General features: G+C 40.7%; 23 protein-coding genes across 31 annotated transcripts; 7 read left to right on the top strand and 16 right to left on the bottom strand.

Annotated features, from left to right (window-relative positions):
• Nucleotides 1–3,156: 3,156 nt before the first annotated feature.
• ngfrb (nerve growth factor receptor b) lies at nt 3,157–29,691 on the top strand. Its single transcript, XM_073488994.1, has 6 exons — nt 3,157–3,270; nt 7,310–7,451; nt 13,742–14,098; nt 25,448–25,688; nt 26,942–27,102; nt 27,711–29,691. Exons 1-6 carry the CDS (start codon nt 3,235–3,237, stop codon nt 28,052–28,054), a joined length of 1,281 nt encoding a protein of 426 aa, XP_073345095.1. The 5' UTR covers nt 3,157–3,234; the 3' UTR covers nt 28,055–29,691.
• Nucleotides 29,692–48,574: 18,883 nt separating this feature from the next.
• On the bottom strand, nt 48,575–63,600 carry LOC141015505 (alpha-tectorin-like). The gene is given in 24 exon segments (XM_073489599.1): nt 48,575–49,249; nt 49,432–49,525; nt 49,642–49,801; nt 49,937–50,188; nt 50,331–50,491; nt 50,609–50,793; nt 50,982–51,101; nt 51,213–51,490; nt 51,573–51,666; nt 51,669–51,756; nt 51,806–51,856; nt 51,975–52,370; nt 54,824–54,998; nt 55,287–55,577; nt 55,735–55,892; nt 56,303–56,901; nt 57,204–57,543; nt 57,818–58,401; nt 58,498–59,074; nt 59,172–59,326; nt 61,178–61,337; nt 62,148–62,426; nt 62,822–62,937; nt 63,555–63,600. Coding segments are annotated over 24 exon segments (5,451 nt in total). The 3' UTR covers nt 48,575–49,157.
• Nucleotides 63,601–66,965: 3,365 nt separating this feature from the next.
• LOC141015504 (alpha-tectorin-like) lies at nt 66,966–80,535 on the bottom strand. The gene is made up of 25 exons (XM_073489598.1): nt 80,490–80,535; nt 80,342–80,365; nt 79,546–79,661; nt 79,019–79,297; nt 78,811–78,909; nt 78,502–78,667; nt 77,564–77,964; nt 76,894–77,470; nt 76,219–76,802; nt 75,477–76,029; nt 74,776–75,374; nt 74,303–74,460; nt 73,746–74,146; nt 73,415–73,611; nt 71,683–72,078; nt 71,283–71,566; nt 70,870–71,147; nt 70,629–70,748; nt 70,186–70,370; nt 69,918–70,078; nt 69,164–69,415; nt 68,881–69,040; nt 68,675–68,780; nt 67,551–67,589; nt 66,966–67,180 (listed from the first exon to the last, which is right to left on the bottom strand). The coding sequence occupies exons 1-25, from the start codon at nt 80,533–80,535 to the stop codon at nt 67,089–67,091; spliced, it is 6,273 nt and encodes a 2,090-aa protein (XP_073345699.1). The 3' UTR covers nt 66,966–67,088.
• A 5,351-nt stretch (nt 80,536–85,886) lies between these two features.
• Nucleotides 85,887–97,202, bottom strand: LOC141015988 (alpha-tectorin-like). The gene is made up of 22 exons (XM_073490217.1): nt 97,181–97,202; nt 96,560–96,675; nt 96,054–96,332; nt 95,867–95,962; nt 95,524–95,689; nt 94,571–94,971; nt 93,897–94,473; nt 93,219–93,802; nt 92,687–93,062; nt 91,868–91,882; nt 91,201–91,793; nt 90,871–91,028; nt 90,345–90,739; nt 90,032–90,228; nt 89,558–89,953; nt 89,158–89,441; nt 88,525–88,802; nt 88,265–88,384; nt 87,598–87,782; nt 87,338–87,471; nt 86,226–86,477; nt 85,887–86,115 (listed from the first exon to the last, which is right to left on the bottom strand). The coding sequence occupies exons 1-22, from the start codon at nt 97,200–97,202 to the stop codon at nt 85,887–85,889; spliced, it is 5,853 nt and encodes a 1,950-aa protein (XP_073346318.1).
• Nucleotides 97,203–105,444: 8,242 nt separating this feature from the next.
• Nucleotides 105,445–106,784, top strand: LOC141015913 (neurexophilin-1-like). The gene is made up of 2 exons (XM_073490134.1): nt 105,445–105,504; nt 106,089–106,784. Exons 1-2 carry the CDS (start codon nt 105,445–105,447, stop codon nt 106,782–106,784), a joined length of 756 nt encoding a protein of 251 aa, XP_073346235.1.
• Nucleotides 106,785–111,024: 4,240 nt separating this feature from the next.
• On the bottom strand, nt 111,025–127,042 carry LOC141015941 (speckle-type POZ protein). Its single transcript, XM_073490164.1, has 10 exons — nt 126,958–127,042; nt 118,096–118,301; nt 117,886–118,007; nt 116,563–116,714; nt 116,312–116,439; nt 116,037–116,214; nt 115,803–115,858; nt 114,439–114,561; nt 113,759–113,901; nt 111,025–112,766 (listed from the first exon to the last, which is right to left on the bottom strand). Exons 2-10 carry the CDS (start codon nt 118,171–118,173, stop codon nt 112,622–112,624), a joined length of 1,125 nt encoding a protein of 374 aa, XP_073346265.1. The 5' UTR covers nt 118,174–118,301; nt 126,958–127,042; the 3' UTR covers nt 111,025–112,621.
• Nucleotides 127,043–127,926: 884 nt separating this feature from the next.
• Nucleotides 127,927–134,097, bottom strand: cenpt (centromere protein T). Of its 3 annotated transcripts, none has more exons than XM_073489823.1 (13): nt 133,749–134,097; nt 133,334–133,454; nt 133,107–133,251; nt 132,927–133,020; nt 132,668–132,804; nt 132,500–132,554; nt 132,207–132,343; nt 130,738–131,766; nt 130,191–130,496; nt 130,006–130,105; nt 129,623–129,793; nt 129,423–129,527; nt 127,927–128,445 (listed from the first exon to the last, which is right to left on the bottom strand). In XM_073489823.1, exons 1-13 carry the CDS (start codon nt 133,832–133,834, stop codon nt 128,316–128,318), a joined length of 2,616 nt encoding a protein of 871 aa, XP_073345924.1. In that variant the 5' UTR covers nt 133,835–134,097; the 3' UTR covers nt 127,927–128,315. The 3 variants fall into 3 exon arrangements, with proteins under 3 accessions (XP_073345924.1, XP_073345925.1, XP_073345926.1); XM_073489824.1 differs by having other exon boundaries at nt 129,623–129,790; XM_073489825.1 differs by having other exon boundaries at nt 130,206–130,496.
• A 1,103-nt stretch (nt 134,098–135,200) lies between these two features.
• Nucleotides 135,201–137,525, bottom strand: ndufa4b (NDUFA4 mitochondrial complex associated b). The gene is made up of 4 exons (XM_073490059.1): nt 137,393–137,525; nt 135,873–135,961; nt 135,709–135,769; nt 135,201–135,516 (listed from the first exon to the last, which is right to left on the bottom strand). Exons 1-4 carry the CDS (start codon nt 137,441–137,443, stop codon nt 135,460–135,462), a joined length of 258 nt encoding a protein of 85 aa, XP_073346160.1. The 5' UTR covers nt 137,444–137,525; the 3' UTR covers nt 135,201–135,459.
• A 745-nt stretch (nt 137,526–138,270) lies between these two features.
• Nucleotides 138,271–147,713, bottom strand: LOC141015091 (protein FAM117A-like). Its single transcript, XM_073489003.1, has 8 exons — nt 146,964–147,713; nt 145,554–145,699; nt 144,717–144,821; nt 144,226–144,345; nt 142,964–143,092; nt 142,667–142,844; nt 141,520–141,691; nt 138,271–139,968 (listed from the first exon to the last, which is right to left on the bottom strand). The coding sequence occupies exons 1-8, from the start codon at nt 147,085–147,087 to the stop codon at nt 139,686–139,688; spliced, it is 1,257 nt and encodes a 418-aa protein (XP_073345104.1). The 5' UTR covers nt 147,088–147,713; the 3' UTR covers nt 138,271–139,685.
• A 4,099-nt stretch (nt 147,714–151,812) lies between these two features.
• On the bottom strand, nt 151,813–159,473 carry rundc3ab (RUN domain containing 3Ab). Of its 2 annotated transcripts, none has more exons than XM_073490042.1 (11): nt 159,367–159,473; nt 155,212–155,327; nt 155,008–155,135; nt 154,352–154,437; nt 154,166–154,255; nt 153,990–154,070; nt 153,686–153,851; nt 153,079–153,236; nt 152,847–152,966; nt 152,054–152,159; nt 151,813–151,953 (listed from the first exon to the last, which is right to left on the bottom strand). In XM_073490042.1, exons 1-11 carry the CDS (start codon nt 159,471–159,473, stop codon nt 151,813–151,815), a joined length of 1,299 nt encoding a protein of 432 aa, XP_073346143.1. The 2 variants fall into 2 exon arrangements, with proteins under 2 accessions (XP_073346143.1, XP_073346144.1); XM_073490043.1 differs by having other exon boundaries at nt 151,813–151,955; nt 152,059–152,159.
• Nucleotides 159,474–162,389: 2,916 nt separating this feature from the next.
• On the bottom strand, nt 162,390–172,865 carry pth3r (parathyroid hormone 3 receptor). Of its 2 annotated transcripts, none has more exons than XM_073488929.1 (13): nt 172,528–172,865; nt 168,910–169,015; nt 167,596–167,706; nt 167,339–167,463; nt 166,963–167,057; nt 166,634–166,787; nt 165,880–166,033; nt 165,737–165,797; nt 165,588–165,654; nt 165,413–165,507; nt 165,192–165,333; nt 164,758–164,799; nt 162,390–164,668 (listed from the first exon to the last, which is right to left on the bottom strand). In XM_073488929.1, the coding sequence occupies exons 1-13, from the start codon at nt 172,591–172,593 to the stop codon at nt 164,189–164,191; spliced, it is 1,698 nt and encodes a 565-aa protein (XP_073345030.1). In that variant the 5' UTR covers nt 172,594–172,865; the 3' UTR covers nt 162,390–164,188. The 2 variants fall into 2 exon arrangements, with proteins under 2 accessions (XP_073345030.1, XP_073345031.1); XM_073488930.1 differs by having other exon boundaries at nt 166,963–167,054.
• A 1,589-nt stretch (nt 172,866–174,454) lies between these two features.
• Nucleotides 174,455–177,616, top strand: taco1 (translational activator of mitochondrially encoded cytochrome c oxidase I). Its single transcript, XM_073490316.1, has 6 exons — nt 174,455–174,522; nt 174,671–174,935; nt 175,025–175,131; nt 175,285–175,412; nt 175,962–176,124; nt 176,417–177,616. Exons 2-6 carry the CDS (start codon nt 174,674–174,676, stop codon nt 176,624–176,626), a joined length of 870 nt encoding a protein of 289 aa, XP_073346417.1. The 5' UTR covers nt 174,455–174,522; nt 174,671–174,673; the 3' UTR covers nt 176,627–177,616.
• Nucleotides 177,617–178,624: 1,008 nt separating this feature from the next.
• kcnh6b (potassium voltage-gated channel, subfamily H (eag-related), member 6b) lies at nt 178,625–185,163 on the top strand. The gene is made up of 12 exons (XM_073489723.1): nt 178,625–178,669; nt 179,161–179,318; nt 180,465–180,890; nt 181,076–181,469; nt 181,930–182,129; nt 182,265–182,517; nt 182,608–182,801; nt 182,992–183,100; nt 183,212–183,478; nt 183,597–183,777; nt 183,999–184,203; nt 184,790–185,163. Exons 2-12 carry the CDS (start codon nt 179,175–179,177, stop codon nt 185,084–185,086), a joined length of 2,670 nt encoding a protein of 889 aa, XP_073345824.1. The 5' UTR covers nt 178,625–178,669; nt 179,161–179,174; the 3' UTR covers nt 185,087–185,163.
• A 12,368-nt stretch (nt 185,164–197,531) lies between these two features.
• On the bottom strand, nt 197,532–221,700 carry erbb2 (erb-b2 receptor tyrosine kinase 2). The gene is made up of 27 exons (XM_073489820.1): nt 221,462–221,700; nt 213,346–213,497; nt 212,956–213,136; nt 212,644–212,784; nt 212,260–212,325; nt 212,028–212,143; nt 211,782–211,923; nt 211,331–211,459; nt 209,511–209,652; nt 208,737–208,810; nt 208,450–208,540; nt 207,684–207,886; nt 206,654–206,783; nt 205,445–205,535; nt 204,896–205,050; nt 204,765–204,812; nt 204,508–204,646; nt 204,214–204,336; nt 203,860–203,958; nt 203,590–203,775; nt 203,175–203,330; nt 203,002–203,077; nt 202,544–202,690; nt 202,295–202,392; nt 201,990–202,181; nt 201,384–201,774; nt 197,532–201,169 (listed from the first exon to the last, which is right to left on the bottom strand). Exons 1-27 carry the CDS (start codon nt 221,532–221,534, stop codon nt 200,817–200,819), a joined length of 3,894 nt encoding a protein of 1,297 aa, XP_073345921.1. The 5' UTR covers nt 221,535–221,700; the 3' UTR covers nt 197,532–200,816.
• A 5,162-nt stretch (nt 221,701–226,862) lies between these two features.
• pgap3 (post-GPI attachment to proteins phospholipase 3) lies at nt 226,863–232,398 on the bottom strand. The gene is made up of 8 exons (XM_073488944.1): nt 232,006–232,398; nt 231,224–231,321; nt 230,875–231,027; nt 230,705–230,767; nt 230,076–230,137; nt 229,684–229,820; nt 229,029–229,233; nt 226,863–228,314 (listed from the first exon to the last, which is right to left on the bottom strand). Exons 1-8 carry the CDS (start codon nt 232,274–232,276, stop codon nt 228,251–228,253), a joined length of 1,053 nt encoding a protein of 350 aa, XP_073345045.1. The 5' UTR covers nt 232,277–232,398; the 3' UTR covers nt 226,863–228,250.
• A 3,835-nt stretch (nt 232,399–236,233) lies between these two features.
• Nucleotides 236,234–238,813, bottom strand: LOC141015987 (myosin regulatory light chain 2, skeletal muscle). The gene is made up of 5 exons (XM_073490216.1): nt 238,720–238,813; nt 237,619–237,799; nt 237,431–237,509; nt 237,283–237,331; nt 236,234–237,191 (listed from the first exon to the last, which is right to left on the bottom strand). The coding sequence occupies exons 1-5, from the start codon at nt 238,753–238,755 to the stop codon at nt 237,090–237,092; spliced, it is 447 nt and encodes a 148-aa protein (XP_073346317.1). The 5' UTR covers nt 238,756–238,813; the 3' UTR covers nt 236,234–237,089.
• A 3,390-nt stretch (nt 238,814–242,203) lies between these two features.
• On the bottom strand, nt 242,204–246,379 carry LOC141015080 (sesquipedalian-2-like). 3 transcript variants are annotated; one of them, XM_073488989.1, is made up of 4 exons: nt 246,292–246,379; nt 245,784–245,894; nt 244,168–244,471; nt 242,204–242,843 (listed from the first exon to the last, which is right to left on the bottom strand). In XM_073488989.1, the coding sequence occupies exons 2-4, from the start codon at nt 245,862–245,864 to the stop codon at nt 242,410–242,412; spliced, it is 819 nt and encodes a 272-aa protein (XP_073345090.1). In that variant the 5' UTR covers nt 245,865–245,894; nt 246,292–246,379; the 3' UTR covers nt 242,204–242,409. The 3 variants fall into 3 exon arrangements, with proteins under 3 accessions (XP_073345090.1, XP_073345091.1, XP_073345092.1); XM_073488990.1 differs by having other exon boundaries at nt 246,059–246,304; XM_073488991.1 differs by lacking the exon at nt 246,292–246,379 and adding an exon at nt 246,110–246,128.
• A 1,732-nt stretch (nt 246,380–248,111) lies between these two features.
• LOC141016030 (uncharacterized) lies at nt 248,112–250,948 on the bottom strand. Its single transcript, XM_073490271.1, has 3 exons — nt 250,722–250,948; nt 249,979–250,169; nt 248,112–249,861 (listed from the first exon to the last, which is right to left on the bottom strand). Exons 2-3 carry the CDS (start codon nt 250,166–250,168, stop codon nt 248,921–248,923), a joined length of 1,131 nt encoding a protein of 376 aa, XP_073346372.1. The 5' UTR covers nt 250,169; nt 250,722–250,948; the 3' UTR covers nt 248,112–248,920.
• A 650-nt stretch (nt 250,949–251,598) lies between these two features.
• On the bottom strand, nt 251,599–253,520 carry LOC141016031 (uncharacterized). Its single transcript, XM_073490272.1, has 3 exons — nt 253,319–253,520; nt 252,821–253,026; nt 251,599–252,734 (listed from the first exon to the last, which is right to left on the bottom strand). Exons 2-3 carry the CDS (start codon nt 253,014–253,016, stop codon nt 251,929–251,931), a joined length of 1,002 nt encoding a protein of 333 aa, XP_073346373.1. The 5' UTR covers nt 253,017–253,026; nt 253,319–253,520; the 3' UTR covers nt 251,599–251,928.
• A 735-nt stretch (nt 253,521–254,255) lies between these two features.
• Nucleotides 254,256–258,226, bottom strand: pkmyt1 (protein kinase, membrane associated tyrosine/threonine 1). Its single transcript, XM_073489831.1, has 8 exons — nt 258,129–258,226; nt 256,910–257,323; nt 256,427–256,664; nt 256,041–256,320; nt 255,830–255,936; nt 255,574–255,746; nt 255,216–255,436; nt 254,256–255,025 (listed from the first exon to the last, which is right to left on the bottom strand). The coding sequence occupies exons 2-8, from the start codon at nt 257,279–257,281 to the stop codon at nt 254,656–254,658; spliced, it is 1,761 nt and encodes a 586-aa protein (XP_073345932.1). The 5' UTR covers nt 257,282–257,323; nt 258,129–258,226; the 3' UTR covers nt 254,256–254,655.
• Nucleotides 258,227–258,302: 76 nt separating this feature from the next.
• On the top strand, nt 258,303–262,526 carry LOC141016099 (elongin-B-like). Its single transcript, XM_073490355.1, has 4 exons — nt 258,303–258,389; nt 259,472–259,606; nt 259,853–259,961; nt 261,465–262,526. Exons 1-4 carry the CDS (start codon nt 258,387–258,389, stop codon nt 261,575–261,577), a joined length of 360 nt encoding a protein of 119 aa, XP_073346456.1. The 5' UTR covers nt 258,303–258,386; the 3' UTR covers nt 261,578–262,526.
• A 1,891-nt stretch (nt 262,527–264,417) lies between these two features.
• On the top strand, nt 264,418–276,184 carry LOC141016140 (transforming growth factor beta-1-induced transcript 1 protein-like). 2 transcript variants are annotated; one of them, XM_073490407.1, is made up of 12 exons: nt 264,628–264,710; nt 268,514–268,564; nt 268,915–269,063; nt 269,161–269,216; nt 269,931–270,067; nt 270,149–270,230; nt 270,439–270,523; nt 272,103–272,288; nt 272,478–272,651; nt 272,764–272,845; nt 273,246–273,394; nt 274,855–275,205. In XM_073490407.1, exons 1-12 carry the CDS (start codon nt 264,698–264,700, stop codon nt 275,119–275,121), a joined length of 1,431 nt encoding a protein of 476 aa, XP_073346508.1. In that variant the 5' UTR covers nt 264,628–264,697; the 3' UTR covers nt 275,122–275,205. The 2 variants fall into 2 exon arrangements, with proteins under 2 accessions (XP_073346509.1, XP_073346508.1); XM_073490408.1 differs by lacking the exon at nt 268,514–268,564 and having other exon boundaries at nt 264,418–264,710; nt 274,855–276,184.
• Nucleotides 276,185–276,936: 752 nt separating this feature from the next.
• Nucleotides 276,937–283,853, top strand: patl2 (PAT1 homolog 2). 2 transcript variants are annotated; one of them, XM_073489871.1, is made up of 19 exons: nt 276,937–277,052; nt 277,289–277,439; nt 278,338–278,618; nt 278,705–278,767; nt 278,845–278,898; nt 278,981–279,139; nt 279,736–279,810; nt 279,918–280,066; nt 280,690–280,764; nt 280,854–280,977; nt 281,075–281,192; nt 281,458–281,564; nt 281,654–281,707; nt 281,792–281,934; nt 282,088–282,244; nt 282,331–282,465; nt 282,545–282,642; nt 282,727–282,867; nt 282,993–283,853. In XM_073489871.1, the coding sequence occupies exons 1-19, from the start codon at nt 277,029–277,031 to the stop codon at nt 283,024–283,026; spliced, it is 2,142 nt and encodes a 713-aa protein (XP_073345972.1). In that variant the 5' UTR covers nt 276,937–277,028; the 3' UTR covers nt 283,027–283,853. The 2 variants fall into 2 exon arrangements, with proteins under 2 accessions (XP_073345972.1, XP_073345971.1); XM_073489870.1 differs by having other exon boundaries at nt 277,286–277,439.
• Nucleotides 283,854–284,685: the final 832 nt, after the last annotated feature.

The raw sequence follows: 284,685 nt of genomic DNA, 5'->3' as shown, positions 1-284,685 counted from the left end.
AGACCAATTATGAAACTATACATAATAAAACATTGTAAAGACATGAGAACTGCAGCTGCAGGAGGTTGGGGACAGAAAGAGTTTCCTACTACTGTATGTCTCCTTTTACACTTTCACCATTTTTTAGATTGTACTCAACTTAACCCTACTGTGCCCCCACTGCAGAAACATTACCAAGACAACAAGTGTAACAAGTTATTTATTTATTTATTTTAAGGAAAACGTTAAATGAAAGGTGTCATTGATAACATTCAGCCTCTAAATGTGACATCCCAGCTCTCCCCTTCCATTGCATTCATGTCAAAACACAGCTGTTGTTTGAATCATCTGCCCCCTCAAGTAGTCGCCAGTTTGTGCACTAGCTAACGACGCTAGATGATTAAGCTAACATAGCTAGCATTAGCTTGTTAACATTGCTAATGCTAGCTAGCTATCATGCTGGGCGCATACTGTATAACTCAGCCGTTCTTAAGTATTTTCCCACAAACTGGCAGCTACTGTACCAAGACTGTTGATCACTGACGAAACACAGATACCATGTGATACCAACGTTGTCATTCTATTGGCTGTCAGAAGTTGGAACCAGCCTTCAGAATTCTTACACAGAGGTCCAAAGCATTTTGGACCCAACAATCATTTTTAATTTATTGATTCACAAACATAATAATGTTTTGAAGGAAAAGAGTCACTTTTATTCTGCGCCTTTCTTACGAGCTCTGTAGTTGCATTATTTTAAAAAAAAATGATTCGTCTACATAAAAATGTTAACAATATGACCTTTAACCTGACCGATTATGAAACGTTTTATAATAAAATAATGTAAGAACAGAGATCTTCAGCCGTGGGAGATTGGGGACAGAAAGATTTTCCAACTTCTGACAACAAAATTGTACTCAACTATACCCTACAGTGGTCCTTCTGCTGAAACCTTACCAAGATAACAAGAAAAAATGAATTAAATGTTCTTTAAACAAGGTCATAATCTCAATAATGGGCTTCATTATCATTCCAGAAATGATTCTGTATGAGCGCCAACTAGTTAAGTGCACTTGAACATACTGTATCACGTGTTTGAGCTGGACCAAAACAATTATAGTCAACTCCATTTAAAGAAAGTGATACAAAGAGAGAAGACCATTTATTTTGCTGCAGGGAAATTCAGCTTGTGAAAGCTGTGCACAAACATGACAGGCTGACACACACATTCAGAAACCTTTTAAATCAACCTGCTGCTCCTCTGTGTACAACAGGATGACATGTATAGTCATGATCTGAAGCAGAACACGTCGTGCTGCTTGGTTTAGATCGGGCAAACATTTGGCCTCAGGTATCATCCAACAGTAGGTTGCCTCTTGTTATGCATAAAGGCAGCAGTGTTATCCTGTGACTCCACTTTACTCCCACAAATAAGTTATATTAAAATAGGGTGGGAAAGGAGCAGTTTCATTGTAAGGAACCAGGACTGTAGTAACACAATGATGCAGTTTTTATGTGTCTTATTGTCCGTAGACTGTAGAGTGGATGAGGGATTCAGGGGGCAGTAACATCATCGTACTTTAATAAAGAGTTTGTCTTTTGTTTAGTTCTTGCATGTTTGATGCTGCAGATATTAAGTAGATGTCAATAATGCTGCAACTAGCTATTCTGTTCTAGACAATTGATTAATCGTTTGGTCTGTAAAATGTCAGAAAAAGTGAAAAATGTCCATCCCAGTTTTCAAATTGCAAGGTGATGTGTTTAAATGTCTTGTTTTGTCAGCCCAAAACCAAAGATATTCAGTTTAACATGTTCTTATCTCTGGGACTTTCTCTAAAATTGTCCTAAAAAACCTATCCCAGTCTAGCCCAACTCCATTTGGTGTACAGGCATGGTTTTCATCTCTTGCAATGCATCAAACTACATATGCTTGCATAATTTCCAAGTGTAGGTCTTTAAAAACTGATGCAAACTATATATTGCTGGATTTTATATCTCACTGGCAACACAATGAATCAATCATCCGGAGGCTGGTGTGTAAGTGGCTCAGGTGAGAGGAGAAAGAAGAGAGAGTGGGTTATTTGTCTACACGATCACTCATAGCTGTTGTGGGCTCTAGGGCGGGCATAGAAGCTCATATCTGGTCAAATGAGCTGTCAATCAAACGGATAAAAGCATGAAAAAGTATCCACTGTCGCAGTATTTTATTTTTTTTATTTAATACTGTGATTTGGACTAAATATGTTACTGAAATGGATCTAGTGGACATTTGGGAATAAGAGAGGACAGTTGTTGTTGTTGTCCTACTGAAGGACCCAGACACTTTATTGGTGAGTGGGCGAAACTTTGTCCACGCTAGTTTGTTAGCTTGTTTGTTTGTTTGTTGATTGTACCTTGCTGACTGAATAATCACTTTAATTAATTTTCTGTGGATTGGCTGATCGATTAGTCGACTAATCGTTGCAGCTCTGGATATGAACCCGTGTGCATCTCAGGTTTCTGGGTTAAAGGTGCATTACGCAGGAGTGTGTGGATGTGGCTGCGTGTCTTCAGGCGCTGATGAGGAGTAAAACAAGGTCAGTCCAGTGCTTCAGGGAGAATTACACAATAAACAATCTGCGATCTCATTCTCAGGAGTTGTTCAAGGAAGACAAAGTTGAAGAAAAAATGACATTAAGTTGGCACAGGTCTGGAAACCACACATTTAAACAAGACTTAATTTGTCAGGTGATAAAAAATGTAAGGTGGTCGGTTTGTCCGACTCAGCAGGAACATCCCGGAGCACAGAGAGAGAGAGAGAGAGAGAGAGAGAGAGAGAGAGAGAGAGAGAGAGAGAGAGAGAGAGAGAGAGAGTGTGTGTGTGTGTGTGCGTGTGCGTAGTGGGCGTGGAGAGGGAGATGTCTCCTTCCCTAAAGCTGTTGAGCTGAGCGCGTCTGACACATGAGCCCAGTAGGAGAGAAAGCGCACAGAGCCGAACATCCAATGGGTCAATCTCAGCAGATTCACTCTCTGACTGGATTCTGTCTGCAGCCACAGCTTCTGGACTGACATACACACTTTTCTTTCCCTTTTCTTTTTAACCTGAGACTTGGAGAGTGAAATTTTTCTAGAAGTGAACTCAGAAGAGGCGCACGGGACGCAGCGATGACAGCCGAGTTGATTTCACCTCGAAGTCACTGAGACCTCCCGCATCCCGCCTGCTGCGCTGCATCCGATCCGACCGACCCCTTGTGGGAAGACACACAGAGGAGATACAGGATGAATCCCGCTCTCATAGCAGTGTTACTTGGAGTGGTGAGTGGCCTCTTACGCAATCACAGTGTGCGTTAAAATGTTTGTCACCTGCGTAAATGCGCACACAGCCAAATAAAGGTGTGTAGATATGAAGTTGTTGGGAGTTTGTGAGAAACTTTCCACAGACCTTCCTCCTTCAGGACATCGGGAAACTGACATTTAACGCATTTAACTTGCTTTTTAACAGCTTTACATGTAGGCAGTGTGATCTCTTTTCTGATGCCACTTGTTTAAATGCATGGGATAGATGTCTGGGAAGTAAGAATCCGTGTCCTTGCACCTGACCTGCCTGACAATGTGAGGCAGAGCGGATGTATGCAGCAGCCATTCAGGTTGACACTTTATAGCTCCACTTGCTGGATGTGTAGTTCCACCCATCTCAGTTACATGTGGAGCACAATGTCGCAGTGAGGGCTTTGGTGAATTCACTGACTTTTCCTTCCTCCATTAGCAGAAATCAAGAGCGGAAATCTTAAAAGAGGATCCATGCGAACACTGAGGAGCCACAGCTCACAATCTCCCTGATTTATCTCTCATTTTCCCTCGAGGCCTCCGCAGGCAGGAAGGCAGGAAGGAAATATATTTGACAGGACATGGTCAGTGAGGGCTGCGCGAGGTCCTGGTTTAGAAACAGACCTGCATTGCTGATACATGGCAGCTGCTCTATCTGATGGGTATGCATCCTCTGCAGGCTCAGCCGCATGCAATATTGATACAGCCTGAACCACCATCACCACCACAACCACCATCACCCTCTCCTCCATCCACCTCACACTCTCCGCTTCTTCTTCTCTGTCTCTCTCCTCAGATGATGATTCAGAGTTGGTTTTGAGGGCATTAGCAGTTGTTCTTTGCCACCCTGTGTTCCCACAGCGGTTCAGGATCCATGCCTGGATTTAAATTAGGCCCAGCCTATGTGAAGGCTGGTATAGTGGACCCCTAATGGCTTAACAAGCGCTGACAGCCGAGGTCCAGAGGTTAAGTGCCTCCAACTGAAAATTGACTGGAGCATTAGTAAGATTGGTCGGAGCTCTGAAGTTGTGTTTCTGCGCATGCATTTGTGAGCGTGTGATCAGCTCGCATCTTGCTTCAGCTTCGTGGAGATCGGCTGACACGAGTTGAAGAGTGCAAACCTCAAAGTCCCATCTAAGGAACCAATTACAGGAAATGTGAAAACCGAGCCACAACACATCCTTTTTTCCCTCCTTTATTCCACAAGGCTATTTGCTCAAATGACATTACCCATTAATTTATCTGTATGCACAGCTCAGCAGTCATTAGCGATGCACTTGTAGAATCTCGGTTTTCAGCCTCTGAGACGTCTCGGTGTTGCACCCACACCCGGAGCTAGAGAGGGGTCAGAGAAGAAGGTTCAAGCCAAACTCTGTGAAACGCTTGGAGTGATTTCAAAAGTGTCAGTCAGACATTTTGGAGCAGGTTTGTTCACATGTGAGGTTATTTATGCTCGTGTGCAAATGCATGCATGCCAATTGGGTGTGTGTACAGTATCTGAGGGGGGCAGTCCAAAGGGAAGGGAAGAGCGTGTGTGGTGAGAGACTTGATTCATCTCTAATTGGACGCTTGTTGCGTAAGGTGTGTGTGTGTGTGAGGTAGAGAGTGAAAAAGAGTCAGAGATGTCAGTGACGTTCTGCTGACAGATAGTGAAATGTTTGAATGTAAACTTTTTAGGAGAAAAATATTAATATTAAAACCTGTTTGTGCATAGTCAGTGGGAGGATACATTCAGTTTCATTAGAGTTAAAACAGAAAAAGCGCCAAAAGGAGAGTTACAGATTCAGGTTAAGACAAGTTCCACCAGAAAAAAGTGTTGTATTAGTGTTGACGGAGCCAAAACATGATCTTTTCCAACCATGATCAACTGGTTTCTGTGCCTAAACCTAATCAGACCATAAGCACAGCATTGTCAAATGTACAATTGAAAGTTTCAACATATCGGTGGTTTGCAGGAAACATACATTGCCAACATTTATTCTGAAGATTGGTTTTGAATGTTTTTGAATGATCAGCTTGGGGAATTCTTTGTTTCCCGAAAGTCTTCCTGTTGTGAAAAAGTTTCAGGAAAATGCTAAATGATGAGATAACATGAGGCATGTTTCATGAAACCTCAAAAGTCAAAAGTTTTTCCATGCACCCAATATTACATTCTTGAACATGGATAACATGGATAACTGAATACCAGAGACTTGAAGGTGAATGGGCCGTGACACCATCAAGGGCAAGAGGGAGTGTGTGTGTGTGTGTGTGTGTGTGATTATCTGCCAGCTGACTCAGAGGTGCCTGAGGGGACACTCAATGTTTTTTAGAGCTCTTCTCTCTTGTCAGCAGCATTCCTCACACACCTGAACCCCAGCGATTTATGTCGAGTGTACCTCCTTCACACTAATGCACCCCTCATAAGACACACACACACACACACACACACACACACACACACACACACCTGAACTGAGTTAATTGTGTCGCGTGTTCTTACTCTTAACATTCAGCAGGCAAACATGCAAAGTATCAATGTCAGTTAAGAGGAAAATGACTCACGTTGCTCGATGTTCTGCAAGAGGAAGCTGTAACTTAACAAGTGTAAGACATTTTTGCTTCCTGTGGTTTTTTTTCGCTAACAGAAGATTGTTTTTAGTCATAAATGATGACACGAAACAATCACTCTTCATGTATCTGGAGAGAATGAAAGACAGACCTCTCCTCTGCTCGGTGTCAGAGGGCAGCCGCTGCTTTTATCAGGGTTTGTTTTGGGGATCAAGGTGAGCGGAAGATAAAAAAGAGCCGGTGTGAGAAGGGAAAGATTTAGTGTGATGTGACGGAAAACGGTCACACGAATTCACATAAACACAGACTCTGGGAAAAATCCAGGCCCGGGCGTGTGAGCGCAAGTGTGTACGAACTCTCATGCACAAACATCTTCACCTGTCAACAGTGAAAGAAAAAACTCTCAACATGTTACTGTTTGAAGAATACCCATACATCATAATACAGCTGCAGCTGGTCTGAGTGTGTGATTGTGTTTACTTTTATTACAACTCCAAGGACCACAGCATCACAACTTCTTTGGAAATGGGTTTGTAAATGTGGTCAGCACTTTTAAAGTGGTACTATGTAGTTTTGGAGAAGAAATTCAAACTCTTGAGGTAATAATACAAAATAGAAATCAGAAATATTTATTTTTTCCATAAGTGAATAAACAAGCTGTTCTCAGAGGAATATAAGGTCCCCAGAACACTATTTGAAGCTAGAGGTGGCAGGGTCCGCCACGTATAAACAAAGTAAAACAGTATGAAATTGTGTTGTCCTTTACGGTCAGTTGGTTTATTCAGTTTATTCAGTCATGAAAATTAAGAGAGTTTGTTAATTTAGTTTGTTTAGGCATAACAAAACTTCACACTGCACCTTTAAAATGCACATATTTGATGTAGGACTAGAATTCAGGTTTAATGCTGTAAAGTCTCACAGGGTCAGATGAGAGTTGTGGTCGAGGTCAGTGGTTTCCAAACTTTTTTACTACTTTGTGACCATTTAAAACAATCTAGTGTATCTGTGCAACCTCAGTAGTTCAGCCAAAGAGAGATTTTTTGGCTTCATTTGTATATTTTTAGAAGCCTGTTAGGGAAAAGCTGTTTGACATTTCACAAGAACATCAAAAAATGGAGAGCGAACACGCAACAATGGATAATTTTGTGTAGTTAAATCCTGCTTTTTCTTTTTTCCCATCCCACATCCCACACAGATTTATCTTGCAGCCTGTTGCAGGGTTCTACGCTGGGAACCATCAGTTTAGTGGCTCCAAAATAAATCAAAGGGGATGCAGTATAATTAAAGGAAAGAGAAATAATTCTGGTTCACAAACTATTTATTTTGTCTTTCTTTCTCTTTTTTTTTTTTTAGCTTTCTCAGTCCTCTGGATATAATGAAAACAAAGAAAAAACACTCTTGCGCAATGCTAGACCGATGTATTGTTAATCTTATGATTGCAGATGGATGTAATTGTTGCTTTGCTTGTGATTGGCAGGTTGGGGCTCTGGCCAATAAGGAGGATTGTCTGTCGGGAGAGTATACAACCAGCGGAGAATGCTGTCTGCAGTGCCAGCCCGGCGAAGGCGTCACCAGACCATGTGGAGTCACACAGACTGTCTGCACCCCCTGCCTTGACAGTGAGTAACACAGAAAACAGCTGTATGATGCACACACACAATTAAAAACTGTGCAAAGACCTGAACCTGCAGAAGCACACAGAAGCACGTGTATATTTAAACATTGATGAACGAGCTGTATGGGTCACTTGCCTTGATGCAGAGACACTGACACACGAACATACATCGTGTCATGTACACAGTTGTGATGTGTTGACCAGTGGTTGTGATTTAGTGTTTCAACGCACGCTAAAAACATTGAGTCGCTGCCACTGTGACCTTCTGTAAGTTATGTCTCTGGAGAAGAAACAAGGTTCAAACAGCTGTTTTTGTATTTTTTTGACTTTTTGAGTCACAGGATCATTAATCACAGTAATGTTCCTGCGAAGTTTGAATAGGATGTAAAATTGTGTTGCTGGCCTATAAAGCAGTGAATAAATCTGGAGTATGATGATTCCTGTAGTTCTTGGCAAACATCTTGTTTTAGTATGACACGAACAGTTTTGTTAGGTTGCTGTTTTTTTTGGCCAGCAGCAGAAGCACAGTTGCATTTACTGACATTAACTCCACTTAACTGATTGTGACTCTTTGAGAACACAACTGAATGTTAAATGATGAAATCCAACTTTTCGAATCAAGAACACAAACCAGACTAAACAAGCCTACAGTCAGCCCTGCTCTTAGGCTGCACTTAGATTTAATGATGTGATGCATAAGGCTAAAGGCAGCAGGATAACATGCTCACAATGACAATGCTAACACGCTGATGTTTAGCAGGTAGGACATTTACCCTGGTCTTACTTTAGGCGTGTTAGCATGCTAACATTTGCTAATTAGGCTGCTGTAATGTCATCAGTTTTTCAGGAATTTGGTCATAAACCAAAGAATTAATTTGAATTTTACATTTTCACTACACGATCATCATGGCCAAAAGAATTCAAGATAAAGGTTTGTCGCAATATCTTTAGAAATTTGATCAATCGAATCCATCTTTAACTTTGTTTACTGTGTTTTGTCGGTTTTTGGCAAATAGATTACCCTCAAAATAAGAGAGGAGGGAAGTGGAGAGAGTTTATTAGTTTACCATCAACTACTCAGTGACTAGTGAAAAGGCAACCAGATGAACAAAAGAAGCACATGGCCAAATCATCCATCTTTGCCGGACTGTTCAGATTATATTGTGATTACCTTAATATTGTGACACCCCTAAATGGCGAGGGGCTCACCAAAGTTATTAAATTTTGTCTGGAGACACGCATCTTTCATCTCCCGTACAGTGATGCAAGACGTAAAGTCAGGAATCACTGAAGTCAGAAGCATACACTGACAATTAATGTTCATAGCAATCCATCCTGAAGACTTTGAGATTTAATACTGGATAAGTTATAATTTTGATCTGCTGGTGGTGCCCGATTAAGTCAGAGGATTACAAAAGTCATCAGGACTGGTCCTCAGGGGGCCGTGGACATCAGTGCCAAATTCAATGCCAATCGATGTAATATTTGTCAAGATGTGTCAGCTTGGACCAAAGTTGTGGACCGACTCACTGACTGACATTACTATATCTAAAAATAGACCTCAACATGAGTTTGAATCTGAGGAGAGTTTCATTTACAAGAAAACCTGAAGGTACCATAGTGCGTTTGGAGCCATTTAAAGCAACATTATCATCATTATCTGTTGATAAATACTTTGTAGATTGAAGCCTAAATGTAAAAACCTTGGACTGATTCAGCTGCATGTCAGGGGGTAAACTAGATGCCAGACTGAATTGTCTTCCTGCATTACTGCCCTCCTCGCGGCCCTGACCATGTAGGGAGAGGAGCTGTGTTTGACTGGAAGACTTTATGAGGACAGTGATGTTAAGAGGAGGCAAGAGTGGGAGATCAGCTCCAAATGTTGTTGCCCAAAGAAAACAGCAGTGGGAGATTTTTGTGGCATCAGACGACTTGTTATGTCACCGTGATTAAGACGGTAAGCAGTGTAGATTTTGATTTGGCGACTGAAGGGCTCAAAAGGATAGATAAGGTCGTCTGTGGGAGGCAGATGTGAGTGAGTGTTGAGAATAACACATTTAACATGCTCATGTTTTTTTTGTAACTCTATTGTGTGAGGTCAAAGGTCAAGTTGAGCCTGCAGAGGCCAGGGTTGGTCCACAGCCAGTTTCTATGCTGTTCCCAGAGTTTTCCTTGGATAACTTCCCTGCGTTATCCTGCATCCAGGCTAGGAAGTAGTTGTTAAAACCTCTCTGGGTCGGTGAAGGATGGCAAGCCAAGGAGCCCCACAGTCAGCAAATAATTCAGACTGAAGGTCATGAGAGAAGTCACAGAGAATGTGGACATGGAAGGAATGATTTACGTTTGTGTGGTTTCTTGGATTTGATGAGTGCCTTGATAAAAAAAGATGTTGGCTCGTGTAAAAACATTAAGCTCGTGATGAATTATCTCCTGTTCAACCTGTAGAAAAAACCCATATTTTAAAAATGATTTAAGGCAATGACACCAGCTGTGTCTCTGAGGTTTGTTGCTTTCTGTTGCACAAAAGTGATCATTTTCAGTCTCATGTACTTGAGCTGCTCAGACATGAACAAACACGGGCAGTGAAAGGCTCGACAAACTGTCATGAGGCCAGACAGGATCTGCACTGACTCATGGAAAAAGACAAATGCAAAGCAGATAGCTCTCCATCAGATAACATTGCAATGATATTCTAAGAATACATTTATTGATTCGATCACTAATGCACGTTGATCGAGCTGGACACATTTTAACAACAACTTGTTTTGAAGTACCAGCCATCAGTGCAACATAGTCTCCTACCTGTTGACCATGTGCTAAACCCCACCCTGTAACAGTTGTCCTGGTGCTACATCAGAGAGTAAGCTAACGTTAGCATCTTTGTCCTGCTGGGGTAGTGAACAGTTCATCTTTGCCCGTAATAGTGTCACGTTTTCCAAACGCGTGTTAAAATTTAGCGCCACCCTCAGTCTAGCTTGTCCAAGCTAAGCAGCTAGGCTAAACAAGGTCGTCTTAAGGTGGAACATTATGTTTTTTCCTTACCCTTGTTAGGCTATGGGACTTAGTAGCTTTACACTGCAGAGCAAAAACAATGCTTTGTCTTTATTTCATGTCTTCTCCATGGATATAAGCCCGTGGCGAAGACTTTATTTTTTGCTAGGAGCAGCTTTGGTCTCACTCTTTTAGCATACTGTATAATCATGTACACATTTGTAGCAAATTGGTGCAAATTAAATATGCTTTTATTCTGGCTTTAATATGAACTATCTAGAAGAATTAATATGAAAATAAATAAAATACTATAGTAAAAATATAAAAAGTTAGCTGGAGACAGTTTTGATTCAGCTGATGCTAGCTAGCAGCAGCTAAAATCGTCTGACAGTCTTCAATTCAGTCAACAAAATCAACGTGATCGAAGAAGATTTATATTTCTTTGCAACTTTGGCCTACATCATTTTTTTCCCATCATGTTAACATTAACATTTTATCTCTGATATTCTTTCCTCCTAATTTCACTTTCAACATCAACTCCCACTCACCATATGTGTTGTTTCGGGCACGTCGCCCACAGTTAATTGCATAAAATGTGCACAAGCATCCATTTCTGAGAAACAGACTGTGGTTTCCAACCAGCAATGGGGCTTCATTCAGTCCAGATAGTTCACAGGGGCCTGACTGATGTGCTAAAGAGGAACGGCCAGCTGAAACACATGGAGGAGTTTGGGTGAATGAACAGAGGAGCTGAGATGAAACAGAGCAAGTACAGCTGTACAGCTGGAATGGAGACAACTTCTCAGCCAGCATCTAATGGTTCATAGACACACACGCACACACATGCACGCACACGTACAAACATGTCCAGGAAAACACATTTTTAACCACACACACACACAGAAGCAGACACAAAAAACTCCCACACATGCACCCAACGCACACAAATCACTCTGAGCGGATAAAGTCAGGAGTCCTTTTATGGGTGTTGAAAACAAAGCGAAGGATTGAATGTTAGGCTGGAGGTGAAAGCACTGTTATGATATGATATGCTGAGCCAGGACAAGACCGTCTGTACCCCCCCCCCCTCCCTCCGCCGCCATCACCTCCCCCCCGTCCATGCTGCAGGCTAGCGTTATTAATGTATTGACTTGCATTATTGATGCATGGCATTATGATAATGGCTCTGAGAGCACTCGTGGGGAGGAGGGGGTGAGGGGTAGTCTGAGTGTGTGTGTCTGTTTGAAGAGAGGGGGGGTGTAACAGTGTATGACTGGACACTAACAGGCCCACATACGAGGGACGGACGATAGACCGTCCACTTCCTAAAGAAATAATTAAACAAAAATGTGAATTTGACACCACCAATTTAGGACAGAAATCATCTCAAATGTCACAGTCTCTGCCTTCTTGTCGTCTCTCCATTTGTCTCTTTGTCTCAGCGTCTATCTGTCCTCATCTCTGTTTTAATCTCAGCATCATCAGAGCGTTCGCCGTGGTTGGTGGGCCGGTGACGCAGGCCGAAAACTTGATACGCTTTGAGACACCGAGTTGCAAAGGGTCTTCTGCCACACACAGTGTAGTTTAGTTTAGCGTTGAAATAGATATTAATCTGCGGCAGCACTCTCTGGTGCCAGGGTTTGAAATGTGAATATTTTCTTTGTCTTCTGTGATAATATAATGAACGTGTTTACATTTTGGGGCCAAATAAAACGAAATTGAAAACATTTCTTTGGGTTTTCGGAAAATTTTGACGGACATGTTTCATTACATTTTACAGACAAAATAGTGAGCTGAGAAAATAATCAGTACATTAATGAATGATGACAATACTAGGAAAAATAATATATACAGCACTAGACTGAGGCAGGATCTAGAAACAGTTATAGTGAGAGCTTTTGATATTTTGACATAAAGCAAGTCTTCAGAGCACTGGTGGGCTCGGGGGTGGGGAGGGCCCTCTTGGATGCCCCTGTGATAGATGAAACATGATAAAGTGCCCTCGTGGGTGCCCTTCTAATGTTCAAAATGTGGTGGAGTGCCCTCGCTTCACTATAAATGTATCACGACTTTCTGTGTGCCCTATAACCATCCTGAGTTTGCCACTGCTTCAGATAGTTTTGTTGATGATGATAGTTGGCTGATGAATCTGCCGACTAAATAGAAAATAAAATAGAAATTCGCTATTTCTCGAGATCAGACTGCTCGTTTTTTCCGACCAGCGGTTCACAACTAAAGATTTTAAGTTTATTATCACATAAGACAAAGAAATCAGAAGTTGAAACAACAGAATATTTGGCATTTATGCACATCTGCGATGTATCGACTGATCTTTTTAACTCTACTTGACGTGACGTCGACTCAAAATAAATAAAAGTGTCTTACAGAATATGCTTATCAACAGTTTAGACATACTGTATGATTGTCACCCACCTCCCTATCTCCTCTCTCTCACTCTCTCTCTCTCGCACACACACACACACACACAAACTGCTCTTACAAATAGGTCTGTTGCATAATTTAGTGTGTTTCCCAGTTCTCTATCCAGCCGAAATACAATTCCATAAAACATGCAATATTGATTTTGTCCTTTGCCAGATATCTGTCCCAGGGAATCTTTCAGTCATACAGAACACATCTGAAACTTTTGTGATGTTGGTTCATTAACTGTAAACTCCTTTAAAAAGATATTGTTGCTACTTGTGCGTATTATTTTAAAATCTTTTCTTGTCCAACGTGACCTCTGTGTGGTGACATACACACCAGGTAATGATCAAAAAATGAATAAGCATATTAGTGTGACTTAAAACTAAATAAGCACATATATGATATAATATATTGTGCATATTAATATTTAGTATGTAAACAGATGTTAAGACATTTCTGTAGAGCAAAACTAAAGATATGTTTTTTTTGCTTGAAGTGGACAGTTGAGAGAAGCGAAGATAAATTAGGGGAGGGAGAAAGAGACTAATAAAAATCAAGAGGAAGAGATTAAAACATAAAAAACTGTCTTCGGATCTAATTTAAAATGTAATTTACAATGATGCAATTATTTCCACTGAGATTGTCTATTTCTCTCTCTCTAAAAAAAAAAAAAAAGGTCATGAGAGTACTTCTAAAGAAGCCGTTATCACATTTAAAAATGAAAAAAATGATTTCTTGCCTTGTTTTTTTTTTTGTTTCAAGAAGAGACGTCACAGTGGAACCAACCAGTGTTGTGCATGAACTGTAAATGCTTATAAAAGAATTGCAGGAAAGAAACAGAAGAGATAAAGTCTTTCTCCTCTCCTCTCCTTCCAGGTGAAACCTTCTCCGAAAACTTCAGTCACACGGAGCAATGTCAGCCCTGCACGGCGTGCACGGGTCTGCTCCGCATGAAGGCGCCCTGCACGGACTCCAACGACGCCTACTGTGTGTGCAACTACGGCTACTATATGAATGACTTCTCACAGCGTTGTGAACCCTGCACCAAGTGTCCTGAAGGCCAGGGCATGCTGTTCAGCTGTGAGTTCGACCACGACACGGTGTGCGAGGAGTGCAACGGGGACACCTACTCGGACCAGGAGAGTTCTCGGGAGCCCTGCATCCCCTGCACCACCTGTGACGAAGGCGAGATGTTACAATCCTGCACCTCCCTCACAGATACAGTTTGTCTAGGTAAGAAGATCAGTTCAAAGGTTCATAGTGAAGTGTGCATCATGTCACAGTGTACTTGTGATGTCCCGGGGAGCCCTGCCCTGCATGTTTTAGATGGTTTCCTGCTCCGACACACCCGATTCAAATGAGTGGGTCGTTATATGTGGAGCAGGGCTGCCCAAAGTGGGGCCAGTGGGACAATGTTGGACCAAGGTTAGATTTGATTGAACTTTTATCAAGCTTATGGACAACAACAACGTCATTGTCCATCACGGTGTTTTACTGTGGACAACAACGCCCAGCCCTTATGTAATGTAACTGACAAAATTGTCTCACATGGTTGTTTGTAGGTTTTCTAGAGTAATTAGGACACTGTTTCTGAAGAATGATATTACTGTTGGATGTTTCTGTTTTATCAGCAGATAAAAACAAAGATGTCCTTTTTTGCAGTTTTGGATGCGAAGTTCGAAGACCCTTTAAAACACTAACCTTCTTACAGAGAGATAAATAAGGCATTCATGAGATTTTCTTCACTCCGAGAAGGCTAAAGGACTGAGCTCTTCTTTTTAACGAGACAATTAATTCACTCATTCAGAGATTTGTTTTTCAGCTTCTCAGAAATATGGCTTTCGGATGATCCTATCTAAACACTGGCCAAGTTTATCATGAACTTCTGTGCAGAGCAAGTCAAGTTGAATGATGGGCTGAGCGACCAGAGGTCACGGTGGCCTGAATAGAGTCCATGCGGGCGCATACTCGCTGTCCGGCACTGTACGGACAGAACAACGTATTGGACGTCCATATTGTCAGCCACATAATCAGCTCATCTCAGCGCGACATTGTAGACATTGTTGGCGCATGGACCTAAATGCCACGCCGAAGCTTGTCTCATTGTCTTCACGGGCTCATCCCTTCCGCAGATACAAAGAGCACACTCTCTCTCTGTTGAGGGTTTAGCAGGAGGTCATTTCTCTGAACGGGGTTCTGAATTTCTTTTATATCATCGGACCCTGTGGGTATCACACTTCAAATCAGGAATTCCTTATGACTGCAGTCACAGCTCATTCCAATGACCTGATGCCTCACAGATTAAATCAACGCTTTTGTGAAATGACAATAAAAGGAGTGTGTTGACCAGCCATGCAGTCTGTTGGGGCAATGGTTTGAAGGATCTTGTTATCACAGCGATGAGGACAGAGTGAGTCTCAGGCTAAAGGGAGTCTTTTGTGCCTCTCCCATGATCCCATTTGGCCTATGAGGTCTTTCAGTTTAGCCCATGGGGCTACTTGAAGGAGATAGTAATGAGTAAAACAGACTTGGAATTTTTTTTATTTGACTATATCCTCTGTTTTTGTCGTGTTTGAGTAGATTTATGTTTTGCCTTGCGTTTTAAACTTAAGCATTATGTAGGATGTGTGTTATTTAAAGGCTTTATTACCTCCACCAAGGAAGTTATGATTTTGCTCTTGTCCATTTGTTGGTTGGTTGGTTGGTTTATCAGCAGGAGTACACAAAAGGTTTGGATTTGGATTTCCACCAAACTTGGAGGAGGAATGGGTCTGGCAGAATAGACCCCATTAACTTTTGGTGTGGATCAGGATATTTGCTAACGTTGCAAGGTAGAGAGTCGTTCAACATCTCCAGAAATGTGTCAGGAAATGATGCGTGAATCTGGATGAAACGAAACTAGAAGATTAAGCTTGATTGAATTAAATGGGACTGTTGAGCCTTGACGGAGGTATAACTCTCTACTGAGTGCCTTTCTAGTCTCGTGGATATCAGCAAGCTTGAGCAGGACGGACACTGAACTGATTTAACCTGATTTAAACCCCAAACATGTCACCTGCTACCAGACTGTACAATCCAGCTGCTTCATTTTCAGAAGAGTTATGAAAGTTAATGGATTGACTAATCAAGTTTAAGCTGTTCCACAATCTGATTTCTCATATTGCTGCCGTCAAAAGATCCCTTATAACTTGTTCTGACATCAGAGTAGTATTGAGACTGAGCTGTATTAGCGATACTGTCCAAAGCTTCAGGTTTATATTCGTATGTATCTTTCCATCCAAAGTAGAATTGCACAAAGTAATGCTGCCTTCCTCCTCTCTGTCAACATTTTTGAGGTTAAGGTCATATTGGCAGTGAAGCATCATTTAATATTGTGAAAGATTACAATTAAACTGTAGTTACTAATCCCAGTGACGCTCTATTACTCAGGAAGGCATGTTGGCAGTTTACGTTTCTGCAAGCCACTGATACGTTCCCACTTGACAATTTCCAGCCATGTTGGTGGTGACGAAAAACTGATATTTTTGACGAGAAATCAGGACATCTCATGCTGTGTTTTTTTTTTTACCTCTGCCTTTCTCCAGCCTGTTTATGGAGACCAAAGCAGATATTTTGAGCAAAAACACAACTTTCCGTACCATAACCAAGTGGTTTTTATGCCTAAACCTAACCAGGTCATAAGCACGGCGCTGTCAGGACATGAAATAGAAACTTGAACCAAATGAAATGTAAGGTTGCAACATAAAGAAATGTAAAATATATTCTGGCGATTGGGTTGATGAAGATGTGGGTAAAGGCCAATATTAAAACAAGTAATAGTCCGGTGAGTTCAGAAACTTACATCATTTTACCGTAATGCAGCCTTTAAAGCCATATCACAACATCGCTATATCCAAAATTTAAGACGATTTACAGTCTCATATCACAATCACAATAATATATTGGCCGGCCCTGGATGAATATGTCATGAGTCCTGGATTGTGTGACCATTAGTGTGTACTGGCTGTAGATATACAGTGAATAAAGCATGTAGTGTGAGTCGATGCAACACAAACAAAATTAATAAATTGTGTGTCTGTCAAGCTTAACAAAAACCAGGGAAAATATCTCAGACAGAAAATGTAATTTGATAAGCAGAAGTGGACACAACACGCGGATGTTTGTCTACCAAGTGCCCCACTGCTGTAACAACATCTCCAATTGAGGATGATAATGGAGCTTGATTCATCTTTTGTTTTTCTAGAGAAGTGTGATGGTCCGAGAGATGATTCATCTTAGATCAAGATATAAGGAGCCAGAACTCCCACACTACAAGATCCTTTAGATAACTACCGCACCATATTTCCTGATGAATGTGAATTTGCTGTGATTTCGGGCATGACGTACGGCTCACGGCCCACTGTATATGGCCTTCATAATCATTTGTTACTCCACACTCTAACCCAATCATGTGCTCTTTATTTCTAATGTAATCTTTTTACCGAAGCACAAGCGTTATCAGCGCTTAAAGATCGGTGGAGCTGCCAGACGTCCGCATCCATTAGTACTGTGGAGTCAGGCGACACAGGCCTGAAGGCTAAACACAGTCAAGAGGGAGGAGGGAGAGAGGGGAACATGCAGAAGGCCACTGCCCGTGAAAAGACAAGTCGTAACTTGAGGCACTGGAGACATAGTTTGACTCGGGGTGGAAGGACCAGAACATCACCTTGACTGTACTGTAGGTTATCTTTGGGGAGAAAGCGGGATTTACTGCTGTTATAATGAGGATTATATTTGAGTTAAGGCCTCAGCTGGATTTCCCCTCGTGATGATTCAGCACTCCTTTATGTGGATACGTGCTCAGCTGTTATGTGAGGTGAAAATCCAATTTCCTCCCACACTTCCAAAGGGATTAGTGTTTTGTTTTGAGTCTTCGGAAAAAAAAAACTCCCCTCCTTCGTCTCTTCGCTGATGGTAAAACAATGCTCATACCGACCAGACTTTGTGTGGCTGGGCCCACAGAGTTGAGGGTCTGGAGGCAAGATGCTTATCTAAAGAAGTGCGATATGACTTCCACTCTACTGCAGGCCGCCGAGCGAGGTCAGAGGTTGAAGGTCATGGGAGGCTTGTACGTGGAGGGAGTCTCTGTGGGAAGATCAGGCAGTATGAGTTTCCTCTGGGGATGTGCAGCGAACAACATGGCATAATCCCAGCAATCCTTTCAGGGGTCACAACAACACGAGACAAGTGAAGTTGATTAGCGCTCTTATTAACTGCCCTTCAAAGTGACATCTACTGCGTTATCACATCAGCAAAGACAAACCAAAACTGTGTGAACCAGCCTTGTCTGTAATGCTGCTGATCATGTTTTCTATTAACCTTCAAAAGCCTGACTCTCCTCTATTTAATTTGTTTTTCCTACAGTATTCTATCAGTCAGCATCAAGAACCACACATCATTTGATTCAGGACAAACTTAAGTGTCAGTCCGGCTCATTTAAATTCCCAATTTTACATTTGCTTTGTCTGAGAATAGATCAAATTCACCAGATTTTTTTAAAAAACTAAACAAAAATGTGTTTGTTGTTTACTGTGAACTCAGGACAAAAACTCCTGCACATCAGGTTCTTTCCTGTTGAAGGTCTTTGTATCGAAACATTAACACATCGATTCTTGATTGCAAGTGAGGTGAACAGTGTGCAGGAGTTTTTGTCCTGATTTTGTCAGCCCTTGGTCTTGTCAATCCACAGGAGTGCAAAAGCTTTACTCTGTTAACTCAGACAGAAGTCCTTTTAATCCAAAAAGATGTACTTGGAAGTTAGCTAGGCTACAACCAATAGCTTCCCACCATAATATATGAAATACAACATCCCTCACAGCAACTACAGCATTAATCAACTTTTATGTTTAGGCACTCGCAAGTTGCTAATCATAGTAAGGGAACTCTATTTACAGCTCTATTAACTCTATATAGCACTTTATTTTTAGTACTGTATTAGTAATAGAGGTAATAACAGGACTGGTTAGGACTGTTTGTCAAGGCCAGTTTATCTGAAAAGGCATTATCACTAGGAGTGGCCAACCTTGCTGAACTTTAACAAGCTCCTTTCAAAGCTACAGTTGACGGCGTGGTGCTCCAGAGAGTGGTCGCTGCCTGTTCTTATCAGTTTGAGCTTTTGGCTACGAGCCCTCGACACTAGTGGAAAACAGAGGCTTTCGATCTTAAACCCTGTTACTCTTTGAGATTGGCTGCACACATGCTGGCTGACCTATCACCCAAAGCTTGAGTTTCTGCTCCTGTGGCAGCTCGGGCAACAGGTTGAGGTTTGCAGCACGCAGGCAATTATATTATTCATGCACACACATGCACTGAAAGGAAGTTGACAGGATTACTCAAATATGAGTCACAAAAAAAACAAAAAAACTCACGCAGAGCTGTGTGCATGCAGACGGGCAGCGTGATACTCCCGCTCCAGAGCACAGATTGAAATCAATAAGATGACTTATTGAACATTTCAGATCTGAGACAGCATATGGAAGGATGAAGGTCGAGTGGGTGCGGTTAAGAGGAAGAAAATAGGGGGGGAGGGGGCCAAGTGCATTTGGTTATTGAATTGATAGGTGAGGAGGAGGAGGGAGCTGTTTCCTTCCTGAGCTTGGTTGACCTTAACGATCGACAGGCTGCCCTCCTGAAATCAAATCGTAATCTGCTAACTAGCCCCATGCATGCACAGCAGTCAGGGCAGGGGCGGTTCAACTAAATCAAGACAGAAGGACGGGAAAACGTGGAGTGATAGATGGAGACGAGGAGGGGAAGGGAAGATGGGAATGAATGAGAAGGAGTCTTTTCACTAGTGATGCATGTGCAACTGTGACGCCAGGAGGAAACTGGAAGACGGCAGTGAAAACTGGGAGTCTCCCGGGAAAATCGGGAGGATCGGCGAGTATGTCCGTAAAAAGGGTTTAATGAATGATCGATTCCATTAAGCATCTTGACAGGCAGATAAAGAGAAGGAGACAAATGGGAAAATGATAAAGGCAAAATGCCATCCACATTTCTGATTTCCTGCATCTAAAGCATTTCCACTTCAATAGCTGTGAAGAGCCCCCAATCCCAGTCTGACTAAACAATTCACTGTCTTTGTATCGCACAGTCACTCATTGTGCGACTATAGCTCGCTCTCCACACATCTCTTGACTTATATCTCTACTGACTCAGGCTCTATGGCCACAGTTGACCTTCTCACAAACCCCTCTCGCTCCCTCCTCCACACAGTATGGGCATTGTACCGACGAAGGAAGTTTTAAAGTCGACTGTGTCTCTTTCTCCGCTCCAAACAATAGTTGACTCCTTGTGGCCGTGACTCAGTCTCCTGAAGTCGCCTGCCACCCCTCAGGAATTTACCCCCTCGTCATTCCAGGGAAAGTATTTGGAGGTGATTTGGCATCAGCGGGCCGCTCTGGTCCAAGGGTGATCACAACACTTGCGCTCTCGCTCGTGCCGTTCATTCAGCGCCAGAAATTCTGCTCTGGGAGTCGAGGTTTTGTCCTTGTGAGGGTCTGCAGTATGTATTGGAGGATTGTGCCTCTGCCAAGCAAAGTCTTTTTCTCAGTGTTTCGGTGTTATTTATCTCTTTGTCTGCCAAATAAGTGGCAGTAGGAGGGAATTTTGTGTGTTGTTGGCTCATTTGTTGCATTATTTCTCCGATACTGAAAGCTGGTTTTGTAGTTTTTCTACAGGGACTGAAATTCCAGAAATTAGGACTGTATTGTTATTTCAAAAATATATAAAGATGCTAGCATACAGTGTTGTAAGTACATCTTATCTTAATGATTACAGAGGCAAAGTCACGCCCTTTCCGATGTGCGCCATGGGATCTTTTTTCGTAAGGAATTTATACAGTTGTCAATGATAAGAGACAAATATATTTTTGATCCTGTTTGAATTTTGGCGTAAATCACACACAGTGTATGATGTTTGGCAAGCCGTAAAGATAGTAAAATACCATTTAGTTTTGTGTAAAACCACTCAGTGAACTACACCATCACCAACACCAACAGGGCCATCACCTCAGCCAAGAAAAAGTACTAACAAAGGTGAAAATCACAATAAATCTGGCAACACTGTCAACTGCAGTTCATGAAAGGAGAGTCAGTCAGCTCTTTGAGTTGGCGAATATACAGGACCGGCTCTACAAGGTTTCAGTTATGGTTTTTGGTGAATGTTACATGAGACACAAAATAAAGTCCCATGGTGGTCCACCGAAAAGGGCCGTGACTTCCCCTCTCTGTACCAATAGGCTATTCTGGTTTGAACGAGTTCACACAAGATGTATTTATGATTCATAAATACTTTAGTTACAACTCTCTTGAAGGCATTTTTACAAAGTAGCACCAAATGTTTTAACTAAAACAGACCACAATGACACACACATCCACAGCTGAACTGTACACAGGAGCTGCAGAAAAGACAGGGATGGAGAGAGTGGAGAGAGGGAACAGATGCTGAGAATGTGGCCCGGTCGATAAAAGTGATGGAGTTACTCCTCTGCACTCTCGGGTTTCTCTGGTTGACCTCTACGAGTGCTGATCACATTCTGCCGCAGAACAGGCACACACACACACACACAGATACACACACATGCACAGACAGAGGCGGGCACACACATGCGCCCTGAAGAAATTGACAAACATGTGTACACGTTTCAGGGGTGTGTTCAGTCGCGGAGCACGTGGGTAGAAAAATGAAATGGGTCATGTAAGGTAGGACCTGAGCCAGAGGCCTCAAGGAGAAAAAGAGAAAGTGTGAGAAGGAGCGAAGAGGTGGTGAATCAGAAGAAATCACACGTGTTGAATGTGGATCAACAGAACTGGGGCAGCAGCATTCATCGATGTCATCATATCCCTTCACTTGTGCTTGTTGTAACAAAAAGAATATCATGAAAGTGTCCGTCATGGCTGGATAAAAATCAGGTTTTGCAGGGCAGGTCTTGGCAGCGGTCGAGGCTGTGCTCATGTGTCATCACATATAATAAAAAAAAACAACCTGGCTTGTGTCGGAAACTCCTCCTTTCCTTTTCTGATGAACTCCAGAGTCAGCTTCTGAAGTATGAGGTGTTGAAACTACAGCGACACCTGCTTGGAATGACGTGTTAAACTGAGGCGTGGCTGCTGCCCCACACATACACTCACTTTGAACACAAATGACACACACACACACACACACACCCACGCTCCACTGTTTTCATATACCCTCAACAAGAGCACTCTCTTTATAATTATTCATCTAATGCTTTAAGTACACATCTGCCCGGATTTCCTGTCACAAGTTAATCATTAACAGACAAAGACGGGAGGAAATTCCAGTAATTCCACAAACAACCAAATAATGCCGAACGATAAATATAATGAAAGCTGTTGACAGGAGTTACAGTTGACTAAACCTGTAATTTTGACAGCTCCCCGTCTCTCAGTTTTTATGACCTTGATAACCAGCTGTTGCCACATTGTGAGCAGGCAACATTTTTGGTCTTTAATGGGAATACCACATGTGAAGACGCTGTGGGGTTTAAGTGTTCCTGTTTGGGTGGTGGGATCAAGGAGTATTGTAGAAAACCATTTCAGGACTTCAACATGTAATATTTATGTTTAATAAGGCACACGAGATACAGCATATGCATTATAACACAAATTAACAGTAGTGGAAAAACACACATTTTTTCATTTTTTTCAGATTAGTCAGGTTTTTTATTTTTATTTTTTTGCCTACAAAAGAGCATTACATCTGTTTATCTTAAAGGGGCAATATGTAAGAATGTTTGTGAAAAAATAACATTAAAAAATATAGCTAAAATAATCAACAGAAAGTGAAGAAGTTACAGTTTTGATATTATAGCGTCTTTTTACTGTGTTGCAGAGATATCTACTGACGTTAGCATGCTAACCAGCTAGCCCCGGCCCGTCTCTGTCCAAAGCTCCTGTGCTAGCAGCAACACCAACACTTGCCCAGTGCTCTGAGACCACCACTAGCTGCACAGCTAACTGAGCTAACTAGCTGACTCTAGTGACAGTCAGCAGCAGTTAGCAGTTATTCTGGTGATATGCTGAGGATGAGTTAAGGAGTCTTAACAGCCTGAGGGAAGAAGCTATAAAACAAAGTAGCACTTAAACAAACATGTTTCGACATCATTGTGTTACAGTTAATAATCTTACACAGCCACAAATAGATACATTACATCATCAGTCATCCTGCAAACAGCTGTTTAAAACCTTCTGAAACAAATGCACAAACCAGCCATTTCAACACAAAGTGAAGGTTCTGTGCACTATTTTCTGAAATTTAATACATTTATTTAATTTCTGATACATTGATGTAAATGCAAGATCTAAATACAAGATTATAGAAGTAGCACATGACTTCAGGGGACAATGTAACGATCACTAAAATGTCTCAACATGATTATTCTCTGACCGAGAGCAGCGGTCCTTTAACCACTGAGCTCCGAGCAGAGTGGAAACAAGCTGAGCTCAGCAGAAGGTCGTTCTCCACTCTGAGGCCAGATCATTCAATGTGAGAGGTTGAGCTAGTGCTTCAGTAAAGGCACTTAGGGCCCTGTCTTAACTGTTAATCATGAAGGGAGTGAGCGCACAGTAATGATGCAGAGATGTAGAGAGTAAACAGAACGATGGATGGATGGATGAGATAAATGGTTAATGTACAAAATGAATAAAAGATATAACCAGGAAGGTTGGACAACAATGACGTTGTGTTTACCATCAGTGGAGGGGCTCAGGGCCCTGATGAAAAACAGGGAATGAGGGGAAAAGAAGTGGCGTCCAAGTGACCATACGACCGGCTGACGGAGGAAATGTCTGATAGGAGCGAGCCAAAGTGTAGCCAGCGGTGAAATGGATAGAGAGAGGATTGAAGGATAAAGAGATGGGGAGGGGGCATTTGTTCTGGACAAAGAAGATTTCTGTCAATGAATGGTGTCTGGTTTCCAGTGTGTGTGTGTGTGTGTGTGTGTGTGTGTGTGTTGATGGGGGGGCAAAAACAGTCGGGTAGAGAAAGACAGACAAGCCATGGTGGTGATGCCGGTGTGTATGTATGAGTCTGAAGAGGACGGGAAGCAATTTGATATGTTGCAGTGCATCATCAGAAGCCTGTTTGTGTCTATTTAGTGTTTCTAAGGCATTTTATTCACAGATATTAGCCCCAAATATTGATATTAACCATGTGAACTCGTGATACTTGAAGAAGAAGGATCGAAATTGACGCAGTAGAGGCCGGAGACACTGTCTCTTTTATTCCATGCATTCCTCTTCCGTGATAAAACCTGTTCAGTCGGAGATTCAGGTGTGCTAAGCTAGTAATGGCTAATGTCGCCTCATGCAGCTAGTTTCAAGCAGAGAAGATGATCAAGCTAGAGAGGTCTGGTAAGCTAACATCCTGATGTGACTCTGGGTGTTTATTCCTCCAGAAGGTCCAGCTCTGCACCCAACTGTCTGCTCCAAACATGGCTGGTTCTGATCAGCTGAGCAGCTTGGCCTTACCCACGCAACACTCAGCACGTGTCTTTTGTCTTGTTTTGACAGAAAGATTCCTCTCTAGTGGGTTAAGAACAGATGCTAACAAATCAGCAAGACAAACAGGCAGTTATGACGAATGTAATTACTTTACCCTTAAAAATACAGCACACGAAACACATTTACTTTCCATGTGTCTCGCGTCAGATAAAAACAATGGCTTTACAGGGCAAGGATTAAGAATGATGGACATCCAGCGTAATTAGTTTATCAATTAGATGTTCAGTATATTGACGTTGCTGTAAAGTACTTATCACATCCTCAAAATTCCTCCAGCTAAAAGCCCCACAGCCGCTCATGAATCCATCTAAATAAGCTCTCACTAAAAATGTTTTCGCCTCATTAGTGAAAAATGGCTGCCTCGCACTCAGCGGCCCTCCTGAGGTATTTAGAGCCCTTGGAAGCCAACGGGATGATTTCCTGTTGATGATGTGAATAACTGTAAGTAAGTGACAGGCGAGGATAGGTTTCCACATCCGCGGTGAGGAGCGAATATGTCTGCTTAGCGTTAATGGTCGGAGGAAAGTGGGCAGGACTGGATGGACAAACATGCTCTTTTCCTTGTTAATGGCTCCCTGGGGAGGAGGAGAAATGACCAAGCATTGTGGGATGTAATGTGTGTGTGGGTGTGCTTGTGCAGCATGGGAGACATTTACGGTTTTATGGGCTGGGGGGGTAGGAGCCAAAAAAAAACCAAAAAAACAATAGGAGCTTGAAGATAGGTGTTCTGTGTCATATTAAAATGTATACCCACAGTCCACATCTGGTGAGTCAGAGTACTCCATAACTGCAGGATATGTGAATACTATTTGATAATAACTTCATCATATCGACTTTAAACGATGAAAATATGTCGGTGACGTGTTTACAGCGTATTTCCATTGCCTCCAAGTGGCCAAAAAATCTATTTCAACCAACCCTTTTATATCTTAAATGTAGAATAAATGCCTGTTATTGCAATGTTGCTTTGTTTCCACATATTCACAAAGCTCATAAAATGCCTATTCCTCCTTCACAGTTACCACTGACCCCTCAGTGTTTTCCACGCCCTTCGAGGAGCCCTTTGACGAAACCACACCATCAGATATCATCATACCAGACGATGGCATCACCACCACCACCACTACAACCACCACTACCACTAACGGAAATTCCCAGCAGCGGCTCCCCGACGGCCTGAACGACAAACTCATACCCATCTACTGCTCCATCCTGGCAGCGGTCGTGGTCGGCTTCGTGGCCTTTATCATCTTCAAGAGGTGAGGACACAAACCAGAAACGCAAGCATGACAGTGTTTTCTAAATACACGCTGCTGGTTGAAAGACTTATTAAATTATTTGTAGTCTATTTCTATTAATAACAAAAAATGGGAAATTCAACAGCCAGAGGAAAGAGAAAAAGGATCTGAAACTCATCACAAATGCACACGGGCGGCAAAACCAAATCCAGTTTTGAATTTCCGCAGTTTCATAATTAATGAAATCATCTGCTGCTTTTCTGGGTGAGAGCGTTGTTGTCCTGTGGGCCACAATATGGTCTGTTTACTCACATATGTGAAACCCATGCTCCTCTCTTAATGCACAGAGAGCCCACTGTTAAATGTTGAATGTACAATAATGTTAATTGAACTATGTTGTACGGCAAGTGTCTGTGCATTCACACACATAAACGTCAAGACAGATCAGAGCCGAGGTGGGTAAACACTGAAAGCAGCATTTTAAACAATTAGCTGCAGCTGCCTTATTGAATAATAGAGGATGTTTCACCTACCGGTCACTGCTCTCATTTCAATGTTAATATCTCGAAGCTCTAAAGGCATTATAGAAGTTATTGCATGTAATGTATTACCTTGTTTTTATTGATGGCAACACTTGGTTAATGGTCTTTTAGAGTCAGCATCAGAGCAACACATTGTAGGTTACTCAAGGTACCGCACCTCAATATTTTATGATGTGGCACACCCACTAAATATTTATTATAATGTCAGATAACCCTGAAGACAGTGCTTAAAGTGGGCAAGTACTACATCTTACGATTTAGCGTACTGTAACTTTTTCTTGTTTACAAACATTTCTCACTACTGATGAGTGCTTGTGATAATCTATCATCTGAAATGATTGAACCCCCCCTGTTTACTTTCTCAGTGTGGTGATGTCATCTCGGACAACAATCTCCGTTACATATCTTTGTCACGTGTTTGATAACCACATTTTTGAGAGGTACTGATATCATCAGCCCCAAAAATCAAGTATTGGTCGGGCTCGACACTAAACGTAGAGAAAGTATTCAAGGACGCACACCCGCCGATCATGATTAGCTGTAGGTTGGTGCCGAAAATATATTTTCTAAAGCTAATTAGGTTGGTATACTGATGTTGTTGTTTGTCTTGGGAGGACAATCTGTTCACTACACTTACAGAATTCATTACTTATCATCACTGCTGCTGATGATTTCCACAAACAAACATACAGTGTCCAGTGTTTTCTCATCTTATGACTCGTTTTCATTCAGTTGGAACAGCTGCAAGCAGAACAAGCAAGGAGCCAACAACTGCACAGCCAACCAGAACCAGACGCCGTCACCTGGCGGAGACAAGCTGCACAGCGACAGCGGCATTTCTGTGGACAGCCAAAGTCTGCAGGAGCAGCAGGCCCAGACTCAGGCACACACAGGTAACACACTAATACCTGAGGCCACTCCCTGAACACCAAGAAACACAGTAGCCCTCATTTATCAAACTATTACTCTTAAAGTGGACGTCAGCACCGTTTTAGTACAGAGGGCAGCGTTTTTATCTGGCGCTGAAATCCTCCGGTAATGAGTTTCTTCTAATCCACAATTAAGTCTGATGGGATGAATGTACACACAGACTGTGTCCGACCACGTCAGTCAAAAGAAAGGAATTCCCCCTCAGGAATGAGCCGTCTCTCCCTTCGTAAGCTCCAACTTGAATACGACCTTTCAGACTTACTGTAGCAAATCAGCAAACAACGATTACAACACTGACAGCGCCACAGCGTTTGTTATTTTTGGCCGCACGTGCTCCTGGGCGTTTCTAATCCGGCCTCGACAAACCAGTTTGAGAGACTTTAGGACTTTTAAAACCACATGTTTGGACAGATAATGGCAAAGGAAGAAAACAGAGTTGTACAAGAAGGAGTTTGAACAGTATCTTAAAGGTTCACTGTGTAGTTTTTGGAAGAAATTTGTAATCGTAAGAGAAAGATCTTCATTGACAACTCAGTTAACAAAATGACACGATCTTCTTCTTCCTCTGCAGTTGTCTCCATGGATGAAGAGCCTTGTTTGCTCCTTCCTCTCCACGCCAGAGAGAAAGTGGAGAAGCTGCTGTTCAGGAGCGGCGAAGGAGACGACTGCAACCACATGGACGACAGCGACTGGTGCAACCTGGCGGGCCTCCTGGGATACGAGGAGGAGCGGATCGCGACCTTCCGGCAGGAAGAGCATCCCGTCCGCGCGCTCCTGTCCGACTGGGCGAGCAAGGACTGCGCCAGCCTCGACACGCTGTGCACGGCGCTGCGCAAGATCAACCGCGACGACATCGCCCAGAGTCTGGTGCTGAGCCCGAACGCTACAAAGCCGACCGCCACTTCCGTAGTGTGATTTAAGCTTAAAAGAGAGCAAAACACCCTAACCTTGATATTCTTCCGTGGCTTCGTTCATCCCACATAATTCACGCTCGAAACATAAGCTACTCCCTCGTGAAGCCAGCAGTCACAGTGATGATCAGATATCATGAATCCTGAAGAATTATTAGACAAAAACTGAATGAGTATCAAAGGAAGCCTCTACTTAACCATCAGGACGGGCTCATTCATTCTCACGTTATAAAATCCGCCCAATGTAAAGCCAATGTGGAGAGAAATAGTCTGTAATCATTCCATGTTAAGTCTGGATATCCACCTGCCTTTCCACGCTATCTGACATCCAGCTTACCGTCTTCTGACTGTCTTAGCCATGGAGCAACAATGACTCGACTCATCGTGGATACCTGGCTCCTTCGTTCCTACGACTCGATCCTTTCTTCTTCATTCTTAAACACGTAGTCAGCGTGTCCCCTTACTTATTAGCCAGTGTTGTATCTGTAAATGTTACTTTACAAGTCTAAGCTACCAAAGAGGAACAAATGTCTCGAGGCCGTACCTGGCGAGCGACATTATTTACATGCCATGTTAGATTTTTTTTGAATGTAAGTTGTCAAATGGCTCAATGGCTTGTGTCTGTTGCTACAAACCGGATGAGGCCTGCATACCACAGAGTATCTGGAGCTTTGACGACCTGAGGAAGGATGCTTGGACGTGTTTCAAACTAACCTGTTTTTCCCTAATGAAGGCTAAAGTCCAGCTATTTACTCATCTTGTAAATACTGATTTCTGCAGATTCCTCCTTTATCCGACAAGTGCTATAAGAAACTGCTGGCTGGACTCTGTTGGGGGAAGGTCAACGACCGAGGCAACATGAGACACTATTCTATGTGGTCAGGGCTCATCTGCATAACACAGGAGCTCCCACACAGACTCCGAGCCGAGGAGGGAAGGACTCAAGTCAACACAGTAACGACAATGCATACCGTATGTACATAGGCAGACACCATATAGACGCATACACATCCTGTACATACATACACACATAGACCTACAGTATGTAACCATGCATGCATGTACTGTACAAACAAACACACGCACAGATCGCGTAGACATGACGACTTCAGATTCTGCCATATATTGCGTGGAACGCTCTCACGAGGGGACCATATTGTTTAATCTCATTATTTGTAGCCGATATAAAGTACAGTTACAATCAATATAATTTGAAATGTGTGCTATAGATGGTGAAATAACAGTAAACAGCATGCAGAAACTACAGTAGCAACAAAAATCCAGGGTTTTCTATCTGTTTTGCTTCATTTCTCAGGGTATCTTGAATGATTGTGTTAGTGCTACATCAATATTGCACCCTGTAGAATTAACCGAACAAATCTGTAGCCGTTCATGAGGAGACACTAGCGGTGATTCTTGCGACTGACAATCCTTCAAACAGGTGCGTAAAAGAGGGAGAAGGGCCAGAGAAAAAAAAAAAAAAAAAGGGTGTCCGGTTTCCTTTATTGTTTGCAACAATGACCTTTGGATAAAAAGGCAAGTCAGTGGAGACATAAGTCAAAGGATGTGGGATGAATTCAGAGCCAAGGGAGAGCGGAAAAGTTTTGGATTACTTCAATGTAAAGGTGAAACCCAGGAATCTGCATCTGCATTAACCAGCTTGTTAAAGTTTCATCGTGCATTCCTCTGCTCATGGTAGTGTGAGCTGTTACATCCTGTTGGTTTGTCAAAAATAATTCCTCAAGTATTTTATAATGTTAATATTATAAAGAGGTGAAGTCAGACCCTGTCCTTTGGACCAACAAGTGACCTCATGTCGGAAAAACATATGTTTGATAGTAAATGAAGAGATGCGTCATTTTTTGCTCCTGTTTGAATTGTGCCATGAATCACACATATGATGTTTGTCAATTAAAAAACATCATTTTTCAACTCAAGAAAGTAGCACTTTTTCATAAAAGGAATAAAATATAAAACTGTGAAAATATGTAATTAGAGAGACTATACACAAGTAATAATTAGCCACCTGTTGTATTCATACTCAAAAAAAAAATGGCCAATACATCAGCAGGTTAACCTAACTAGCCTCAGTCCAGCTGCTGTTAGCTAGTTAGCTCGGTAAGCCATCCGGACTCATCAAAACCCACAACTTAAACATTGTGGCGCCTGTAAATATGAGCTAGCTCACAAAACTAACTTACTTTCCTCTCACAGAACTGCATTTATTGTGATTTTCACCTTTTAAATTCTTTTTCTGTGCCGAGGTGGCGGCCATGTTGGTGGCGGTGACGTATATCGAGCAGTTTTACACAAAACTAGATGGTATTTTAATATCTTCACGACAAACCGCAACTTTCTTGACTTGCAAAATTGTCTTTTAAATTGACGAACATCACGTGTGTGGTTCATGGCACAGCTAAAATGGGATCAAAAATGTATTTGTCTCTCTCCATTGACTACTGTGCAAACTTGGGGCTCACCTGAAGGGGGCGGGACTTCACCTCTATTACGCTGCCACCTGAGGACCTCTAGCGCCTGTTTGTTTCCTTTCTCTTTGTTCACTATCTGTTCAGGGGGAAAGACATTTGAAGGAGCAAATAGTTTACCTTGTTACCTATATCACAAACTTCACCTGTCACTCTCGGGTACAGACTGTACATCGTTACTAACCACTAGCATACTGAGCTTCACGCTGTCGTGTTACTTTAAATGAAGGTATTCTCACATTACTCACTGAGGTTCGTTGTGTTTTAATTCGAAATAACAACTGTAAATGGTATTATGTTTCTCTTATTGTCCTAGATTGTAGCACTTAAACGTGTAATTATGTCTGTTTTGCATCACAAGTGCCTGGGAACTATTTCAGGTGTCCGCTGATGTTGTACATTTTTGTTTTTAGCTGTTTTTGTAAGTATTTTCTCCTTTAGTTGTTGTTTTTTTACTTGTAAATAATTTGTCTTTTTCTAGTTTTTATTTTAGTCAACAGCCCAGAAGGCGCTACTGTACAATATATATATGTGAACGGGACATTGTTACGATATCAGTGCTGTTTAAAAGAGTAAGGAGGGCAAAGGGATTGTGAGGTACAATTAAATGAATGTGCATCAGGTGTGTTAATGTAGCGTGTCACTTAGACTGGACATGAACACAAACTCAAAATATTTTTAGACTAATCAGAACTGGAAATGTTATGATCAGGAATTTAAATAAACCCCATCTGCCACCAGAAAGACATTACATTATAATATACTATGCTTTGAGTGCCCTGTACAGTTAGTCAATCATTCTGCAGTGTTTGAAATAAGCAGCAGATTATTTTAGTTTAGTTTAGATTAGCATAAAGACTGCAAACATCAGGAAACAGCTGGCCTGGCTCTTTCCAAAGTAACAAAATCAACATAACAGCACTGCTAAAGCTAATTTACTAGCTAAGTTAGCTAAGTTATAGCTTGTTTGTTTAATCTGTAAATGTAAGAACAAAAAGTTCTGGTGTTTCAGGGGGTTACGTACTGGACTATTCATGCTAGCCTGGTTCTGTCTAATAGCACAGATAGTCCGGTGCTAGTAGGGCGGATTTCGTTCCCTTTGGATAGAACCGGGCTCAACTTTCTCAATGCTGTGGTCAAGTCGAGTTGTTTTGAATGCTCACGTAAACCCAGTTATTTATTTAATTAACTTAGCTTATGGCCTTTCACAACACAAAATTGTCTAAATTTGACTTTACGCTGGAACTGCAGCACGATTGAGGTAACTTTACACACGCGTCATGTCCAATTCGGTCTGTAACACTTGAAGATGTGTTTAATATGATCCGTTACCACAAAACGTTCTTCCCTGAAAGCCCTCAGCTCTTTGTAATATAGCTGTGTGAACACTTTCTTCAGAGTTTGCCCTCCTGTCAGAAACTATGACTGAAGATGGAGGCCTTTCCTTTGACAGTATTCATTTAGTTTGATAGATTTGAGAGATTTAATTGAGAGACAGCGACCAGACATTGAATTGCTTGTACTAGTAATCCCAATCGAAGGTGAACTTGTCATGATATTGCACTCGAGAGTAACAAAGTAATCATGCAGATGGAGGTTTGAGGGTGGAGGAGGAGGGACAAGAAGAAAAAGCCCTGGTAATAGTGTGTCACAGTGCACCAGGACTGAAATGTACAGATCTGAGAAATACTGAATGTTCCTTGTATACTAATACATATACTGTACTATACTTAATGTGAATTTGCTAAATTCCTACAGCAGACAAGCAGTAAAAACCAATAATAAAGCTCCAGTCCGCTCATCTTCTGTATTGCTTCAACAGCTTTATCTTCTCACAGACACACACACACACACACACACACACACCTGCATAATAGTCTGGAAGCCCCAAAGTCTTCATTTCATGTCACTTTATATGATGTGTCTTTTTATCTTATCATCTTACTTTATTTTACACCACCCCCTCACTCTTCAGCCAGTCGTGAGCCCTCTGCCTCTGTTAAACTAGCACACTTAACAGCTGCTACCTAATTTAGCCAGTCAGCTCCTGTTAGCTAGAGCTAATCAACCAACTAGACGCAGTAAATACCAACCTCTCCTTTTATTGACCTAAACAAAGCTAGGCTATATTGTGAGTTTGGACTATTGCTTAGCATAAAAGGGAAGAACAAGTGGGCCTGTTAGCAGTTTTAGCTAGCTCCTGTTAGCTAGAAATTCTAGCTAGCTAAACAGATTTTGTCTTTGTCTTGTCAGTCAGAGTTGTAGCTGCGTCTTCGTTTGAAAGAAAAAGCCGCTACCATTTTCACATTGAAGTTGTCCAGCTAACTAGCCTGCCGTAGCATAGCCATGTTAAGCTAAACACAAGGAGGGTGGATTCAAAATTACTTTATATTATAGAAAAGAAACGCACACCAGTCTTTTAGTGAGGTCGACTTGGCCCCACTTAGTCCTCTTTTATTCAGATGATGACATGACAGCCCTCAGGCCTTCTTCAAGAACAACAATCAATCAATCAATCATTCAATCAATCAATAAATCCATCAACAATACCATGTGATCATGAAGAAGGCCTGAGGGCCGACATGTCATTATGTGACATCACACTTTCTTCCTCCTCATCAGAAACATTTTCACTTTGTTGATCGAGCGAACAGGAAATAAAAGAGTCATCACGAAAAGTGACAAGCAAAATAAAACGTCACACGAAATAAAATGTTTTCATACTTTCTTAAACGTTAATTCATTATTTAGGCTATTTTGTACACTTTAGGGGCTTCATATATTTGCATGCTCCGTCTCAAACACTGTGTGGTTCGGTCTTGCCCTGGATTATTCTGTATTTTACCCTCAGGATGGAGAGGGCCTGTGCTATTTCCTCGAGAGCCACTAAAGTCCCTCTGACATGTAATCCAAGCCAAATGAGACAGACTGATGACTGCGAGCGTTGAAGCACGAGGAGGGACTGAAGAGGACGAGGGGGGACTGACGAGGGGCTGCAGTAGGTCGGACTAGTCCCTCGTTAGCTTCATCAAACTTGACTGCATGAATTATGGCACTGAGTGTGGTCGGTGTCGCAACACAATACTATAATAATAGATACTAGCAGCCTGTCAACGCAATTCGACTTAGTCTGGTGAGTGATATGGTAACGTAATGGTGCATGAAATGACACATGCCGGCACTTTGGCTCCCACTGGTTTCATGTTTTTATGTCACTGTGGGCTCAAGTCAGTGTGAAAATATTGTGATAGATTATACGTTATGGTCCGAAAGTAATTTTTTCTTGGATTGAATTTATATATGTGGTGACAGATGACAGATATTAACCCGCGATAAGACTGTACTGATCGTCAGAGGGGAAATTCACATTACAGCACAACAAGTGACTGTTTAAAGAGGTTTGAAACGTTCTTTTGATAATAAATATAACAAAATAAGTTAAGACAATGACATTATAATAGATATACATACATTTGGTGCATGTTACAGTTTATACTTTGATACTGAGAGTCAAATATTGCAACCCCGCAGGCCTTTTTGAAGCACAATTGTTATTTATTAAGAGTAATCAGATCCCAAAGATACCAAAGTCAAATACATTATGCTAAATGATATGTGAGGAAAGTGACGCCATTAACATATAAACATATAATGTATTTTTCTTTAATATTTAGGAAATATAGCATGATATGTCACACTATGGCAACATTTTAAACTGATCTGCTGATGAAAAATGCAGCATTACCTGAACGATCCGTGCTCACGTCGTGACAAACACACTGTATTTCCTGTAATTACTTCACAATAAAAGCCAACGCACGTTTCACCAATCAAATGATTTAATGTAAAGCAGCAGCCGAAGAAAATGTTGGATTTGTAGTAACTTAGTACAAACGGTACCGCAGGTTGACATGCAGCAGGTAGCGGCACACCCTGCTATTAACAATGGAAACTATATAATAGAAAGTAATGCAGATACAAATGAAGGCCTGAGGTGAAAACATGCAGTAGCAAAAACCTTTAACATGCGTACTTGCTCGCTCCAGTCTGATCTGTTTCTGCTTTATTCAGATCAGAAATGGCATCAGCAGGTTCTGACCCGGTCCCAGTGCCCCAGATCAGTTTCTCAGTGAACCGCGGCTCAAATGGGAAACACATTCCCCAGCTAACTGCTGCTGCTAACCTCCAGTGAGTCGTTAGCGAGGAATGCTTGATGCGTGAAGGGAACCATGTGTGCAGGAGTGACATGTGGTGCTGAAAGAGGATCGGTTTGGGTGACCGGTTGAGTTTCTGACTTCACGTTAAGCAGAAGTGAGGAGAAGTGGTCTGCCTCTGTGGAGCCACTTATAATCAGTGTTTTAAAAGAAAGTTTAAATCATCTAGAAGACCTCCTGTAATGATGGAAACTTACAGTAGTTCTTCTCAAGTGATTACTTCCTCATGTGGGTCACGCTGAAAAGATGGATCTGAACTGAAGGCTAAGATTCAATTATGGGACTGGGTTTAAAAGTAGGTGATGATATTCATTCAGTATTCCTCCCTGCAGTTAACTTGGCTAATTTACAACATGCTATGGTCACTTTTATGACTCAGCCTTGTCATAACATGCATATTTACTCTACAAATCACCGCTGGGATAAAGTGAGAATGTGGAAACAGGGCTCCCGTAGGACCGTCCTGAAATGTGAGGTTGTGAAACCTTTGCCATGAAAGGACCTTTCCACACAGCACATAATGAGCTGCAAAGGTTCGTCCTTCACATCTGAGTGGGACGATCATGAAACCAAGACTCCTTCAATGCAAAGCCTTGGTTCTCACAGGCTAGATCCTTTGGGAAGAAAACAAGGATTAAATATTTGGGTCTAGCTTTAAAGAAATAGTTTGAATTTTTGAGAGAGAATAACTACAGTCAGCAGCTGGTTGGCTTAGCTTCGAACAAAAGCTGTAAACAGGTGGACACAGCGAGCGTGGCTCCGTCAGAAGGCAATAAAGTCTGTCTTCCAGCATCTCTAAAGCTCCTGACATGATATCCCTTCAGACAGAGATGAAAGCGGTGATGATCTGAAGGCGTATTTTCCCAAAATGTTGATCTTTTCCTACAAGGGCAGACCATTCAACCTCTCTGAGATGTTAAGTCATGAGTATTTCTGCATTTCTGATCCAGGAATGGCAAGAAATGCTGAAGCTTAAAGCACATTCAAGCTCTCGTAAGTAATACGGATGTTATTGCGTTTACTCTGACCAATATGTTTTGTTAAACTGTGTTGATGCCGACACACTCCTTTTCTGTTTCGTACCGTACAAGTTAGCGCAGTGTTCTTTAAAAAAAATGCAATTATTGAGATGAGGTCAAAGGTCAGAAGCATCTTCATCTTTACGACCAGGTAGAGGAGCGTCTCCCGCTCTGACGCTGATGATGATGTATGTCTGACTGTAGCAACTCTGCAGATCGCTGCGGATGAAGGCGCACGTGTTCTCTTTGGTCACGGAGGACCTTAACAGGAGATCAAACACAAGGTGCGACCTTTGAAAGTAGCAAAATGTTCAGGGGTCGGACAGTAGAGGAGACGTGACGGATGTTTAAAGTCAGAGGTCAAAGTCTGACAAGGTGATAGCGGTGGAGCAGGTTTGTTTTTCTCTTCCATTTATATGTTGTTTAGTTTACAGTTCATAAAAGGCTGAACCAGTTGGGTTTGAAAAGACCTCCTAACACAACAATTAACTTAGAAACAGTTAAATAAGCCAAAGTGAGGATTGTGATAATCACTGTCAGAGTTGAAACTGTTGACACAGTTAAATACAGGTCATCTGAGAAACCATTAACTAAACAGGGCACAGTCACTCATTTTACATGTCAAAGTCAATTTAGTAGTCATGGTTAGTAATATTCTGTCTTCTGTCAAAGCCTGAGCACAGTTAACGACTTCGGTATTTTGACTTTTGACCGTTGCATTTTCTCCCACAGATCTACGGACAACAAATACTAAATCACTGGAGCTTTAACGAGGCAGTATGGAAACTAGTCCCCCACCATTTATTCAGCCTCTTGCCTGGTCAAAATGTATAGTAAACTTAAGATGTTTTTTTTTTTATGCACCTCTGATTGATCACATTGAACTGTCTTAAATGTGCTTTACCAGACATGCCATTCAATTCTTTGTAAAAAAATAAAAAATGCATGCAGTGCCATGAAGTATGGAGGACCAAAACTGCCAGTATCAAAAATAAATACATAAATAAATGTCGCAATTAATTTATAAAATGTGATATAAATTGATATTCCACTTCAGAAATAATTGTTTTAATTTATGTTCATTTGTTTATTTACTAACCCATTCCGTTTTATTTATTCATTTTTTCATTTTAAATGTATTTTATTTCTGTATTTATTTGTTTTTCTCCCCTTCTTTATTTACATAAACTTATCTTTTTATGTATTTATGTATCTTTTTACATTTCTTGATGCATTTCATTCTGAAAATGAAGCATAATGATTTTGACCTCACTTTACCTCCGTCAGTGGAAACTACTTTATATTTCTCCTCGATCATAAACAAAGGCAATGATTACACGTACACGTTCTGTGTTATTGTCTTGTAGATATAGTTAAATGTATTTTATGTTCACTTGAGCCAAATACAAATATTTAAATTCACTGTAAATCTTTCCTGTACGATATCCTGCGTGACCCACTCAGTGTTTTCTGCTGTGTTTACACTCGACTGCTCAGAGGGGACCACGTTGCTTTTTACAAGCTGTCCATCTATAAAAATGAAGTGATGTGGTTTCCCACTCTGCTCTATTATTCCTCCTCTCCGTCCTCCTCGCCCACCTGCCTCTGTTTGCTGGAACACAGACTGAGGCTCTGCCAGCAGCGCACACAATTAAGTGAAGGGTGATGAAATTATATCTCTGGCCAGGGCAAATGGCGGGATGAAGCTGATGGAGAGGCAAAGTGGGAGGGAGGGAGAGTCCATTCGGCTTTCCTCTGGGGCCAAGGGAAATTCTATTAGGCCTATAATAGAGCCATTTTTCACCTCCATCCACATCAGCCTGTTATACAAATCCTCCTCCTGTCCCTTTCTCTCTCCTCTTTAAAGAGGGTGCAGTATAATGAGAGTCTCTTTCATATTCATCACAGGAAAACTTCACTTTTCTCTGAACTCCAAGGGGGGTCAGTGCAGAAATAACTGCCGCTTACTATTGTTAGGTCTGTTAGGCAATGAGAATGATGGGAAGTAACATGAGCAATGCTGAAAGGCTACTCAAACAGTAACTGTTGAAGAAGCTAACACCGATGTAAGCCCGTTAGAGAAGCTAACACTGGTGTTTGCCTGCTGAAGAAGCTAACACTGATTTTAGCCTGTTTGAAAAGCCAACATCAACATTAGCCTGTTGGAGAATCTTTGATGTTAGCCTGTCAGAGGAGCTAATGCTGATTTTAGCCTGTCGGAGAAGCTAACACTAATGTTAGCCTGTTAGAGAAGCTGACATCATTTTAGCCTGTTGAAAAGGTTAACACTGATGTTAGCCTGTTAGAAAAGCTAACATCAACGTCAGCCTGTTGGAGAAGCTTTGACGTTAGCCTGTAAGTCAACATCGATGTTAGCCTTGTGATGCTAACCCTGATGTTAGCCTGTGGGAGAATTTATTATTGTATTAAGGAGTATAGCCTATCCTCTCCTCCACCGACTGATGTCAGTACATGTCATGAACATTCAAATCACTGATCCAACAATGAAGGCATTCCTTTGAATCAACATCTTTGCTAACTCAACGGTTATAAAATGTCTGCGGCCTTAAATCAGACGATTAAAGCTTTAACGACAGGAATGTGGTTTGCCGAGTCAAGGCTTTTATTGTCCACAATCGCTCCATTTTGAGCGATGATGACGCTTTAATGTGTTTAGCTGGAAGTGACAAAATAAGGAACATTGACACAATTCACACAGCGTCTTTCAGGAGCTCGTAATTCGTGAGGCATTCCTGCCTGTGGCTGTGTGGTGAACAGCAAAGCGTTTATTTGTTTGTCAGAGGGATCAGGGATCAGCGGGAAATTCCATTAAGTACTGTTTCAATCGCGCTTGATTCGAAACCTCAAATGTTCCCTGTTTCTATTTATATATATCCTGTCTGCTTACCAGGTGTCGAGCAGATACACATCAGCCGTGCCATTATAAAGTAATCAGCCAATATCCAGAATAGACTCCACATGTTTCCTTAATGTTATGTTTACAACATGAATTCATAAGAGATCATCCATCCATCCATCACTACAATTAGGCAAAACATACTGTTCAAAATGTGGACTCATGTAAATATTTTGCCTCCCTTTGATTCTTTTGTTCGCCCGTCCTGACAAGTGAGTCACTGAACCAACAGAGCCGTCGTGTCATAACAGAGAAAAGATCTGCAGCACAGTAACAATTGTACCGAGACAACCGAGATACCTAAAGCCTGATCTGCACCTAGAGGTACGAACGCGCTGCTTGAATGACACTGATACTCTGAGCCAGCTGTACAATTCAAACGCCTGTCAGAGGAGACCGGCTTTGAAACCTTGTAACCACTTAACATGAAATGCTGCGTGTTTCAACATTGTTTATGTTCCAGGGATGTCATCAGAAAATCAGATTATATCATGGAGGGGTCATATAAGTCCTGCAGACCTAAATCAAATCAACACGGTCTCAACAAGAAAGTGTAAAAGCAGTATCGAAATCTGTCTCGTAAAAGTGATTTAATGGGAATATTTGGGTCTGAGGTGATGAAGGAACAAGACTAAAAGCTAAAAGCGACCAGCCAGGGACTCTTTAAAGATAAATATTTGATAGTTTCTATCAAAAAGTTAAAGCAAGTAGGAAACAGCGTACGTCATCATTAAGAATAGATTTTTCCTAGGATGGCGAAGGGATGACCCACCTAACTCTTCCTCTGATTGGCTTACCCTGAGATCCTTACTCTAACCCGAACCAATCATCATTCCCTGTGCACGAATGTTACCTCGACATGCCCAAACCTAACCAACCCAACAACCAATCAGAGGCGGAGCAGAGTGGGTCATTCATTCACCATCCTAGGGAAAACTAAAGGTGGCGACCAGCAAATGTGTTTGTTTTTTACTGCTTGTGGTTTTATTCTACTTGCTCTTAATGAGGCTGCCTAATGACGACGTCTTTAAAACAACTGACTCAAGTAAATCTTGAGGGATTAAGGCGAAAATCCTTGTGCCGTTATCGTGTTATTGCCACTTGTAGCCGCAGCGGCTGCCGTTCCATAAAAGAGTGAAGCGGATGGAACTTTACAGCCGGGCTAGCTGTTTCCCCTTCTTTTCAGCCTTTGTGCTAAGATAAGCTAAGCTAAGCTAATCAGCTGGCAGTAGGTTCATATCTCAGCAACAGAGCAGCATTTCCCAAAACTATTACTTTAAACACACAATATATGATTTATACTGCAACAACAACAAAAGGCATGTCAAGCCTTGTGACCTTCTGGAGGAATAAACACCTAGATTCACATCATATTCTGCTCTGATTGGTGGCCAGGACAGGAGAGGGGCTCAGAGATTTCTTTTAAACTTTTGGGATTAAAAAGTAGATTCATCTTCACTCCTGTTTATCAAACTGAATGCAGCAGCGATCCGCGGCCAGAGCTTCTGGAGGAATAAACACCCGGGGTCAAGGTATCTGGCTATATGAACACAAATGATCCTGCTGTCAAACTGGCTTTGCTCCTGGTGAAGAACACACAATTAAACAACCACCGTCATTGATGACAATCCATCTGACGTGACTCAGGCTCAAATGTTCACGGACCTTGTATAGCGTTGTCTTTTAGGCCCTGGTGGTGATCCAGTCTCGTCCAAAACATGCTAACCAACAGCAAGATCTCTTTAAAACGTGTTATTGGAGCGATGTCCACTATAATATCTGGTATCTGGACGTTGTTTTCTGCACAGAGCGCACAGGAAACTGGAACTCTGTCCCCATATTCAGCCCCATGAAATCTGATTAGCCTTCAGAATAGCCAAGGACAAGCATTGATGTTCTGCATCTCATATAATATACAGGCTTGAGTTTCATCCCGGCCGCCCGTCTCCGTGGTGAATGCAGGTATAGAGTGATGATCATGATGTCACATTGATATGGCCTCTATATAAAGGAGTGATGTAATGTTGCACTGTGGACGTGGAAGAGGACACGGCAGCAGATTATTGTACTCCAGAAAATAATACAGCTCTGTAGTGTGACACGGACGTTTCCCACTAGACATCCCAGAAAGAGAAAGTGTGGGTTCTGGTTCTTCATCCCTGTGTGTTTTTTTATGTTGTAAAGATACTGATACCGTGTTAAGCAAGAGTTTTTTCCAGTAGCATCCTGGGAATAAAGACAGTATTGTGCTAGAGCTATCAAACACATGATAAGGTAGTTTTGTTGCCCAATCGGTTTTAAATGTCCATTTCTAGGTTCTTTCCACAGTTTTGTTCAGGTATGTTCACGGTCTGTGGTGACAGACAGAGGCACAATCGATCAACATCAGTTTCGGTGCTCACCTGAGGCAGAATATGTCGCAACTTGTCTGTTTATGCGAATGCAGACTGCATTAGGGATCATGTGAATGGAGCAGGGAGGTCTGCCTTAAAGTATTTCCAGGAAAACATAAGTCGAATTCAAAACACTTCAGTGACACTCGATAAGCTCGGTTAAGCAAACACAGAGAGACAAGTGCATGCCTTGTTGTGCCAGTGGTTGACGGACAACACAAAAATACAGGGAACAAATGTCTGTGAACGCAACCTTGTGTCCCTGGGGATCTTTGGATAACCGCTGGCTTTTCTCTCAATTTAATTCGGGAAGGCTCAGATTGCTAATGGCTCTGTACTTCTCATTCAGCCAATAGCAAGCCTTGCAGCTAATACTGGTGAAGCCCATGTGTGGCACCTGTGAAGGGCTGGACACAGCCTTCAGACTCACTCTCAAACGTCGCTTCAGGAAAAATACAGCCGTCAGAACTGTAGAGTTGAGATCAGGGACAAAGTTATGAGAAAGTTAAGCTCTCTCTTTGTTGTTCAAATGTCTTCTGACATCTTCTGAACTTACATGTTGGTTTAACAGCAAATATGGTAGACTTAACCCCTGGTGAACTGAAGGCCCCATTACACTGTCAACTTTTGTTTTTCATCAGAACAACAATAATAAGTCGACTGTGAAAGCTTATTATGACATATATATTGACGTTTCTTGTTAGGCGACCTCTAGTGGCCATCAAAATTATTATTATGATTTTCAGTGTTGATAATAGCATTGGAAACGTGTTAATTGTTATATTATAAGACATTTATAAGCACTTATAAGAAATAAACGGTGTATAGACGATAGCATGTTAATAAAAGTCTTATTAGTTACTCATGTTTATCGGCACTACAAACACATTTGTTGTTAGTTTAACTAACTTCACTATTACATTATTATTAAACCTTAATAAAGCTTTTTTTGTTGTTTATTAAGATGAATACATATTTTATTATGTATTTGTTAGCAGTTAACTACAGTGTTGATATAAAACCTTACAGATTTTGTCAAATGTCTTATAGTGAATTAGGATCTTCTGTTTGGTTTCAGTTTAGAGTATAAGTGGACATAATATTGTCTAAGTATATCTATATTTTGGTACAGACTGCTTGATTTAATTAAATGGTTTGTAATAGGGTAAAACTATGATTATTTATTGTCAAGAACATTATTTCAAGTTTTTGTCGAACAACTTTGGCTTGTTATGTCCTAAACTGTTTGTTTACTCTCTCATAAAGAACATATTACATCTAGTTCTTGCATAATTTGGTTCAGTGTACATCTTATAACATCTTATGAGTGTATCTGAAATCTCCAAGGAGTGATGCTTTTTATTTTATTTTTCTTGTTTTATCAAAATTGACCTGATCGTCTGAATAAAATCCAGAGTATCTACAAACCTCGAAGAAGAGAATCTTGATACATAATCCCACATCAACATCAGGTCCAAGTTATATTTCATGCATCATCAAGAGATGGAAGTGACAAAAACATCAAGAGGCACTTGTTTACCCTCAGGGCATTCCTCCTCTTCAGCTCGGGCCGTGACCTCTTGGGCTGAGTTTAACCAAGAGGGTCATCATGTCTGTCTGGCACACAAAACAACAGATAGTCTGGCATTCAGCCTCAATCCCATTCTCCTCTTCCCAGTCCAGATTTGTACAGAGGCAGCGCCGAGTGTCAGGTTCAGCTACAGTATCAGCTGTCAGGGATTGGAGTCAGATCAAAGTGGGATAGTGAAAAGACTGAGATCCACACCCCGACTCCTAACCATACAAAGAAGCTAAGGAGCAAACCCCCCCACCCCCCCCCACCCCTCCCCTGGGAGTTGTAATGGGAGCGGCCGATTACCCCTGTGTATCACAGCCATTTGGGCCAACCTGATGGAGCAACAGCAGGAGGATAGCATGCAGCCAGAGATGAGGCCCTTCATAGCACGGACCAAAGATAGACAATCCCTAACACCGACAATATTGTTTTGCCAAAGAGCGGTTCAGATCACATATATGACCGTCAGTAATGCCAAATGCTTTCTGAAGATTTGCCTGCACAACTGGCTCATTAAAATACATATCCTGTTATTTGTAAAGCTCATTCATTGCAGCACACTCAATTCAAACAATCCATGCAATCCTAATGCGTGTCAGTCTGGTGTTATCCTGTCTGCTGCATCATGACGAACCCTCCTCCACCTCCCCCCCTCAGAAAACAAGAGAAAATTGAGTTAGGACCGATCCGCTGCCCAATTTATCTCAAATCCTCGGCGATGCAGATCTAATTTCAGCCTCTTAGTACCGCAAACAGGAAGAAGAAGCCAGTCGATAAACAGCCCATGGTCACTTTTGAGTGAGTGAAGTCGTGATGGCGGGGCGGGGTTGGGCAGGGCAGGGCGGAGGAGAGAGAATATGGTGACACAGTGGAAACGGAAAGCAGGACGGCTGTTGTTATCTTTTGTCCAGTCCATCACTCACTCCATCAACCTCCTGGGTTAAACTTAATAAGAGTGTGTAGGCAAATTAGCTGAAAGCATTTCACGTCAATTGAAAATACTCTGAAAACTGCATGTAATCTGGTGTGACTAGCATGTAAACTTGTTTATTCATGAATTCAAGAATATGTCAACAGAGCTTGAAGAAAGATGCAGAATAATAGTATTTATTTTCCTTTTAATTGATTGTGAATCAATCATTTTAAAATGTTTGTCGGGTCCAAAACGATTGCCTTGTTCATGTCTGTTCAAGAATTCTGGCAGTTGGTTCCAGCTTTTAACAACATTCGTCAGCCAATAGTATAACAGCGTTTGTATCCCGTGGTATCTGTGTTTCGTCAGCATCAACCATCAGTCTTGGTAGTTGCAAGTTTGTGGAAAAGGCTGGATCAAGGCTACTGTATGCACCCAGCTGAATGTTATCAATAATACCTTAGGTCACAGAGGCAGGCAGGGGAAAAGACAAAAGACGAGCGTTATTGACAAAGCTGGAATCCAAAAAAATCTAAATGCAGGCAACAAAAGAACGGGCAGCAAAAGGGCAGCGCACAATACCAGGTCAAAGAGAGTCCAAGAAAAACTAAAGAGAAGTACAAAAAACTAAGAGCAAACCCGAAAGCCACAGGGAACAAAAAAAAGGAACACAGGGGACAAAAGAGGACCGAGGAACAGACACAGGAGATTCAGGAGAGGCAGGTAGGACATGAGGAGAACACAAGAAAAGAAAAAAAACCCACAGACTTAAATACACAGGGGCTTATTAATTAACGAAACACAGGCGTACACAGAAAACAGGCAGGAAAAAGAGAAAGACAGGAAGTGGAAAGTGAAACATGACAGACAAGGACATAACCTACAAAATAAAACAGGAAATGACGATACCAAAAACCCCAAACCATGGCAAATATGGAGCAACTGCGAGCAGACACTTAGCTTAGTTGAGCACAAAAGCTGGAAACATGGGGGAACAACTAGCCTGACTCAATATCACTCTTAACTGGTTGTTGTTTGGATTAAACAAACAATATTTAACATGATAATTGGTGATCTTAAGAAGTGCCTGTAGGTTGGACAGAGCTGTTTCCTCTTGTTTCTGGTTTTTGTGCTAAGCTAGGCTAACTAGCTGCATGGCACTAGATTACAGTCATTTTAATGTATTGGATCTTCTCATCTTAAAATAAAAGTGAGGCCTGAATCTTAAATGTGATCAGAAGGTGAAACCTGAAGTTGCACAATGAAGCACGAACTGGAAAAACTAGAACACGTGAGCGCATCCAGGGGGCTTCTCGGAGGAAGAGACATAAATGTTACGACTTTCTACTACTTGGCTATATTATATATGACGAGGAGAGACACCCAAACCCTTGTTTAGATGTTACAAATCTGAAGCTACTGTCGACTGTACTGTAGGTCCGGGGACTAAAGGAAGCAGTCATGGGGTGACAGCAGAACCAGATGGCAAGAGGAAGCCCTCTGGTAAACCTCTGATCTAATATTTCAAATGGAAGGCTGATGGAAACATTATGTCATTATGGCATCTTTATCATAATGGATTTTAAGGGAATTAATTGATGAATAAGCATGACCACATACAGTGTAATAGTTGTTGTACCCGTATCAGGGAAGAGGGAGTGACGAGATCATATTTTTGGTTTTATTTCCATTTTATTGGAGCATAATAGTGTGAAAATAGAGAGATACATTAAGACTATACATGTGTTTCACTCTGGTGAGATGTTATTTTCAGGACAATAAAGATGTCACTGTAAATCCATAAAGAACACAGCATGGATGAAAGTCACGGTACGTATATTTCACTTTACGAAGTGCTGATTTTTCACACATGATTTGCTGAGTCAATTTCATGACTTCTAGGATTGCAGCTACAGTCCCATGACTGTCCGGCCTTCTCAGGAGTATAGAGTTCACCAGGGAAATCTAATTACTCTCGACGGAAACAGTAGATGGGCCGGATATGTCTATATCAAGGAGGATCCAATCAAAAGGAAATGCCCTATGAACAACAAGAAACCCAAACTACAAAAAAGAGAACTCTTATCTCGTGGATTTCTCTTCATTAACATTTGGACAGAGCGTTCAGGAACTTAATGCATTAGTCAGTGTCAGAACTATTATATAATCAAAATACTATTTAAATGATAATGTAGAGATTGAAGTAAGATTTACATTTAATCATCAGGGAAAAGAAAACAATACTTAAACTATGAACAGTAACCAGTAATAGCTCACTGTTACTAATGAATAATATTATACTCTTAAATTAGTCCAACTTAAATCCTCACATTCAAGCCCAATCAAAAACACGTTTTTTTTAAAACTTTTAATTTGAAGAATATCAGCAACAACATACATAAGTCATATTTTCTCCCGCCAAAGAGGTTATGTTTTCACCCACGTCCGTTTTTTTGTTGGTTTGTCAGCAGGATTACACAAAAAATACTGAACAGATTTCCTTGAAACTTGGATGGAGGAAGTGTCTCGGCTCAGATTAGACCCCATTAGTTTTCAGATAAAGGGACGGATCCATTTTTTTTTCTTGCTGTCTTAAGATTGCGAGATAGGGCTTTTTTCAACATTTCTCCGGGTCTCAGCGTCTTTCGGTGGCTGGTATCTATGAGTAAGTACAATTTGATAAAGATTTGGTGCTCTTAAATTATGGTTAAGCTGTTATTGGTGGTTTAAAATTTAGAGTGATACAGAGTGAAGTCGAGTTTGATATTGGATCAGGCTGAATTGAATTAAAGGGCTCTGGTGGGCCTTTGTGGCAGTATGCGCTAAGACTTTGGCATAACTGGACTCAAGTTCAGATGTAATTATGCTGCAGTGCATTGTGGTCAGTGGTGCTGACATGAGGGGCAGTAAGAGGGGAATAGGAGAGGTCAAATGTCAGATGGGACCTTTCCTGACCCCTCCAACACACCACACTGGGGACTTCACAAGCGAATCCAATTTAGCCCGCTAAGCCCTCAGCATCTTGTAAAAGTCAACAAGCTGTCACTCATATTTCCCTCTCTTCCCTATCCACTACCATTTGCTTCACTCTCACTATCTTCCCCTTTACCATGACTGTCTATCCACCTCCCTCTGAGGCTACAACCTCCCTTGTCACAGCACAGGACTGCCTCTATAAACAGTTCAGGTCAGAAGTGGAGGGATGATGATTCAAGATGGCTCAGAGCTGGAAATGGATGATGAGGAAGAAGACACAGAAAACCTTAAGAGGAGCATCCACTTTAGTTTAATTAACCTTTAATTTACAGTTAATGAATTTCGGCATACAAATCCAAACCGGCAATGTAGTTTATCTCCCACCCACACAAACAATACAGTTTGGTGTCCGCTTTTTCAACAGCCAGCGTTCACAACTGCAACTTCCCTCTCCTCTTCTTCTAAGGCAGTTACAGGAGCTCTCTACATCAAGGTGAACATGATAAAGTGATTGTATGACAGCAGTTTACAAATGAAAGATAAGGTATGGCTCGCCACATATGGATGTTGTTAAGTTTGACAGGAGTGGGTGGGTTCAGAAAGGTGAAACTGAGGGAACTGCATTTAGTTAATTCAATTACATACAGGACAGAATAAATGTGACTGAAAAGATGACTAGAGAGCGACCAGGGAGGGCTTAAAGGGCAACATGCTTGTATGTATTTCCTCAGACATTCATGGTTAAAAAAAGGATGGATATTAGTTACCTGATGATGCCCTGGCTTTTTCTGTTAGTGCCACCATGATGTTGACATTTTTGATATTGAGTGACTTGTCTCAATAACTGTCAGATGGACTGCCATGCACTCAGCAACAAATTCATGTTCAGCCAGTAACTTTAAAGTAGTTAAACTGAGACTTGTTTCCTTCAGTTATCTGTGTATTCCTGTAAACATTTACATTAAACCTGCCTTGTCATCCAAAGTGGAGCTCAGGCATGTGGTTTCCTGCAAAGCCTGGGCATGACATTAGATTTGCTGTGAGGTTTTCTCTTCACAAAGGATGTCTTCTGCATAATGACTTGCAGATATCAGTTCCATTGTGAACTAGATATTACTTCTGAGTGAGTGAGTCTCCTTTCTCCTCCCTTCGATCTCTCATTCATGTTCACACATTGACTTTTAAAGCCTGCAAATGCCACTTAAGCCACAGGATTAACCTCCCAATGGTACACTGTCAGAAGAGCTAAGCTATTACATGAGAGACTCACAGTGATCAAACAATGACTTGGATATAAAGTGGGTGTTGGCCCACTAGCACCATAATGAACACATATTTGGACACATAAGTAGACTAGCTAACCATGAAAACTACTCAATAAGATTACACACACACACACACATTCTGTTTTTATCAAACCAACAGATGTGTAATATGACCTGTAAAGTAATCTGCACATAACTTACCTGAATTGACAGCAGCAGACTGCAAAGCCTGTGTTTTGGGTCATGTGGTATTGGACATATTGCCCCTCTTTGAAGTCTTCCTACTACCTACCATGACAGCAATGACAAATCACATGTTGGGGGTCTGTGGTAAGTGTTATTATGTCTACTGTACGTCTCATCTCAGGACATGTTGACTGACCATGATAAATTTCACCCCCAAAGAGAAGACACAGGAGATATCGTCTCTGTCAGTCTCCACACTCAAAGGAGGTTCAGCACAAAAGAGAGAAACCCGACCTCTTGTATCACCGACAGCTTCTTTCATGTCAAATGAGAACCATCCTGTATTAATGCTTTGAAATGTGGTTATTGTTGCACTTATACATCCTGTACAGAACAAGATGGAATAGAAAACAATAGTTACTATATCTCTGGAAGTTTTGAAGCAATTTCAAGAAAAACAACCCCAGACTTTAGGTAAGTACCATTTTTATTAAAAAGAAAAGAAAATTCACACAAAAAATGTCAATCAGCATCAAAGTCCTTGGATAATCTACACATTCAGTTCAGTTTTATCTTCATTAACTAATGAAATATTAATTTAATGGAACTAAAAATTAACGCAAAAGCCTGTGGGATATAACAGATAAACATTGTAAACACAAAAAGGTGAGCTGCAGAAATACCTTTCCTGAAAATAGAGTCAAATATGTATTTGATCTTATGCTGCCCTCTAATGGTTTAAAGAAATAACTACCACAACTTTAGACAAGACTTCTCAGAGAGGAACACAAATCAAGGAACCTAGAAAAGGGTCATTACGTCACCGAATCACGCTTTGGTGCCAGACTGTGGTGACAGCTGTAATGAAATCAATGTGTTTCTCCTGGCATCTCCCATTGACTTCAATACAGCTGACAGTGACGTAATGACCCTTCTTTCTTTTTTAGGTTCCTTGCCACAAATCAGAAACAACTGACAGGATGCATTTACAAACATTCAGTAATAAACACACATCTCTTTTCACTTTTTTAGTGGCTTGCAACAGAGAAAAAACTGACCACTCTGGAATCTATGCACAGTGAGCTACTGATTGATTAATATATTGTGACGTTATATGTACACATTCATCTATCAACTGTTTTTGTGCCTATCTTTGATCCATCTAGGTCAGAGTTTTGGCAGTAAGCAACCCGACTAGCAAGGTCACCACTGAGCTCAACTGGCTTGAAGCATCGCTCGTTCTCATCCATTTGTCTGCAAAGAAAAAACTAAAATGTAACATTAGCAGTCAAAGAAAAACAAGCAGTACAAACACGAACACACATCTGAGCCTCTTAATTCTGTATTTGTTCAAAATGAATAACTTTTCATCATCTACTCATTGAGCAGTATGCCATCTACATGAGTACAGAGGTGATGAAAATGTAATCAGTTACCTGATTTCGGGATTAGTGGTCCTAGTGAGATGGCTGCAGTGTCATGAAGGGAAATATCCCTTGCGACTCTTGTGTGGTAACCCGGGAAGCAATGCTGCAGGAAACAAAATTAAAAGTCTTCAGCCTGAAAGTTTTATCTGGAGTGAATTTCGGCAGAGTCCGCAAGTAAAGGTGCTCTCTACAGATACACACAAGTAGATTGGTACGTACAGCGGAGCAGTTGTTGTGTCTCAAAAGACACAGGTGGACCTGGCAGTGAAGGTAGATGGATGAGAAGTTGGTAAAGGTGAACATCTTGAAGGAGAATCGGGCCACAGTGGAGATGCCGTTCTGAACCAGCTCTACTGTCCTATCTGCTGTATTAGGACATCTGAAATACAGGGAAAGTTACGATGTTATCACTATGAGTAAAGTAAGATGTAATAGGGAAGATGGCTAAAGTGAGACAAAAGAAGCTCTGTTTGGGTTGTTTCATATTTTTGTATGCCAACAGAAACTCCTTTACTCTGTAGTAATGAGATCCCAGCGGACAGGGTAGTTCGCATCATTTAAAGGTGTGGCCCAACATGAGTCCAGAATCGTGGAGATCTGCTGTTCATCAACTCCTTCCGTCTGCACCTCGATGTACAGCCTCTGGTCAATTTCCATTTCTACGTTGCTGTTACTGGTCAGGGGGAAGTTGAAGCCGGCGTCCTCGTAGGGGATCATCCTCAAATGATACTGACCCAGGCCTGATGGAAGCTTCTTGTTTACAATGCTGCAGAAGAAACATCACAAACTGTGATTACACCTGAATATCTTTCGAAATGTAAGAATAAGTATTAAAGAAGTAACACAATAATCAGTAACCAAACACCATAATTATGATCATGCAAGCCACATGGTATTGTGGTTATCACCTCTCTATAGGGTTGATGCCCACATCCATAGACAGGGCCTGGGTTAGCGGGTATTCACAGCTGAAGTGCAGGTGGATGCTCTTCTCACGGCTGATGATGCCCTCATGAGTGTCCACGTCGCCCTGGATGGTGTTCTCATAGCTGAAATGGGTCCCGTTGCTCTTTGAGAGTAAGATGACAAAAGACTTTAAGTGTTTTGATTTGAGTATACTTTTCATTTATGCAAAACTAATGCATACATTGGAGAAAACTTTGTCTACATAATGTATGGACTGTACCCTGAGAACTGTCCCACACAGCTGGTCCTCATTGTTAAAGTGGAAGATCAGTCGTCCGTCCTGAAGAGTCCCGTTGCAGGAGTCCTCCCGGAGATGAAGGGCACCAAGGTGGAAGCCAGCTTCAAACAGCTGACAGCGCGACACTGACATGGTGCCTGAACTACTGACACAAGTGATGGACGAGTCTATGAAAGAGAAATGGTTAAGTTATAGTTATCTTGTTTGACACTAATCTGTTGTAGCAAGTTTGACCTGTTATCTTACATGATCTCATAGATATTTGATATTTTTATTCATCAAGACAAAATAATTTTTCAACAATCAAAACAAGCTAATGTGCAATAGACAGCTTTTTAGGAGAATCTGCCCTCACCGTAGCTCTCATTGTTGGGTCGATGGTGGTGCTCATCACAGAAGCAGCCGTAAACACCGTCTTTCTCACCACACCACTCATACTCTGTGCAATCCAGATCTTCACAGGGGTCTGACTCAGCTGTGGAAACAGTGTAGAAAGAAAGAGACAAGGACAGATATAACAAACCAAACACAAGATTTATTTTCTCATGCATTATCTTGGCTGTCTATTAGCCAAATGAAAACATACCACACTGCAAAGCTGAGCGCCACTCTGGGATGTTCAGCCCCAAAACAGAGCAGGTTCTCTCATAGGCTGAGACGGCAGAGCACAGCATGCCATTGGCTGGAGTGTAGAGGCAGAGATCGTAGACGCAGGAGGTGAAAAAAGGCTGGGGGTCAGAGTGCAGGTGACAGTCACTGAATGGACCGCTGGTGTTGGTGATGACACCACAGAGCTCAGAGTATTCGTCCATAAAGGGACAGTCGTTCAGGCCATCACCACTGTCATCATCAGTGGATCCACATCTGGAAAGGACATATCATGCTGTCATTACTGTCTGCTGCAAAGTCCATAAAATTATCTACAGTTCTTTTCATAACAGCTCACCCTGGTTGGCTCGTGGGTGCCTTCCAGCTGTGTCCAAAGTCATTGTCATTTTGTGCTGATGTGCCATTGGGCAAGACTTTATCATCTGCTGGGTCATTGTTGAAGTTTCCACACATCCCTGTGACTCTGTTCTGATGGTTTTGGTCCAGTCTGACCAGTAAAGTACTCTGGCCATCAAACTGGACTATCAAGTCAGTGGCTTTGACCACTATGTAGCTTCCCTGCCTTTCTACCTGAGCTAAACTTCCTGCAGTGGTGGGAAGAGACACCTCACTTCCATTCACCTGGAGGGAGGAGAGATTAGAGAGCGATGGAGAGGAGGTGAGGAGGCACATTGTAACCTTTGTTTACATCCAGACAGGAGAAGTACGTTATAAAAAAATATAGTAATTAAAAGTTTACCTGTACTCTTTTGTTGGGTCCAATCCTGATGTATGCACTCTCTGGGGGATCTGAGAGGTTTATATCAACTGCTGATACAAACGACACACGGTTGTTGCCACGGTGATTATTGGTGGCAATTACCTGAAACTGTGTCTCATTGGTGCCTTGGCTCACACTCTCAGTAATGATGTAAGAGCATGTGCCCTGGAAGTGAGCCACTGCCCCATCAAAGGTGATGTAGTGTGGGTCCCCCCACACAGTGCATGTAGACATTGCATCGAAACAGCCCAGCTGGCCATTTCTGATGGTGCACTCTTGTTCAGGAGTGCAAGACGCAGCAGAGCAGCGCAGGTCATTGGGAGCGTGGCACTCACATCGCTGGGAGCATCCCTCTGTCCAGAAAGACTCATCAGCCTGTAGCATGTGAGAAAAAGAGACACACACCACATAGGCCCAACCAATTAATAGGTCTCCTTCACTGCAGACATATTCACAGGAAATACACAAGTATAATTGAAAGCATTAAAGAAGGCTAAGTTTCATTTATTGAAGGTGAGTCAGCAGGTCCAGGGCTCACTGTGGAGGCTTTCCTGGGAGAACACTTAAAATCGAACAGAGCCATTATTAATGCTATTCCACTTGTGATTTTCCTGCCATGAAAGTCAATATAATATAAGACTAACATAATGTGCCAATAAAATTGCTGCAATTAAAATATACACACTGCATGTTGCTGGAGGCAAAGACATGCTGGTCTGCTCCCACATGTCCCTGAGATGGCCACTACCAGAAAAACCTCACTGCGCATGTCAAACCGTTGTCGAGGTAACCATTTTTTTGTGCTAACCTAGCTAGCATACCAGTGAACGTAAACATTAACTACGCAGACAGTTTCCATAAGTTTAGTTCAGTAGTTTATTTTATAAGTAGAAGCTAACTTTGGCACCCAACCAACGTGTAGTAACTCAACATACCAGTAACGAAGCTAACAGTCAAAACCGCAAAAACGAAAGAGCAGGAAACATGGCGTCAAAGGCGCACAGTTTTGTTTTCCTGCCACTTGGTGGACACTCAACTTCAAGGCCATAAGCAACAAACAATGGCTAAAACTTTCCTGGAGCGGCCGGTAAAGCTTCAGTTGTGGACATTTATCAATGCACTTTTACCGGGCTTACTTAACTAAACAGGTGTTAGAAAGCATGTCTGTAATACGGACACAGCAACGCTAATATACAAGCATCACCATCAAGCATCATCGGAAAGCGGAGAAAGCCGACACAGCATGTCGGAGGTTAGTTTGACAACAACCTGCTGTGACGCTGCTCAAAATCATCCTCAGTCTGGATCTACTTTTCCACACAGACACAGGCCGACGTCGGCAATAAAAACGGAATTAAATGTCCCTGAGAAACCGGCAAACAAGAAAGGAGGTCAGTCTTTTCATTTACAATACGTAAATTGTAAATATTACAATATTTCTTCTTCCTTTGTTGTTGTTGTTGTTGAGTGTGCCTGAGTTGTTGTGTTTGAGTGTATCCTCCTCCTTCACCCGCTGTGGTGACCACACTACTCTCTGTGTGTCTTAGATTGGTTACAGAGTAAATACAGTTGGCCATTGCTTCCGTGATTTATGCTTCATGGAAAGTTTATTTAGATTTTTAGTGTCTAGTTGAAATGATCATATGGAGGGATACAATTTTTAAGCATTTCTTCAATTGATAGTCAATTAGCAGTTAATCATTAATAATATATTAAATATGTTGGATGTATTATCATTAGAAAAATCTTTCAACCACTGACTTGATCTATGCTTGATGCAAAATCAGAGTAAGCTACATTAAGAGTTAAAAGAACAGAAAAGGAAACACCAAGTTACTTGAATGATAAACGAAATAACACAAAATAATGACTTAATTTTAATTGCTGGGCTCCCATCTGTTGCTATTCAACACCTGCCCCAACAAAATCCAAAATGTAATAATACGTTGTTTTTTTAAAATTACAAATGACTTACGTTTTATTGAAATACTTTTTCTCATACCAGTATTTTGTATTTTAATTTGATATAATCAAGTTTTTGTAATCTGCAACAAGATACTTTTTGATGTATCTGTGCCCATCTCTGATTGTCAGTTAATACATTTTTAATCGGTTAAATTCATGACAGTGAATCATTAGAAGTTGTTAGTAGTCTAATATGATATGCCTAGATTAGCCTTACCAGAACTGCAGTGCCAAAAGTGCCTCTGCTCTGATCTACTTCTCATATAATTCATAAACGCCCTCACTTATATGCCTCAGGCTATTCTGTGGTTCAGCAAAACCCATTTGTCTCCTTTTTAAAAAAAATCAGCAAAAGTGGCTGCTTGGGTGCCCATATGGTAGATAAAACATTATAAAGTTCCCAGTAAGGCGGCCCGTTGTCCAAGAAAACTACCCCACATGCTTAAAAATTAGACCTCTACTAAACACTGAATAAACTATGATCAATTAATAAATGACAAATCATTAACATCCCTAGTTCCCTATGTTTTCTTATTGCAGAGGTGTAGCAGTTGTACTTTAAATCAGAGTCAGATTAATGACATGAAATGTTGCCTGCCTTGTTTTTAATAGCTACATAAAGGGCAACATTATCTTTACTATGATATGATCAGCAGGAAATGCCCTGTGTTCAAAACAAGACCAAGTGTGAATACTTAAATGAGTTTGCAGGTTTTTCACACACCAATATACTTAGCAGCAGTTTATAATCCGTGGAGGGAGAATTATATTTCTCTGGAAACTTACCACGATGGCAATCATTTTATGTCATAAAGCAACTGTCAAAGATTATGTAGTATTGTCAGGTACAGTATATGACTTACATTATAGTAGTATCCATCGTATTGGCAGCCACACCTTTCCACAGGGACACACCTTGTCCCACTCCTGACGAAGCCTTCGTCACAGAAACATCCCTCAGAGCAAACCTGCTCACAGGTGGCATCAATGCTGCTGGCACAGGTGTGGCCACAGTCAGTACCACACAGCTCATAATGGCTGTTGGCTGGACAGTCGAGTCCTTAATAAGTGAGGAAAGAACAGGAGAGCTAATGAGTTTTTTCCATAAGTCTGTATGTCGGATAGCATGTCATAAGATTATCTCAGAAAGCACACCTTACAGTTGAGACTAGATTTCTACATTTTTTTTTAGTAATGATTTGACTGGTTGACTTACTGCAGGTCGTGTTCTGCCTCCAAGGGTAAATTCGAACATTAGCAGATTGACAGGCACTGACATATGCCTGAATGGCCCTGCACAGAAGATCTTGGCCCTCATTTCCAGACACACAAACATCAAACACACAGTCATTGAAATATGGCGCTGGGTCCACCTGCTCATGGCAGAAGCTGAAGGGGCCGTCAGCTGCTTGAATCACCTCACACTGAGCTCTAGCAGGAAGCTCATTGGTACATTGTGGACAGGAGGAACCACACCCATCACTGCAGGTGTAGTTTCCTGCCACCTTCCAAGCTGTCCCAAACTCATCTGGAGTGGAGACCGTCATTCCAGACGGGGTCTGGAAGTCATCGTTTTGATTTCCATTGAAGTTTCCACAAAGTCCACAAGTCTGACCACTATTGATGATAATAATTACTTTTAGTGTCATTAATCAATAGATAGATTGTTATTAATCACTTAAACACATCTGAAAACATAGTGTTTTAAGCATGTCAATGCATTCCTATTTTTACTTACTTTTTATACTACTTATTTTCAGTGAATGGCAAATACCTGTAATTTGAAGGTACAGAGATAAACACTGTACTCGATCCATCGTAGGTGACAGTCAGGCCGAAATCAGCACTGATAAATGTGCGAGATCCACTTTTATAGATAGACACATGACCTCCATTCAAGAGAACTGGTAAATTTCTTGTTTCACCATTTACCTAAAAGAGAATTTTGTAACTCATATTGTAACACAAAAAACAGATACATTTTCTTTTTTTCGAATTAAAATAACATGTACCTGAAGTAATCTCTTAGTTTTCTTCCTATATTATTCACTTAGTCATGGAAATAGGTGTAATGAATGAATGAATGAATGAATGCAAATTTATTTCGGACATGTGAAAACAAAACAAAACAAAAAGTTAAATTAGTTTGACAAAGAAGCATAATAAAATCAAAAGCATGTTACAACATGTATTCCATTAACAAGCATTGACATGCCTGAAAAAGAGTAGGAAGAAGTATAAACTTATTTAATCCTACCCCTTCTCCTAGCCTAGATTAAACCTGAGTTTAAATTAAGCATAGCTATTGAATTTGATTTTGAAACTTGATTTTAATAACTTACTTGAACCATACGACGTCTTTCCCTTGAAATGTGAACTTGATAGCCCCACACATTCACAAAAACTTCGGCTGTGATTGAAACTGGCAACCCATGCCACGGCTCATTCTTAGCCTCCACTGAAAATTGATTCAGCCCATCTGTGTCATTACAAAGTGTCGCCAAAACATAACGGCAGGTTCCCTGGAAGTCATAGGCCTTGCCATCAAAGGTGAGGTAGTGCGGGTCTCCAGAGGCAGAGCAGGTGCCATGGCGGTTGGGATGGCAGCCATACTCACCCTCCACCACACGGCAGGACTCCTGAGGACCACAGGAGTTGGGGATGCAGTGGACTACCCCAGTGGTGCCATCACAGCTACACAAGCTCTGACACTCTTCACCATCCCAGAACTGTTCGCCACCTTGCAGATAGCGTCCTTGGTGATAGCAACCGCAGGCTGTTGGTGGCACACACTGGTTGCCATTGAGTACGAAGCCATCATCACACTGGCAACCTTCCTGGCACACAGTGTCACAAGTGAAAGGGAAGGAGAGGCTGGGGCAGGCAGAAGGACAGGTGGTTCCACAGAGTTGATAGTGGCTGTTTACTGGGCAGGTTTGCTCTAGAGACAAACAAATGGGTAGATTCAAAAGGTCATTAAATACTTCTGCAACATATCTTTACTATATCCACAAAAGGAAAAATGCTTACCACAGTCAGTTGCATTCCTCCACTGTCCTAGGGAAACGCCCTTCTGTTGACACATCAGTGCATAATCTCGTAGGACCTCACAGAGTGCTGATGCTGGATCTCTAGAGGTCCTAATGATATCCACACATGTATCCACATGCTGCTGTGGGTCCACAGTGGCCCAACACGGGACAAATGGCCCATGCGGAGAGCTAAGAATGCCACAGTACTCACTAGAATTGTAATTCGTGGTAGAATTATTATTTACACTTTCCACACAGTGTGCTGCCAGGGAGCCATCTCGCCAACTGTCCCCAAACACCTGAGAGCTATTGACCAGGATGCCATTGGGTGTGCGGAAGTCGTCATGTGGGTGACCATTGTAATTACCACAGAGTCCACCTAGAGAGCCATTGTAGATACCAGGTGCAGTGACACGCACAAAGTGAGGCCAAACTGTCTGCACAGTTACACCAAAGGAGGTGCGAAGGATGATACTGTGAATGCTGCTGTGGTAGATATGGATTTGGTTGGATGCTGAGCTGAATGGTAGTCTGATCCGCCGACCGTCAACCTAAAGGCATTTAGATTCATATTTTGTAGTTAACAATATTGAAACAAAGGCATGTGCTGTTAAATATTCAGAAAGAAAGATTGCATCATCACAGGAGACATAATCTTATGAGAAATGTTAGTAGTAATAACATTCATATTACTAAACTTTTCTCACTTATCAGCTATCATTTGGTCACATTTGTCTTCATTAATGTTCAGATGCCTCACTTTTAAAATGGTAATAATATCACATTAACAGAATCAGTCGTTTCAAAATTATTCAAATCACGTACCTGTATTCTGCTGCTACTTGACATCTCAATGGACACGTGTGTTCCCTCTGCCTCAAAGTTAAGCAATCGGGCAAAACCTTGTTGGCCTCTGGGCACTTTTTCTGCTGTCACCACAAAGTGTGGGTGACTAGACAATCCCATCACTTTGGCAAGGGTCAATCGACATGCCCCAGGATACTGGTATGTCAGTCCATCAAATGTGTGATATGACCCTGGGCCTCTGATCCAGCATGTTGCATAGCTGTTGGGTCTACAACCTCTTTCTCCTTCCTCCACATTGCATGATTCATGCAGACCACAACCATGGGAGCGACAGGTCATGGAGCCATGACTGCAGCTACAGCGTCTTCCACAGTCTTCGTCTAGTATTACAGTGTCTCCAGAGCGGTAGTAGCGACCCTCAAAGCTGCAGCCACACTCTGAATGAGGGACACAGACCCCAGCACTAAGGATGTAGCCGGCATTGCAGATGCAGCTCTCCTGGGCAGGGAGAGGGCAGTTCTGGGTAGAATTGGGGTTGACACAGGTAGCTGGACATCCTGTGCCTTGGGGCTCAAAGTGGCTGTTGGCTGGACAGGGGATTTCTAGAGGAAAAAATGGCATTGATATTGACATCAAGGACATTTAATTTTACCCAAAGGATTATTTTTTAATTATTTTTAATTGAATGGCAGACATACCACAGAAGCCTCGTCTCCTCCAGCTTGGCAGCTGTACACCATTCTGTTGACACTGACTTGCATACACATGTAGGGCTTGGCACAGGATGGGCTGGTACCCTCCTCCTACACACAGATCGAACACACAGCTCTCCACAAAAATCTGTGGGGGAAGTTGTTGATGACAAGCAGCAAAAGGTCCAGAACTGTTCTGGAGGATACCACAATGGTCAGTATTGCTGTATAAAGCTGTCTGATCATCAGTGCAGGCAGCACAGGCCAGACCTCCACATGACGCCTCACAGCCAGGCTCATCATCCCCTGACGCTTGCCAGCTGTTGGCAAAATCCACATCAGAACTCACAACCTCACCCTGACGGGTTCGGAAGTCATCCTGACGAATACCATTGAAGTTTCCACAGAGGCCACATGTTGCATTCCGATAGGCGTAGGGCACACTGATCCTGACATAGTGATTTGTGTCATAGGATACTTCCAAGCCAAAGACAGTGCTGACGATCACAGAAAAACCTGACTCATACACCTGGACGGTGCCATTATTGAGATAAAACGGAGTGGCTGCAAAGTTTCCATTTACCTGCAAGCACACCAGCAAGTCTGTCAAGAGCAGCAAAGACATATTTGATCTCCTACATAAAGAAGTATCATGTTTGATCCCAATCATAAATACTAACCTTAGCTTTAGCACGATGTCCCTTGACAAGCTCAATGGTTTCGTTATAGACATACACTTTGACCAGTCGTGTCCAAGAAACATGAGTGCTGCCCCGGTGCTCGTTCTTGCCTTCTACTCTATAGTACGGCAGCCCTAGACCACATTGCTCAGAGAGAACATAAGTGCAGGTGCCCTGGAAGTGAAATACTGTGTCATCGAAGGTATAGTAATGTGGATCACCACTTATGGTGCAAGTGCCTCTCTGCACCGTCTGACAGGAGAACTGAAAGGCACTTGGCCGGCAGATTTGGGAAAAGGAGCAGGGTTGGTTTTGACACTGCAGGCCTGCTGAGGTGCAGGTGCACTTTTGTGCACAGGTACTGTCGCTCCAGAATGAATCACCCAGCTGCACAAGTTGACCTTGAAAATAATCAAAGGAAAATGTCACTTAAAGGCACAGACTTCAAGATGCTGAGACCATTACATTTAAACCATGTCATTTGAGAGGGAAAATTGTTCATGTCTTGCCAGAACAAATTACTCTGCATTGTGAACTCCATTAATAGTCAAATATTTTTTATTTTTATAAAGTCACCCGAAAAAAACACACCTCGCATCTAGATTTTCTTTCACCTGTGATTCCATTGTAATAACAGCAGGTGAGCCGCGTGTGGAGGAAGCTTGTTGTTAATTATGTAGCCGATCACAACCTTTGTACACCGAACGATATCCCAACAACAAGGATCACTTGTTTGTACCAAACAACGGCATGAGTAGGCCTACATCAAATTGGAGAGGTTGCATCACAATCAGTGCGTTTACAGGAGTGATGTAATACCAGAAATGGTCTCTCTCTCTGCAAAGCATGCACGAATGACAATAGACGGGAGAGGAAGAGCGAGGGGCAGATATCCAGTAGTTAATCGAAGGCAGATGGCATTGTTCTCTTGGACAGATTTTTTTTTTTAAAAAGTTGCTAAAATGGGTCGGCAAATCTACTTGGGTGGCCGCTTATATACTTGGGCAGCCCGCCCAAGTCTATGTGTGGGAAACACTAGCTGAGCCACTAAGGGAGAGCTCCTGTGGTGGAAACGGTATTGCCAAATCTAGTTCTAGCACTTCGTGGAGTCAGATAACAGGCAATCTCCCATCACCTCATTTGCTAGAAGTGTTAGTACACACTGTTGTGATGCCACTGAGACAGATATGATTAGCCAGTTCAATACAAAATGGTGATTGGAAATTGGCTGCTTTTAAACTTTGTGGAAGGAGGAGGCTTCTGTGAGGTTATGGCGTTTGTTGAATACAAGCTACCATCACTCTGAACAACAAATACTTGAGTGAGTATGAGGAAAACACAGTGAAATTGAGGGCTCAGCTTCAAAGGTAGCTATTACTACTGACTCCTCTTTACATCCACACTTGGTTGTTCATTGCTAACCCTATTCTTACATTAGATTCTTTTTTTCTTTGCTTCTACTCGAGTACTCGATAGTAATTCAATGTGAGTACTCATGTATGGAAATTATTTAAAATGTCCACCCTTAGTATATACTGACATAAAGCCCAACCCCACTTCATGGTTGACAAGATGAGGATGATGATAAATCTTCTACAGTGGATGCAGAGTTGACAAGTTCTGTTATGAACGTTTGGATAGTTGTGAAGTTTAGACTGACATTCTGAGTTAACCAGACACATATGTATGGCTGATGCCATATTCTATGTTGTTGTACCCTATTATCTGTTAGTATGTTATTGTTATAAAGTTAGCATATAACTTTGTGTTTGAGGGAGAAATGAGATATTGCCTCTGGTCTTGTGTGTGGATCTCATCTATTTGGCAGTACCAGGTTCTGTTAAGACTGGTCGGCAAGGTGCTAGAATGGACTGGGTTCAGGTCTCGGTTTTAGGCCCCTGCAGAGCTCTACCACTGATACACATTACTGTAAGGTACAGCAGTGATGATGCCCCAGAAGAAGCAAAAAATAGTAATCACCCTCTGTATCATTTTTTTACCGTTGAAAGTGCAGCCTCTTGATCCGTCGTCTGTCCGGAAAGCCCAGCGACCTGGTACATTGACATTGCTGCTCCGACGGAAGTTTGAGTTACTGCCCGTAGCAGTGCTGGAGAATGATCCAGGGATTACGAAATGGTGAATGGAGTTTATTGTGTCGTAGCCAGCCTGCAAACACAAGTTGAAAAAAAATAATAATTAGAATTAGAATTTGTTTGTATTTTTCATGTGGAAAAAGTAGTATGTATTCTTGCAATTTTGGTATCATATCTGGTAATAACTACTAAATATCATTGGTGTAGTGGATCTGACCTGCACGTTCAGAGTAGTTGAAGCTATTATCCCATAGTTCATCAGCACAAATGAGAACTGGCCTCCAGAGATCAACACAGCTTGGACAGTTGTGCGCTAGAAAAGATTCATTCAAAATCATATGTATTGCCTCTTCTTTGCTCTACTGTACTGCAACTCAGAAACATCATTATCAATTAATCTGCTGATTATTTTCACAATTAATCAATTAATTGTTTAGCCTATAAAATGTCCAACCAACAGCCCAAAACCCAAAGACTATTTCACTGTCACAAATGATAAATAAGCTGGAAGTGGCAAATGTTTTTGCTTGAAAAATGACTGAAACGTTGAATAGATTATCAATACGGCACCACCTGAAAGTGCAGCAGTAATTAGTAAACGGATTAAAAGTAATCATCATATTCACATCATGTGAAAAATGCAGCATTTTGGGTCACAACATTTAAGTTTCATGCCATGAAAAGCATTATGAACTGAGAATTTTTTCTGGGTCAGCAACTGTCAGAATGAATGTTAAAAAAAAAAAATGTGAATTGAAGTATCATCACTACAATCTACAAGCACTTTTAGGACACTGGTTTTTGCATTAACCTTTTTATATTTAATTGTATTTCTGACAAACATGATGTTCATTTTGAGTGACACTGGATTAAGTTGACTTACTGTGCCTGAATTTGAGTAGTATGCCACCTCATACCATGTTGCAACAAAGACCCAGTTTGCATTGAAGTTCATGCTTGGAAAGTAGTTATTAATGTCCCGTGTAGCTTGTTGGAGGACACTGCCACTGGTGTATTGATTGTAGTAGACCTGACCAATTTGTCTGTTGTCCAGATCTGTCCAGAATGGAGCAATGATGTCTTTGGTTGAACTTAATGGGAACCTTTGAGGTGTATGTGCGCTCCATGGACTTTGAAATGTCAAGTGTCCATTGTGGTTGACCTGGAAATGAGTAGATAAAACAGTATATATGTATTTTTCTTTTTTTTTTTTACCAACACAGAAGTACATGTCAGCTACAATTTCCCCATTCACAGGTTAAGATTATACCTTTCATTATTACTTGTGTTCAATAATCATATTGATCAATTTTCCACAATAGAATCTACCATCTTCTATAGAGATCAGTCATATTGTACATGAAGGTTAAACAAAAAAAAAATCAAAACATTTTGTATGCAGTTTTCCGAAATGTGAATGGAAATTTGGATTTTTGCGATGAGCTTGTGTTGGAAGTACTTTGTAATCAGTGGTGGGAATTTTGAATTTGACTGCAAAATATTTTTACTGTCTACATAGAATATCTACGTTATTCTGTGAAAGTTAATTTTACGTACATAAATCTGATTATATGTTCGTCCAAAATAGACAAAAGGTCGTAGCAAGGTAATCCGTGGAGAACTGCCATCATCTGATCGAGAGCTTGCAGTTCCAGATATTGGGTAGAGAGGATCTAGGAAGCAAGGGTAGGTCACAAAAAAATAACCACAAATGTAAGATATTGGACTAAGATAGGGCTGGGCAACAGCCGGTATTCTGCAAACTTTGTATCAACCTACTGTATGTAATAAATTTTCCAGGAAAAAAGAAAAATACTGTATAATTTACCCTTACTGATATAAATAGGGTGGACAAACACCTCTGTGTTATTCAATAAATTCAATACTACAAATGAGCGCCTCCAAAAAAAACATTAAGTTGGATCAGCACATCAAGTTTCAGCGGTCACAAAGGTACAATTAAATAACCAATTATTATAGAATTAATCTTTACACAGGACATGTATGAATCATTTCATGACTGGCATATTGAGTATGAATTGATGAAAATTAAATGTTAAAGATGCTTCAATAAATATGCACTTACTCACAACCTGAGAAGTCAACCCACCTGTAAATTAAACAAAGATGACAGATGAGTTAAATAGAAAGAAAGAAAATGTACACTATTTTCCAAAACCAAACAAGATTTTCATTCCAAAACAGTCCAACAACTTAGGATGGTTAGTTAGAGAGAATTAAAATGGTTTAAGGCATATTAAAATAAGATAAAATAAGTCAAATTACTTACTCATCATCCCCAAAAGCAGTACGAACAACACGTTTTGATTTCCCATTCTGTCCGGCTCCCAAATCAAATCTGCTAATCAAACATAATGAACTTAATTTACATTCTTCTACAAAGTACTGAGTTGATAGTCAGATTTTTTAAAGTTGAGAGTAAGTGTTTCTTATGCTAGTGTTAAAAAAATTGACAATCAATTTTGACTTCTTTTAAATAATCACCTTTTCATTTATGCTGTCCTCTTGCCTCTCATCCATCTGAGACTGCAGGGCGGAAACACTAGTTTATATAGAAAAGGCTGGCAGCATCATCCTCATTACCTACAGATACAGTACAGAAGTAATCATTCATTTATTATTTGTGTTTGTTTGTTTTTTTAGTGGTTGAAATGGGTAAAAGCACCTTGTTTTCTCACAAACAATTGCCAAATAGTTTTTTTGGACTTAAATAATACTGAAAAATATTAAACCATGTTTAGCAATAACATATAAAGATGTAATCTAATACTTTGGCCTGTAACGTGTTGATGTCATAAAGGTATTTAGCAATGTCAGTTTACAGTGTAGTAGAATGACGTCAGTCTCAACTGTGGTTAATATCCAGTAAGTTTTACTACCAGAAAAGGGGCACTCTGTTCAATGATTAACTGCTGAATCTCATTAAATCTTTCTCAAAATGATCATGTTGGTTAATGCTCACGTACATTGGTCACACAAGGGGGACAAATTGTTCTTCCTTGTCGGCATTATATATATCGATTTCGATGTATGAAAAGTGCCATACAAATAAAAGTTGATTTGATTTGATTTGATTATGCCAATTCACATGTTTTGCTTTTCAGTGTTGCAAGATCAATAAGCCTGCAGAGATGTGAAACGTGTGAAACGTGCTTGAGATACAGTAGGTCAACCATCAGAGTGAGCATGATGTCAGTTACCAACTACAGTCACATCATTTTAAAGCAGACATGTTCAGTCTGCAGGTTTATCTCAAGTTTCTGTTCTCTGTAAGTTGATTTAAATATCACAGAAAAATCACTTTGCCCCAGAAGATGCTCAGCATTAATGTCAACTATGCATGACTTGTAGCAAATTACCTAAAACCTGCAAAACCCCTGACGTTGAACTAAATACTTGCCCTGTTCATGCAATGTATCCAACCTCTGTCCCTAAACACACCACCTGCAGCGAGTCAGCTTGTTGTCTGTGTTGTTTGAGTTCTGTCACTCTCTCTGGTTACTTCCTTCCCTTAATGTATTTACAAATATGCTTATTGTTGACTTAATTCCTTATCTGTTTGCTGTACCAAAAGCCTGATGCTCCAGATAACAGGCGTTACAAAGTGTGCCACCATACCCTCTGTGTTTATGTGACTTTCCCAAGAGACAAACTGTTTCAGAGAATCTGTGGCTTTCACTGTTGTGGCTTCTATGAGATGAGTCAATTATATCATGCATCAAGTCAGAAAACGTTCAGTATAATGGTCAATATGCATCGTGATCCCATTGCAAGAGATATAGACTTGTTTCTTTGAATCTTCCACTGGATCCCTCAAATGATGGTTTGTTTCTTCCTGTAAAACACATATGTGGATCAAGATCAGGGCCAAACATTTAAATGGTCAGACTTATAACCTGAAAGACTGTAAGTGTGAAGTCAGGAACTTTGTGTGCTTTTAGCACTTTCTCTAATTAAACAAATGCTTAATGAGCAAAACAATTTGATTTCCCAATCATGATGTTATAACACTGATGATGTTAATCTGGTGGAAAAATACTTTGATATGGCCAAGAAGTTTTATTTTGAAGCAAATTCAAATTTCACCCTCTGTTTTGGTGAAACAAACCTTTTTTCTTCCTGCATTGTGCGATTGCCTGGAATGGAAGCCTAAAAGTGGCCTTCAAGAACATGATTGACAGTGTTGTGCTCACAAGATTTTAAATAACATGGCTTCTTCTTACTATATATTAAAAGATAAAATTATTGTTGTGCTGCATACTGTTTTGAAATGATGCCCTCGTTTTGTGTTATAAATCCAGCACACCCCTTTCTAACAGTACACTTTCACCTTGGCCTAAAGCCCAAACTCACTCTCAGCCAGGCTGCGGCATGTTTAGTTCAGCTTACTGTGGTCAAGCTGTTGCGAAACCCGCTCAAGCACATAAATAAATGCACATTTCAAAAATGAATGATTGACAAAAAATGTGATCTCAATATTGACAAAAAAAACTGTGATTATGATTTTTGCCATTATTGAGCAGCTGTAATGTGTTCCACACTGATGCACTGTGATAGTCTGATACTTCACATCACTTATACACCACACCACACATATCTTGAATGTGTCATTGTTTAATGAATGTTTTTATAGTTTTTTATGGACTTATTTTTCTCCCAGTTTTACGATGAGCTACTGCGGTAGTCTTTTGTAAGATGTTTGATATCAATGTGGGCAGTTATGGGGCAGTAAAGATTACCTTGATTTGACCTGGATTCCCAGTTACAAACAATTCTTTATCATGCCGGAGGAGAAGCAAACCAACTAGACTTAATAACAGAGGTTTTATTGTTTATTGTTTGGAGACCACTTCCTGAAAAGAGTCAAAGAAACATTTTACTGTACCTGTAAGCAATATTCTTAATGTTAGCCCATAAAAAATAAAAAAATAAAAGAATCGCAGATCACAGAGAACAATGATAGTATGGTATTCTGCTAACCTTGGATTATAGGATGATAAGGATCAGCCCTATTTTTTTTTTTTCATTGATTCACAGCACTAAGACACAGCACAGAGACTTCTCTGACTGTAGTTCAGTTTTGTATAGTCTAACACTAAGGATTACTTCTGGCTCTGCTTTGCATCAACAGTAACATGTGATACTTTCACCTGATGGATGTGGTGGTAATGTTCTTATCGTGTTGCTTATCGTGTAGTTGCAGCTCTACTACAGTATGTAAAATAGGAAAATGTTCATCCTTATCTGCTTTAATATGCGAGCACCAGGCAGGAATGGGAAGCTGTACAAAAGGCATATTATGAAAGCCATACTCCATGCATACAAATATTGATACAGGATCACTTCTTATATGAGTGATTGAGATTTAATGAATACAGTCACCACAACTATTTTTAACACAGTCCCTAATACAAAACACAGGAAGACACTGGACAAGGACAATCCATTTCAAATAGACATGCTGAGTGGTTTGCTGAGGATTCATATTTCACACGTGAATTACTTCATTTATCATTTTCATCTTCATTATTATAGATTATCAGTAATGATATTGATTTAATGCTACTAAAAACCATTGAAAAAGCCCAGAGGATACAAATCATAAACATTATTAAATCCAAAATAAGCATTTGTGCAGCAAGTTTAGTGAAAACATAGCCAAATATATTTTTGAGCCAATGCTGCCCTCTAATGTTTAAAGGAGAAACTACCACAACACAAGTCAAGACCTCTCACAGGAAACCAAAATCAAGAACTAGTCACAATGTATTTCCAAATATTCTTTTTTGTGCCTTTCTTTGCTCTAGGTCAAAGCTTGGGCAGTCAGTAAACTGAACAGCAGGGTCATCATGGAGGTCAACAGGCCGGAAGCACCACTCACTCTCATACCTGGAACTGCAAGAGAACAACCAAGTTGTGAGTGCATTAGTGTCATACGTACTGTATACATGTTTTTTATAAATCACATATATCAATATTTGCTTGCAAAAGCCCTTATAGATACTTTTGCTCAAAAACATCACATTATGTGACACGAGTAAAACAATGAATAGAAATATCTGTAAGAAATATCTAATAGTTTTACTTCAAATCTCCTGACATTTTTTTTTTCACTGATCAAAAGTCCTTCACTTGGTTAAAATATGACCAGAACAGTTTTGTAAATATTGAATATGCGTCTAGCACCTAGCTTAAAGTTATAATAATGGTTTACAACCAGACACTCAATGTTGTTGAACGTTTGAGTGTGTTGTTTTTCACTTACTGTTTTTCTCCATGCCCTTCCTGTTTGTCCAGTGGGTTTCTGAAATAAGATTCAAAGTGGTCAGTAACTATGACAAGATATGCTTTCTTATGGGTTTAAATGGGCTCTTAGGTAGAGACCTACATATAAAGAAGTTATTCATCAGTTGTGTTACTGGCACTGTAAAGCCACATATTTAGTGTTGCCAACAATTCAAGATATCCAGTGTTTATCTTCTAAATTTATTTTTATTTATCTTATCTTAAACAACAAATGTTCTTTTCTCTGAGCTTTAATTTCAACATGTGAAAATGTGACCTCTCAGGCACTAAGCTTTGAATGAACTGTCACTAATGTGGCTTTTTGTTTGGTGCTTGGAGCGAGTGATTTTAGGCATTTTTAAGCTGTGTGCTTTTGTATGTTGTAGGGCTGATCTGAAATTTGGACATGTTTGTCTGCAGAATGAGCAGAATCGGAGTTGTTTGTAGCTGCAGGCTATCCAGAGACACCCTTAAGTGGTGAATATTTAATGGTTTATTATGACCCTGACACAATCGAACACAAGCCCGCCACTACCCATCTGCGGCCGATCTGTATTTCTACTCGGTGAAGTTTGCAATCCTATACACACATTCAGCTTGAAAAAATAGGCTGAGGCTGCACAGAAGGCTGTCGGGGCCAGGAGAAAACGTAGTTGCTGCTTGCTCCAGGGACGGCTAACAGCAACTAGGGGATAACGGTCTGTTACCAAGTCTATGTCCTCTCACAGCCCCTGGAACTACACTGGCAAGGATGTTTGTTTTTGTTATTTTACGGGGATAAAATCTGTTTTTGACCTTCTGTCTATCCCACATCTTTGACCGATGAAGTTCTGAGTACACACAAAGTCACAGCTCCTGTTGGCGGAGACGTAGGAGTCTGCTGGGAGCATAATTTCTTGCTGCATTGTCTTGTACTTTTGTTCTTCTCCAAACCAGCCACAATTTTTCATTTACAGAGTATATACTGTATTTTTGAATTAGATTGCCCAAAAGCTGCTACCTCATGCCACCCTGATAGATCCACCCCGATTACATAAAATGTATTGCTCTAGCTCTTTTTAATCTGCAAAAGTACCAAAGTTATGAAACTTAACAGAGCTTTACCTGTGTTACGTTGCTTTAGGACTAGTGGTCCCAGTGAGATGTCCGTAGTGGCGTGGAAGGAAGATACATCCCTCATAACTCGCCTGTAGTGACCTGGGTAACAGTGCTGTAGAAAAACAACATTAGAGGCGTCTGTCCATGCATCTGTTGATAATCTATCTATATAGTCTTGCTAAAAACACACACACAAACACCGTCCAACTTACAGCAGAGCAGTTGTTGTTTCTCAAAAGACACAGGTGGACCTGGCAGTGCAGGTAGATGGTTGAGAAGTTGGTGAAGGTGAACATTCTGAAAGAGAATCGGGCCACAGTGGAGATGCCGTTCTGTATCAGCTCTACTGTACCATCTGCAGGATTAGGACACCTGGAATACAGGGAAAGTTGTAGAAATTATGACGTTATCAGGTGGACAATGATTTGCTTTCAGGCAATCAAGGCCAAGATATCGGCATGCAATGAAAAGGTGAAGGTACAATAGCTAATTTACTCTGCAGTAATGAGATCCCAGCGGGCAGGGTAGCCTGCAATATTGACCGGCGTGGCCCAACAAGAGTCCACAACGGTGGAGATCTGCTGTGCATCGACTCCTTCTGTCCGCACCTCCACATACAACATCTGGTCAATTTCCATGTCTATGTTCCCGTTACTGGTCAGCGGGAAGCGGAAGCCGGCGTCCTGATAGGGGATCATTCTCATGTGATACCGTCCGTGGCCAGAAGGAAGCTTCTTCCTCACAATGCTAAGAAAAACCACAAATAATGTGAATACACTTGATTAGGAATGATTCAAAGGCAGGTTTTTCATAATTTACAAGCTCAAGAAATAGTCATGGATTAAGATTTACCAGTTGTGCAGTGACTAGAATTTACATAAAATGTGCTGGCCAGAGTCTCACTAAGAATTTTTGACATGCTCACATTTTACCTACAGAACAGTAGTGACTTCGGTTTTAAATGGTATGTTTACTGGTGAAGTTGCAGTCTGCAGTTGGTGAGCAATTAAGGACAACAAGGACACCTGTTTTCAATCTTTGTCATTGTCATTACCGGCGTCATCACGGTGCACCAATGCCATCGAAAAGTACTCAAGAAAGACCTGAGGTGCAGGTGTAGCAATGTGAAATATCTATATTGAAACCCTACTATCATTATGTAGATGTTGATGGGATTTTTTATTTAGTTTATCAACACCTAAGTCAAAAAATTACCAAATAAAAGATGCAAAGAAGAAGGTATTGTCACCTCTCAACAGGGTTGATGCCCACAGCCATAGACAGGGCCTGGGTCAGAGGGTATTCACAGCAGAAACGCAGATGAATGTTCCTCTGGCGGCTGATTAGACCTTGATGGGGGTCCACGTCACCCTGGATGGTGTTCTCATACGCAAAATGGGTTCCGTTGCTCTTAAAATTGATATGACAAAATCGTATAAGTTGATTGTAGTCTTCTTAAAGGGAACATTCAAATCTTAAGTCTTATTCAATCTGTGTTAATAGTCTATGGGCTATACCTTGAGAGCTGTCCCACACAGCTGGTCCTCATTGTTGAAGTGGAAGATCAGTCGTCCGTCCTGAAGAGTCCCGTTGCAGGAATCCTCCCTGAGATGAAGGGCACCAAGGTGGAAGCCAGCTTCAAACAGCTGACAGCGCGACACTGACATGGTGCCTGAACTACTGACACAAGTGATGGACGAGTCTTTGAAAGAGAAATTGAGTGTGACCACAAAATAAGTTTAAGTTTGTAAAGGCGGACAGAAGCATTTGTAATATATGACACAATTTTAAAAGGGGAGATGTTACAAGTGAGTGGATGACATTGTTCTGTAATTTTGTGTTGTGTACATTTCACTCGCAATAAAATTGTGCTTGAGCAATATCTACAACTCATCATGTACATAACTGGTGTCACTTCAGCGGAAAAAAGAAGCTGTTTATTGAGAGTATCTGTCCTCACCGTAGCTCTCATTGTTGGGTCGATGGTGGTGCTCATCACAGAAGCAGCCGTAAACACCGTCTTTCTCACCACACCACTCATACTCTGTGCAATTGAGCTGTTCACAGGGGTCTGACTCAGCTATGGAAACGGTGTGGAAAGGATGAGACAAGGACAGATAAGTCACAGAGAATACTTTTTCCACAAGAATTTATTTTCACATACATTATCTTGGCTGTCAATTAGTCAAGTGCAAACATACCACACTGCAAAGCTGAGCGCCACTCTGGGATGTTCAGCCCCAAAACAGAGCAGGTTCTCTCATAGGCTGAGACGGCAGAGCACAGCATGCCATTGGCTGGAGTGTAGAGGCAGAGATCGTAGATGCAGGAGGTGAAAAAAGGCTGGGGGTCAGAGTGCAGGTGACAGTCACTGAATGGACCGCTGGTGTTGGTGATGACACTACAGAGCTCAGAGTATTCGTCCATAAAGGGACAGTCGTTCAGTCCATCACCACTGTCATCATCTGTGGATCCACATCTGGAAAATACAAAAGTTTAACACTGGGGCAGACTATTTTTCCTTGGCATTTACATAATTGGCGTGCAAAATGTGTGTCATGAAGGCGTGCTGCTCAAGCTGAACAAGACTATAGGTAATATTATGACAGCTCACCCTGGTTGGCTCGTGGGTGCCTTCCAGCTGCGTCCAAAGTCATTGTCATTTTGTGCTGATGTGCCATTGGGCAAGACTTTATCATCTGCTGGGTCATTGTTGAAGTTTCCACACATCCCTGTGACTCTGTTTTGATGATTTCTATCCAGTCTGACCAATAAAGTACTCTGGCCGTCAAACTGGACTATCAAGTCAGTGGCTTTGACCACTATGTAGTTTCCCTGCCTTTCTACCTGAGCTAAGCTTCCTGCAGTGGTGGGAAGAGACACCTCACTTCCATTCACCTGGAGGGAGGAGAGATTGGAGAGACAAACAAGATGATGAGGAGGGCTGTTGTTCCATGTTTTTACAGCAGACAGCTGTAGAAAATTGTTCATCTAGAAAATAAATAATAGATTACCTTTACTCTTTTGTTGGGTCCAATCCTGATGTATGCACTCTCTGGGGGATCTGAGAGGTATATATCGACTGCTGATACAAAAGACACGCGGTTGTTGCCACGGTGATTATTGGTGGCTGCTACCTGAAACTGTGTCTCATTGGTGCCTTCGCTCACACTCTCAGTAATGATGTAAGAGCATGTGCCCTGGAAGTGAGCTAATGCCCCATCAAAGGTGATGTAGTGTGGGTCCCCCCACACAGTGCATGTAGACATTGCATCGAAACAGCCCAGTTGGCCATTTCTGATGGTGCACTCTTGTTCAGGAGTGCAAGACGCAGCAGAGCAGCGCAGGTCATTGGGAGCGTGGCACTCACATCGCTGGGAGCATCCCTCTGTCCAGAACGACTCATCAGCCTGCAACATGTCAGAAAAAGAGACGCATGAAAAATGATTAAAGTGATCATATGTGACATAAATAAGACAAAACGACTGCGAAGGGGAAAAGGGAATGGGATAATGAAATGTGTATCACATGTTTGCAGTCATGTGATCCTCTATCTGTATATTTACTGTAAAACAACAGTCACATAGCGACATTATTCTGAACCAGTTTTGTCATTCTTTCCTGCCAAGTTGTCACTAAGTCTTGTGACTTGTAGCTTTGCTAAAATGTTTTATGAAATTCAATAGTCAAAATGTCCTTTTAGCTCTACTCTCGAGCCACTGGAACGCAAAACCTGAGACACGTGTCTCCTCTTTTCTTTTCAGATTTTTTTCTGAAATGCATGTTCCTACATGTTCAAATATATATTCCATATTGGATGGTTATACACATTTATATTACTTGTGGGCTCTGTATAACAATTTACATTTGTACATGGTAATACTCAAACTACCACAATAGAAATAAGAGACATCATTAATATATATAAAACAATGAATAAAACAGAAAAAGAAAATGCATGCAAGTACTGACTGAAAGCTCAATGGTGTGGTATGTATGTGTTAAAAAAACAAAAAGGGTTCTCCACCCTTCACCATGCAACAGAAGAGTGGCTGCAAAGAACTGTAGCAGGCATGGCCTTATTACTACGTAATGTGTGACTCTTTGGTAATGGGGACACAAGGGCACTGGCAGACCAAAGCTCAGTATGGCATTGATAGCAACGTCGGGCTGGTCAGAGCTAATCAGCTGTCTGCACTGGAAATACTGGAAGTCCGGTGGTGCTTGAACAGTCAGCACATTTATGGCAGTGCTCGACCGTGTAGTAATTCACTCTCATTTACCCCTAATGATAGATGTGGTTGAAATGGAAAAATAATTTACCACCATTGATTATGAATAAAGTTTACAACCTACTGTAATCTTTTTTTCTGCCCATTGCTAAATAGGGCAGGATATAAGAGAGAGGGTTTTAAGTATATTTTGATTATTATCAGGATAGTATCGTAAATCAAAATGTATTTTGGCCAGGACATCATATGCCAAAAAGAATTTATGAGATTGTTGATCATGAGATAAAACTGGCAGATTAAGGGGGACATCAGGATTCTAACATTGATGATATAGGAGAGCTGCATAATAACATTGATCAAAATGAAGTGTTTTTTTTGTATGTGTAAGGACTAAAATTATAATCCAAATGTATCAGATAAACTCTTTATAGTATATTTATATTATATATACTATATATACTATATTTATAGTTAAATCAATCTTATTTAATTAATTTACAGGTATATGACTTACATTATAGTAGAAGCCATTGTATAGGCAGCCACATCTTTCCACTGGGACACACCTTGTCCCACTCCTGACGAAGCCTTCATCACAGAAACATCCCTCAGAGCAAACCTGCTCACAGGTGGCATCAATGCTGCTGGCACAGGTGTGGCCACAGTCAGTACCACACAGCTCATAATGGCTGTTGGCTGGACAGTCGAGTCCTTAATAAGTGAGAAAACAAATGATATGATATGATGATGAAAGAGACTTAAGTTTTGAGATTCAAAACACCTATTTGATAGTTTCTTAGGCTGTTTGTATGATAGATAAACAACAAATTGAGTGGTTGACTTACTGCAGGGGCTGTTCTGCCTCCAAGGGTAGATTCGAACATTAGCAGATTGACAGGCACTGACATATGCCTGAATGGCCCTACACAGAAGATCTAGGCCGCGATTTCCAGACACACAAACATCAAACACACAGTCATTGAAATATGGCGCTGGGTCCACCTGATCATGGCAGAAGCTGAAGGGGCTATCAGCTGCTTGAATCACCTCACACTCCCTTCTAGCAGGAAGCTCATTGGTACATTGTGGACAGGAGGAACCACACCCATCACTGCAGGTGTAGTTTCCTGCCACCTTCCAAGCTGTCCCAAACTCATCTGGAGACGAGACCGTCATTCCAGATGGGGTCTGGAACTCATCACTCCGATTTCCATTGAAGTTTCCACAAAGTCCACAAGTCTGACCACTTTTGATGATAATAATTAGAAGAGAATTCAGTGTTATCAATTAGATTATAAATTTAATCTGTTAGTCAATCAGACTTTATTTACATTTCATACAGGTTGGTGCAACTGGAAGTGGCTTATGTATGACTGACAAGCTACAATTTAAGTTAATAAACCTGTAATTTGAAGGCACAGAGATGGACACTGTCGTCGATCCATCGTAGGTGACACTCAGGCCAAAATCAGTACTGACAAATGTGCGAGATCCACTTGCAAAGACAGACACACGACCTCCATTCAAGAGGACTGGTAAATTTTGAGTGATTCCATTTACCTATAAAATTGGGGGAAAAAAACATTTCATCAGTATTCAAATCTGACCGATATCGATATTTAAGAGCATGACAAATTATATCACCATATATTAGTTGATATTATGAAGACAGATTTTTAAGAAGGATCCTTTAAATTTTTAGATTTAGATCATGCACCATAGGACATTTCACTCTTTAAAAATAAATGTATGTGTTCTTAGACCCTCTAGTAAACAAGTTTGGGTTTTTTTATTCTTCAATCTATGGGCTTTGCAAAATTATATATTTCTTAAGATGAGGAGTATCACTAAAAGTTCAAAAATGGTTTAACTCACCTCTACCATGCCACTGCTGCCCCTTGACATTTGAACTCGATAGCCCCACACATTCACAAAAACTTCAGCTGTGATTGAAACTGGCAACCCATTCCAAGGCTCGTTCTTTGCCTCCACTGAAAATTGGTGGAGACCATCAGTGGTGTTACAAAGTGTCGCCAGAACGTAGCGGCAGGTTCCCTGGAAGTCATAGGCCTTGCCATCAAAGGTGAGATAGTGGGGGTCTCCAGAGGCAGAGCAGGTGCCATGGCGGTTGGGATGGCAGCCATACTCACCCTCCACCACACGGCAGGACTCCTGAGGACCACAGGAGTTGGGGATGCAGTGGACTACCCCAGTGGTACCATCACAGTTACACAGGCTCTGACACTCTTCACCATCCCAGAACTGTTCACCACCTTGCTGATAGCGTCCTTGGTGATAGCATCCGCAGGCTGTTGGTGGCACACACTGGTTGCCATTGAGTACGAAGCCATCATCACACTGGCAACCTTCCTGGCACACAGTGTCACAAGTGAAAGGGAAGGAGAGGCTGGGGCAGGCAGAAGGACAGGTGGTTCCACAGAGTTGATAGTGGCTGTTTACTGGGCAGGTTTGCTCTAGAGAAAGAAAGAAAAAGAGAGAAGAAAGAAATCTATTGAGCAAAATCATTGGATTTATTTATGTCAAAGCCACCTGTACCAAAGGGGCAAAGTGCTTACCACAGTCAGTTGCATTCCTCCACTGTCCTAGGGAAACGCCCCTCTGTTGACACATCAGTGCATAATCTCGCAGGACCTCACATAGTGCTGATGCTGGATCTCTTGAGGTCCTAATGATCTCCACACATGTATCCACATGCTGCTGTGGGTCCACAGTGGCCCAACACGGGACAAATGGCCCATGCGGAGAGCCAAGAATGCCACAGTACTCACTAGAATTGTAATTCATGGTAGAATTATTATTTACACTTTCCACACAGTGTGCTGCCAGGGAGCCATCTCGCCAACTGTCCCCAAACACCTGAGAGCTATTGACCAGGATGCCATTGGGTGTGCGGAAATCGTCATGTGGGTGACCATTGTAATTACCACAGAGTCCACCTAGAGAGCCATTGTAGATACCAGGTGCAGTGACACGCACAAAGTGAGGCCAAACTGTCTGCACAGTTACACCAAAGGAGGTGCGAAGGATGATACCGTGTATGTTGCTGTGGTAGATTTGGATTCGATTGGACGCTGAGCTGAACGGTAGTCTGATCCGCTGACCGTCAACCTAAAGGGTCATTTAAACAGGTAGTGTCAGATTTACAAGGTGACTTTTTAATTTTTCATTGCAAAATTTTTTTAATCTTTCTTTGAGACAGGGTTTTTTGTTGTTATTCAAAACAAGACTGCAACATACATGATAGAAATAATTATAATTTGTTGCTTGTGTCCGCACTGTTTTTGTAACATCATTTACCTGAACAATGCTGCTGCCTGTCATCTCAATGGACACGTGTGTTCCCTCGGCCTCAAACTTTAGCAACCGGGCGAAACCCTGCTGACCTCTGGGCACTTTTTCTGTGGAGACCATAAAGTGTGGGTGACTAGACAATCCCATCACTTTGGCAAGGGTCAATCGACATGCCCCAGGATACTGGTATGCCAGTCCATCAAATGTGTGATATGACCCTGGGCCTCTGATCCAGCATGTTGCATAGCTGTTAGGTCTGCAACCTCTTTCTCCTTCCTCCACATTGCATGATTCAAGCGGGCCACAACCATGGGAGCGACAGGTCATGGAACCATGACTGCAGCTACAGCGTCTTCCACAGTCTTCGTCTAGTATTACAGTGTCTCCAGAGCGGTAGTAGCGACCCTCGAAGTTGCAGCCACACTCTGAATGAGGGACACAGACCCCAGCACTAAGGATGTAGCCGGCATTGCAGATGCAGCTCTCCTGGCCAGGGAGAGGGCAGTTCTGGGTAGAATTGGGGTTGACACAGGTAGCTGGACATCCTGTGCCTTGGGGCTCAAAGTGGCTGTTGGTTGGACAGGGGATTTCTAGAGGAAAAAATAACAATCTTGACATCAAGGACATTTTATTTTACCCAAAAGATATTTTGAAATTATGTTGATTAACTGACAGACATACCACAGAAGCCTCGTCTCCTCCAGCTTGGCAGCTGTACACCATTCTGTTGACACTGACTTGCATAAGCATTTAGTGCTTGACACAGGATGGGCTGGTACCCTCTTGCTACACACAGATCAAACACACAATTCTCTACAAAAGCCTCTGGGGGAAGTTGTTGATGGCAAGCAGCAAAAGGTCCAGAAGTGCTCTGGAGGATACCACAATGGTCAGTATTGCTGTATAAAGCTGTCTGAGCTGCAGTGCAGGCAGCACAGCCCAGACCTCCGCATCTGACCCCACAACCAGGCTCATTGTCCCCTGTCGCTTGCCAACTGTTGGCAAAAACCACATCAGAGCTCACAACCTCGCCTTGACGGGTTCGGAAGTCATCCTGACGAATACCATTGAAGTTTCCACAGAGGCCACATGTTGCATTCTGGTAGGTGTTGGGCACACTGATCCTGACATAGTGATTTGTGTCATAGGATACTTCCAAGCCAAAGACAGTGCTGACGATCACAGAAAAACCTGACTCATACACCTGGATGGTGCCGTTGCTTAGGGAGATTGGAGTGGCTGCAAAGTTGCCGTTAACCTGTAAGCACACCAGCAAGCAAAGACAGTGTTGAAAAAATATTAGCTAAATAAAAATGATTTAGTAACTGGAGGCTCACTCCTTAGTGCTGACCTTAGCTACACCACGACGTCCCTTGACAAGCTCAATGGTTTCATTATAGACATACACTTTGACCAGTCGTGTCCAAGAAACATGAGTGCTGCCCCGGTGCTCGTTCTTGCCTTCTACTCTATAGTACGGCAGCCCTAGACCACATTGCTCAGAGAGAACGTAAGTGCAGGTGCCCTGGAAGTGAAACACTGTGCCATCGAAGGTATAGTAATGTGGATCACCACTTATGGTGCAGGTGCGTCTCTGCACCGTCTGGCAGGAGTACTGAAAGGCACTTGGCCGGCAGATTTGGGAAAAGGAGCAGGGTTGGTTGTTACACAGCAGGCCTGCTGAGGTGCAGGTGCACTTTTGCACACAGTTTCTGTCACTCCAGAATGAATCACCCAGCTGCAAGTGTCGACCTTTGAAGAAAACAAAAATAAAAATTACTCGGACGGCATTGACTTCAAATTCTAATACCATTGAATCATGTTTTGGGGAACTTTGTTTATCATTATACTAAACAGTTGGGGCAAGAAATGAGGGGATAGAGAGGGCAATGAAATGCACGAAAAGGTCCCTAGCTGCCTTGAACCTAGGATGCTGCATGGTGATGGTCAGTCTTAACCTTGTAGGACACCACGATTCCCAAACCATTTACCATATATACCAATACAACATTTTTATATATATATATATATGTATATATATATATATATGTATATGTATATATATATATATATATATATATGTATATATATATGTGTGTGTGTGTGTGTGTGTGTATATATGTGTATATACATATATATATATGTATATGTATATATCGGGCATTATCCCTTACATTACAGCTGGTTAGTGCTAATATTGTCAGCTGTTAGCAGTATGGAGTGGTGGTCACATATGTAAATTCCTGTAAGAAAGTACCTATGGTGACCGCTATCTGTTTCTGGCCTTACCATTAAAGATGCATCCTCTTTGTCCACGGTCTATTCGGAAAGCCCAGCGACCAGGTACATTGACATTGCTGTTTAGGCGGAATCTTGAGTTACCGCCTGTAGCAGTGCTTGAGAACGATCCAGGGATTGAGAAATGGTGAACAGAGTTGACTGTGTCATATCCAGCCTGGAGATACATGTCACATATATAAAATTAATTTTATGCTTTTGTATTTTTACAGAGCCATTACTGCATTCAGATTCAAGTAAGGCATGTCAACTTTAAAACATGGTATGTGGTCCATTGAATGTAATTTTAATGGCTCTGACCTGCACTTGGTGGAGAGTTGTTAAGGCTATTGTCCCATAGTTCATCAGCACAAACGAGTAATGGCCACCAGAGATCAAGACTGCTTGGACCGTCGTTTGCTGAAAAAAATCAACTTGTGTTTGTTAAATAAATATAGATAATGTGAATATAGAAATAGGTCAAATACATAATCATATGTATTTTCACATTTAGAACAAAATGACTTACTGTCCCAGAGGTTGGATAGTACGCCACTTCATACCATGTTGCAACAAAGACCCAGTTGGCATTGAAGTTCAACCCTGGGAAGTACCCATTAATGTCTCGTGTAGCTTGTTGGAGAACACTGCTGCTGGTGTATTGGTTGTAGAAGACCTGACCATTTCTTCTATTGTCTAAATCTGTCCAGAGTGGAGCGATGACATTTCTGGATCCATACAATGGAAATCTTTGAGGTCTGTAACTACTCCATGGCCTGTCAAAGGTCAGGTGTCCATTGTGGTTCACCTGGAAATAAATAAAACAAATCTTACTAAGAATTAGTAGGCATCGGTGAAAGACATTGACAATTGTATGTTAGCAAATATCAACATATTTATTGCTACAGTTTTTTTTTATAGCCATATTATATCAGTATTTATAAGTGCTATATTGTAGGCAACTGTTTGCGTACGATAAAGCACTTAGAATTAGCATGACCTGGATGACTGAGGACCTTCATTTTTAAAATATTAATATAAATTATTTTTACATACGTAAATTTGATTATACGACTGTCCAAAATAAACAAACGATCGTTGCAGGGGAATTCGAGGAGAACTTCCATCGTCTGATCTTGAGCTTGCTGTTCCAGATATTGGGTAGAGGTGTCCTAGAAAGAACAATAGATGCATTATTCAATTATAGAATGGCAGTCCATATTGGCCTCATTTGAATTCAATTGTTGTACAGTTGTTGTTTTAAACATTTAATATTTATAGATCACCACAAATATCCATTAATATCAATTTTTGACCCTATATACGAAAGTACATTACTTAAGTATTTACATTATTTGTGTTTGGGGACTATTTTACTCCAGCATATTGTCCAACCAGAAAAGGCGCAGTAGGAATGTCAGCAATGTAGCTGAAGATCTTGTTTTGGTTGAGTGTCAGTACACACTGACATGACCGTTGGGTATAGTTACAGGTGCAACAAGTACAGAGTGGACCACAGAATTCATGTACCAGAGTTGAGTGCTCTCCGATTATAGTCACTTGGTTATTTGTTAACATCTGCTTAATGCGTGCAAAATCCCTATGTACTATTTATATGATTCAAAATTTTAAAAAAAATTAAATGAAATTTGATTTGACATAAGTTGCAGCTAACAAGCTATCTTCTGTTCAAAGCCACTAATTTCTCCAGTCAAACAAACAAGCATACGACAGTGGTATTGGCCGTAACTCGTAATAACCGCTTTGATTTACTGATTGTGAAATGACTGTATGGCCTGTTCAGAGTATAAAACAATGAAAACAAACAGAAGTTATCTATCCGCCAACTTACCTGGACTCTGAGAAGTCACCATACCTATGAAAACAAACACGAAAATATAGTTGGACAAAATTCTGACACTGCTAACAAAAATAAACAAAAGTCAGTTCATGAATTTATGAAAATGAGTCAAAAACTAATTAATTGATTAAATACTTACCTATCATACCCAAAAGCAGCACAGGCAACAAGATTTGACTTGCCATTCTCAAAGGCTTACAATTCAAACCTGCTGACAAAATATAACAAAATAAGTTCCTGGATAAAACAAAACAAAACACAGTAACAAAACCAGAATGACACTCAGTAGATCACATAGTTCTGCCAAGACCCAACAGTCCCCTTTAATTCAATCAAGCACTGTATCACTTTAAATTTTAAACCATAACTGCTTAACTTTAATTTAAGCTCACCAGATCTAGGACCTGCATCAAATTGTACTCACTCATGGATACCAGCCACTTAAACAAGCCTGATTTTTTTCTATCAAGAGCCATATTTAATTTCCTGAGAAATTACCAAAACTGTGGAAAAACACCCTATCTTACAGTGAGAAGAAATTCCTGAATATGTCCCAGATCTGTACCAAAAGTAAATGGGGTCTATTCTTGGCGGAAACCCATCCTCCATTTAAGTTTATGGGGAATCTTTTGAGTAGTTTTGTGTAATGCTGCTGACAAACCAACCAACCAACAAACAGAAATGGGTGAAAAAACATAACCTCCTTGGTGGAGGTAACACCAAAAACACCCAAACAAACTAGAAAGCATTACCTCACTAAGGATGCATGATCCTATAAGTTGGTTGTTTGGTTTTAAAAGATGTTTCGAGACTTGAATGCATGTTGATCCAGATATGCACAGTAGACAGAGTTGGCATACATGTGCAACAATTATTAACCAGGGAAGTGCAATCATTTCTGAGAAAATGGCACAAATTAGTTTTGTTTTTTTGAAGCAATATCTTGCAATGTTAAGAAACCCTGGCCCTGCACCTGAATCCAGATCTGCACGAAAAACAAATCACTTGTTTCATTTGCTCTGCCTAATCTTTGATCATAATTACTTAATATGTTATTACAGTATACAACACATCACTTTTATCTGGCTGACTGAGCAAACAGGACTGTGAGCCTCACCTATGTGTCTGAAATAACAATACAAAATAAAGTGTTGACTGTCACATAAAGTTTTATGCTGTCTGTGAAATGAATTGCTTTATTAAATGTAAATAACTTCAGCTGCAGTACTTTGTGCAGCTAGATTGCATATTGCCTACTGGATATTGAAAATTGTCAATATATGAATATAATCCAGTATAAATTAAGCACCACCTATTTAGGAGATACCATCACTATGCAGCGCAGCATTTAAAAAAATAATAAGAATTAAAAATAAAAATTAATTAATTACCTGTTCATATGTGCTTCTTTTGTGAATGTGAAGATGCAGGGTTGCAACAAGGTTTTTATACAGTAAAAGCTGGCACAGCCCCAAAGATCCCTTGTCTGACCAGTTACCGGCAGTCACATGAATAAAGTTAAATTGCTTCCTCATAACAAGTGAACCTGACATACCATTGTATGAAGATCAGAATGTATTCAGCAGGAACAAAGAGGAGGTGTAATATACTAACATTTTAGGTAACAAGAACATTGTTCACAATTGTAGAAAAGTATGAACTAACTTCTGCTGCCAGATGGGCAGATCACCTTTGAAGACACCTGTTGAATATTTCTCCTATTAAATGTATTAAAATAACAAAATCAAAATATTAGCTTGATTTTTGCAACACTGTATTTCTCTTTTCAGTGTTAACTGCTGAGATTTTATAACCTGCTCTTTGTTGTAGGTAATTAACTCTGCCACGGACTTTCTGCTTTCAGTCTCAAATGTTTGCTAGTTATCAGGATATTTCAAAATGCTGAAAGGACTGGTTTTGGTCTTGTCACAAGTGATATCAGAATAGTTTAGGTTTTATTGTCACACGGTTTGAGATATCCATCTCAGAGATTGCTGCCTTCACCCCGGAGCCATGCGGGTCAATGGAATTCTCCCGACATTGAAAAATGTATTCAAAAACTCTCAGCCCACAATAGACTCCATTAACTTGCGGTGTGGATCTGGGTAAAGGGATGGATCCAGGATTTTTTTCTCACTTTATTTTTTAAAAATTGCTAGATCCACATTTCATTCATTTCTGAGGGAATAATGCATGGATCTTGATTTAAAAAAAAAAAAAAGTGAGTACAATTTTAGACAGAACCAAATAAAAATCTGGATCCTTAATTGATGTTGGCTTGGGCTTGATTAAACTAAAGGGTACTGTTGGGCCTTGGCAGAGGTATGCACTCTACTGAGTGCCATTCTAGTTAGTTGAGAGCTCCAGTCAACTTAATTTTTAAACCACTAATACAATTTTGCCCTAACTTAAACAACAAAGTTCAAGTCATTTAGACTAAACATATTTAGCAATGAGGGAAGCAGATAATTGGTAATAGAGCACTCTTATTAATCTAAGGGTAATTTTGGAAGCGGCCATGTCACCAGCAAAACCATTGTTTTCCTATGGTCCAGCGATCTTTTTTCTAGCTTTTTGAAAGATGATATGTTCAACTTTCTGACGCAAGGCACAGAGTCACACCGCTGTTTCCATTTATAACATTTGATCGCCAGCCCTGCTTCACCAGTTACCGGCAGTCACATGGATAAAGTTAAATTATCCAGTTGTTCGAATGCTATTTAAGTGTCAAGGTTTTCACTCCAAAAGGGTATTTATGAACATTTCACCCAGCAACAGTATTCACATTTGTAGAAAAGCGACACAGGCCCACCGCACTGTCTTGTCTAAAGCAGACTTTTTTGATCAGGGCCTAACAACTTCTTGATCAGTTTGAGTACTTTCTGTTCCAAGGGCTGCTGCTTTGTTTCTGTTTTGTTTCTGTTTTAAAGGTGAAGAATTGTTTGCCTGTCTGGTTGATTTTAAATAAGTGACAGATTTGTCCTTACGTTGGTAACTGCAAAACACTTCACCATGCAAGTGTTCTTTCTGAACGTGCATTGCTATTGAGAATCACACAGTATATGTCTAAACTTTAATTGAATATAAATTTAGTGAATTTATTCACTTTCATAACAACTCAAGGTTAAAGCAAGTTTATTCATATAACACAATTCATAAAGTGAGGCAAACTAAAATACACATTAAATTAGGTAAATTCAAACTCAGTAGATCTACAGATTTTGTAGAGTGTACCCCTCAATAACTGAAAGCATGCTCAGTGTACATTCACAAAAAATTTGACTTCAAGACTGTAAGTCAAGTTTATATGTGATTGTTGAAAGATTTGAGTCAAATGCTAATTTCTTAATAAAATAAGCTGAATTGAATACAGGTGCCACTAAAATCATTTCTTGAAATGGTGATTCTGAATATGTACTCACATATCCAGACATCTCTCACGTAGTGAAAAGTAGCATAAACACCTGTGCTGCTCATAAATCTTGAAAAATACTTGAAGGAGGTGTGTGCCATGATTGTAAAGATAATTGTGTGGCTTACTGGAAACCAAAAATTCCATGAAGATGATGAGTGATAAAGGAATGGTGCAGTCGTGCGACAATATGCCAGAGATCCCTATCTAGCTGGCATTGCAAACTGAGCTTATAGACAGCAAGATTTTTTTTTTTTCGTCTGTTGCAATGCCAGCAATTATTATCTGGACAAAACCTTAAAACTTCAAGAGAAAAATCATAGTTACATCTTAAGAACACACACCTAAATAAAGATTTATGAGACTCATCATGACTCACAGTCTTTTAATTAGGACACAATTTATTCTTCATCTTACTTTTACTTTCCATTTTAAAAACAATGAGTGTTACATCATTCATTTAAAAGGTCACTCTCAACAATGCAGTCGTTACAAAGAGTGAAATTAATTGATGCATGAAGCAGTGTTTCAGGCACATAAGCTTCTCAAGTTGTTTTTATTGAAATACATTGTACGCCCAGATCCGAGGCTTAACATTCTCCATGGCGCTTTAGTTAATCACAGCCCAGAAATAAAAGATTGGTATTTTACTTAGTTCTTTCTATCTATGCTGTGTCTCTGCAGAGAAGACAAGCTATGGGTAGGGCTTTCTGTGGGATCTGGAAATACGACTACATAAACCATGTTCTTTTCTAAATATTGACAATATAATTAAAGATTCAAATTGACATGATTAAGCGACTGTCCTGTCATGAATATACTATGATGGGGTATACATTGATCTCTCCAGAGTTGTTGCAATCAGAAAATGTCAAGTAGGGTCATCAAGAAGGTTTCATCGTTTTGTCTGCAAGAGAACAAACAGGTTATAATCTATATATGATCTGAAAGAATGTAGAGGTGATGTAAAGATAAGAGGGAATGTTCATACTGTGTATCCACTCGGCATGACAACCAGAGGTCCAAGTGAGAGCATGACAGTGTCAGGGGAGGTAACGTCTCTCTGAACTCTGTGGTGACCGCGGTGGCAATCCTGCAGAAGAACAACATTCTTTTATTGATGCATTGATTCTGGCTGACTTACTGTGATCACGTACTGTAAGGGTTGTGCAGCACATTACAAGGCACGAAGCAGCTGAGCAATTAAAGTCATTGCTTTTGATGACAGGATTAATTTATGGAAGCACGAAAGCACAATGACACAATGTTCTGTTTCATCCGTCAAGAGAAATTCTGCCTGTTTTGTACACAGATCATAACCCGAATAAATATAAGTCCTCATCTCTTTCTTCACTTTTTCTCTGGTAAGTCTACGAACATCGTAAATGCTTTTCCAGTCAACTGACTGCTCAAAGTGCTTTACAACACTTGCGACATCATTGATTAAATTTCCCTTTTTAATTTTTTTTAAAATAACTTTCAAGTGCGAGCACCCTTTGAAAGTGAAGGGGTTCATATTATTCTTAACAAAAGATAAGCACTGTTTTTAGGGGCCAAGAGTGCTCTAAAACGTGCACTACTTTGCACACGTCCGAAGTGTATTGGCATGGCAAAATGGCTTACTAGTGCCCCCTAAAGTTTCAACCAGATGTGTCATATTTGGTAGGACAATGCATTATATCTATATCTATAAAAAAGCCTCTTGGGGCGATGACCTATACCCAACAGGAAGTCGGCCATTTTGAATTTAGTGCTTATATTTAGCCTTTAACAGTACAAGGTTTAGTGCAATCTGAAGACCTTAACAATAAAAAGTTGTTAAACTTGTTAAAACTGCTGTAACTCAACTGTACAATCTCAAATATGCCCCAAACTTCATATGCTTGATAGAAGTTCTGGCCTGAAGAAATCTACATGTGAAAGTTATCTTGTGGAGACCGTGACTTTACATGAAACAGCATTGCTGGTTTCTGTTTCGCCATGAAATAGAAAGTCATAATTGGAAAAAATTGATATATGGATCTCAGAGTTGGATGTGGCAAAATGGGCCCTCTACAAAAGTTCAACAAAGTAGCCCTCACTGTATGTCTGTTTATTTTGTTACACCTATGTCTGTCTCATTTCTCACCTGTTTGTACTGTCTGATTTAAGAAAGTGGGAGGATGAATAAGGGAGGATGATAATGGTACTTACAGCTGTGCAGTCGTTGCTGCTCAAAAGACACAGGTGGGCCTGGCAGTGCAGGTAGATAGATGGAAAATTGGTAAAGGAGAAAATCTCGAAGGAGAATCTGGCCGCCGTGGAATTGCCATTCTGAATCAGCTGTACCCTATCATCTGCTAGATAAGGACACCTGAAAAACAGGGAAGGAGTGAAAGTGACAGTTAGTAGGGTAACAGGGTTAAGTCTTAGAAGAGAAGATGGTTGAAGAAACACAAGGTGAATTTCTAGTAGATCCTTTACTCTGCACTAATGAGATCCCGGCGGACAGGGTAGCTGGCATTGTTGACTGGCGTGGCCCAACAAGAGTCCAGAACGGTGGAGATCTGCCTTTCGTCGACTCCCTCTGCTCGCACTTCCACATACAACTTCTCGTCAGTTTCCATTTCTACGTTCATCTTACTGGTCGAGGGGGAGTGGAAGCCAGCATCCTGGTAGGGGGTCATTCTCAAATGATAGCTTCCCTGGCCAGAAGGAAGCCTCTTCCTCACAAAGCTACAGAAAAACAAAGAACAACAGAAAGAAGAATTTAGTGGAACTTTGGTAATTAATACAATATGTACAATTGGGATGCAATTAATTATTATTTTGATTGTTGAGTAATGTTAAGATTATTTTCTCAATTTATTGATTAGTTGTGGTTGGGTCCTTAGAATGTCAGAAAATGGTAAAAAATCTCGATCAGTACTTCCAAAAGCCCAAGATGACGACTACAAATGTCTGGTTTTGTCAACAACCCAAAGATATCCCATATTGTTTTTTAATATATAGTCTGATGCAGATAGATTGCCCATGCTTTAGAACACTTATATATATATATATATATATATATATATATATATATATATATACACACATAGATATATACATATATCTATATGTATATATATATATATATATATATATACACACATAGATATATACATATATCTATATGTATATATATATATATATATATATGTGTATATTTATATATATATGTGTGTATATTTTTATATATATATATATACATATATAGTATAACACTTTACATTATTATATGTAAATCAAAATCAAAGAGCTTTTTTAAAATCTATTCACATATTTATAGACAGTGTGTTGTGAAATGTATCAGTTGTTAGCAAGGTAGATAAACTTAAAAGACAGTTTGGAGGGTTCATACTGTAGATAGATGAAATTTCACCACTAGTGCTAATCTGACAAATTTGATAGAATCTCACTTTAGGTGCAGATTTGTGTGTTATATTACACACACTGTGATACATCACTGTCAGCAGATGTTCACTGTGAAAATAGATGTGTTCTTTTAAAGATATACAGCATTTTTTAAGAGATTATCTTATCTTTACTCTTACCTCTCCACAGGGTTAATGCCTATATCCATAGACAGGGCCTGAGTCAGAGGGTATTCACAGGAGAATACCAGGTGAATATTTTCACCTTCATTGCTCTGGATGGAGTTCTCATAGCGGAAGTGGGTCCCATTGCTCTTTAAGATTTGAATATTTAAAAAGTAGAATTAGTATATGACAGATGCAATCTATCCTGTGGAGAACATTCACATCTAAAATAATTCTACGTCTGCGGTGATAACAGTGTAGGCCATGGACTGTACCCTGAGAACTGTACCACACAGCTGGTCGTCATTGTTAAAGTGGAACACCAGTCGTCCATCCTGAAGAGTCCCTTTACAGGAGTCATCTTTGAGGTGAAGGGCACTAGGTTGGAAGCCAGCTTCAAACAGCTGGCAGCGTGACAGGGATATTGTGCCTGAACTACCGGCACAAGTGATGGATGAGTCTAGAATAAAACAATGAAAATGTATTTTGTTATACCAAATCCCCAGACTGGACCATGGAAAGCTTGTTGAATATGCTTTTTGCCATGAATGCATATTAATACCAGCCATGATGGTGTGTGTGTGTGTGTGTGTGTGTGTGTGTGTGTGTGTGTGTGTGTGTGTTGTATTGTTTTTGTCTGTGCAAGATGCATGCACAAAACTTAACAGGTGTGAAATCAAAATGATGGCTGAGTTTATAGATTGGCGTGATCCCATGTAATAACATAGTAATGACTAGTGATTGTCATGGGTCAGAATTATGTTGATAATCAACTCCACAGTCCTCAGACATTGCATCTGGTGGGATGTCATAGCAAGATGGTATCTAGATTTTTATTTGTTTTAACCCAACTCTCACGTGTTTTTGTTAGGTCAAGACACACACAGCCATTATTATTTCTGTTATCTAACAAAAAAAATATATTTCAAGAGGAGCTCGCACCGCAGCTCTCGTTGTTGGGCCGAGAATATTGCTCCTCACAGAAGCAGCCGTAAACATCGTCTTTCTCACCACACCACTCATACTCTGTGCAGTTCAGCTGTTCACAGGGGTCTGACTCAGCTGCAGAAAAAAGTGGGAAAAGAAATGAGACAAGGACAGATGAAACAGAACAGATAACAGAAAAAAAAAAAATCTATAATCTCCTAAGGAATCATTATTTTCATGCAACAACCATGTCAATTAGCCCGGGATTAACATACCACACTGCAAAGCTGAGCGCCACTCTGGGATGTTCAGCCTCAAAACAGAGCAGGTTCTCTCATAGGCTGAGACGGCAGAGCACAGCATGCCATTGGCTGGAGTGTAGAGGCAGAGATCGTAGACGCAGGAGGTGAAAAAAGGCTGGGGGTCAGAGTGCAGGTGACAGTCACTGAATGGACCGCTGGTGTTGGTGATGACACCACAGAGCTCAGAGTATTCGTCCATAAAGGGACAGTTGTTCAGTCCATCACCACTGTCATCATCTGTGGATCCACATCTGGAAAAGATATTCAGTGTTACACATTTAACAGTTTGATGGAAATGTATCTCAAAAGTTATTGCCGTTGATTTACAATACTGTATATCCTTGTTTAATTGTGAAACCCTCGAAACTTGGTTTTTACAGGTTTCTATGTTCATGTTAAAAATATATATTCTGCTTTGTGGTTTGAGGAATTTCTAGAAGACTTAGAATTGTAAAATTAAGCCAAACGCTCTCATTTTAGAAATCCAAAAATTGACAGTCCTTGAGATGAAATTTTTTTTCTTTTTAAAGAGCACAAACATCTCCACCTTCATATAACATGTCACGCATTTGGTATTGAACTGTACAGTGTATTTGCTGTGGTTACCCTGGTTGGCTCGTGGGTGCCTTCCAGCTGTGTCCAAAGTCATTGTCATTTTGTGCTGATGTGCCATTGGGCAAGACTTTATCATCTGCTGGGTCATAGTTGAAGTTTCCACACATCCCTGTGACTCTGTTCTGATGATTTCTGTCCAGTCTGACCAATAAAGTGCTCTGGCCATCAAACTGGACTATCAAGTCAGTGGCTTTGACCACTATGTAGCTTCCCTGCCTTTCTACCTGAGCTAAGCTTCCTGCAGTGGTGGGAAGAGACACCTCACTTCCATTCACCTGGAGGGAGGAGAGATTAGAGAGACAAACAAGATGATGAGGAGGGCTGTTGTTCCATGTTTTTACAGCAGACAGCTGTAGAAAATTGTTCATCTAGAAAATAAATAATAGATTACCTTTACTCTTTTGTTGGGTCCAATCCTGATGTATGCACTCTCTGGGGGATCTGAGAGGTATATGTCGACTGCTGATACAAAAGACACGCGGTTGTTGCCACGGTGATTATTGGTGGCAATTACCTGAAACTGTGTCTCATTGGTGCCTTCGCTCACACTCTCAGTAATGATGTAAGAGCATGTGCCCTGGAAGTGAGCTAATGCCCCATCAAAGGTGATGTAGTGTGGGTCCCCCCACACAGTGCATGTAGACATTGCATCGAAACAGCCCAGCTGGCCATTTCTGATGGTGCACTCTTGTTCAGGAGTGCAAGACGCAGCAGAGCAGCGCAGGTCATTGGGAGCGTGGCACTCACATCGCTGGGAGCATCCCTCTGTCCAGAACGACTCACCAGCCTGCAACATGAAAAAAACGAGCATTAATGAAATTGTTGCTTATTCTTAACTCAAAGTATTAACCGGGATGTGGCTTACATCATAGTAGAAGCCATCATGTTGGCAGCCACATCTTTCCACTGGGACACAGCTTGTCCCACTTCTGACGAAGCCTTTGTCACAGAAACATCCCTCCGAGCAAATCTGCTCACACATGGTATCATTGCTGTTGGCACAGGTGTGGCCACAGTCAGTACCACACAGCTCATAATGTTCGTTGGCTGGACAGTTGATTCCTTAATAAGTGTGAAAAGAAATTATGGCTATTATGTGAATATAATTTAATAACATACATTTGTGAGTAGACAGTCACTCAGGAGACATGTTGAGAAAAACTGACTGGTTGACTTACTGCAGATTGTGTTCTGCCTCCAAGGGTAGATTCGAACATTAGCAGATTGACAGGCACTGACATATGCCTGAATGGCTCTGCACAAAAGATCGCGATTTCCAGACACACAAACATCAAACACACAGTCATTGAAATATGGTGCTGGGTCCACCTGATCATGGCAGAAGCTGAAGGGGCCATCAGCTGCTTGAATCACCTCACACTGAGCTCTAGCAGGAAGCTCATTGGTACATTGTGGACAGGAGGAACCACACCCATCACTGCAGGTGTAGTTTCCTGCCACCTTCCAAGCTGTCCCAAACTCATCTGGAGTGGAGACCGTCATTCCAGATGGGGTCTGGAAGTCATCGTTTTGATTTCCATTGAAGTTTCCACAGAGACCACATGTTTTTCCACTGTATTGATGATAATGATTAAATACATCAAGAGTCATAAATTAGGTGAAAGATGAAGTCTAAATGTCTCAAATAATTGATAATATATATTTTTCAGAATGTAAACTAAAGAATTCAAACATGGCAGATACCTGTAACCTGAAGGTACAGAGATAGTAACTCTACTCCATCCATCATACGTGACTTCCAGACCAAAATCCGTAATGACAAATGTTTTAAATCCTCTTGTATAGATATACACATGACTTCCATTCAAGTGGATAGGTAAGTGTTTAGTTACCCCATTCACCTTAAGCAGTAGAAAAACAACATTAGAAGAATAATCATAGTTTTGTATTTGTGTGGCATCTATCAAGTGCTTTTCAGAGCTATATTTGTCCTTCAGTGTAGCTTGCACTTAGAGCTCTGAAGAATCATTTGATTAAAAATCTTTGCAATAATTTTTAATCTGTTTAACTCACCTGTACCATACCGTGGCTCTCCCTCGACATATGCACTCGAACCCCCAGCACATATACAAAAACTTCAGCTGTAACTGAGACTGTCAAGTCATTCCATGGCTCGTTCTTTGCCTCCACTGAAAATTGGTGGAGACCATCAGTGGTGTTACAAAGTGTCGCCAGAACGTAGCGGCAGGTTCCCTGGAAGTCATAGGCCTTGCCATCAAAGGTGAGATAGTGCGGGTCTCCAGCGGCAGAGCACATGCCGTGTGGTTTGGGGTGGCAGCCAAGCTCACCATCCACCACACGGCAGGACTCCTGAGGACCACAGGAGCTGGGGATACAGTGGACTGCCCCAGTGGTGCCATCACAGCTACACAGGCTCTGACACTCCTCACCATCCCAGAACTGTTCACCACCTTGCAGATGGCGTCCTTGGGAAGAGCATCCACAGGCTGATTGTGGTACACACTGGTCGCCATTGAGGAGAAAACCATCATTACACTGGCAACCCATTTGGCACAGAGCAATACAGACTTTGGGAATAGAAAAGCAGGTGGGAGGACAAGCGGTTCCACAGGATTCATAATGGCTGTTTGGCGGGCAGGTTTCTTCTTGGAACAAAAAAGAAAACAAAAAAGACAGATTAAATACTTTTTAAAACAACATGAAAGCCACCTTATGCCACTGGCATAACAGAAGACTAGCAGGACAACACAAAAATCTAAACAATGAATACAGGACTATATCAAATTTAAATAAAATTATATTAAAAAATGTAAAGTAATAATAATAATAGTCGTAATGATTATAAAAGGAAAGTCAGAGACAAGGCAGCACATTCACCCAACTGATGTTCTTGTTACCTTTTTGTAATTATAAAATTTCAAATTTCTTCTATTACTACCATGTCTTCAATACTTTGTTTTTTATTGTGATTTGTTTTCATTCATGTTTATTTTGATTGATTTTGGTCAAGCTTTGGTATTTCTTTTTAGCTGATGCCCATAACAGGCATATCCGACGGGGAAGAAAGGCTAAGATGTCGTGAGCAAAGACGATTTAATTTTCCATGGCTCTAATCATAAGATTTATGTTGTTAACATTCTAGATTTTCTCCCTCTCCTCAGAACCCTTGTAGAACATGTATCGCAAATTGCAATTGTCTTCTCCATTGTTTCTTCTTCTTCTTCTTCTTGTCTGTGAACCTCAAACCAACTTTACAGGTGCATACTGCCATCTACTGCCTCAGAGTGTGCTGATGATGCGCTTGTTAGTCAGTGGAAGCAGTTTGCCTAAATATCATGTGCTACGTTAATCCACTGTACATTTTACTGATACCAATAAATGGCCGATAACATAAATTTCCCAATATTAGGCCAAAAACTGCAGCAGTATATATCACGCATCCCTAATTACAGGAGGGAGCTCGCACATTGTTTGCTTGATCCCTTCCAAAAATTCTCCCAGACACTAATGTGGGGATAAGAGCATCATTTCTGGCAACACTGGGCAAAAAGCCCATGTAACAATCCAAGAAAGCCATAGTACTCACCAGGATCTATAGTGTCATTTCCATTCTCCACACAGCGTGCAGAGAGGGAGCCACTTCTCCAGCTGTCTCCAAAGAGCAGAGAGCTGTTGACCAGGGTGCCATTTGGTGTACGAAAATCATCATTTGGATGGCCATTATAGTTACCACAGAGTCCACCCAGAGATCCATTGTAGATACCAGGTGCGGTGACATGCACAGAGTAAGGCCACATTATTGCCACAGTTACACCAAAGGAAGTGTGAAGGATGATACTGTGAACGCTGCTTTGGCGGATTTTGATTCGACTGGACGGTGAACTGAATGGTAGTCTGATCCGCTGACCGTCAACCTTAAGGGTCATTTAGATATAAAGACATAGTCAGATCCAGATTGAGAAGAAAATATGAATTATTCTAGACATTCTAACACAAGTGCAAGTTTACTGCATAATAGTGAAAATAACATTCACATTCACAACTTATCCTTCCCATTTGTTAACACATACCTGTACGTTGCTGCTACTGCCTATCTCAATGGACACGTGTGTCCCCTCTGCCTCAAACTTAAGCAAATGGGCAAAACCCTGCCGGTCTCTGGGCACTTTTTCTGCTGTCACCACAAAGTGGGGGTGATTAGACAATCCCATCACTTTGGCAAGGGTCAATCGACATGCCCCAGGATACTGGTATGCCAGTCCATCAAATGTGTGATATGACCCTGGGCCCCTGATCCAGCATGTTGCATAGCTGTTGGGTCTGCAACCTCTTTCTCCTTCTTCCACACTGCATGATTCAAGCGGACCACAACCATGGGAGCGACAGGTCATGGAGCCATGACTGCAGCTACAGCGTCTTCCACAGTCTTCGTCTAGTATTACAGTGTCTCCAGAGCGGTAGTAGCGACCCTCAAAGCTGCAGCCACACTCTGAATGAGGGACACACACCCCAGCACTAAGGATGTAGCCAGAATTGCAGATGCAGCTCTCCTGGGCAGGGAGAGGGCAGTTCTGGGTAGAATTGGGGTTGACACAGGTAGCTGGACATCCTGTGCCTTGGGGCTCAAAGTGGCTATTGGCTGGACAGGGGATTTCTAGAGGAAAAAATGACATTGATTTTGACATCAAGGACATTTTATTTTACCCAAAGGACATCTTGAAATTATTTTAATTGAATTACAGACATACCACAGAAGCCTCGCCTCCTCCAGCTTGGCAGCTGTACACCATTCTGTTGACACTGACTTGCATACACATGTAGGGCTTGGCACAGGATGGGCTGGTACCCTCCTCCTACACACAGATCAAACACACAGTTCTCCACAAAAATCTGTGGGGGAAGTTGTTGATGACAAGCAGCAAAAGGTCCAGAACTGTTCTCGAGGATACCACAATGGTCAGTATTGCTGTATAAAGCTGTCTGATCATCAGTGCAGGCAGCACAGGCCAGACCTCCACATGGCGCCTCACAAACAGTCTCATTGTCCCGTGACGCTTGCCAACTGTTGGCAAAATCCACATCAGAACTCACAACCTCACCCTGACGGGTTCGGAAGTCATCCTGACGAATACCATTGAAGTTTCCACAGAGGCCACATGTTGCATTCCGATAGGCGTAGGGCACACTGATCCTGACATAGTGATTTGTGTCATAGGATACTTCCAAGCCAAAGACAGTGCTGACGATCACAGAAAAACCTGACTCATAAACCTGGATGGTGCCGTTGTTGAGATAAAACGGAGTGGCTGCAAAGGTTCCATTTACCTGAAAGCACATCAGCAAGTCTGTCAAGAGCAGCAAAGACATATTTGATCTTATACATAAAGAAGTATCATTTTTGATCTCAATCATAAATACTAACCTTAGCTACACCACGACGTCCCTTGACAAGCTCAATGGTTTCGTTATAGACATACACTTTGACCAGTCGTGTCCAAGAAACACGAGTGCTGCCCCGGTGCTCGTTCTCGCCCTCTACTCTATAGTACGGCAGCCCTGCACCACATTGCTCAGAGAGAACATAAGTGCAGGTGCCCTGGAAGTGAAACACTGTGCCATCAAAGGTATAGTAATGTGGATCACCACTTATGGTGCAAGTGCCTCTCTGCACCGTCTGACAGGAGAACTGAAAGGCACTTGGCTGGCAGATTTGGGAAAAGGAGCAGGGTTGGTTGATACACAGCAGGCCTGCTGAGGTGCAGGTGCACTTTTGTGCACAGGTATTGTCGCTCCAGAATGAATCACCCAGCTGCACATGTTGACCTTGAAAGGATCAGGAGGAAATGGTCAACCACATATTTAAATCAAACCAACTCACAAACAATACCATATTAATCATGAAAACAAAAACTTCTATCCTTAGTTATGCAATTTGCAATACGGTGACAATTTTGATCATTGATATATTAATAGAGGTCCCCAATCTCCCCCCTCCAATTAAAAAAAAAATGAAAACAACCCTGCTCTCAGTTGGAAGAGCAGGCGTCTCATGTATAGTGGCTTTGTCCTCGCAGTAGTGGCCATGGGTTCGAGTCCAACCTGCGGCCCTTTACTGTGTGTCATCCCCCCTCTCTCTTATCCTATTTCCTGTCATCTGTCTAAGCTGTCCTCTCAATAAAGCCGTGAAAGGCCAAAAGAAAAACTTTTTAAAAAAAGAATAACCATAATGTGTGCAGTCGAGTGGTAATTTGTTCTACAAGTCTAGATTTTTTTGTCAGTCTTACATGTATATATTCCACGAGCGGGCACCATTAATACATAAAGTACATAAAGTACAAGTGGCCCCTTGCTGTGACCCTCTGTATCTGATCTTACCATTGAAATAGCAGCCTCTTTGTCCATTGTCTATCCGGAAAGCCCATCGACCAGGGATATTGACATTGCTGCTCACACGGAAAGATGAGTTACGGCCTGTTGCATTGTCAGAGAATGATCCAGGGATGGAGAAATAGTGAGTGGAGTTGATTGTGTCATATCCAGCCTGGAATATACAGTACATGTCATGAACACAAATATTTTTATGTTAAATTATCTTTTGATGTTTTTTTTAAAACTAAAACTGTGTCATACAGACAATACACTGCAATCACTGTGTTTTATTTTGGTTACACCACCTAAAAAGCACATACTCTATTTCTTTATTGATCATTGTTCTGACCTGCACTTTGTAAGGTGTGGGGTCTATTTCCTCATAGTTCATTAGCACAAATGAGAGCTGTTGACCAGAGATCAGGACCGCTTGGACAGTTGTGCTCTGGAGAAAAAAAAAAAGGTTTTTAGTACTTCATAACATGAGATGTGTGTATTTTTTTGGGTGTTTCACCATTTAGAACAAGATGACTTACTGATCTTGGATTTGGATAATACGCCACCTCATGCCATGTTACAACAAAGACCCAGGTAGCTTTAAACATCAGGCCTGGGAAATACTTATTAATGTCCTGTGTAGCTTGTTGAAGGACACTGCCACTGGTGTATTGATTGTAGTAGACATGCCCACTTATTGTGTTGTCCAAATCTGTCCATAATGGAGCGATGATGTCTCTTTCTCCATATAATGGGAACCGCAAAGCTCTGAACCTGTCCCATGGCCTGTCAAATGTAAGATGTCCGTTCTGGTTGACCTGAAAACAAATATTGAGGTAAAACAATTCTTATGAACAGTTAATCACTAGACACTGACTATCTTTGACAACTACATCTTATCAAATATTTTTTAGTTAATTTAATTTCAACAGTATGTCCTTGTTTTGCAGTTTCACATGTTAAAAGTTATTATGAAACCAGTGTTTTTTTCACAGTCTACAAATGTTTGACTGTGTTTATGTTGTATTAGAGTATTTTTACATACATAAATCTGTTCATATGTCCGTCCAAAATAGAAAAAAGGATGTTGCAAGGTTATTAAAGGAGAACTTCCATCATCAGATCGAGGGATTGAAGTTCCATTTATTGGGTAGAGATGTCCTGGGAAGAAAAAAATTGCAGTTATTAAAAATGAACAGTAACGTTTGCAGATATACCAGTGTTTAATTGACTTCAAGGATCTCTGTAATAAAAAAAAGGTCCTTGTTCCTGACTAATCTGCAAAACATCACAAGTTTTTTTTATGTGTTGTTTGGCTGGCTTGCATGTTGCATTTGTTTTTGTTCATTTTGTTAAGCTATTTGCTTCAATTTAAGTTTTGACTTTTTAGTTTTTGCAGTGTTCAGAGCATGTCTTGGATTGTTTTATCCTAGCATAGTCAATATAATTTATAGAGGCAAAACCAAAATCACATAACTGAAAAATCTGTCTAATATCATTGTGCATCTTTATCCTGCTGATATAAAGATAAACTAGACTAATAATCATACAGCATTGGTATTAATATGGTGACTTAAATGTTAGAGTCTCTATGACATGATTGCAGGATTGACTGCTAAGACTACAGTATGAAACAAACAAAACTCGAGATTTATCTTCAGCTTACCTGAACTATGGGGAGTCACCATGCCTGTAAGTTACACAGAAATGAAGCAAAGATTTATATGTTAATAAATGGATATAACCGGATAAATCTAAAAAAAATTTACAAATACTAAAGAACTGAAGTAATGTATATTTTCAAAACATCAATTGACATACGAAAAGGAGATAACATACATATATAGAATACAATTATATGACATTTTATTGAAACTACTTACTTATCATTCCCAAAAGCAGCACAGACAACATGTGATGTGCCATTTTCCCATGCTCTTCAGATCTGCTTTCTAAACAAAATGGATTGAATTTTTTAAACAATTATGATAAAATACTAAATTATATGTTGGTAAGTGATTTAAATTGGAAATATGCATTTGCAAATGTGCATATGCATTAAAAATAAAGGTCCATGTCCACAAAATAAAATATTTACCGGGTGATGCTGTTCTTTTCCCTCATCCCTTACAGACTGCAGGTCTTTATACGTGGAAAGCTGGCAAAGTGACATAAACCTGTTTTTTTTGTTGTTTTTTTTTTTTTTATCAACATCAAATATCATATCAAATAGGTCATTATTAAATGGACCTAACTTCCTTGTAAAAACTTACAATACCACATTGTCAGTAGAGGATAATGAAGATTATCAAACTGTGTTCCTGTAATGTAACACTCTACTAAAAGGCTTTCGTCCATAGGGGTGTTAAAGTGCTATAAAGTGTCAAGAAACTTCCCCAAAAAGATCATTTATCCACCACTATTGTGATTAAGGAACAGATAAACTTCTGCTGCCAATGCAATGGCCTAATTCACTGGAATATATTTTACATTGTACAGTCACCTTTTCCCTGTTGTGTGTGTTAAACTGCTGCATGCTAAAATCTATGATAAATACTACTTGCATGATTTCAGAAATTGTTGAATACTACAGATACAACAATCTCATTTTCTGCTTCTCAGGATACTGGATAATACCAAAGCGCTGATCCAGTGTCAACCATCTCACAGACTTCTTGTCTACAGTGGAATGGTAACAAATTACTGTACTTAATTATAAAGTTGAGGTACTTGTGCTTTACTTGAGTATTCCCATTTTATGCAACTTTATGCTTCTACACCACTACATGTTTACAGCTTTAGCCACTAGCTACTTTTCAGATTACACTTTTTCCAACCCTTCCTGCTCCAAGAAAATCATGTATCTCCAAATATGATGAGTTTGAATGTTTCTGAACTACTTTTAACTACTTTTGAGACTGAATACATCTTTTATTCAACCTATCAATTCATTACCTTTTCCTTTATAGTTCCTTTAAAGAGACCTCTTTTCCTCACCTAGCATTTCTAACTGGTATTACTGTTGCAAAGACAACAAGATCCTTCAAAGTTTTTCTCAGAGTAGCAACTACAAATAACACCGGACAAAAAATGTGTTTATTCATTCATTAAGTCTTCAATAGAGCAACGGAAGCAGATAGAAATGGTGCCAGGGTGCTTTCATTTTCCCAGTAAATTTCATGTGCAGTGGCAGACAAAATAGTATGGTGAAAGCGAGATTTATAGGGAGCCAATGTAAACAGTGATGGATGGTGTCATTATTCAACAGCCATTGCATTGTTCAATCACAGTGTGGTATTAATCAACATGTGCTATTTGCAGTATCCGAAGGTTAGTTTAAACCTGCTCCTGGTGGTCTTCTAAAATACGTACTTGTCAGTTTTAAGTCAAAACTTTTAACATTGTGAACCAGGAATCTACCCCCAAATGACTAATGGTAGAAAAGAGTAGTAAACCGAAGTCAAGGCAAATTCCCTGATACAAGAGCTTTCAGTATAAAATTGCGCCCACATGAAACAAACCTCTGTATATTGAAGGCATGCTATGAAAAATTTGTCAGTTGCTGTTTGTAAACACATCATTCAAAGATGGCGAGCCACCAACCCAAAGCAGATATTTACCAACCTGGGAATGAGGCTCAACTATCAACCATCTTTCACCAGAATCGCTGACACAGAGAAACAGCAAAATACAAAGAAATTAAGAAAAAAAGTTTTCGGAGCCTTTTGTTAGCGCTCATTGAGCATATTCAGACTTCGGAAGGATGCAGCCCCTCCTCCAGAGATGCTTACAAGTGCGATAAGGACTGCACAATTCAACTTCAGACAAATCACAGTAATATTTGGTTACTTGCTGTCTTTTGGGCATAGTGACGTTTTTGAATGGCAGCCAATCTTAAAGTTTCAGCCAGCTGTTGTTATACTGTATTGTGCTCTAGCCTCATTTTGTCCAACACACAAGACACATTCATTTAGTTCTTAGTTATTTAGGCACACCTTGCTAGAAGAAGTCTAATACAACAGTCATGCCATACATTGTAGGCTACTGTCATGAAGCTTATTATGTTAAGTTGTTGATGAGACCAGTTCAGAGGTGTTGATAAAACTGTGTGATTATTATCAGAGGCTGCAGCAGCTGTTGAACTGTGTTGCATTACACAGAGAGGCGTTTTAGTTTGTTAAGCCTACCCTTGTTGGTATAAATGAGCTGGTACAAAAGCACATTCTTGCAAAACAGGATAAGTTTCATTACTGCAAGATCTCTTCATGCATTGAGTTAATTGAGTTAAGATGTTAGAGGCAACAAGTCAGACAAGTGTGAATCTGATTTTCAAACTTACTTTCTACTGAACTGATCGTGAGTTGTTTTATTACACACTTAGTATCTTGCACTATAGTGCATTCTGCTAAATCTAATGATGTGTTAACGTTCATATCGTTATCGAGACCCGAGACTATATATTTACTATGTCGTGATGTAGCCTGCAAATATTGCAATATTATTTTAATGCCATATCACCAAGGACTAGTTAACTGAAGACATGATTTACTAGGATGAGATTCACACCACATTAGAAGCCAACAGATCGTTAGCCACAGCTTTCTACAGAAACACACCTTGTCCCACATCTGACAAAAGCCTCAACACGAAACCTCCCTCATGAACCTTTTCCTGAGTGGCCTCTGTGGTAGTGACACAGGTGTGGCACATACCTGATGCCTGCGTTTGTTTATGTACTTCTTCAGTGTGACTTTATCTGCGACCAGGGCCTAGGGGAAACCCCTATTCTGCTTACATGTAAAATAATTTCCTTGATCCCCCAAATGCGTCACTCTCTGTATTGACACTTTGTACCCAACTGATCCGGCTTGAATGCATATTTTCATCAAATGCTGTGAAACAAAATTTGCCAATAGATAAAATACAAGGAAGAAACAAGGTCACTCAAGCAATTCAAATCATTTCAATTTGTACCGTGACTCCCGTGCTTTGGTGGTTTCACTCTGAGGGCAGTTCAGTTTTCTTGACTCCCACATAGAGCAACAGTGATGCGTGTAGTGCGACAGACTCTGGACAGTGCCCTGTTGCGCTTGTGAACAGGATTCTGTTAAAGCAATTATAAGTAAAAGAACAACTGAGGTTTGAAATGTTTATTACAGCAGCAGTAAGTAGTTGGAGGCTCAAGTTACAGAGTTACAAGGTCGTAGTGGTGGAAAGCTCCCCATATGTAATTAGACAACACTTCAGACTTCATCAGTAGTTGTTGATGGCGTTTATGTAAACGACCGGTCATTTCCAATATGTCGTTTTTTTTAACTGTGGTGATTTCTCTGGCGTTACCATGGCAATCCTGGTATTGTCACAATGCATCTAGTGCAACATTGAAGTACGTAAAAGTGCAGCAGTGTCATGCAGAAATCAGCAATAACAATGTTAAGTTGGCTAGCTAGCTACCAAGACATCAGCCAACTTGCAGCTATTGTTTTATGCTTGTGATATAGAAAAGTATGGGAGCTCTAAACGACTGTGGGTGAAACATATTATTTCCTTTGTTTTCCCATGATAATAAGTTACATTTTACTTGTTTTCTTTAGATCGCAAGTTATTATCAAAAGATAACAACTATTGTTTTTTTCCGAGATAACAAGATTTGATAGTCAAAGCTATATGAGATGCAAATCACTGCAGGAACCATTGCATTATGTGTAGCAATGTCAGATGAACAAGAGCATATTGATCGTTGCATCACTTTTCTCTTCAGTCACGGCCTGACACAGGTTAAAATTGCACTGTACCTTGCTGTTGTTGGTAATATACACATTAGTGGGCATCATCTAAGAAGACATTTAGCAAGAAAAAGTGATCTGGATTTTATCTTCTTATCTCAGGAAAATAACAGTTGTAATGTTGTTAACAGGGTAATACACACTTAAAATCTGCTTCTAACTATATTGTAGTATGTTATAACCATTTATTTAAGGGTGCTATTTGTAAGAAAAGTTGATTTTTGAGTGTCATTCCCAACTCATTGGGATTGTAGATCAGGCCGGCCGCCATCCCTTTAAATGTGAATACACTAGGTACAGTGATTGTAGGAAAACCCGACCAAATGCTCCATTTTGGGATTATGCGGTGTCACGGCAACCACACAAACACATAGAAACTCTCTTAGAGAGAGCTGCTGTCACCTGAGGCATTTGTCACATTGCCAGTCATTGCCTCCCTTCGCAGGTTGTCCACTAATTGGAAGGTCGGTGGTTCAGTCACCGGATCCCCCGGCCTAACCCTAACCCTCGGCCTCATTATGCACTGATTATTAATAAATAATAATAATAATAAAATAATAATAAATAATAAATAATAATTAATAAATAATCAGTAACTTTTGACGTTTGACTATCTAGTGTTAGGGATTTTACGAAACCTTGTGGTAATCAGGAGAAGCAAGAACAACAACACGTCAGTTTTCGGTCAGTTTTTTCCTTATCGCTTTGAGATGCACAGAGCTTGCTCTCTAACTTCTCCTGAATGAGGAAGAGAATGAAAAGACATTCAATCCTTTTTTTCACTCGTGTTCCTTGTTGGAAATTGGCCCAAACAGTGGAATCAAAGAAAAAACAATCGTGCAATATGATCTGAGCCACAAGCTGGAAGGCAGACTGGGGAAACTTAGTCCAAGAAAGTATGACCCAACGAGAGAGTTGTCAGCTGTTTAATTTAACAAGCATCACTTCTCTAGTATTGTGATTGCAAAAAAATTGTGGGGGGGGTCAACATTTCTGTCTTTCGTTCTGTACCAGTTTTGTAACATCAGAAAATCATGCAAATCAAGTTGTCCAGATAAAGTTTAGGCTCTGTTGTGGTGAGCCACACCAACACTACCGTTGGTTCTGTGCCATCAGGTGTTGTTTTCGATCTTGGCATGCACATATAAACCCTACCAAAATGTTTTGAGATTTACTGTGATTATGGTGTACCACAAATATCTCAGGCTCATGTAAATGCAGCCTCAATCAGTCACCTTCCCTTTTAGTACATCCATCATCACGCCTTTCTCATCCAACCAGGCATAAAATGAAGGTGGAGAGTTTATCTGTCTGGCAGCGTCATTGAGAAAGGTTGTACAAGTGTTTTTCATAATAAAAAAACGACCAAATGAAATGTGACTTTACTGGAATCTTTTTTCTCATTTTACTTGCAGAATTAAAGGAAAAGTTCACCCAAAAATGAAAATTCAGTCATTATCTACTCACCCTCATGCTGTTGGAAAGTCAGGGGAAGATTTGTAGTCCACAAAAAATTTCTGGAGCTTCACAGCAAAAAAGCATTGTAGTAAACAATTGAAGTAGATGGGGACTTGTTTTAAAATGTAAAAAGATGGGAAAAAACTGAGGCACTTGACACATTGCCAGCCTTTAACTTCCTGATGCATCTGTGTGTTCTTAAATATTACATTTAATTAAACTGAATTGAATTGGTGGCTGTGGCTCAGGAAGTAGTGCAGGTCATCCACTAATCTGAAGGTCGGTGGTTCGGTCACCGGATCCCCCGGCTGCATGTCGAAGCATCCTTGAGCAAGATACTGAAACCCAAATTGCTCCTGATGAGCAGGCCGGCACCGTGCATGGCAGCCTCCACCATCAGTCTGTGAATGTGTTGTGAAGCACTTTAAGTAGTCATTAGACTGGAAAAGAGATATATAAATGTCCATTTAGCATGAATTTACTGTTTATATGTCTATTGTTTGTATGCTCCATATAATATTTATCTGTTTGTCATAAATAAGCAAAAAAGAAATTGACTACAGTGACAAGTGGACATTTTTTGAATAATCCATAAAATATAAAATAAACCACTTAAAGTACAGAGAATGAAATATACAACAATAACTTAAGATACAAAGTGTAAAAACAACAAATAACAGAACAGCTACAACAAAAAGATGACAATCTCCATGAAAAGTATATTATTTGATATCATACTGACATTTGTTGTGCTTCTGGTAAATACTGACTAATATATTTGTATTGATAAAGACAACACACTGTCTTTGTAAGGTGCAAGTCGGGCTGAGTGAGTCTGTTTTCTGCTCATGCCTCGGCCTCATGATGTAATCAATAACTTTTGACATTTGACTATCTAGTGTTCCTTATCGCTCTGAGATGCACAGAGCTCGCTCTCTGACTTCTCCTGAATGAGGAAGAGAATGAAAAGACATTTAATCCTTTTACTTTAATCTCTTTCCTTTTTGGAAATTTCTGTCTTTCATTCTGTACCAGTTTTGTAACATCAGATATTTGTAAAGTTTTCTAGATAAAGTTCAGGCTCTGGTGTGGTGAGCCACACCAACACTATTGTTGGTTCCGTGCCATCAGGAAATGTTGTTTTTGTTCTTGGCACGCACATATAAACCCTGCCCAAAATGCCACAAGATGAAAGTGGAGAGTTTATCTGTCTGGCAGCGTCATTGAGAAAGGTTGTACAAGTGTTTTTCATTATAAAAATCGACCAAATGACACAAGATTTTACTGGAATCATTTTTCTCATTTTACTTGCAGAATTAAAGGAAAAGTTCACCCAAAAATGAAAATTCAGTCATTATCTACTCACCCTCATGCTGTTGGAAAGTCAGGTGAAGATTTGTAGTCCGCAGAACGTTTCTGGAGCTTTGCAGCAAAATAGCGTTGCAGCTTTCTCCTAAACAACTGAAGTAGATGGGGAGTTGTTTTAAAATGTAAAAAAAAAAAGACAATAAAAAGGAAAATCTGCTTTAAAAGGGGTGTTAATAACGCTGTATGGAGCCATTTTATGTTTTTTTGTTTGTTTGTTTTTTAGGTTTTAAAGGTGCAATATGTGAGATTTAGCCACATGTTGAATTTATACTCCAAACAAATAGGGGGCAGCATATTACCACAGTAACTGCTGCTTGTTAGCTCAGTCTGCTGTTCAGCTAGTTGGACTACTGGGAGAGTCTTAGTATTTACACCACTAGCACAGGATCTTTGGACCATCGGGAGAACTAGCTGGTTGGCATGCGAACGTCAGTATATATCTCTGTAGCACATTACATAGACGCCTTTGACATAGCCACAGCTGGTGGGCAAGTGTACCTGTGCCCTGTTTGCACAGGGGGGAGATGTCAGGATATTTAGTATTGAGCCTTGATTTTGTGTAGTAAAGTCTATGTACAATCTTGAATTGTATGAGCTGGTGTCTGACATTTATGGAACTGTCATCTGTGATTTCGGCACCCAGCTCTTCTGCCCAAGCAATGCTGTCAAGTACAGTATGTGCAGGCATAGTTTCATTGTGTGGTAAGTGGGTCCTAATGTAGCTACTTATTTGGAGGTATCTAAAAAAATGTCATGATGGTATGTTGTGGGACTGTTGCAGGGGATTTTAATCATAATGTAACTTAAACTTTTGACTTGCAGCTCCGGCTGCAGTTTGTTATGCGGCCACAAGATGGCAATATCTAACAGTCGTGGATTAGTTTTTCTCCTGAGCACCATGAATGAAAATAACACTCTAAAAAAAAGTGTCAAAGAAATTAATTAATCACCAGAATCATATTGCAAGATGTTTTCTATGAAAGAGAGAAAGACACGAGATACAGTGTGTGATAATGTTAACACAGCATATCCTTAAAGAAAAGGGTATGTGAGTGTGTGTGATTGGATGGGTGAGTGGGTGAGAGAGGAGGGGGTGGGAGGGAGAGAGAGAGAGAGGGAGAGGGGGCAGACACAGCCAAACTGAGTGTTAAAGATCTGGAGATGTGAGAAAGCCTCGCAGTGTGTGTGCTGTGAGTGGAGACTGCAGAAGGTTTCCTGCTGCTACATCTGAGCGTCTCTCCAGCGTTGCCTGTGGACAGAGCGTCAACATGGACTACCAGAAGTTAGCTCAGCCCGAATGAAGTTCAGTTGATGCAGTATGGAGATGTTCGCTAGGCAGTGCTTTGTTTGGATACTGCTGAAAGGAACCTTTTGTTTGGTAAGTTTAAAAAACTTTAGAAACACATTTGTTGCACATCACATTAAAGACAAAGTGTATTGCAGCTACATGATGACTGGAATTTGCCCTACTGGGGATCAATTATAAAATAATTATTGACTTTGCAGTTTTAAATGTCAAAATACTCTATAAGCTTATTAAATGTGATGCTTTTTTGGAGTTTAATCAAACAACAGTATTTGGTGTTGACGAACTTTTATAAACATATCCCAAGTTTTTGGTTGTACTACAAGAAAACTGGTTATGAAACAGCCTCAGTTTAATACTGATACCTCTGAATGACCTGCAGCCAGATCATCAGTGAGAAGACTGCGTATTTCTATGTAGCTGTTGTAGTAATTCTTAATTTCTGTCACCAGGTTGGATAAGTCGGAGGTAATACACAGAGTCAACAAAAAATTAAAGTAACTTGCAGTAGCATGAACATCAAATATATATTTTTAGGGAATTGGGGTGTTAACTGAATCTCAGAACATTCTTAGCCTTTTATTTTTGCTTTATTTTTCCTCTTAATTTAATTACAGTTGCACTCAATGTCCAAATTTTCCTCGTTTTCTTTCTAGTTGGTTCTTGGACAGCATTCTGGCAACTTCACCTTCAGAAAACAGACGGACAGTCCTTCAACTGACAGCAGAGACCAAGACTCACAGAGAAACTGGCCACCTATTGTTCCTCTTTCAAAGCAAGGACTCCTGGATATACTTGGGGGAAACTCCCAGTCAGACTCCAACCCTTCCTTAAAGATAAAGCTACGTCCCATCATGAAAGTTCACGGAACATCCAAGTTCTCCAGGATGTTCAGTTGGGGAGACTTTTACTCAAACATCAAAACTGTCAAACTGAATTTGCTGATAATGGGTAAGATTGTGGATCATGGGAACGGCTCTCTTGGAGTCTACTTCCGCCACAACTCCACCGGTGTGGGCAACGTGTCCGTCAGTCTTGTCCCACCGATGAAAGAGGTGGAGTTTGATCTGGAGCGCCAGAGCGTGGTCAACCCCAAAGACTCGAAGACGTTCAACTGCAGGGTGGACTATGAGAAAACTGAACGCAACAAAAAGGTGATGCTGTGCAACTACGACCCGTCCAAGACGTGTGCTCAGGAGCAGACCCAGAGCCACGTCACCTGGATGTGCTCCAAACCCTTCCAGGTCATCTGCATCTACGTGTCTTTCTACAGCACAGACTACAGACTGGTTCAAAAAGTCTGTCCGGACTACAGCTACCAGGATCCAGGAGCCTACCTGCCCACGGGTTAACCAACCAGAGGTTGAGCCGAGGACTACAGTGGAGAGTAATGCTTCAAATAAATCCAGTCGGAGCAGCTATGAGATATGGAAGAAGTTTAGTATTTCTCGAGAGAGTACGTATTTTTCAAATCTTAAAGGTCCAGAGTGTAGGATTTGGAGGGCTCTATTGGCAGAAATGTGATAAAATATTCATAATTATGTTTTTCTTGATTTATAATCACCAGAAAGAATGAACCTAATATCTACAGAGGGAGCGGGTCCTCTTCCATGGAGTCCGCCATGATTCTACAGTAGCCAAGAAGGGACAAACCAAACGTTGGCATTAAATTCTGCACACTGGACCTTTAAAATTTACCGAATACTGTTAAGTTTATATTGTTAGTTTGCTTGTTGTAGACTAAAAGAGTAATATTAGACTGTTTACATTGAATGCGTATATAATTAAGGCTGCAGCTAACAATTGTTTTCATTATCGATTGATGTGATTATTATTTTTCATGATTTTTCATTTATTTAATGAAATGACACAAAGTTGTGAAAACTGCCCATCATAAAGTTAAAACCCAAAGATTTCAAGTTTGTAATCACATAAGAAGAATAACATTATTAATCGACTGTAAAAACAGCCGACTGATCAATCAGATAATCAAGTCATCTGTTTTTTAGTTTGTAAAGGTTTATATATCATTGTCCTCTAATGTCTGTTATTTGTATCATGAAAGATATCAAACTATAGATATATCAGAATACCATGCATTGGCAACACTCTTATTTTGTATTTACCTTGAACACTTTTGTCATATGTCATGTATTTCCTAACACTCTACTGTATGTCGCGCAATAAAAAGAAAAACAAGTGTGATTAAAAACAAACCAACTGGCTAAAAACAAGTGTTTCATGTGATGATCTCAGAAGTGCCCACAAATGAAAACTGGATTATAAAACAGCACAGAGACCTTGAAGGCTTTTTAAACCACGTGGGGCCACTGAAGATTCAAAAGGGCGACTTCACAAATAAGCTTTAGAGACACATTTCTACATTTGTGAGTTTTTCTGCAACTTAATTATTTCTAATGGAAGATGTTTATTTGTGCGTCTTTATACAAACTCACTCAGAAGTCTAGACATCATGTGGGCTTCAAATGACAAAATGTACAAGTTTAGGCCTAAAAAGGTTATTAACATTATAGATAACCATTAGCAGTCTATCATCTCAGCTTTTTGAGGAAGTGCATGTTTTCTTAAAGTGGTTTCGAGGCTGCTGGTGAAAGCCAGGTAGTGATAATGACTGAATTATTTTTCTTTTTGGGGTGAACTTATCCTTTAAAATATCAAAAGAAACTGTCATGAGTGTTATACTCATGGGACATTATTATATATATTATTATATTATATTATACTCACAACAGTAAAATGCTACCTATATATATATTTATATATATATGTATATATATGTATATATATACATAAATATATAAATATGTGTATATATATATATATATACATATATATATATATATACATACATATGTATATATATACATATATATATATACACACACATTTATATATTTATGTATATATGTATATATATACATATATGTATATATATATATACATATATGTATATATATATACATACATATACATACATATATACATACATATACAGTCGTCCTCAAAATTATTCATACCCTTGCTAATTTTTGTGATTTTCTATTTTTGTGATGAAATGACTGCATTTTTTCAAGTTTGTTTATGAGGTATACGTGACCAACAAGTGAAAGAATGACAACAGTACACAATTCAAGAAATTCTTCATTTCAGGGGTATTTTATTCAAGGATTCCCAAAAAATGCCATGTTCAAAATTATTCATACCCTAGTCCAATGTCTTTCTTTAATAGTCAATAGCATAGCCTTTGTTTTTTATGACTGCTTTGAGACGATTCTTGTATGTGTCCACAAGCTTCCTGCATGTCTCCTGTGGGATGTTTGCCCATTCCTCCTTTGCGAGAATCAAGCTGGGTCAGGTTGGTCGGTTTCCTAGCCATCACTCTGGTCTTCAAGTGATGCCACAAGTTCTCGATGGGATTCAGGTCAGGACTCTGACTTGGCCATTCTAGGACGTTGACATCATTGTCCTTGAACCATTTCTTCACTACCTTGGCAGTGTGTTTGGGATCATTGTCTTGCTGGTACGTCCAGTTGTGGCCAAGCTGTAGTTTCTCAGCAGATTCCTTCCCGTTTTCATCAAGGATCCTGATGTAATCTTCCTTTTTCATTATTCCTTGGACCTTGACTAGGTTCCCTGTGCCACTGGAAGAGAAGCATCCCCATAGCATTATGCTTCCACCACCGTACTTGACTGTGGGCACAGTGTTCTTTGGTTTATATGCTTCGCCTTTCTTCCTCCAGACATATTGAGCATCCATATGGCCAAATAACTCCAACTTGGTCTCATCAGACCACAGGATGTTTGACCAAAAGCTGGGATCTTGCTTCAAATGACCTCTAGCAAAGGCCAGGCGAGCCTGCACGTTTCCTCCTGAGCAGCGGCGTCTTCCGAGGCCTATGTCCATGGAGACCTCCTCTGTGCAAGACTCGCTCAATGGTGGACCGTGAGACCTTTGTCCCTGCCTGGTCAAGCGTTTCAATTAGGGCCTTGGTTGTGGTCTGGGGGTTGTTGTTGACCTCTCGGCATATTTTCCTGGCAAGTTTGGGGGACACCTTACGCTTCCTGCCACGCCCGCTGAGGTTTTTAACAGTATTGAATTTCTTGCACTTGTTAATTATGCTCTGGACGGTTGCCACAGGGACATCATACTGCTTTGAAATGGCCTTGTAACCCTTTCCTTCACTGTGGGCACGCACAAGACGTCGACATAGGTCCTCACTGAGCTCCTTCTTCTTGACCATGATGACCAGAAATTGAGAATGACCAGAACACTTTTCCTCTATTTATACTCTTCTGGAAAGATGCTATTTTTTTAAATCAGTGTTTAATATTTGTTCAACAATGTTAATGGTATTTATTCCATTGTAACATTTTGAAATAACCACAGGACAAAGATTTTTGTTGAGATATTGTCAGGGGTATGAATAATTTTGAACATGGCATTTTTTGGGAATCCATGAATAAAATACCCCTGAAATGAAGAATTTCTTGAATTGTGTATTGTTGTCATTCTTTCACTTGTTGGTCACGTATACCTCATAAACAAACTTGAAAAAATGCAGTCATTTCATCACAAAAATAGAAAATCACAAAAATTAGCAAGGGTATGAATAATTTTGAGGACGACTGTACATACATATATACATACATATACATACATATATATATATATATATATACATATATACATATATATATATACATATATACATATATATATACATATATATATATATATATATATATATATATATATATATATATATATACATAAATATATAAATATGTATGTATATGTATTACTGTTGTAGCTGGTCCCATTTTAATTCCTTTACATTCTGTTGCATAGTTTTATCATAGTAATGTCTCATATTTTAAAGGCTGATCATATTTTATATTGAAAGTCTTACTCTGTAGCCTTGTACCTTGTACTTTGTGAAGCTGTAAACATTTTTTGTAGTGAAGTAAAAAGTACAATATTAAGTATTTCAGTTTTAGTACAGTACTTGCATAAATGTAATTAGTTACATCCACCCCTGTTATGTATGTTTACTTCAGTCCAGTTCTCACACCAATATTTGTTTTCTTTCTTCTGTTTCACCAAAACTTAAGTTAGAATTTTAAGATCAAAAGTTAGAAAATGTGCTGAAAAACCTGCTCTATTGACTGAGCTACTGGGGCGTCCAACTCCTCAACACTAATAAATGAACACATTCTTCTTTTGCTACAATAGAAAGTCACAAAGAGTTTATGTTTGGGCTGGGACTCATTAATTCACAGCCCTAAAAGGTGAACTATGTCTGAAAGGATTTAGGGATTGAAGAGATGAATACAAAGATACATTATATGCAGTAGAGTAAGTTTCCTAAAAAATAGTAGACTAGACACTATATGATTTTTCATTCTGTTCTAAAACTTATTTTGAGTCATCTTTACTCTAAATGTCATAAACATAACCTTTAGGTGTGATGTGTTTCGATCCTCTCCCAATGAAACTCCACGAGACAGCTGAAAATAACGAATTCAACACAAACACATAATTCATAGAAAAATACCCAGACAAGGTTTGAATTGCATTCAATACAAAATAGTTGTGGTTTATTCTTTTGGGAACAAAAAATGGCAACAACTAAGTGTCACTTCTCATAACCGGCGATATCTACAGGAAAGAAACGATGGTTCCTTCTATCAATTACCATTTTCCACCAGGTTCAAATGATAACTTCAAATGTATTTCATGTGTTTGCCTCGGTGTGCATTTTTTCACATTCTGTCTATTCTGAACATTAAAACGTGTTCATTTCGATTTCATTTCCCCTCAGTCTTCATGCCTGCAAAGAAAACATCTGTCCTCTTTTGTTTTCAATTTCACGGTTGAAAATGCTTTAGTTTACACAGCTTCAAAAACACTGGTGTCTGTACAAATTCCTATGAAAAAAATAGAAATGACAGTTCTGAGGAAAAAAACAAATAAGAAATCCGTCATAAAAGAACATTAACATGCCTGATTGAATCTTAATGTCATTTTGAAACATTTTTTTCCTCCTCCGCTTGTCGTCTCCTGGTTGGTTTGTCCGTCGACACCTTGGATTTCATTTTCTCTCAAGGGCTACAAAGACAGATCCACACGCAAAACACAATTTCCCCCAGAATGACATCCAGTTGTGGCTGCTATTTTCTGTATCCTCTGTTCTGTTTCTGTCCCCGGCGATTTTAAAAATGAAAACGGACGCAGATGAAGCAGAGTTCTACATGGGAGTACATGTGTTGATTTTGTCACTTGCTGATAAATCTTCTTAAAGGGAACTTGTTCTGGTCCAGCTGGGTCCATGAAGCTTGCTTCAGTATGTGCTTGCCTACAGTATTTCTACTTACTGCTGGTAAGGGTTGCCGACGGGTGACCTGTGACTTTAGTGCAATGTTTTCCCAACTTTCTTTGGGAGAATTATTTAATGATTTTGTCCCATATCTGCTATTTTTAGACTAGCCCTTGGTTGTCTTACTCGGGGGTGGGGGAGGGGGCTTCTAGTTTGTAACTAAGAGGCCCACTTCTTCTTCTCTAGTCCCTCACAGGCCCATGTGTCCATTAGTTTGGGGGCTTCTCTGACAGCTCTACTCCAAACGCTAAGAACAGAGCAAAAAGAAGCCTTATGATAAAATAGTTAAAGACTTAATTTGTATTTGTCCTTTAAGTCTCCAAATTTCCATACATACAGCTCTTTCTGGGTTGCCGTGTCCAGTTCTTCCTCCCGAACGGATTCCAAAGTAGGAACTAACAGGATGCCGAAGGATTTAACTTCACACACGGAAAAGAGCACGATGTCAGACCTCACTAAGCCAGAGCCGAGGAGAAAAGGGGGAGGGTTGCTGCGGTTACTTTGTAAACGACAAACATCCACTTCACGAGCCCACCTGCCCCTCTCTTCCACCTCCACCTACACCTACACCTCCTCCTCCTTCTTCTTCCCTCCATCTTTAGAAGAGACTAAAATACAGCAGGATTGGATGGGGCAGAAGGGGGAGATTCGGGGGAGGCTTTAGGTAGTGTAGTAGGTAACAGCAAGGGGAAAAGTTGTCCCTGTGTGTTTGAGGGGGGATCTGTGTCTTATTGTGTTTGTGTGAGCATGTGTGTGCGATGCATGAGTGAAGACGCCTTGCTGCGAGGCTGTTAGGATTGTTTGAGGCGCTTGCGCGGGGGTCCGAGGAAAGGGCACTGGGCTGAAGCCAGGGAGCGGTAAGCTTCGGCCACCAGGTGAGGATGAGACGCCACCATGGATTTCCAACCGGCTGTCTCCATCACCTCTGCTGCATGGCTGGAGGACGTGAGAGGGACAGAGACACAGAAAACACATGTTAGTTTAAGGAAAATGTATTTCTATTAATACGTAGGGTTGCATTTAACAATTCGCTCAGTCTCTGTGGCCAGTAGCCTCCAGAGTGTCGTTTCATACAGCATGCCAGCGTTGCAGAACCAAAAGAGGCGTGACGGTACAAATCATAATGTTGAGATCAGTGTTTTTTGGGTTTTTCTTCAGCGTTTCCCCAGGTTTCCAACTGTTAATCTAAACATGTATCCACGACTGTTATAATCATATGGACGCTCTTATAATGTGTTGGGATTGAGATCCTGAACCACCATGCATCTTGGAAAGTGACAAAGAGAAGTTTTTTGCTCTAAATTACATCATATAATCGCCATCAGTAAAAAGCAGACCCTGACTGGCTCTCAATCACCTGTAATAAATAAATAATAATAAATAAATTATATAAATTAAGCACAGGATCTAGAGAATGTTTGACATTTTTGCTTGAGAAAAGACTTTCTAATAATTTCTGCTGATTTGTTTGTCAATTAACCAAATGATTGATCAACTAACTGTTTCAGCTCTATAATTGCAAATGATGACTTGTGCGTAGTTGACAGCAGGAAACAATCAGAAGAACGGTGTGCGAGCTGAACACCGGCATGGACACATGTTCAGTTATTATCACACGTTCATCTGAGTCGAAGGAAGAGGTGACGCCAGAACTTGTTAAGAGTTAGGTTGCCCTGATCCCTCAGACAGCTTTGTCATGCATGTGACAGACCACTCAATGAGGGGATATGTGAAATTAAATGATTAACTGTGATACAAGAGATGGAGCGAGAGGGTGAGACTGAGTCCTGGTACTGTCAGTAATAAGGTGCCAAGATAAAGACGATGTGACAACAACAGAGACACAATGTTCTGTGGACTCTGAATCTGAAAGGTGCTGGAGACCTAATTATGAGTGATGACGAGCTCTCGTCTGGGTTTGAACTCACTAGTTGATGAAGTCAACGGCCTGCGTTTTGAGCTGGTCGGCGCTGTGCAGGTCAGCCAGGATGAGGATCTCAGCAGCGTTTTCCACAGACAGGCTGGTGCAGAGAGCATCCTCGCACATGACCTTCAGTCTCTCCAGAGCATACTGAAAGAGAGAGGAGACACAAGGTCAGCGCATTCTCTGTCTGCATCAGTATTCAAGTGGTATTTCAAAATATTATTACAGTGTTCAAAATAACAGTGATGCCAGCCCGGCTTTATTTTCCTGCTGTGGGGAGATGCAGCCAATAGGACCGCTAATTGTAAGGCTTACTAGCTAACGGCAGCTAACGTTAGAGTTAGCAGCAGTTAGTAGTTACTTTTAGCAGCAACTAAAGCTCTCTGTCCATCAGGAGAGTTCAGACTTGCTTTTACACAAGTTTACCTCATTATTTGAAGCCTCAGCCATTTTTAATGTGAACACCTGACATGTAACATTACATATGTGACAGAAAATAAGGATAAGCATAACAGTCCCCTTTAACATCTGCCATAAAATCAATATTATTAAAAGCCAAACAGCCCCAATTAGAAGACTCTAATATATTTTAACTAATAGCCAACCAATCAAGTAACTGTCTAAATGTGTCAAAACATATCAGTGCAGTAGTTGTACTGTTTGTTAAATGTGTTGTTATATTACCTTGTCAGCTGCTGCCAGCAAGTCATCAGCCATCTTGTCCAGGTTGGGAGCCTTGTCTGTGTAGATGAAGCACATCATCTCTTTGAAAACCTCCGGCTCCACGTCGTTGATCTCCACACGGTTCTGACAGAAACAGGCGAGGGAAAACAACATCAGGTTAAAGCATTTCACCTCAACAGGAGCTTCAACTACACCATCTTCACCATGTTATTTAACCAGGTTTTTGAATTATGCCATGAGAACAACACTTTGTAATGCTGATATTTAGAGATGAGTGACTGTGAACATACAACAAAACTTCACAATATGCAGAGTTACATATTATGTATCTCTGCATGGTTACAGAAGTCAATTCATGCAGTTTAATCAATATATTATTACTTGTATCTGTAACTGTTATTCTTCTTGGGAAGCTGCACTTTCTTCAGGGTTTTTGAGACAACTATAAGAACAGCAAATGAGACCCTGCTGCATGATTAAGCCACACAGTAGGTGTGAGATTGGCAGAGAGACTTGCTGTGCAACGCAACATGACCAACCTTTAGTGTAACAATGTGATGGAGATGAAAGTCAAACTAGTTGATAAACCCTTCTGGTTTAAAACTTTAAAATCACAATCAGCAGAGAAGTGTGTGCACTTAAAGTAACCTTGCAACAACATTTTAATTAATATTTACATGTTTATTAACTGTTAATTTCCCCTTTATAACTTGCGGTGCTTTTTAGTTTTCTCTTCCCTCACTAACACAAAAAAACAAGGCAATAAACCTGATTGTGATGAAAACCAGTTCAGCCAAGTCTCAATTTAGTGAGATTTTGGAAATTGAAAAAAAAAAAGAACAGGATTCACTGTCTCTCTAAACTGTGTTTCCTAAAGTTTAACACATTAAGAGTTTATGTTTTTCATTATATTCCAACACATGATTAACTTAAGCATTTTCTTTTCCAGCATTCTGTCTTTTTTCAGACAAGATGTGCTGTTTTAAATCTTAATGACTGAGTGAAATGTTTGCAACATAAAATCTAAAACAGCCTTGGTTTAAAAAAAGAACATCTGCGAAGCTTCTCCTGCAATTTCATTTCTTACGGTCACATGTGCACAAATGAAAAAAAGCAATTCTCGGCTTCTGCGGCTCTGTCAGTGAAGGATGAATCCTGACCCTCAAGTACGGCAGGACAATTTCATTTCAGGTGCGCTATCATTCAGTTTCACCAAACGGCTGGGTGCTGCGGCCATTTGACAGCACCCAATCCTTCACTCACTTTAACCCCTCAACACAGCAGGGAAAACTGAGCAGTTGAACCACTGAGGAACAAATGAATTTATTTCTAAGAATACAAAAGCTTTGGGACCTTGAGCTCACCTTTTTGCTCTCCTCCATCTCGTGCTCAAACATGGCGCTGAATACGGGGGAACGTGCTGAAAGCAGTGATATGGAAAGATATTAGGACGACAGCAGAAATGTTAATATTTGACTTATCATGGGATCAAGCAACAGTCAGAGTTAAATGAATGAACACAGTTAAACATTGCAAATTGCAGGAACAAAAAGAGAAAAGGAGACAGAACATGGGGTTTGTCAAACTCATGCCTGTACCTGCCAGGATGGCTTTGTGGGCCTGAAACTCCTGGCCGGCCACACACAGGGAACAGTCTGTGAAGCGAGAGTTCTCCCAAAGACCCCCCAGCTCATCTGCTAGTCGGCAGTCTGGCACCTTCACCATGTTCATGGTGTTCTGCCCAGATATGTTGACTGAGTCCTGCACCACACTCACCTGAGGGAGTGAAATGTAATTAAATTTGATACTAAAATGAAAAAAAAAAAGCTCTCCAATGAGAAAAGTTATAAACCAAGAAGAGGAGGCAGTGTACCTCACAGAAGAGCGTGAGCTTGTCGTCAGGTAGAAGACCATTTGCCTCATCTAGGAGGAAGTCTCTCCGGATGAACTTTTTAAAGCCCCAGTCCTTCCCCTGGACGAAACGATATGCCCTCTGGCTTTCTGCATGCAGCGAGGACACACACAAGTCACAGGCAGGTCAAAATGAATACGTGGTTTTACAATCTAACACTGAAGATGTGACTTCTGTTGCAGTGAGAAGTTTGTGCTACACAGCTGACTCACCCATGGCTTTGGTCTCCTCTCCCTTGGCGTTGAGGATGGAGAACTTGAACTTGGCGCGCACCTCGGCCTTCGGACAGCTGACCAGCAGCAGGTAGAGAGACAGGTAGTCTTTGCTCTCCTCATCCAGGCCTTTAGGATTCACTCGCAAACACCTGATGGTGAGTGAGGGTGCGACAGGTAAAATCTCAAGGGGATGAAGGTAATAATGTATTTACATATTATTACTACTGTAAATCACTCCTGACTATCGTGATATGCCACAAAGTGCACACCTGCCAAACTAATGATTTCACAAATGTATTTTCTTGTTTTTGTTTGCTGTGGTACCATTTCATTAAAAACAAAGACTATTAGATGCTATTTATATTACAGTTGGGATTCATTTATAGTAAATATAAAATAATTGGTGGTAACTGCCACTGAACAGGTTGAGCAAATTAAATTGTTTAGATGAAGCACATATAATGAAATTATTATACAAAGTGGAGTGTTTAAATTCTAGGATTAGTGACCAGGATTTTATGCTGAAGTGCAGTGATGTAATGTAGCTAAGTACATTTACTCAAGTACCGTCCTTAAGTAAAATTTTGAGGTACTTGTACTTTGTGAGCATTTTCAGTTTCTGCTGCTTAATACTTCTACTCCTTCTACTAGTTACAGTGCAGATTACAAGCTGCATCAGAGCCACAGTAGCCCATTTTTAAATTAATTTATTTTATTGGCAATCTCTCTTTTTTTTTTTATGATTCTGATGATCAGAAAAATGTTGATAATTGGTCAAACATCAGTATACAGTATATACATATATTTCAAAATGTGTAATTTAGTTTTTCTTGTATTTCTGATACTTAACTTTATTTATTGCCAGAAAGTTACTTTTATTATTAAGTACATTTAATATTTGATGCCTGAGCTACTTAAGTACTCTTCGTATGGGCGACTCACACGTACCAAAGTAATATTTTAACACAATTTGTTTACTTTTACTCAAATATGACTTTGGGTACTTTCTACAACACTGCTGAAGTGTTTCTCCGTGTCATTGACATATGGAGACTTTTCTCTCTGGAAATTAATTTTCATAATATGATCTTTTGAGAATCTCAGTTAGAATTCACAATGTTCTGCTGTAAAATGTTGCTTTGTAAGGCACCTCGGATTTGTTTGCTTGCTTGATAAAGAGGAAAAAAAATAATGTTGATTAAAAAGACCTTTACAGGACAGGATGCCAGTCACAGCATTCATGTTTCTAATTCTAATCACAGACTATGAATACTGGTTATTCAGATATGATGAAGCAGAGCAGCTGGGTTGCCCACCCACCATTTCAGTTTGTCATTGGCCCCAGAAGAGAAGGTGGAGCTCTTGATGACCTCGCCCATCTCCTCACGACAGAAGCTGAAGTTGTTGATGGTCCACATGTACGAGAACTTCACCACTTTGATCTGGCAAAGGAAAATAAAGACAATCAGTACAAAGATAACAGTGTTACCGAGTCCATCAACAGTTCACCTGTCTGAGCGGTCACTTTACCTGTGTGTAACACCAGCTCTCGGCCACAGGCCCGCTGGACATTTCCGCAGGGGGAGGGGGACTCGGGACTCTTGACATTGCCAGCGTGACAGAAGGTGTTGGGGGGCGAGAGGGTGAGGAGGAGGAATCTGTCACTTTCCACTCGTCAGCGTTCAGTCCCGACGTCCATCTGCATCAGTACACGCCAGATGGAAGCAGTTTGCCCCCTAGAAACAAACAATGTGAGTGTGATTAACTGATCCCACCAGAATTTATATCCCATCTCTGTGAAGTTTCGTGAAAATCCTCAAACAAGTTCTTCTAACAGAGAGGCAGGCGACCGCACAGAAACCCATTTTAAAACCGAAGCACAGCTCATTGTGATGCAATGCACAGGCACTGTATCTTTCATTAATCCAGTTAAGATTCAATATCATTTAATTCATGCGGCCGCACTGCCGGCTATTGAGGTTTGTGGTGTCAGGGCTAGATGAATTGTCCCTGACCCATTAGGGGACAGCAGGAGATCGATGGCCCACGCCTGTTCTGAGATCAATAGCCGCTGCAATTGCAATTAAGTCTCAAAAATGAACTGTAAATAAACAAGCTGCCTCTCAGGACTGTGAAGGGGGGCTGGAGCCACTGGCCAAATCCAAGGTTCCCAAATTACCTTCAAGTCACACAGTGCAGATTTGTGATGCACACGTCCTTCCACACACACACACGCACACACACACACACACACACACACACACACACACTCTTAAACTTCACAGGCATGATCATACGCTGGACAGAGTCCATTCAACCCTGCTTACTGGCTCTGTTGAAGAGCTTAAACTGGTCAACAGGGACGATTTAAAAGTACAGTATGCAATTTATGTTACTGCGATCTATCAATCAAAACAAAACAAACAAAGACCTAAGTAGCGTGGGATCATGGGAGTTGTTATCTTAATTTTTTAACAACCACCACGGCTGATCAAAATCTTTATAAGTGGCTTGGGCAGAAATGTTCACGGACGAGGTAATGATTTAAAGTTTTATGTTACATTACGTAACATACGTATGTTTAGTCTCGTTCGCCAACTTCCTTCCTCGGTCTCTGACGCATCATCTGGCATTTACTTACAGCCAACAGAAATACAGATTTCTCTGTGTTTGAACATTGATGGAAACACTTAGGATAATGTATGTACACAACTCAACAAAATACATCACAAAGGTCTGGTCATTTTTACACATTTTAATCCAGAAATGAAACAGCGGAAAATATTATATCTTTGAAGCAACATTATGAAACTATAATACCTTAAAATTACAGCTTCAAAATCATTTTGATTGTATAGTGACTTGTTATCAGGAAAATGGTACCTCTTTCAGTCTCGCTCTGTACCTTGAATGTTGGTCCCTGCACTATGTGGCTTGGGTTGAGTAGGTACGATCTCTTGTTAGAAGTGTACAATGGGCCTTCAGCTAGATATAAGAAGACACTAGCTTGGTATTCTCTTTAAGGACATCATGGCAGAGACAAAGAGACTGATGAGGACGAAAGAGAAGTGTAAAAGTGAATTGCACTCTGATACTGTAAGAGACAATCCTTGCATAGTGTTGCTTTAAAACCACAAAGTATTTTGCCCGCTCTATAAAATTCTGACTTTTGTCTCCTTTAGATACAGAGCTATTTTAGATGAACATTATAGGAGATGCCATTAAAGTTAACTATCAAAACCTGTAAAACAAAACCTTGGACCAGCTCTTTACCTACAGCATTATAGTCGTTTTGAATTGCTACAACCAACTTTACTGAGCTACAAGGGTTGACAATGAAACAACACAAAAACCACAAACTACTTGGACTTTCAACATTTCCAAACAGATCTTTGAAAGGAAAGTTTGTGTGGGCATATCTATTTGGGTTGTTGGCCTTTGGTATAAATAAAAAGGAACATGTTTCCGGTTTACAGTTCACAGATGGGTTGGTGGGACTGTCAGGGTTTAGACTTCTGAGTCCTCAGAATTTACACATAAGGATTAGACTGGTGACATATTTTATGAATATATTACTGTATCACTGTTATTGTCGTCATGTCCCACGAAAAGACCAACACACAGATATAGCCTACTCCTCCGTGCCACACACCTCTGTCGTTGTCCGAAAACACAACAGTGAGCCAAACTGTAGCACTGGGTGATAACAAACATCGTCCTGCTGCCATCAATATTCACACAGCATCACACAGTGCATTAATCCACCACGGAAAATATTCTTCAATAAATACACTTTTTATGTGAGTTAAGTTTAAAAACTTTATTTAGCTCCTTGTAAAAAAATTCATATTCGTGACCGTTTTTTTTAAGATTTACCGTTGCAGTGGGAACCAGTGTATTCACTATATACCGTATGTATTCTGTCACTTTTGCTCTTCACAAAGTTTACCTGCATGCAACCAAAGCTTGCTCCAACATGACTGGTGAGTACCTCTCAGACCACAGCAGAATACAAACAGATTTTTCCCCTTACAGATTCTGCATTCATATGCAGATATGTTGGAGATTACATCCACAATGCCCTCCGCTGTAAAATGCCCCTTACTTGAGACGAGCTGACAGGGTTTCAAGGACAAAACTAGAGGTTTGCCTCAGACTAGAAAACAGCCAGTGTCAATGCTTAATTACTGTATGTGATACGGGTGTGGAGGTGTATTGTCATCATTTCTACCTTACTATACCCGGCACTGGACAACATCTTGACACAATGCCAGATGCATAAGCCTTTTTCATCTTGGTGCAAGGTCAGTGCAAAGCACTGTTTTTCCATTCCTATACAACACGAGTCAGTTTCTCTCTGGACCCTCATGCTGTTAATCTGAGGCCAATTTCTCTCCACTGTTCAATATCTTCTTTTCCATTTCACCAGTCTTTTCTGTTTCACCATTTCTCAAAGCCTTCATCCGTCTCCACCTGTCTTTCTCACACCCCTGAGATTTTAAAGTCTTCATCCATAAATTCAATTTGGGTCAAAATGCAGTGGAACAAATTGTGGCGGCTGGAAGCTGAGCTCTCTGCTCCTGATGATTAAACCTAATGAAGATGATACATTGACAATGATGCTGCTTAGAGCCCGTGATGCACACTTTACAACAGATCTTAGTAGCGTAATGATGAGAACTAATGTTTTCTTAACACCCTTTAGGCCCCTCTGAATTGGATGAATAATTTTTAATGCTAAAGCAAACTTCAAGCCTCCACAAATCCTTGAGATCGTCAGTTTCCGAGGCATGACCACTTTCTGCTAACAGTCCGACATAGCAATGTGTCTAAATCTACGGATGTGAAAATAACCATTGTGACAGTACAAAATAAGGATAATAAGGAATACTAGGCTAATATGACCCCCAACGGACTCACTGTCAGAGGCTTGGTTCAGACCAGTTATTAAAAAATCCAATGAATGAAGAACCAACCAATCTTCTTGATTCTTCAACAGTGGCAACAACGATGGAGTGAGACGAAGATAAAGGGAGGGGACAAGGAAAGAAAATGAAAAGTAAAGTGATAGAGAAGCCAAATGGAAAAACAGGTGGCGAATGAAAGATGGGCCACCGTCTGTGGAACCATTCAAAGAGATAAATTGCTCCAAAAAGTGGTTAGATGGAGACAAAAGAAAATCAAACAGAGGTATGAGAGAGAAATCAAATTCAGATTCTCAGACAGGTGGACTCTGATCGAGACGCACACTGCATTCACCTTTTTCAACCGTCTGTGCTTTCCAGTTTCATTACGCATGGACTGAGTTGTGAGCAGATTTAAGGACAGGTGATCCATTAATAGGTGAAATAGCTGAACACAAATCAGCCTTAGACCTTTAAGTTATAATCCTTAAGATTTTCAAAAAAATCTAAACCAATGTTTATTCATTAGAGCTGCACAATTTATCAAAATATCTTAAATCACAATATGGCCAAGTGTAATATCCAAAATCGGCAAATGTGTCACAACAAACCATTATAAATAAAGCATAGTGGCGCTACAGACATGCCCCGGCTACAAATCATATTCTCCAGATGTAAGTGAACATGCTATTTTTGATAATGAAATGCAAAAAATATCTTCCTTTCTAAATCTGTCTCATATCGCATGAGGATTTTTTTTGTATATCGTTCAGCCGTACTTTTCATAGGCAGCATTTTTTCTGTATTAGCCATTCAGTGCATTTACATTTTCACATTTACATCTTTTGCGCTAACAACAACAGTCAATTCTGGGTCAACAACCGGCGCTTGTTTTACATTGTAAAGATATTTGACATCAGCAAACTTGTTTATATCTGTTGTCATTTTCAGTCGTACCTGTAATGTTTAAACACGGTGGTCTGACTAACTGCTAGTTTTGGGAAAACTCAATTTTCTTTAGTCTTTGGCCCAACAGGTGTATGAAGTCTCCAATGTAAATGTAGTGAAAGTTAATTATGAGATATGAAAGCATCAAACATGCATTTTAGGTGAATATGATTGGTAAGATACACAAAGAACATCATGAAAATAAGAGTTTTCTGAGCATGGTGTATTCTCAGCAAAGTTATGCATGCATGTAATCCAGCGCTAATTTATTACATTGCTGACAGCCTCACTGTTTACTGTCACACGGTGGCAGAGCTGTATAAAGTGACAGCTAATGTAAATGTATTTCCTTCTGCTGCTGCTGCTTCACATTAAAGGAGTTCAACACGAAAAAAAACATTACTGTGATGAAGCCACAGGAAACTCAGTATATTTTACACACATCAAAAATGCGTCATTTTCTGCATTTTATGTCAGCGGGTCAGTTTTATTTTTTTCAACAGTGTACTGGAGCAAGACAGATCAGCTACAGGTAGCTGTTAGATGAAGAGTTACAGCAGCAGGCTGCACACCTCCAACTCCTAAGGTAACTGTACTCTGTCCCAGTGTTGTGTGAAAAACTACTCACACCACATGCAGCATCAGATGATCAGATCAGATCACAGTTACAATTATCACTGACTGTAAACAGATACACAGGCTGCTCTTCTGTTTTATTTGTGACAAAGTAGCTGCTCCATGAGTGTTTACTGTAGTATTACACTGTATTCTCTGTTAACTTGGTAGCCACAGATGTTGCTGAATCAACCAGGAGAGAAATCTTACATCTTTTTACTTTTTTCTCCTGCAGTAAGTAAAAACTTAGACAGACCAAACTGTTGAACTTTCACCTGCATCCAATAATCTAAGCAAATATAATTACCTGACATGGTAAAGGCTGCAAAAACACTAAACAAAAATCAAGAAGTTAGGGTAAGGTTCTGACTATTCCACATGAATCCTGTGAAGACTAAGCTGACTGAATTTCACAGCACTGTCATTTCAACAATGGTGGATTTGTGGCCATAACATAGAATTAGAGTCCAAAGACCAAAATTACAATGTGTGAATGTATATTTGTGGAAATATGATACATAAGGTGGCAGTTATTACCACAATGCTTGTTTTTCCTCACATTTCACTCCCCCGACTGAGAAACAGGAGAAATCAATCTCTGCTCTAAATTAAAGACTGGAGGTACGGAGGCATTTCAGACAGCAATATCCATGGGGGGGTGAAAAAAATTGCAACCCTTGTCATAGCGTCAGTGAACACAATGTCTTTTTCCAAAGCTTTGGTCTTTGAGGACCGCAGTAAGCCACAGACAAACCTTAAAAGTATAATTGGTACAGGGACCGGGGATCGATTGCACAGCGCGCGTTGGGCCTCTCTGGGAGTGATTTCATATTCTGCCCTTGGTCACGGTGCTCCTCCTTTCCTAAAAACTCAATCTCAGAGAGGTATGAACTATTGATTTTGCTACAGCGATCAGCTTGCCTCGCTCTCATCCCTGACTTTGTGCAGACCCACAATTACAGTGAAGGGGATTTGACGGGGCAAAAAAGCATTAGCACCCAGGCTTCACCTCCTGCCGGTACTTCCTCGCTAAAACCCTACTCACTTCGCCGGGCACGGGAGGTTAAAAGGAGGAGAGACCTCAATGCATATCTAATGTCTCCAGTCACCTGTTTCATACCCCGACGAGCAGCTACACTTGACGTGTTGACCTCTAAGGGCAGACGTTCCTGCGGGCTGCAGAGCTCTGCAAGTAGTCCAGTCATTAAAGCTAAAAAAGGGTTTAGGTGTATCTGAGGAGCAGTGGAGTAATGCTGTACATGCCGTGTTTTCAGCTTCCAGTTAGCTTCACTTGTAAATATAGGCATAATTATGAATATAGGCATACATTTTGCAAATGTGTGACATGGTGAGGTAGTGTGATGTCACAAAGTCACAGAATTAAAGGTGGAACTACTGACGAGCTGTGGGAGAGAGGAGCTGACTTTGGGCTTTTTAACTTTCAAGAACTTTTACATGCACAAATACCTACATAACACACTGAAGGAAAAGAAAACAAGTGTAATAGGTCTCCTGTAAGGTTCACTTGATGTTGGCTTTCTTGCTTACTTGCCTTAACCCGCATCATTCGACTTTAACCACTCATGCACACACCTGACAAAAACGTCCAACAATGATGCAACTGCAGGAGACACACACTTCAAGTCCTATTCTTTCCAAAAATACATTATGTCTATTTACAAGTTGATTGTTTCCCTTAAATTCATAAACTGGCAAGGAACCCAGGAACCTGTGGGAACCTTGATGAAGCCATGCCTATTCATTGTTTTGTAAATAGCCAGCAGTTACAAAGGTAAACAACAATTTAATGGCTTCAAGTCACAGACGGGTTCACTGCAGACTACGGTTGTATGATTCTTCAATTAAAATCACTGATCCACTCTGCGTGACAGACACTGTTGTTGTGTGAGACATCATGACGGAAGAAAGTCTTTGGTTATTTAAAAAGAGTGCAACTGGATTTGATTTATGTCCACACCACAAAACGCTCCAAATATCAGAAGAAGCCACCAGAAATCAACAAACTGCTATTGTGAACTGTGTGTAACATCCTAATCCTAAAAGTTGTCTGATTTTTTATCAGGTGGTCTATTTATGACAGACTTCTTCTGGCCACTTGTATAGTTAAAATCAAATTCTGCCTCAGTATTAAAATTTGAATATGTTGACATGAGTCAGCCCTACAGCAAAGGACACATCAGCCACTGCATTATGCAAATAATGCTGTTGTGAGAGCTTATAAAATAAACGTCTTATGATTACTGAAAAACATATACTAGACATTTGATTTATATTTTTCTAAGCTGCACAATTGAACTACGTAAGATAAAGAAATGTAACTTCACATTCAGTAGGAGAACAAGTATTAAAATACTTTGCCAACTAGGAGTGAAACTGACATTTGTGACTCGGTTTCATGATACAAAATTTCACCACATGCATTCCTGAGTCGAAAACTGATTTGAGACTTCAGTGGTGGTTCATCATTTTACAAATTGCATTTCTTTTTTACACCGTTTGAAAGATGGAGAGTGCAACCGCAGCGGATTTGACTTTAGGTCATCACACTAAAGGTGCGCTCAGCTAAACTCAGTTATGTTCACTCAGTATATCTGCAAGGCAAAGAGATTCAGACTCAGGAAAAACTTAAAGGCAGCACTTTGACCTTTAATAGTAGGCAGAAATGTATAAAATACTACTAAAGATGGAGAGAACTGCGAGAAAGCCTCACAGATTACACTTGTGTTCATCATAATGAAGACACACAGCTGCCAGTATATCCTTAAATGATGCATTTGAGCTACATTTAAGACAGTTGCTGCATTTGAAATGTAGGTAAAGGGGTCTTGACCTGAAGAATACTTGTTTCCCAGTCATATCTGATCTTGATTGTCTTGATGCACAGGCAGGACTAATACTTACAATCCAATGTTATCATCACACTACAAACTATGGTCGAAACATTTTGTATACAGCTGCGCCGACCCTTCTCCAAAAACAGTCTTGACAAAACAAAACATCTTAATCTTCATAAAGATACCAACGCTCATGTTACTGTGTTCGAGATGGACAAAACCTCCTATCAGTATGAAGAAATGACATTACAGGTGAAGTCACTGCTGTGGTGTTGGTCTGTTCCCAGTGAACCTGATGCACAAATATTGAGAAGATAACACTGCCTCAGGGTCACACAACTTCACCTCATCCATTTCTACTCAAACAATTATAAATGACAGCTGGTCAACAAACCAGTTCCTGAGCAGCTGAGTGAACCTTTACTGGAGAGAACAGACCATAACAACATGAGCACCTCTGAGGACAAACCGACCACAATAAATTATCCTCTTCAGTACATTTAATGGTTTTAATGAAGATGTATGAAGGCCTGAGACAGACTGTATATCTTGGTCCTGACATGTATACCCCACAAACATATATTACATTTTAACCCTAGGTTTAAACGTAGCTGTAATCAACATGTTTATACTAAGTCAACCTACTGAGCTCACACTGAAGCAGACTATGTAGGCGGTGACAGTAGCAGGTAGATAACCTGCTAACAATACAGATTATCGACAATGCTATGTTACCTTAAACTGACTCTTTATTTTAGCTACACGTAAAGACCAGTGTGCTTGTGAATAAACTAAAGTCCCATACAGCTACGACAAGGTCCTCTACCGTTAAAAGTACATAACACTGTCAATGATCCAGAAGATCTGACGTTAGCACGCGAGCTAACTCGATCAAGCTAGTGGGCTAGTTAGCCCGGATAATGTAGCAGCTAACCTAAGCCAAACAAAAAGGTCGGGGATATTACCGCAAAAACTGCGACTGCTAATACGACACAACGGCCTCAATCGAGTGAATTAAAGTCTTTCGTCCTTATTTCACAGCTCTCTGGTGTATTTATCGCCGGACTTACCTTTGTGTTAGGTTGAATTATAAAGCTAGTTGTCCGGGATCTTCTGTTGTTGTTTGCTAGCAGGCTAGCTGTCTGTACAACTGGCAGACCCGAGCAGGCTCACAAAGAGCGCCCCCTGCTGTCTGGGAGTAATCCCACACTCCATGAATTAAATGAAAAATATCCTATTAGGAGACTTCATTTTCTTTCTATCTGATTTATCTTTCTTTTCAGCTTGTAAGAGGTGGAATAAATCACCTAGTTATAGCTTTGTTATGTATATAGTTCATTCACATGGATGCTAGGGCCAGTGTTTAATTTAACCACCACAGAAATCTGTTTTATCTTAATTTAATCAGCTGACTGTTTGAGCTATTGCCTCACGCCAAGGTTATTAACACAGCCGGCCAAGATTAACGGATATCAACTGTTAAAGGTTGAGTTTAATTAAACTGTAGATGGAATAAATCTCTGGATTCATCTGCTCACACTGAAGGCGTCTGTAATACATATTTAACCTCTAATTCCCCAAAGTTTTCTTGCAATAAAGTGTGAAAAACAAACTGAATGGAGATTTTTCATGAATACAACTACAGTACTCTGCTTTTGTCAGCAAAATAAGTTGTTTTCACTCGTTCCACTGACTATGATAAGGGTTAGTTATAATGAATTCGAAGCAATGAACAGTATGACCTTTATAGATGGATTTACGAGGAAAGTCCTGCAAAGTGTTACTTTCTTTTTCTTTTCTAATAAAGTCATAAAATACATGATTAGGTCATCTTTCACCCAAACTCTGACCAGTCTTTAAATGCACAATTTAAATGCTTCCATAACATTTCTTTCATACAACTGTCAAGTAAAGCCGGACGGACTGCAAGTCTAATCTGTCAAAGGAAACCTGCATTCTCATCAGTGTTCATACAGGTGAGAACGGGCCACTCAGCAGGGATAGGACTACAGTTAAAGGACGCTAATCCAGCACAGAAATATGAAAGAGAAATTTATTTCAAGGTTTATTAGTTTGACAAGTCAGTACATCATTTTCTGTTTCAGAAAAGAAAGTGTATGCATAAAAAGACAGGGAAAGTTGAGACATACTGATGTCATCTTACGTGATAAAGACAAAGTACTGTTGTCAAACAGCCAGTTACATATCTATACTCACACTCGACCCCACACAGTATATTAATACAGATGAGAAATACAAAGACAAGGGCTATACAGACGTCACAAACAAAACTGAAGTCTTGGTTAAAAATACACAAATATTTACACATTTACAGAAATCTTTATATTCTGGTAAACAACATTACATTGAGACATCAGTTGTTCAAGACAAGAAACCAGATTAAACAGATTAAAAATAAATAAATAAATCATCTCCGCTTTTTAGGAATAACAACATTTCCACTGGTTGCAATGGGGATCAGAAGCTTGCGCTGGTCCATACGAAGATATTTTTCGATAAGCACTTCCACCGGCACCTTGTCATTGATGTAACCCTGCCTGCAGAGTGCAAAAAACACACCGGGTAAGTTTAATGTAAGTAATTAAGTGTCAGGCATTTTTATTTATAATGCAGGCAAGATCTATGCTCTCATTGATCAACGTTGCATATTTCAATTACTCTCTCCTGAGCTTTTCTTCAGACTGAACATGGAGCTCAAGGCTGCCATCTAGAGGTCGATAATGTGAAGTTTGCTTGTTGTCTGTAATTCGTGCTCTTTTTCATTGTGAATTGATGTGAGTGGAACTAAATGTATTTTCTGTATTTGAGTTTTTTAAAAGGCTTTTTATTTTGTTTTGTTAAAGCTGCTCTAATAAATATTTTATATTAACAATTGGTCACATGAATCTGTGAAATATTAAAGGGTTTGTTTTGCTTGAGACAACATGGAGCTATCACTGTATCTGTAGTTTCCTTCAGCTTTACGGAGCTTTATAGTGTCTTTTAGCTCAGTGTTTAGGTTTTAGGGCTCCACAACTTTTCAAATAGCTCTAAAACTCACTGTGCAGTACTTGCCAACCACCAAGCAGCAGACAGACACAGTTAGCAACTAGCTGGTTAGCATAGTGGAGAATTTAAAAGCTAAAGAACCAGAATTTGCCAGACACACAACCACATATTAATGCTTATGTTGCTCCATGTCTGCTGGGTGTGTGCACGTTGGCTGTAACAATTAATATGTCAATGTCAAAAATGTGTTTTACACTGAAATAAACATGTTATAGCATTTTATTTTGTGCTGAATGCAGATGTCATACAGTTTACTAATATTCATGCTATTCATTGATCCAAGGCATGGCAACCAATCAGTGTGGCCACAAAACAAATCTTTCTCCAACTGTCTTTTTAAATAAAGTTTAAAAGAACTTTTTTATGAGATGTGTTTCTTGTCACGTTAAAAACTTTTGATCACAGAAAGTCATTATTGCCGTCTTAGAACAGCATGCGAACTCACTCGAGCACACAACCCTCCTACCTTTTCAACAGAAGTTCAGCATCTTCAACCTCAATGGTTTTTCTCTTTGCATGAAGAGCGTACGTCTCCAAGTCCTCTGCCATCCGCTCGAAGAATTTATCCATCCTGTCAGTGAACAACAATGAGGTCAGTGTGTACAGTACAGAGAGAGAAAGCTTTTACAGTGCAAAACAAAATTAGCGGTCAGTTTAGTAACTCACGTTTCCTGTAGAACAGGGTACACGTCTGCAGAGACCTTCGTTTTGGCAAAGTGCTTGAACACATTCATAAGGTAGCTCTTAGGGAGGCCTCCTTTCTTTTTAGCGGCCGCTGTCCTCTTTCTCACCTGCTTTTTTGGTTTAGGTGCAGGCAAACCTTCACCTGTGCTACTGCTGGCAAAACACACAAGAAGAACTTGTCAGTAACATTGAAGATATCAATCAAATCTGCATAGTCAATCAAACTTTCTGTTGCCTTCCAGACAGTTAAAAGTTATAAATATACTTTTAAAACTGTATTTGACGTTGGACATTCTGCACCAATTGGACAACATTTTAGTAAAGTATTGATTAAAAATTTAAGGGATGTTTGAGATGCAACTTGCCTTGCTTGAACATTCTTCAGAACAGAAGGTGAGGCCAGAGGATCAGGGTGAAAAAACTTCCTTTTCTCTCTGACAAATGCTGGAGTCTTGCTGGGGACCTCTGAAGGTTTTATAAAAGAAAACAGTGTGTTTTATTTTTACCAAACTTTTTTTTTACATAAAAACAGACACAAAGAGAGGCTGACCTTCATTCTCCTCACCATCATCTCCATCCTCCCATTCTTCCTCCTGTTCAGCGGAGTCCTGAGCAGCTTCTTCTTCAGGTGAATCATCATATAAGTGTCCGCTGTGTTCAACAGACAGACGCAAGGAGTTCTCTTTATCAGCGTCGTGCTCGGCCTCTGCACCAGAAGCATCCGTCTGTCCTTGAGAAGAGGACTCAGCCACGTCAGGGATCTCAGTATGATGCGGACCGCTCTCGTGGCTTCCCATTTCCAGGCTGCTGCGTACATCACCAGCACTGTGTGCTTTGGACTTGCCATCGGACCATCCTACACGCAAATATCAACACGTGGTTGTTAACAAGTACTTTCACTTTAAAACACTTTGACATGAGTCAGTCGAACAGATTTAATATCAGCCAGACAACTATTCATAAACTACAGGCCTATTTTCTTATCAACTAAAAAAACCATTCATCTAAACAATAGTTTACAGATTTATCGATAATAAATACGATTGTTGGTTACAGCCCTTATGTCCACAGGGAAATGTTTTTTCTGACATCCTCACCTGCCTCTGTGGCGTCTGACAAATCCCCCTCTGCTTCTCTAACCAGCAGGACTCCGCCCGCAGAGTAATGAGCTCTGCGACTGATGTGTTCAAAGTCAGGTTCCAGCTGTTCTGATGCCTGCTCACCATCTTCCTCCTCCGGCTTCCCATCATGCTCATCTTCGGCTTGAGAGTCAGCCGAACCCCCCTCTGCAGGATCCTCTTGACCACTCTGATATTCTACAACATCTCCCTCTTCCTCAACAGCACCTAATTCTTGAGTTTGAGAGTCGACTGCACTCTCTTCTTCGGTTTGAGAGTCCGGTACAACCTCCTCTTCCTCAGACTGAGACCTGGTTGCTCCACCTTCTTCTTCTTCATCTTCTGTTTGAGATTCTGGTGCAACTTCCTCTTCCTCAGACTGAGACCCGGCTGCAACATCTTCTTCAGGCTGGGAATCAACTCCACCTTCTTCGTCATCTTCCTCAGTTTGAGAGTCGGCTAAACCATCCTCTTCATTCTCCTCTTCGGTTTGAGATTCCACTCTGTTCTCGTCTTCCTCAGACTCGGCTCTATCATCCCTTTCACTAGTGCCCTCCTCCTCTCTCTCAGGTTGCAACATGGCTGCAGCATCTTCATGTTGACCATGAGCTGCACTCTTCCATTCCTCCTTTGGAGATTCTGCCATGCCTGAATCATCCTTGGACAGAGATCGAGAAGAACTTTCTTCAATCTGAAGTTCTTCCACTACCTCTTCAGTTGGAAACAAATACAATGAACCCACTTCCCCCGGCATGTTCTGCTCCGCTTCCATCAGCTCCTCCTCCTCTATCATCTGTCTCTGAAGCTGAGACGCCATCACCGTGGGTTTGTCCTGAGTTGCAACAATGGAAAAGTTGGAGGTCATGGCATCAGGCTGGGCGTAGAGAGCCGTGTTACAGTGGACGATATCAGTGGTGATGTCGGGTTCGCTGAGTTTGCTGAAACCCATAGTGAAGCCCTCAGAGAAGGCGGTCTCACTGTGACCCCGCTCGACGAAGGTGCTCACCTCTGAGAGACAAGAAGGGAGAGAAAAAACCACAAAGGACAAAAAAAAGAGACTTAGCGACAATAACTGAGGACAGCAGCTGCAAATGACTCACATACATACTACAGTGTTCTTCTCCTCTCTTAAAACAAGAGCTTCCTTCAACCTTCTGAAATATAACATTTACATTCAAATATACTCCACAACAGGTCAGAATAAACGGGAGAGGGACAATTTTAAGTTTAAAATAGTCTGGTCTAGCCTTGAAACTTTAAGTCAATGAATCAATCCCTGGAAGAAATATAATTTAAATGATTAATTTATGGTTTTCTGCAAAAAACAAACAAACCATCTTCCGGTTAATGACATTTTACAGTTTAAATAGTTAAAAAAAAATACTTGTTACATATTTGATCACACATGGAATGAAAAGGAAAACTTTAGTTACAATCTTCATAATCACCTCCCATCTGCCTTTTATTCACAGCAGCACCAAATTCTTCCTCCGTGATTTTTCGTCGGTTAGAAACTCTTCTCTGCAGGCGCTTTCGCTCCGTCCGAACATCCACAAAGGGAGTTTTTAAACTCAGGGAAGTGGAACTGCCAAAAAAAGAAAAGAAACAGATTGGACAAGCCACATAGCTATCTAATCACTTAGTAACATTGTAAAAAGTTATCAAATTGCTTTGAAAAAAACACAAAGATCAGACAATTCCGGATGAGTCAACCATTTTTTCTTTTTTTTATGCAGATTACCTTAAAGAAAGCGATGACTGCTCGTCTATTGCCTCTTCGATCTCCTCTTCAACATCTGTAAGCACAAGCAGCAATGTAAATATATGAATTCACAATACTAACCATCCTTAAGATCCTACAAAATCCAGTTAAAGCAGTGAAGCCCATCAGTGGTGGCTTTAACCTTACCTTCTCCACCTTTAAGACGCTTCTCAAAAGCTGTTACATTAAGGCTCCGGCGGGGTCTCTTTCTGCTCAGTCCCTTCACGATACTTGTAGCGTTGCCAATAGTTATATCAGGCAAGTCTAACCCTGACAGCTCAATGCTGAAAGTGAAGCAAATACAAACCTGTAATAAATACACAGCAACATCTAGCCAGATACTCAACAGTCAATCTAGCAGGAGAGACTGCAAGTCTACATCAATTCAGTTACACACGGTGCTAACCTTGGACGTTTGCTGGTATTGCCGGAGTTGGCTGAAGACGGCTGTGGCTCTTCTGTTTCAGCTCTCTCATGAACCACAGGGGACCTCACAGGCTCTGAATCACATGAAACATGACATGGTTAGAAGGACAACAAACAGCTGCAGCATGGTGTGTGAATACAGGCAGGCCCATACACTCACCTGTGAGCAGGATGTTCTTGAGTATGTGCCTCGGTGTGTCCCCATCATCAAACAGCATCGAGGCTGGGCCAGGTGTGTTTATCTTTTTGAGCACGACTGAGGTGGTCCTCCTTTTTGTAGCAGGCAGAGATTTCCTCGTTATACTCTGGAAAGAAGGTGGATGGGTGAGTTTTAAGAGACACAACAACATGTCCATCACCAGCATTGACTCTGTTTATCTTCCTCACCTCACGTATTTTATGTCTCATGCTGCGCCTCAGCATGTCCTGTGGAGTTTGGGGAACAGCATCTTTGTTACCTCCTCTGCTGCTGCGCCTGGTCGCGCTGGTACTCGGTGCTGTAGAGGCACTAAAGACGAGACAGCTCAGAATGAACTCAAAACTGGAAATAAAGTCACTGACGAACTGAAGCAACTTGTCACCTCTTGTGTCAGGTGTGTGGGCTACTTATAGACTTTTTATAGTGTGAGATTTGTTTGTTTAACATAATCAACCAACTTTAAGTCCAAGCCCAAACGAGGATGTGTAACGTTAGCATTACCTTAGCTAGCGATAGTTATTTGACGCTTGAAACACAACACTTAGCTAACAGTTAGTTTTGTCCCAGAAAAACTTAATAAATGTTAATGTGCTGTTGAAGTACCTGCGGGTGATGGGAGTCCTGGGTGGCTCGGTGCTGAGGATATTTTTCAGCAGGACCCGAGCAGACAAGTCCTCGGTAAGATCCATTTAGGAGGCGAGCAGACAGTCAGCTGGTGAGCTGATGTTAGCTAGCTAACAAACGTTTGCGAAAAGTAAACAGTAGCGTTAACCTTGTTAATTCGCGGCCTTTTTTTATAATTAATCGATTTTTCCAACGAACACTAACTCCATCAAACGCAGCTTAACTGAGGGTGGTGTCATTTATCACAGGTTGTATCTAGGTAATCATTATTTTACCCCTATTTAACCGCAGACGTAGTCGCTTTCAACGGATTCATACCTCATACTGTCCCGCGTTATTTTTGAGTGAAACCTCGCGAGAAGACAGTTTATTCTTCTGCTGTTTGATTTAAATGGTGGATTGCCACAATTCAGAGCGCTAGCGCCACCAGCTGAGGAGTCTGGGCAGAACAATTGTTCAATTTGTGAGTGTAACAGCACACTCTGCTGGTTAGAAAAGGAATAACAGCTTTAACTTGAGATCGTTAACATGAAAAAGTGGAGAGCAGAATTAAAATAACACAATCACTACATATAAAGAGAGATTATGGGTGAACAAGATAAATGCACCCAAGGTAAATTAAATAAATAGATAGATAGATAAATAAATAAATAGACATGGACACATACAAACATTTACGTCATGTCATCTGAGAATGATGACACCAAGTTTGTAGCAGCATTTTTCTTACATACAACACAAGAAAAAATAAATGTGAAAAAAATGTCCTTAAAACAACACGTGAAATTCACACGGTGTCTGTCAACAAACCGATGATACATCTATTGTAATAAAGCCTAAATATGTTAAAACTAGGGTAATTTAAATATGTCAAATATAACCTTGTAGTAATTTCCCCAAAACACTTGAGATCCTTGCCTGTACATCAAATATGTCCATATTAAGGTTATATTCTGGGTGAGACAGTTTGGTACACTAAATGTTTTTAATGCCATTAAAGAAAGGGACGTGTGGTCAGATCTTCCCTGTGTGTGGCCAAAGTTTACTGATATAAAAAGGGGTTTATCAAAAATAGAACGAGTCACGTCTCCTGACCTGCTGTAATGTCTCCAACATGGACTATAATAAATCACAGCAGCTGCAGTTTTCATTCACTGCTCTCCAGCATGAATGCATTCTCCACAAACGGTACAACCTCGATACGTGACAGGAAATGACTGGATTTCCCCTAAATTAAGAGCTCATTGCTCACAGTAATTTCTTAAAGGGGCTGAAACATGTTCCTGTGGTTTTCTGAGCTCACCCAGATGTGTATTTACAACTACTGGTTAGTTCAACAAAGGGAAAAGACTCATTTTATCAGCAAACAACGAAAGTATGCTCAAGTGAGGCTTTAACATTTGTGTAAAAGACACATTCAAGTGAAAAGAGTGTGATTAAAATGGTTTTAATAATTTACAACAGAGACAAAAATAAATTCATGAATTGGTAAAACAGGTGGTTGCCTGTTTTATTCATACAGTCATTGATAAGTGAATGATCCCTCTCCACTTCACACTGTAAATGAACTGACCGACTGAGCGCAGTACACAGTATGTAATTTAAAATGTGTTCAGCGTCAAGGGTTTTGACTTGTGTTTGGCAAAAAGTGCAAAAGGCTCATCACATCGACGGCAGCGTCAGCGGCGGCTTAGAAATCAGGCCTGTCCTTCTTCAGCTTGGAGTAGTCCATGTTCACTTTGAAAAGCTGGAGACGAGCACACACAAACACATGTACAGAGTCAGTGTGAGGGAGGCAAGGTGGACTTTGAGGCATGATAAGACAAGAGATATGGCTTGTCCTTCACAGAAATATGCTTTCATTTTAAATGTGACCAAAGAGCTGCAAAGAGAAATATGTAAAAAGTTATTTGTGCCAAAAGTAGTTAAAAGCTCATACCTTGTACTGCTGGTTGGGCTGCAAGTTGTTCCAGGGCTCGGGGTTGTTCTTGCGATCCCATCTGAGGGAATGAAAATGTGAAGAAATTGATCACAAACAGTGATTCTTCAACACACACAGACGCTCACACAGTTTATGCTTCCTCAGGTTCGTCTGAGACTTACGAGACATCAGGGTTCTTCAGAGCCAGCCGACCCAGGTACATCGCGCTCATGGTGGCCCCTCCACCGATGAAGATGAAGAGGGGGATAAGCTGGTGGAGAATCACAATGCAGGGTTCAATTTAGATATTCTTCATATTACTTCTAAACCTTTTTGGCTTTGACACCTTAAAGGATAAGTTCACCCAAAAATGAAAATTCAGTCATTATCTTCTCACCCTCATGCTGATGGAGAGTCAGGTGAAGTTTTGTAGTCCACAAAACATTTCTGGAGCTTCACAACAAAGCATAGTTGCAGCATTCTCCTAAACAGCTGAAGTAGATGGGGACTTGTTTTAAAACATAAACAAGTCCAGTTATTTAGGACAATGCTGCAACACTGTTTTGCTGTGAAGCTCCAGAAATGGACTACCTCTAACTTCACCTGACTTTCCATCTGCATTGGGATCAATAGATAATGATTGTTGTTTCATTTTGGGGTGAACTTTTCCTTTAAAACATCCCTGGGTCTTCCTACCATGTTCAGCCAGAGACTGATTGTTTTATTTGACTCATTTCCGAGGCAGAGTCTATCCGGTACTTCCCAAGAAAAAAGAGGATAAGGGCGTCATAGGTCTATCATGTCTCCCTCTTGACCCCCAAGATTAGTCTCATGACACCTTGCCGGGGAGGGAACCAGTGTAGCTGCTCAGCTACAATGTGAAGCGTCAGTCTAAGGCTTATATATATAGACTATATAGTGTCCTGTACCATAACTGTGACAATAACGGATCGTTTCACCTATAGGGAAGGTACACAGTTTAGTACCCAGTGATCTATTAATATGGAGGCTGCCGTAAAGCAAACCGCCTCACCCCCTCGCCCTTGGATAAACACTCTCTCCATGCATTGCTCAGGCCTGAGTCATGCCAGTATAGAAACGTACAGCTGATACTGTACGTGCAGCGGCGACCAGCAGGCATGGCTGTGTGGACATGAGTGTGCCCCCTATAGAGGAACTATTTTTCTCCTTCCCATCACAGCCGATATCTCAAACCTTTAAACATGCCAATTAGCTCTATTATTTTATGTATCCATCCGCGTCGGAGCAGGTGGTGTCATTTTTTTTTGAAGATGCCGAGAAAGAAAAGAGAAAAAATAATCCTGTGTTGAAGATTAGAGGGTGACAGAGCCTCTACATGAACATGGGTAATAATGACAGGAATATTAAAGATAAATTAAAGACTAGGATCTATTTAATAGTGAAACACTGCTTTTATCGTCCATTTCATCCGAAATATGCGGCTTATTAAACATTTCTGTCATAAACATATCATAAAATAATCTTCCACACACTGTAACATCTCCCAAACATTACATTAATTATAATTATAATAAGCTTTATAATAACTGATCACGCGCCAGATAATTAAGGTGAGATTTGGGGGAGCGGGAGCGCGTCCTCCGCACGCAGCGCCTTCAATGTCATCAGGTCGTTCACACATTAAGAGACAACATGACATATTTCAGCATTCAGGACTTACAGCTGGATGGCTCTTGAGCTGTTTGGCGACTATCCCAAACATGGACGACATGGTGGACAATCCTCCCGCTGACGGAGTCCGTTAAATGTGTGGAAATGTGCCGGTGAAAGAAAAATGCGCGCTTCTGCGGAGCTTCTCGTGCCGTTTCCTCCAGGCCTGGACGTGCAGTGAAGTACACACCACCTCCTCTGCTGCCAACCAATCACACGGCGCGACGACAACAGCTGTATATCCGCTGCATGGACTGTATGTCATGTACTGTACAGCAGCTGTTCAAGAAGACTCCTCATGTAGGCTGGAGCTCAAACATCCTCATGATTATTAATTATAATTTAAAGGGGCACTATGTAGTTTTGGAGAAGAAATTCAAACTCAGAATTTTAATATTTACAATAATACAAACTCAGAAATATTTATTTTCTCCATAACTGAATGAACAAGCTGTTCTCAGAGGAAAATAAGGTCCCCAGAACACTGTTTGAAGCTAGAAAGGTGGCAGGGTCCGCCACATATAAACAAAGTAAAACAGTATGAAACTGACTTTGACTGATAGACGTTTATTGTTTCAGTGCCCTAATGTCATTTTGGTCAGTGATGATTTTAATTTAATATCCTACAACGAGAAAATGACTCTTTTTTTAATATCTATAAACTGTTTGAATGGCAAAATTCAAAGCGCTAACAGATAAGAGTTGAAGTAAATATTTAACTCTGTTCATGTAACAATGATGGGAGGAAATTAAAATTATTTTCTTTATCATTCTGTCTACAGAATACCAGAAAATAGTGAAAAATGTCAGAGATTTCCCAGAGATAAAGTTGCATGTTGAAATGGCTGTTATTGTCCAGTGCAAAGAAAAATCACAAAGACAACAATGTAATCAATCATATATTTATGTGGACAGAACACAGAACCTGAGATAACAGCACGTCCACAGCATCCACACTGATTCAGAAAACATTGAAATTGAGGCTTATTTGGAAAAAGACAATGTTTCATTACATCAGTATTTCAGGATACTAAAACTAGGAGAAGTAGACTAGTTAAACGATGCACTAGTTAACTTTCCATCCACGTGCACACACAAACAAAACTCCTGTCAGAGACAATAAACCCAGGACTAACATATAAAACCCTCTCCTGGAAGTGCATAAAAATCCACCCGATACAGTATCTCGTGTAACAACTGCCTCAATCACACCGACAGAAGAAAACTAAAAAGGAACAGGGTTTTCTTTTTTTTTTTTTAGCTTATGTTGCAGGTAATTGATGTAGAAAAAAGATGTAGAAAATACACATTACTACTCTTAAAGTACAAAAGTGAATATAAAAATAAGAATCGCGACTCAAAAAGTTGCAGTTCAATTTGTGCAAACATGTCTACCAGAAATAAAACTCTAAATCTGAACATCAACTTGTCAGCTTGGCAGAAGAAAAACATTAACGATGACAAATCTACACCACTAAAACTGGTTAGGTAGTCAACTAGGCTGTGAGACCTCAAAACTAGAAACTAGACCATCAAGCACACATCTAAAGAGTCAAGGAATAACAGGTTTTTATCCATTAACAAGTAACTTTTTTTTGCAACACAAAATAACATATGTACATATTTAAAGCAGGAATGCATGAGCTGAAGCCTTTAGGTATCGATGCTACCCAAGTCCAACAAGTTCCCTTCAATCAAAATGTGATTTCATGAGTTTTTTCCTTTAATCAGGTAAATAAAAAGTACCCAACTGATTTGTCATGCTTCGTATACCAGTGACAGGTGCAGGGTCAGGTTAGGTAAAAGGTGAGTTGTAGATAAATATCTTTGAATCCTTAAAAACAAACTTTAATGAGAAGGGGTTTTTTTTTCTTACGCGACCCAGACTTCTAACATTTTGGAGTTTAAAAACCAGTATTGATAAGTGTATGTCATGGCTTCTTTGGGGAAAAAAATGTGCAGCAATTGAGGCAGACAGTCATACGACGAACCCCGTCTCAGATAGAGTTAAAGAGTAGAATGAGTGAGAAGTCTCTCACACTCGTGCTTGGCCAAAAATAAATCTTTGGATTATGAAAGGACAAAAGAATGGCCATAATTTAGGAATGTCACAATGCCCGGAAACCCAAAAATTATGAAGTAGATCCACTGGATTGCTTACAAGTACGATACTCATTCTTTTTATCAATATTATTATTTTTTTAACATAAGATTATTTTAATGGGATGGTCCTTCCGTAAAATAAAGCAACATCAACACATCTGTCCCAGACAACTGAAATATTTGCGTTACGCTCTCTGCGATCAGAAGGCGAGGCCCTCCCCTGAGCTCTCTCCCATCACAGCAGCGGTGGCAGGAGGGTCTGCAGGAGTGGAGGAGGATGTCGCCTGGCAGGAGCTCGTACCCTGGCTCGAGCAACTTCCTGTTGGAGAGATGGTGAGGCTGCGGAACAACAGGTCCATGGAGGGGAGCAGGGGCTTGAGGAGGCTGACGGGGCAGAAGGCGGAGCCGCCGTGGGGGGTGAAGTTGACCTTGTTGGGGTCTGGGCAGGAGGAGATGAGGGCTGGCTTCAGATGGTGTGGAGTGCTGCAGCAAGAGAGGAAAGGGACTGTAAGAAACTACTGAAACTAATATGACTCAAAGTGTAAGAAACGAGGTTTGGTTACAGCATGTCTGCCATTTTATAGCAACGGTCAGTGTGTATATATAAAAATATAAGAACACTTCTCCTTTGCAAATAATCTTAAAAATGGTCACTCCTCATTACCCGTTATCACTTGTGTGCCTGGCTTTACTCTACTTAAGACTCCAAGATATTACCAATTACAGATACGAGGAGGGGGAAAGGCAAAATTATGACCGTTATTGCAGTTAGTTGCAGCTTTCGTATTAATTATTTCGTAAGTATTGCACCCAGATTTCACATGACAATATACAGGTTGAGTAAAAAAGAAGGAAGGACTCAAGGACAGGCAGTACTTTATCACACAGTAGTGTGGTGACAGTCAGGGTGGGGACAAGAATTAAGGAAGGGTACATCACTAAATCATTTATTCTCCTCGAGTTCTGTTAATAAGTAACTTTAAGATTAATATTTTTACTTAACCTTGACCAAAACCTTTCTGAGACTCTCTGAAGGTTGTTTACAAAAGTTTGTTGAGTAATGTAAAAGAAAGAGGACGTACTAAAGGCCTGACCTTGACCGAACTAGTTCTAGCGGTGAAAAGCGTGTCAGTGTTTCCCAAAACTGAAGAGGAAGTCTTCAAATTTTTTTGTTTTGTTCACTACCAAACAATATTCAGTTTACATGGACAATATTTCTTTATTTCGACTGAAATATTATGATTGAAGAGTTCGGGTCAACTGTTTACATGAGATGGGATTATTAGGGTCTGGTGTTAACATGCAACAATGAATTTAATCAGAACAGCTGTGTGATATGCACAAAGTTATGTTACATCATGCATTCCTCTTCCTCGCCGCATATTTCATCTCTCTCGGTGCATTTTTATACTGTTTTGGCTTTTAAACTGATTATAATGGAAATATCAGGTTCCATGTAGAAGCAAAAATAGAGTCAAGGTCACTTTTTATCTTTAAAAAATGATCAAAATAGTTTGTTATTAATATAATAGTTGACAACTAATCAATTGGTTGTCATACTGTTGCAGCTCTACATAAAGCATAAATGGAAGGGTAAATACTTTGTCATTGCATGAGGACAGAGTGAAATCACCACCAGAGGGCATTCACACACTGACTCACTTTGATTTTATACACTATATTTGTCCAATTAAACAGTCTTATGAACACTCACTTCACTCCAGAAAGCCCTTTATTAGATATTTCTCAGTGTAGAGGTATGAAAAATGCCTAAATAATAACACACTGGGTAACTTTTCTAGTTAAAGAGGAAGTCAACCGATTTTACACATCAAAGTCTGCTTACAGGCCGTGGATAGTGCAACTACATATGTGGGAAAAAAAAACTGTCCACTGTGAGTCATACAATGTTACAGGAGTGCAGTGCTAAATGGGTGGAGTGCTCTTAATATCTCCTTAAAGCTGGTAACTACTGTAAGTGTTCACAGCAAACATGAGAGGGAAGTTCTGTTCAGATGCATAATAAAAACGTACCCAGTTTCCTCCCAGACTCGGACCTTCTCGCAGCCCTCTGGAGGCTCTCTCTGGAAGCAGCAACTTTTGTTTGGTCCTGGGGAGGACGACATCAGCAGAGGCAGGGAGAGGTCCGCCTCATTCTGCGAAGAGAACGGAGACAGGAGAGACATCTCTGCACCGTCTGTCAAACCTGAAAACAGGAGGGAAAAGATAAGTCATAAGTCAACATACTGCAAGAGATTTTATACACAAAACCTCTGAACATTTACAGCGATATCTTAATATGCACACATTACTCATTGAGACAGTTACACTGAATTGTTCTCAATATATAAAATTATTTGTTTTTTATCTCATCTCCTGCGGAAAGTAAATACATTTTAGAATATAGTGTATTGCATACTTTACTTAATCTTACCTTAATGTTTTTATGCTTTTACTTTGTCATTTCATAGGATTCTGTTTTTATTTTGCTGTTGTGAAGCACTTTGTCACTATGCTTTGAAAGCTGCTCAACAAATATAATGTATTATTATTGAAGCAGAATAAAATGAGCAAAACAATACTTAGAAACTTAGTGATAAAAAGACTGGTAGATGTCTGGAAGATGATACACTCCAGCAACTGATAAAGCATATACAGTTTTTGCAATAATAATATGGGGATCAATGTACACACATATATTTTCATTCTGGCATGTTAGGAAAATATATCCCAGAAAATGTGTGCCTTGTTGCGGCTAATTATGTGTCTGATTGGTGTAAAACAGGGATAAAGTGGTGCAATTCCTTGTAACTGTGTTTAAACATGAAGACAAGACACCTTAAAACAAATAAACCTGTACCTGCTAATATGCGACTACATAGCTTTAAAATATAATCTCCTGTTAAGGCGTGAAAGCATCATGTTGGTTAGCTTGTCCTCAATCCCCCGTGATAAATCTGAGAAGTGTGACTGTGGGTTTCCGATTAAGGTTATGCATCAAGTGGCTGCAACAGGTGTTAATATCACACAGCAGTCCACTTTCCCTTTTGTTTTCTGGTAATCTCTAATACTAATCTTACACTTGGTTTATGTACTGACATTTGACTTAAAACAGGAACTTCCAGGTGCATGATTTACAGTGGACTGTACAAACGCACTGCAGGGACACTTTGAAACTCACCTTGGTGCAGATCCAGAGGTGCATCTTCAGAGCTGGGTGGGGAAGTGGAGATGTAGGTGGGAGGGGAGCTGGGTGAGGAGGAGGAGGACAGGGGTGCGGTGATGGGGTCACTCTGAGATCCGCTGCTGCAGCTCTGTGGAGGGACGGGAGCCCGATGTCCGTCTGGAACCTCGAGAAGCTGACAAGACAGGCAACTACCGTGTTTAACCTGCGTCATTAACGTCAGCCACCTTCTTAATGAAGAAAACAACCCCCGAATCTCTTCATATATGTATGCTGTGTGGAGGTGACAGTTACCCTGTGCTGAGGGTGCGGTGGCTGGCAGATGAAAACGCCTTCCAGCTCCTGGTTGAGGCCCTCCACACTGCAGCGCAGTCGAGGGACCAGTGTAGACAGGGGAGCGAGGGGGATGGGAATTGGCTGCGTCTGAAGACATGAAAACAAGTTAAAAGGAATTTAGGCTTCATTCCTCCTGAGAAGCAACTTCAAACAGATCAGACGGTTCTTGTATTTGCAGTTCTCTTGTCCGTTTTTCTTGTTTCCTCTTATTGTGAAGCAATTTGAGACACATTCGTTGTATGAGGAGCGCTACACAAATAAAGTAGGTTTTTAGTACTAAAACAAGACATGAAGCACACCTATGAAGATCCAAGTGAGTCAAGTATTAAATTTGAGTTATTAAACTTATTTTGAAAAACCATTGAAAAAGCTAACTTAATTTACAATTAAACAAAACAATGTTTTACGGCTAAAAATTAAAATGATAAACATGATAGGGAGTAAATAAAAAACTGAGAAATAAATATAATCAATTATAAAATATAAAAAAATAAATAAAAGAGTAATAAACATACAATTACAGTAAAGTTAAAAGCATTTATACTCAATTAAATCAATGTCTGAAATGAGGCCCTACTGGCAGCAGAGAGTCCAGGTTAAAGGTCTTCTGCAGATTATTTCTCGTCTAAAGTGCACTGGAAGAAAATTACATTTTTCCCAATTCAGTTCTGTTTAGTAGTGAGTGCAGCAACAAACTATTCAGTCAGCAAGTTACCAAGATTATGCGAGTTCAGAGTTAAAATATTAAAGCAGCACATGATTGAGAAATCACTCAAATTCACCAGGTTCCTCTATGATTATCTACAATTGAAATGTGTGCAGGTCCTGACTGAAACATTTTCAGGTAGAAATCAGGTCACACCCGCTCGACATTTCGACACACTTGAGTCTGAAACCACCTCAGCCCAGTGGAGTGTGGCACCACGCAACAAGACGGCGCAGACCAGCTGTAGTGGAAAGCAGAACTACGTATTTCGCTCTGAAAAGCAGAAGCAACGTGATGTAGTGGTCTTCCTGTTGCTTCGGCGTTTTATTTCATTCGCTTCCTGCGAGGAGCTGAACCATTCAGTTCACTTTGATGAATATAATCACTGATATCTGGACTTGTGAAAAATATATTTTACATCTGTTGTCTTTGTTGACTTCACTGTGTGAGTGTGCACACACATGCATGTATGAAGTAAGCAGTGTGTGTATGTTTGGTGATGATGCTAAGGTACCTGAGTAGTTCCTAGGCTGCAGCTCCCCTGAGGATAGCTACGCTGGCGCTCTTTCTCATGTCCCCCTGAGACTGCAGGTTTGCTGCGCTGTTGCTGCAGCTGTTGTTTTAGCTTAGCGATCTGCAATGAACAGAGGTTACTGTCAGTCAATCAGCCTGCACACACACAGAGGAAGTCCTTAAAACTTAGACATGTCACACACTTTAGAACAAGATCATTTTAGAGACATTTTTAGTGGTGATAATTTGATTGTTTTGATGGATCAGATCATAGATGTGATGAGGAGTGAAGCTCTTGAGAGAAAGGGGAAGTTTCTGTACAGATGAGATCATTTGGTCTCCTGTTGCTCAATGCTGTCGAAATAATTGAGTCAGGCCTTTTTTCAAGAGCTTGCCCTCTTTGATACAAACATACAAAAAAAGAAAACATCCAGTTTGGCAAGCCTGTTTTTTTACAAACACACATGTTGAGCAAAACATGCAGAGATTCACCTCTTGCAGATTCTCAGCGCTGCCCCAAGAGGCCGATCGTTTGTGGCTGCTGCTGCTGCTGCTGCCTCTCCTGCTTTGAGACTTATCTGACCACGAGTCTGGTGTCTGGGGAGGAAGAAAGCAACCGTGAGAACTAATACTCTTCAAATAAGAACATGTGTGCCTAATAAATAGACATATATTCAAGTTTTAGCCCGAAGCCGCCCTGTGATGGTGTCAAAATCTATGAGTGGAAACTCGTGTTTAAGTCGCGCATTACATCAGGACTTCACACATATTTGCCAAAAGTTGCACACTTAGCACAGCTTGTCATGCTCAAAGGTTGATCTGCAACCACATCACACCATCCACACCCACTAGTCTCTCTTCTCACTTAGAAGAGCGAAAGAGCAGGAGAAACTGAAAAACAAAAAGAAGGGGGGAGGATGTGGGCAACCAGAGAGCCGTGGCGAGGGCCTGCACACACAGAGCAGAGAGGATGGGTGCAGCTGAAACGGCCTCATCAGCTGACTTCAGGGACTGTTCTCATGGCTGCGGTTCTCACTCTGTAATAGCTATGCAAGCATCGGACAGTCCCTCCCTCTGTCTCTAAGCAACTTCTTTATCTTCAAAAACTGTGAACTTATCTCCAAACATGAGCCGACCCCATCTGCCCCACAAACAAACACACCACTACATTAGCACATTAATGATTTAAAAACATTAAAACTCTTAATATGGAACATGTGTGGTAAAGTAAAGCATTCCATTCATTTCTTTCTGACAAAACAGCTCTGATTCAAAATGGCCAGCATTATTATGTTAGGACTGAAGGAACGTTCTTCATCCGGAGCTGACCTGGGTGGATTTGTCCTTGCGACACAGGCTGCTCTGGCCCTCCAGTTCTTTGGGCCAGTGTCCCTGCAGGTACGGCCCGACGATGGCGTCTAGAGACACTGTCCGCCTCATGCCAGAGCTCAGCTGGTGCAGTTTGGCCTTTCCGGCTGTCGGACGCAGACAACTTTTTTATTGAACATGCAGCAACAGATTAAATTATACTGGTATTTATGATGTAAGCATCAGCTGGTGGCAGAATTTTGAATGGGTTATAGCTTTGAGTTCTTATATTAGACTTAATCACTATTTTAACCTAGATAATACTAATGTTATAAACAATAATGCTGTTATAAAGGGTTCAAGTTAGTAACTCAGTTGCTTTGGTCTCCATTATCAACATCTAGAACTGAAATGATTGACAGAATTCACGTCCAACAATTTATTAGTTTAAGTCCTTTCTTTGAGGAAAATGACAAAATAAATTGCTTGTTCTCGCCACTCAAATGTGAAGACTTCCTGTTTTGTCAGATTTGATGTAAACTGAATATCTTTGGGTTGAAAGCTAACAGTTTAAGATGTCACCTTGGGCTCTGAGAATTTCTAAACGGCATTTTTCATGATTTTATGATATTAGATTACTAGACAAAGTATTTGCCAGATTAATTGATGAGAAAAATAAGAAAAATAAGCATTTGTGACAGCTATAAATACATTTGTATAGCAGTAGCTGCTATGTAATATATGTTTTGAGCTGCACGATTATTCAAAATATTATCAAAATCGGGGCTGGGATTAATGTGTGACAAAACAGCATTATAAAGAAGCGCTGTAGTGTTTCAGAGATGCCCAGAACAACCAATATGGATCTCCAGATGTAAGAAAACTTGTTCGATTGGTTTTATGATGCAAAAATAATAATTTCCACTACCTGTGAATCATACCGTAATCATAATCTGTCAAAAATAATCTAAATATGATTATTTTTAACTATATTTCCCAGCCTGTCTATACTTAAATGTAATATTGTTCTATTATTTATACAAAATTTTTATTATTTATCTTATTTATTATTACATTCCAGTGATAGTATGACAACCAAATGTACATCAGAAACTATTTAACACATCCCTTTAACAATGATTATAGATAGAGAAGCAGCAGCGACTTCCTTTAAATGCCTGGATGGTGCTACGGATGTTTCCTAAACACTGGGGCTTTAATGGGTAATCTATAATCGGTAATCTATACATTTGAAACTAAAAAATTAGCTTTAAAGGGGGGAATTTAAAGATGTATATGACTGGTTTGAAGCCATGTAAGGCTGCATTTTAAAATTCACATTACCCATTCTTTATATTGTCTAACATCTCAAGTCTACACACATGTATTCATGTATATGATCCATGTATCTGACAGGTGTTGAGCTCATACCTGACTTTCCATCCCTCCGCAGAGGTCGAGGCTTGCTGGCCAGCTGATAGGGAATAGTAGCCTTGAGGGGCTGTGGACCCAAAGTGGCTCCCCGGATCTGCCCCACTCCACCTCGGCCAGACATCTTTCCAGCAACAAATCTAGGACCAGTCACCTTCCTAAACTAGCTGAAGGCAGTTACTGGACGTGGTGCCTGCTGGAGATCTGGGGGCGCTGTGTGGAGAAACACTGGTGGTGGCTGGCTGAGCTACCAGCTGCAACCCTTCCTCCACTACTGCTGCTGCTGATGATGATGATGATGACTACTCAAAAACCGTTACAAAATCCAGCCTTGAGTCATTCAGAAAGCCATTTCCAAGAAAATACAACTACCAGAGACACTTAGCTCGACGGATGAGTCGTTATTAGCAGCCTGAGGTGAAGTTTTCGCCGATGATCATACTTTTTTCCCCTCTCTCTCTCTTTCTCTCTCTCTCTCTCTGGCTTGTGTGTGCGAGTTAGCAGCCTAGCAAGCAAAAGTTTCTTTGTGAGGATGTTGAGATATTTCACCGGGTTGTCGAACAAGGAAGCGGCTCCAGTTTCAAAAAGTCACTTTAACGTCAACTCCTACGTCGTCTGAGAAAACATTAAGGTGTATTTCATTGTCGTTGTTCGGGCTGGAGCTCGTTTTGTTGGCCCCGGAGAGTTGCGAGGTGGTCACAGTACTTTTCCCCTCGGTCTTCTCGCTACAGCGCAAAACTCCAAACAGTTGGACCACCACGCTGGTGTGCGTTTAATTATATGGGGGGGCAGGCCCCGGCTCGCGAGCTCACTTTTGATTGGTTGGTTGAGCCACTGACTTCAATCCTATTGGACAATCCGCTATCAATCCGTCAAACCCCGGACAATGACTGTTGCTGTCCCCGCCCCCAACTCATATCTCACGTTAACTGATTTTCGCCATTAAAATACAACATTTTTGCTTTTAAAGTTTAAAAATTGAAGGTTATAACTATTTTTTTTAAAAACTCAGTTAAAGGTTGAAGCTTTTGGAGCTCACCGTTTCACGTTTAGACTTGTTGCACATGTATTTAAAGGGCCATACCTGCTAATTTTTACATTTTTGCTGACCATTTTGAAATGTATGCTGCACAATTTGAGATTCTTAGATGTATTCTCCATACCTTCACTGGTTTATATTAATTTAAGTACAGCAAGAAAATAGCCTAACTGTGCAGGCTCCTGAAGCTTGATTAATTGGTGTAATCCCTCCAAGTAAGCATAAAGTCCACATTCAATTTGTCTTAGTGTAACATTGTCGTTGTTTGGTGATGCAATATATCAGAACAGATTGATTTGAAAAAGTCAACACTGCATTACCTCATACCATAATGTGATTTGACAAATATTAATGAGGACTTGATGTTTCGCTGTGATGGATCACACGAAGCACAAAGCCATTTTCAGGAGTCGGCTAAATATTAGATTTTATATATTTATTTATTTAATGTTTATTTGTATAGGGATAAGTATGTAGTATAGACTGATGCCACACACACACCACAGCATTTATAGCCAACGCTAATTTACAATGCCTGTCCATAGATGGGCCTATAAATAAAATATAAAACTCAATAATAAAAACAGTACAAATACAAACTTGTGTTTTCATACCGTGCAAAATGAATGGATATCTAATAGTAGGAAAAATATGATCTAATTTGTACAACGCTGTAGCAAATACAAAAAATGTAGAAAATCCTGTCAATTATAATGTTAATTACAATAATATTCATTCATTCATTTGTATGCTGATTATTTCATCACACTATCAGCCCAGCTGGGTGTGTGCACACCATCTGGGTGGACTGTGAAGTGGTTTTGGGTGGTGTGTGTGCATGTGTGAGACAGTGTGCATTGTGGGAGATAAATGTCTTGACTGTGTAAAAGGGAGTGCCAGTGGTTGGACAAGAGTACGGCGTAGAGATAACATGGCACGTACTTTTAGGGGCAGTGTCCCACTCACCCGAACCAAACTGACCCCAAATGTGCTCTAACTTACACGAGACGTCGGCACATGCTTAGATAACACGCTCGTGTGTCTGGCACACCAGAATGGGAGTGAATGTGCTTTGTCACAGAGGGGTGAAGTGCTGAACCATGTGTCCAGCAGCCTGCTCATCTATCTACCGCAACTCCACCCCAACAATTGATGTCACCGTCACAAAACAGCCAAAGACAAAGCCAGATAACTCAACCCAACTTTTCACAACCCTGCGGTATCCATTCATTTTACAGCCAAGCAGATAATTGGACAGTATGTCGATCTGGAATGTGTCTCCTGCATAATGCATTTCAAACGTTTACCAAAGGACCTTCAGCAGCTGTTTGTTTAAGCTCTGTGTATTTGTCTGTGTTAATGAATGAATGGTCCTCACCTATGACCTCACGTAAGCCATTTCAAGAGAAGAGAGACGATGTCACGCTTTACAAAGTTAGGCTACAAAGGGGATAAATGAAAACGAAAAGTGACCCGGCACGGGGTGAAAGAGCGCATGTTGGGTTTCTTGGACCTACAGTAAATGAAATGGCAGTGATGTCAGCTACTTATTTCATTCATTCTTTTGTGCCAGATCAGGTTTGTAATAAACCGACACAGTTAGCAGTGTCTGTCTTTTTTAAATTAAAATGACTTGCAGAAATAGGATATAGTTGAATGTAAATGTGGAGGCAAATAATGAGCCTACAGCCACGCTAACAGCTCTATGAAGCTGTACTTGTAGGCACGCCAGTGCTTTGAGCTAAATGCTAACAACGTCACACTAATATCTTCACAGCAACTACACTAACATGCAGATGTTTAGCAGGTATGCAACATTTACCATGTTTTGCACCTTAGTTTAGCGTTAGCAAGCTAACATGTCCTAGTTAACACTAAAAGTCCAGCTGAGGCAAATTTAAATGTTACTTATGCTGGTGTTTGAACATAAATCACTAAACTACTGATCAGTAAAGTTATTAAGATACATCATCTGGGAACCATACGAAGATACAAAGAGTTTTGCCAACTGATCTTGTAGGTGTTGTAGGTGATATTTGACTGGATTAGAGAAAGTCTGACCTGCTATGACCATGCAATAAATTTAACCACAATTCACCTATATAGCTGTTGAAGTATTTCAGTCTTGACTGAAGTGGTGGATGACATACAGCACGCTGCTAGCTTAGCTAAACAAGCCTGAGAGTCTACAGTCATGCTAATAGCTCTGCAAGGCTCAACCTACAGTCACCGCAGTACTTTGAGCTAAATGCTAACATCATCCTGCTAACATCCTCACAGCAACAATGCTAACATGCAGATGTTTAGCAGGTTTAATGTCGACTGTGTTTTCCACTTTACTGTATTAGCATGCTAACATTTGCTAGTTAAAATTGAGCAAAGTAAAGCATGCTGTCTCCTAGCATAGCTAAACAAGCGTCTACAGTCATTCTAGCATCTGCGTGAGGCTTTCCTTAAACACAGAGCTACTTTGAACTTAATGCTTACATGCTCACAGTGACAATGCTAACATTGATGTTTAGCAGGTAATGTTTACAATGTTCACCACCTAAGTTTAGCATGTTAGCACGGTAACATTTGCTCATTAGCAGTAAACACTGCAGCTTCGGACAAACCAAAGCATTGGACGAGAAAATGAAAATGCCATCTCTAGAGCAAAAGAAAAAAAAATTGCATATCAGCATTTAATGTTTCAAAAAAGGCAGTTTTATTGCAATTTTAAAGATCACAACATATCCCAACAACACTGCGTGAGATTGCAATTTACATGATGGTAAATGATAGAAGTAAGTAGGTCATGAAATTAATTTTAATATAAAAAGAACAGATCATAGGAAAACAAATCAGGGGCAGAAAAAAATCAAACGACACACATACACACTCTGCACATTCACTATTTCTCTTCTGCTCAAACTACTCTATCAAGCCAGGTTTGTAGAAAAAGACAATGAAAACATTCATTCTGCATAGTCACAATGCATTTTGCATTTGTATGCATTATATATAGATATCATGTCAGTTCTTTTTTGTGTGTTTACATTGTAATGGCTCTGCAAACCTTGTTAGCCTGACAGGTCTTGTATGTCACAACCTAAAATCTGTATCTAACCTACTGTATGATTGAATAAGGCCTAAACTGTCATTCATCCATCCTAAGGTCATGAAGTTGCATCTGTTAATTTTTAAATAATCTTCATCATAAAACAGTCTGGCCACTTTAACACAGCACATCATAAGCCTCTTTTTTTGTATCTCTCTTATAGTAGTGTAATATAATATGGCAGAAATGTGTTTCTGTTCCCTAAAAGGTTATAACAGCTCATCCATCCTGCACTGCCAGTATTATGCAAGAGGCAGAATAAGATACACTGACAGACTGATAAGACACAGACAAATGGACAAGTACACACAGAACAATCCTACAGTGAGTCTTGTTGAATGTAACTGGTACAGATACATGACTGTAAGTGCACAGAATCAAGCATCGTGACGTCAGAGAGGTCAAACTCGAACCAGTTGTTTTGCATTTCGGGAGGCTTAATCACGTCAAGACGATAAAAGACAGTGAAACTGACAGAGGTCATCTGGCAGTACAGCAGCTATTCCTGCATCTTTGTTGGACAAGTCCCAGACACGGAGGCTACTCTTTCTCTGAAAAGGTGTAAGTTGAGAGAGTGCTGGGCTCAGAGCGTAAGGTAAAGGGAGTCACGTAAGAGAGCATTCGTCTGCCTACCAAAAGTAGTCTTTTTGTATTCATGTTGAATTGTCTCAGTGTCTGTTAAGTGGTCGGCAGTGTTTCTTTGGCGCCCCCTAGCTGGGAGAGAGGGCAGGACTGTTCTCTGTGCTGATATTGACCAGGCACTCACTGGACTTGAGGCTGGCCAGAGACTTGCAGCTCGGGAGGGAGGCCAAAGACCCACACAGGCCCATCATGGAGGGGGTGTAGTCCTTGTCTGGAGCAGTGGGACAGACATACAAAGAAAGGCTCAATTCAAGTAAATAGATGTGTTTGAATGACTTATTATCTTATGAGAGCACAGTGTGTTGAAATGTCACCTGTGCACCAGGCTCCTCCATTCTGTTTGCCCTCCGTCCTCTGGGAGCCCGAGTCCAGGCTGATATCCACCGACAGCAGCTCTGTGCTGGGGAAGCTCCTCCTACAGGTTCACACAAGTTTAGGGTTAACAACACAGCAGAGTGCCTCCAGACAGCCTGAAAATATGTCTTTTCTTTTATATCTGTTGTAGCTGGACAAAAAACAATAAATTGATTGTATTATAATTATATTAAAGTTAATTGTTAAATCAAAAGTATGCAAATAAACTGTATACTTCTGGGAATCTATGAGCAATTATTCTGATAACCAGTTAATCGTTTCAGACTTTTTTCAAGCAAAAATGTCAAACATTTGTTGGTTTCAGTTATGTGGTTGTGTCAGGATTTAATGCTTTTCTTTGTCATATAATAGGATAAATTAAATATCTTTGGGTTTTGGACAGTTAATCACAATTAGAAGACGCCTCCTTGGAAATTATAATGGGCATTTTTACTTTCAAAGACAAAATTATTAATCGAAACTAATCAACAGTTGCAGCTGTAGCTGCTTTGCTTAAATACCTGCTTCTAATCAACTATTTATATTAATACATTTAAACATGCACTGTAAAGAGAAGCAGTAACGTGTTTCACGCCACATCCTCGTCGATATCATCATCTATGATAACCGATTGTGGCCGATATATCAGAGTGTGTGCATGTGCATGTTCCTCTTTTCAATTATTGCCACGAAGAGACAAAAGTCAACGACAGCAGGAAACAGTTCACAGTTGGACGCTCAGTCGAACCTGCGGAACAGCTTCACGTCAACTTGGTTGTTGTATGGCTGGAGCGCCGGCCACTGGTTGACCAGAGGGATTGAAAGATTTTTGGCCAGGTGGTTGGAGTCACATGGAATCAAGCTCGTCCTGTCAAAACATAAGGGTGCAATACATTACAAAGAAGTAATTGATACAGAAACACCTTCAACTGAATCACTGGAAACGCTTGCGACATTTAGTGTCTGTCTACATCACTCACAGTTGCTCCTGAAGCTCCAGGACGACGGCCTCCAGCTCCTTCTTCTCCTGCAGGCTGTGGCTCTGTAGCTCCCCCAGTCGGGCCTTTAGCCTCTTGTTCTCTGTTTCTGTGTTCTTCAGCTGGGACTCACGCAGGCGCACCAGCTCCTCCAGGTAACCCTGACAACGCACATCCACACTGAGTGAGAGGAAACATCCACCCTCGGACAATCATATTAGACAGGATCCATCTGTGATGCTCAGTGTGTTGCAGAAAATACTTTGTGGTGATGTGGTGAAGGGTGTGCCCACTTTCCCTTAACGCTGTACATTCAAAGTTAAAGAACAGCTAGCACTTTCTGAAAACACCAGTTAACATAACATAACATATATTTAAACATTTAATTAGTTAGAATAGCTGTTCCTACTGTTTCCATTTATCAAGCTAAGCTAAGCTAACCAGCTGCTGGCTGGAGTTATTTACCTCTATGAGATATGAGTGGTATCAAACTTCTCATTTGACGCTTTGCAAGAAAGCAAATGAGCCTTTTTTTTTCGCAAAATGTTGAATTATTTCTTCAAGAATCCCTGTCATGTGTATGTTAAAACAAACAAAGATGGCCACGCACCTTCTGAGCGTTGACGATCTTGAACCTCTGCTCCATCTTGCGACACTTTGTGCTCCAGCTCTCCTCGTCAGTGACCAGGGGGATGTAGGGGTGTTCAGGGACGCTGTCATCGCTTGTGCTGCTGTCAACACTCTGCCGATCGTCATCGTCACTCAGGTAATCATAGCTACAAGAGAAGCAGCCAAATTATTTATTTTTAAGGGCCCAATACATGAGACTAAACATTTATTGGGTCTTCAAAATGTATTGTCATTTCATGTATTTGAGGAGATTAAAGATATTCTGTACAGATCAATGAACATACCTTTGTGTGAATTTCAAGTATGGTGTGTAGTCAATCACGGCAGACGATTTCCCATCCAACCCCTCCCCTTTCAGACAGAAACTGTCGAGGAGGAACCACATGACACAAACTATAAATGCTCATCTATAGTGATCAGTTTGATGCCTGAAATCAGACTGTTTAAATGTCCTCCTCACCTAAAGTCTATGGCTCCAAGACCTATAAGCATCCCTGTTAGGACTGTGGCTTCTTCTCTTAAGACGATGGCTCCTTCTGCATAGAACCTCCTAAAGCACAGACACAAACAGAACCAGATGGAAACACGGTTCTAGTCGGGATACAATTATGCTGTGCTGCGTAGTTAGGTGTGTGGTGCCTCTAACCTGGTCGTTCTGCTGTCCCTCAGAGCAGTGGCGATGTATTCAGACAGCCTCTTCTCCATCAGAGCGACTCTGATCCAGGCTCGCCCCTGAAAGAGTCGTCAGAGGTTAAGAAATCACATCAATGTACAGATTGATGCATGTACAGCTGTTTAATAACACAACTAAGGATATACCGACATTCTGGGTTGATACAATTAGATCCCACAAATTTATGAAACAACCTTTAATATAACCTTTTCTCAGATGAAAAAGAGTCTTGTATACAACTACAAACTGACATGGCCTTACAAACTGATGAGCCAGTAGCTCATGAATGTGGCAGGCCAAAATGTACGTTACGCAACAGACAATTATCGGCCACTGGCTTCAGTGTATATCATCTGGGCCAATATCAGTCAACAACGTGAATGTCAGCCAACTCCGATGGTTGGCTGATTAACTGCTGCATCCTTAAACATATTTTTTGGATGCTGCAGTTTAGTTTGCTCAGAGAGCTTCGGACTTATTGTTGTTGGAAAAGCTTTGTTGCAAAGTGCAGTAAGCTTTAAAGGGCTCTGAGTAAGAGAATGCTTTTTAATTAGACAGTTGTTTCTCTATTTGGTTGATTTTGTGCTTTTTCTCTGCTGCAGACATTACAAAATGATTATTGCTGTTACCTTGGCTCGTGAGGTGCTGATGTTTTCCATGCTCTCGATGCTGCTGATGCAGCTGTTGGGGACTTTAGCGCAGGCCAGACGGACGTAGTCCCAGTAACTCCTCTGACCATCAAACCAGCTGCCAGAGCCTTAAAAAAAGACAATGCAACATGAATATTGATGCCATTTTCTTTGTTGATTTGTAGGTCCCTGTAGGTTCATTACCTTTGAAACGGTGGCTGAGGATGTGTTCGAGGATGGCTGCGAAATTGATGAACTCCTCAGATGAGTCATCTATGGGCTCGGCTGTGTATTTCTCCAACAGCGTCTTTACAGAAAACCTGTGTGCAGAGAAGAGAGAGAGAGATGTTTTAAACCAAGAGTTTGGCTGCCAGTAATAACATCGTCATGGGAATAGATTAATCAGGAAACGGCTAAACGGATTTGTGCTTCCTTTGTTTCAGTTTACTGTAGGAGGCACACGTCATAGCTCAAACTATAATTAAAATTTCTGGAATCTCTACTCGATAAAAATACACAAGTCCACGAAAGTAACACAGTGTTCTGCCAAAATAAAGAATTCAGTGAAACAAAGTCAACAACAACAAAAACCTGTGAAATGGATCAAATCAAAAACCAACCAAGGTTGTTGAACTACACTCGATGTTCATCCCTGCTTCTTTGTCGAGTCACACACAACCACACTGCACTATCCATTTCCAGCGGACTCTCATTTCAACGCTCAAGTCTAATGTCGCCCATTTACTGTGAGGAAGACGTTCATGCAGAGCTCTCAGGACGCTCCCAACAACTCAATTTACTGGACAGCTTGAATCTATGACTCCAGTCTGATGTAATATATATTCACCACAGTAAGGACGCCTGCTTGTGGTGCCTCTGCTGTAATGTACAAAGCAGGCTACAATCTGAGTACATGAATTAATTTCAGCATTCAACCAACTTCTGTACCACAGATAAACAGTTTAAAGCAAAGCTACAGTCAGAGGAAAATATTAGGAACGAGGCCGTAACAAAGGTCAATGTAGCCTAACGTAAAAGTGTACTCACAGGCTATTCATAAATGCTTTGTTCTATTCCAATCACAGCATACAGTTTGATTTTGCTCATATTCATATGGACTTTAATGTAAATCTTAGCTAAATGTACAGCTTGGTAGGCTAATTGTGCTAATTCTCTACTTCAAGTGTCATCGTGGTATCAATGCAAACACAAAGTGTGTAGGTTTAGGCTGGGCTACCACAGGATGAGCTCAGTTCTGCAATATTTTTTGATTTTCTACCGAGCTTGTGTGATAACTTCACTATTTTTATTGGCATTGTAAAAAAAATGACCAATGAGTACAAGAGAGTCTGCAGCAGCTAGCTAACGCCTCTGTGAGGCTGTTTTCAGGCACAGCATTACCTTGAGCTAATATCTGCATGCTAACATGCTCTCAGTGACAATGCTAAGATGCTTTGGCAGGTATAATATTTAGTTTTCACTATTTTAGTCAGTGTGTTAGCATGCTAGCATTTGCTAATGAGCACTAAACATATAGCACAGCCGAGGCTAATGGGAATGTCATTATTTTAGCAGGTTTTCATAAACAGTAGGCTAATGTGAGTCGCTCTGTGTGGTCGTATTTTAGCACACTAAATGCTAACATCACTATGCTGTCATGGCTAATATGCTAATATTCAGCAAGTGTACTGTCTTCTATGTTTACCATATTAGCTTAGCAGGCTTACATTTGCTAATTAGCACAAAACATTAAGTAACATTACAGCTGTAAAATTGAAGAATTGGACAAATTAAAATGTTGACCTGGCACTAGATGAACACCAAAGTGATTATTAACATTTAATTGTGGTTTAGACATTTTCACCATGAATATGAACCTCATGGTGTAACGTGTAGCGTCATCCTCTGAGCTCCTGATTCATTGTGGTTGTTGTTGAAATATTACAATCGAGATCAAAACAACAGACCAACATTGCCATATAGATAGCTATCAAGGCTAAATATTTAAAAGTAACTAATGGATTCTAGTGTCACAATGTGCCTGAATAATTAAGGGTGACTGGCGTGACCTCCTGTCATAAGATATTCACACTACGGACTCCACAAACCCCCCCTGCTGTGTTATGTTTATTTTAGGCGACATTAGCCTTCTCCTGAAATGACCACTCCTAAATATTTTCCTGGGGACTAAATAATTCAGCACTTCTATTTGCTGCAAGAACACCTGCCAAATGTTATTTGTCCAGTGACACAGAGAAATGCTATGGGGTGAAAGGGGCCATATGGAGCAAATAAATCCTGGTAGACATGGCCTCAGCATTAGATGGAGAGGAATGATCTCTGATGGATATCGGCCGTGCTTTGCTGACTCAGAGTTTGATTTTTAGTGGTCAAATATAGACGTTTTTTAGCACTTTATATTTAGTTTTCATGGTGTGTGTGTGTGTGTGTGTGTGTGTCTAAGACATATGGCCTCTGAGGCAAGTGATTTCACTCCCCATTGTTCCAAAGCGCACAATGTCTCATTCATCTGCTCTGACTGTGGCCAGATACTGGACAATAATTGGCTGACTATCCTCAAAACGAGCACAATCCCCTGTGTTTTCACTGTATTACAGACAGCAGGGACGTGACATGACCCAGATAGGCCCGTCAGTGGCTCAGCAGAGGTGCAGTCTTGTTCACCTGACTGTGTGTGTAGGTGTCTAGCATACAGTATGACAACAACATAATGTATGACTCTTATTTAATGATTTTAGACTTTATTTTTAACATCAGTGACTTGAAACTTGGCAGAACGAGCAGCATATGCAGAGATACAGCAGACATGACGGCAGATAATCTTCGTATTAAAATACATTATTTAATTTGAAATAGATTCTGCTTATATTTTATTGCCAAGTTCAGTGTCATTAAATCCTAAATCTTATTTAATACTTCACCACAGTGCAGTTTTTTATTGAACACCGATGTCTCTTTCAAAACTAGCCACACGCTAAGACAGTAGCAAGATCTTTGAGACGTTCACAATTTATGTTTATTTAAACCTACAATAACTGATTCTTTGGAAACCTACAATCAAAACAACATTTATCACCTTTTAAGATGATAAACTTGCAAACAGATCCAACAGATTTGAAATATTATGAAAACAAATGTAAGTAAGATACAGTAAAAACCATATCTGTAGTGATGTTTGCCCTAAAATGTTTTGTTACAGAGGTGGCTAATGTAGTAATCACACGAGTAATAAGTCCTCATGTGTTGAAACGTCAACATGCTGATGGGTGTCGTAGCTGTGATCCTGCAGCAGAAACCAACACTGATGAGAGCTGTGTGAATGACCCAAAAGAGTAAAGTAAGTAAGTTGCGGGTCAGAGAAACCAAAACAATGAGCTAAAAGACACAAAAATCAGAGATATGCTTGCTTTTTAACCACGAGTTCGCACGGACAAAGCTTTTCTGCCATTGTTTTCCCTGCTGCTGCTGAAGTGCTTACTGACCCCTGACCCTGTCACATCCCCATACACGCCCTACACTACCCCTATCTTTACTGTGCGTATTGCATCCTGTGGCTGCGTAGCGTCAAATTCAATACGTATGCAAACGTACTGTTAAAAGCAAGAATATCTCTGGCCTCAAATGCTCCGTCGATCTGAGATAAACTGCAGAGTCAGGTGATATCTCTGTGGGTTCATCACTAGGGCAACCCCTTTCACAATAAAAGACCAATCGTTATTATAAAAAAAATACTGATTACAGCAGCTTTCAAGTGTTTACATTTTAAAACAGGGAGACAACATGTCAGAGGTTTAATCTTGCATGTACGTTTACGTCTGTATGTGTTGAAGCTCTGGCACAGGGCATCTAAGTGCAAACACACCCCACAAGGTCCAATCAGGACTTGATGTGCAGACCTTACACCGCCTCCTTTGCCCTGAGTCCCTGGGGTGCCAGCTAGTCCTTGCCCCAGGAAGGTTGTCGTCATAGCAACCACGCCATCAGCAGGGAGAAAATAAAATGCCACTGACAAAAGATGACACTGCTGAACTCACACAGAGAGGCCGGTGTGTGTGTGGACTGTCTGCCTTTATTCTTTAAAGACAAAATGTTTGTAATGAAAGGTCGTTTGCAGGCTTCAGGACCGCACAGGCCCACTGTCAGCACAGAGTTCATATTATTATGAGGATGACGTAAGCACGCATGTCAAAAATATGACTTACATGCATCTACTCTGTCTGGTTAGAATAAAAACACCAGCACTGATTTGTTGTCAGGAAACAGACACGTATAAACACAGTACATGCAACATCCACATAGCAAAATCACCAACTCGCACAGTTTTTATAATAAACTGACCTGCAGACGGTGATGAGGTTTTTTCGCTCCACCGCCACGTTCCGACCCGACGCTTTCTTCGAGACGTCTCCCATGGCCATCGCTGCCTGCACACAGCCGGACTCCATCCAGGAGGAGGCAGCCCTGAAATCAAAAGGAGGACCCCTCCCTGTCGGCCAGCGGCCCTCCTCACTCACTGGCCACAGAGAGGATGCTGCCCGGCCGCATCAGAGCCGCTGACAAGCCCGCAGCGGTGGTTCGTGTCCTATGATGGAGGACGAGCAGCTGGAAACATCAGTGTGCAGTGTGATGATCTGTTTTTAGTATCACACTTACACACGGTGGAGAGGACTGGATTACATCTGTGCTCTCTCTCTCTCTCTCTCTCTCTCTCTCTCTCTCTCTGTCCCCGCCCACTTTATGACCTCATCATGACGCCACTGGCTCGGCTCTCGTCATCATGCAGCCTGAACATGACGAATCAACCCCAGTGGCATCAGTGATATAAACACTTTCAAAGCAAGTGCCCTGCTTTACAACATGGCTGATAACATTGTTGTGCATGATACTTAATGTAAAGTAAATATATTTCTGGCTCAGTGAATAGCCTTTATGATATATTGGCATACATTTAGCAGTTTTCAATAACATAAACAGGCTTCTTCATTCTATATTTATCCTTTATTTATCTTATATATGCAGTATTTGGATATATGATGATAGTGTGGTGCCATCTAGTCATTTGTTAATTTAAAAAATGACAATATGCTGTGTTATTTACACTGAGGATGATGGGGATATGTCCTCACTACTAATAATATGTCTTGCACCACAAAATGTTAACAAACAAATCAGATTAAAATGATTTTGATGCGCTTTTAGGCAATTTTTATTGACCTCATGCTCCTCATTACACTGCCTATAATCACAAAAACCCACTTTTCATCTCAAAGTGACGCCCTTGCTGCCCTGTGTTGCCAAAAAGGAAAGCAAAAAAAAGTGCTGATATCCAGAAAGATTCAATTATTCCAGGTTGCCTTTGATTCAGTTCAGCGTTACGCATGGATTACACTAGTCTACAGATAAGAAAAACAAAAACATGTATCCTGATGTATCTGATATTTGTGACAGATGTAAAAGGTACTCTGGGTTACACTCTGCTTTCGTCTGATGAGTGTCCCTTTTTGTTTGGATATATTGTAAAATATAGTCTCAAGGACAAATCTTTAGGTACCTCAGTACAACACAATGTACATATTCACCATCTGAACGTAATGTGTATCTGTCCATCAAAGACCTTTTTGCACTTATAAGCATTATGGTAACATGTTGTTAGGGAAGTTCCTGTAGTTTCATTTCTTGCTCATAGCAGCCACTGAAAATAGGTTTACAGCACAATAAGGGTGATATCATCAACACCAGCAGCACTACAGTCATCATGCTGGATCATTTCCTCCTTCAGTAATTTCCGATCAGCATCCTCTCCACTCTCCTCCCTCCCTGATTGTCCCTCCTCCTGATACCAGAAGATGTTGCCGTGGAGCTTGAATCAGCTGTAGTGTACCATCAAACGGTGACACTGGGGTCCCCGACCTTCTCTCTAATGAGCTGACAGCTGGTTGCCGCCATACGTTGTTTGGTGGGGGTTGTGGAGGTTGTTAGAGCTGGTGGAGGAGCAATCACTCATGCATATCTAAGCCTGGTGCTCCATATGTCTGAATGCTACATATTCCTGTTTTGATGATATCGGAACAGGAATGATTATTAATAATAAGGATGTGTTTTAGGAAGGTGAACTCACTGTGGCAGATTTTATTTGTCAAGCTTTGGACTGGACACAAAGTTCTTTGTTTTTGCACTATTGGTTATAACAAATGATGTTCATGTCTGACAAATGTTTCAGGCTAAAGGGGGCGGCTCTATAGTGACAGGGATACTGGACCCAGGTGCTCCCAGTCAGAACAAGTGGACAATCTCGCTTACCAGTGACACAAACAAAGCACAACCAAACAGGCCTGAGGGCCGTCACGCTATTGATTAATAATTAGTTCCATTTCAATTCATGTCTCATGTGAAAACAACCAGTGAGGACGTTTTAAATTGCAATGTTTTCATTCTTGCAACAGGGGGCAGAGTTTTATCTGGTATCTTTCCTGATCAGTCCACAGATTTAGTGTTACACTTTTTGTTTGTTTGTAACACAAGTCTTCAACCCAACTCAGGACATTATATATTTTTCAACACTCTGAGCTCTAAGCAGTTTCTTGTAAACTGAGAATTATTTGTAAAAATGGTGGTGTGCTCTTTTAAATAATAAACATGTAAATATGGCTCCACTCTGCTCCATTTTAAGAGCAAATAATGTAGCAGCTTCACTTGGATTAAGCAGTTTAAACAACCCATCATGGTGGTGTTTTACAGTGGTAACATGTGCTTCATTGTTCAGGCAGTATAATATGTAAACAGCTTATGTAGGAGATGCAGCAAGCGTCTTATTGAAGCTCAAACTTTATACTTGTTATTGCTGCTAATTAATGCCGCTAATGCATCAGTTCTACTCCGTGTCAGATCAAGCACAAGCTGAACAGACAGAGAGGGAAAAGAAAGGCTTCACGTTTTTTGCCCAAGCCGCTTGGAATCGTCTGCAAAAGGAAATTAAAGTGATGAATCTGATATCTCTGGCTGAAGTCGGGACCACTGTAAACTCTGATAAATGACTCTATTCTTAACTTAGCCAAGGCTACTTGTATCCTTATTTTAGGCTTTTGTATTGGTCAGTCCTTCCTTGCAAAAGAGGTCTACAACTTAAATGGGACTTAACTGGTTGAATAAAGGCTGAATAGTGATAACGCCTTAAAAGATGAGTGTAATTTTCTGTTGGGGAATTCAGTTTTTCCTTTCAGATCGAATAAGGAGATCTTATTTTATTATACTATGTGTTCCAGCACTATCAGCATGTAAATCTGTGCATTGACTTAAGTTTTGCCCTGAAATAACAAACAAAGCTTTTTACACACAGAGCTAAGAAGCACTATATCGATTAATTTCGTTCAGTTTCGTTCAATTTATTTTAAATAAACGCTCAAGACTCCCAAAACTTTATTAAATTATTACAGCTATCTTACACTGTACACTTCGTCTCTTTTTCTGGACACTTGAACAATAAAACATATTTACAGGGAGAACCTCCTGTCTGTTTCTCTTGTGAATACTGGTGGCTTGTCCTGCAGGTTTGTCACTGACGCTCGAGGTCCACAAACAGCTCAGGTGCCTCCTGCTCTGAGTCGAGGCCTGAGGGGAGTGTGTGAAATTCTGGATGGTGTTGTGAGGGCACTGGGGGGAGAGGTCACACGGAGGAAGGAGCCAAGGTTTGGTCTGTGATGGGTAAAAAGGTTTGTGCATCAGCCCTCGGGGTCCTGTCAGACTGATAAATAGGTTTAAGTTGACAACATGGTCGACAACAGAGGTGAAGAGAGAAGTCAAGCATGTCTAGACATGCTGTCTGGACACTATGACTGTTAGGAATAATCAAATGTGGACAGTTAGCCAACCTATCTAAAAAAGATAGATGAGTCAGACAGACTGGACCAACATATTCATCTAAAAACCCATCTCTACGGGGCGACAATTTAGTTATTTTGCAAACAAAGGGGGTCAAATTTCCTACAGACTGGAGTAATCCATCCTCCGTCATAAAATGTGGAGGTGATATGTATAGAGGTCAATATTTGGAAAAAGGTTCGCAGATTCGCAGACAGCGGCCGCTCACTCACACTCACACTCACACTCACACTCACACACACACACACATGCGGGGAACACGCACACATAAGTGCAGTTTGAACTGGGGTCAGCCAGTCTGACCTGGAAAATCCAACACAGGAGAGATGTGAAGAGGCAGACAAATGTCTCCCTGTTCAAACATCCAGGTCTGTCCTCTCTCTTCTCCATAGCATCATGGCTTCACAGATAATTCAGCTTTGTTAATCTTTATATACAATTCAGGTACACTGACAGAAATTAAACACATCTGTCAGATTAAAGGGGCACCATGTAGTTTTGGAGAAGAAATTCAAACTCAGATTTTTGCTATTTATATTATAATGAGGTAATAATACAAACTCAGAAATATGAATTTTCCATAACTGAATGAACAAGCTGTTCTCAGAGGAAAGTAAGGTCCCAAGAACACTGTTTGAAGCTAGAAAGGTGGCAGGGTCCGCCACATATAAACAAAGTAAAACAGTATGAAACTGTGTTGTCCTTTAAGGTCAGTTTGTTTATTCATGAAATGTCATGAAAATGAAGAGAGTTTGTTTATTTAGTTTAGACATAAAAAATCAGTCAATGAAGATCTGTCTCTTCTGATTTAAATGTATTCCCCAAAACTACATAGTGCACCTTTAAATATCCATCAAGACATTTTGTTTATAACTTAAGAGAGTTGGGATAACAGTACAACAAAACCCCCAAAATGGTCCACTTGTGATGTATGACAACGCATACAAATTAAAGGCCTTCAGTGTCATTTTAAAATATGAAAATAAAATGCGTTTGTATTCTCACATAGTAATTTAATCCCATCCACCGAACTACCAGGAAACCACAAAACTCAGTTGTTGTCGTCTAAACAATCTCACACAATGTCTGTTCAGTAGCTTGTTGCTGTGGAACTGTAGTTGTCCAATGTCTGGGTACTTTTTTAAAATGTCTAGATTGGAAGGTCATCAGTCTTATTTTTGCAAAATGCAAATGAATATAGAGAAGCAAGAAAGATTCATCTGCATTGCTCTGCGTGAGTCCAATATCTCATCTTTTCTCATCGGACCATTTATCCAAACAATCACAGGATGGTCTCCAGCTCTTTCAGGGATAATGAGCTGTCTGGATCTTCTGCTGGGGTTTGAGCTGCAGATGCTCCCTGACTTTTGGAGTCATGATTCCCTTTGCTGGCTCTGGCATGCCTCGCAAAAACTCCAGACTCCGTCCCCCCTGACTTCCGCACAGCCAGTTCCTGTCGGGGGGTCTCAGTACCACCTGGCACGTATCCAGGCAGGCTGGTTTGTGGGTGGAGGGAGGTGTGGCGTGGCTGTCTGACCCCTAGCCCTCCACCAGCAGCCCCACCTGAGCCCACCACACCTCCAGTGAAGGAAAGAGCTCTGGGATTGGCAGCAGATAAGCTGACACTGTGTGTGGTGGTGTGTGACATCATGCCGCCGTAGTAACAGCTGCCTCCACCGCCGCTGCTCGTCATCCTAGCTTTCTGTTTGAGGTCCAGCGTGAGGTTGCGTCTTAACCATGCCTTCTTCACCTCTGCCTGCACCTGAGAAAAGAGGCAGACAAACAGGAAGTTATGTTTCAGTAAAATAAATCTGAGTTTGCTCTTCAAGAATGAAATGATAGCTTTATTACCTCCCCATTGCAGAAACAGTAGATAAATGCCACAAAAAAGCCCTGAAAGATTAAATTGAGATACAGATAAAAAGAATGACACCACAATGACACTCTCATGTATGTACACTAAATATGAAGCAACAGCCAGCAGATGGTTAGCTTAGCTTAGCATAGAGACTTTTTTGCTCTAATAACATATACATAAGTGGAAAACTATAATGTTATTGTGGAATTGCATTTTAATTTTGAAGTTTACATTATTATTTTAATTAAGTCTCCTGTGGGCTTCCATACAGTCAAATAGATATTAAGAAAATGCTGCCAAAATTTGCATTTATGTGACATTTTTTCTGCATTTTGTACTTTTTTTCACCTTTTTATTAAAGTTAATAATAACAATAGTTTGAGTTAACTGTTATTGCACATACGTGCTGATAAATGCGTATTCTGACCTGGGATGAATTGAAGAACATCTCGTAATGCATTTGCACCTGCCACAGCAGCCCGGTCACCTCGGTGTAGGGAAGAGCCATGAACACCATGTAGTGGACTCCGAACAAGGGCATGAGGACTAATGTGGACTTGAGCAGCTTCCTGCAAATAAAGAGCGTAAACATTAATGTAGTTTATTAGAGTTAAGCTCAGTTTTTTTCAGAGCTTTGTGAGCAATTACCTGTATTGCTGTCGAGGGTCCAATTTACCGGTGTTTGTTTCCCACAGTTTAGAGGCCAGCACACGTATTATGTTGACAAAGAGCAGAAAGTTCACCTGCAGGGACAGAAGAATACAGTGAGGCCACCCGAGTGTCAAACGTCCTTTACTAGTGTCAAAATGTAAACTTTTCTTACCACAATGGCCGCCAGAATGGGGACTTGATAGATCCACTTCAGGTTTCCTGCACTGATGTCCCAACATCTGAAAGCAGAGACAAAAGAGTTCAAGTGAGAATTTGTGATACGTGTGAACATTAGACATTTGAACACGCCACATGACTCACTGTGTGTCTGCCAGCGATGCTCGAGCACTGACCCAAATGGACACAAACACAGCTGGAACACCTAAGATTGGGAAATTGTGAGTCTGTTAATTCACCGTTGGCTCTATGTGTGACAACAGAGGATCTGGTCCTGTGCAGTTTACCCCAGCCGATGATGGTGAGGGCCCATAGGTAGTTCTTGTCAGAGAGGAAGGCCATGAAGATGAGGCTGTGTAGGTACAACCCCTCCACCAGGATCCAGTAATGATTAGTCGCCAGGAAATACAGGAAGAAAGTAACAGCAACTTTACAACCGGCCTGAGGACACAAAGCAGCATGTAAGGGAGACATTTGAATCAGCCATAACATGCTGGAAAATGTATTAGCTCTAAAATCAAATCAATGATAATCAAATATATTGTCAGAAAAAACTGGGCTTTTTTTCCTTAAAGGAGTAGTTCAGTATAAGCTTATTAGCTTTCTTGCATTTGGAAGATTGATGTGACTCACAGATCTATGCGGTGAATTTGAAGCCAGCAGCCAGTTAGCATAGCTTAGCATATTGACTGGAAACAGATGGAAACAGCTAACCTGGTTCGATTCAAAAATCCACTTGGCAGCACCAGATTTGATTTGTTTTGAACAGAGCCAGGCTAGCTGTTTCCCACTGTTACCAGTCTTTATGCTAAGCTAAGCTAACAGAGACTGGTATAAATTTTCTCATCTAACACCAGGCAAGAAAGTAATTAAGTGTATTTCAAACTATTTGTTTTAAACATATCATACGGTGTATCATCTCTAAGATTATTAGGTGTACTTTTGCAACATAACTCATGTTGATGTGACGTCAAAACAAAGAAAAAAAACATTAAACTATGGACTAACGGTTAATGAACGCTTAAAAAAAGTATTTTTTACCATATGGGGCCTCAGTGCTGTGAACTCAGGCTCAGCATTGCTGTCTTCAGATATGGTGTAGAGCACTGCATCCTTCACGAAAATGCTGACTGCTCGACATATGAAGGAGGTGAAGAGGTGAATGTGGATGTAATTGCGTGTGCAGTGCAGGCGCCTGAAAGTTGTGTGTGAGAAAGAGAGAAAGAGATATGTTGAGATATTAGAATTAAAACATAACTCAAATTATCAAATTTTTTCGTGATTATGCCCTCAGGGGGCTATAAATCTCTTGTTATGTTATATTTACAAACACTTTCAGTTTAATATTACTGATGTTTTCTGTTTCTTACTTGAAATAGCAGAGGATGGAGACCGCCACCATCAGTGATGCCAGAGAAATGGAGTAGCCAACAGTGTACATGAGATGGAGCCTCTTGAACACCTTCTGAAGCAAAACAAAAACATACTTAGAGAGTTCGTATGCGCAGATGCACTAGACTTTGGTCACCAGGAAAGTAAGCATGGTAAAACTGAAACTTTTAGTACGTGAACATTTTCCATATTGTATGGAGAATATCAGTAATTCCACTTCAACTTCTGAGAAAACACATCAACAGATTGCAGCCTGAATATTTTTCCCAGTTCTTAAGCATCCACAAACACACACATTTAACCAACTGCAAGAACTCACACTGTCTGTGTACACATGTAGACAAACAGACGTACCTCCTCTTGGCTCCTGTGGTTGGAGGTCAAGTATGTGGTGCACTCGGTGTAGTTGGCCCATGTGCGGTTGATACTGGGCACCTGCTCCCAGCTCCCTGATGCGTCACACTGGCGGTAGGCTTGCCCTGGAGAGCGTCAGGACAGAGTGATAACATTAACACAACAGCCTGTGACACAATGTAAATGTATAGAGACCACACATCAGGACAAAGCTGCTGTTTCATATCTGCATGTTTGTGTCCGTTGAGCTCTCTTACCTCTGTGGTTGAAGTCGTAGATGTACTCTGGACACAGCACTGAAACCAGCTGACTGGGTCGGCTCTGTGGCCAGCAGATGATCCCGTCCCACTCCGGGATACAGTCACCTTCTTCACAAATGATGGGAAACATCTGTTAGCTATCTGAAGGTGTGGTTTTAGCTTCCTACAGACTTAATGATTACTTTATTTGAGTGTCTAAGGATGGAGGGCGTTGTACAGATTGAAAAGCCGACTGAGGCAATGTGAGTTGTAACTTAGAGATATATATAAATTAACTTCACCTAACTTGACTTAAGTATCAAAAGGTGAAGTACACATCATGCATTGACCTCTTTTAGAGTGTCATAATTATTATATCATGTAGGAGATCGGATTTTTATTGACATTTTAATGAGTAAGCAGCATTTTAATGTAATTTCTAGTCAAGGTGAACAAATTCTAACACTTTAGGTTCTCTCATGTAGTTTATTCTGTAATAATGAATCATTTTTGATAAACTCATCATATCTTCTGAATTCAAACTTTCATCCAAAATGTAACCAGAAGCAGTCAGTTAACTGTAATATAATAAAAAAGTACAATATTTCCCTCTGAAATGTAGTGGAGTAGTGGAGAACCTGCATAACAAGTTTCCTTTCCAACTATATATAATCTAATACATCAAACAGCATGTAAGAGTGTTTTGTGTAATATCTGCACTTCTCTCCAGACCGGCGCTCCATTTCATGACATTCATCTTTAAATAGCCCATCGAGGCAACTTATCATCACCTTCTACGTCATAATCTGAATGAAAAATGCTCCACTATTGTCTGCACCTAAATTTAACTCTGTAATCACAGAGATATGGTCAGCAGGATATTGGATGGGTGTTGTATCTGATCCTACATAAATAACTGATTTAATAAATACCGTTTCGGATTATATATTTGGACGCGCACTGACTGACCTCTTGTGTTTTTTTATACTAATGCTGGATATGTTTGTTAAAGGACATTACTTCCCTAATAGGAAGAGCCCTGAATATTTTGATAGAAGTTGGCACACTCAAATATTCCTCGCGTTGACTCTTTACCGAAGCGAAGGTTAAAATGAGATTTCATAGATAGATCGTGTGTCAGGACTAAAAATACACTGAGCTCATGGAACCTGTTCAGTGATAAAAGGTTTAGAAACATCTATTTATGCAGTTTATTATACACGTCTATGCATTTAGGCAACATGTCTCCTTGTGTCCTTTTGATGACAGGGTAACTAAGCGAAACTGTTCTCTGTCCTGTCCATGATTTTATTGAAAGAGACACACACAAACCTTTAAACAGGGCCATTTGCGCCTGGATGCTCCTTTCACATTTGGCATGAGCACCAATCAGCATGTAGATCTGCTCATCTCGTGTGATGACATCATCAGCGTCTATCTGCAGCAGGCGGATCAGAGAGATGTCAGATTGTTAAGACAAATATGCAAGCAAGATGCATTAGTGTAGATTTATTACAGGATAAATCATATGTACTGTAAGTTTTAGCTTCTTCACTTGAAAATGTGTGTAGTTTTTGCTGAGAATCTCAAATGCTGTTGCGATGCTGTTTCACAATCTGGATGTACCCAGACAGCTTTTTGTTAACTTGGTTTCATTAAACTGAATCACAACATCTGCTACTTGATTTCCTGACAATGCCAACAATCCAGGCGCATTAAATCAATCTAACATTCGTCAACACTGTAATAGTTATTAGTTGCTTTGTAGTAAATGGTTTAAAACGCTGAAATCGTCGGGGAGCCTTTAAGAAAGAGCTTATTTACAAAGCACAAATTGGCTGTGATGCATCTGCAGGGGTCTTATTGTGATGTTTGGTATTCGTCAAAACCTCAAGACCATCACTTGTTTATCTTTTAACGTGACCACAGGCATTTTCCTAATAAAAGTTTCTCTGATGTCTCCGTCCAACTTGAGCGATCTGTCAACCGCGAACACTCCCAAGGATCTGATGTGCTGCCTCCAGGTGTTGTGAAATACTTGTGTGAGGGTGCAGTATGTGATGATCCCTCGCCAACCCCCTTTTCTTCCAGCGGCCACATGGGGGCCTTGCCCTTAGGACCTCGGCCACGCTGGTGAGAGCTCTACACAAGCGGCTTTGTGTTCCCAGGTGCGTTTCACAACAGAGCAGCAAAACTAGCAACTAGAGGACTCACATGAGGACTGTCTGACTGCCAGGCGAGAACAGCGAGGGAGATGATGAGGCAGGAAGGTACACAGAAAGAGAAGCGAGGCATAAATTGGGTCCAGGAGAGACGAGATTATCCAATTATGGATCAAAATGGTAGACTGTCGGACAGACTGAGTGATTTCTCAGAGATTTCTCTTTTGCGTTGCAGAACTTCTAGTAATTATTTCTGAACCCATCATATTTGTCTTGAGATCCTTTGAAAGAGACCTGACTTGTTGATAAGGAACTACTTAACTAAACTGTATTTAAAGATGTAGTTAAAAAATATAAAGAAGTAGCAATAAAAGTAGTAAAAAATTTGCACCAGTAGTAACACACTAATAATCTTATGATAACTTGTCATAGGGGCCAATATACACACATCCATATAACCCCCCTAAAGGACATTAATGCAGGACTTCTTAAATATACCTGACATTTCTATTTCTACAACTCCATTTTTCCCAGTTTACTTCCTTCTGTACAGCAATTGTCTTTGTATCACTGTGTATTAAATTGATGAGTATACGCCTTTACATTTTATGCAGCAGATTGGGTTTTTTAAGGCAGGGTTTTCTCATGTTTCTCTTGTTTACACTTAAATAAAAACTATGGGATTATTATGAATTATCCAGGCTGCAGTGTGTCTCTGTGATCCTCTCGCTCTTCTGTGAATACATGTTGACATTAGATCATGGAGGTGACACTATGGAGTATACTGTATAGGTAATAACATATAGTATGGTGTATTTATAGTATATAATTTAGAGAATATAAAAGATCCAAAACAGAACAGACAGAAGGGTGGAGATTTGAGGAAAAAAAGTGTCTGTCCACTACTTCAGCACCATAGATTTATCAATACACAGCACAGTTAGGATACTGATACTTTAGATCCATTGTCGGAGCCATAGATTCAAACTTGCGCAAACCTCAGTCAGATAAAGGATCAATGAGTCAGACAGAGGAGACTAACATATTCAACTGCTACTATTTATGCATGGAGAGGGTGCATGCATTTTGGTCACTGCCTAATGGTTGTGTTGGTACTTTGCTTCAGTAAAGGATCTGAGTTCTTCTCACAGCCGTCTTCCTGGCAGGCTAAAGAAAACTTCTCATTATTGTTAAACAGACTAAAGTCCAACTGGAATGATCCATGTTGATGGATATGTGATAACTAACATTCTTGGCATCAGCCATTAAAATAAACGGCCACTGGGTGAACAGTGTTTCAGTATTATAGCACTCAGAATGCTGAACAGCTATCATTCCCTACGCTGATTTGTTTTGGGAGGAGACTCTCAGCCAAAGTCAATATAGACATATTGAGCCCCTCCAACCACTTGTTGTCGTCGTAGTGGACTGTTTGCGCACTCTCTGTCCAAAAATCCCATTTAAACACATGTTGATTATTGACGATCACATTTAGATAATTAAGTCCTTCACCTGTGTCTCAACAGCCTCAAAAACAAATACAGTACTTTGACATGCGGCATAATTCAATACATACACGTCAATACAGAGAGATCATTCACTTGTCTTTGTACAGGAGGGTTTTCTGCTGACCGACAGGGAGTGTTAGCAAAACAATTAGGCTTTGACATCTCCTCGCCTTTGTGTCATAATTGAATTTACTCTCTGAGGCCGCTGCTTCACGTAAAGTGATTTTCAGGCTGACTGAGCAGGAGGTTGTAAGTCTGCCTGAGGTCGACAGTCAGGATCGACACGGGGAAGATGAAGAGATGGAGGCAGTCAGCGAGAGCTTCAGTGGGTGAAAGGTTAAAGTGGACAGAGCTGACAGAGGTTTGTGAGGTAAAGCAGAACCCAAGTGACGTCTGATGGTGGTGGTTGGGGGTTCCTGTTTTGGTTTCACTGCTGTCGATCTCGTAGTTTAGGCTGTTGATTTTTACAGGTCTTTGTCTCAGTCTGGGAGATTTCTCTCAGAAAAACTTAAGTGTCTCTAATAAAAAATAACTTTATAATAACCATCAAAACTACATAGTGCCCCTTTAGCTAAAGTTCGATTAAAGGGGCACTATGTAGTTTTGGAAATGAAATTAAAACTCAGAAAGGTAATATTTACAGTATTAATAAGGTAAAGATTTCACTTGTTTTACATTAGGAAATAAACTATACAAAAGATATAAATATAATAAAACACTGCTAACAAAAAAAAGTTATTTCACGTCACCTCATTTAAAAAACAGAAGACAGTTACACATCTATGGTCGGTCTTGCTGGTGAATGGCTGGCACGTTTCCAAAGCTGGAGATAAATCTATGTCCAAAATTCGAACGATCAAAGAGAGTCACAGACGCATGAAGTTTTTGTGCCCAAACTGCAGCAGTATGGGAGTGTTATTTCTGACTCAGTGTCATAATATAGTGTGAGATATGATGCTGCTGTGTGAAAAGTTTAAATTTAGAACATGAAAATCATCCTTTGAAAAGTTAACACTGGACTAAAGGACAGCTGTGTAAATTACTTTCAGCTGTGTTCATTTCGTTTAAGTTGGTGATTTCACATAGAAATTTACACAAATTATAAAACAAGGATAAAAATTGTTTAAGTAAAAGCAAAGCAAAAAGAAACAGTCTTGTCTAGAGTGTGGAAAACGTTAAAGATAAACTAATCTATGGACGGAAAACAACATATGTAACCCTTTCAATCAATAAAGTAATCTATAACTCGATCACCCAAATACCAAATGGAGTACACTTACCAGTGCAGTCACTACTATGACACTGTAGAAAAGAGCGAAGGCAGCAGCTCCCTGTGCAGAAAACATGATGACTTCTTAATTGTCAACCTAATAGGGCATTTAATTAATTAACATCAGATCATCTCGTCCTCCTCAGGTTGCACTGAAGGAACTCAAAAGTGTCCACCCAAAGTTAAGGACTTTTCGTCTCTGGTGTCCCATCAGTGCTCCTTGTGTTTTAAAGTGATTCTTGTGGGATCCTCTGGAGCTTTGGGCTCTTTTGACATCGCTTTTGAAAATGTCTTCTGGTCTCCTGGCTTCTCCTCGAGGCTCAGTGGACATCACTGATCAGACTTGAGGGACCATGTAGCAGTCAGTCTGAGAAGGTTTCTGAGGGGGCGAGAGAGAGAGAGAGAGAGAGAGAGAGAGAGAGAGAGAGAGAGAGAGAGAGAGAGAGAGCACTGTAGAAGAAACCTCCTTTTACAGTTCTTTGGACTGTTGTCTATCAGAGATGGTCGGCCTTGATTGGCTGTGGCTTCGATCTCACTTAACTCTTTGTGCTCCTCTGGTGTAGTCATCCTCTTTGTGTATCTGACAGACAAAGAGTAGCTTTGACCATCCTTTCTATAATCATGCATACATTGATTACACACAGGTATAGTTCAGGGATTCAGTACAAACAGTGTGTTCCTGTTATTTGAATCTGGGACAAGAGACTGGGTCATAAGCCTATTATTATTTTTATTCCATCATCATAAATAGAAGCAGTATAATTTAATAGACGTGGCAAGAGACCAACATTTCATTTCCAGTTCCCACGCTGGGGCAAATTTTGAGGACACTGATACAAACCAAACTCACACTGGCCGCTGTTTGTGCCAATTAGATGGAACTTGTGATCTCTATTGCGCTACTAACTTAACTAACACTAGCAGATGTGACAAATACAATGCAATTCAAATACAAATGATATGGGAAAGATGATTTAGATTTTTGATTTAGATTTAATTTTGCACAATAAAAACCCCCCACAAATAACAAGCACAGAAAATAATATACAGTGCAGGAAGAGGCAGAAAACTCAGAGGGCTTATTTAAAAACTCAACCTAAATAATGCTAAGATATCACAAAGTTATAGAAAATACATTATTAACATACTGAAAATATAATGATTACATAAAAAAGATAGTAAACTCATCATTTCAAAATAAATGTACAATATTGTGGCTTGTGTGGCTGTTGTTTTTGGGACCAGTTGTTCTACTTGTGTGCTTATATCCTGCTGTGGTTCCCAATTGCAACCAGAAACACCCAGGGGTCCTCGAGGAGATTTCAGGTTCCCATGATTCAGGATTTATTGCATATTTTATTCTCATTCAGTACAACTTGAAGGTGGAAGGCAAGACATGCATGAGAATAAATATACAGTTATAAAATGACTAGTTTATAAACAGAAAGCAAAATCTGCACTGGAGAAAACATGTATGACATGATCCCAGCTCTTTATCTTACACATCTGATTTATTTCAATATAAATAATTGTGTATTTTTATTTAGTCACAGCACATACAAAACACAGAATAATACCATATGACTATAGAAACTTAGAATGACAAAGTATAATAATAATAATTTCAAATAACATTACACAGACAAAATAAAAATATGACGACAACAACAACAACAACAACATATTATTATTATTATTATTATTATTATTATTATTATTATTATTATGATTATTATTAATAATAAATGTTTTGAGTTAAATAATTTTTTTTGCAGGTTAAAATAAACTCATAATTTACAAACACTTATGGAAATTGATATGTAGACCAATTATTTGACTCAAATAAAATAATATAGGACAAATTCAGTAGACCGTTACTTTCTTTTTCTTTTTCTTTTTATTTCTTTTATTTTGAAAGGACGATTTCTGACGTCATCACAACCAGGAAGTGCCGGGTTCACAACAAGGACGGCGGCAGCTGCGTGCTCTCCTGACTTGTCAAACTGTGAGCAAACATTAGGATATTTAATATATTTATCGATAAGAAAATTATTGTTTTATAGAGTTAAAGGTCTTACCTGCTGCGTGTGTGTGTGTGTGTGTGTGTGTGTGTGTGTGTGTGTGTGTGTGTGTGTGTGTGTGTGTGTGTGAAGGGCATGGCGGGGGCGGCGGTGTTGCGGGCTCTCCGGACCCTGCGCCCCGGGACTCTGGCCACGACCTCAGGCAGGTTCCCAGCCCCGGCAGAGTCCGTCCTCCCGCCGCGGAGGAGCTGTCCTGTCAGGGCGCTGCAGCTGAGCGCCGCCTCGTGTGCAGGACACAACAAGTGGTCAAAGGTGAAGAACATCAAGGGACCTAAAGATGAGGCGAGGAGCAAGGTGTTCATGAAGCTTACTATGATGATAAGGATAGCTGTGAGAGGTGAGATTAAACAACTTGCTCAAAGAAAAGAAACTCGTGGGGTTTTTTTTGTTATTAGTGATTTACTTTACTTTTGCCTTCTTCTGCAGAGGGTGGACCTAACCCAGACATGAACATAAACTTAGCTCAGATACTGGAGCAGTGCAGAAGCAAGAACATGCCCAAAGCATCCATAGAGACTGCAATAAAGGCTGCGGTACGTTGACAACACATACTGTCTCATGAATGAGTGATAATTAATTTAAAACAAACAACAAAAGGTGTCTTAAGAAGCTCAGGGTCAGCAAAAGACATCTGAACTCCTCGGCATAGATTCTCTCAGTCTCTCATCCATGTCTTTTCTCCAAAGGGCAAACCAGCGTCCCAGCACATTTTTGAAGCTCGGGGGCCCGGTGGGTGTCTGCTGCTCATCGAGGCCCTGACTGAAAACCACTCACGCAGCCAGCAGGATATTAAACGGCTGCTTACCAAGAATGGGTCAGTCTGGCTTCCTATTACTTGACTCTGTTGTGACTGTAGCCAAAATACTAATGTACATCAGTAAATGCAGCAGTATCACTGTGCACGGATCAGATATCCAGGGCAATATAGGGGAAGAATGCATGGTAATATTAGTGTATTGGTAATGGAGGTTGGTGCAGTAGCTGGCATACAAACTGCAGTAGCCACTAGATGTCCCTGTACAAACAACTTTGTCTTGGATAAGAAGCTGCTGGCACAGATGCAAAGAAAAATAGGAAAACAGACAGCTAGATTACAGCAGGCATAAAAAAAACAACACGCAACATAATACATCTAACATCTTAATTTTATGCTTTTATTAATTAAAAAAGTTTTAAATCATAATGATGTGTGTCACAGAGGAAAGTGCACAAAATGTTGTCTGTCTCTTGGCAAAAAACAACAAAAACAAAACAAAAAACTAAACTAAAAACCGAATGAAAACAAAAACCCATAACTGGTTTATGATCACCCATATGGTTAAATGTTATGGTATGTTGTTTAACTGAGGTGTATCATCCACAGAGGGATGCTGTCAGACGGAGCGCGGCATAACTTTGAAAAGAGGGGGGCGGTAGTGGTGCCGGGGCAGAACGTCTCGATAGAGCGAGCTCTGGAGCTGGCCATTGAGGTGGGAGCTGAAGATGTCCAAGAGGCTGAGGATGAGGAGGAGCAGCCCCTCCTAAAGGTCAGACATGGAGAGGCATCTTGTGTGTATATTAGGGATACAATTAACGACAGCAAGTGATGGGAATGAGGCCGGTGTTGGACCATCACGGTGGGCTGGTGAGACTTGGATAAAAATTCTCGCACAGACTGGCAGAGAAACTTGTTTGAGCTTGACCACAATGTTTTGTTTATTTCCGTACTTTTTATACACTAAGCGTTTTATGAAAAATGTATTTAATGACTACAATGAATAATAAGTTGCATCCCAACCACAGTTGAACTAATATTTTGATCTGTTTCTCTCTCCTCAGTTTATTTGTGACATGATGGACATGGGAAAGGTGCGAGTCTCATTGGAGCAGCAGGGAATGCCGATTACGTCCGCCGGGTTGGAGTTTATTCCCCGCACCCTCTTATCTCTTGATGAGGACCATCTGAATGCTGCTTCAACGCTCATAGAAGCTCTCAGTGACTGCCCAGATGTAGTCCGAGTGTGGGACAACATTCAGGCGGACAGCTGAGCACGCTGCCTGGACACTGAATATCTCACATGTGGAGTGTCTGATTTTGCAGAGGAAGGATTTGTCAACAGATGCGCTGTACTGCTTACTGCTCATCATTATCAATGTGGAAATATGAGTGTGGTCCTTTTCTTAAATATATTCTATTGAGAGACTTCACTTGCCAGAGGTTCATTAACAGCTGGCCTCAAGCATGTAGAGGCCATCAATGGGAACCTCTACCACCACTGTCCAGTTTACCCATCCGTATTTCTATGTTGGCAAATGCTGTGGAAACACAAAGGCTGTGGAAAGTATGAAAAATAAATTGTCTGATATGGATTTCCACAGAAAAGTTCAGTTACCTCTTAAAAAGATATTAAAGTTATATCCACTTTTTATCTTCTATAAGAATCTATGAATATGCAACTTCTCCTTTATTTCAAAAGTTTAGGAGATGACACTCCAGGTGAAGAGGATACAAATTTAACTACTGATATCTCCATGAAACCTCCCCAGTTGATTACTTAGGTCAAGACAATTAAGATATTTTTATGTTACAAGTTTTCTGCAATTGAAAATTGCAAATTATTTCTTTTCGTCAATCCAGAAAATACTATCAGCCATAAAAAATCTACTTTCTCCATTTTTGGAGAACAACATTAAGAAACACTTCTGTAAAAACCCTCAGAATATTGATATGAATAAAATTGGAAAGTTAGGTGTATGTAAGTGCTACTGAAATCGAGATTTCTGGCTCAAGTTCTGAGAAAACACTTGCTTTGAAACACTGGCCTTAAATGGCACACATTTTGGTGAATAGGGTAAAAAAAATCACGAGTAGATATAACCATGAAACTTCTGCAGTTGATTTCCTACATCAAGACAATTAACCACTAACCTTTTTGTATGACATGTTTAAATATGCAAATTAGGTATTATCTTGATAAATATGCACTAATTTGGATGCATTTCAGAAGAGAAATCTGAATTAAAACACCTACATGTGTATTTTGGATGTTTTTCTTTTACTGGTCTGAAAGATGACATGGAAGCAAAGTAGCCTCAAAATTGACCAGTGTATGAAGGAAATGTTTCAACCTGTATTGTCTCCCCTTCACTGTTGAATAAGATGCCTCCTACTCCTACTGAAAAGTCCATTCTCAGTGCATTTACTCTGGAGGTTTCATGTTTTCACTTCACATAGAATATATGAGTTACGTGACTTCCTGCGAACCAGTCGTGATCATGCTAGCCTTAAACTCAGATTTAAGGTGAGCACAGAGAAACTTCTTTGTCAGCAGATTAATGTGAAAACAGACCGCTGAACTTCTGCAGAATGAAGCTAAATAATCCAGGTAAAGTTACAAGAAGAAAAACACATTTTTGCCAATGAAAGTGTCATTGTTTTTTTAAAAACATTGAATAATACAGTTGGCTGAAGGTTACAGCTCAAGGACATGTTGAGCTAATGTCATCACGGGTCATTACCCACTGATCTTACTGTAGTGCCAACATTGCAGTCAATATGATTCCACATTAACAGTATGCATGCAACATATTGAGCGGGTACTATACCTTCAGCAGGCCAACTTTGTTTGGTACACAACAGTGTCATGTATGTCACAGCCTGAACTATATTTTAAACCCACCACACTAAACTAAATTGCAAAGAAGAACGTTGAAATGATAATACGATGTTAATGTGGAAGTCCAGTGTAATGGCTCGGAGCCCATTTACTTTGTTTATCAATGCACGTCATCGACCTTGCTGTCACTTCCTCTCAGCTATAGCATGGCATTGATTGGTTTCCAGTGTTGGCGAATGTTGCGCGGCAACATGCGAGCTGCAGGCCAGTCCTCTGCCCCGTGCCAGAGTGGAGAGTTCAACATCGACGTCTGATTGAAAGAATTGCATTTGTTTTGCCTAAATGTGAACCATGAAGGAGGAGAGTGAATGTCTTTGGAAACAGTCCAAAAAAGTGTACTGAAGGATGGATGTTTGAGTCATGGCTGCCTAGAGGTCAAGACCAAGAAGGATCTGACATTTTGGATTCAAATCAGGTATGTCGTGTTTATTTACTTTCACTTTGGACAGAGAGACTTTTGTAAGACTGCCTTCCCAATGCAGTAACACTGTGATATTGAGACTGTCCAGTATTTGAGTGCAAAGTATTTTTGGGAGGGGCACAGTTAGATTGGCATTCTGGGAAATGAGAGCAGAGAGGAATTTGTTAAGGGGAGGCAATAAACATAATATTAAACGTCACTGAGTGGTTCCTTTTTGCATTCATTATTGAGACACAAATACAATTGAAGGTATCCACAGTTCAAGTCCAGTTTAACAAGAAAACAACATCATGAGCACTGTAATGGAGCAAACCGTGCTATTGAATACCATAATTGTAGTAATAGTGGTACAGTAGTAAGCCAAATGTCTAACCCTAACCCTCGCCCAAGGGTGAAGTCAAAGAAAATCAAGGAAAAAACACAACTTGCTTAGCTTCTCATCGGCCTAAATGTGAATCCAATCATGCTCTTCTGATCACCTGTAGGCAAGCAGAGCTCCATGTCTGACTCGGACCTTATTAAGAGTGGCGGACCAGCCAGCAGGGGCCCCGAATGCTGCTCACCTCCAACTCCGAGGATGGAGCTGCTCAGCCCCTCCAAGGTGAAGGACCGCTCTCAGAACGTCACAGAGAAGGTCACGCAGGTACGGGGTCGAGAACCTCACATGACTGAGAGCGAGGAAGTCCTATTTAAGAGATCTAATTGAATGAACTTAGCCATTTGCAATCAAATTTTAAGTAAAAAGCTTCTGACTGTAATGCCTGATTATGCATTCACTGCTTGCCAGGTCCAGTCCGCCATTAAAGAGTGCTCATTAGTCATTGCTGATTTCTAAGAAATGAAGAGGCTCCCAGATAGACTGCTGTTAATTAACCTGCTAGTGGAAAAATCAGTAGGTGGTTTGGTGGCTTGATGTTTTTCTTCTGGGTGTGAAGCCACAGTTCAATTCAGACCTACTGCTGTTACTGCGGGAGCCCTGGGGCTCGGTATTCTGCATCAGTGCCTCTGTGTAGTGGTGTGTGGTGAATGTGAAACAAATGCAAGTGTTTGCAACGACCCGTGACCTTGCTGCACGGGGTCACTTGTTGATTGCTGTCTATATATCTATCTAACTATTTATCTATCTACCTGATGGATCTATCTGTTTGCAAGGTCAATGAGATCTGTCCTGGCAGCGAATATTAATTTGAAATTGGGCTAAAGAGAACACGAGGACTGTGGCAGCACATGAACTCAGTTATGTGACTGTGACGCCCAACTCATCAGTACAGCCCTCCAGCCCACCAGCATCCTGCACTCAGTCAGCTCTTGGACATTTTTGATTACAGGACACTATTGTTTTGGCTTCCCCCTCGCAGTTTTTGAAATATCTGATGTAATTGTACCGTCTGGATGTAATCTTTATCCAAGTCTTGCCTCAGCTGAGCATTGCCAATGACAGGATGGTCAAGGATTTGTCGGACCTACGTGGTCGCAATACCAGAGCACGAAGCCTCCGCAAAAGTGTTCGTCGAAAGAGTGTGTCCTCTAGAAAGGTCTGTTGGTTAGTATTAGTTCAGAGAGAAAGAGTTTTGTCTTAAGGAATATTTTTGTTTAACTTGCAATAGCAATGATTAATGTGCTTTGTGTAAAAGGAGAAGAGCTGCAGTTGTATGATTGGTTAACGCAAAAGCATTCATACAAATGCATTAAAATGACACTAAACAGTAAGTCAGGATGATACATAATGAAAGAACCTTCAAAGACAATATTCAGATTCACTGCATACTGATGAGTTCTTCACGTTTAGGTGCTTTCTTTGGAGTCTGATGTCCTGCCTGAGTACAAACTTGAGGTGCCAGACACAACATGGTGGATCTTGCTTCACTACAGCCCCTTCAAGGCATTTTGGGACTGGATTATTCTCCTCCTGGTCCTCTACACAGCTGTTTTCACTCCTTATTCAGCTGCCTTCCTCTTGGATGAACACGGGGATATACGTCAAAGGAGGTGTGGCTACACATGTAACCCCCTGAATGTGGCGGACCTTTTGGTGGACGTGCTGTTTATTGTGGATATAGTCATCAACCTTCGCACAACGTACGTGGACCACAATGACGAGGTGGTCACAAAGCCGAGCCGGATAGCCAAACACTATATCAAAAGCTGGTTCCCTATTGATCTGTTTGCAGCCATCCCTTTTGACCTTCTCATTTTCAGATCTGGATCTGATGAGGTAAGAACTCTCTGTAAATTATATTACTTAAATTTATTCAGAAGAACTCTAGTTCACATATATTATAACATGTAATTAAACTGTCCTCAAGTGACACAAATGATTTCTGTAAAGTTCTCTAAAGCTTCTGTAAATTGAATGGTCATTCCCTTCCTAACATCCTCTTTCTTGTTGTTAATGGAAAGATGGCAACCTTAACCAGTCTGCTGAAAACAGCTCGGCTGCTGCGATTGGTTCGTGTAGCAAGAAAGCTGGACCGATATTCTGAGTATGGGGCTGCTGTCCTCTTCTTGCTTATGTGCACCTTTGTGCTCATCGCCCATTGGCTTGCCTGCATTTGGTACGCCATTGGCTTTGTGGAGAGGCCGTACACGGAGACTGGTTGGCTGGACAACCTGGCCGAACAACTTGGAAAGTCGTACAACGACAGTGACACTTCCTCCGGGCCATCAGTCAAAGACAAGTACGTCACTGCGCTTTACTTCACCTTGAGCAGTTTGACGAGCGTGGGGTTCGGTAATGTCTCTCCAAACACCAACTCAGAGAAGATCTTCTCCATCTGCGTCATGGTCATTGGTTGTGAGTTGAACAATATTGTTTGGAACTGTACAAAAAATTATTGGGATGGTCGGGTGGATCTCAACCTTATGTTTCCCTAAAGTAACTGCAATACCTTCCACCCAATATGTCAATATAATTTAATATGAAGTCCCAGCACTGGTACAATCCCATTCACCATTAATTACAATCTTAACCTTAACATTTAACCTTGATATTGTAATAAAGTAAGACTTGTCAACACTTGAGACAACACAAAGGCTGAAATTATATTTAAATGGAGTAAGTGGGGTACAAAAACTTTAAAAAACATTCCCTGCTCTCCCATAAAAGCTAAGACTACCTTCCATTCCTTCTCCTTGTTGTACATTCCCTTAATCTACAGAACATAAACCCAAAGGCAACACATATTGCAAATCAAATGCCACAGTCAGCAAAGCCTCATTTAATTTCATTGTCCTCATTGGTTCTTCTGTCTCAGCTCTCATGTATGCCAGCATATTTGGGAATGTGTCAGCCATCATCCAGCGTCTCTACACCGGTACAACTCGCTACCACACCCAGATGCTGCGAGTCAAAGAGTTCATCCGATTTCACCAAATCCCAGGTAGCCTTCGCCAAAGGCTGGAGGAGTACTTTCAGCATGCCTGGTCCTACACAAATGGCATTGACATGAATGCTGTAAGTAAAAAGCGACAGAATAGAGTGTACTTGTTTTCATCAAAAGTCCTACCTTAGTCTGTAACTGTTGTCAAGGTATGTCAGTACCCCTGTTTTGTATCTAACTACTGATATGCTGATGGTTTTGTCTTGCAGGTGTTGAAGGGATTTCCAGAGTCTTTGCAGGCAGACATCTGCTTGCACTTAAACAGATCTCTGCTACAAAACATCAAGGCTTTCCACGGAGGCAGTCAAGCCTGCTTGCGCACATTGGGTATGAGGTTCAAGACAGTCCACGCTCCTCCAGGAGATGTTCTGATCCACTACGGAGACATCCTGGACTCTCTCTTCTTCATCTCACGTGGTTCCATTCAGGTCATCAGAGATGATGTGGTGGTTGCCATATTAGGTAAAACCATCTAACCACAATTTTGGTGTGGCGTCTCAAAAATACTCCAAAAACACTACTTGAATTAAAAGAATGCTCATGCTCTTGCAGAAAAGAATGACGTCTTTGGAGAACCCATCCACCTGTATGACGAGCCAGGGAAGTCAAATTCAGACGTCCACACCATCACCTACTGTGATCTGCACCGCATCCAGAGGGACGACCTGCTGGAGATCCTTGATATCTACCCCAGCTTTGCAGACAACTTCTGGAGGAATCTGGAGATAACTTTTGACCTGAGAGATGTATGTTGGCAGTCCGTTACAGACAAAGAATTACATCTTTACGATTTGATGGTTTATGTCAGGCTGGAGATCTTTGTTGCATGTGATTCCCCGTCATCACGCTACTGTATGTGTCTAATACATGCATAAAATGCTCACCCAAAGATAACAGATCTCTTGTATGTGATCCTGTCCTTTCTGTGTTCATCAGGCTGATCAAGAACCACCAATAATAACAACTGATGACTCTGGTGACGACTGCGGTTATCGCCACAAGCCAAGACACAGAATGCATTCCCTGGACTGCCGAATCAGGCCAGGTGAGACGTCTAGTATCATAGTAAAACAGGCTTTTGCATACAAGGCTTTTACATACGACACCTTAAATCAGGTCGATATAACAGAGTAATTGAATGCCTTCCTGTGAACAGATGGAATTGATCATGAAGACTCGTACCCCCTCCAGTCCTTCCGTCATCGTCACTCACCTCCTCAGGCCCACTGGGATGACCACTGTAGCTGCGGATCCCCACGTTCCCAGTCAAGTGAAGACCTGGCTAAGCCTCTTGCTCACAGTGCCAAAGTAGAGCTTTACCCTCCAGATGATGCCAGACGGGACTACCCGCCTGTAGTGCAGCTGTTGACCCCGAGTGGCACCTCAGTGGGGAGGGAAGCAGTGTTGGATGTTGGCCATCAAGGTAACTGGATCTTGATTGCTGTCAATGTGTTACTACAAAATCTCTTTGATATTCCCATTTCCTCTCAAATTAAGGATTAAAGATTTTCAACACTTTCTTCTCTTTTTATTTTCGTCAGATTCCTCTTTAAATATCCCAGGAATGTATCGATACTGGCCAGATCGACAGCCACAACAGTTTTCCAATCGTGCCTGGCGATCTTCCTCTGTCCGCAACTCATACCACCCACCACCTTTCACAGAAGAAAGGCCCAGTGAGCTAGAGTCTCGACTTGAGACTTTACATTCACAGCTCAACAGGTGAATTTAATGTTTTCTTCAGCTGGTTTTTAGTTTTTCTTTCCAATGCAGAGGAGGAGGAACATAATATTTAGGACCTCCTGGATGCTCTTTCAAGTATCACAAATTAGGCCAATGCTTGTGACTACTCATGAGGGCTGGAATGAAGTTTCTTGGAAAGCACTGCTGACACGAGTTATTTTAATAGCATCTGTTATTATCATCGTTTCTTGAATCCCCAGACTGGAGACTCGCATGACAGCCGACATCAACGTTATTCTCCAGCTTCTCCAGCGACAGATGGCCCCTGTACCTCCTGCTTACAGCACTGTATCGTCTAGCACCCTCCCTACCAACTCACCTGGCCTGTTCGGAACTGGGACCCCAGTGCTGCACAGCATGTACCCTGTTTCCACCATAAAGATGGACAGTCGAGCACCCACACAGGTATAGAAAACACCAGTGAGACAGTGAAACTTATAGAGAGATGCCAGTTACTGTGTTGCCAATCTTGGAACCCATCAGTTATCGTCTGATGAGAAATTTGCCTCTGGGGGCAACGACCAGTGTTTTGGGGCTTCTGGTGTGAGATATGTGGATATCGAATAACAAATATCCGAGCCAAGACTTCCTCTTCCATGTGCAGGTCATTAATTACAGTCCGATTAGCAACTCAAGGTGCAGGAATGATATCTTGGCCAATCTAGTTGAACAGATGTCAGCATATGAATGCAGACTAATAATTTTTAAAAAAGTTAATAAAATGCTAAACTGTCAGATGATAGCTGATGGGTCCCAAGATTGCATTTTGGCAAATGTGTTACACCCTTTTTCTTTCCACATGGACTGTATTTACCTGAATGCAACCAAAGCTCGCTCAAATGGAAACCAGAACCAGAATAATCTCGTCCCTTGCCTACAGATTCTGCGTTCATATGCAGTTATGTGTTTATAGAGATTACTGTGTTGACTGCAAACAGTCAGATTCTTTCTAGGCTTTTTTTTATAACCTTTAAATGTTTCTTTACTTTAGAGCTCTATCCAGACTGATCTTACATTCACCAAGAAGTCCCAGGAGTCACTGTCCAGCGGTATCCATGTGACTGTGGCCTCAGACGACGCCATGTTCATTACCGTCACCCCTGAAACCGAGACCCAAACAGGGTTGGCTCAACAGCCACCCCAGCCTTCAGTCAAACCCTCCCTCATGGAGAATCCCAGACTGTGCGGCAGCCTCCGCTACCCCTCACTGCCGGGAAACCTGGACATCACCTCAGGGCTGGCTGACATCCAGAAACACCTCTCAGACCCTGTGCTGCCTGTCATCTGAAGACCTTCAGTAAAAGACTTTTCCTGACAACCAACATAACTTTGAAAGTAGTAATACACTGCTACTTAAAGAGTCTCTTGACGGACCCATGTGACTAATCTGCGATTCAGGTATCATTACACATTTGGACATTTGGTGTCTCAAAATCAGCCGACTACAAGGATTTCCATGTAATAGCATTGACACCGGATTACATTAAATCAGAGGGGATTACAACACAGGCATCATACTTTTTAATGGACAATTGCTTACTTAAAGTGTGTGATTAAGAGTGAACACATTTTCTTGACAACTCAGAGTCCTTTTATACATCTTTTTGTTACATCCCGGGTCATTAAATATTGAATGCCATTACAATCTTGTCACATTTAATCCTGAGTAATTGTTTCCTAGCCTACTAACTAGCTACTTTCCTAGCTTTTACCCAAAGACAAGAGCCTGACCAGTGCTGGATTTGTGAGGCCATTACTGCTATTAAGTGAGAGTGAAGGAAATTCAAAATTTGGTAAATATGCTTTTTTTTTTTTTTTGCCAAGAGTTAAATGAGAAGATTGATGCCACTCTGGTTGGTTAGCTTAGCTTAGGCCAACAAATGGAAACAGGTAAATATTTAAATATAATCCACCTTACAAAACCTCTACAGTTCAGTGCTAAAGAGTATCGATCCATGAAATATTCCACCTCATAACCCCTCATATAACCAGGCTAACTGTTATTCCTGTTCCAGCCTTTATGCTAAGTTAAGCTCTGCTAACTGAATGCTGGTTGTAGCTTCATAGTATACAGGCATTACAAATATATACATTTTCCTATCTAGTTCTCAGCAAAAAAAATAAGTAATAAGTAAGTAATAAGTGTTTTCCACAATGTCAAACTCTTCTTTAAAAGCATTCTGATCTCACTATATGGGCTGATGTTAATTTTTTTTAAAAACAAAAACACATCCCATCGCAGGGATCCATTGAATTTGTTTAATAAAGAAAGGTGACCAAGAAATTTTTATGGGACAATTCATTGATAATAATAATCATAATAACTTTGTCAGTGCTCTCTGGTGCATAAACTGTGTAATGGCTAAATTCCAGCAAACATATCTCTGGCATTTGTGTATTACATCTTCTACTTAATTATTGGCCGATATAGCTGCCACTCCATTGTTTTTCTTGTTGTTTTTTTAAAACTTATAGACAGCAACAACAATCACACATCCTAAACCCATACTGACACACCTGCAACAGGTAAGAAATAACTTCACTCCCACATCCCATCATAATCCCAACGTCACAACAGGCTGTTTGACAAAAATGTAAGATCCTCTATCGTGTTAAGCTTTGTGATTCAGGCACTGTTTTCTCAGTATTACACTTGGAGACTACACCTTCTCAACCTATCATTTCTAGCTGTAAATCTGTGCTATAGTTTCTTATCAATGTATTGGTGAGTCATGTCACTGTTGTGTAAATGTAAAACGTCTGTATAATTGTTAAACCTGTCATGGATGGTTTATTTCTGTACAAAAAAAATTAATGTTGATATTACTAAAAATGATTGATGCTCCAAAAACATTTTGTATTATGATCAATTAATACTTGTTAACTGTTACCACATACAATTAATGTATCTCAACAAAGATGCTTTTCATAACATGTTATAAATATATTTTAAAAAAACAAACTGAAATTGAAATCATGGACACTAAACCACATTCAGTCAACTTTCTAAACTGGCTTAACTGCATTTTTGCTGCATCAGAAAAAGTCATAGTTAAGGATGACATAATGGGTAAAACTACACATATAATGCACCATGAAGCTTATAAAAAAATGTATCCATGAGACAACATGCTGAAAGCTTAAAGACAGTTGAACCTTGGTTCCTTGTCCATAAATGACAACATATCTAAAGGTATTTTGGTTCCATGAGACTTGTTTGAGGTTTCTGATACAGGACGTCTTGGTATTTTATTATAAAATCAAGCAGTAAAGTTCCCACCTAGTTGAAAAGGCTTTATGCACATCATCTGTATCAACATGAACCTGATATGAGCTTGAGCTAAATCTTCCTTAGTCCTTCTTGAACAAAGAACTGCCTTCAGTGTCAGCTTGTAAATCCAACTGACAATGTTTCTGGTTTGTTTTATTGTTTCATGACTGCTCAGAGTATTTCAAGCCAGTTGTTGTAGCAGATAGAGAGCCAGTTGGGCTGGGTGGAGGCCAGCTGGATTTTATTGATCGCTCCCAGTATAGGGTAGTATAGGGTCCTCAATGCCCCGCGGTAACTGGGAGATGTCCCAGATTAGAGCCGGAGGGCAGGAGGTTTGATTTGAATTGATTTATCTTATTTAAACAGGAAGAAAATAATGTTACCTAACAGACCTAATAGAGAATATTTTTCACCATGTTTTCTTATTCGAGAAGACATAAAAACATTAAAGCAAGAGCAGGTGAAACATGAAATAAGTAGGGGACAAAATCGTACAGTGTTGTTCATGTGACACTGTTTTTGGACATAATTATCTTGGTAGATGATAATAACTTCAGGAATCCCTCTAAGAATTAGTGGAGGTGGTAAGCTTTGCCACTCTCTCTACTTAATAGATCTCTACTATCTCTACACTTGCTGTTGACTTGATGTTGCTTTTAGCTGCTCCTTGGACTGTTACTTGGCTTCCTGTCAGGATGGATGGCCATGCATTCTGTACAGCCATTCATGGTCACCCAGAGGATAAATCCCTTAAACAGTGATGATCCCTTGACTTTGACTCCAGTGCCAACAGCAAGTTGACATTTTTGGCTTTTAGTGAACTGCCTTGGCAACTACTGGATTGAAAGCTGAGAAACATAGTACAGATATGCACAGTCTCTAGAGAATAAATCCATATGACTTTGGTTAGGACTTATCCACCCATAACTTATTTTGTATGATATCTTAACATCTACTAAATGGAATGGCACAACATTTTGAACACCTAGTCCACAGAGGATGAATCCTGAAGACTTCATAATAATCACCTGACTTTTCCTCAAGCAACACCATGAGGTTGACATTTGCGGTTTTAAGAAAATGTCTTAACAACTACTGGATGGATTGCCATGACATTTGGCACACATTCATGTGCCCCTTGGGATGATTTATTGTGAGTTCACATCGATCGTTTGGGTAATCCTGATGAGTTCAACCCCTCCTTTATGGCACGTGACAAAGACCTGGTGGCCATATGTCCCAGGTCCCAGTCTGATCAAGCATCTATGGGATGTCCCAGACAATTCCAATCCATGGAGGCCTCACAGTAGATCAAACTTGCTGTTGACCCGGTGAGGCATGGACAAAGGACCACTGGTGGTATCCTGTGGTGTCTGGCACCAGGTCATTGGCGGCAGGACCTTTGAGTCCTGTGGGTTGCGTGGTGGTTGCGTTCCCAGGACCAATCCTGAGCAATTTTTGCCATGTTGCAGGGTGCATGGTCTTGGCTGGGGGGACAAATGTCACCTGGGAGTCCTGTAGCCATGAGGGGATGTACTTGGTCTGCAAAGGTGTTTGGGGTGGTCAATTGTGTCAAGTGGTGCCCACATTAATGCAAGGACCCCTGGTTTCGCAGCAGAACATTGCATGAGATGATCAATGTAATTCACTTTACCTGTAAGAGGTTTTATTGTTGTGGCTGATTGGTGTATAGCCTGAGAATTGACAACATAAATCCACACGGGACCTCATTTTGAACTTGCTCGCTGTCTTATGTAATTTAGCTGTTGGGTTCTTACATAACATCTCCATGCTCCAGTCACACCAATGACCTTTTTGGTTTTGAGATTTATGTCTTTCTGTCTCACTTTGGGCTCATGTCAAACTCTGCTCTGCAGGTGTGCTCTTTTCCATAAATACATCATTTGCAAAAGCAGAACTGACATCAGGTCATAAATTTGATTGATTTGTATTCACAAAACACTTGCAGCAGCTCCCACAGATGTTTCACACTTTCATCACGGCAACAAGACACAGCAGCACAACAAACCCTCATAAAAAGGTATGTTTCAACCAGTGTGGACTTAATTTAAAACAGATAAACCAAACAAATTCATACAGCGTTGATAGACAAGTTTTGAAAAAATTGCATTCCTGCTTGTTGCATGTCGGCACGTGTGTTTGTGAATATATTTATTTAATGCTCTAAAGTCGTCTGTCCCTCAGATCTTCTATCCTCGGACCACTCTGCTCAATAATGTTGCTGGAAATTCATCCTCGTTCCAAGAGTCTGTCCAACAGCTCTGCCCAATCTGGATTTGTCTGGGAAAAATTTGATTTTCAGGTGTGTGACAACTTTCCAGGGTTCAAATATACTTGGGCTGTTTGTACAATGCTGTGCTTTGCTTTTGGTCTTCCTGCCTCTGTTGCCATCCTCTGGGACATGTTCAAGACACACAGGAGGGGAACTCCCTTTACACCAAACAACTTCTTCATACTGAACCTCGCCATCATGGATGTTGTCTTCTTGGCCTTCATCCCACCTGGACTTTTAAATCATTTAATCTGGCAGAGTTGGAGGTTTGAAGCGATTTGGAACCTTGTTTATGCCTTGAACACATGTGGGAGACCTCTCCTGATGGCGTCTATCTGTCTTGACTGTTACCTGGCTGTGGTTCATCCAATCACCTACCACAAGAAGAAGAGTCTGACTCCCAGGGTCATGATAGTTGGCATTATTTGGACTTTGACAGCTGCCACTGGGATTGTGTTCTGTCTTTCTTTCAGCCTATATTTCACCATGTTTTCCACTGTGCCATTTATTATAGCTATTGTAATAATTGGAATCTGTGATGTTTTCATCTTCCATGCACTTGTTAAGTCTGACCCTGGCAGAAAAAACATCCACCCGCAGAAGCAAAGAGCCATTCAGACCCTCATCAACAGCCTTGTGATAACAGTCATCTCTTACCTTCCTCCAGTGCTTCTGGTAGCAATAGGGAAACCTCTGATCAGTGATTTCAATACCTTCATGTGTACTATGGGTATTCCCGTAACCATTACTTCTAGTTCTGGATCTGCTGTATTGCCTTTACTCCACATTAATAATCAAGGGAAATTTGATCGTTTCAGGTTTGGATGCTGCAGGAAGTCTTAGGCCCAATCCCATTTCCAAGTTTTACCCCTATCCTTCGTTTTCAAGTGCTCTCTTGCCCCTCGGGACAAATTAACAAGGGGTTGTGGTTGAAATCTCCCCCCTGTGAAATGGAACAACCCTTCAAGAACCTCATACTTCATCAGGTGACGTCACTGGTATTTATGTAACGCCTTTTGCCATTTATCTGATGGAGACAACTTTACAAGACTAACATTACTTACATCAGCGACGTTTAGCAGCTAACATTAGCAACCTGTGCTCCTACCCTGCTCATGTGCACTTTTATTACAGGAGCGGTACCAACTGCAGCAAATTCCCTTTTGGACTTTAGTTAAATTTTGGGCATCATACGCCATCAAAAGGAGTGAAAGCAACTGTGAAATAGGTTAAATGTGGGACTGTCATGGCCACATCAGCAATAACAATGAATCGGGACACCCAATCCCCAGACGTGACACAAGTGAAACGGAAACCGGGCAAGAGGTGTATTGGGATTGGGCCTATATTCCCCCTAATTAACATTTTTTTCTTTACTTGATTGCATTTACAACACTTTACAATTAGGGTACAATAATAAACATTAAGAGTTAATTAACAGTTAACTAATGTGTCTAATAACCATTTACTATTGGTCTTCAGTTAAGGTATTATCGTAATAATTTATATATTATTTATCAATATAATAAATATTCTTAAAACAATCGTCAATAATGAGCACTCAATAATTGTTGATGATCAATTAATGGTTAATAAGGATTTACATAACATATTCATTAAGGTATTTACTTATTTAAAGATGTTATATAGCATGTATGTCATGAAAGTGCCAACAAAGCCATTTCATTCAGAAAAGTTTTCTATAAATGATTATTTAAGGATAATGATTATCTTCATCATTAGCTTCATCTATATGTAGAAATTCTTTGACATAAAGCCTGCAAATACATAACTGTGCATGTTGTACTGCATAAACATTACTTGTCTGCAATTAGCCATTGATGAATGTTCTTTGTGACCCTTATTGTAAAGTCAAAAACACGATCCCTGAGACATTTGTTAACAGTTACTTAATACTAATTATTGTATTAATAAAGTCTTTATAAACTAATATTTACAACTTATGTACTGTGTATAAATAATGTATGGATTCATAGCTTTGTTAACTTGAACACAATACTTTATGCATATTACTGCATTAATTAATGTTATTTCATGTAATTTTATTGTAAATTGTTACACATTTATTTATTTAATGTTATGTTGTTCTTGCATGTTATTGTTTTTACTCTCATATTTCATGTGTGGTAAACATCTGCTCCCACCCCCCACCCCCCCATAACGATGTGGAATGTAAACTGTAAAAAAAAATGCATGTGTTACTTTAGAACCTGTATACATAAACAATATACAATAAACCTGTTGAACCCAGTTGTTTTGCTCATGCTCACTGACGTTGAGCCACAGTTCCTTCGTAGTGAAGAGGTGAACACTGACGACCCAGCTGAGGTGGTTCAGGAAACCCCTGGAAACGTATGAGGCCATACTCAGAGGTGGGATGTAACTTAATACATTTACTCAAGAACTGCACATAAGTCAATTTGAGGTACTTGTGCTTTACTTGAGTATTTAGGTCCACTGCTCCTTTATTCTTCCACTCCACTGCATTTTGAAGGCAGATATTGTACCATTTGCTCCACTACATTTATTTGAAAACATCAGTAACTAATATGCAGATTGCACGCTGCATCAGAGCCAAAGTAGCACATTTTAGATTTATTATATCAGCAATCAGATTTAAAAAATGCTGAATATTGCCTGATAATCGGTCAACTCACAATATACTGTACAGTACATATATGTGAATATAAGTAAAGATACTTAGGTACAGTTAAAAACAGATACTTTAAGACTTTTACTGAAGTACTTTTTGGATGGATGACTTTTACTTTTATTAAATTAAGATGTTAACATTTTTACTCAAGTATGACTCTTATTATCTTATACTTGTATTTTTTACAACAGTGGCTGCACTAACTTATGATCTGGATAAATTAAAACAGAACGAATCCCCCAACCCCCCCCACCCCCCCCATGATGGATTTACATTCAGTCCTGCAGGTACAATGATCTATTACAATGTAAATTCTGAAGGCATACAGATCATCTTTCATGGTTCAGGTGTGCATGTGTAAACAAACATCATTTACATATTGAAAAAGCAAACCGTGTGATGGAAAAGTACTGTACTCTTCCAACAAGTGATTTGTAGAGTGTCTAACAAAAACAGATACAGACAAAATTGGTTATGTTTGTTTGTTTTGTGTTTCTCCTTTTGTCTCCCGGTTTCAGTGGTTCATCTCATCTGTACATTTTATTTTATTCATTGTGATTTTAACTGTATTATACTGTGCTAATTTATTACAGCGTTCTATTGGCGTGATGCTCTTACAGTGAATAAAATACCATCAGACTTTGATTGATCCCAGAAATGTAGCATTATAGCATCACAAGAAGACAAGAGAAGTCCATAAGGAACAGCACAAGAGATAAGTCAAAGAAATAGTTCAGTTTTCTGATCATCCAGATCATCATACACAGACTGACATTTATATATAGATTCATATATATGCAAAAAATAACATAATGATTAAAAATATAAAGTGAGCAAGATACATGAATATAATTATGTTGGATATAGATTTATGTATATGTGTGTATGTGAGTGGAGGTGAGTTAAACATGCTATTACAGCTCTTTCCTTAAAAAATCATTAATCGTATTTTTCATTAATATGTGTGGTATATTGTGACATCACGGTAATATCTTGTGTTATTTGTGTAATGAAGTATCGCAGATAGCCCGTCTGGTACAGTTCTAATATCAGGATCATCATAAACTGGGAATATCTTTACACAAGTCACTTGAAAAACCTGTCTAGCTCTAATGTTTAGTCCTGTATTGATTTTGTGATTTATTTTGAATTTCCTGCATCTTTCCAGTAACTCCAAAGTCCCACACTTGTCACATGGCTGAAGGCTCGTTTTGCCCATCGTATCCCCCACAAAAGAAGTTAATTGGATGTGTGGAAGTACTATGGCTTCCAAACTATAGGAACGACAGGGAGGTGCACACCATTTATTTATTTATCATTTATTAATGCAGGAGGACCTTATGATTTATGATTATCTGATTTAAAATTGTTTCATTGTTGATTGTTTTTCCCTAATAAAAGATGTGTGTCTTGTCTGTGATGCAATAGAAAGGTAAACTGATTCTAATACATTTTAGTGCTATTTTAGTAGCTTTAAGCACATTTTGTTAATTATTGCAATAATGTCAGAAATCACAGTTATTTTTGCCAGGATAGTCGACATGAAATGATCATATTGTCCCGTGCTTCTGAGGCTCCCTTGATCAATGACTGGAATAAGATGATTCTTTTGATTAAGATTGATTAATTTTTCTTTTTTTTTACTTTTCTCCTTTTCTATTTACATTTGTAAGGTTAGGTGAGAAAACTTTCCGCCTACAGGAAGGTAACAAGTGTGCCTTGAATGCTCAAAGGTGTGCCACAATACCGCTGATGGTGATGGTAGTTTAATGGAAACTTTGGTGTTTAGGTCAGATGTTTTTGTTTCCTCATACATCTTATTTAAGATTTATTTAGAGGTTTATTGTCTTCTACTATACCGTATAATTGTCAATTCTAATTATTTGTGATTCTCCTGTAAATCTCATGGTTTCACACATGACCCACTATAAACCGTCTGACCTGTTACTCCAAACAGCAGAAGCACTTCAATCTCCCCAGATTGCCCAAATAGAGCAGAGGCATGATAGCGCTCCCTGCAGTCGGTGTTATCAGGACAGGTATTGCCACAAAACATTCATACACGTGGTCATCACTAATAATCAGATCCCCGATGATGTACGCCAGCACTGGAGGGACGTATGAGGTGACGGTCATGACCATGCTGTTGGTGATGATCTGCAGAGCCTTCTTCTTCTTTGGATGGAGGTCTCCTCCTGCACGGAGGGAATTCTTCAGAGTCCAGAGGATGGAGGCATCACAGATGATGATGACGGGCAGCGCTATGATGTACACAAACATGGCCCAAGCGCTGTGGCTCAGCTCAACGATGACTATGGATACAGTCCCTTGAACCGCTGTGATGATCCAGACAGCAGCAGCCATGAGGAGCCGGGGAGTCAGACTCTTCCTGGTGCGGTAGGTGACAGGATGGACCACAGCCAGGTAGCAGTCCAGACAGATACAAGCAGTAAGAAGAGGTCGTCCTGCCAGGTTCAAGGCATACAGAAAATTGCTCAACATCTGGACGGAGTTGATGTGCCACAGGAGGAAGTTGCAGAGCCCAAACGGGACAAAAACCAAGAAGATCAAGTCCATGATGGTGAGGTTGAGCATGAAGACGTCGTTGGGGGTGATGGAGGTTCCTGCTCTGTGTCTCTGAAGCAGCTCCCAGAGAACAGCAACACATGCAGGACATCCAACCAGAGAGCAGAGAGCGCTGAGAGAAGCCCAGACCATGATACCCTCTATCATGTCTCCGCAGTGTCCAGACTCTGCCTCTGAAGGCTCGCTGAAGTTGGAGGTTAGATTCTGAGAGCGAGGATACACGTGGAGGAACATTTCTCAACAGCAGTGACACCTTGAGTTATCCAAGAGGGATCAGTGATAACCTCAAATTAAACAGGAATATATGAGATACACATGAAGCAACTCCAGAGTGGTTCTAAAATTTCCCAGGTGTTCTTTTAGACTTTTTAACGAAGCGGTCAATTTGTTTATTTTATGAAAAATCAGGATTTGAATATGCAAGTGACACTGAGGATCATTTTACAGTTTTGGTCTGCACTGAGGTTTTCAGAAACAGAATCAAGCTGACTCCAGGTACTGTAGATGTGGTTGGTTAATGTGCGGTAAGAAGAACTGGTTAAGTAGATAATATCTGCAAATACTTTGTTGAAATGAAGTTTTCTGTGCCCACAGGTAGAGGTCAAAGGTCAAGTGGTTTGACCTCCATCAAACTAGTTTCAGAAAGTCTCTTTAACCACACAACAAATACCACTTTTTCTTAGACATATCTTTAGAAAGATTCATGTTTACATAAAATACCAAGTTTTTGGTGTTTTCATTCCTCTAATACTGTGTAGTGATCAGTGACCCAAACCACTTTGTTGAAAACAGTAGCATCAAATCCCAGTACTGACACTTGCTTTTGCTGTAGTTCTCTCCATATATTTTCACCCGTTTTGGCTTCACTGCGGGGAAATATTGCGGTGGTCTTTACGCGGCTCTGCAGCTAGAATTCAGGCGTAACATAAAGGCATGTAATGCATATGTAACTGACCTTACAGCTACTCAGCGTCACTGCATGAGTCTGGTAGCCAGGTGGGCTCACTGTTTTTGAGCATTACATTTTCCACTGAAGCATTCAAAGTTCACACATTCACAGTGTTTATATTGAATCAGTAGAAAGCAAAAGGAAGAGAGAAGGTTAAATAATGCATGATTACTGAGGTGTTGTTTACCAAAATTGCAACCCATGTAAAGAAAAAAAGGACAAAAATTAAACATCATACAGAGAACTGCACTAAACACATGGGTATCTAACCCTAACCCGCTAATTTTGGTGGAAAGGCACCATTATTCTTTCCTCCTTTTAGACAAACACTGTTGTTGTAGTTGTACTTACCACCACTAGATGGCAGCAACAGTTTGTTGTGAACAGTGAGCCGCAGGAATTATATGTGACGTAAACTTTCACATTTCTGTAGCCCATGTGTGTAAAACTGATTAGCCTTTTACAAAGACCAGATGTATTCAATCAATATTTTATGAATCTAGAGAAAGAAGAAATTATTTGAATTTTCAATAATAACAATTATTTTTACTGTTTTTCAGGACAATTGATGAAATATGTATCTACGGTGGCCCTGAGGTACAAAACACAACATCACGGTAGAAAACACAAAGATATTTCAGAAAACACAATAAAGTTTGTTAAATGTATTTTCTTATTTGTTGTTTTGTAAAAGCGTTGTGCTTTGTCTTGTTGTGTTTTCTGAAATGTTGTTTTTAGTTCATTGTGATTTCTAAAAGGTTTTTTGTTTTGTTGTTTTGTGAAAAGCACTTTCTAATCTTTCAATTCTCTAAAATGTTGTGTTTTCTTTTTTATCAGTTTTGTGTCCAGTGTTGTGTTTAACACCTCAGGGCCACCGTATTTATTTCAGATTTCAGTTTAAGTAAAGACAGGATTATTTGACAATTTATGACCGTTTTCAATCATAACAGTCTCAAAAAGATATGTCAGCGTTATTCTGATGAAGTACTGTTAGACCTATTTTTGATATAAGGGATGATGGATGTACGGTGGCCCTGAGGTGCAAAACACAAGAGAACAGAAAACACAATAAAAAACCAAAAAAATACAGCAACATTTTAGAAAACAACAAAACTTGTTAAACGCATCTGTTCTGATTTGTTGTTTGATGTGTTTTCTGTTCATTGTTTTGATTTCTCAAATGTTTTTGGCCACCGTATTTATCAGTGAAGATCTCAGGATTTTATCCAGTAAAACATGCATTTGTTAGACAATGAGAGGAAAATTAAAGTTTTTTCACTCTCCGTAAAGCATCAGAACACGTGGGAGTTTTAGGTGTTTTATATTCTTTTAATGACACACATAACGTATGCAAACAATTCAATGTAAAAATGACCATTTCTTCATAAAATATATTCTCTTATGTATTATTCCCCCCTCCCTCCACAGTAGAGCAACTGGTCACAATTTATTCAATCAAATTAGCTACCATAGTGATTGTTTATATATATGTGTGTATATATATATATATATATATATATATATATATATATATATATATATATACACACATATATATATATATACACATATATATATATATACACATATATATATATATATATATATATATATATATATATACACACACATATATATATATATATACATATATATATATACATATACATATATATATACATATACATATACACACACACATATATATGTATATATATATATATATATATACTGTATATATACACATATATATATGTATATACATATACATATATATACATATATATATATATATATATACACACACACATTTACATTAAGGGACTTACTGACCAAATAAAAAAAAGATGCATTAAAAAAAAAAAAACTCCCAATAAAACGGTTGTTATTCATGTCATGTCACAGAAACTGTGAAAGGTAAAAAAAAAAAATATTCACAAGAAAAGTACAAAAGATACATTTTTTTTTCAAAATGTAAATTACAGATATTTAATTTTTATAAAAACCTTCAGCACACTCCCGTTAGCTGACTGTTCCTTCTTTTCTCTTGGGCTCCTGGATGAAAACGTGCAGAATTTCTTGGTTCAGTCACATTTGAGACTTTTTCAAAACACTTGTAGATGTTTAACAAACTTATAAAACCACAGGCCATATTTTCATTCAGTTTACTCTTCCGCTCCATCTCACGATCAAACATTTTAACATTTAGCTGATTCCAATCAGAAAACTGATACACTTTAACAGAGAGAATGACAGGAGATTTAATTTGTGACTGTAAATAAACAAGCCACCAGACCGTGACTGGTGCCAGACATCAGGCTCTGTACTGGTTTTAGTACAACTGAATGGTTTTATATAAAAGAACAAAGACAAACTAGAGAGAGAACACATAGTTTTAAAGAGGACAGCAGGTAGATCAGACCCTCATCAGTGAGATTCCTGTGTCGGCTACATGAGACATTTTATACAAAATGACACTACAGTGTAAACACCAGTGAATTTATAGCGATTGTGCATGAAGTTGTGGTCTCATAATATCCAGGAGAAATAACAACACATTCTTTAGGAAATGGGAACATCTGTGAGCAGTGCTATAATGTTGTCATTATCCTGTGAAAACCTTGTATCTCCAGCAGAGGTGATGCTCGTGTCTGTACTACTGATCCGTCCTCTTTACGCCCAGTAGCACCTCAAATACTGAAACTTCCTCAAATAGCTGTATATTCCAACAGTAATCACTGTCATCGAGTGTTTGGTCAGTAACCCATGTCTCAATACATTTTCTGGTATCCCTGCCCACTTCATCAAAACAGGACAGCACGCTCCATAAAGAGTCGGTCCCGTCTGCTCATAAACACGTAGAGAGCAGGACGCTCCTGTGTTGCCGATAACTGCTACGCGTAAAGGTAATGTGGTGACGTAGAGAGAAGGGAGGGGATTGCTAACTGCAAAACAGACAGGAAGTTAGCTTCGACGACAACGCTTTCAGCAACTTTAACTTTTGCAGATTTTAAGGATTCAATTGCACTTTTGGGTGCAAAAATACATTTAAATAAATCTAAAATTCACTTTACCCTCCAGATAAAGAGATGGATCCAGGATTTTTTTCCCCCCACAGTCTTTAACATTGTGAGATAGGGTTGTTATCTACATTAACTTCTCAGGGAATAATGCATGGATCTTGACGAAAAAAATCTATACGTTATATGTACAATTTGACGAATATAAATCCTGATCTAGCAGGTTTTTTTTCATTGGATTAGGCTTGATTGGGAACCATGCATCATTCTTGTACAGACACAGATTCTGATAACCGGAAGAATGCTGAATATCGGATCCAATAATGGGTTGATCCCTACTTTGTGAAGATATGAGGTTTTCACCTGACAGCAACAATACATATGAAGGGTCTCATTCCAAAACGCTATACTGTTCATCCATTATATATAAACATGAAAAACTGTTATATGAATCTAATCACTCAATAATAATTTCATTCTAAACAATATTAGTATATGATAGTTGAGGGTATTAAAATAAAATCTGAACATGTTCTTATGAAAACATTATTTTTAATGTAAAAAATAGGTAAAATATAAAATAAGGTATCGTTTTTCGAGATCCTTTTCTGGAACAAAACTCTTCAAAACCCGTATGAGAACATCAAGATAACAGAAAATTTCCCAAAGACTTTCAGAGTAAAGCTGATGTGTTGGTAGTCGGGGGGGTAGTGAAGGGCTGTTACACATTTCAACAACCGGGTCAATTGTTTCAAGACGTGTTCAGGATCTCGAGGTCCAAACACTGAACCACATTCTGCCGCCGAGTTCCAAACCTCTGCAGAGGAAAGCTCGCTTATTTCTCTCTTTTCAAAGCTGTGACAACATCAGTCGTTGGGATGGGGTGAGTTGGGAGAGCGCTCACTTTCCAACAAGGACATGAGGGTCACACAATGGCTCCATTGACTCTCTTGTGACCTTCCCCTGCCCAACAACCAGTCAACATGAAAAAAACACTCTTAAAAAAAAATGCTGTTGATTATTAACTGGGATGCCAGTGTGTTCTCGCTGAGTGGAATTTGAGCCATGCATTGATTATCCAAACTGAGTGGGGCAAATGTTTTTGCCTCCTCGGATTCACACTCAGCTCCAGTGTCTAGTGCAACTCTCACTTTTACGCAAAAACGCAAACAGAAGAACTGCTTCTCGTTCCATAAATGTATCTACACAAGCGCTAATTCTTCACTTATTGTGGAATATGCTCAAAAAATAGCTTGAAGTGCTTTCCTGCACAGTGAAAGGCCACCAAAAGTGTGACAACACAAGCCTGCAGTATCCTAACATGTAGTGCATTGTGCACGATTTAAAATGCACATAGTCTCCCCTGAATCCCTGAAAAGTTGGCTCTAATTTAGTTGCCAGTACATTTTTCGCAGCTTAAAAAGTCTGCTCGTACCTCGTATCTCATCAGCCGTACCACAAAGTAGCTGCAGCTACAGACACTAACAGCCACATACATCAGTGTGGCACAATGCCTCTGTCTTCTCCATACAGGATGCCTTTCTTTCAGGGAGCATGTCTACTGGCCAGATGGGCTGCAGGGCCTTCTCCGGCCAAAACAAAATGGCTTTGAGTGTGTTGAAGACCCCCATCAGGTCACAGACAAAGTGACCAGAATACTAAACACCACCTTCAATGCACATTATGGCTCACTTTGTCAGACCGTTCTATAGGTTTTCTCTCTTTTTAGCATATCGAGACGAACAGGGGAACTGAATACAAAAAATGCTTCACATGTAGAAGAAACGACCACAGATATTAAACAAATTAAAAGAAAATGAACATGAAAAAAATCAGCATTCATTAATCCAGTCAGACGTTGGATTCTGTGATAATCAGACCCTTCTCCCACCATGATGGGGAACTCCTTTGTTTATCAAGTACTGAGTTATATACAGAGGCTGAGAGAACTTCTTTTTTGGCACTTAACAGTCTCATAGAGAGCTGAGAGGAAGACAGGAATACAAATGATGCCACAGACACCAGATTAATGCTACACTGTGTTGAGTCGTGGTGTGTCACAACTGGGTGATCTGCCGGACAACCGCCACCCATTTGGATTTGGGTGCACATACTGTTCCCATATTCGCTCACCTTGCTCATTTCTGTCAAACATTCATCTTCCCTCAGTTGAACACAATCTGCGACTCCTCTCGAGTTCATCACATTACTCACACTCCCTCTCCTCAAGTATATCCACTCCAGGTGTCCGCTAGTCCCAGATATTCTGGGTTCTCTGCCGTTGGGGTCACAAACCCGTTCACATGCCTGGGTACTCCTCCGTCTCTCTCCTCGGGGCCGTCCATCGCTGCAGCCCCGGCTACAGCTTTGGCTTTGGCCGCAAGGTCCAGGTAGTAAGGGTTGTCGAAGGCTGGAGAGGTGGAGGCTCCAGCTGGGATTAAGTATCCCGGGTTTTCCACACTGTGACCGGAGCTCAAGCCGTTAGGGAGGCGTCGCTCTGCTCTGCCTTTACGAGGCAGCGTGCTGGGCCGCTCAGAGATCCCCGGCCTGAGATCCTGAATCTCCTGGTTGACGTACTCTATACAGACAGAAGAAGAAAGAGAAGTCAGAATAAAACATTCTGAGATTTGATAGCAAATACTTCCTTTATTTCTTTTTTTCCCCTATGTTTTTGTGGTCCTTTTCATCCCTGTAAGCTTATTCTTTCTTTTCTTCTTTCCTAAAATTGTGTATATTCAGTTTTCAGTTTCATTTTTCAAGAGAACTGACAGTAAAAAACATTTCCCTCTCACCTGGCAAGGGATGATTATGAATATACCCATTACTCCGTCTGGGCAGTGAGTGATGAAGGTGATTAGGATGATGAAAGCCATTTGGCCCGTCTGTCTCAAGGTCGCCCATGCTCCCGTTGGAGTAGGTGGGGTCTTTGCAGTAGCGTCCGGGACTTGCAGGAGGCAGTGAGGGGTCGTCCAGAGGCCCGTCCAGGAAGACTGAGTCAGACTGGCCGCCGGCCGACGGGCTGCGAGCCAGCGTGGGGTACTGAGGAGTCCACAGGCCGTTGGAGGTGCTGGCTCCTAAAGGTAAGGTGGGGTATTGGCTCCGGCCCAGAGTGCTCAGGGAGGAGTACATGCTCCGAGGGCCGCTGACGACAGAAGGCTCGACGTCTAGGCCCTGATCTCTGCTCTGCTGGACAGACAGGAGAGATTAATCAATTGGTAAAAAGTTGTTTGGACAAGGAGTTGGTTTCCCAGTCGTTCCAACACAGTCTATATGTATATATCTATTGGGATGAAGGTTAAAAATAGATTATCCATCTATGATTTGACTCTTTAAAACATGTAGTTAAAGCCCAGAATAAAAAACAATCAAAGTTAGAAACATCGTCCTTCTCTACTGACCCTGTACGACTGATGTCTGGACGGCCCGTTGGCTTGAGCCATGCCTCCCTGAGTCCTGGGGAAGAGGTTTGGCTGAGGCACCAGATACTCCTCAGCATCCAGCAGTTCCCTCATGTTGTTCCCTTCCTCCTCCAGAAGCATCCTGAAGAACTGGCTGTCCACTGGGCTGGACATGCTCATCTGCTCGTCGTTCTGCAACACAGAGATAGAACAACATGGTTGGAAACCACAGAAGAAATAGAGATAAGCATTATAAAACAACATACCCACAAAAGTAAAACATTGGCAACATGAAACACAAATACCTGAATGACTACGTAGCGAGGAGGATCTCTGGCCATGGCGCTGAAATCATTCACCAGATCTTTGAACCTCGGTCTGCTCTCTGGGTCAATCATCCAACCTGCCGTCCAATCATTAAAATCAAAATGTCAATCAATCATTTTCAATATTTACTACAATTATGCAACTCTGTTCGGAATGAGTAATAATGGCAACTATTTGATTACTAGTAAGTTTAAACAAAGATCAATGCTGCAGTGAGAACTACTGACATTTGACCATGATCATGTAGACGTCGATGGTGCAGATGGGGGGCTGGGGAAGCCGTTCTCCTTCCTCTAAGACTTCTGGGATATCTCTGGCTGGGATCATGTCGTAGGGTTTAGCACCAAACGTCATCAGCTCCCACACCGTCACCCCTGAGAAGGAAACGTACGTTGATTATTAACAGAACTTTTACTTTGAAATAAAATATCTACCAAAATAATATTGAAAAATTAGTTACTAATGGCACATTCTAGGACACCATTCAGAGTGCCTTGGAATTGTTCTTGTGATTGTCACATATACTTTAAACACATTTTACTTCAATAAAACCTTGTAGTACCATGCTACATTACAAAAAAATACTAATTTAATATTGCTGCTCTATCATACAACAATACAAGGACTTCCAAAAACGCCTCTACAGGTTTTTGTTATGTTATTTCTAGCCCCGAGTGAAACTGACCGTAACTCCAGACGTCACTCTGATGAGTGAACCTCCTATGCAGAATTGACTCCAGTGCCATCCATTTAATTGGCACCTAGGGACACACAGATACAGATCACCAGTTTAAACAAACATTAAAAAAAAAAAAAAAAAAAAAAAAAAAAAATCCTGAAGTCACAGCTTTATCTCACCTTCCCTCCGTCAGCGTGATATTCAGTCTCGTCTATATCGAGCAGACGGGCCAGACCGAAATCGGTGATCTTCACGTGATTCGGGTTCTTAACCAGAACGTTACGGGCGGCCAAATCTCTGTGGACCAGCCGGACTTCCTCAAGATAACTCATCCCCTACACACACACACACACACACACACACACACACACACACACACACACACACACACACACTATATCCATCACCCACGAGTCCATGTCGCCACAAATATACAAGCTGATGCCACATCAAATTCGAAAGGAAAAATAAGATCATCAGCAACATTCAGCCACTGCTGTTCTCCTGAGAAAAACACACACCATTACCTCTACGACTACAAGTTGTAGTAGTGTTCCTGAAACAACTAAAAAAATGTCTTTCATGTTTACATACCTTGGCGATCTGGACACACCAGTTGAGGAGGAACTGGGAGCCGATGCGGTCCTTGTTCTCCCTCACGTAGTCGAGGAGGCAGCCGTACGGCATTAGCTGAGTGACCAGTTGCACCGTGGAGGTCAGACAAATCCCCAGCAGACGACACACGTAGGGGCTGGCCACCCCCGCCATCACATAAGCCTCCTGGTGAAAACAGAGGAAAGATGTTGAGGGGTTGAAAACGATATTCATGTGTGCTGTAAATATGTGTAACTGTGTTCTACTCACATCAAGGATCTCTTTATTGGCCTTTGGCGAGGTGTTTTCTCGCAACACTTTAATGGCCACTGGTATTTTCACGTTTTCCCCATCAGGAGCCCACACACCCTAAAACAAATCATCAAAAACCATTATAACCCACCAAAGATTGTAGTATTGTTAGTTTTGTTTTATCTAATTTCAGGATGACATTTAGGACTTTTGCTGTTACAGAAACATGCATTTCCTAACTGCATTTGAGATAGTCTGAAATAGGATAGGACACAGTTTATGAATAGCTGCTGTAATAGGAAGATAAGATTTTTCCTATCTATGAAACTTAAGACACGACAAACAGTTAGGACATTGTTCTACTACGCATACCTTGTAAACAGTACCAAACGCCCCTGCACCCAGCACCCTGAGCTTTTTCAACTCAGTCTCCTTCAGGATGCGCATCTGAGCCTGATTTGGTGACGCACCACTGGGTGTTAGAGGCTCCACCAGCTGTACACAAGAAGAAAGCAGACGACAGATTCCTTCATTACAAACTTCAACACCCAAAAGGAACCTAGGATTTAAATTCTGCACGGATTTTTAACAATAAATGTCACATGTCTCATTTATGTTTTGCATTTAACTTCCAGCAAATGATAAAACATCAGTATTTGTGCTCACCTCGTGTTCTTGCAGGATCCTCCTCATTGTCTCCTTCCTCTTCAGCTTCTTCTGTCTCCTCAGGTAGAAGACCAGCAGAGCCAGCAGGATGAAGAAGAGCACCACCCCACCCACTGCAGCCGCGATGGTTGTACCCGGTCTAAACAGAGACGAACAAGTTCAACACAGCTCCGATTCCCCCATCAAGACTGAATTTGTTCAATTTAATCTAGATAAAAAAGTTAAAACAAATAGTAATTGGAGAGAGAGTAGCTCACCCTGTCCTGGTGTCGATAGGGCAGCCCCTCTCATCCATCACAGTGCAGCTGAAACAGAGAAGCGCTCGGTGTGAAATTCTTCTCATTGTGTGTGCAGTGTGTGCTTGTGTGTGTGACGTGTGTCCACTCACGACAGTGTGCAGTTGGTGTTGCAGGGCAGACAGTGTCCTGTAGCATTGTAGTACTTCCACACAGTTTGTTGGTCCTCCTTCACACCGCTGGGACAATGATCCACACAAAGCTCACCGTCCTGGAAGTTTCGACACTCTGCACAATGTTCTGCACCCTGAGGACACACAGAGAGAAATATTAAGTACATTTATACACAACTTCACCATAAAACTTGGATGGAGGATGGGTCTCGGCCCAGAACAGACCCCATTAACTTTTGGCGCAGATCCAGACGAAGACACTGATCAAGGAAGCTTTTCTCATGTTTCAACATTTTCATTAATTTCTCAGGGAGTACTGCATGGATCTTAATTAAACAAATATGGCATCAAATCTAAAGAGAAAGCAGCATTTTTTTGATTAATTATGTCATTGTTAATCAATAAAAGGAAAAAACTAAACAAAAAAAACACTGAGTATACGAAGTACCCAGAGCCCAAGGTGAAATATTTAATAACCATCCCATTCAGCACTTTTAGGAGAGACCATAAGCTGCATGAACGTCTTACCGGGCCATGACAGGAGGTGGAGCCATTAAGAGGTCGACACTCTGCGTGACAGGCAACGCACATAGATCCATCAGCGTATTCACGCACCGACCTGCAACACAAGCACAGAAAGGGGCGTCCAAGCTGAAAAATAACTGCTAACTGTGTTAGCCTGAACAGATGACCTGCACAGGATAACCTGCTCTCAGAACCACAAAGGGCTGGACAACAATGTATATTAGTGAGCTTGGAGGTACAACAAGGTGGACTTGTTATCTTTGGGCAGAGCCAGGCCAGCTGTTTTCACCTGTTTCCAGTGTTAATGCTAAGCTAAGATAACTGGACGCTGGCTATAACTTCATATTTACCATACAGACATAAGGGTGGTAAGAATCTTTTTATTTAACTCTCAGCACAAAAGCTAATAAACATTTTTCTGTATTTTGCACTATTCCTTTAAATTCTCTTCAAATTAATTATTCCAAACACCAATTACACAATATCACAATTAGTAGCTGAAGTCTTTGTCTTACATTAGTTTAACTATTATATGTGTGATTTTACATACACTTGCTTCATCATGATAAATACAAATATTAATATTATGATATTGACTTTAACCAACACGGGGAAGAAATATCATTTATGAGAATCTGAGAGAAACCAGGAGTCTTGTTTCATTGTCCTATTATTAAAGTATCATTTAAGCAGAGTTTAAACACACATGAAGTGTTGAGCCGTGCTTTTTGTGTAGCGTGACTTCATCAGCAGGATATTTTAGGCTTTCGGTCTATACTTGGACTGGAGCGTGCACATACCGTATATCATCGGACTGACAACTTCAAATGAATCTCTACTGATTTATTTTACTTCTGTGTCATCTTGGAAATATGTTGCTTACACACATGTACATAACACCAAAATCATTTTGATTGTTGGACAAAGAAAAGCCCTGGTGTGATCACAGCTGCTTCGGGGCACAGTTTAAGTCAAAAGCTTTCAGATTGATTTATCGTGACTACTTTGGCATTTGGCTGCCAATCCAGTCAACCATACATAAATCCATCTGGTCGCATTAGAGCGTGAGGTAAATACGTGATTAGTTTTGCTTTCTTTATTACTGGAGAACTTCTTTGGAGATTATGACACGCAGCATACTGTATTATTTGGAACATTATCACTTTGCTTTTTATTGATTTAGTGCAGCCACACCCACACAAATGTTCTTACCCCTGATAGATGTCACACTGCTCCACACACTCAGTGCCACGTTGGAAAGCTGTGCAGGACACACACTGGCTGGGCCCCGGGCCCCAGCAGCCCCCCTCACACAGCGGGTGACAAACGCGGCCCTCATCCTCTGAAAAGACAAACAGAAACAGAGAAAACAGAGTGTGATGCACATTAGCTGTGGTTACATGGACAATATTTCTGGAATCCCATTGAAATCATTCTAATTTGTGATTATCTGTTTACATGTACGCTCCAATGAGTGACCCGATAAGATGTGCGTTTTCATGCTGCAAAGCATTTAAAAAGAATATAGTTTTTTAGACATGCACACAGTGGTTCAACCCAATGTGAATCATACCAATATGACGGAAATATAACAAAAGAAGAAAAGGACGTTTTTTTGTCCAACTCTATTGAAAATAATTTGATTTAAATTTAATTCATTCATTTGTTACGCACGTTTACACAGTTTTCAAATGGACCCACATCGTCTCCTGGGAACAATATTCACGTTTTTGGTTCAGTAGATTCTGGCTTTGTTCATCTTTTCAAACATTTGTTTAACCTTGTTGAAATTTTCGACAATCAAGGAATTCAAAAATCCTTAAATCTTTTGAGATCTACAACACAAAGTTGTGTCGGTCACAGACTTTGTGTTTGCCTCTCTTCCTTGAACACTCAGCAGGACTCAATATCACTGTGTTAAAAGTGTGTTCTCAGCTTTGTGCGAGCTAAAGCTGAAAAGTTGAAATCAGTTTCAATGAGAAATGTTTTAAAATTGAAGAAAAGCACAGAGAAACACTCAAGGACTGTGCAGAAAAGCATCACCTGTCTCATCCATTGCAAACAACGTGCAACAATATCCGTGAATGTTGTTAAAAATGCAACTCATAAAAGATTATATTCTGCAGCTGGATTTCTGTTGCAACAATAAATGGAATTGAGGCAGCTGCCAAGTGACAAGTATCCGATCAAAGTGCAACCCGCATTAACTTTAATGGACTTTGACATGGCTCTGTTCACCTACCACAGACTTTGGGGTCCTGGTTGTTGCTGACGATGCGGTGGGGTCCCTGGGTGGGATGGAGGAAACTCTCCCAGGGCAGCGAACTGGTGTAGCACAGCTGGGAATTGTTGTGCAACAGGACCAAACCTCCACTGACGCTACGTAGTGAACGCAACCCAAGAGACTGGATGTGTAGATTCTGGATGGCAAGTGAAAACACACCCCTGAACAGAAGAGACAGAATAAAAGTAATTATTATTAGTACAATGAAGAAATGTGGGAAAATTCACAAAGAAACTGCATGAATGAGAAAAAGGCAGCTAGGTAGACTTTTTAATTACAACAAATAAACAACAAGACTGATATAATTACCTAAACAGCAGCCCACAATAACAGAACTTGTTGTATAACAGTATCAAGCAGATCTAACATTTGTCCGTATGACCTAGTTTGAGCATGCTACACTAGATAGCTTTCTATAGATGTTTACTGTTAACCTGGCTGGTGTGTGCTGCAAGTCAAAGCAGCTGTTCTGGCTAATAATTAACCTTTATAACTCTGAGAGTGAACAAACTGTTTCAACGGAACAGGAAACCTAATCAAAATGAAAGGAGCACAGACAAAGACACAAAGAAGGAAGGTTCTGAAGGAAAATCACAATGGTGAAAAACCTGTACTGTAGAGTCAGGGAGTTTAGATTTTTGTTAAAAAACAAACAATGATGCAGGCATGCAGGGAAAAGAAAGACAGATGTGTCAGGTGAGGCAGGCAGTTTAAAAAGTCTTACTTGTAGAGCATCCTGCCTCTGATCACCTTCAGGTTCTCAAACACACTCAGGTTAGACCACTCTTCTGGCCAGGCATCAATGTACAAATAACCTGCACAGAAAAAAAACAGACAAAGACACTAAAAACACGCTAACAGAATAGATTTATATGTAGTCCTAAATGGAAATTTTGAGGGAAATCCTATTTGCAACCATTCTGAATCACACACAGTATTAAAAAATAACTAATCAGATTTTATTTTATTTTAAACAAACACTTTTTTACTGTTCTCCTCTGTGTTCAGTACCTGTTATCTCCTCCAGTTTCTTAAATTCGCTCAGCTGCTCGAGGGTCAGGCCTGATGTGTTGGTAACAGGATCCCTGGACAATGACAGCAGCAGATTAAAATAACAAGTTCACACACAACAACAGATGATATATCACTGGATTATTTCTAAATCATTATCTTCTCTCTATACTCTGATAAAGTCTCCAGTGGTGCAGGTTATCTCAGAGTTGTGTTTACACTTCACGCTTTGATTGTGAACAGTTGACACACGCAAATGAATTTATCAGGGATTTGGCATCGCAGCCTTACTTGGTGTCACGCAGACCATTCAACCAATCTTTTATTTTACATCTAGAACTGGCTAGTTTGATATATTCTGTGAATAATTATGACTGTGTATAAATTGTACCATTTACTCTTCACTATTGCTTTATTAGCAGTGTTTTAATTAGATTTAATTTAAATTAAACAATCACAATGAGGAGAAAAGACACAAGAAACATTCTTTCTCTCTGTGTTGACATAAAGCTACTGTAAACAATAAAAAACATGTCTGGGTTTGAAGTACATTTGAGTACAGTAAACTAAAGGGTTTGGCTGGGGTGGCAACTTTCCATTACACTTTCACAAATGTTGCTGTAAACGCAAATATTTGAAGGGCTGAAAAGGAGGGATGTGGCTCTATGGCAGTATAAAGTCTTCATGGTTACTAAAGTGCAAGTCTGAATTGAGTTAATTACTCTATGTTTTTGCAAACTACAACTGTATGTATGTTCTCCAAGTGTCTCTTACCTTACAAAACTCTGTGGGAGGAAGGCCAGACTACCAAAAATCTTCTTACACTTGTTGAACTGCTCCACATTAGAAGAAGTTACCATGGTGATGCCATGGTTGTCCATGACGCCGTGGTTGTCCATACCCAGGCCATAACACACTGCAAAACAAACCATAACAACGGCTTTTAACCAAGTTATCTGAATCAAGAAATTAAACTGAACTTAATAAAAATGTCCAATATATCAAGAAAAGAGTGATCAACAAACCTCAATATAAACCAGGATATCGTCAGCGTAGAATTATATATTGTGTGATGTATTGCATTGAACTAAATGTCGTGTTAACTTGCTGCAGGGGAAACTCCAACATTTCCTAATAGTAATGCTTCATAATAAAAGCTTTGTTTAGAGTCTATACTTCGATAATACTGCAGGGAGGAAGAGTATTTACAGCCGCTCCGTTGGCTACTCAAGACAAGGCATAATCAGTTAAAGACACACCTTCAAGCAGGTAGTCCAGTTTGTAATGTAAAAGCAAATCCCTGCCACGCTGGGCTGACATGCCGAGTCAAACCGAGTCAAGCCAAGTCAGCACGTGTACAGAAAAACTCCATTAGTGTTGTGAACACACCTTTAAAATGGCTGGGTTGAACATGATTACAGAGTTAACCAGTTCCACTAAGTAAAATCGTCTAGTTTAGAGCTCAAGTGAAAAGAAATGTTCCACTTTTTGCTGAATCAATCAATCCTTGTGCATGAGACAACCCCCAGCTCTAACAACAACAAGGTACAGCAGGAACAGGTTGGTTCACTTTACACCATTGTCATCATGCGATACATCAGAACATCAGAACATGCAGTGTGAAACATAATCACCTGTACTGAACACCATGTCATGCACATGGAGAATGCATAACTTAAATCAATCCAGAACATTAGTTATGTAACATTTAAGCCTCATAGTGTAAAATTGTTTTTTCCACTATTGGACTTCTGGATAGCTACAGCACTCACTCCATATTAGGTACACCTTTCTAAAACTGGTCCTCAGAACAGCCTGAATCTTTGTGACATGGATTCAACAAGGTGCAGGACACGTTCCTTAGAATTTCCACAACATGTCGACATGATCGTCAGCTGCACATCATAAAGGCATGCAGACAACTTGTTGACAACAAGTTGTTGTTGACAACATGCCGAACCTCTCAATCCACAATGCCAAAGGTGTTCTACTTGGATCGAGATCTGGTGACTCTGGAGGCCACTGAACTTTACTGAACTCATTGTCATGGACTTTGTAATATTGCCTGAACACAGAAATCAATATATGTCACACCAGGACAAGTTTTCCAATCTTCTACTCTCCATTTTTAGTGAGCTTCCAGCCAATGTGGCCTCAGATTTCTATTATTAGCCTACAGGAGTGGAACCTGCTGTGGTCCTCTGCTGCTGTAGCCCTTCTGCTTCAAGGTTTGACATGTTTTATGTTCAGAAATGCTCCTTTGAATAGCTTTGTTGTAAGACGTAGTTATTTCAGTTGCTGTTGCCTTTCTATCAGCGTGAATGTTTTTGTCTACAGAACTGTGGCCCACTGGATGTTTTCTATTTCTCACACCATTCTCTGTAAACTCTCAAGACTATTGTGCGTTAAATAACAAGTCAACAAGTTGTCTGCATGCCTTTATGTATTGTGTTGCTGCCACATGATTGTCTGATTAGATATTTGCATCAATGAGCAGGTATGCAGCTGAACCTAATAAAGTAGGTATTGATTGTCTGTAAACAATGTGTTGTGTTCAAATGAAAATGTACCCACAAAGACAAAAAGATCCTCACCTTTGGGACAGTCTCCTTCACACTTTTCACATTTCTGCGTCTCGTTTCCATCTGAGTGGGGGGTGATGACTTCCTGGTTTGCTTTGGGACAGACCAAAGTACAGGCCACTTCCATAGCCAGGTAGTTATCTACAGACAGAGAAATTAAGTGTTGAAACTTTACAGCAATAAAATGAATACATTCGTTATGATGAAACAGGAAGCTGGTAGCCTGGAGCATTACAGTAGCATGTGACTGTAGCATTGCCAGGTTTGATTCCCTGAAGTGTGTGTGGGAATCTTGGCAAGGAAAGTGAATAAATAATCTTCTCTCCTTCACCCTCTTCTACTGCCATTAAGCTACCTTACAGCACAACACTTAGTCATCAGATGCACCACTGGAGCTCAACAGTGGCCACTGTGTAGTAACATTCTTGGATAAACACAACATTTATTCAAAATAAGTTCTCACAAGGACACGTCTTGACGCAGGTGGCTCCAAAGCTGAACTTCTTGTTTGGGTTGGGTTTGGTCTGAAAGGTGACGGGGTCATAGATAGTGGGAGGAGGACAGTTTTCTTTACACACACCACTATCATTGAAGTGACGGCAAGCCTTAAGAGAAAAGGGACGAAACACGTTATTCCAGAAATGAAAAAAGACAACACGATGAGATTACACTGAAGATAAAAAAGCAAGTGTGTGTTTGTGTGATTTACCAGACAGTCTGAGTCTTTAGGCCCGGTGCATCCAGCAGCACACTGCATGTGACAGCAGTCATTGGGAAGAGGACCTTTACACCGCTGACAGCCAGACGCACATTTAATTCGGGTCACTTTGAACAGAAATGGAAAAGGTGAAAATTTTCATCTGAACTTCCCTTGCTTTGGACTTTTTCAAGTGAAAACCAAACAGTGTTACTGTGATGATCTGCACATGGTGTTAACTTACAGGTCTGACAGTCCTGTGCAGTTTCTCCCCAGCAGCTGTTCCCACATACGGGAGCACAATTTGGACCTGAACCAGAAGAGTTGCAACAACAACAAATAAGAAAAGGACACTTATCCCACAAATTTAAAGAGAAAGACAAACTCAAAAAGTACAGAACAGAGAATCAAGCCTGTTGCTACCTACTTTTTGTTGGCTGAAATATTGTCCCAGAAATAATGGCAATAAACGATATTATTGTCATTTTAAGATGAATTCATACACATAGTGCAGTACTTAGCCTGTTGTTCTGTCTGCTGTTTTGTATTTACTTTGACACAAGGGACATTTCTCCATCTGTACTACCCTGCGTGATGTCAATATTTCAGTCACTGGTCAGGTGCTCACATGTAGGGGCTCGAGCCTGCAGCCGGTGCAGCCTGGCGTCGATGTTCTGCTCGTCCAGAGTGTCCCTCCAGTTGATGTTCTGGGGATCTGGGAAGCATAGCTGGGGGTTCCCCCAAATATAAACCCCACCCAACAGGATCTCTGCAGGGGAGACGATACATAAGAGAAGATCATCAACAACAAAATTTCCCTTAAAAGCTTCAAAATTTTAAAACTGAAGATGTCACATGACTGTCCCAACCCCAGTCGAGTCTGGTCAGGTCTTACTGGGGTTGGGCATCAACTCTGAGCTCCACTGTATCATTATCTGACCTGTGAGGCTACGAAGCCGGAGCGTCCTGAGCCCCTGTCCGGCCAGAGTGTTGTCCAGCACAGCCAGGGCGTAGCTGGAGTTGTACAGCTGGCTGCCTCTTATGATCCGAAGGTTATCCAAAGGCACCAGACTCACTGACACATGGGCAATGAGCACATAGCCCTGTACCTCCACGATCCCCTGAAGAAGAAGAGGTAAAGAGACAAAAAATAATGAGTGTGTTGTGACAAAAGAAACAGGTGGATTGACCCAAAAAATGGAACTAACCACCAAAGACACCACCATGACAACCACATTCATTTAAAATGCTATATTACAAACTCTTTTTAATGTATAATTAGCTAATATTATACAGTCATTACTGGAGGAAAAACACACTCTGTCTGTACCTGCAGGAAGGAGAGGTCAGGGTTTCCATGGAGGTGTGTAATCTCCAGGTTGCCATGGACGACTTGGCAGCCGGTGTAGAGGAGCTTCAGGGTCTCGTAGTGATTTTCCAGGCTGGAGGGCAGGGCCAGCTTCATGTCCGTACCCAGGCACACTGCAACACAGATAACACATGACCCTGACTTCATCCCTCATGTAAAACACTATAAAAACCTTTTTCATTGCTCAACATTCATTTAAAAAAATGAAAATAGTTTGCGATTCATTTTCTTTTGATCATCTAATCAGTTTATCAACTAATTGCTGTAGCTCTAAATTGAATATCTTTGGGTTTCGGGCTGTTGGTCAGACAAAAGAAGGAATTAAAAGATGTCATCATGACCAGACGTCATGACATTTCCTCCCAATTTTCTCGTATTGTATGGACTACATGATAAACTTATTTAATTTAAAGAATAATCAACAGAATACATGACTATAAAAAATAATCTTCATTTGCAGCATTAAAACAAATTTGTCACTTTTACAGTGATGCAAGGTGTTGAGTTGATTTTAACATTTACTTTTAAATGGCTTTAATATATAATTCTCTTAAACTAAGACTGAGTGTTTGTAGCTACAGGCAAAGGATCTTTTATATATTGAAACTCCAAATCATGACGACTGTACAGACATGGATTTCCACATATTTTGACTGTGAGACTGTTAACAAGCGGCCTTGAATGGGCACCCTGAAACACACACCATCTGCATGGCCTCTCTCAGTGTATATGATATATTTCCCCCCGGCAGCACAGAGCACAGATTCCCCACAGTGGGTCACACACAGCATTACATTCAGGGTCATACAGCGCTCACAATTCATGGGGGGGCTGTCACACACACATAGCTCCCATGCTTCAGCAGGCAGTCACACAGTGGACAAGTCCCTGCTCTGCTGGGGTTATAAATGACTTCCTCTGGCTTCCTTCCAACAGCCCTTCAATAGTCAGCCCACTTTTCCCAATTGAAGAAAGCCAGCCCTCTCTGAACTATCTCAGTCCCTCCTTTTGGTAAAGATGGAGATACATCATCGGAGGACAGGAAGTGCAAGAGGACGGCAATTGTCATGATACACTCGGATTCAACTCAAGACATGCCCTTATCACGAATGTGTCTGCCACGTGTAAAGTTTCCTTGCTCAGAACTTGACCCATATTACAGCTCAGCTGAGAAGCATCGCGTCATAAAGTGTAAAAGAGGTCCGCATTAAAATCTGACAGCCAGCTACTGCAGCAAATGGGTCCATGATTAACAGAGTGGCAGCCAAAAATACACACCCAGTCGTTGTGTCAAATATTAAATCAAATGACTAATCACTGCCTTCTTCACTGATGTCATCATGGAAAATAGTTTTACATGTCAAACCGAGAGGGGAGTCGTGCTTAAATTCTCCGGCATTTAAATCATTTTAGTAAGATGGAACTTATAAACAGAAACTGCAACCAACCACCACACACAGACAAACACACAAACACAGACGGCTCCAGCTATGGGGATTAGGTAAATGTGCCGTAAAAGAAAACACAACAGAGCAGAGTTTCCATTTCTAAAAAGTGTTTGTAAAAGCCAGTTCTCTGCTTCCTCTCCCTTTATTCCCTCATTGTTTGCTCTCCAAAAGTCGCTCAGCAACGCTTGTGTGTGCATGTGTGTGTGTGAGTGTGTGGCCTTGTGAGGAGCAGCCCACCCCTCCATCCATGTTGCCGAAAATACTCTCTGTTTTATCACTTACTTAGCTCTATCTGCCTGCTGTCATGTCACTATCCCTGCCTCCCCCTTCCAAATACACTCACTACGTCTCTTTATTACCTGGTTTCAGAGCCAAGTTATCTATAAAATGTTCCCCCAGTTCATTTCTTTGTGTCAGTTTCTCCCCATGAGTCGTTGCCACTTTTTTGGACTTTGGAAAGTGTCATTTCACAGGAATGTGTGTCTTTGCATATCTAAGGGATGACACATGTGGATGTATTTCACCAGTGAGAGGAGGGGTTGTAGTTCAGTTTCTTGTTCAAAGACACGTCTGATCCTATGACCCTCCAGGGCACAAGACATTATCAGTGTCCAGTGGGTCACTCAAACAACTAATGGCTGACACTGACACCCAGGAACACACACATACACACTGTTAAACATGTTAGTGCTGGTTTATGCGCTCTGTCTGTATCACGGCAGCTTAGCTCTGGAAATTTGTTCAGGTGTTTTTCTGGTTAACAAGACGAATGAGAGGAGAATGAAACTTTCCTGCATGTTGTCCACATTCTGATCATTCTGTGTTCAGTAAGGCTGAGGTGTTCAGTTTAATGGAGAGGAAGGTTTTAATGAATCACAGGAACTTGGAACAAACAAGCTAGTTCGTACCAGAGGTTCAACTTTTAGTCGACTGAAATATTAATCACCAGCTATTTTGATAATTGATTAGTCGTTTTTTAAGCAAAAATGTCAAACATTCGCTGGATCCTGATTCTTAGATGTGAGGATTTGTGGCTTGTCTTTGTCATTTATGAAAGTAAATGAAGAGTCTTTGGGTTTTGGACTGTTGGTTGGACAAAATAAGCTATTTGAAGACGTCTCTTTGGACTCTGGAAATTGGAAATTGTGATGAGCATTTTTCACAATATTTGCACACTCGTAGACTAATTAATTGTGAAAATAATCAGCAGAATAATTGTCTAGCCTCGTCTGAAGGTTAACATGGTAATAACATGGAACAAACAACAATCAAAGGTGGGTGAAAACCTTGCCATCACAGCGAGGGGTGAGACGCTTTAAAAGTTTAAATACCGGGGTCACACGACCAGTTTCATATAATCTCTCCTGGAGGGAGTTCATTGTGCTGCACTTGTTTGTACACACACAAAAGTGAAGGTGGTAATTGAGTAAAGAATGAAAAAAGGACTTAATGGAGAAGTTCAGTAAGTTGTGATGGATCTACACCAGCAGTTAATGGGGTTTATTTTGGCCCAAGACCCATCCTCCATCCAAGTTTTGTGGAAATCTGTTCAATAGTTTTATTGTAATTGAGCTGACAAACCAACAAATAGACAAAAGGTGAAAACATAACCTCCTTGGCGGATGTAACAAAGCCAAACTAGTTACTGGTTCATGGACCTTTTGTCGTTGGCTATTTTTTTTACAACTGACTGTATTTTGAAAGAATTAATAGTGATTTTATCTCAATCTGGCTTGCTAGAACAGAGGATGTGGTGACTGTGAACTGACTGTGTCTTGCACCAGTGTGCTGCTTAAGACTCTCTGCAAACTGAAAGCCAGCTTGAAGCCACACCTGTGTGTGGCTGCATGCCAGTTAGCCTAGGGAGTGTGCATGTGTGTTTACCAGTGTGTGTACGGTAAGTGACAGAAACACGGTGGCAGCGATGCTGCTGCAAGAGTTCGACTGAACCACGGTTGAAAAAGCCTGCAACTGTCAACAGGATCCTCTGGTCTGTAATGGACCAGATCCCTTCAAGGCTCAACACAAACAGAACAAGCTGATCCAACAGGACTTTCTCTGGCTGTTAGTGATCCCTCAGATTTAACATGTCAGCCCCCATTCTAATGCAATGCTAATCCAAGCGACGTCTCTTGCATAAACTTCACATTTCTCTCAACCTCCCTGAACACATTCTTTCTTCTCCTCCACTCTACGGCCCAGGAGGAAAAAACAGGTATTGCTCAACAGACAAGCTGAACAGGATCCGTACTGTACTGAAGGCACAGATATGAGCTCTTCACTCAGTCACTCTGTCATCGGGCTACAACAACAAACACACACAACACCACTGCATCACAAAAAATCCTGCATACTTTCGTTTACAGATTTACTACAGTTTGAAAGCATCTGCAGGCTGCACATGCTCAGTTCATTTCAAAGGTGAAGACTGTATGTGGAAAATTCAAAGAGTCAATGAACGTTTAGCTGGATCGGTGGTGCACAAATCAAAGACATCCTTCACCATTCACTCTGTTTATGTGTGGATGATCAGCTGTCAATTCGCGTAGTTGATGGTCGTCACATCCGTCTGTATGATAATAAAAGTTTATCCAAAACTGCATTTTTCTGGGATAAATCTGATTGTATGATTGCTGCTAAGAGAATCAGTTTTTGTGTCATGATTGACTTCATATTAAAAACAAGTTCCATAATATCATAACAATCGTAGAAATAATGGTACATTACCAAGACCAGCCTCACAATATTCATTCAGTTCAACTGAAAATACTTTATTCATCCCTCAAGGGGTAGTTAAAGGTACACAGCTCAAGTTTTAATAACCATTAAACTACATCTAGTATGGAAATTTGTGTTTATTGCAATATAGTCTATTCCAATAATAAGGCAACACTTAAATGGGTTTGTAACAACAATGGTTAATCATTTACTAATGCCTCTATAGATCACAAACTTTCAGGTTACCAGGTTGTTCCTTTGGCAGCTGTTTTTCCTCCTTTAGCATAAATTAATTTTGAGCTTTTCAGTTCATGAGGAACTGATGAACATGATCATTTTTGCTGACTTCATTATTGCCTGTTATGTTAAACACAAGTCTTGTTAACAGAGCTAGACAGTCATTTTCACTTACTGTTTTGGTTGTGTGCTTTTATCTTATTTATGTTTTATTTATTCAGGACACTTTAATATTTGTTTGAATATTCAGAGGAAAGCAACGTCCATTGTTCCATTCTTGTGTATTTGCATTATTATGCTATGTCATTACATCAGTGGCATAAAATGGTCTTAAAATGACAGTAATATTGTTTATCACAATTATTTCTATTATGTTCTTATGGTACAACAAAACTAGGTTAGAGAGGTTACAGGAAATTGGAGGGTTACGTCTTAAATCCCTGATGATTAATTTCCATTTCTGAAGTATTGTCCTTATCTAACTACCAGGAAGTGTCACACTGATAAACAACAAACACAACAAGCAATATATTCCTACACAGCACAGATCCTGAGTATAAAATGATCTCTGCAAAAGACTTGCACTGAAAATGAACATGCTGAAGACCATTTTTTATGAGGGAACAGTAACTCCTAACAAGGCTCCTGTGAAATATTCTTAAACTGTACAGATGTGTGTCAGAGTGCAGTGAGCGCAGGTTGGAGGTGTGTAACTCAAACCTTAGAAAAGCACACGAGAAGGTGTCGACAGTTTCCTCTGAGGCTGGTAAAGAGGCCCACTGACGGCCCCTTCCTCAGCTCAGAGTGAGTTGGATCACTAACTCGCAGCCCAGACTGATGAGTCACGGCTGGCTGGGTTAACCTGCTACTGAGGCTGATTCAGTAGGACTTAATCACTTCGCAGCGAGTTTCGCTCAATGGGTGCACTGGAGTGTGACAAGGACATGAACTGTGGGGACATCGAGGGCCACCGAACACACAAACACCACACTATGTTCTCACACAGGGGCAGACTGTTGAAATAATTGACTCACAAGTCAACAACACCTCACACAACTGCTGCTGACCTTTGAAATCTTGTGTGTGTGTGTGTGTGTGTGTGTGTGTGTGTGTGTCCAGAAAACACTCACGTAACAATACTCAATAAATGAAAGTAAGACTGTTAAAAACGATCTGTTTACATATGATGCGTTACCCAACTGTTTGATTGTGGACCAATCACGGCGCTCACACTGAACTGATGCTTCAGAGATCGACGCTGTGGACTAAAGTGCTCCAACCTGTTCCAACCAACAATGCGGTTGTATTTGGAAATCACTTCACCTGTGACTATTGGCTTTGTTTGCGTGTGTAGTAGTGATGGTGGTTGTGGGGGTGGCAGCTGATAAGAGACAAAGAAGCTTCACTACAATATTTATTTATTCGTAAAAGTCATTTTAGTCACAAAGAGGGCGGTGGTGATGTTTCTTGTTTCCATGCACTGGCCTGTTTCCTCTGCAGGGTTTTGATTTTTAAAAAGGGCACGTCGATAAAAACTGTCAAGTACACGTCAATAAAGACTGTATTGTGACGAATTCTCAGATGTCAATATGTTTGCCATTAGCGTGTGACATATTAAATGCCTTTTAAAAACAGCTGACCAGGGTTAATGATATCTGATTTACTTGAAATATAATTCTGTAACAATATAGTGGCCGACACAACCACAGCTATAAACTAGAGCTACAGATAAGGATCACTTTCATGATTTAGACGGGGCTCCAGGCTGCGACTATTTTGGTCGCACATGCACCAAAAGTGCGACGTAACGTATTCAGCAGGCCAGATAAAAAAAATTATAATAATATTTTTTAACAAACACTAAATATGTGTGTGGACAGATGCCTTTGAACAAATAATAGCATAAAATCATATTTTTTTTGTAGACAAAATTGTGTTTTATATCAATCAATGGCTTTACAACAACACCAATAATATTTGAATGGTGATTTATCTATTTGACTTTGTCGAGCTCTTTCTAACTTCACTTTTTCGACAATTAGCTATCGAAGTTACAGCAATTTGTTGTTGTATGTGCTGTAATTTTAATGAAGAAAAAACATTTGTCTGCACCATTTTTCCTGTTTACAATCATTTCTATAATGGGTTCAGAAATGCATTATTGGGTGCACCTAAGTTATGTGTTAGCACACCTAAATGAAAATGTTAGGCGGCCCAGTGCAACCAATATAAAAAACAGTGAGGCTTGAAGTTTTAGGTCTTTAAAACGTCAAAAAAATATAAGAAAAAAGGTGCTTGAGTCCAAAGCCTTCAAATTGCTACTAAACATTAAAAACATTCAGATTAATGTAATATAATACAATATAACAAAAAGAAAAGCAGCAAATAGTCCCATTGAGAAGCTGGAATTGTCAAAAATTTGGCATTTTTGCTTAGAAATGTACTTGGTGGTTTTACAGTATATGGTAAACAGTATCACACAATTATTATTATTACTGTCAGTTATATATTAGTTACAATGAACCTTAAAGAAATGAAAACAGAAGAACAAACGCTTTATCATAATTTCACAAAATAGTTTGTCCTGACAGACATGAAATTTGACATAACTGACATAAACATATTTTGATTTTAAGACTAATACGTTAGAATTCAATTAGCACGAGATGATAACCATCAGTTTTAATATGTGGTATCACCCTGTCTGTAGATCAACTGCTTCAGCTTTAACTTGAATATTTCATGGTTTCTTTGCTCCTCTATGACAGTAAACTGAATATCTTTGGTTTGTGGACAAAGCAGGACATTTGAGGAGGTCATGATGGACATCTATCACCATTTTCTGACGTTTTATAGACAAAACAACTAATAGATCGAACGAGAAATGTTAAAAAAAAATGCAAAAATGGTTGAAAATGCAACATTCAGCTCCTGCATGTGAACACATCACCAGCTGCTCTTCTGCTTTAACATCACCAACACTGAAAAACAAACAAATCAAACTCTGATTTGTTGTTTTTATACGTAAGTTATGATATAAATGTGCACTTGTTGCACTTTCACTTAGCTCTCGTTTTACTGGCATGCACTCAAGCTCCAAGTGTGACAAGTGGCCCTCTATCAGACAATGTCCTCTTTGGAGCCAGAAGTGAATAATTGACATCGTCATGATCCCTGGCACACAATGCGCTGTCTGTCTGTCTGTTGTTGTTGGTTTGTTGTTGTTTACGTGTTTGAGCTGCAAACCTGCCAAACCCTCAAATCACAACCCACTCACTGCTCCTGAGCTGCAGATCAGGTTCTCGTGTTTCTTTTACCTGTTGTTTCTATACAGCCACTGTGTTTGAGCTGTGTTTACTAGAGCTTCAAGTCGCAACATGGGCTGTTTTAGTCCAAACAGTTGAGGCTGCTTGTGACAGGTGTGATTTTTTTCCCTCCTGATCAGCGCTTCATAAATCCCAGCAGCCTCTCAGCGGAGGGGACGAAGCTGCTGCGGACTCACGGAGGAATGTGGTCCTGGCCAGAAATATCAACCTCTCCGGGCCAAGCTGAAGCTCGAGTATTCACTCATATGTGCCCGACATGCTCTGTGTGTATGTTTCATTTGGCTAGAGTGTCTACTTTGCTAACAGCGGCGGCACTAAAGGCGCAGAAAAGCCGTGAAAGTTACCCACCTTCTCTGCCCAGCGCGCCCGTCACCCCGAGCAGCACGGCCCCGACAAACACCAAACTTCTCGCCGCCTCCATCTGCTGCGACCCGCCGCCTCTTAGTCCATGTTCAAAAACTTCAGAGGAGTTGTATGTTTCCCACTTGAGGAGCTGCTGTCGTTTTTTCTCCTTCTTCTCCTTTCTTGTGGCAGCTTTGCAGTTGTTGTTCGCTTCCCAATCTCAGTGACTTCCTCCCTGGAATCCGTGCCTGTTGGTTGTGGAGCGTGACAGCGCGCAGGAGCAGATGCGCGCTCCCGTGAAGGCCTGAGCGGGGAGTGGCAGGTTGACTCAGCCCGCCCTCTCTACTGTCTGTACTACAGTGCTGGAGGAGGTGTCCGGACCCTCTACAGCAGGGGAAACTTGTTATACACACTTATACTGCATCATAAGTGGGGTCAAGGTCCTGCATTTTAAATATCACTTAAGTTAAAGGTGCAATATGTAAGAGTTTCAGTTTAAAACATTCAAAAGTTCATTGAAATTTTCACCTGAATATGAAGAAATAAAAGTTTTGATGTGATGTTGAAGACGTCTAAGCGTCGCGTTGCAGAGGAATCTACTGAAGTTAGCATGCTAACCAGCTAGCCCTTAGCGTTGTTCTCCGAGCATCCCATTCAAGGCAGAATCAGCTAATATGACTGCTAGCTGCACGGTTCACTGAGTGAACTAGCTAACGGCAGGGCTAATTAGCAGCAGTTAACAGAGTGGTGTAGTTTGTAGTCCTAAAACCCAGAAATCAGCTAGCATTTTTGAACATCCGGTTCCCTCGTCTCAAAGTGTATGAGTTTTTTAAATTGATTTTCGGTTAAATGCCTGAAATAACAGTTTTGATGTGATGTCAAAGACATCTAAGCATCTTGTTGCAGAGAAATCTACTGAAGTTAGCATGCTAACCAGCTAGCCCTTAGCTGCCCCCGGTTCTCCGAGCATCCCATTCCAGGCAGAATCAACTCATACGACCGCTAGCTGCACAGGTTACACCCCGCCTTTCTGAAACCCTGCTGTTCCGAAAATAAACTTCCATTCTTCGTAATGGCGGGGTTTCCCATTTTTTCTAAAGACCCCGCTATTCCGAAAAGGCTATTGGGGAACCCCTGACCCTAACCCTAACCCTATTGGGAAGTAATTGGAAGTTGAAAGTCGGATTCGGAACAGCGGTGTTTCGGAGTGGAGGTGTTTCGCAATGGAAGGCCGTCCCCAGCTGCACAGTTCACTGACTGAACTAGCTGACAGCAGCGCTAATTGACAGTAGTTAACAGTTACTCTGATAATATGCTTCCCCCTATAGAGTGGTGTAGTTTGTAGTCCTAAAACCCGGAAATCAGTAAGCATTTTTGCACAACTGGTTCCCTCGTCTCAGAGTCTATGAGGTTTTTAAATTGGTTTGCGGTTAAATGCCTGAAATAAGTTCTGTGGTTACCACAGGCTGAAGATATTCACACAATTTGTTCTACGACAAAAAATACATCAATATGTCCCACAGTTTGTTGCTAACAAGTGGCTAATTAACTTCAGAGGTTGTCACGGACATTAAACGTCAAATTAACTTTGTAAGAAGTTAATTGTAAAGTAACTAGTAACTAAAGCTTTCAAGTAATTGTAGTGAAGTAAAAAGTAGAATGATTCCTTCTGAAATGTAGAGGAGTAGAAGTATAAAGTGGCATGACAAGAAAAATACTTATATACAGTACTTGAGTAAATGTACTTAGTTACATTGAACCATTAAGAGGGCACTTTTTATGTTTTTCATGTTTTATGCATTCACAAGGGCAATTTTGTGGCAGGTTTAGATAAAACATGATGAAAAGTCTTCTGCTGTGTGCTTCCAGTGGAGAAAACACAATAAAGTGCCATATAGAGCTACAGCTGCCTGTCATATGTGCTGGTGCCCCACCGCATGCAGCTGGCGCCCTTTTTATATATTTTTTGCATCTGAATGCGCCGGAGGGGATCTTTAAATAGGCTGGCACCGTCAAAACTGTCTCGTTTAATCATCCTTAAATATGATGAATCAAACATGTTGTGGATGAAGTATTTTACTCTTTTACTTAAGTAATATTTGTAAAAACTGTGTGCAAAAGTCAATAAACCCAAGTATTTTATTCGCTAATGTTGGGAGAGGAATCGAAGCAGCAGAGGCTGAGACATCCTGACATTTAGACCCCCGTAAGAGTCGAGCACAGAAACATTGGGTCTAGAATTCCCCCACTTCGATTTGATTGGGTTTCATCATGATTCATCATTTTTTTTCACGTGACATAGAGCACAACTTTATTCACAGGCGAAATCTGAATGTTGAGTAAATGGAGTCACTATGTCAAATGGCTCCTTTAAGTGTATATAGGCAGATTTTGAATACTTTATATGCAGCTATAAAATCTTTATTTGCAAAAGTAGAAACTATTACAGTCAAATAAATGTACCAATTTTAGAGCAGGTGTAATATCTTAAAATTGTATTATAGTATTATATGGGAAGTATTATACTGTTCAACAGGTACTGAAGAAACAACATCTATTGTTTCTCAACTTAAATAAAGTTTAGTTTAACAATGGTTGAACAAAAAGGTCCACTTGGAGGCCTACTTCCTCACAGAAAGCAAAGTCTACCTGTGGCCTCCATATAAAGCTGTTATTTATGACTTTATTCACATGATTATTAACGGAAGAGCATCCAGACCAAACAGGGTTTTACCATAATCCACAGAACACTCATTCACACACATCCCCTCACCCCAGAGTCGATCTAATATCTATATTACCATTAAATGTTGCATAATTATGGATATTCCAATTCAGCTTTCTTCACTGACGGATATTTGTGTGCCGCTGAATTTATAAAAGGGAAGTGGTCCGCGCTATACCGCGTTATACTCGGAGCATCTTCATATTTCTCATGCCCTCGCTTCACGGTCACAAATCAGGAGTTGAAGGAGGAAGAATAAACTCTATTCATCCCAATCTATCCACTCTTCCCACCCACAGCAGCCAGGGTCAGAGTCCAACCGACTGCACAGAGCTATCAGGAAACAACAAAACGCTCCTCACTGAGCCACACAGAGAACACACGTCCCAGACTTTTCACAAGGGTTAGTGGTGGTCCTGGTGCTGCTTAAATGTTTGGTTCCCACAGAACAAGTCACTTTGCTGCAGTCCTCCGAGCCAGACGAGAGCCAACTTAGCATTCTGGTTGTGTGATTTTCTCAGCTGTAAACTTCTGTTAAATGAATAAACCAAGTTTTATGAGGAGTTCTCAAGCAGCAAGTCTCGGATAAAGTATGCTGGCTCTGTAGAAACAGGAAAATCCCTATGTTAACTACAAAACTAATGTATTTGCAAGTGAGTTTTCTTAAAAATACTCTGATAACATACAACTAAAAACCTTATACAACACGGGGTGAAAATGGAAGAGGCCAGCAAGTGGGTGAGAGATACTGTGTGCAAGTGAGAGAGTGCAAGGCCGACAAAGACTGCAAGAAATATTCCTTAAAAGTCTAAGAAAGAATGGCTTGTACCGGATGATGAATATTATCTCACGGCTTACTTAGATCAACAGGTAGAACAAATAAAGGCCGAGAGGAATCTGTCTCAGTGATATTAGAGGTTTACTTTGAATATATAATGCTGGCACAAAGGGAACAAGGTCAGCAGGGGAGCAGGGGAGGAGTGATTCAAGGATATACATGTCACTTATTGTGGATTCACTCGTAGTGTCCTGGAAACATGATGTTCTCTTACCTACAGTTAAAACATTTAGCACACATTTCTTATAGATTTCAATGAACCAAAGGAATTGACGTTATCAGGGATGAAAAGTAACACGATGCAAAGAAATCCACTGTAATGAAAACAAACTCAGGCTGCTCAAGTGCTGCTCTTCAGTGCAGACTTCTGGTACGTCCACCACATTTCAGGGGGAATTATTATACTTTTTACTTCACTACATTTATTTGACAAGTTACTTAAAAAAAATTGATTTTATATAAAAGCAATGTCATGAAGAAGCTCTGCTCTGTCCCTGTCAAATAAACAAATAAATAAAAAACAATGCAGTGTGTTTCTCACCTTGTGACGCAAGATGTCTACGACCTATTATCATAATTTTAACCAAAAAGAGACATTTCCCCTCTAAACTTCTCAAATGGTTTCATTTCAAATTCTTTTGAGGCCCTAAGAGGTGATATTATACAATAGTTAATATAAAAGGGTTCAGTGTTTCAGGGTTTGTTTGTTTTTTAAGTTTCAAACAAGTCCCCATCTGCTTTAGTTGTTTAGGACCCCCAGGTTGGAAAACACTGATCTTGAAATAACTTTGACTAACCCTAACACTTGTAAAAAGTACACTTAGCTGATACTAGAATTTTTACTTATGTAGGAGTTTGATTATAGGATTTGTCATGGAGCATTTTTACATTGTTGTAGATACTTTTGATGATGATCTGAATACTTATACAATATATTATTCCTCTTGCCAACCCATATTTATGCATATTTGTAGGACCAATAGAATAGATCACTGAAGAACAGAGCCACATTTACAAGAAGGCAACAAAAATACACAGTCGAGCCTGATTCCTTATCAACAAAGAACACTTTTATTTGTTCCCTATCTTTCAGATTTTTTGGTCAAATATTAGATGTGAGGTGGAGGAGAGTGCACTTAGTAGGAGAGGTGAGGTGACGGTGCACAGGGCAGCAGGCAGGGGGCAGCAGATGAGTGAAGGAACAGGAGAGATGTGGTCGTTAAAGAGGAAGAAGGAAGTGATCAAAGACATGATTTACAGTTTGTTTGAAGCCAGTTCCTCAGGACATATTCAAATTATGAAAATAGACACAAATTAAATGATTTAACAAGTTTCTCATCAGAAGATAACTAGATAACTTTCAGACTTGAGGTGGCAATGATTTTGTGTAATTAACTGAAATTAGAGCTCTTCTTTAAGTCTTATATCTGTATACTGTCACAACTGAGCCCCAGACATGAATTCATGAATGTGAGTGCTTAATATATTTAATAAATATGGACTATTTTGGCAAAAACTAAAAGAATATGCACTTTATGTTTCTTATCTCATATTTCTGCAGAGATTTCAGGAATCTTTTTGCCACCCAAACCTATGACAAACCTCTCCAAGTCTTTCATCCTCGGTCTTCCCCCACCCCCATCACAGGCTGTCAGCAAAGCTAAATTTACCCGTCGTCTCACACACATTCATGCAGCAAACCTCGAACATATATATACACACACACTCTCTCTCACACATCAGTCGTTTTACAAAAGGATCAAGCACAATCCAGCTCCGTCTCTTTCTCACACACACAGTGATTCAGTTTATGACTGCAAAAACAACACAATGTCGAGTCAAGGCAACGTGTACACGCACACTGGTCATTGTTCACATTCTCACACAGAAATACAAAAGGCATGGGCAGAATTTCAAACAAAAAACGCATGTAAAAGTACAGACACACTCGTAAAGTGCACATATGGAAGGGAAACTCTGAGGGATGAAGACGTACATGGCATGATGTCAAGAGTTTGAGAGCGCCAAGTGTGAGAAGAAAACAAAAGAATTGATTTAAAAAATAGTTTACACAAAGAAGAAACATGGAGGGACGTAAATGGACCAGTCATCTGTAAAGCAGCTTGTCGTGTTTACACATTTCTGGGGAATATTACGGCAAGAAATGCAACCAAATTCAAATAATGGATGTCAGGTAAACACCTATACGCTCATTCACACACACACCATCTAACCCCAGGATTTATTAGAAACTCTTGGTGTAAAAAAAAAAATAATAAAAAGCCCCAACTTGTTTTTCCTGATCGCCATCATTTTCTTCTTTTCCTCACACTTAAAAGGCAATCAAGGTGAATAAAAACAACATTTTATGATCAGCAGGCATATCCCACCCAAATTCAAAAATCAAGTTATCAAAGTAAAACTGTCAACAGAATAAAGCACAAATTGGTCGACAACAACAAAAAGGATTGAAACAAGTAACTAAGGCAGCTGATGAGAATCTGAAATTATACAGAAGAGACACAAAAGCAGCAGTGGAAACAACAGAGGCACAAAAATAAAGGTGTGATGGTGAGAAAAGAAAAAAAAAGACACAGTCAGCTAGAATGGCCTCCAAACATAAACCCCCTTCCCCCTCTCTCTAGAACAATCCCCTCCCCTTCACAAGGGGCACCTCTCTGCGTCCACCAGTCCACTTTTGGCACAGATGCACTCCCGACACATGCAGGACCAAACTGAGGAGGGTATGATGGCCTGGCAAAGGGATTTGGTGCCACCTATTGTCAGCCAAAGCAAACTGCCATTTGTGCAGAGCCAAGAGGTTGGTGAAGGGGATCAATTTAAGAAGAGTTAAAAGAAACAAGATATGCATCCCAGCTGGGTCTGATGTGGTACAGTACAAAACATTTCCTTCATCCTGTTTTTGCAGTTATGATGAATGGCAAAAGAACCGTCGAGCACACGTCAGTACAAGGCAAAGTTCAGTAGAGCAAGCGTCAATCATGACAATTCCAAAAGAGGAGAGGAATTACCCCAAATAAATACAAAAAGAAAAAATTTAAAAACAAGAAAAATGTAAACAATGTCTACGTTGATGGAAGTCATAGTGGTGTCATGCATCATGTCATGTCATCTGGGAGGCTGAGCTACGTCCGTGTTCGGGTGTCCGGCTGCCCTGATCGATCGGAGTGGTGCGAGGGTGCAGAGGTGGAGAGGAGGGGATGAGCTCCTCCTACTCAACTTTGACGCCCATCTTCTCTGTGTTTAGTAGGTAGAGGCTGTCGTCTATCAGGAAACTGGAGCGAGAAGGAAGTAAGGATCATTTATAAGGAATCTATCCACAATAGCGCTGTCACGATTCTACAAATCCACGATTCGATTTGACTTTTGATTTTAAGGCCAAGATTGGATTTGATTTTCAATTTAAACAAATCTTTTTTAGCTCCGATGGCTTTGCCATTGTTAGACTATCACATCAGATGGTTTTATGCTCTGACAACTTTCATTTCCCTTTTAAAATTCTTATCTAAAAAGATATGGCTATTTTACAAAAACACTTTGGCTTTATCCTGGTGACTTTCTACAGGTAAAGGTAAGACAAGTTCAAATAATATTCACCAAAAATGAAGATTCCAGAGTTCAACAAAAAATGCCACTGTTTAAAAAATGTAAAACCTCTTCCCAAATAAAAGGATCTAAACATAAGAAAGAAGAAAATAAACATTTCCGCTGTCGGGAGATACCTCCAGTACACGACAGCTGATTGCTTTTGTGCACCACCTACAGGCTAACAGTAATCTATCTGTGTCATCTTTTAAGTGTTGTTTTGTTTTTTTCTCTCTACCCCGAAACTAAAAGATCATTTTGATTTTTCGAAATCGTGACACCTCTGACCCCACAAGCAGCATTTTCTCTCCCACTTAATTGTAACTTCAAGGCAAAAACACAACTTGACACTGCCTTCTCCTGAAAAGCTATGAAACAAAGGCAGGGCAGGTGATTGGACAAACCTGTAGAAGAGGAAGTGGACTGGTACGGTGCTGAGGTGCCACACAGCGTGAGCATCTAGGATCCAGAGCATTGGGGGGAAGTCCAGCAGCTCCAGCAGAGCCAGACCGTGAAGCAGCAGCACCACCAGGCCGCACTTCCACCAGTATGGCAGGGTCCGCCGGTTCTGCCAGCACCAACACAGCCACCACAGGAGGTTCACCATGCCTTTAAAGATGAAAACACATGGAAAACAACACGTTTAAAGTCTTTAACAAACGGCTCTCAATTAGCATTTCCCTTTTGTTGTATTAAACTGCTTATGATGCCATGAAATAAAATACAAATAAAATACAAATAAATAAAAAACAAGGCATTTGGCAGACAGGGCACCAAACAACAATCATCCTGAGACAGTACATCAGCTCCCAAAAATGTAGTGGTGAATTCAGTGAACTGGGAAATGATGTTCTGTTAGTTGTTCCGACTGCAGATTCAATAAAACTTTAAAATGTGTAACGTGACAGTACTGGTAGGTATAGATATTGTAAAAACAAGTACAATGTATTCATAGGAAAGTGCTTAAAATAACACAAATCTTAAAAAGTTGTGTACAATGACCATTACTACCAACTCAATATGAGCTTTAATGTGACTTTTAAGTTTAATTTGCTGTACCGATGGTGGCGTTAGCAGCCATGTTGTAGCCATAGTCGAAACTGACAAAGGTCAGGTAGGACACATGCGAAGTAAAGGCCAAGATGAGCAGGACCCCCACCATGCTGGACACCCCAGGTCGCCTCAGGCCCAACGTTCTGATGAAGAGAGAGACGGGCGAAGCAGAACAGGAAGTGATATTACAGAGATGTATTTTACATTAATAAGCATAGCATTAAGTGTCTCTAAAGGAGTAAATATTCAAAATCTTCATCATAACGTTATTTAGGAAATATCAGACAGCAATGTTAACCAGGGTGAATGATAAATAAAGTTTAATGTGATTTTAGTTTTTATCATGCGACAAATGAAAACATTTGTAGGTCACATGGAAGTCCTGTTTAAGTGCTTACCTGACACAACACAGGTAGATTGAGTAAAGAATAACAGCCGTGGCACAGAAATAGTCCATTTTCTGAAAGAGACATACAGACATAAGCAGAGTTAAATCAACATCAAGAGACAAAGACTTGTGCCCGTTGTATGTTGCTGAAAATATACCACACACAGCTGGAGGGCTTGTCAGTAATGGCATTAGGATGTTACTGATTAGCTAAGCTCGTTAGCCAATACAACAGAAAAACGCTCATCCCAGGAGGCGGTCTGGCAGTTGGGAAGATATTTTAGCAGCTCTCCACTCAACATACAATAAAGTGTTGCTTTTTTAATTAACACTGAATCACTTTACTTTCTGTTATGTGAAAAGGTTTCTTTTGGATGTGCTCTGCTCATTGCTTTGTCTCGTGTGTGCATACTGAGTCCTGAGGGCTCTCACCAGCCCTCCATATAAATAGCAAGCTAACTGAACAGAAGTCTTTCTCAGGAGTAAGTGGAACAAACCAAAAGGTAAGAGATTATTAATTCTGTATAGGTCAGATAGAGAGAAACAAAACTCTTGGATAACATATTAGTCATAAAATTTGATAAAGAGTTTTTGGCTTTATACAGCTTTACAAGTACCTAGGCAGTCAACAACTATTACCTCAGTTAGATAGGTGTCCCGGGTGTGAAACACTGTTGACCAGAACCAGGCATTAAGAGATACCTAAAGAAAGCACACACAGGCTCTTGTTATGAATTGTACAATGATCATGACACAGGAGTACTGGTGGATCTATTTATGTTAAAGTTCTGTCATTTTCTCCATCTCACCAGAGAGAAGGCGTTGATGGTGTGGTACATGGGGCTCTGGCGTGGCACCGTGCTGCGATAGCGCAGCAGCATGAGAAGGCAAGCCAGGCCGTTAAGCAGAGAGGCCAGGGCCGAGGCTGGCTCCTCAAAACACAGGAAGCGCGCAAACGGCCACTATGGAAAATAAAATACAAAACATTGGAATCAAATCGGTAAAGACAAAACCAATACTGGAGCACTTTGCTGTTTTGCTCTCATATACTGTACTGATTAAAGTGAACAGATAATGAAGCCAGAGCTCAGCATCCTCCCCAATACAGAACAACTGTGGGTAAGAGTCTGTGATGGAGTTTGGTGAGTGAACACAAACCTTGCCGTGGAACTGTGGGACTCTGTACCCCTCGGCCTGGTAGAGCCCCACAGTGGTCCACATGCACTGATAGCGACAGTCATCGCGACACGTCCAACCTGGAACACAGGAACAAAGATAGAGGAGCTGAGGGCGTGAACAGGCACGACACAGGTCAAAGGTCAAAGTTCAGTTGGCCTCACAGATAACAGGTACAAATACTCAACAAAACAATACGTCTGGAAAACGTTTCGCCTTTTTATTACCATTTATTAACCTATTGTAAAGGCTTTAAAACATCAGTTGCAACTTCATAATGGCCATCCAAATAATGTTTATGGATGAACACTGATATGGATCAGTTAAACCATTATTTATCAGTGATGGTTATTATAAAGTTTTATCCCTTCCTTATTATAAGAATGTCTCACACATTCACACCATACAGTTGTTGTTAATGGACGTGGAGGGTGGAGTTTCTATAGGCCTATTGTGACACCTTGCTCTGCCGGAAAAACTGGCCTTCAACTTTCAAGGCTGTTTCAGTGAAGCCTACAGATTGAATCAGTATCACGTTTCATGACAAAAGTCACACAGCAGCCATGACATACACAGCAGCAAACACAGAATGAATGGTAACTGTTAGCAAAGACGCTCAAAGGGATGCGTTTAGCGAATGTTACAATACAGCTAGATATATTATAGCTAAGTCCAGTGGGTAGCTTGTGGAGAAATGCAGCAACAGACTGCTAACAAGCTAAGTTAGCTTAACTTACCTGCTGCCAACAACAACAACAACTCACCTGTCAGCGCCATGTACTGCGGCTGGGTAGACTGAAAGCCCCGTAGCCGAGCTCCGGTGCAGTTGGTCCGGACACATTGCTTCACACAGTCTCGGTAAACCGGCTCCTTGTCGCCTTGAGAGGACTGCACAGTGGTCACCGATACGAGGAGCAGGACGACAGTGGCCACAGCGGGGAGTCTGACAGATGTGCAGTGGGGTATCGCTGAGGCCATGGTGGTCGGTCTCGGCCCGTCAGAACTCACGAAGGCACGGCTGGACGACAGCGGCATCGATGGCTTCCACAGCCGACGGTCCACATCACCAGACGGCCATCCCTTGTTCGAGGCGATAAACCGGGCCTGAAATGTTTGAGAGTTACAGTGCAGTAGGTCCAACTGCTCCCTGCTCTCTGATCAGGGTCAAGTTTCACACTCACATTACGTTTCCGGCCGACATTTCCAAAATAAAACACGCACTGGTTGGCGTTTGAAGAAACTTTTATTTTGTGAGACAAAACCTCAAGTTCCCACTGTATAGTATCATCTGTGTGCGGTCTAAGCTTTCCACCAAGCCTCTATAAATAATACATGATGTGTAAGCCCACTTTTATGTTAGATCCAATGCGGATATTGTAAAGTAAAATATTGGTAGCTTTTATTTTGAAGGCAGAACGTTTAGATGGAGATAATTTTACTTCCGTTATTACGTACGTCACTAGGTCATGTGATTCATTGATCTATTGATTTTAAGTTATTCTTTTTGATTTAGATTTTATGGTAACTATGAGGAATCTTGTGTATAATAATAATAATAATAATAATAATAATAATAATAATATTTATAATAATAATAATAATAATAATAATAATGTTATTTTTAAAATGAAAAACATTGTGGAAAATCTCTTGCTTTGAATATGCAGGTATTTTCTCTGTTTCTATCTTATCTGCTCATTCATCACCAGTCACTTTCCATAGCCTGTCAAAATCAGTGTTATTCTAGGTAAATGAAGTACTCTTCAGTCAAATGAAGTTGTGACTACTGAAAGGTGTAAAACAAACATAGTGGCATACATTATCTCCTATATGTGTTGTTGAAGCAACAGAATACTGCCTAAAAACACCTTATGAATGAAACACAAATGTGTTTATTGAACAGGTTGTTGCTTCTGGTTATATTTTGCGGCTAGTTAGATGTATAGATTAAAATAAGAAACCTCCACTTTATTTCATGTTGCTCGATACAAAGCGCAAAGTTACAAACAACTTATTCTTAGCTGGAAAAAGACATTCTTCAAGCACTTTTAAGTAGAAAAACTTTTAAAAAGTGAAGTTAAAATCCCTTATTTGGTTGAGCCCATTGGTTTAACATGCAGTTTTCCTTACATGGTCCTCATCACAGCAGAAATAGATCAGTTACTCCTGGTTTCTATCTAGACAACACACTGGAAGTAGACATTGTTTCCTCAAATGTTGAAATGACCTTAGCTGTTATCACTTTTATGTACCCATTCTGTTTATTCGCTCTGTGATTATGTTCGTTGTTGTTGTTTGTTATCACATTTTTGCACCTATTCTGTTTTTTATTTGTGCTCTTGACATCATTGAAAATGAGAGCTTGCCCTCAATGATTTTTCGAGATTTAAATAAAGGTTGAATGAATGAATGACCTTAAGACAACATTAATCGCAATGATTTTTTAATCAAAAAATGTAAAACTATACTTATGACAATAAAATGAAATCATGTCCATACAAGTTATACCACAGGGTATGATGTATTCCCATCAATAGATACAAAGAGGGTGGCCTTTAAAAGGGTTAATAGTGTATTTGGTGCAACATTATGTATGAAAATCCAATCGGTTTAAATAGTCAAACTTCAGATATTAAACTACCTTTATGGCACTAGATTAACATACTAAATGTTGCTACAACAAACATGATAACATATGCATTATTGCCTTCTTTGACAATGTGTGCAGCTCTACACAGCTGGGAAAATATCTGATAATGAAAATTAAAAGGTCAAAAAAGTGGCTCATTTCTGCTTCCAACATTTCGGCCAGTCCAGTTTTCCCATATTGTTCAAATGCAAGTTGATTGACGCTACATTTCCAAACACAGTGCTGGACAACACTGCACTCAAATCATGACAAGTGGTAGTTTTATCTAGTCTCATAAACTGGGACACCAACCACCCAATTATTGGAGGAAGATAAGCCACAAGGCCAATAACAAGGTTGTTGATGGTGACCTGCAGGGCCTTCTTCTTCTCAGGGTGGATGTTTCCTCCTGCAGGGCTCAATCTCTTCAGGGTCCAAAGAATGAACACGTCACAGAAGCAAATAACAGGGAGAGTCAGGATATAAAACAAGATTAGGGTGGGTTCAAACGCTACCTCTTGTTGGAAAGCAAAATAACATCCATATGCAGCATTCATAGTCCAAACACCAACAGCCATCAGGATCCTGGGAGTCAGACTCTTTCTTGCCCGGTATGTAAGAGGATGAACCACAGCCAGGTAACAGTCCAGACAGATGCAGGTTATAAACAGAGGCCTTCCACACACATTGAATGAATAGACGAAGAAAGTAAATCCTACAAACACGAAGTTATGCTCATGAAAATTGTAAAGCATGTAAGGTTGATTAAGTATCAAAAAAAGCCCATCCATGACAGCTTGATTTAACATAAAGACGTCATTGGGGGTGAATGTTATCCCTTTTCTTCCTTTCTGGAACATGTCCAAGAGTATGGCAACTGCTCCAGGAAACCCAAAAACAAAGGAACCAACAGTGACACATGTCCAGAAGATATCCTCCTGTTCAACATCACACTGCATGTCGGCTGTTGCATTAGGGTAGTCAGTGATGTTATCTAACTGAGACATTTGGATTGCTCTGTACTTTTACTCTCAAATCAATCAGCTGAGAACCTCCAAGTACTGCAACTGAACCAGTCGACCTCTGTGAGTAAATTTAAAGTTAGACCCGCTGGGTTTGAGTAAGTTCTCTCGATTTGAATAAGTGGCGTATGTGTATAGGTGTAGGTGTATGTTAAACTTGACATGCCTTACCTACGTCATCTGTCACCTCAACAAACACAAACTTTTCCACCCAGATTTGAATTTGTTTTGTAAAATCAGGAACAACGTGACATGTCACACCTCTGTGCATCTGGCGTGCGTTAAAGTTTCCAGCCACAACGGTGGACCAAAGGCAGAAGCACATATTCCACATGAAGATCTTTGAAATCCTCTATTTTCTGTACTCTGTGATTTTGACTACCTGAAGAATGAAGGGGCTGTGATGAGTGACAACATGCTGTTGTTAAAAATGATGTAATAAAACTGTCCCTGTTTATGACAATGCCACCGTACTCTGATGTTTAGCAGGTATAATGTTTACAGTGTTCACCATCTTTAAAATCTACTTCGAATCAACTTTCTATGGATGCATCAAGGCGAAAAATCACCGACTTTACTATCTCTTTTGGGTTTACTAACTAGCTAACTAACAAGTAAAAAAAAACCCAGATATAACCAAACACACATCTAGTTATTTAATTTACACCCACTGACTCAACAGCATAGAAAAGCTTTGATATTAAATACAACCCTTTATATTGAGCTTATGTTATTGAATTAATTGGATGAAAGATCTACATGTAATTGAGATACTTAAAGTCAATGTTTTAGGCAAATTATTTTAAGCGCAGTGTGAATTAGCAGTGATTCATTACCTTGATCTTGCAATTCCCAGATCAAACAATATTACCTTATGTATTGGTTTCTGCAGCATCCATATGATGGATTTGAGTTACATGTAGTCACATAGTGATTTCTGTAATGGGCCAGGATTTATACGTCAATAATCAAACCCATCCCTTTACCACGTTATTCTTGTATTATTAAGTGTTTCCCTTATTTTTAATTCATCTGTCCTGCACATTTAGAGTCAGGGGTTGATAGATTATTTTTTATCTTACAACAAAATGTTCTGTTTCTGCTGTGATTTTGTTGGTTTGTACTGTGAAGGTAACATCTATTGCATGTCTAGCCATCCAGGGAGAGAGATTTGTGGCTCTAACTGAAGTTTTTCCCCTCCAAACCTTGAATTTACTCAACCACATGCATATTACAGCCAGTGTGCAGTCATTACAGGGCTGTCCACAGTCAACCAACAGTGCAATCACCCACGCCCCCACTTAAACCAGTCAGACACAGTGTCATACGAAAGATAGTGGATTTTATTTGTACTTCTTTATTTGGTACAGTCTTTAAAACAGGAGAGAAACAGCAGTGAGTTGGAGGAAGAAGAGACCAAAACCAAGACATTTTACTTTTGTTTATTTCATCTCTCCCTCCCACTCACCATCTTTCACCATCTCTTTCTCTAATTACAGGATTTGAAACAAATCATGCTTTCCTATTTTCACTGCAACTTTTCCTTTCGTGCCTGTGTTTAAGAGAAGGAGAGACAGATTAAAGAGAAGGGGTAGGCAATCTATTATAGTACAGTACTCCCACTCTTAACTGCCTTCTCCTCCCTGATACAAACAAAGGGACGAGTCCATTAAACACTCTGTGTCAGGGTGAGACTAACAGACCACTCGGGTCAGGCTGCTCACTTGTTTCAAGTGAGCGACTGTGCTTGCACCACAGCACCCAAGAGATATGTCTGACTGGCCGCTGTATACACTGGACTGCATATGCATACGCGCTGTACATAGGTATGATGCATGCACTGTTGGCCTCAACGCAGAAGGACAGAATGAGTGATGGGAGGAAAAGCAGGAGGTACAAGAGGCAGGGACAGAGATGGAGAGAGAGTTTCAGTGCCACAAGATTATTTTTATTGAAAATAATCCCATGTCCTCCTGTTGGTACTCACACACAAACAACCACACAGCCTTCAGTCCTCTCACTGAGTATCTCGAGAAAGGAGACAAGTCTTTTTGTAGTGAGCTGGCAAGCGGACAGAAAGGGCCGAGGGCGCGAGAGTGTGCAAGGGAGCCACGGCATCGGAGAAGAGTGAGTAGAGTAGATGTTGCGTCGAGTATGGGTTTGAGCGGAGGCAGAGATCTTTGAAAGAGATGGGGATTTATTCCTCCTTCTCTTCTCCGTGTGTGATGACGTAGCAGATGTTCTTGTAGTCCACATTGCCAGCCACATCAGGGGGGAAAGCAGCCCACAGGTTGGTCATCTGTAGAGGAAGGATTACAAAACTGTCTTACAATGCTGAACAACTGGTGACAGAATGAGAATATGAGTGAGAGAAAGCCTGATCAGCTCACCTCCTCAGCGGTGAACCTGTCGCACTGGGTGGTCAGGAGCTCCTCAAGGCTGGAGGGGGAAAAAGGAGAAAAATTAATCAGTCGGATGATCGTTCTTGAGTCAAAGAGCTTTTGTGATAGAAGGTAAAGTAAAGCTAAGAGCCCTTACAATTCCTTCTTGATGGCGCCGGTGCCCTCGGGGTCCAGGACCTTGAAAGCGCTCACGATGACGTCCTCGGGATCAGCACCTAAGAGGAAAAGAAGCCAATTAGTCAAAACAAGAAGAGAATAATAAAGATAAATGATCATCAAGCAACAAGGGAGGCTTGAACTGTCTAAGTGTAAGTCCTAACACACCCTTCAGCTTCTCGCCGAACATGGTCAGGAAGACGGTGAAGTTGATGGGGCCGCTGGCCTCCTTCACCATGGCCTCCAGCTCCTCATTCTTCACATTCAGTTGGCCCATGGTGGCCAGCACGTCCCTGAGGTCGTCCTTGCTGATGATGCCATCTCTGTTCTGGTCGATGATTGTGAAAGCCTGCCAGGAGACAGCCAAGTAAGAGAGGAGACATCAGTCAGTGAATGAAAGAAAATAAACCGTGCCACCGACCCTTCACCACCTCCTCAGATGACACTCATAATCCTCACATTTCCCACAAGTCCTCATCATAAGACCTGCTTATGATAATTATTTGCCTGAGATAGCCTTCCAACATGAACGTGTAAATGTGGAGCTGTTTTCCACCTCTCCTCTCCACATAGCTGGGTGTAGCACCCAGTGAAACCAAAGATGGCATTGGGAACCTTTTGGGACTTGGCAGCTGGTCGGCCACTTGTCTTTCTAAGGTGTTAAAATGGTCTCGGAATGTGAGACAAGCCCCTTGCGACATTTAAGGAGAAGGTATTGATTACAGCTGTCGTTCCCGCCCTCTCTTGTGACTGAATCTTCTGACCCTGTCCCCAATGTTATTTCACCTTCTGAAGTCGCCAAAGGGTAAGCTGAGCTACTGTCGCCACTTTATTCTCTATTCTTTATACCTGTATACTCTATTGTCTTCCCTAAACGTAGACTCAACATTAGGTCCAGGGACCTTGTCTTGTTGTTTCTACCTTGAGCGCCTCTTTCCTGCTTTGATGAATATCACTGTCCCAACAGCTGTTGGCAGGCATTCCTGTGAGGTCACAGAGCGACAGTGTACGGAGTCTCTGAGGAGGATTACTGAGCTACTGAGCTGCTGTCATCGGAAAAATCTGATTTACTGTCCTGTCCTGTCACGCTGATGAGGACATTTTTCACTGTCACGCAGTCAAACCAATCAGGTCTATGTCTTTCGAAAGCTTCCTCACATTACCTCCAAGGTCAAATGATACCTATGAGCACTACATAATGTCCCTTTTCCCAACTTAGGTCATATTATTAGAAGGCTTTAAAGGGCCTGAGATGTGAGAAAACTTTACCTCCTTGTACTCCTGGATCTGGCTCTGCTCAAACATGGAGAACACATTGGAGGATCCACCCTCACCCTGCTGCTGCCTCCTCTTGGCCTTCTTGGGTGCCTGTGGAACGGTGGAAGGCAGAACACACTTCAAACATCACATCAACAAAGCAGACTTCAATGTTAAACACAGTGATCCTGGATAAGTCTAGGCGAACCATATGAGGATTTTCAGAAAGTCCTAAAACAAAAGGACCCAGAGTCCTAAATTGCTCGTTTCTGTAACTTTGGTAACGCTTAAAGATCTACTTAAATCACTGTATCTGATGACTTTTGCCAAGTTGCTTTCAAGCAATCAAAGAAATCTGTCCATTTTGAATCTATCACCCAATTTAGGGGATCAAGTACTACGTAATTGCTTTGGGGGCTACAATAACACACAAGTCATCCTGAAACATTTTGTATTTTTCGTGGTTAAGATTTGAGATGTTAGCTCAAGCCAGCAGATAAAAGTTAAATCCACAGTTTGGGAGGCTCGGCTCAAGAGACTTTTCATGGGCTCTTGATAATCCAGAAAGTAAATGTTTCAGTGATGCTTTCATCTCATCGATCCTACATCCCTAGAGACTGCTCCTCCGAGGAACGTGGCCACACTCACCATCTCTCAAGTTTCTGGGGTTGTTGGTGGTCAAGAAGAGAAGCCTACGCCAAAGCCGATGTGACTGACATGTAAGCAATGGACCCTTGGGGCCTTATATACTAGCCCATGGGGGGCTAACTTTAGCCACACCATCAGGTTTGGCAGGGAAACAGATCTGAGGGAAAGTAAGAGAAAGAGGGAGGAGCGAGGAGGTGGTAGGGCGGATCGGTTTACCGATGCTCCAAAATAGGCCCCAGGAGTCTTGGAATGAGGTGAATTCAATGCCAACACACATGCAGGACTTTGGCGTCATCTGTGGACTAATATGGCAAAAGTGACCACTGTGGGACAACTCAGCTGCCCCCGAACTCTTCCTCTTCTTCTTGACATACTGAGAACTTTTGTTGTAGCTATTTTTATTTCTTTTATATCGAGAACAAAACCGGAGTGTCTGATGACAGGCTGTTGCTGCTTAACTCCTGTGATGCTCACACGGATGGGATTAACAGTAATTAACAGCTCCCCGTCGCTCTAGGTGACAACATGTATCCGCAGTAATCATATCCTAAAGTCATCGCCTGTCTAAATGATAGGTTTGGTCTGAGATTAGAGCCCATCACCAGATCGGTAGTGGGCAGCAGGGTGTATAAACAGTCATGAAACTTGAAAACAGTTGGCTGATGGACGCTGGTCTGGCTCCAGAAGTGACACGCGACTACTAGGACTAGAAACAGTGACCTTGCGTCGATGAGAGATGTAAACAGTGCTTTAATGCGGACACAGGTGGAAGGAAATACTTTGTGGAAACATTTAAAGTTTTTATTTTGAAAGAGAAGAATCTAAATCTAGGCTGCACACATGCCATACACAGGGAAAAAAACAAGTAAAGATTCAAGTACGGGAAAGAACAAGAATTAGATTTCATAGCAACTAAATTTCAAGTTCTTGATCACTCTCTGTTAAAGGTGCAGTATGTAGTTTGGGGGAAGAAATTTTAATCAGAAGAGAAAGATCTTCTTGACTGATATTGTTATCCCTAGACAAACTAACTAATCATCATGACTGAATAAACTGGACAAACGAACTGACCTTAAGGACAACACAATTTTATACTTTGTTCATATGTGGCGGACCCTGCCACCTTTCTAGTTTCAAACAGTGTTCTGGGGACCTTATTTTCCTCTGAGAACAGTTTGTTTATTCAGTTATATTTATCGTATCACCTCAATACTACTGTAATATTAAAATTTTGAGTTTGAATTTCTTCTCAAAAACTACATAGTGCCCTTTAATATCAATTTCTTTGATTAATAAGTCACATATGTGATGGGAAAAATCATGTTGATTGGGCTAAAAGAGCAGTTTTCCCACTACAGATACACTAATTTGGGTTTCTCCTGGAGGTTCCCAGTATAGTTGCCCACCCACTCAACTCCATATATGAGCTCCATAGGCTGCCATCAATCACACCACTGTCAGGCTATGGTATGTATTGGGACGCAGCAACAGCGTGAACCGATACTGCCTTTGCTCGTTTGTAGGTCTTCTAGTTCACACCACCCAAACTTCTTTTAAAGGGGCCGATATGTTTTTTTCCGAAATTCTTGGTTTTGATTTGATCTGATCCTAGATCTGCCCACTGATTAATTGATCCTATGTGACGAATGTCACGAGCAGCAGAGCAGCCACTTCCAGTATGGGCTTGAAGGTGAAAAGAGAGACAGAGGGAGAAAGAGACCGAGCTCTGTCAAAGACCATAAAAACAAGACAGCTGAAGAGACTGAAATAGCGCAGACTCCCCCGCCTCTGCCCGCCATTCTCTTTCTCAGCCATTTTGACTCTTCTAAAATTCGACAGACTTGCCCTTCTTGGCCTGCTTTGCCCCCCCATACAACTGTTGGTCCTTATTTTAGCGACACAATCATGGCCTGCTGCCTGATGTTTATTTTTGATCTCATAGGTCCTGTTTAAAATCAGAATTTTGCAGATTGCCCACTATTTTATTTCTCCTTCAGCTTTTTATGTTTGGACAATTAACAATCAGGAACTTTAGCTTCTTTCGATGGATAAATGTTTGTAGAAAAGCACGGCAATCTCCATCCCGTTTCATCTGATTAGTTATTCTTGGTGGTTTTTGTATGTCCAAATTTTTGGTTTTCCCATCCCCGTCATTCCCCCAGGCAGGTGTCTTCTGGCACTTGCCAGGCCATCCCTTGTCTTGATGTCTTGCCTGGTTAATGAAGGCTACATTTAAAAAAAATAAAATAAAAAAAATCAATCAATGTCAATTTTCCCCCTAAACAAAACACTGTGATGAAATATGATTTTATCAGTTAATTTATTAGAATGTTTATTAGTATGTTGTAACTGTAGTTTTTTATGACAATATGCAGCATTAATCCACCAAAACAGATTTACAAAAGTCATGTTTGTCTCAATAATATTAAATATTCATGATGAAATAAGCAACAATCAGAAACCTTATCAAAACTTTTCATACCATAAAGATTCTTGATTCCGGTTTGTGGATTACCTTCTGGTAACTAGACATATATGACACAAGCCTTTGTTTTCACTTCTAAACTAAGTAAAGTATTTAATTTCATGTAACTATTTGTTTTTTAATTATTACTCAAATTTTAATTTCTGCAATCATGGAACAAAGAACTTGACTTGGTATCATCGCTAATTTTACCAATAGCATCCATGTAGCTCGACTGGACGACAGAGTAGATAAAGATCAGTGAGGAAGATGTCACACTAACTGTTGCTGTCGCTGCCTTTTAACCTTTGAAAAGTGTTACATGTGACCTTTTGTATAAAACCTCACATAAAGAAATCCCTTCACTGTAATGAGGAGCAGAGATTAATAGAGCAGGAGATCATAGATCATTTATTGACTATGGCATATCAAGTAAAAAAGAAACAGTTACCTCTTGAAAACAAAACACATACAAATATTTGAAATATATCTTCACAATAATTGTTGTAATTCTTATTTACATAATAGCTTTTCAATACCACCACAGTTACTGGAATTATGATTTAGACATTGTGTATATTCCACATTTATCAACCAAAATCTATTAAGTTTTCTTCCTGAACAACATCATCACCTCGTCCCCTCTTTGACCAATCAGCAATCAGTTCCTTCACCTCTTTTCCAAAATCGTCATGTAATTTACTAAAATCCTCCTGGGTGCTGAAACACAACCCTGACCACTCCCCCAGAGGCGGAGCAGGAGTGTTAACAGGCATCACATTTGCACTCCTCTTGGGCCACAGTTTGGGTGATCTTTTACTGGCTGTTTTGGATGAAACGGTCGGAGCTAGAAGCGTCGGACTGGAGGTCAATGTGGATCCTGCTCCCACACCTGGTGCTGGAAATGAAGAGAGCATTGAAGTTTGTGCGCTCAAACAGGAGGCTGCAGGAAATCCCGCTTCTGCTGTGAAATTTGGCATGACGAAAGGCTTGGCTGGTTCACTGGGGAACTCAGCTAATGCATCTGAGGAACAGAGAAATGCAGAAATAACCAAACAGTTGGTATGTTAACAGAGACATTACACTGAACTCATTTCTCAGTGCTGTTGCTGTGGTGCAATGTTTTGCTTAAGGACACCACGACCCACTATGCCACATGAACAACAGCCATCCAGGCTGTAGAGCACTGCGAATGTCTTATTAATTATTCATTTTACTTTTTAAAGATGCAAAACAATTAACTGTATTGTTACGCAATAATTAAAGGTGCAATATGTAAGAATTGACCACCTCGAATTCAAAACAGCTTATCATCAGAGTGACCGCTAACTGCTGCCAAAGCTTTGTGCTCGACATCTGGACCAGGATGGGCTAGCTGGTTAGCATGCTGAACATGCTTTGCAACACAATACATAGAAGTCATAGCGTCGAAACTGTTATTCCTTCACATTCTGTTGATAACTTTTCAATGTTTTCAACTAAAGTTCTTACATATTGCACCTTTAAGTGTTAAACACTCAAACTACCTGGCCAGGTCTGGCCCATGAGAGCATTACAAAACAGCCCCTATGTTTTAAATCTATTGCTCAATAATGGGACAGAAATGTTTTACCATTTTTGTTTGTATTTTAGAGTAACCTTTTTATTTTCTAGCAAAGTTGCAAAATCAGAGGATAAATATGGCCAAACTGTGACGCTTCCCACACGCTTATATGAGCTCTCCACTTAATCACCCGGGTGCTTCTGCTTGAGATGGTGAAATAAAGTTGTTTGTTGTTCTCTTGTAACCAAAGCATTCCCACACTACTGAGACTGCTCCCCTATTTGATATCAAACTCCTCCGCCGTGGAGCTGCGAGCAATTTTATTTTCACTTCAACAGTATGACAGCATTACCTCATTTTATCGATATCATTGGGAACGATACAATATGGCACGTAAATACTTATACTATGACCAGCAACACTTTTGCTTTACCATGTCTCAAATGTCTCTTTCCAAACATAGAAAGTCAGGTTGAGCTAGAGAACAGACTGTTTCAAGAAGTGTCAACAACTGATCATTTTCATGGAGTTTAATGAGACTGCTGCCTGTTTGATTCCTGCCCTAAAACAGGAGGAATTTGAACCCCTCTTTGAAAAAGTCGACATATTTAGATCATTACAAATTGACTTATTGTGTTTACATGAATGTGTCTGAGAGATGTTACGAGGTTATACAGTCTGCATACCATGTACCACGATGTACACGGCGTCTGTAAGCAGTGATTCACACAGCTGCTCTCCAGAACAAAGGCGGCTCTCTTTCACCCACAGATAAACAAACACCCTCAGCCTTCCAGCCTCTCACCTCTGTACTTCTTCTCCAGGTCCATCACTAGCAGGGCCAGGTAGCTGTGATTGGCTGACAGCAGGGCTTTGATCCAGCTCTCCTGACTGGCCTGGTCCTCGGCAGCAAACTTGTACGTCCGCAGTCCCGGGTCGCTCCACACCAACGAGAAGGCGAACTGCTCTTCGGACTCGCACAGCTGGACGGTGCAGCCCTCCAGAACAATCACTCCTGTCAGGTCTCGGTCGGTCGGCCGTTCCTTGTAGAAGAGGAGGTTCCCCTTCAGCATGCACCAGCGCTTCTGATAGGAAGTCTTTATCTCACCCTGTGGGACGATTGTGCCATCTGTGGTTTACTGACTCAGTTACAAATAGATCATTTACTCAATTCATTACACAACCTGCTTGGTGAAATAATGTGTTTTTATGAAATTACTAAATCCAGCACCAAAAAGGAAGTAATGTCCTTTATAAAGGTTTCTATGAGCTTTGAGATTCAAAATATTACATCAAGTTCAGCAGTAATATTCAAGCCATTTATTCTGTGAAGGAATGTAACTCAGTATATTTACTCAAGTGCTGTACTTCAGTACAATTTTGATGTACTTCCACTTACTACATTTTGGAGGCAAACATTTTACCATTTTCTCCACTACATTTATTTATTAACCTTAGTTACCAGGTACTTTGCAGATTTCATGCTGCATCAGAACCAAAGTAGTGCATTTTAAAACGTATTTATTTTATCTGCAATTGAATTTAATAATCAGAAAAATGATGAATACCGGAGCCGATAAACCCATAGTGTACAATTCATACATACATCTATAAACATATATATATATATATATATATATATATATATATATATATAGATAGATAGATAGATAGATAGATAGATATAGATATATACACACATATATGTATAATTTATTTTTATGTGTACCTATGACACTTAAAGGGGAAATATTTAAGAATCGGCCACCTGTCGAATTCATGCTCAAAGCAAATAAAGGGCAGCATATCACCAGAATAAACGCTAACTGCCTCTAACTGTATCTGCCGTTAGCTAATTAGCTCAAAACCGCAGCTAGCGGTCCAGATTGGGAACTCGGGGACCAGGTGTGTGTTGGTGTGAGGGCTAGCATGCTAACTTCTCTGCAACACAATAAATACATGTTATAAAGTCAAAACTCTTTTTTGTTTCACATTCTGCTGATGATTTTTGTGAATTTCTGAATGTTTTTAACACAATTCTTACGTATTAAAGTATTACGTATTGCCCCTTTAAGTACGTTTATTGCCAGAAAATTACTTTAGATACTCAATAGCCGGTACTTCATATAACTTTTACTCAAGTACTATCTGTAGGGGTAACTTTATTTACTATTTTAACATGATAACTTGATGATGACATTTGGGTAATTTTTCACAACACTGGTCTTTCATCTTAATTTTTTACAGTGTAACTTTATTATATAAAGTTTATATTGTGAAGTTAATGTTTCAGAGGTTATAGGCAAAGTGGTGACTGTTGGGTATGTTTTTAAAAACCACATACTACTTCTGTAAAGTGATGGAAAGAAGAAAAAGCATCCTGTCGACTTCCTCATGGATTTGGACAGAGCTGTGTCTTACCTTCTTGAACAGGTAGCCTTCTTTGTCTACTGGAGAGTTGGAGGATTCATAATGGCTCACAACTTTTTCATCAAGCTTCATTTCAACATCGCAGGCTGCTCATGAGAGAGCCTGCAACACAGACGACACCAAAAATAATGCACCCTTCTTCCTCATTTATTACTCAGCATGTTTGTTTACTGAGCACTAATATTAACAGGTCGGCCAAATGAGCCTACTCGACTTCCGTATTCATGAAAATGCCGATTTTAAGACTTTTTAAAACAGCCAAGTACCTTCACGGGTTAAACATCGTTAAAATGTTGTTGGAAACCTGCCAGACTGACCGCCATTAATATCTCGCCAGATGGTTTTTTTTTCAGGCGGCGGCAGTTTCTCACCATCCGACTTCCCGTACGATGAAAATAACTCACTCGTGAATTTCGGTTTCTATTACTAACTACCCAAACTTGAGAAACAGCGAGGTCACACAGTTTTTCTCACTTCCACATGCTTCTTGTTTACTCACCTTTCCGAAGTGTGTAACGTGTTTCAGTTTCCTCGGTGGGTGTGTGTGTGTGTGTCAATCACTTCCTGGTAGCCAAGGTGAGGAGGGCAGCTCCACGTCAACAACACACACTGAACTGAAAGTGTAACAACTGCAGCAAGAGGCTCTGAAGCAATACAGGAACTGGTGTACTGTTAAAACCTACTGTTTAAATAGGTGAAGTGTTCCAACAATAATTATATGTGTATTTTAACTACCTAATTAACAGCAATTCTGCATTACCTGTCCAGCAAGGTGGACAACTGTGGCCCCCACGAGTGCTGGTACTGTGCCAACATCAATCAGTTTTGTTAATCAATGACAAATTTAAAATTGCACCACTAAAGTACAACTAATGTATTATTAGGTAATTCCTTGCCACATGGAGGGGACTCATCCTGCACCAATGACATAAACGTAAAGTCTTCACATCTGATTTAATGCATATGATATTAACAGATTTCTGGATTATTCTTGGGAATAACATTGTGATCATTTTAGGCTTAATTGCAATACACATTAGGCCTTTATATCTTGATATTTTGAAATATCCTCTAAAGCACTTCATAAATGATAGAATGAAACAATATTTTTGACCAGAACCTCAATATTGATATTGTAACAATAATGACTACTGATACTTAACACTTCAAATATTAACACAATTAGGTTTTTGATAGTCAGTAATGTGGATATAACGACAAGTATCAGAACAAGAAGAACAGTGTGGTAAGTTAAAAAAAAATTACATCACTTGTAATGCAGCCAGTAAAAACAACACTTTTGCACAAACTCAAAATCTAATGGAGGTTAATGGAGAAACAGATATATTTCCTGTATTTTTGATATATTTGTATTATTTATTATTGTACATTTGTTTGTTATGCATTAAAATACCAGGGGAAATTAATTGCATATGAAGACCTACTTGGAAGTTAATGTGATCTTGTTTCTGTTTCAAAATCAAGTTTTATGATCTTAGTTTATATTGTGCCGACATGTTGTATCTTTCAAAATATATAAGATAAGATAATCCTTTAATGATCCCCACAGAGGAAATTCAAGTGTTGCAGCAGCACAAAGACAAAGTAGCAAGTAGTAGAAGTAGAAAAATACAGTGTAAGCATAAATGTTGACTCTTGATGCACTCTACCAGAGTTGGCAGTCAATATGTGACAATATATGAGCCTTTAAGTGATCATTAACGAGTCCTCTGATGAACAGTTCGATTGAAACGTCACTCACTGAGACATTTGTATGGGTAATAAATTTATTGATTTTTGCTGTGCAAACTTTTCCTTTTTAAAATCCTAAATAACTAAATACATTTGCAATAAATACATTCAGCATACAGCAAGCTTTAATCAGTCTGGAAAATCAGGCAACTTTAATGACAATCATGCTTTTCAGGTTTTCATCATTGTCTTTAGCATTTACTTACTTAACATCAGACAATTCATTGTGTACATCACCAAAAGACTTATTAAACTATAAAATGTGTCATCTTATATTTTTTAAACCTGCTCTTTAGCCCACTGGATATGAATCAGTTTAATCCAGAATCAATTCTAGCTGAGAGATGCACGGATATGGCCTTTGTTAAAAGCAAAAGTCTAAAAGATTCACTCCTTTAATGTCTGACTTATTCACATGAATTCAACAACTGGAGGTCATTCATCTTAAAACACCTGTACAGGTGTTTTCACTTATTCTGTCTGATTAGACCTCTACTCAGGTTGATGTTAGGTGGAGAACACCTGACCTCAGGATACACTGACAAGTGAAACAGAAAAGTCAGGAAGATGTTGCAATGCTGACAGGACATCTAATCTACCAAAACAATGGAAATCACCTTTTCAAATAAATCTTTGATGCGTATTTCCACATATTTCTTTTGTACTTGTAAATAAAATTATATTAGACAAATATTAAATCAGACAGTGATACTATTCTTAAGAACACACAAATGGGTATTTCAGGGTGGTGACCAATCCACCATGCTGTTGGAAGTGCAAACAGAGAGTTCATCAGCGTTGAGATTGGGATCATTCAGGTTATCACTCACTTTGTTTTTAATACCCGAGCCATGAAAATGTGCCTGAGAAGAAAAGCTGCGGCATATAGTAATCTGTGCAGACAATTCTTCAGTCCACAAAGTTTCAACTTTTGTTTATAGTGTGCTAGAGCACTTGGCCTGAGCACATAAATTAAATCAGATGACCCACATAGATCCACATATGTACTGCAAATATAGAGATAAATATCCACACAATATCTTCTTTGCACTCTCAAAAAGGCACCTTCTGTCGTGTTTGTTTGTACCTCCAACAGTATGGCAGATAATATCATGTCAGTGTAGGTGACAAAGAAAAAGCCTTTTTATCAGTGCGTCTCTATCTGTAAAGCTTTAGCCTCTTTGGTTAAGCAGTTATCTTCTTCAGCCCTGTTCCATCATGATCAGAGAAACAGAAAGACGAGCATAAGTAGCACACGACTGACTACATACCAGAACAGCAAGTAACTCTTGGCAACAATGAGTGCAACTACTTCTTAAGGGCACAGACCAAAAATTGTCTTTCACAGATGATCTGCAGTGAGTCCAGTATAACAATCACTGCTGCTGCTCCCTCCACACTTGCTGTAACTGTAAAATCTCTCCGATGTGGATCTTCTGGTGTCTTTTCAGATTTTCCCCCCGACTGAAGCTCTTGCCACACTGGTTGCAGTAGTACGGTTTCTCCCCTGTGTGGACCCTCTTGTGTTTTTTCAGGTCCCCTGCCTGACTGAAACGCCTCCCACACTGTACACAGCCATACGGCTTCTCTCCTGTATGACAACGTTGGTGGATTCTCAAGTTCCCGACCCTGCTGAACGTCTTTCCACACACAACGCATGAGTGTGACTCATCTCTCCTGAAGTGCTCGGTTCTTATTTTTCTCCCATCGAACGCAGTCCTGTTGGTTTTTGCAAATCCATGCCTCCTTGGTATGTTGTGATTCGAGTGGACAAAGACAAGTCCGCAAGGTTCGCCACTAACTTGTTGCCTGTGGGTCTCCGCAGAGTTATAACGAGAAGAGTTGCAGCTTAAATCCACACATCCGCTGTATTGTTCTTGAAGACATGGCGGATCTGATGCTATGCAGTCTGTTGGTTCTGGCTCTCGTTTGATAACAGCCAAGTTTACGCCACGTAAGGTGCTAGAGTGAGAGGTGCATGCATTATTGGCTGAGACAGCACTAATGTCCCTAACTGCACTGTGTGATTTGTGAGCTGGCATTGGCTCCTCAATAACGTGCTGCACCTCCTCTGGTTGTGATTTGCTGTGTTGAGTTGTTTGTACCGAGTTGCGCTCAGCTTGTGATTCAGTGTTACTGTAGCTTTCCTGTTGTTTCGATTCGTGCTTCACATCATGGTCAGGTTTGTGGCTGTTTATCAGATTTTGCTCAGTGAGATGGAGTTCTGACTTCTGCATCAAAGCAAGCCCCAAATCCTGTTCTTCGTTCTGTGTGTCTTCTTGTTCTTCAGGAAATAGACTACTCACAGGCTCAACAGCTGTGAAATTAAAAATTAAAAGTGTTATACTCTCACACAGCAATTCACAAATAACTTCACACTGTAGGAAACTAACATCTATAATGATAGATGCCCCAAGAAAACCTTGTTACCCACCTATGCTGTCTATTGTCATCTTGTCCTGGAGCTCCTGCAGTCTTCTCCTCAGACTCTCGTTCTCTCTCTGTGTTCTGGCAGTTTTCTCCTGGTACTCAGATACCGTCTCCTTCACCACCTCCAGAACCTCCTGCACCGCCCCAGTCAGTAGCTTGGCTACACGAGCATTCAAACGCTCAAGCTTAGACATCCTGAAACAAAGTGTCACATAGGGTGCGAAATGGCTGTGGACTATGCATACAACTGTTATTGCACAATCAGTAATAGGAAATGAGTCACAACCCTGCGGTTTACAGAAACAATTGCACAAATAAACTCAGTTGTGTGATATATGTCCACTCATCAACAGACTTTAGGACACTTTGGCAGCTGTTCCTTATTTTAAAGTACTCACTACCTGTACAGGTGTGATGGAAAATGGGAAGACATCCAATATAAACATGTAACTTGTCGTGATCCCATTACAAATAGTTCGGTTTAATATTTTACTGTTAGTCATCCTCACTCACACAAGGATATCCCTGGGTATTTTTACCACTGTACTTGCAATGGGGTAAAATGTTCAGTATATTACAGACACAATCTCCACAGCATGTTAATATCATGTTCAACATCACGTATTGATATCAGTTCGAGGTTTATTTGATTCTAATTTCAAAGCAAACATTATCTCAAACACGTGTTTAGTGAACAGTTAAGATACAGTCAGTCCCCCTGGCTAACAGCGTTTAAAACTCCTGTACCTGCGAGCTGAAGTTAGCGGATGTAACGTGGATAGCTAGCGTTAGCTACATCAGCTGACTCCGTACGTTATCGTTCCCCGTTAAACTTCCGACAAACTCGCCGTGCGGTCACTGTGTCAGCAAGACGCTCGCTTTTAATTCAATTTCTGACCATTTAACTTGTGGGAAATAAAAAAATTAAATATGGAAACACAAATCCAAAACACGAATCAGAAGGCGACATAACAACTCGCAACACCCGGAAGCAGAACCTGAATCACGTCCTCTTTGATGCGGCTTTTCAAAATAAAAGCCCCCCACGGTAAAGTACTTGTTAATTTGCACACCACTGTCTAATAGCAACGATTCTTTATTTATTTGACACGTGACCACAAGCAATTATTACCTCCTAATGAATTATTCTGCTACAACTGATTTGATTGTATCAGCATGTGGCATTACATTTTTATTTTGGCTTGTATTGTGGAGTAACTGCATCAATTGTATTCTTTTAGTGTATTATGTCAACACTATTATATCGTCATTATTATTCTTTTCCTATTATTTTATTTTATTATTCATAAATTATTTCCCCCCCACCTTATTCGTTTGTATGTCTGGTTTCTTTTCTCTCATTTAATACAATTGCTGCTTGTTTAAACCTAACGTTATTTCTACATTACTATTGTTTTATATCTTTTTTATTATTGTTTATTCTTTTATCCTGCCTTTGTCAAGCACCTTGGGCGGCATCTTTGCATGAAAGGTGCTATCTAAAATAAATAACGTTATTATTACCATATACAGCAGGCTCCTGGTTCTGTTTTCAATCTGATTCAGATTGTGTCGGATGGCTGCAGAAGCGCATTGGCAACATAGAACACTCAAATATACAAAATACAGAAGTGCCAAATACATTTATTTGATTTGGGAATGAATGTTGAGGTCCATGCAAGAACCTGCACAACAAGTAACACAGTGAATAAATGTCTATACATTTGACAACAACAGTATGGCAGGAACAGAGGTAATTAATAAATCGTGAAAGATGACACGTGCGATTGAACAAGCTCAATTTTTTTTTAAAAGGCACCATTACTTTTCCAATTGCAATGTGCTCAGCTGACCTCCACATAAACAACTCTTTGTAGCCTACAAACAGGCAGCTTTGTCCACTATCCAACCCTTAACATGATATGGATGGAAACATCTGGACACATCAGCAGCCTCACAGATGAGTCTGCTGGTGTTTCTTCATGTTACTCGAGTGACTAAAACTTTTGCCACAGTGACTGCAGCCAAACGGCTTCTCTCCCGTGTGGTAGCGCAGGTGCACCGTCAGGTAGCCCGACTGACTGAACCTCTTCCCACACACGGAGCAGCAGTACGGTTTCTCCCCTGTGTGCACCCGGTTGTGCTTCTTGTAGTCACCTGCGTGTCTGAAAGTGCGTCCACAGAGAGAGCAGCAGTAGTGTTTCCGGCAATTTCTCTGGGACGTTCTTGAAGCTCCTGCTTTTGTGTTTGTTTGAGTGGTGTTTGTATTGTTGAATCTTTGAGATAAAGGCTCTCCTGTGCCATTGTGGTCCAGATTGAAGACAAGCCCTGACTCATTGTAGAGTCCTGGATTGGTTTGGGAATGTTCTAGTCTATGTGAGGATGCAGCACCAGCATTATCATAGAAATAGTTTGCGGTGTGCATGGCGTCTTCATCTGATGTTGGCTCCACTTTCATTTCATGATCATTTTCGGGGATTGTGAATGCAGTGACAGCATCTACGTGGTTTGAAACTGGTTCTGAGAGTTCGTTATCTGTCTCTGTTTTAAGAGTTCTTGGATTGTTCAAGTTATTGCCACCTAAATGTGGTCCTGTCGTGGCTCCAGGGGAGAGACAGGGGGTGGCTAATGGTGTGATGGTTGCTTCACAGTCAAGCTCTTCAAACGAATATGAGGGACAAGTTACTGCCATGCCCTTATCAGAGGGGGTGAGTTCAATGTCCTCTTCCAGCTCTTGCAGGGCTGCAGGGGACACAAATCCTGACAAAGCACAAAAAAAAGACAGTCAATATTTTTGTCAAACAATCTCTGGGGGGAAAAATGAGTAGTGTTTTTTTTTTTTATACCATTGCTTTCCGATTGTAACTTCTCCTGGAGCACCTGCAGCCTCCTCTTCAGACTCTGGTTCTCCCTCTGGGTTCTTGCAGTTTTCTCCTGGTACTCCGACACGGTCTCCTTCACCACCTCCAGAACCTCCTGCACAGCTTTAGACAGCAGCTTCTCCACTCGGGCATTCAGACGCTCAAATTTGGACATCTTCATGGACTGATAACTGTGGGGGATAATCTGTTGTGTTTCATTGATCTTTGCATGGAGAAACATGCTTTGAGCCAGTGTGACGAGTTGAGTTTACATTTACAAATCTTCACCACTATTAGATGATTTATTAAAATGCTTAAACCTGCAAAAATACAGATTACCATGTCATAATATTAACACAACTGCATGGAAGAAATTAGTAAAAATAAAAACACTATGTCACCATAACAATGACAGGCTCCTCAGCAGTATCATGACAGGCTATTTCTATTTCCAATTCATTAATCAAAGGAAAAGCAGCATACCTTCAAACTATTGTGATCCTGTTCACGTGAATCCCAGATTATCTGAACGCGATCCAGGTGTAAACACTTGTGCAGATATCACAACACTTACGTCACCAATTCCTATCTAACAACATGACAGGCAGGATCCATTTGTCATAAACAGAAGATAAACGACAGGAAATGGTCTGGCTGACAAATAACCGGACAGATGCAGTGGATGGTTTTGTGTGCCACCCGCGTCACCGTCCTCTTCCTGGGTTTTAAAGGCGGCTGGCATCCGGCGTGAGGTGCGCTGCTGCCACCTACTGGTGAGCACGAGAACAGCGCTTTATATCCAATAAAGTTGTTTAAAACTCATTCATAAAAACCATCCTGCCAGAGACTATGTAAGAGAGGCATTCTCAGAAACAGAAAGTAGCCTAATTAAAACTGTAACAGCTTGTACTGTCATAAAAGTATTTATATAGACGTTTGTCCCTCTGTTCACGTCAAACTTTAGTGTTAAAAATGTTGTTTTCGCTCCTTTTCTTTGTCTTTTCATCTTTATGTGTTCTTTTGTACCTGTTATAGGAGGTCTTAAGACAAACAAATCAAGGGCTGTTCTATATCCTTGTAAAAGTAAATGTAATTGATCTTTATTCTAAGAAATAATGGAGAAAGAGTCCACAATTAACTTTAGTCTTTTAAGAATCTACTAAGGCTCAAAGATATGGAAAAATATATCAACACACGTGTCATGCGATCTCTCTCTTTTCCTCCTCCTCCGTTGTTGTTGTTGAGAGAGATCGCATGACACGTGTGTTTTCTGGTTTATATCTTGAACAAACGTATTTGATGAGTTTTTTAAAGATTACTTCTCCATCAATGGACCGGTCATTGTCCAGTCACTGATGGGGAAAACAGCCAATCTCACTCGCATGAAGCTTGAAAAGCACTTCAGTCACACACATTTTTACATTTAGAAGTTCCTTTTACTTAAAACATATTCCACAAGTCCAGGTTCTGTTTCCCTTCTTGTCTTAATTATCCCTTGTAACTCATGAGGTAAACAACTCAGAGCACACCAAGCTAATGATAACTTATGTAACAACACGTCATGACTTGTCATTTCAGCAACTGATTGCACTTACACAAACATAAAAAGTGCTTCAAAAGGTCAGTTTACATATTCAAACATTTCCCCTAAATCTTTTTTTTCAAATACAAGAAGCTACAGCAGGACTGTTACAAAATGGCAAAAGCAGTTCATACAAACTAAGTAGTGAACTTGGTACATTCATACATAAAGTCCCCTTCACCTCACATTTTAAAGTAAAAAAAACCTTTCCCCTGAAAGTTAAATGGCAGTCCTTTACTCATGGAGTTGTTTCCTCAAACAGACTCAGCAGGTTCTTTGGTTCAAAGTTGGGTCGGGGTAAAGGCTCCTCAGTTTGGACCCAGATGCGTCCACGTCGCTGCGAGGATCTGGCAGATGAAGAGCATCGGCTGTGCGTGGAGTTTTCATTTATATCTGTATGAAGCTCTGCGTGTATGGGGCTGGCATTGGGTGTCAGTGTGCGGCAGGAACCATTTGAGTGGATGCTGGAGGGGGTCAGAGCTAAGTTACAGGAGGACCACTCACCCAGATTTGAGAGAGTGGGTGTGTGGCAAGGACTTCGACGATTGTGCATCTGTGAACCCGGCAGAGGAGTGGATGTGCTTTCTACAGACAGTCTGGATTTGACCCTGTGGTGGAAAGGAAAAGATAAACGGGGAATTTGACAGGAATAAGAAAATTGGCTCATGACGATGTGATAAAATCAAGTTATGAATCAGTTACATTACTTATATAAATTCTCCTTTGTGTATACAGACTAAAGACTGAGGACAACAAGCTATTCAAGAACACGATCCCATTGACACAATGATTCTCTACCTGTGTGAGAAGGTGGGGGAAAGTTCTGGGTCTGCTGGATCCAGCAGAAACACGGCATCCTCCTCTGGGCTCCCTGAGTCACAATGCATGGCACTGAGTGGCAGGGTTAAATCCTTGTCCCAGCTGTCCTTTGGAGGAGTGCAGGGCACCGGCTTGGTCCAATGAGGCAGAAAGGGAAAGTGAAGGGCAGACAAGAGTCTACACCCAAAGCACAGCACCACCTACGAGAAAAGACGACAAACATAGGTTGGGAAAAAATACACTTTTTTGATTCGGGTTTGCATTACATTTTGAACTTTACTTGGCTTCCTGACATAGTAAAGGCTGCTGCAGTTAAAGGGTTTATCAGACACATTACCTGACAGACAGAGGCCAGTCTCAGCGCAGCCTCAGTGACCATCAGATAGATCCGCCTTTTCCACCTGTGTTTCCAAACATAAGGGAGGGCCAGAAGCTCAGAGACGGTCGGCCTCTGTGATGGCTCTGGGGCCAGCATCATCCGCAGTACTGTCTGAAGCTCAGTCGACAGGTCTGCAAACATAGATAGAAATAATGAAAGCATTAGTCTTTGAATGAAGATGATGAGATACTTGATGAGAACTTAAAAGACTTACCGCTGGTAAACTCTGACGGGGGGCAGCCTTGTCTGAGCTGCTGCCAGCCCTCTCCACCATTTGGAACCTCAATATTACAGGCAAGCTCCAGAATAGTAACACCCAAACTAAATGAAGGAATTCAACCAGATGTATACACTATTTTAAATCCGATCAATCAGTTACATATTTTAGAATATCATTCAATAACCTCATTGATGGTTATTTGTACCTGAAAACATCTGCAGCTGGTCCATACTCCCCACGGAGCAGCTCAGGGGCCATGTATCTGGGATCTCCCTCCTGGACATCGTCTTTCACTCTCCCCTCTGCAGGCTCTGAACTCTTCTGTTTTAGTTCAAAAAGCAACCCAAAGTCTCCCAGTTTGAGACGCCCAGAGTCAGTCATGAGGACATTAGCGGGCTTGAGGTCCAGATGCACAAAACCATGAGAGTGCAGGTGTTGCAGTGCTGAGAGGAGGTCACACAGGTAGGCCCATGCTGCAGGCTCACCTGGATTGAAATGTGTCGAATGAAAGCCAAGTTAGCAAGAAGAACGTACATTATATTCAGTGCAATACATCTAATACAACATCTGAAGAAGATTAAATAGGCAGACCTGGGCCAGGAGGCTGGTTCTCAGCATGGAGCAGCAAGCTGGTGCTACACAGCTCTGTCTGGATGTACAGTCGGCCACACTCCTCCCAGGCTGCCACAAAATGCAAGATGTGGGGGTGCGGAGACAGGCGCTCGTGGTTTCTAGCTTCCCTCACACAGCGGTTCCTCTCACTTTTGCCCCGGAAGCGATGAGCAGAGCGCTTCACTGCATACTGGCGGCCGTCCACATTGTTTTGTACCTAAAAAATACAGAAATGCCAAGGTCCCGTCTTCTTTTTCACAATCTCGAAATGATAATCTGGGTCAAAGTGAAAAAATATAGCTTCCACAGATATCTAAATTTGTATCGTGAGCTCCCTCATTACAAAACCACAGTACAGATGTTCAAGGATTGAAGATGTTTTTAATAGAAACACAAGAGATGGAAGGTAGGTAATATATAATATCATAAAAACAGATAAATACAAATTTTTGTCTTGCTCACCTTGTATACCTCTCCGAAGGATCCTCTTCCCAGCAGGCCCAGATTAGTAAAGCACTGATTGAAATAGGTCTGCTGTTTGCTGGGATCATATACAGAACTCGGAGGGGGAGACTTGCTGAGGGAACAACACAGAGGTGTCCAGGGGGACTGATGCTGTGGGAACATGTTCACAGAAGGACATCCTTTGGATGGTGGCAGCGGGGGCAGATAATGTGAGAGCCGTGCAGGGGAAGAGTAGGACGAGTTGGACGTGGATGACGAGGAAAAAGGGAGACGCCGCTTTTTGAGGGAGAAGGACCGCTCGGCATGGGCGAAGTGGGTCGGAAGAGGGAGAGACACCCTGGAAGAGGTGGTTTCCACTGCCACGGACATTGCGTAGGGACTTTTTCAGGTCCTTTGTTTGAAGAATGGGAGCTGAAACATTCAAAATAAAGCTTTTAAACATTAGCCATCTTGGCTGACAGTTAATGTGAATGTACCAGTGCCATTTTTGCACTGCTCGTGCCCATTCAATGTACCTTTCCCCCCTGATGCACAGAACTCTGCTGATCTAACCTCATCAGAACCAAACAAAGGCTTTATATTTAAAAATAAAACGTACACATTTAAATCTGCAATAAAATTAGACCTGCCAATAGAGAATACAAACATCTGTTCAGGGACAAAAAAAATATCTGTGTTAGTCAAATTAGTAAAATGAGGTTGGGTCACACTCATTTGTCACCAATAGCGAAATCTGACATCCTGAAAATCCTGCTTGACAGGTTATCTGATTTCAGTATCGATAACGTGCAATCCCCTTGATCTATTGATAATCAGCTCATTCGTATAACAGGTCTTAGCCAGTAGCGTTATGAGCTAAAAGCTAGAACGGGCCTGCTGAATGTAACGTAGCTAGTTTAACCGAGTAAACACTGTAAAAGTTTGATAACGACAGCCCTCAATTAACATTTATGTCGGCAAACTACTTTGCTGAATTCTCCACGGCTAACGTTAACATTATTCCAAGCAGCAGGGAAGCATTATTGATTATCTGTAGTCACTGACACATGTCACCTCCAAAGAAACAGACTGTAGCTAACATTAACGTTAAGTAAGGGCGGACCCAGTCAACAACACAACAACACAACCGAGCTAGCTAGCTAACTTACGTTCAAATAACGTACAAACTGACAGCTCAGAGTAAGATAAAGGAGAATAAAGTAACGTTATCACGTACCATAGTCCAGTTTTAAAGGTAGTCTTCGCTAAAGTGCGGTAAAGATACTCGCTGTACCAAAATAAAACTGCGCGCACGCCCTTCAAGCATGAAACTACCTCGCGCCAAATTCTGAAATCATTACGTAGTGTTGCGTAGCGGCGCTCTGTGAATACTGACGGCTTATCCGAATTGCGCAATATCCGCAAGCGGTGCAGTCTGGGGTTTTGCTGCACAACACAGGGCTGGCGCAACTGGCTAGCTAGCTAACCACTTGAAATGGTAACTTCACTATTGTTATTATCGTTTCTGAGATTGGTACCTAGATAGAAGCAGTGGATTAACGTTCAGTGAGTTGTTAAAAAATATTAACGCTATAATGACAAACGACACTGTCGGGTGTGATAGCGTTTATTTCAGTTTCTGTTTGCTAGCCAGCTAACGCTAAGTTTGCTAACTATAGCTGTAACGAGAGGTGTAGCTAGTGAGCTAACTTATCGTTGCTTTGCTAACCTTGGAAGTGATGTAACGTTAGCCAACTAACCCAGTTCGGCTGTTTAGACCAGATGAAGTGTTCGACATACAATGTCTATTAATGTAACTGACAGGCCCAATTTTGACTCCTAACTATGAAGGCTGTTTGGTGTTGGCTAATTTCACGTTAGCTCAAATGTACTATTGCTTACTACCTCTTACTGTTTATTACCAGCTGATCAATCAATGAAATGCTAGTAGTGTTAATTGTGCTATATCCAGAAAGAAATGCCTGACACATCAACAAAACAACCAACTAAAAACTTAAAATTCCCTACAAGGCTTCACTAACAACCCTGGTTAGTTAGTAAGGTGTTATTAACATTTGACAGGTGGACAGTCTGTCCTACTGAGATATCTTGACAAATAAAGAGGGGTAATTGCCACTTAACCTGGTTAGAGCTACTATTTTCATAATAGATTAATAAGTTTGAGATTTTTTTCAAAGAAACAAAGTCCAATTTCTCAGATTCCAGCTTCTTAAATGTGAAATATTTTCTGGTTTCTGTAATCCTCTATGACAGATAGAGACAAGACATTTGCAGATGTCATTTTGGGCTATGGGAAACACTGATCACATTTTTCACAATTTATGACAAACAACTAATTGCTTCATTGAGAAAATAATTGCCAGATTAATCAACAATGAAAATGATCGATAGTTGTAGCACTAAACCTGGCTTTTAATTGCCTGAGCCAGATTTAGATATCCTGCTTGAACCCCTTCTAAATTGAGAGTAGTGTTTTTTTAGAACCAACATCAAGCTCTCATCTTCAAACAACGGATCCAGTTGCCTTTTGATACAGTTTTCTTTTTCACTTTCCTTCAGGACGTGTTCTTAATGATTCGGCGTCACAAGACCACAATCTTCACAGATGCCAAGGAGTCCACCACTGTTTACGAGCTCAAGCGCATTGTTGAAGGAATTCTTAAGAGAACGCCTGAAGACCAGAGGCTCTATAAAGTGAGTTTAGAGCCAAGTATGCCAGTGACACCTGACCACACAACTGATAATCACAATTCTGGCCAGATTGAATACATGCTGAAATTTATTTGAGCTTCCTTTTGACGATGTTGGCATGTAACTTGTCTTTTCCCTGGTGTGACTATCATATTCTCTAGAATTGTCTTGATATTCAGTAAATCAAGTTCATGCAATTTGAGGCCATAATTAGGGGATTCTTTGACATGTTCAACTTTTGCTCCACAGGATGACCAGTTGCTAGAGGACAGCAAAACTCTTGGTGACTGTGGATTCACCAACCAGACTGCCAGACCTCAAGCCCCAGCTACAGTTGGTCTAGCCTTCCGCATAAATGGTATGTTCAGTCAATGTGTATTATTTATTATCTGTGACTCTCCAAGAAACAGGGATGTTCTGCCTTTTCCCTCATATTAGGGAGATTTTCTGGGCAACAAGTATATCCTGTCTCTCTGCTTCCTTTCAACTTTTTTCTGCAATGTCATGTATGCCCTCAAGGACTGTAACTGGAGGCTGTGTCAGGATGGATGTCAGTAGATAATGCTCTGTGATTATTACCTACTATATCAAACCCATCTCTGCCTTTAGTGGAGTGCTTTAGTGATTGAAATCAAGACAGTTGTTGGTAGTGCAACTAAATGACTTTTTTCCTGTAGTTAATAGCTAATAATGCCTTCATAAGTCTTAATGAGATAATGATTAATTAATTATATATGTGTGTTAATAATGGCATAATAAACAGTTTAATGTAAGATTATAAGACATTTATAAGCACATTAAAGAAACATGTTAACAGTTAATAGACTGCTTAAGAACATAATTGAAACCTTATGAGTTTCTTGTTTCTAATCGCTTGATAGTAGCATCACAAACATATTTATTGGGATTCATTTACCTATTTTGTCACTGTTACACCTCAACTAAGCTTGTTTGTTGATGTATTAAAATTAAAACATACTTAATTTTGCATGTATTGACTGCTAAAGATCCAGTGTGAAGGATTTAGTGGCATCTAGCGGTGAGGTTGCAGTTTGCTAACAACTAAACCCTCATTTCACCCTCACTGACGGTGGCCACTTTTAACACAATGTCCTCTCGAGAGCCAGTGTTCGGTTTGTCCATTCTGGGCTACTGTAGAAATATGGCAGACCCCGTAGAAGAGGATCCGCTCCCTCTGTAGATATAAAGAGCTTGTTTTAGTAGTGAAAACTCAACGGTTCTTAGTTTGAGGTAATTAAACACTAATGAAAACATAATTGTGAATATCAAATTCTATTTCTGGCAAAAGATCCCCCCAAATCCTACACACTGCAGCTTTTAACTATTCACTGATTTACAGTTATCGGATCTAAAGCCTGAACAAAGCCTTTATTCTGGTAAATAGGCATTGTGTGTTATACTGAAATTGCATCACAAAAACTCGACAAATTGGTGTCACTGTATGTGTTGGATCTGTCCCTGTATGACTTAAGAACATTGCTGCAAAATCTTGCGTGTAGCCTGAAGTCCTAGCTATTTTGCCTGTACCGTCCATGAGTTTACAAGGCACAAGACAACACAAGTGAGTAAGAATATGTTCCATTTGAAATTTGACGCGACCATGAAAAATCTCTTGAAATTAGGTTTGAATAGGACAAACTGTTGCAGGGATTCCTTTTGCATCTTTACAAAGCACAATAACCAGAGTGGCTCTTATTTTCACTCTTTGGTAAATCAGCCTAGAAAGACTTGCAGCAGCCTGCGTTCACTGCAGCAGCTTTGTGACACGGCTGATGTAGCCACATGCAACTCCACCCTGTCACAACAGAGCTAATGTGTCCCCGTCTCCTCTGCCCTCCAGACGAGATGTTCGAACAGCTGCACGTCGAGGCCTTCTCTAGCCCCCCGGAACTCCCCGATGTGATGAAGCCTCAGGACTCTGGTAGCACTGCCAACGAACAGGCCGTGCAGTGATGACGGGGAGAGGAAACGAGCAACGGCGAGAAGGATGGGAGTTGGGTGTGTGTGGATTAACTGCAGCGGAGAAGTAACGGGGTGGAGGATATGTAATATAATTTAAATTGATGGATTGGGACATTATAGGTAACCGAGCCTATCCATGTTCCCTTCATGCTATCATCCCAACATCCCTCCCAAATTTGCTTCACAAGTTGTTTTTTTTGTTTGTTTTTTTAACTCTATGATTTCCACATCACATGCAGTTCCGCTCCTTGACTTTGCTCTTAAGCACCGACTGGCTCTAACTTTCTGGGTGAAGAAGTTGGTTTGGAGAGTATGATTGTGTACATGCGTGTGTGTGAGTTATTATAATTATTATCATTAATATTTTGGAAAAGGTGAAGACGTAGTTGTGTGTCACAGTGCTCTAGAAGTAACACGCGTAGGTAAGGAGTCCAGTGTCTGAATCGGCAAACTGCATGAATAAGTTAAAAAAAAAACAAAAGCTTTATTTTCACAGAAACAGAAAAACCTTCAGCTGATAAGTTTCCTTGGTGTGATTCTCCCAGTTGTGTTGTACATGTCTGATCTGATTTCATACCAGGAAAGAAAGTCTTTATAATAATTATTTTTAGTTAGTTTTTTTTTTTTTTTTTTGTCATATTGTTTTCTCAGTATGTTTCACTTGTCAGTTCTTTTGCTGTATGTTTCATGCACTGAGAGACCAAAGGCAGTTACCTCTTTGACAACAGAGGGACGTATTTCTGGTCAAAGGACATTCTGTCTGTGGCATACTGTACACACAGCAGGAGAGTTTTCTGTTGTTACAACTTAAGTTTTTTTTGAAAATGCATACACCACCACATGTCACCAACATCAATGTGGCACCTTCCCCCTAATCACACAAACATAGCCTGTAACTGTGAGCTTGCTTAATTAAACGTTTTTCCTGTTTTGTTTTTTACACTGCTGGCTGACTTTTATTTGAAACGTGTTTGTGTCAACATTTAATGAAGATTATAGAATTGAAACATTGAGTGTTAAGTTAGGCATTTATGGCCCTGTTATATTTGAGGTCCCAATACAGTGTGACATTGAGTCAGTACTCACAGTTAAACCAAAACTTAAAGGGGCCCTATTTAGTTTCAAACTGAGAATTTTAATATTTATAATATTAATGATGTAATAATACAATGTAATAATATTTGAACCGAATAAACAAGCTGTTCTCAGGAAAATAAGGTCCCCAGAACACCATTTGAAGCTAGAAAGGTGGCAGGGTCCGCCAAATATAAACAAAGTGAAACAGTATGAAGTTGTGTTGTCCTTTTAAGGTCAGTTTGTTTATGAATGAAAAACAGAGAGTACTTCGTCCTGCATCATTGTGTAATCTGGTCGACTGTTAAAATGATTCATAATTTGCTTACAAGGTGCATTTTACTAGTTGAAGTTTCAACAAGTTTCCTCAAACTAACTGACATACAGAAAACCCCGGATACTGAGTGATTACAGGTCTTGGGGAGTACTACTGCATATGTGAAAAAAGTAGTATAAATCTGGTAAATTGCTTCCAGTGATGTAGCACTGTGGCAAAGTTGCATTGTGGGTAATGTAGGCACCAGCTTTTGAAAAGCAGTTCACTGGTCAGGAATGGACAGTTGAAAAATAAATGATTAAAACTGATGCATCAGAAACAGGGATCGCCTTTCTTATTTCACGCATTGCTGTTTTATTTCAAAACCTGGTGCCTACATTACCCACAATGCAATTTAGCCACTCCACAGCACCACAAAAGACTTTAGGGCCCGTGTACACATAGCGTTTTTTTCTGAGCACCAATGTCATTTTTCTCAATGAGGAGCGGGCGTCTACTCGAGGCGGCCGCCCAGAGAAAAGGCATCTTTTTTTCCAAGAGCTCTGCCTTTTTTGTGCCGGTGCTCCGAGCGCGAACGGCGCAGATGACGTCACTGTTGGTCTTTTTCTTTCCCTGGCCTAGGCGATAATATTCACTGTTTTTTGTCGCCTACTTATCATGTCATGCACCCTCATCCTCCTTGCTCTGATGTCTGGATGTCAAATAAAAAACAAACAGATAGTAAACTGCAAAGGGGCTGTGTCGATCATACAGCGGCGGTTCTCAAGATATTGTTATTAGAGACAAGAAGCATGTGCAGCGTTTTTTTCTCTGTCAACGCTTCATCTCAGCGCTCCTGAGTGCACAGCCAGCACTTCACGCTATGTAGATCCGTGTCCTTATACTACTTTATTCAGACGCAGATGCAGTAGTGCTCTCCAAGACCTGTAAACACACTTTAATGTAAAAAATTGGTGAAGTTACCCTTTAAGACACTTGAAAAAAACAGTGAACCTATCCTTTAATCTTACCATGGAATGGAAATTAATTATTTCTGTAAAGAAATGTATAATAGTACAGTTAAATAAATTAAAATAACTAAATCTACAGGTTTTTTTTCTCCAAGCTTCATTAAATCAGAAAGTTTATTGGATTTAGAAAAAAAAAAGTAATATTTTTAAAAAGTTAGTGTAACAGTTTCCATGGTAAAGACATCCACATGGTCTCTTTACAGCCTCCTCTTTAAAACATAAAAATGGAGGGAGGTCACTTTCATCCTTGTCTTGTGTTTACTGTGAAGGTCACGCCGGTTAATCGATTCTCCAATATCTTTTGTCATCGATACGCGTCGTCGCAGCAGCGCGTGCGGCCGCTGTCCGTGCCGCTCGCGCGCTAAACGCCTAATTCTGTCTGCCATATTTGGACTAGGAATGTCCAGGATGACGTCGTGTGTCCGGGGAATGCGGGTTTGTAACCACATTTATTTAACTACGCCTTCTCCAGTCTGAGCTCCTGGTAGGCACTACACAGGAAGAGAGGGAGAGCCGTGTAGGAAAAAGAAACGGGACGCCCTCCTCCTCCTCCTCCTCCTCTTCCTCCCCTTCCTCCTCCTCCTCCTCCTCCTCTCTTGGCGGATAACGGTGTCCAAGAAGTTATTCAGGGGCGACGCAGACAATAGTCTTGTCTTGCGGGCTTTGCTACGCGTCCATCACTGCTTATTAATGCTGTCCGCGTCCGGTTTGTGTCACACGAAGAGGGAAACACTCGGCTGAGATCATATCATGGACGACCTGGGTGAGTATTAGTGCTGTGCTTCGTTTGAAGGGTTGTAACTACATGCTGGGATATCTGGAGGGGATCTTTTTGGGGAAGGGGTGGTGTGCCCAAACAGAGGAAATAAGCTCCCTGCACATTCTGGGAAATCATAGTGGAGCAGAATTATCTTTCTTTGTCCACAAGGACATGTCTGAGGCTGTAGTGTAAAGGAGGTTTAACAGATTTTATATTATAAAGCAGTGAGTGGCCAACACTTCCATTGAATAAGGGCTTTTTTCTCATAGGTCACTCTATGTTACATTATAATCCTCTTCACATTGTGCTTACATCCTCTCAGATTGTATTTTTTTTTTTGCAGAATTGTATTTAAATTTCAAAGCAAACAGGAAATGCTCACACAGGTAACACACCAGCTGCCACTTAATAACTCTGTCCGTGTCAGACCGCTGTAGAGTGTTTCGTGCCTGCCCTGCAAATTCAATAAATTCTTTGTAAATTAGATTTACAGCGGGCTTTCCTCATCCGTCAACATTAACAAGTCAGGGGGATGGAGGGAGGCCACATGATGTGCAACAGAGTGTTTTCCATTTTAAAGAGGGAGCGTGCCCTGTTCTGTCTCTTTTCTCTTGATAAAGATGTCAAAAGAAGATGTCTTCTCTTTCTCAGAAGAAACATTATGAGAAGCGGACTCTTTGTGTTTGGAATAACTGTGTCGGAAAGGCCCTGAAATAGCCCAGGGCCACGCTGCTGTTTCAAAAAGCCACAGAGTCCAATGAAAATAGAAAGGCCTTTCTGCCTCAGCTGCCTTTAAGTTTTTTTTACATGAAGTCCACTTCAGAATTGAGGGATTTATGCGTTTCAAGTAATGCTGGAAGGAATGGCTATATGTAGCCAGGCACATCTGGGCACATCTGGATCGGATTGCACACAGTGAGACCCAGTTACTGGGTGACGGGGTGAGTGTTTTTAGTCAGGCAGTGGCCATGTTCGGGACACTCGGTTTATGCTGTTGTCCAACAATGTTGTAAGTTTATGTATTGGATCTGGCGAGGCTTTTAGTTGAGAGAGACCACTTGTTAGAGAAGCTTTCGGCCAAGACAAACAAGTCGTCAGGCAGCTCTAAATATGGTCATAATTCCCATTGAGAGAAGTTCAGCTCCTTATATGAGCAGTTTAGTCCGTAAGGGTATGTGTGTGTGTGTGTGTGTGTGTGTGTGTGTGTGTGTGTGTGTGTGTGTGTAAGAGACAGACACACAGCAGGGAGGAGGAGGGCAAGTAGTATATGCACAAGATTCTCACCACATGGCCGTACCAGAAGTGTGAATCATCTGGGGGCAGAAGTGACCACAGCGATGGCCTGAGGCAGAACAAATTAGTTTGAATTAACATCTGTGATATCAGTTTACAAACGCTGCCAGGTTGTGAGAATCTGAGGCAGATTAGAAAACTCACCACAAGGTCCATTAAGTAGCTGTTCTACATGGAATAAATAGAACTAAATGGACCGTTTGGTGGTCAGAACTGCCGTTTCCAGGGTCGAGAATGAACTTGACAACATGGACAAGAATTCTGTATCGTGCTCAAAGAAATAGAAATTTAAACATCTATAGCTCCAGTACCTTGTGGCGAGACGTTCCCCGTGCTGCTCCATGTTACCAAAACTCATAAACCACAGCAAAGTTACCTGGTTTGTCTGGAGTGATGACATCTGGAGCACATGATTATAATTAAAGCTTTTTTAACGAGGGGCAGCACCTTATTAAAACCTCTCCACTCCAGTCCACAGATCCTCTCTCTATTGTCCTGTTTGTCTGAACCTGGTTTTATGACTCATTATGATCTTAAAGGAGACATTATGCTCATTTTCAGGTTCATAATTTTAGTTTGGTTTACTACTTTAATAGATTTACATGCTAAAAGTGGATTAGTTTTCTCATACTGTCTGGTGCTGCAGCTCTGAATTCCCCCTGAAACGCTCTGTTTCAGCTCCTGTCTCTTTAAGGCCCCCACTCTCCTCTGATTGGTCAGCTCACACACGCCTGAGCCAGCCCCGCTGACAACAAAAGAGCAGGTGTGCTTAATCAGTTCTTACATACCAAACTAGCAGCTAGGCATAAATTATGCAAATGTGTGACATGGTGACGTAGTGTGATGTCATAAAGTCAAAAAATTAAAGGCGGGACTACTGACGAGGCGTTTCAGGAGCAGGGTTTTCTGTGGGAGAGAGGAGCTTCTGTCGTTGCGGACTTTGACCTTTTTAACTCTGAAGATCTTTTACATGCACAAAAACCTAAATACTATATAACACAGAAGGAAAGGAAGAAACCGAAAAAGTGTAATACTGTGGGTCTCCTTTAAAAGGATCTACAGTAGATCAGCGACACCCAACCAGAGTTTCTTGTGCCTGGAGGACATTTCTGCAGTTTTAAGGGTGATTATTCATTGTTGTTATTAAATAAATGAGACTTGTTTTTAGACACTTTTCACTTGTTCCATTGCTGATGTAATTGATGGGGCCCTCCAGCAATTTCACCCATAAAGATAATTTGATTAGTCACGAGGATTACCATTCAGCCTAGTTGTATAATGTCCTCTGTGGCTCTCTTATGCAGTTGTGACATCATATTGGAGTTCTTGGAATTTCGTTTCCAACTTTTTATTCTTTATGTGCAGTATCTGACTTGGCAAAAGAGCCTGAAGGAGAGTCAAATGTGGACGCCTCACATCAGCCGATGTAATTAAAATCCGATTAAGATAACGGTGTTAGTGTTGTCAGTGAACTGTATTTGAACCCTCACGCAAACAACCGTCTTGATGATTCTTCAACATCGGAATCTTCTCATCTCTTCCATCAAATGATGTGAACGCAGCTTCATTTATTTATTTACATTTCTTCATAGTGATGTCATCAGTTATTTCAGCTTGGTTTAAGCAACTAAAATGTTATTACAGACGCTGCATTAAGTTTATATGAATCAAGCTTTATTAGGAAGATAGACAGATGCTAATGAGTTTCATCATGGGAAATGATCCGGGGTTTCTAGGGACCAAAGGCCAGAATATATTAGCCTTTGTTGTATTGACGTGTCTCTCATAGCTCTCACAACTTTTAAGAAGTGCAATACTAAATCACTGGATTGTCACTTCAAGTCAGTGCCCAAACTTTTTCTCTTTGAGGGCCCAACCTGACATAATGGTGGACTACAGGTCAGAAGCAGTTCTGTGTAATATTCCAAGACCAGGGAGCGAAGTAGGAGAAGTCTTTTTAACTGTTAAACCATATCCAGTTTAAAAATCAAGGGTGGTGTTGATGAAGGGGTACTTCTGCCCATCTGATGGGGCTGTAGTGGATCATCAGGCGCTAAACGGCTGGGAATCCCTAAATAAATGCTTGGTGTGGTATCAGCAGTGTGATAGGTTAAGTCGGCGTCAGACAGCAGTCTCTCCTCTACGACGTCTGAGTCTATGATTACTCATGTTCAGTCCACTTCTTACAAACTCTGCACGTACATGGTCTGCACAGAATGATGTCATGCAGCGACAAACCTAACTCTTGAGCCAGTTTAGTTTCTGGACAGCTTCCACTTCAGCATGGAGTGAGTGTGTGAGGGAAAAGTGGGGGCAGCTGGAGGAGTGGATTTTGATATCAGTTGCCAAACACTCTTCCTCCTCTGCTTCCTTTCCATGCTGGCATGCCTTGGATATGAATGCAGAAATGTTTGTGTGTCTCTAATAACTTCACTGTGTTCATGGATTATCTCTGTGCCAGTTCGATGTTGTTGCTGCTGTGTCGGTCACACAGGCTCTCTGTGTCTCCTTAGGAGTGCCTGAGCCACCTAACTACCCTCTCAGTCCTCGTATTGTTGTGTTTGGTACGTAACTGTCTGTGCATGTGTTGGCACGTGTTTCATTCTGTCTGATTAACCTCGTCTAAACATCATATGTTCTGTCACTGGCACTGCATCGTCCTTAAATCTGTTTCTTAACTCATTTCTCTTCCTATTCTCCTTTGATGCTTCATAAACAAACTGATCACACCATCAGGGAAAGTCACAAAGATAAAAAGATACATTCTGGGGAAGCTAACTATCTTTAATTCTCATCGAAAAGCTAAATAAATTGTAAATCTAACCAAACTTCCATCACATTCATGCAGCTATGTGTTATATAACTTCTCTCTCCCTCTTATTCACTTTATTCCTTACCCGCCTCTCTGCTACAGATGCCCTCCTCGCTGATCTGGAGAACACCGGCTCTCCTCTAGCTCGCTGTCCCGTCCTGCTCACCTCTGAGCCCCCACAAAATGCCGACGCTCCCCCCGAGGAGACCACCGAAGGCCGGCCGCCGCCACCCGCCTACACCCCGCAACAGGTAGACGATTCACTGCCGGGGATGGATTCAGACCAACTTGAGTACCATCTCGTTCAATGAAACTGTTAATTGACTGTGCATTTGTTTTGTCTCTCAGACTGTTTCTGCTGCAATGAAATCTACCCAGAACTCCACTCCAGACAAATTATACAGGTAACTCCCTCTTTAATTTTACAATAAAGTATCAAGTATCATCTGCATGCAATACATTTGCAAATTACATTTGCTAATCGATTAATCATTAAAGTCATTTCTCAAGTAATAATGTCAAACATATTCTGGTTTTATCTTCTTAAATGTGAGGATTTGCTGCTTTTCTTTCTTATTTATGATTGTGTATGGAGAGTTTTTGTGTTTTGGACTGTTGGTTGAACAAAAGAAGCAATTTGAAGACGTCACTTCAGGCTCTGTGAAACTGTGATGAGCATTTTATACATTTTTTTCACATTTTATAGACTAAACTAATCGATTGAATGTGAAAATAATCGGCAGTTTAATCGATTTTGAAAATAATTATATAGAGCTCGACCTTTACAAGCTGCAACATTAAAGTACTAAAGTATGAATACATCAATAATTACAATTATTATTCCATAAAATGGTCCATTCAGCATAATGAGTAATATTATCCCGAAGCTAGAGTGGATCCACATTCTCTAGAAATTATAAATAACTATGTGTTTCATTTTGTCAATGACTGTGTGTGTCGACATGAAACCACTGTTACGGACAAATAAGAATACTCTGCTGCCATGTGACTAATTTCTGAATGGACAGAGTCCCCTGTGATTCATGACATAAAGACCATGATGAAGCTAACCACATCAGTGACAGGATGTTGCCTAATCGGTCTTGTATTTCTTACAGCACAGTGTGTAAACCGCGCTCTCCCCGCACGGCAGATCCTCCACCGGCCTTCTCCTCCTCCTCGCTGCTGGGAGGAGGTCTGAGCGAACTGGACCATCTGTTACAGGAGCTCAACGCCACCCAGTTCAACATCACAGGTTGGTGGTGTGATGTGATGTCTGTGTATATGTTTTAATATCCCCGAACTTTCTTATATATGTCCTTGTTTTTGTCCTCAGATGAGATCCTGGCTCAGTTTCCTTCTTCTAAGAAAGATGAGAGGGACAAGATTAAGGATAAAGCCACAACATCCTCTTCCAGGTACCCAATGTAATCAGTTTAGTCAAAATGAAATCATTGACATAGTCATGAGATAACATACAATTAAGTAATGATAGAAGACAATGAATTCCCTGATGAAGTGAGCTCCAAAGATTTTATTAGTTTCCTTTCTCCATATGGTGTGGGCTTATTTTTGGTATGTTTGGGTGTGTTTATTAAAACATTTGAATTGTCTTTTGTGTTCTAGCTCTGCGAAGCCGTCAGCGACATCAGCCACGCTGGAGTTGGACAAACTGATGGCGTCCCTGTCAGACTTCAGAGTCCAGAGCACAGTAAGAGTCCACACACCACAGCATAGAAATGAGACAGTGGCTAACCCCTCGCTGTTGCAGGCTTTAACACAGCTCACACTGACTTATGGTGGATTCATGAAGACGTTCACTTGACTTCACGATGACTTCACTGTTACTCTGTGGCCTGGCCACAGGGCATGCCTCCTGGTATAAATAAGCCACCAGATAGGGCCTGAGGATGGAAATTAGTCTTGGTGGAGATTTTTTCCAGCTTCGAAAATAGCTTCAGATAGCTGGAAGTCAGAGTTAACGATCTATATTTGGTGTAGTATATAATCCAGTCATTCTCCTCTTCAGCGAGTCAGTGACTCGCATGTGAGCAAAAGAAGTGATTGTGTCATTTCAGGCTTGTTTGATTCCAGTGTGCCGTCCAGCTGTTGGTAATAAACAAGCAGGAGCATGAGGTTATGTGAACAGAGTTGTGATGTTCAGTACATTCCAACGTGTTGATGCGTACCAGGTTTTTAACTATGCTAGCATCCTGGCTCGAGGCACAGCAGGTCAGAGCCCCGCTTTGGTCCAGACTATAAGATGTCATGATATTTTCTACATTCATGTTCCCCAGAGATTTTTCTGTGGCTTTACCATGACATTAGCATCATCTAACATTAGCGTGCTGACAAACTTAGATGACGAACTAGGTAAACATTATCCTTGCTAAACATTGGTATGTTATATTAAACATCAGTGAAGCACTGCTAAACCTAAATACAGTCAAGACAAGATGTCCCACATTTAGCGTCCAGAAACAGGCTACTTCAGACAAACTCCCAAAGAGCAGGCACGAAGTGGCTCGTAGCAACCAGACTAGTTCTCAAATGTTGTGGTTGTGGTTTGTTGCAATCTGTAGAGTGGTTACATTACATTCACTTTAATTAAAGCTGCTATTAGTGGAGGAATTGGTATTTCTGCCACTTGTACAATGAGGCTCTGTCCTTAATAGTGCACAACTTTTTACAGGCCTATAAACAAAAAAAAAAAACAGCTCCTGATACATGGAATAGCCGTTTGAAAGAACTAATGTTTTAGATGTACCTTAAAGCCATATGTTTGCAAACATTAGAGCAAACTGGCTTTTTGAGTTTGAATTATGTTGGGGTGAGAGCAAAAACAGCGTTAAGATTGTTCTGACAGACTGATTTGATGATTTAGACAGCAAAAACTTTGTCCCACTTTATCACATACTTTGACATTTCCATCATTTGGCCTCTTAGTATAAAGATGCCCCATAACACAACAAAAGGAGTCCAAATGTACACAATATATGAAGCTATTAAGAATCAATGTTAATATCAGGATTTCTTCCTTTGCTTCCAAAAAACCTTGACAGACAGTACAATGTTAAAAGCAGATCTTGTGTCTTTTTCTATGCTCCCTTTCTTTCTATCTCAGCTCGTTGTGTCTCACAAATCCTCATATCTGGTTGTCAAAAGCTCTACAGTCGCTGTCTTTCACAGCAATTAATTTCAGACCAACTGTCGGTTGACAATGAACTCTTGGAGAATTAAAATCCCAAAGACAGATGTGCCATCCATCATTTGTATTTGTTCTCTCCCAGCCAGCTGCCCCCGTCACTCCAGTGGTGACAGCACCACAGCAGCCCGCCGCCCCCCCAGCACAGACCTCGTCTGGCGGCTCATTGGACAGCATGCTGGGGCTGCTTCAGTCAGACTTGAGCCGACAGGGAGTTCAAACGTCCTCCAAGGGAAACTGTTCAGCTTGTCAGAAGCCAGTTGTAGGACAGGTGAGTTAACAGAATAAGTATATACTTGTGAGTCTATTAATATCTGATACTTAGAACCATTTTGCAAAAAGTATATGAACTCTATCAATTGTAACAATATCATGAAAGTAAATCTAACGTCTTTCATAAAGATAAAGATATTAGGGGAATGTTGTTCATTAACCAACTCTGTACTGTTTGCTCGTGCAGGTGGTCACGGCTCTTGGAAAGGTGTGGCATCCAGAGCACTTTGTGTGCAGCGAGTGTGAGACGGAGTTAGGCAGCCGCAACTTCTTTGAGAAGGATGGACGGCCGTACTGCGAGTCGGACTACTTCACGCTCTTCTCCCCTCACTGTGCACAATGCAACAAGCCCATTCTAAATGTGAGAGACTTGGATGTGCATGTCTCATGTAACTCTGAGCCCATTCTGACATGAACAGCTCCATTTACACGAATAACTTGAATCTGTTTTACTTTTCATTCCTCTTGTTTAGAAAATGGTCACCGCTCTGGATAAGAACTGGCACCCAGAGTGTTTCTGCTGCGTTAAGTGCAGCCGGGCGTTCGGAGAGGAAGGTAATGGGCGGCACATCCTGTCTGGGCTCAACACACAATTGTTCACAGTGAACTTCAGCGGGGTCATGCTTATGGGCTTAAAAACACTGTACAACCTAAACATATTCAACTAATAATTAATTTAATGATTGAGCAAGATTAACATGATGGTTGTTTGTTGTTTATAGAAGCTAGAAATCAGTTTTTATGGATTTTAACATACTGTAAGACCCCTTGGGGCTCATTAACCCCGTTTTCAAAAGCTGTTAACCTCCTTAAAAACATTTAGTTTGTAAGGTTTTCACAGGAAACTTTATGTTCTGTTGCAAAGGCCCTTTCACGCTGTCAAGAAGTCAGAGGAAACACTTAATCTTTGGCACAAAAATGGACAAATTCAAAGCTTTGCCTGTATCCTCTGCAGGTTTCCATGACCGGGAGGGCCAGCAGTACTGCCAGCAGTGCTTCTTGACTCTGTTTGCTTCTCGCTGTCAAGGCTGCAGCCAGCCCATCCTGGAAAACTACATCTCAGCTCTCAACTCTCTCTGGCACCCACAGTGCTTCGTATGCAGGGTGAGTGTTTCTCTGTGGGTTTGTAGGCCCTGTCAATGATGACGTTTGCTGCATTCAGCAAACAGTTGCGTGGTTTGAGCCTTGGTGTTACAATTGTGGTTCTTATAGACTTTTTCTGAAAGAGTCAGCTGCGTTTAGGAATTCAAAGGAACCCTGTGGAGTTTTCTTGTCACGGGCAAAAGTTGTTCACATCCAGTGTGCATCCTTTAAGTCTTACAAACGTGTTGAATTTGTTCCTGCCTCATTAATTATTTGCAAAGTTGATTTTTTTAACATTTTGAAACCTGCATTGTTTACATCCATGTTTACTTGCTAGCTGTCTTCTTCACTATAAGGTCATGTGATATGCAGATTGTCAGCCTTACATACCATTGAGAACAATGAGGTCAAGTCCTAATCCTATAATAATACTTCTGAACATCTTGGAGATTTACAAGGACTGAAGAGGAGTTTATGATTACACATGTGTTGCACATATTGGGGTTATTTATGGGCCCATGTTATGCTCACTTTCAGGTTCATACTTTTATGTTGGGTGACTACTGGAATAGGTTTAAATGCTTTAATGTTCAAAAATGCATTATTTTTCTCATACTGTCCATTGCTGCAGCACCTCTATTCACCCTCCATCTGAGTACTCCATTTTAGTGCCCGTCTCTTTAAGGCCCTTCTCCAAAAAACGCCCAGTCGGCTCTGATTGGTCAGCTCCCACAAGCCTGAGCAGGCACCGCCCACTGTGTATCGCATCAGCTCTGCCTATGTTTTTACAATCATGCTGTGCTGGGGGCATGGCTGTGGGTGATGACTGTATAGTTGTTACAACACAACTTTACCTGACGTCCTGACGGCTTGTTTAAAGGCACAGTTTCTGAATACTGGCTGTGTGATTCGCCCACACTTAATGACAATGAAAATAATTAAGTCTACTCACCAGAATAAAATGCTGGGCACCAGACCTTAATGTAAAGAAATAAAATTCACAAACATTTTTAATTAATAAATACAATTTCTTGATTTCTTTTAAATTCTCAGAAAATTAAACAGAGTTTGGTTGGTAGCCTGTTTTAGGTGGGTGGGGTTTCGATGTGCAGTTTGGATTTATTTATTTATGACCTCAGTATTTCTAAAACCTTGCTACGAAATCCTTTCCAATGGGTCAGGGGACATTTCAGAGACCAACAAACTTTTGTTTCATATGATCTCTTGAGCAAGGCACTTAATCCACAACTGCTACTGCTCAGTGGCAGTTGTGTGTGACTGTCTGTGTCAGCAGGGCGTTCCTGAAAAAAGGCACTGCTCCCTGAAAATCTAAAAGAGGTTTTTAAAAAAAATCAAAAAACTAAAAATAAGTTGGTATTATGTCATGAGAAAGTTGTCATTTCACATGACAACTTTCTAATTACAGCCCCATGAGTCAGAGCTCTCTGCTGTGTCTGAATCTCACTGCCTCTCTTCTTCAGGAGTGCTACAGCCCCTTCGTCAACGGCAGCTTCTTCGAACACGAGGGTAAGCCTCTGTGTGAGGCCCACTACCACCAGTCCCGTGGTAGCATGTGTCAGGCCTGCCAGCAGCCGATCCTGGGCCGCTGCGTCACCGCCATGGGGGCCAAATTCCACCCCCACCACCTCGTGTGCCACTTCTGCCTCAAGCCCCTGAGCAAAGGCTGCTTCAAGGAGCAGGAGAACAAGCCCTACTGCCACCCCTGCTTCATCAAACTGTTTGGTTGAGGACACAACAGGACGTGAAGAAGCTGTATGACTCTGAGTTCTCAGTTTGTTTGTTTTTTACAGTGGAAATGAGGGTGGAGCTGGTCTCTTTCTTACTTTTAAGAATATTAGAGTTGTTAGAGGAAAGGGGGGAAAAAAAGAGGATCGTCCAACCCAATTCATTTCTGTTTATTTCACAAAAACAGCCCAGTCGCCAGAATTGAATGTTGGCATTTTTAACTTTTCTGCAAAACACGGATCAGTTTAAATTTGACTTTCCTACAACACGTCATGTTCACATTACAGATATATAGGCTGACTTTCATGTCAGGTGGAAGGGATGTCCTGTGCCAGTGACAGTTGTTCGAGACAGCTTTTCTACATTTATAATCGCGAAACCACTGGACATTTTTGACAAGATGTCGGGACATTTTCCAACCATGTTTGTGGTGACAAAAAGAGGGATTTAAAGCCAAAACATGATCTTTCCAAGTGCTGTTTGTGCCAAAAACCTAACCAGAGCATAAGCACAGCATTGTCACGACATAAAACTGAAAATGTAACCTGAAGGAATGTAAAGTTTCAACATACCCGTGGTTTGCAGAAACGCACATTGCCAACATTTATTGTGGCAGCTGGGTTGAACAAAAAAGTGGACTGCATTCAGACTGGCAGTGTGAAATATGTCTCTAATTACAAAACGATGCCAAATGATTTTTTGTCATGTATGTAAATCTTTACATACTGTATTGATTCAAATTGAATATTGAAAATTGAATTGTTTTGCCAAAGGTAGAGAAGAAACAATGAATTAAGAGCAAATGTATTGTTTCTGTGAAGGACTTGTACTGTTGTGCGAGGAAATCCCCTTTAATATATTTGCTTTATATTGCAAAAAAGTACAAGTGCCACTGCAATTGCATTTATATATTGTATGCCGACTGCTACATATTGTATGTTTTTGTGTAACAAACTAAGCTGTCATATGTTTAATGTCAGATATTTTGCATTATTCTTTCACTATGGCTCTATGCAATCTGCCAAAGACAATTCCAAAGAATTAAATAAAGGAGAACACAACTTGTCTCGCTGTTTAATGCTGAATGAATCAACGGATCAGCTATGAGGAGGAAAAATTATGCTTTGAGAAAATGTAGCAACCACAGTCTGCATTTTCCAACAAATATAAAGAAAATTGACTTTGTGGGAAGTAAAAGACGGGGCAATAAAGCAATTGACACACAAACAATGGCATATAGTCGTAAGTCTATATACTTTTGTTTGTTTACTATAGTAATAACAGAACAAAAGGCACCAGAGTCTGCAGTTTTATAACAGGTGGGGGGGAAAAAAGGAAAATAGATTTTAAAGAGAGAAAATCACATGTATGGAAATATATGAGACAGGGAGCCAGATTTTATTGTTTGGTTATGATGTTGAATTCATTATATAACGTTTATATATATACTCCAAAGAAGGGCCTCTCAGAAAACAGAAAATATGTTTGGCCAACGATTGATAAATAAACCCACACACAGCTGCTGCCTCTGACCGCTAGATGTCGCTGTTCGCTCACTGTTTCCTCCCCTCACGTCTGTTTCCAGCTCATCTATTTTTAAAAATCAACGACAGCATCCTGAGCGCGTCCTGCTTCTGAGAGGAGAGCCGGGAGAGCACTTGTGACTCCTCTAACACATCCAGAGCCTCATGAAATATTCATGAGCGTGGCGGAGAGGAGACGACAGCTGCGTGAAGCGTGTTGACGTGTACACGCCTCTGCACTTCACAGGTGAGCTCATTTAAAAGTTAATGAGCCCCCCCCTCCCCCCCGTCTGACAGAAGAAAGCAGGTAACCTTGCGAGGAAAGTCACCGTCACCCGTCGGCTCTAAGTGTAAAGAAAAAAAAAACAGACTTAGAAAAAAACACAATGAGTGATTCAGAACAGCAACAAGTAAGTCAGAGTCGTTTGGCTGCTCTTTAATGGATGAATACTGTTGTAGTCCGTGAGCACGCGGGTGTACGCAGCGTGCTCACGAGCTCATCAGGTATTCACTGCATGCTCGACATGTCTGATGTCATGACAAGCTCCATTTTAAGAAATAAGTGGAGTGCAATGATTTTTTTTTTCCCCCAGAAGCTTCTCGGTGTCTGTTCTTTGTAGTCCTGACATGTTCTTGTCCCCAGCAGGCTGCAGAGGTGTGTCAGCCTCAGTGGCCTGAGAATGGAGGTGAGTGGAGCGATGGAGAGGAGGAGACCAACATGGACTGTGGGCTCCTGCAGGCCATGGCCGAGGAGGATGAGGAGATCGATGTCCACAATGAAGAGACCTTTGGAATGGGTGTGTAGATGTCTGCTTACCTTCCTGCCATCATCTGATGGGGGGCAGCTGCAGCCCTGTCAGCTTGTGCAGCAGCAGCAGCAGGAGCCAGACTGTGTTTCTACACTGTAAAAATGAAGAGTTGGAAAAAACTTGAACATTTTAAAAGTGTGACATTGTGGGAAATGCACATATTCACTTTCTTTCCTTGTAGATGAGAAGATTGATACCACTGGTGTGGATGTATGCTAAATATGCAGCAGCTGGTTAGCTTAGCTTAGCATAAAGACTGGACACATATGAAACATTTCCAGTCTTTGTGCTAAACCGAGCTAACAAGGCAGTTTAACTGAATTTCCTCAGTTTCAGCTTTTAGTTTGTTCAACTCTCAGGCTGTGGCCAAAATCACATCACTTACTACCCACTATATAGTGAGTTTGCCATTTTGTAGTGCTGTCTGAATGTATAGTGAGATTTGTTATACCCTATAATTATCCCACAATGCATCATGAAGAGTGGTGTGCAACCGATGGTCACTAATCAGGCATTATATACCATCATGCTGGAGGGGAAACATGACACTAGTGGTGTCCAAAAATGTTTTTCATTTGACCTCTGAGCTCACTGTATAGGAGTCCCAGGTCAAATTAAGTAAACAGATTCCTACAAATCAGTGAAGAGATGACAAACCTATCCGATAACACTGATTTAACAAGAAGTGTATTTATTGTAACAGATTGACATTTTACAGTGTAGAGGGGGTCTGGAAATTGTTTTTCCAGCTTTTTACAACTTAAGAACACAAATTAACACAGCTCACTTTGTAATGGATCACAGATGCTGCATAGTTTTGCAAGAGTTGGTGTAAAAGGGTGAAAGCTGCCTTCAGACTGTATCTCAACATGTATCTGTGTTGTAGATCTTGACGCACACGGGACCACAGAGGCCCCCGGCGATCTCCTTCAGTTTGTCGAGCCGCCGCCTCCACCACCACCACCACCACCACCACCACCACCAGAGCTCAAACCAGCGTCCCCCCACAGCTCCCCCTCCCCTCCCAGACAGAGGCCTCAGTATCTGTCCCGGGCGCCCCCAGGGCAGCGCGGCAGAGGTCGGGGACAGAGAGGAGGGCTGGGCAGGGGGCAGATGTTTGATGACCCAGCTGTGATGAGGACTGTGCAGGGGCGACCAAGCATCAAGGTGATGCAGATTTATTTACTGTATGAGATTTGAGAACTTACCTTGTAGCAGTTTGTCTTCATTTTGATCTGTTTTTGCTCTATAAGGGTCTTGACAGTGCCATAGTGGACTGTGGGGATGCCATGTATCAGAATACCTTTGAGGATGATGTAAGTGCCCACGTTTAATAACATTTTTTTAGTAACATTTGTTTATAGTCCTAAACTTCCCTTCCCTTTTTCTTCAGTATATGGCCCCCTCTTCCAGAAAGACCAGAAGAATCTCAGGATCGATACTTCAGGTTAACATCACTGAAGAATTGATGTTATAATCTGTATGACAGTGGGTTACTTCAACAGATCTTATTTGATTCTGTTTCGTAGGACAGTGCTATAGTGTGTGTGATTGATGGTCACAGAGGTCAGCACCTGACCTCCAACTTCCTGGATTCGCCATATCCCGTCTCTTCCTTCAGGGGCAGGAGAGGGGAAACCAGAGGATCCTACCCCAGAAGACAGTTTGGCCACAGAGGCCTCTCTCGGGTGGAGAAACAATTCTTCCAGATAATAGTTTGACATTTTGGGTTTGATGAGTAGATCGACGCCACTCATGTCTGTAGGATTTTTAATAAGAAGCTGAAGCCAGTAGAGTGTGGAAGGGATGATATTTTGTTTTTGGAGACCAACCCAGAAGTTGGCATCATCATGGTTCCCTTGACAACATGACAGTGGCATTTTTCCATACTTGTACGTTTTGTTTAGATAAGATGATCTTTACAAATGGAAGCCACTTTCATGATTTTTGAAGTTTAAATGCAGTTGCCAGGCGTGAAAAAACTAATTTTAGGCCAAAAAAGAAAGAACATGACATTTTTTTGTCCCTGACAACCTTTGCAGTTGCATATAGCCACTTGTTAGTGATGTTAATCAGTGAGCTGGTAGGTGGATTTTGTTACCCGTTTCCAGTCTTTTATGTTCAATTAACTGGCTGCAGGCGCCATCTACATATTTACTGTACAGACATGAGTGATACCCATCTTCTCTCTTCCTTTCTATAGGAAAGTAAATAAGTATATTTAAAAAAAGGTCAAGATTATGCCTTTAAACAAATGCACTGAATCTGTAGTTTTCTCTTGCAGATGCATCCATCAATGGTACCAGGATCACCCATCCTCTCACGTCAACCCTTAACCCCTCGGCAACATTACAATCAGGTTTATTCCATAATAAATCCAACCTATTCTGATACATGAGCAGCAAATGTATTCACGAAGAAATCAGAAACTCTACTTATGTCCGAAGTTATTTTGTCCTGAATCAGACAGGAGGCTTCATGTTCCCTACAAACCGGCCTTGCCCCTCCACTCCTCAGTCTCTGCCTCCGAAGATGATGCAACTTCGCTTCGGCGCCAACTCACCAAGACCGTCCCCCTTTTACAGCCCCTCGAGTAACTCAGTGCAGCATTTCAGGTGTGTGACGATCTCGTGCATGTCTCAGGAATGTTTGATTTGTGGCAAGTATCTGTCGAGTATATTTATGACTTGGCAGCTTTGTTCATCCCTCACGAGTATATAAAACTCTCATCGCCCTGACGTTCAAACATTTCATAGAATCCCTGACAATGTGTGTTTTTACAAGGTAAAGTTGGAGGAATGGATAGCTTTACCTTAAAGATACAGCTGTACATCCCAAGAACTTCTGCACAGCTAAACTTGGATATTGACTGGGATATTATTAACAGTATATTAACATGGTGAGGGTACAGCTGAGTCATGACTTTACCGGAGGCCTAAACATAACCTACTTCGGCATGAAAGGACAAGACTGCAGATTGTAGGCTGTACACTCAATTTATTGATCCAGCTCTTACCACGACTGGAGCGAAAAAAGGAAAAGACTGCTTCTAAAAATGAAGGTAGAATGATAGAAACTAAAGCGAGGACCATATTCTGAAGATGCATGGTACAATGTAGTAGTTTATCGTGATTATTGGATTAGTTTTGATTTTCAATACCCAAGTTTCATGTGTTTTTCAAACTGCACTGCATAAATAAACTTGATTTTCATCTTAAATGTGACCTCTGACCCACAGGTACCCGGGTCCTGTCACCCAGCTCCACCCCCAACACAAACGACTACTTAGTCAAAAGCAACGCATATTCCAAAGGTTAGTCTGACATCACTTAAAGTTTTGAACTTCATTTGTAAAGGCAAGGAGAATAAGCTTGGTTTTGAAAAAATATGCCCTGTTTGTAGAAAACCAGAGGGCTGGGATCCTTACTGTAACCTCATGACGGCCAAAGAGAAGGAGTGGATCACCAGGCTGCAGATGATTCAGCTGCAAAGTGAGCACCCATACCTCGAGGACTACTATTACCAGGTAGGAGATCTGTGATCTAGAGTCTGCATGATCTATATAAGAGAGGCCAATTTTTGACTGAGCATTTCCTGGCTAGCATGTTTAAACTTTGTTATAGGAGTACTATCGACGAATAGAAGCTAAGATGGCGGAGGAGGAGCTGGGCATCCGGGGGAAGAGGGAGCCACTGAAGCTCACCACACCTTACATCACCAAAACTGACTCCTACACACCAGGTTTTTCTCTACTCACCTTTCACCAGCATTTTATACTTGGAAAAATCGAAACATTTAATTCCCTTGCCGTATGCAATTACTGTAGTCTACAAATACACCCTACCAGCTTTACCCCCTTAAACAGTAAAGCCTTTTGAGAAGAAGAGTCTTCCACCACTTCTTAAACCAAACCTACACCTTTTGTGTAAATTAATGCAAGATCTTTATCTGTTCAAGCTTGCAAAAAAACCCAACCTCAAACTTCAAAATTCCTTTGCTCTTCCAGTTGTGCACATTGAAGGCTCTTTGGGTCAAGTTGCTGTGTCCACGTGTTACTCTCCTCGTCGTGCCATCAGTGCAGTCCATGCACACCAAGTTCAAGGTCCACTTGAGGTGAGCAAGTGTTTTGTAAATAAGTTCCTGCATCTTAGAACTGTGTTAATCTGCCTTCCATGGTACTGAGACTTGTTTCCACTTTACAGGAACATAAAGACATCAGACAACAACGGTTAGAGGTCCTCAGCAAAATAGAAAAGGTGCCTGCTGGTTACAGGTTTTGATGCCGTGAAATGCCTTTTACTTTTCACTCAGCACTCAGTCACGACTGTTCTGCCCTGCAGTTGTTTGTAGTTCTGTTGGAGGTCGAGGAGACGGAGAGGATGAAAACCACAGTCTTGTCTGAAGCAGAAGAAACGAGGTTGGCGGAGAAGACACAGAGGAAAGTGGAGCACATCTACTCCCAGCTGCAACACCATGAACCCCTGTGAGTTAGAAACGAAGTGACGTTTATTGTGTTAACCCTAACCCTAGAAAATGTGTTTAGGCTTATTTTTGTTTCTAGCTTTCTTAATTGAGCCACTCTGGTTTTGATGGATGTTGAATTGAGCAATACATTTTCTCAAATGTTTCCATGTAGAGATTCAGGAGGGGAGTTTCTTCCCTTCCTGCTGGTCTCAAAAGGCAAAAGGCTTCTCGCCCGACTGCTCCCGTTCCTCAAACAAGATACTGCACTAAAAATCTTGAGCATTGTGACATCTAATCTACCGACGTTGATGAGCAGAGATACCGAAGAGGTAGGGGAGTTTTTTTGCACTACAGTTTTAAATTCAAGTTTGTCCCTTTTTTATTTATATTTGTAATAAAACAATATCAATATTAGGCTCTTCCAGTGCTCTACCCGCCTCTCCGAAATGTGATTGGAGGCCTGATGTTCAGTCAGCTGATCGAGGTCCTCAAAGATTTTACATCTGAGTCTCTGACATACGAGTATATCACACTGGCATGTCAGAACAAGGTCGGTCCTCTTGGTTGCAGCTTGCCTTTTTTTAAATTTTTGTGTGGAACTTTTTCTCAGTAATTTGTTTTCCTTTCAGTTTGGACTGTCCTTGCTGTACGCTCTCCTGTCCCACGGAGAGAAGCTGCTGTCCTCAGGCGTTCCTCTAGAGCCCAGCATTGGTGACTTTGAGACCTGGTGGGGATTTTAAGGCTAATATTCCATGATGGAGATCATTCAAACATGCAAATGAGATTTTGACATTAATTTTCTGTTTTTTAGGACTGACACAATATTCCAGGTGGCGGGACAGCTGTCCCAGTGTTCACTGGTGGAGCCACTGCTCCTGCCCTCAAACCTGCTCACTCTTTTCTGCCGTTACCTGGACAAACGCACTGTGCATCAGCTGAAAAGCAACATGGAGTAAGTCCCCTTTTTCTACGTGTCTTAGTGCAAGAGGCAGATATTTCCAAACTGTATATACATGAATTATTATTAGTATTCGATGAATGTAGACTCAAATATCATTATCCATTATTTTAATTTAGGTCTGCAACCGGATTCCTGGCTCTTCCATCTTAAGGTGGTCTGACGCTAATGAGACATTCAGCTAATGACCAGGTTGTGGTGAACACTAGAGTGAAAGGAGCAGATCAGCCCTGACAGAAACTCCTCAGTGTTCATTATAACAGAGGCTATGTAATGTACTCTGATCTGTATTATTTCCCCCCATCCCTTCACATTTTTGCACACTCAAACTGTTTCCCTTTTTTGTTTTATTTCCTTTATCTGATCTTTTACTCTCCTCCCTTTGGTCTCCAGTCGGTCATATTAGTGCAAGTTCTTATGAAATGACAAACCTGATGTTTTTCTTTGTTTTATTGTTTTTTTTAATTTTCCAAAACAAGTGTTACCATCATGTCATTAGATTGACACATACTGCGTTGGCATCATTACATTAACTAATAGTTTTCTGGCTAATCGCTCCACAGAAATTTGCACGTTTCCTAATGTCAGTTAAATGTTGGATAAGAAACTTGAGGTTTCACTTACTGACATAAACATGTCGGATCCGATATTGGTGACCAGGTTGAGGATTGTATAATAATTTATGATTGTAAAGCTAGACCTATATGTTCATTATTGTAATAATAATAACCATTAAGGAAGTTGTCATGGCATGGTCCATCAAAAGCCATGCATTTTGGGTTTTTTGTAAAAAGACATGCATTGTGTATACATGTGTAGTGATACTAAAATATGATGTAATTTTGATGTAATTTTCTAAAACTTAAAACTTTCAGTTGTAAAAAGATTTTTATTTATTGTATTAAGTTTGGAAACAGTATAATTTAAATTGCACCCTTGTAGAGCACCTGCAACACAAATAAAAAAAATCTTTAAATCTGCTCAACAGTTTGATCAAGTCTGCAGAAAATGCGTCTTAGCACCAGCTGTGGAGGAAAGGATTCGCTCCTTATGACTGCACAATCCAAGTCCAGGTCATCACATTTTTCATTGAGTGATGATCTGGGTGGTTTCACAGTCTGTTCAGTTGAGCCTGTGGGACTCAAAAACTTCTGTTAACTACATACTAGATTTTTATAAGGCCAGAAGAAAAGGACAAAAACACAAGGGTTAACACAAAGTTACATGGGCAGCATGCATGCAGGCCACGGCTGACTTTGGTGATAATCCTTTGAACTGAGTCTGGACTCTCTCCAAATCTTAGTAATATATCTGTGGTCCAGATTTTCTGTGTTTTCAGCTGAAGGGAGTTTTAAGCAAACTAATGAGCCTGTTCTCTACTGAAACACCAGTGTGTGACATTCTTGAAGGGAGAAACTGGCAGCAGGACACAATGTGACTCTAGACTGGTAAAGAGTCTCTAACAGAAATGTCTATACAGAGCAGAAGACTGCAGATTCAAGTCACAGAGACGGGGTTGGTGAAGAGACGAGCAAGAGACGGTCTTATCATTGACAAGTTGCAAGTCTAAACACGATACTAGAAATGTGCATGACTTTGTAATATAATGTGCTCCTATATGAGGCCCCTTTTCCTCCCGACTACTGTAACATCTCTGTTTTGGTTTGGACCAGACTGTATAGCGGCTCCATAAAATGTTCGTGTTGGCAGACATTATTTTCATTTTGCCTTGGAGTGAACGGATAAACAGGGCAATAAATTACTGCTAGTAAGACAAATAAGTGACATCATGATGTAACCATCCATATTTGG

Source organism: Pagrus major, chromosome 20, assembly GCF_040436345.1.
Source record: "Pagrus major chromosome 20, Pma_NU_1.0".
NCBI classification, from domain to species: domain Eukaryota; kingdom Metazoa; phylum Chordata; class Actinopteri; order Spariformes; family Sparidae; genus Pagrus; species Pagrus major.
Note: the sequence above shows the minus strand (reverse complement) of the source record. Positions and strands in the feature narration are given on the sequence as shown.

Bases quoted from the DNA above. Each gene is read 5' to 3' on its own strand.
- ngfrb (XM_073488994.1), top strand. From the start codon at position 3,235: ATGAATCCCGCTCTCATAGCAGTGTTACTTGGAGTG. The intron at 14,099-25,447 runs GTAAGAAGATCA...CCTCCTTCACAG, and splicing joins CACAGATACAGTTTGTCTAG to TTACCACTGACCCCTCAGTG. The intron at 25,689-26,941 runs GTGAGGACACAA...GTTTTCATTCAG, and splicing joins GCCTTTATCATCTTCAAGAG to TTGGAACAGCTGCAAGCAGA.
- LOC141015504 (XM_073489598.1), bottom strand. From the start codon at position 80,535: ATGGCAAGTCAAATCTTGTTGCCTGTGCTGCTTTTGGGTATGATAG. The intron at 74,461-74,775 runs GTGAGTTAAACC...CCAATTTTATAG, and splicing joins GCAGCAGTGGCATGGTAGAG to GTAAATGGAATCACTCAAAA. The intron at 72,079-73,414 runs GTAAGTCATATA...GACATGTTGCAG, and splicing joins ACAATGGCTTCTACTATAAT to GCTGATGAGTCGTTCTGGAC.
- LOC141015988 (XM_073490217.1), bottom strand. From the start codon at position 97,202: ATGGTGACTCCCCATAGTTCAG. The intron at 88,803-89,157 runs GTAACCACAGCA...TATCTTTTCCAG, and splicing joins GCACCCACGAGCCAACCAGG to ATGTGGATCCACAGATGATG. The intron at 88,385-88,524 runs GTATGTTAATCC...TTTTTTCTGCAG, and splicing joins GCGCTCAGCTTTGCAGTGTG to CTGAGTCAGACCCCTGTGAA.
- LOC141015913 (XM_073490134.1), top strand. From the start codon at position 105,445: ATGGAGATGTTCGCTAGGCAGTGCTTTGTTTGGATACTGCTGAAAGGA. The intron at 105,505-106,088 runs GTAAGTTTAAAA...TTTTCTTTCTAG, and splicing joins TGAAAGGAACCTTTTGTTTG to TTGGTTCTTGGACAGCATTC.
- LOC141015941 (XM_073490164.1), bottom strand. From the start codon at position 118,173: ATGTCAAGAGTCCCGAGTCCCCCTCCCCCTGCGGAAATGTCCAGCGGG. The intron at 118,008-118,095 runs GTAAAGTGACCG...TTCCTTTGCCAG, and splicing joins AGAGCTGGTGTTACACACAG to ATCAAAGTGGTGAAGTTCTC. The intron at 116,715-117,885 runs GTGGGTGGGCAA...ACTCACCATCAG, and splicing joins GCCAATGACAAACTGAAATG to GTGTTTGCGAGTGAATCCTA.
- cenpt (XM_073489823.1), bottom strand. From the start codon at position 133,834: ATGGATCTTACCGAGGACTTGTCTGCTCGGGTCCTGCTGAAAAATATC. The intron at 132,805-132,926 runs GTTAGCACCGTG...CTTCACTTTCAG, and splicing joins AATACCAGCAAACGTCCAAG to CATTGAGCTGTCAGGGTTAG. The intron at 129,528-129,622 runs GTGAGTTACTAA...GTTCACTGACAG, and splicing joins TACCCTGTTCTACAGGAAAC to GATGGATAAATTCTTCGAGC.
- ndufa4b (XM_073490059.1), bottom strand. From the start codon at position 137,443: ATGTCGTCCATGTTTGGGATAGTCGCCAAACAGCTCAAGAGCCATCCA. The intron at 135,962-137,392 runs GTAAGTCCTGAA...ATTCTCCACCAG, and splicing joins AGCTCAAGAGCCATCCAGCT to CTTATCCCCCTCTTCATCTT. The intron at 135,770-135,872 runs GTAAGTCTCAGA...TCATTCCCTCAG, and splicing joins CTGAAGAACCCTGATGTCTC to ATGGGATCGCAAGAACAACC.
- LOC141015091 (XM_073489003.1), bottom strand. From the start codon at position 147,087: ATGTCTGGCCGAGGTGGAGTGGGGCAGATCCGGGGAGCCACTTTGGGT. The intron at 142,845-142,963 runs GTAACTGTCACC...CTGTCTTGTCAG, and splicing joins CACCGCACCCTCAGCACAGG to CTTCTCGAGGTTCCAGACGG. The intron at 141,692-142,666 runs GTGAGTTTCAAA...TCCTGTTTTCAG, and splicing joins ACCTCTGGATCTGCACCAAG to GTTTGACAGACGGTGCAGAG.
- rundc3ab (XM_073490042.1), bottom strand. From the start codon at position 159,473: ATGGAGTCCGGCTGTGTGCAGGCAGCGATGGCCATGGGAGACGTCTCG. The intron at 155,328-159,366 runs GTCAGTTTATTA...CTCTGCACACAG, and splicing joins AACCTCATCACCGTCTGCAG to GTTTTCTGTAAAGACGCTGT. The intron at 154,256-154,351 runs GTTAGAGGCACC...TCTGTGCTTTAG, and splicing joins AGGGACAGCAGAACGACCAG to GAGGTTCTATGCAGAAGGAG.
- pth3r (XM_073488929.1), bottom strand. From the start codon at position 172,593: ATGTTTTCTGCACAGGGAGCTGCTGCCTTCGCTCTTTTCTACAGTGTC. The intron at 166,788-166,962 runs GTAAGAAACAGA...CACAACTTTCAG, and splicing joins TCCATCCTCTGCTATTTCAA to GCGCCTGCACTGCACACGCA. The intron at 164,800-165,191 runs GTCAGAATACGC...TTAATCTTTCAG, and splicing joins TGTTCTTCAATTCATCCCAG to GGCTTTTTTGTGGCATTTAT.
- taco1 (XM_073490316.1), top strand. From the start codon at position 174,674: ATGGCGGGGGCGGCGGTGTTGCGGGCTCTCCGGACCCTGCGCCCCGGG. The intron at 174,936-175,024 runs GTGAGATTAAAC...CTTCTTCTGCAG, and splicing joins GATAAGGATAGCTGTGAGAG to AGGGTGGACCTAACCCAGAC. The intron at 175,132-175,284 runs GTACGTTGACAA...TTTTCTCCAAAG, and splicing joins AGACTGCAATAAAGGCTGCG to GGCAAACCAGCGTCCCAGCA.
- kcnh6b (XM_073489723.1), top strand. From the start codon at position 179,175: ATGTCTGACTCGGACCTTATTAAGAGTGGCGGACCAGCCAGCAGGGGC. The intron at 180,891-181,075 runs GTAAGAACTCTC...GTTAATGGAAAG, and splicing joins TCAGATCTGGATCTGATGAG to ATGGCAACCTTAACCAGTCT. The intron at 182,802-182,991 runs GTATGTTGGCAG...TGTGTTCATCAG, and splicing joins TAACTTTTGACCTGAGAGAT to GCTGATCAAGAACCACCAAT.
- erbb2 (XM_073489820.1), bottom strand. From the start codon at position 221,534: ATGGAGGCGGCGAGAAGTTTGGTGTTTGTCGGGGCCGTGCTGCTCGGG. The intron at 213,137-213,345 runs GTACAGACAGAG...CTTCTTCTTCAG, and splicing joins CTGACCTCTCCTTCCTGCAG to GGGATCGTGGAGGTACAGGG. The intron at 209,653-211,330 runs GTGAGGATCTTT...TTTGTTTTGCAG, and splicing joins TGAAGGAGACTGTCCCAAAG to TGTGTTATGGCCTGGGTATG.
- pgap3 (XM_073488944.1), bottom strand. From the start codon at position 232,276: ATGCCGCTGTCGTCCAGCCGTGCCTTCGTGAGTTCTGACGGGCCGAGA. The intron at 230,768-230,874 runs GTGAGATGGAGA...TGCTTTCTTTAG, and splicing joins CCATCAACGCCTTCTCTCTG to GTATCTCTTAATGCCTGGTT. The intron at 230,138-230,704 runs GTAATAGTTGTT...TGTCTCTTTCAG, and splicing joins GGGACACCTATCTAACTGAG to AAAATGGACTATTTCTGTGC.
- LOC141015987 (XM_073490216.1), bottom strand. From the start codon at position 238,755: ATGTTTGAGCAGAGCCAGATCCAGGAGTACAAGGAG. The intron at 237,800-238,719 runs GTAAAGTTTTCT...GTCTCCTGGCAG, and splicing joins AGATCCAGGAGTACAAGGAG to GCTTTCACAATCATCGACCA. The intron at 237,192-237,282 runs GTGAGCTGATCA...CTTCCTCTACAG, and splicing joins ACAGGTTCACCGCTGAGGAG to ATGACCAACCTGTGGGCTGC.
- LOC141015080 (XM_073488989.1), bottom strand. From the start codon at position 245,864: ATGAAGCTTGATGAAAAAGTTGTGAGCCATTATGAATCCTCCAACTCT. The intron at 244,472-245,783 runs GTAAGACACAGC...ATCGTCCCACAG, and splicing joins AAGGCTACCTGTTCAAGAAG to GGTGAGATAAAGACTTCCTA. The intron at 242,844-244,167 runs GTGAGAGGCTGG...TCTGTTCCTCAG, and splicing joins CCTGGAGAAGAAGTACAGAG to ATGCATTAGCTGAGTTCCCC.
- LOC141016030 (XM_073490271.1), bottom strand. From the start codon at position 250,168: ATGTCTAAGCTTGAGCGTTTGAATGCTCGTGTAGCCAAGCTACTGACT. The intron at 249,862-249,978 runs GTGGGTAACAAG...TTAATTTCACAG, and splicing joins GATGACAATAGACAGCATAG to CTGTTGAGCCTGTGAGTAGT.
- LOC141016031 (XM_073490272.1), bottom strand. From the start codon at position 253,016: ATGAAGATGTCCAAATTTGAGCGTCTGAATGCCCGAGTGGAGAAGCTG. The intron at 252,735-252,820 runs GTATAAAAAAAA...GTGCTTTGTCAG, and splicing joins GTTACAATCGGAAAGCAATG to GATTTGTGTCCCCTGCAGCC.
- pkmyt1 (XM_073489831.1), bottom strand. From the start codon at position 257,281: ATGTCCGTGGCAGTGGAAACCACCTCTTCCAGGGTGTCTCTCCCTCTT. The intron at 256,665-256,909 runs GTGAGCAAGACA...TGTATTTTTTAG, and splicing joins CCTTCGGAGAGGTATACAAG to GTACAAAACAATGTGGACGG. The intron at 255,937-256,040 runs GTACAAATAACC...TCCTTCATTTAG, and splicing joins CCAGCTGCAGATGTTTTCAG to TTTGGGTGTTACTATTCTGG.
- LOC141016099 (XM_073490355.1), top strand. The intron at 259,607-259,852 runs GTGAGTTTAGAG...TTTGCTCCACAG, and splicing joins AAGACCAGAGGCTCTATAAA to GATGACCAGTTGCTAGAGGA. The intron at 259,962-261,464 runs GTATGTTCAGTC...TCTGCCCTCCAG, and splicing joins TCTAGCCTTCCGCATAAATG to ACGAGATGTTCGAACAGCTG.
- LOC141016140 (XM_073490407.1), top strand. The intron at 269,064-269,160 runs GTAGACGATTCA...TTTGTCTCTCAG, and splicing joins CCGCCTACACCCCGCAACAG to ACTGTTTCTGCTGCAATGAA. The intron at 272,846-273,245 runs GTAATGGGCGGC...TATCCTCTGCAG, and splicing joins CCGGGCGTTCGGAGAGGAAG to GTTTCCATGACCGGGAGGGC.
- patl2 (XM_073489870.1), top strand. From the start codon at position 277,029: ATGAGTGATTCAGAACAGCAACAA. The intron at 280,978-281,074 runs GTAGGAGATCTG...ACTTTGTTATAG, and splicing joins TCGAGGACTACTATTACCAG to GAGTACTATCGACGAATAGA. The intron at 281,708-281,791 runs GTGCCTGCTGGT...TCTGCCCTGCAG, and splicing joins TCCTCAGCAAAATAGAAAAG to TTGTTTGTAGTTCTGTTGGA.